Source organism: Martes martes (assembly GCF_963455335.1).
Source record: "Martes martes genome assembly, chromosome: 10".
NCBI lineage: Eukaryota > Metazoa > Chordata > Mammalia > Carnivora > Mustelidae > Martes > Martes martes.
Window position 1 is genome coordinate 70,710,934 of NC_137898.1, and position 288,358 is coordinate 70,999,291.

Genomic DNA, 288,358 nt, shown 5'->3' on the forward strand with positions numbered 1-288,358 from the left:
GATTCACTTCTCCGCAGGTCCTACCTTTCAGAAAGTGATCGATTTTCTGTTTCTGGGATTGTTGCTCTTCTTCTCTTCGATTTCCCGTTGGATTTATAGGTGTTCACAATGGTTAGATAAGCTATCTAGCTGATCTCCTGCTACCCGATGTCGTCTCAGCCTGCTACTTCTCCGCCATCTTGACTCCTCCACTCCCTATGTTCTAATTCTTTAATATGTTTGTTGGAGGCAGAGTTTCACAGACTACTTCCTGGTGTGGGGGTGGACATCTCACCTGAGTCATAGAACGTTCCAGAGATTGGGCAAGCTGATAACTTGAGCCAGGGAGATGAAGTCATTCATTTTGCCAACCATTGCAATCTTGCAAAAGGCAGAGGTGATGACATATTTCCTGGACAGAAACTAAACCTATGTGAGAAGCCCTTAGGCAGAAGAAGATGGAAACTGTGATCAGTGGAGTTCATTCTGGACCCTGTCCCCACCTGGACCTCTCCCAACCCCTCCATACTGTAGCCAGAGTGAATTTTTGTCATGAAAGATGATTCAGAAGACCCATCATGATCTGTCCCTGCTCGTTTCTCTCTAGCCTACTGGTTTCCTCTTCTCCTCTCTCTGCGACCCAGTTCTGTAAACATTAGTAAATTTCTTTCAGCTCCACAAGAAACTCATCATTTTCATTTTTACCTGTAGGCCTTTGTCCATGCCCATCCCTCTGTTCCAGCCCCTTTCAACGCTTCAAACTGACCAATGCCTACTCATTGTCAAGTTGCAATTCAGACCTCAGTTCTTCTAGGAATCTTTCCCTGACCCTCAAGATTGGGTTAGGTTTTCCCTTCCCAGCAGTTTTTGCCCCTATTCTATGGGTTATCCAACTGTGTTGTGACTGCCTACTAACTTGTCTGCTCCTCACTCCCTCTATACTGAAAGTTCCTTCAGGCAGAGAGAGAATCTGCCCAACATCTGACCTCAGGAGATACCCCAAGTTAGAACTTCCCAATCAACTTGCTCCCAAACTTCCTGATCCATAGATTCTGTGAGACAGTCAGTGATTGCTATTGTCTTGAATCACTAAATTTTGGAGTGATTTGTTATATAGTAATGGATAACTAATACACTATCAAAACTTAGTGGCTTTAAACAACCATATTCCAGATTCTGCAGGGTAGTAATTAACAATCTCTTGTTCCTTGTGGCATCAACTCAACAATACTCAGCTGATGGGTGGGCTTGTTGGGCAGATCCAAGATAGCTTCACTCACATGGCAGGCACTTTTGGGGCTAGAAGGTAGGCTTAGCTGGAACAGATGACCATAGGGCCTACATTTGGCCTCTCCAGCATGGCTATCTCAAAGCAGACAGACTTTTTACATGGAAGCTGGCTTCCCTCAGAACACGTATCCCCAAAAAACCCGGAAGAAGCTGCATGACTCTTTAATGACCTAGCCTTGGAAACAACGTACAGTCATTTCTGCTCTACTCTCTTGGTTGAAAGAATCATAAGACCACCTAGACTCAAGAGGAGGAAAGAGAGACCCCACCTCTTGATGGGAGGGGTATCAAAGAATTCGTAGTTATTTTTTAAAAAACTCAACTAATTATTAAGGTATTTGCATGCAATAAAATGCACCCATTTAAGTATGTACTTCGGCAAGTTTTAACAAATGCCTATACCTTAAAACCACTACCGCCATGAAGTTATAGAGCATTTCGTTCATCCCAAAGTTTCTTCTGCCTCCTTACAGTCAGGCCCCTCACCTTTCCCTCTCAGTGCTTGGCAACCACTAATCTGCTTTTGGGCTCTTCTAGAATTTTATATGATACTGTATATAGCTTTTCACATTTACCTTTTTCAGTTAGCTAAATTCTTTTGAGACCCGTCATGTTGTTTGTTCCATGTGTTAATAGTTCATTTCTTTTTTATTGCTAAATAGTTGTTACTGTATGGCTATAGCAGGCAGCTGTTGATGGACATCTGGGTTGTTTCCAGGGTTAGATTATTATGATAAAGAGTCTATGAACAGTCATTTTCACCTCTCTTGAACAAATATCTAGGAGTGGGGTTGCTGAGTTGGTCATACAAGAGATATATGTTTAACTTTATAATAGACCACTCAATCGTTTTCCAAAATGGTTGTGCCATCTTACTTTCCCAGCAACAATATAGGAAAGTCCTCGTTGCTCCCCACTCTTGCTAACACATGGTATTGTCAGTCTTTTTAAGCTTAGCCCCTCTAATGGGTGTGTAGTGGTACTCCTTGGGGCCTTAATTTGCATTTCCCTGATGACTAATGGTGTTGAGCGTATTTTCATGTACCAATTGGCCACTAATATGTCTTCTTTTGTGGGGTGTCTATTAAATCTTTGGGCATTTGTAATTGGTTGTTTTATTTTCTCATGATTGAGATTTATTTGTTTATAAATTATGGATACTAATTGAAATATTGAAATATTTCCCCCCAGACTATGGCTTGCCTTTTATCTTCTTAAAACTAACTAAAGAGCAGAAGTTTTTGATTTTTATGAAGTTCAAACTATTATTTTCTTTTTTAAAAAATTCATGCTCTTGGTGTCCTATTAAAAAAAAAATCTTTGCCTACCCAAGATCGTGATGATTTTCCCTTATGTTTTACTCTAGAAGTTTTATAGTTTTAGCTTTTATGTTCAGATCTATGATTAACTTTGAGTCAATTTTTTATAGGTGTATAATCAGGTCAAGGTTCATTTTTGCAAGGCATATGCAATAGTTACAGTAACATTGATTGAAAATAGTATCCTTTCCTCATTTATTTATCTTGGCACTTCTGTCTGAAGAAATCCTCCATATATGTTTGTGTGTATACATATAAAATAAAATATGACAGTCAAATATACATAAATATATAAGTATGTATGTTTTTACATATCTATTTCTGGATGTTTTTGTCACATTCTATTGATCTGTATGTTTCTCTTATGTAGTCATATTTTAAAACAGCCAAAAGCATGTAGCAACTCCTGGCGTTGAACTGCTCCCATGATGTCAGATACTAACGCCCTCAGGCACAGTCCTTATGTGCTGGCTCGGGCTTCTGGGAGATGACACTCTGCTTCCAGTTACCATTCTGGGCTCCTCTCCCTCAGGGAGAACAAAGAGATCATAAAAGTAATTTCAAAAATTAGGAGGAGGAGGAGATATGTGGGGGGAAAAGTGATGTGATCTCTTTTTGCCAGAGTTCTGGTCATTCAAGTTAAACTTGGTTTCAAGAGATGGAGAGATGGGCTAGACAGCAGAGCCGTGTCTCCAGCCTAAAAGAAAAAGTTGTAGCCCTTAAAAATAAAGTGGGAAACAATCCCATTTTATAATATTGAAACATGCCAATGGATGTTAGATCAAAACAGAATTCCCTCTATGAGTCTGTCACAGCATCTGCCTAAAGGTAATGTAAACTGTCCCTCTCAAGAGAATATTTTACTTCATGCTTTTTTTTTTCTCCCCCAAAACACCTATTTAACTGTTTCCTATTCGTTAGGAATGAAGTTTTTGGATAAGAAGTCATAGCAGGGCTTTTCTGTTCCTCAAAACAACTTTGTTGTCAGTAAACTTTCTGATTTACTAGAAATTTGAAGTGGTTTATGAAGTCAACTGGTTAATCACTAGCTCAGGTCTCTAAAAATTATTGAGATTTAATATTATTACATTTAGTTGACTGCTTTAGGGTCTGTCTGCAGAAATAGTGATCCTCAACGAAAACAGATGAAAATTTTGAAAAAAAATATAAAATGTTGAGTGTGCATACCAAACAGGTTATTTGGCATTTTGCCAAATCAGACAACTATATTTAGCTTTTTCTACCACAGAAATTCTTCTATCTGCATTTCTTGGGCATGGGGGGTGGGTGGCAGGGATGGGCAGAGGGAGAGGAAGAGAGAAATCTTAAGTAGGTTCCACGCCCAGAGTGGAGCCTGGGCTGGGCTGGATCTCACGACCCTGAGATCATGACCCAAGACAAAATCAAGAGTCAGAATCTTAACTGACTGAGCCACCCAGGCGCCCCTCTCCTGCTTGCATTTCTACATCACTCAACATGGCAAGGCTAACAGAAAATCAAAGTCAAATGCGGAAACCTGGCAAATGCTTATCTGGCTTCACTGTTTAACCACCAACTGGCAAATACCTTAAGAAAAACTGCAAGGGAGACAAATGATAGGGTAAAAGTACATTTTTGACCCAGGGCCCAGGCCCTCATAAGAGAAGCAGGACTAAGATTTATAGAAAATGATTTGGGAATGATTTCAAAGTGCTGAATAATCACAAAATTGTTTTTCCATTTAACAGAAATAATCCCCACACTTAAAAATTTTTGTTGGTAGCTTTTTTCCCCCCTCCTGCATCTGTAGTCTATTTAATAATTTTACCCCACAATCCCACTGTTGTTTTTCTAGGAAAGACTAAATACCTAAAAATCCTTTATCAGATGTGTGGATCACAGCAAACTGTAGGCATTTGACAAACACATAACACTGATGGAATAAAGCAAGTTTCAAATGAGGTAGAACACATAAATTATCTCAAACTGGTTTGGGGTTTGTTTTTTTTTTTTGGATGGCTTTTTACTGGTGAGAAAAACTCCCTCAACCAAAAGCTAATATTTGTATTAGTGGCTTCCATTCCTTTCTTTTAAAAAGTTCTCGATTTGTTTATTAATATAACACAGATCTAATTAGAAAACATACGATAATCTATTTTTAATATTTAATTTTTTAATTTTAAAAATATTTTATTTATTTATTTGCAAGACACACACACACAGAGCACAAGCAGTGGCGATACAGAGGGAGAAGGAGAAGACTCCCAGAGGAGGAGCCCAACGTGGTGCTCCATCCCAGAACCCTGGGATCATGACCTGAGCCAAAGGCAGATGCTTAACCAACTGAGCCACCCGGGCAACCTGATAATCTATTCTTTTTTAATCAAATTCAAGAATGCCAAACAGGTGACTTACGAAGAGTGGCAGTTCAAGCGAGGGCCTCACTTCCGTTCCCCGACAGAGACGTAACTGTTTGACTCAGGTGTTACTAGCCTAAGTAGGTGTAAGAAATTGTCTTGAGGCAGAGAATGAGGGAGAAATGCAGGAGAAAAAAAGGGAAACTTCAAAGGTTGTAGGCGTGTTATATATTATCCCCTCGAATTAGGACAGAGCGGCAAAAAGTAGAAAGAAGGGGAAAGATGGAATCAAAATCTGTGTTGGTTTTCTTGAGGTTCAGGAGCAAAAAATAAAGCGAGAAGCAAACTAGGATCAAGGGTCTTTCAGAGCTGGACGTTATCATATAAACACTTAGTCCAGGGGGTTGCAGTTCTGTTTAGAGTCAAACCCAAAGGAACTCTTACACAAAACAGAGAAGAGAGACGCGAAGCCTGGGTGGCTGAAGGGCCCAGAGGCGCAGGACCCGCGCATGCGCACACACCCCTTTCCCCCATCCTGCGAGCTTCCGAAAATCCACAGAACAGTCTCTATGTCTCACTTTAAACGGAAGAAACAGACACACAGATCCAAGTGTGTCTCACGGTCACAGCGCAGAGCCGGATGTCACGTCTCCACACAACTCAATACCTACGGGTTTGCCACTTGGGGGAGGCAGGGAGGAGGCGTGCGTTTTGTGCAATCAGCAGGGTGAGCCGTGGCGGTGAAAATCGCTCAGGAAGAAGGCGGGAGGCCCGGGTCTCGGCGGCGCAAGGCGGCGGCGCGGGCCCTTCGCCCGGACTCTTCCCCCTTGCGGCCACCAGGTGGCGCGCCCGGCCCGCGGGTAGCGTCTGCGCAGGGGGGCGGGAGGGGGAAGCCCTCGCGCGCGCATCGCCTTGGAAACGGAAGGCGCTGCTGCCGCCGCGGTGTGGGTGGGCCTGGTCCGCGGGCCGGCTGTGCGCGCTACTAGCGAATCCACTGCAGAGCATCCGCATCTGGAAGCCGTCAAGGGGAGGTAGGGAGACTGGCAGGACTCCTCGCTCGGCCCCTGACTCCTTCCAGTCTGACACTTAAGACTTGACATCTCCGCCCCACCCCCACCAGCCCTGGAGCTGGCTCCGATGGGCCTGGGGTCGCGCCCTCCTGGCGATCTCCGACAAGTCTTGCTCCTGGACCGTTGGAAACCGCCAGGAGGGGTTCTCATGGGCCCGCCCCTGTTCACGCAGGAGATAGGGAAGGAGATCTTTCGATCTGATCAAAATACTGATCTCTCTTTCCTCCTTGCAGTAGAACCCCCGGATGCGTTGCTTATTTCTGTTTTAGCTCTTCTGTTCCTGGAGGGCAGGATCTAAATTTGATTCAGATTTGTAACTCTCGCGGTGCGCTCACAGCCTCTAGCACACAGTAGATACTCAGGAAACGAATCCTTCCATTTGTATGGGGTTTTAGGCTTGACAGTATTCCCAAAGCGTTTGAGCGTCCTCTTGGTAACCCTGACAGGAGGCAGGAAAGATGGGAGAGAACCCAGGGTCCGAGGGGGTTAGCGGCTTGTTCGAGATTATAAAACTCACCAGTGGAGGAGCTGGGACACCACTCAAGTCTCGGTCTGCTTAGTGTTCTTCTCACCGCAGTCCCCAGTTTTGTGAACTTTTTAAGTGAGGGCTCCCACATCCTGCATCCTTCTCAGGCCCTGCACAGAGCCCTCCTGCCTGGGTACTCCCTGAGTGCCCTGAGTGCTGTTTCTGGCCTCTTCCTCACCCTCGCAGTCCGCAGACTGGCTTCCGCTCCTAGCGCTGGATGCTGCAAACATCCTTCTGAAGAGGACACTTAGTTTCTTTCTTTGATTAATTTGTTAGATTTGTATGGTACCTTGCTTCTTCACTCCCCTTCTTACTCCATGATTAATTCTCTGCTGGCAAGAGAGAGCTGAGGAGTGGTTGGGAGAGGAAAGATGTCCCACTGAAGAAAAAAGATATATACACGTATATATTTCTGTGAAGGCAGAGAAGGAGAGTGATAAGATTGGGCATTTATCATTGTGTGTCTGATCACAGCTCATGGATTTCCTTGAATCCCGCTCCCACCCCAAGACCTGGTTCCGGTCGACCTTCATATTCACCACTGTTCTTTGAAGCTAGAAGCCTTTTTGTGCTCTTCCACCACCAGAGGATGAAAATACTACATGTATTTCCCTTATCCTTACAATATTTTTTTCATGATTATGTTTCTGTTCTTTTGTGACATTTTTAAGTTTGAAGGATACCGGGAGTTGGGGGGTGGAAATGTAGTTCTGGTTGCTAGAGAAGTTAGTATCATATAGTGCTCTTCAAACTATGTCATGAGCAATTCTGGATCAGAAGATAGACCGATTTTTAACGTAAGAGTCCAGCATAATTTGAGAACTGCTGTTCAGAAATGTGCCACTGACCAAAGGATTTGTGTTGGTAAAGAAAATACACGGTAATGTAATATAAATCATCAATTAGGCAAGTGAAAGTCAAAAACATCATTTATCCAGATTTTTATTTATTTTTTTAAATATAAGGTACATTAATAATAGTTAACTTTATTACTTTTTTTTTTTAAGTGGGCTCCATGCCCAACATGGAGCTTGAACTCACAATCCTGAGACTGAGCCAACCAGGCACCTCTATCCAGATATTTTTTAAATACCTCAATTTGAATATATAGTGGTTTAACACATCTCCAAACTGGCTGTGTTCTACATCTTAAAACTGTTTTGTGCTATATATACATAATTGATTAAAAAAACAAGGATGAATTTGTTTTATGCTAACTCTTAGGTGATATTCTCACTACTAAAAGGCTTTAAATGAATTCAGGGTTTTTTATGATATACTGAAGAGTATTTCTAAAACATTAAAAAATTTTGTTAAAAATATGTTTTACCATAAGTGAGAATTTGAATTTAAAGGTGATTTACTTTCAGGGCCCCTGGGTGGCTCAGTCAGTTGAGCATCCAACTCTTGATCTTGGCTTGGGTCTTGATTTCAAGGTTGTGGGTTTGAGCCCCACACTGGGCTCCATGCTGGGTGCAGAGCCTACTTAAAATAAATAAGATTTACTTTCTAAATTAAGGGTATATACAATATTATGAGCAAGGAAATAGTGCCATTGGTAAAGAAAGTGAGTACACATTATTTGTAGGTCATTCAAATTAGACATTTATTAAACATCTAGTTTGCATCCATGGGAGATGCTGGCCTATGGGCCAAAATATATTTTTGAAAACCCAAAGATGGTTTGTTGAAGTGATTAGTTGTTATTCAGTATTAAAGGAGTTGTGTTTTGATGAGGATGAATGCCATGAATGTTTTCAAATATATACTGCAATTAACACTATATTGAGATAGTAGACATCATTATTATTATTTATTAGATTTGTATATTTATAGCTAGTTCATGGCAGAGCCAGGAATAGATAGACCTCAAGACTTCCAACATCCATATAGAGATCTTTTAACTAAACCTCTGCTCTCAACCTCTGAGGGATTCTTATTCAGAACTTTTGCCATTACTAATGCTATTAGGTAAATATCTTCCATTTTAATCTACATTTATATAAAAACATTGGCTAACAAACATCAGAATTCATTCCAAATGTCCAGAAAGGTATCGGGGCAGAACTGCCATCCTCCCAGCCTCCACAAAATTTGAAAAGAGTCATTAGGAGGCTTCTGGATATTCGTGGCTCCACAAAGTCATGAGAAAAGTCATTAGGACCTTTCTACATATTGAGCCAGGATCCTGAGAATGCACTCTTTGTTTTTTGGGTAATTTTGCAAAGCCGAGTAAAGCATTATGGGATAACAGTACATTCGAAGAAGATGGCTATTATATAGCCAAACAGACAACATTATATAGCCATTTTACCCAAACAGATTTTTTACTTTTCACTGAGAAGCATTCAGAGAATATACTTTGAAACATTTTCTGATGGAAAGTGATTACGGGGTGGGCTCTGAAAAGAGCTGAGTTTTTCAAATATAGCCTCCGTGCTTCCTCGCCAGCCCTCCCTCCATGGCGTATGTTACTGAAAGCCCCAACAGTGCTGGGAAAGGAAAAACATGCAGAAAAGGTTGAACTGTGGGCAGAGATCTCTGGAGCCTTCATTACCTGCACGATCTTGCTAGTCTTTTAAAGTTGCTCATTATTTTTTTAAAGTTCTGCTGGAGTATGCTTCTTTCTTCCCATCTGTCTGAGTAGAGATCTTGTCTCTTCCCTATTTTATAATTAAGGGTCAGGTAAAGCCATTCACAGAGCCAGTGCTGACTAGACAGTTTCAGTTACTGATAAACAGATTAGATGTCCCTCTGTCAGGAATAGTCTATGCAAAAACTTCCTGAAAGATAATTATGTTAATTTGTGAAAATTTTTTTCTATGATTCTCACCCTTTGCTGAGTTAGAAATCCTCTAGATGGTCAGGAACTGTAAATCCTTATAAATGTTTATGAAAATCCCCGGTGCTTATAGGACATTATCAAATGTAGAAGTACTTTCTGAAGTAAGGTTATTAGCTCATTGCAAAAATGCATCTAATAAGAGGGCAAGCCAATGCTTACTAATTTTCTGGAAAGTGAAACAATGAATATTAATAGAGTTTATGCATAAATCATTTGTGCTTCATGGACCCACATTTTCGCTCATATTTTATTAAAGCCCTTTGCTATGAGCTGCAGTTACGTAACTAATTATACTTTAGGCAGAAGAGTTGAAAACCTCAGAGCCAGGTAACTGAGGTAATTGAACAAGATGAGGTCATTTTCCCCCCAGCACCAGATGGGTACTGTAGGTGGAAACACTAACACTTGATCTCTTCCATATGACTCAGAAAGAAAATGAGAGATCAAGGTTACCATTTGTTTTAACTTATAAATGAAATATTTATAGTAAAAATCACTGTTAAATAGTAACTTACTGTTGCAAAATGAAACACTGACCAGCATGTTATCTTTTCATGCAATAGTCAAGGTAAAAATTCCAATTCTAAAATAGAAAATAATATTAAAATTCAACTCTGCATCTGAAACGAAAGCACTTATTCTCAGCTGGTAAGTTTCTGTGAACCATGATGGTACAATGACATATTTTAGTGTGTCATTTATGGAACTGTTCGCAAAACTTTCACCTCTGAGATGATACCACTGAATATATTATTCTGTCCTAATGTGCTAAATCTTTCTGTTGTGTGACCTGTGTGCTTTTCAGCTGGAAGGTATCAGAGTATGTTTGCATTCAGGTATACTCAAATCTGTTAGTGTAGAGAGATGAACACAGTCGGCTGGAAGAGTCTCAGACACAAAGACTGAGCCTGGCTGGAGGTCTAGGAAAACATGTTTCATCTCAGCAAGATTTTCCACTGTGGATCTCAGTGATCTATGTGGATGCCAATTCAGGGACCCAAATCAGTGAGGAGGGTTGACAACAGCAAACCGCATGGATTAGTTTTTCCACATATCATCATACTTGGCAGCAAGCAGACATCCTCTTCTTTACAGTTACCTGGAGTTTGAAGAAGCATGATCTGGAGCTTTAAGCAAATGGCCATATTTAATCCTTACAATGGCTTTTAGAGTAAGATTTTTGCTCTCACTTTACAGATGATGAAACTGAAGCTCAGAAAGATTAAGTAACCTACTCAAGGTCACATAGACTATAGGTGGTGGATCTGGGATTAAAACATGTCTGCCTAATTCATCCATCCATTTCTTTCTTCTGATGAGGATTTCTTGCGCATCTACTTGTGTTAGGTGGGGAAATAGATTAATGCAGAAGAATTATATCATTCCCACTCTCATGGAGTTTCCAGCCATCTAAATAAATAATTACAAAGGCTAAATTCTTTCTACCATACTCAACTACTAATACACTGATTGAAGTTTAGGCACTCATTTTTTTGAGATTAATGGAAATTAAAAGATAAAAATATGTAACAGAAGACCATATAATCTGAAAAGAAGTACTTTAGTACCTATACAAAAAAATCTATCCATGAGGTATTCCTGTTTACTATAAAAATATGTGAACAGTGGACCTGATTTTTTACTTTTAAAATATATTATTTTTTATAATTTTTATTACTGATTTAAAAAGCAATTAATAGCTGATGAACAGTTACCATTAATAAAAGTTATTATTACTATTATTTTGCATTTGTAAACCTCTTAGCCATTTAAAAAACCATTTGAATATGCTTTTATTTGCTCTTTATAACAACCCTGGCAAAACCTAAGTCTTCTCGATTCTAGTTTCTTGGTGCTCATCGAAAATTGTGCTTTTGTTTTATCTTAATTTAAAAAAATTAACAGACATTTCCTGACCTGCTACTATGGGCAATGTACTTTGCCAAACACTGTGGAGAAATAAAATGACTGAAAAAGTTTAGTCCTTGTTCTTAGAAAAGTTTGATAGGGACAATAGATGTAGATGGATAACACAGAGGATGAGTCTCTTAGAAAGTTTTGGGTGGGGAAGTGCTATACCTGGCCAAACATGGAACTTATCAGACTCAAGAATCCATTGATTCATGATGTCCCAGCACTGCAGTGGATGATAGGTCTGGGGACATCGAAACCTGAGTGGAAAAAACAGTTTTAAATTAAGTCCCAGAAGTTCCTCATCTTGAGTAAGAACAGGTAGGGGGCAAGGACAGAATTTATTTACTTTTCCTATTTCTTTTCTAAACAGGTATGCTTCTTACTAACTAAGCAACACAATGGATAACACAGCGAAAGCAAATAAGAAGGATATTCAGTATGGGCCACACAAAGAAGTCAAATTGCCTACCAGTGAAGCACTTCTCGACTACCAGTAAGCTTAGATTATGGAATCTAAATGTTCCCATCTATAAATGGAAATCACTGTTAAGATTCCTATAATTCCAAATGGAAAGTGATACACTCAAAACCTGTCAAGAGAGCTAGCCATGTGCATACTTTTCAAAGTTTTAAAATTTGATTATAACATATTCCAAGTAGTAGCAATGAAACAGCATTCAATAATGTGGTTTTGGCTCCCTCTCTCCCTCTGATGTATTATTGGTCACTCTCCCACATACTGTATACATAATTTGTATATAACAGCAGGCTGACTTAACCTCTTAAAGCACAACATAGAATAGTTCATGTACATTTATAGAAGAGTAAAAGATTTTTCGTTTCTAGATGTCCCAATGAGTATTATCTCCAGAGATAATAGAGATCAAATCCAAATTATGCAATTATTTTTAATAAAAATATTCCCTAATGTCTTACTCCCAGGAGCTGGAGACAAAACTAGAGGTAATACCTATTCTATGTTTATGATGTATCCAATTCATAGATAGCAAATCCCTGAGGAGATTTTGAACCTCAGCTTTTGGCAAAGGGCAAGTGTCTTAATGTGTAATTCTTAGGGAGTGAATGAGTTCATTTCAGTCCTTTCCACATAAGAATGTATTTCACAACCCTCAACAAAGTAGTTTTAGAAGGAATATACCTCAATATCATAAAGGCCGTATATGAAAACTGTGCAGCTAACATCATACTCAGTGGTAAAAAACTGAGAGCTTTTCCCCTAGGGTCAGCAATTAGGCAAGGATGCCCACTCTCACCAGTTTTATTCCACATAGTTCTAGCCACAACAATCAGACAAGAAAAAGAAATAAAAGGCATCTATATTAGTAGGAAGAAGTAAAATTTTCACTATTTGCATATGAGATGACACCATTATAGAAAATCCAAGGGTACCTGGGTGGCTCAGAGGGTTGGGCCTCTGCCTACAGCTCAGGTCATGATCTCGGGGTCCTGGGATCGAGCCCCGTGTCGGGCTCTCTGCTCAGTAGGGAGCCTGCTTCTCTCTCTCTCTGCCTGCCTCTCTGCCTGCTTGTGATCTCTGTCTGTCAAATAAATAGATAAAATCTTAAAGGAAAAAAAAAGGAAAATCCAAAAGACTCCACCAAAAACCTACTAGAACTGATAAATGAAATCAAGAATGTTGCAGGATACGAAATCAATATACACAAATCTGTTGCATTTCTATACACTAATAATGAAGTAGCAGGAAGAAAAATTAAGAAAACAATCCCATTTCACCAAAAAGAATAAAATAGCTGGGCATAAAACTTAACCAAGGAGGTAAAAGACCTGTACTCAGGAAACTATAAAACACTGAAGAAGGAAACTGTAGGTGATACAAACAATGCTCATGGATTAGAAGAATAAATATTGTTCAAATGTCCTTACCAGCTAAAGCAATCTATATATTTAATGCAATCCCTATCGAAATACCAATAGCATTTTTCACAGAACTAGGACAAATAATCCTAAAATTTGTATGGAACCACAAAAGACCCCAAATAGCCAAAGCAATCTTGAAAAAGAACCATACTGGAGGTATGACAATCCCAGATTTTAAGATATACTACAAAGCAGTGGTAATCAAAACAATATGGTACTGGCACAAAAACAGACATGGAGATCAATAGAACAGAATGGAGAGCCCAGAAATAAACCCATGCTTATAAGGTCAACCAATCTTTGACAAAGGAGGCAAGAATATGCAATGAAAAAAAAAAGCAGTCTCTTTAATAAATGGTGTTGAGAAAACTGCACAGTCACATGCAAAAGAAGGAAACTGGGCCACCTTCTCATACCATACGCAAAAATAAACTCAAAATGGATTAAGGAACTTAAGGTGACACTGAAACCATAAAAATCCTAGAAGAGAGCAGAGACAGTAATTTTTCTGACATCAGTGATAGCAACATTTTTCTTGATATGTCTCCTGAAGCAAAGGAAGCAGAAGCAAAAATAAACTATTGGGACTACATCAAAATAAAAAGCTTTTCACAGCAAAAGAAACAATGAACAAAACTAAAAGGCAACCTACTAAATGGGAGAAAATATTCACAAATTACATATCCAAAAGGAGTTAGTATCCAAGATATATAAAGAACTGATACAACTCAGTTCACACACACACACACACACACACACACACACACATATCTAATTGAAAACTGGCAGAAGACACGAGCAGACATTTCTCCAAAGAAGATATCCAGATGGCCAGAAGACACGAAAAGATGCTCAACATCACTCATCATCAGAGAAATGCAAATCAAAACTACAATAAGATACCACCTCACACCTGTCAGAGTGGCTAACATAAAAAATACAAGAGACAATAAGTGTTGACGAGGATGACGAGGAAGAAAAAAGAACCTCGTCAACTGTGGGTAGGAATGTAAATAATCTCCCCACACAGAAAACAGTATGGGGGTTCCCCAAAAAGCTAAAAATTGAACTACCTTACAATTCAGTAATTGCACTACCTAAAAAATAATAAAACACTAATTCAAAGGGATACATGCACCCCTATGTTTATTGCAGCATTCTTTGCAATAGCCAAACTATGGAAGAGCCCAGGTGTCCACTGATAGATGAATGGTATATATATATATATATATATATATATATATACACACACACACACACACACACACACATGTGTATATATATACATACACACATATATTTTATTATATATATGTAATTGTATATTTATAAAATTATATACTATATAATGATTATTATAAATAATAGGATATATAAATATATAAATAAATTAATGAAATATTACTCAGCCATAAAAAAGAATGAAATCTTAGCATTTGCAACAACATGAATATATCCACAGAGCACAATGCTAAGTGAAATGTCAGTCAGAGAAAGACAGATACCATATGATTTCACAAATATGTGGAATTTAAGAAACAAAACAAATGAACAAAGAAAAAAAAGAGACAAGCCAAAAACAGACACTTAACTACAGAGAACAAAAGGATGGTTACCGGAGGGAAGGTGGGGGGTTGGGTATGGGAGAAATAGGTGTGGGGAATTAAGAGCACCCTTAACCATGATGAGCACTGAGTAATGTATAGAATTGCTGAACCACTATATTGTACACCTGAAACTAATATAGCATTGTATGCCAACTATACTAGAATTAAAATTTAAAAAATTAAAATTAAAAAAAAAAAGACATGTACTTCATGTATCTACTGAACAAGTACTTGAATGTTTACCAAGTCCAAGGCTAGAGGACAACAGCAAACAGACCATCCAGTTCCTACCCAGATGAGGCATGGAAGACAGACATTAGATAACTACTTCAAGCTTTTTTAAAAAATTGCATAGCTACCATTAAGTTGCTATGAAAGAAAAGTATATGGTCCTGTGTAATGGTTTAACTAAAGGACTTGATAACGGTCAGAGGGGTCAGGAAAAGCTTGTTGGAGGAAGTGACGTTGAAGCTGATATCCGGCAGAGGAACAGGTGTTTTGGAGACAAAGGGTGGAGGAGAAAAAGGCTTATGGGAAAGGCACTCGTGTCAGGGAGAGCTTTTCAGAGTCTAGGAATGGAGAGAAGGCAGAGAGCGGGAGAAGAGGTAAGAGCAGACTGGTGGTATCAGCAAGGGTGAGATAAGCCAAGTTCTGTGAAGCATTTGGGATTCGGGACTGGGAACTACTTACTGGAGGGGAACAAAGCTGCACGGATGGAGCCTGTGAGGCCGGTGACCAGTCTGTGACACTGGTCTTCCAGAGATTTGTTTTTAACAACATTCAAAGAAAACCCATCTCCTTCCTGAGTTTCTCAAATCTGTCTGTTCTTTTTAGAGGACAGGGAGTGAAAGGGTCAGAACACTGAGAGAGAAACACCCATAGGAAGGGACTTTTAACAAAGTTCTCTTTTATTTTCCACTTGAGACATTAAGTTATAACCAGAAATCACTTGCACTCATTTGTCAGCGTAACGGAAAACTTCCCTCATCTCATCTTCGGAGAGGTGGACAAGAAGTCAGGCTCTGTGAATACAACTTGGTCTCTAATTTGCTCCTGTGGTTTACGTTGATGACATCCAAATACAATTGTTTCTTTCTCTTCTAGGTCAGTCAGAGGCCAGTATTTCTGTTCTTTAACAGAGACAAATATTTAAAATTCTCATGATCTAATTCTAGATATAAATTGAACATCTCATGCTTTTGTTCTCTCTTTGTTAAGACTAAATAAATAATCTCATGGACTGGAACAGTCAAAGCCTTGCTGCACCATGCTCTGCTAAGTGACACGTGACTCATTCCATATGTTCCCAGGTGATGAAACTTCTGTCACATGACAAAGAGCCAAAACATCCCCCTCACTTTCTGAGAAAGGACTGTCCAAGGATCCCCTGGCAGCATCTTATAATTCTCTTATGAGATTGTTCTCATCTAATAGAGAGCTGGAAGCACATAGTAGGTAGTCAGTGATTCCTGAACAACTGCACATTTTTTAATCTATCCCCCCCCAAAATAAAGTCATGAACCTCTGGGGTTGTTTGTGAAGAGCTGAGACCACCAATGCTAAATCTGAGGCAATCACCATCTCTAGGTAATGGTGGTTTTAATTTTGTCCCTTATACTTGTTTTTCCCCCAGTTTTCTACAATGAATATAAACATAGCTATAGAGATAGATGTGGATATGATTATAGGTTAAAAAATAGATAAGAACATAATTTTTTTTAAAATTCAGATTTAGGGGCACCTGGGTGGCACAGTTGGTTAAGCGTCCATCTCTTGCTTTCAACTCAGGTCATGATCTTGGGGTCATGATATGGAGCCCCACGTCAGGCTCTGTGCTCAGTGCACAGTCTGCTTGGGAATCTCTCTCCCTCTCCTTCTGCCCCTCCCACCCCATGCTCTCACTCTCTCTCTTAAAAAAAAAAAAAAAAAAAAAAAGGAAAGAAATCCGGGTTTATTTGTTTTCCTTCTCAGAATTTTCAATGTAATTGCCTGGAGGGAGAAAACTAACACATTAGTAACATCTTAATAATACAGAGAGGGAAGGGGAAAGGTGACATGTTGTATTACTAACCATTTCACATCACTGAGTTTTAGAATAGTATGTATCCTTTTCAAACCACTTTAATATATATTATCTCATTGGCTTATCATCCTACTTGCTTCAGTATTTAGTGTGACATGTATGTACGATGGGTTCTGAGGGAGATCTGAAAAGGAAAAAGTATTACAGAGAACAGTGAAGCTTGAATTCTCATAATGGCTAATAGTCTTGAGTTCTGAAGTTCAGTTTCATCTTCATGAGACGCATGGAGGTTGAAGTAAATTCCAAGGAAAGGCTCAGCTAACTTAGACCTACAACTACCATGTGAGTCACAACTAAGGCAATGAAGCCACCAAAACCTGTAGGGCCCCTCAGAAGTGCCCCTGAGGCCTGCTGGTGTCACTTAAATCTTTCTGAACTGCTCACAAGGAACACGGGACAAAGCCCCAGGTCACTGGCTCCTAACTGCTCTGAACGGAGAGGTGGTAGACTTAAGTGTCAAGTTGCCAGATACAGCAAATAAAATTACACAATGCCAGGTTAAATTTGAATTTCAAATAAATGAGAATTTTTTTTTTAGTATAAGTGTGTGCCATGCAGTATCTGGGGTTGGGGCTGGATGGAGTCTCCAGACCCATTTTTGCATGGTCAGTCATCACCAAGGAAGCCTCTCAGCCAAAGCCAGGAAGCAGTCTATTAACCAGACCACCCAAAGACTCCGTCTCAACTGGGGGCCATCACATACTTGAGATTCACTTGCCTGCTTCGCCAATGCAGGGAATGAATTAGTTTGCCATATTTATAATTGTAGAACTTGCACAACTTGCATACATTTGCATAGGCCTTTCTCAGATCATTCTCATTTACAGTATTTTAATTTTTCTCCTTAAAAACGGGAGATAGAGAAGGCACCCCTTCAGAATTTTTGCACACCTAAGCTTTATTTTTTTTTAAAGATTTTATTTATCTATTTCACAGAGAGTCAGAGAGAGAGAGCATAAGCAGGGGGGACAGCAGAGGGAGAAGGAGAAGCAGACTCCCCACTGAGCAGGGAGCCTGACATGGGGCTCGACCCCGGAACCCTGAGCTGAAGGCAGACATTTAACTGACTGAGCCACCCAGGTGCCCCCACACCGAAACTTTAGGTGAGAAGTAAAAAGAAGGTTTATACCTCCTACTGTGTAGAAACCACCTTGTGTATAGTAGTCGCTTCCATTTACTACCCTTGTCATACATGGCCTGTTATTTCCCCCATAACAATGGGTAAGTAATATGTTTGGGTGTTTACTTCTTTATTGCCTAGTAAAACAGAAGCTCCTTGGGGGCAAGGATCATGGAGGTCTTGTTCAACACTATCTCCATAATGCCATAAACAACACTGGGCACGGAGCAGCAGCTCTTTAAATGCCCCATGTGCTGTATGTGTTGTCTGTGTGACTGCATGAAAGGGAACGATGATCGATGCAAATTGCAGAATTGGGGAACTGAAACAGTGTAGAGCTCTTCCCCTTCAATTCTCTTCAGTACTCTTACCTACAGAGGAGTAAGCCAAGGCCTAACTAGGTTGAGAGTCCTTAGGCTGTTGGTGGAGAAGCAGGACTGAAGTCCAAGTTTCATAGCATCCAACAGAGCACTTTTGCCACTAAAGGAATTGCTTGTTTTGTTTTTATGTTGCATTTTCTCATCACTGGGAAAGAAGGAGCCTCATTTTCTCCCTACTGAATGCACAATGTCACACATGTAAATGGTATTTTGGAGGAAGGGCCGAGGAGCTAAGAGTCAAATTCAACTGAAATTTACTAAGCACTCACTTTATGCCAGAAACATTCGCATGCAATTTCTCATTTTAATCCTCATAGGATTAGTGCTAGGTATTGTTCTCACCACTGATGGCTTGAAAATTGATGCTCAGGGAAGTGACTTGCCTGAGGTCATACAGGTGAGTGGTGACAGGGACAAGATGTTTTTCATTCTGTAACGACCTCTCTATTCACTATACCACAGAGGTGCTGCGTTTTCATTTTTGCTGTTTCAACTGAGGCAAGGTGTTTACACAAAGCTGCTTCCATCGTGTTACTTTGGTCTCAATTTAAAGTTACAAGATTTGCTGGGTAATAGAGAGAGATATACGTAGCCCTTCAAATAGCTGTCAAATGGCCTATACCAAAGTCTTTCTGCACTGTCCCATCTCTCCTTTGTACCTCACAGATACTCAACAGATACTTGTTGCGTATTAAAGAAATGTGTTTGTGTCAGGAAAGATTTTATTATTCATAGGAGATATGACATACTAATGAATTTGAACCCAAGCTGTGCCTCATTTATCTTACTATTTCAAGATGTGCCTGCCCTTATAACTCTTTGTTTTGTCATTTTTGTCTGAATTTTTTTAGAATTCTAGAAAGCATGTTTTCTGTGTGCCCTTCCCTAGGTTCCCTCTAAGCTGAGTTATTTATAGATGTTTAGAAAGTATAAAAATTATGACTGTGAAATACAAATGGGGAGTGATTTAGGGAAAAAACTTGAAGTTATCTCTCCAATATATATTTTAGTGAGTCAAATATACTCAGAAATGCAAACAAAAAAATCCACTTAAGAAGGTACTGGATCCCTCAATGGGTTTTTTTAAATATATTCAATACTTTATTTCATTCTAAATAGTTTAATTTTTAAATTTGTCTCATTAATTTTCCTTGATAAATAATTGTAACACATCTTTGTTTATTATCAGCTGTCAAATAAAGGAAAATGCAGTAGAACGATTTATGGCTCAAATAAGAAGACTTAGAGAAAAGAACCAAAAGTATCAAGAAAGAGTAAGTATAACATTTAGAGCTTATATCTAGGGGCGCCTGGGTGGCTCAGTCGGTTAAACGTCTGCCTTCGGTTTAGGTCTTGATCCCAGGGTCCTGGGATTGAGTCCCGCAGGGGGCTCCCTGCTCAGTGGGGAGCCTGCTTCTCCCTCTCCCTCTCCCCCTGCTTGTGCTCTCTCTCTCTCCGACAAATAAACAAATAAAATCTTTAAAAAATTAAAAAATCAAGTTTATATCTAGTTATTAAACATTTACACAAATGCCTTAAAAATTGTGAATTATGATGACATGTATTCTAGGAAATCATCTCTTTAGTACCTGACATTGATTAATTTACAATCTCAGTTTTCGGTACATTTAAGGCAAGAGGGCACTGCTGTTTCTATTATATTAATTACCATGTCAAAGGATGTCAGCTTGAGCTGTGTTATTTCGTTCATCATGACCCTGAATCTCACGTTCAAAATTTTAAGATTCTGAAACCACATTTATCTGTTAATTTATTTAGCCAAAGGACAGAACATTGGTTCTCTGTTTTTAATTTCTATGTTTTTGCTTTTAGATTTTCAGACAGTGCAGATGTAAATATTATTTGAAAAGTACAATCTCAACTGTTAAAGTGACGCATTTAATGTTTAAGATGATATATTGTTTTTATAAAATCAGATTAAAATGAATATCAAAGCCATGCTGTATATGACTGTCGTGACTAAAGACTGGCAGAAATAGAGTCTGGAAGCAGTAAGTGATAATACAACTTATCTCTTAAGGTAGCTCATAAGTGAGTAAATACTGAGACAATTCCCTGTTAAAGCATTCATATGGACTCTAAAACTTCCACAGTTAATTGGTTTATTTGGCTTTTGTCTACAGTGACTATATCTACAAGTTTTAATGGAGTCTGGGGTCAGAGACCAGAGTTTGCATCCTGACTGTAGCACTTAGCGCTGGTATCATTCTGGCCCAAACTGGTAGGAGTCTCAGTTTCCCTCCTATGACACGGGAATTCCTGTCTTCCAAATACAGCTAATTTAGCCATTCGTTCAGCAACATTTATTGGGCCAGACATGCCATGGTGGTGACATAACTGTGACCCTGACATTGTCATGATTCTCCAGAATCTGTCACTAACATCTGTTTATCAGACTCAACCAGAAACTCAGGTCTGTGGATGAGAATGGGAACAGAAACTTTGGTCTAAGTGTGGGGTGCAGTTCCACATGAGATCCACAGCATGGGAGAGGAGTGAGCTGCCATCAAGGGACCAATGCATACACCCCAGGGGTCACCAATGGGACTCCTGGGTCAGCCTTGGACTTCCATTTGGTTGTGGAAAGAACAGATCAGGACTGAGGAATCATTTTCCCACAGCCGCTTATTTGAAGCCAGAAACAAAATTCTTATTTTCATGAGGATTCACCCAAGAATGGGATAGGTCATCAGTGGACCCAGCAGTGAGGAACATGGAGAGACAGACTCTAGCTCCAACTCTATGTATCTGTTTCTTTCCATTTATGCTGCTACTGCCCCAGTTTAAGCTGCCACCATCTCTTAGCCATCCTTCTTCAATTCAGTACATTTTCCAAGGGCCAAACCTTCGAACACTGTAAACTTTTCAGTGCTTAAAACCCTATGGTGGCTTCCTATTGTACAGAAAATTAAATCCATGTTCTACTCTTTACTAAAGTCTTTGAGGCCCTACAAAACTTATCCTCTGCTCTCCTCTCCAAACTCATCTCTAGTTCGTCCACCCTTTGTTTACCGCTGCTTCTTTTAAATCTTGGAAAACCCAGTCTCGCACATTACTGTACTTTACGCAGACTCTTTTCATCTTCTGGGAATGCTCTTCTGTTGGCTAGCTCCTTTTCATTCCCCCAAACAAAGCTGGAATGCAGCATACAAATGTTAATATTAAATTGAAAACTCCATTATTAAACTGAAAGCTTGTTAGGCAGCAGCAGTTAAATCTTACTTACCTCTGTTTCTCTGGAAGGACCCAACATGCATAGGTGTTCGATAAATATTTATTGAGTTGATTCACACTAACAACTGTGAAAGGAAAATTTTTTGAGGTCATGGATATTTAGTTGCTAAGTTAAAAACACTCATTAGCAAGACATACTTTTCTCTTCAGTTAGGTCAAAATCAGAAACAGCCCTTCTCCTTCCTACACGTCATCTCTTCCTTTGTGTGTGTTTTGTTTGGACTCTTACTTCATTTATTATCTTCCATTTCTCTCTGCATTCACTGCTCCACTTACCTCATTAGACATTTCATAGTTCACTGTGTCCACTTCCTTACCTCTGGTTCATTCTTTTGCTCCTGCCACTCCACCACAACTGCTAGGGCAGAAGATATTAATGACCAAGTAGCCAGGTCCAATGGCCTCTTTGTGTCCTCACTTTACCCCCTTGTGCATTCAGCAGTCATCCCTGTCACCTTGAAACTCTCTTTCTTTGGCTGCCAAGACATCACTCTCCCTAAATATCCCCCCTATTCACCAACAATTTCTTGTTTTTCAATCATTGCTCTTTTCCTGTACCCACCCCTAAATTAGTATTTTCCAGGATTCTGATCTCAACTCTTCTCTTTAACTCTAAAGATCTTACTTAACACCACAACTTCAAATGCCATCTATATGTGATAATTTTCATACATATATGTGACAAATCTTCATAATACTTATACCCACACACAAAAAATGAGCACTTGTAAAAACTGATGAAATCCAAATAAAGTCTCTAATTTACTTAATAACATCGTAATGTCCAATTCTCCAGTTTGATCACGTGCTCTGGTTATATGAGATGTCATCGTTGGGGAAAGCAGGGAAGTAGTGAGAGAGAAATCTGTGTACTATCTTGGCAACTTCTGCTTTTGCTCCCGTGAATCTTAAAGACTTGAAAAGGTAAAACCCATGAGATGGCCTTATAACAAAACAAACCAGTCCTCTGTAATTTATTTATTGAATCTCCTTTCTTCTATTTTGTAGTGTGACAATTATTCTTACCTTGAATAACAGTTGTCTACTTTGTAGGATAAAGATCTTTTTTTTAACACATTGGTGAATATGTCTAACTAAATTGTATTTCAGTGTATCACTCAAAATAATTTTTCAGATATAGTGAATTTTGTAACGTGTTGCCAGACACATTTGCCATCCATTTGAAATTCATTATGGGATTTGGGAAGTATAATATGGATGTTATTAAATATATTTAATATTTTAATTTAATTTAAATATATTTAATAAATATGTAATATATTTACATATAATGCCAAATGTGATTTAGTAATATTTATGCAACATTCAGTCACATTTTAGGATGTATGATACTATCTTAATCTATAAATGAAAATATCACATGTTTGAGAAGAATAGTCATTGTGTTAAAAATTTGATCTAAGAAGACTGCACTCACTTTGACAAGTATTGTGCTAAGTAGGGAAAGTAAGAGCAAAATTTGTTGATCGATTACACATTATTTCTTTATGAATTATATGCAGTGGTTTTTAAATGATCACTGTCTTTGGGGGTTTTTGCCTATTTTAGAGTTGGAATTGATTTTGAAGTGATTGTTGCCTTGCTAAAATTAGCTAACAAATAAAATCAGGTGAAGATTTATTTAGTATTCAGACTATACTTGATAAAGGAATTTTCCACTTCTAACAAAAATAAGTGGAAAAGTCCGTATTTGGAAAAAGTATTAGCAGTGCAATAGTTTGGCAAGGGACAGTTCCACTGGTATTATTCAAGTTTCTACAAATATTTCATTTTCAAATAACTCATGTCAAACCAAAGTAATTCAATTTATTTATAAGAAGACAAAACATGAATCCTTTTCCTTCAAGAAAATGGAACATTTGAGAATTGATGAAAGACCAATATATTGTTTATCAGTTGCTAATATTGATTGACCTCCATTTTTAAATTAAACTTTTTTGAAATAATTATAGATTGGCGTGCAGTTACAAGAAATAATACAGAGAGATCCTGTATAACCATAATGTGGTTTCCTATAACATATTACAGGACTATAGTATAATATCACAAGTAGGATATTAACGTTAACAATACTGACATTGATACAGTCACAGAAAGTGACTGTAAGTTTCCATCGACACAGAAGTTTCCATCGACATAAGCATCTCTCACATTGTCCTTTTATAGCCACTCCCGCCCTCCCAATTCCACCCCTTCATCAACTCCTGGAAACCATTCATCTGTTCTCCGTACTTATAATTTTGTTATCCTAAGAATGTTATATAAATTACTTACTAGTAAATTAATCTTTGTAAGTAATCTTTGGAGACTGACTTGTTCACTCAGCATAATGCTCTAGAGATTCAGTTTGCTGCATGTATCATGAGCTGGTTCCTTTTATTTATTTTTATTTTGTGATACGGATGTACCACAATTTATTTAACCGTTTACCTATTGAAAGACATGTGAGTTGTTTCCTGTATTTAGCTATGATAAATACATCTTTTAGAAGCATTTGTGCACAGGTTTTTAGGTGAATATAAGCTTTCATTTCTCTGAGATGAATGCTTAAGAGCTCAGTTGTATGGTAAGCAAATGTTTAGTTTTATAAGAAATTGGCATTCTTTTTAACAGAGTAGCTGTACCATTCTACAAAGGAGCCAACATTTATGGGGAAGGCAGAGAGGGAAGAGGGATGAGGGTGGGTAGAATAAGGGAGCAGAGGAGGAGAGGGGATGAGAGAGAAGGAGAACGTGAGTGGATTTTCAAAAATTTGAAAAAGCTGCGCTCTGACAGCACCTGAGCCTTGGTCCAGGTGTAGCTCCCTGCTTTCTTCCGTTTGGTTATGTGAAAAAATTAACTTCCTCTTCATGCTTAGGCTACTTTGGGTTAAATTTTATCTTTGCGGGACGCCTGGGTGGCTCAGTTGGTTAAGCGGCTGCCTTCGGCTCAGGTCATGATCCCAGCGTCCTGGGATCGAGTCCCACATCGGGCTCCTTGCTCGGCAGGGAGCCTGCTTCTCCCTCTGCCTCTGCCTACCACTCTGTCTGCCTGTGCTCGCTCTCTCTCTCTCTCTAACAAATAAATAAATTAAAAAAAAAAAAAAAAAAATTTTATCTTTGCAATGGAAGCATCCATTTTCTAAGGTTGTTGTCCCCATGAGGCTGGGACTCTGACCATGGACACCTCTCACCTTACATCCTTTTAACCACAAAATGGAGACAAAAGAGACATGTCTTTCACCAGTTTCAGCATAAGTATTTCCAGGGAAGGACTCTAAGCATGTCCTTAGCTTGAGACACATGCTTTGCCTGGACAAACCCTATGGCTAAGAGAAGGGGCCACTGTGTTTTGCATATACCATTCACTCATATATTCCCAGTGTCTAGAAGACCGCCTGGCAGATGCTTCATAAATACTGACCAGATGAATGATGATCGCTGGAGAAGAAGGTTTTAGTGAGAGCCTGAAGAAATCAGCCTCCGAGATCTACCTTTAATGTTCACTGATCCTATGCTAGGGTGATAGACTGGGAGGTTAACAACACAATTTTTAAATTTTTAAAAAAGATTTTATTTGTTTATTTGAGAGAGAGAGGGAGAGAGAGAGAGAGAGAGCACAAGCAGGGACAGAGGCAGAGGGAGAAGCAGACTCCCCACTGAACTGGGAGCTGGACGTGGGGCTCGATGCCAGGATGCTAGGATCACCACCTGAGCAGAAGGCAGATGCCTAACCGCTGGGTGACCCAGGTGCCCCAATAACATAATTTTTTAAATGTAACCTTCTATTCAATAGTTGCTGTGTTGATGGGTTTAATTTTACCTTGCACCTTCCATGTTCCAGAAGCTCTTAGACATACTGTATAAATTTATTTCATTAGATGTTTTTTTCTCACTTCGCAAGCCTCAGGATGTGACTCCTGTTTTGAGGCAAGTCAATGTAAATACTCGAGCAGATGTAGTTACCCACTGTTGATTTTCATGGCAGAACAAACACTTGAAGGACGAACAGACTTGGCACATACGGAACCTACTAAAGGAGCTGAGTGAAGAGAAGTCAGACGGGTTACCAGTTGTAACAAGAGAAGATGTTGAAAACGCAATGAAGGAGAAATGGAAGTTTGAAAGAGATCAGGAGGAAAACTTGAAAGGTGACTTAGGAACTTAGGTATTTCTTGAATGTGTTCACGCTTTTGTCCCCTAATATGTTCAAAGTGTTGCGAACATGTCCAGATGAGAGCATTACTACCGCAAGCACACACACGTGTGGGTAAACGGGCAGGAGAGGGAAGTAAGAGTGGGCAGAGCTACTGAAGCCAAGTGAGGAGGAGGAGGGGGAGGAGGAGAAAGGGCACTGACCAAAAACAGAGGCAGAGGAAAACCACCTGGCTCTCAACACCAGACAAGAGCCTGTTAGCTGCCACCCTGAAGTCCTCACAAGGGGAATTTGTTCTTTCCTCGGGGAAATTCTCTTGTCTGACAGCTTCTTTGGCTTCCAACTCAGTTCAGACTGGGGAACAGGGTCAATGTTCCATGAAGCTGCCCCTCCCCCACCAGTATCACTAAGGGAGCTAAGCCCCCATTTTGGTGGGAAAAGAGGAATGAGAGTTGGCTAGGGGGAAGGTTGGAGGACGTGGAAAGAAATGATTCTAGGTGCAGAAGATGGAAGAGCATGACCTACTCTTGCATGGACTTAGGAAACACCATGGGTCAGTGGGTGAGTCATACATCGTTCTAACACACGCATTTTTTTTTTTTAAGAAAAATTTCATTCCTTTATCTTAAACTTTCTGCTAATATTTCCCAAACCACTTCTGCCAGAGCCTCTATACAAACCATCACAGCTAGGAAGCTGGAAAACTTAGGGAGAGATGTGAGTGTTCTCAGGAAGCAGTCCTAGCAGCTGGTAAAACAAGGTAAAACAAGGACGGACGGGATTCCCTGAACTTCTCCAAGTTCAGAGAGCCTACTGACCCAAGCACTTCATGCACAGCAAGCACACCATCTGTCAATAGCTGTGGTTTTGAATGAGATGGTTTCCAAGACCAGCCATCAATCAGCAAACTTCATTTTTAGGGGTCTCCACAACTGTTCCCACAAGCCTGTTCTGCCCATCCCTTGGAGGGCAGGGGGGATGTCATGAGGTGGTAGATACTGTATTTCCCAGGGCACCTCACCAGGAGACTTCTGTTTATGTTCAGAAGGAGGACTTTAATAAGTCCCTTGAGATGGGAGTGAGACTGCAAATGATACTTAGATGTGCTCACTAAAGTGCCTTCGCAGGGAAATGGGCCCAGCTAGCCAAGGTGTGCCTGGTTACAGTTTTGGCTGAGTGCTGGGACACGTGCGTCATGAGTGACTGGGGCCACACCGGGTGACTGAGCACAGCAGAGGAGGGCTGTGCATGCGAGGCAGTCCAAGGACCAAAGGAGCCCGCAGATGCCGAGGGAGGGAGGAAAAGCAGGAGGACAGATGGATGGGAAAAGCCTTTGTGAGGCAGTTCTCTTATGTCCCTGGGAGTCACTGTAACCTGACTGGGTTTGGGGAGAGGCAGAGACAGCTTCATCTGGCAGCTTGTTGCGGTGCAGAGTCTCGGGCCCATTCCAGTCTCCTGACTTAGAATCTGCACTGTGATGAGATCCCGGGGGACTCCCATGCACAGGAAGGTTCGAGAACTGATGTAACCCCTGTTTTTCACCTTTTAGTTAGGACTCTTCATTTGCATGGATAAAAAGTTAACCCAAACTACCCTAAGCATAAAGAAGGTGTTAATTTTTTCATAAAACCAAACGGAAAAGGCAGGGTGCTCCTGACCTGGACCCAGAACCTCACAGGCTGTCTGATCTCAGCTTTTCTCTCTCTTTTTTAAACCTCTTCTGCCTCTCCTTCTTTCTTTCTCCCCATCCCTGTCTTTTACCCCTCTTCTCCCTCTGTCTTGCTCCCAAAAGTTGGCTCCTTTCTCTGAGGCCATTGTCCCCATGAAGCTAGAACTCTGACCATGGACACTTCTCACCGTACATCCTCTTAACCTTCAAATGGAGAAAAAAGAGACATGTTTTCCCTCAGTTCGAGGGAATGTGTTTCCAGGGAAGGCCTTTGAGCATGTGCCCAGCTTGAGACACAGGCTCCCCCTGGACATATCCTTCTGGCCAGGAGAAGGGGCCACTGTAATCGGCCCTCTTGTTTGACAAGGGGTGGGAGGAGGGAAGGGACACGGGCTCTGGCAAAGTAGAACAACAGCCACTCCCTCCACCTCTCTTTCAGTCTTCAGTAACAGTACCCAACCCTCCACTCAAAGGCTGACTGTGGCACAAGGCTGAGACAGCAGCCGACGAAGCAAACAGGAGGACAACTTGTCATGCATATTATAGCGGTATTCACTGTTCAATGGCAATAACAAGGGCCATTTATCAAGGGATTTAAAAATATCGGATCTTATTTACAGTCTTGGAAAAAGACATGTCTGGAAAAAGACATGCTTCTGGCCCTCTATATTGAAGAACATCCCTCTGGCCTGATTGTAATGTTTCATAAACATTTACTGAGCACCAGCTAATTGCCAGACTCCGTGCTAAGTGCTGCTTTTGTAGAGAAGAGTAAGATGTGGTCTTACCTTCAGGGAGCTCTCAAAGAAGATGGTGTGTGGCACTGAGCCAAATGGCCCCTAAATTCATTGTACTCTGCTCTTTGTAATACTTCCAGTTCTAAAATATTGAGAAGCATGAGACCCAGCCTGAAGATGGAGTAGAATATCATGTTTAGCAAGCGCACCAGGACAAAGTGAAGGTTTATATGGGTAACACAGCTCGGTGTTTGTACATATTTTACTAGAGAATTTATCTTTCACTCTGAAGGCCTTTGTAAGTGGGGCCCAGGGAAGACATGTTGAGATTACTGTCCTATGGTATCATCTCACACAAGGGAAGCCCAAACACTCAACTTTAGATGATGGAAGCAACCTATTTATTTACAAAAATGGTTGTCAGGGACAGCACAGGATAAAAGTTGAACTCACTTTGCCCAGAGGCACAATGGTCAGAAAAGTGACAATTTATTAATAAAAAGTCTATGTGATGTAATGTACAAAATAGGACACTTATCAAGCTATCATGGGATTAATTTAAGCTTCTGCATTCCTAAGCATAAAGGTAGTCTATTAACTTAGGTTAATAATAATAACTTAGGTAGTCTATTAACTTAGTCTATAACCTAATAACTTAGATAGTCTATTAACTTAGGTAAGTCACAGCCTAAAACCACACATCTATTTTATAATTGGAAGTTTAATTTTACTTGGATTATGCATCATGAGGGAGAAACAATAGTTGAAATAGTTTAGATTCACTTTAACTGTAGATAAAAATTTGTGTTTATGAGTTAACAGCATTTTAGTAGCAGACCTTTCAGGCCTTAAGTTCATAAAATCAAATTGCAACGTATTATGGCTGCAAGAACAATGGAAACAACATGGTGCCTTCGTTTTCTCTCAACAGATATGCGCATGCAAATAAGTAATGCTGAGAAACTATTTCTTGAGAAACTCAGTGAAAAGGAATACTGGGAAGAATATAAGAATGTAGGCAGTGAACACCATGCTAAACTCATTACCTCCTTGCAGAATGACATCAGTAGAGTTAAAGAAAATGCGGAGAAAATGTCAGGTCAGTTGCAATAAAGCTAGTTCAAATTACATGGAAAATCTTTGGAGAGCAGCCCTTTGGTAGAAGGGAAAAAATGTGTACTTCCTGAATCATTCTTTACTATTAGCACAAGCAGTTATGAACCTAAGGTGGAGAGAGGAAGTGCAGAAACTCTCCCAGGACCACCAATGGAACTGAGGAAAAGAAGGACTGGTGTTGGGGAGGTGGGGGGGTGGGCAGTGGAGAATCCCTGAGACCAGATGCCTTGGAGAATGAAGCTTCATTCAGTGGATGGTATCTGCATGTTTCTTCTATTCCTAGGTCTGGGGCAATTCAACCGAGGTAGGAAGGTCCGGGGACAGGGTTATATTGAAAAGAAATTTACCTGAGGCAAACTTAAAACAACTTAACCAGGCTATAAAACCGGAATCATTGTAGAGAAATGCCCAAGTAAATGCTAGGTTATAGTCAGAAAGAACTGAAACACAAACACAAGACGGGAAATGGAGAGAATGTGGAGTGCGATGGCATCAGGCGTGATGAAGCTTACCAGGACTAGTTCTGAGAACCATGAGGCCATCTATCTGTCACTGTGGCTAAGCACAGTGGCTTAAAAAAAATCAGAGACCCAGAGAAAGGAAAGTCATAGAGTAGAATAAATGGAGAAATCAGATGACTCAGAAGAACAATGGCCAGATGACATCTGGTGATGGTGCCCTGAGTAGTGGAGGTATTCATATGGGGTCATTTTCCATGATCCTCTGCGGGGGCCCTGTCATGGGATGTTCCACTACTGGACCAAGAATTCTGTAAGTTTCTCAGCTCAGGGCTTTTGCACCACAAAGGCAATGTAAATTGGTTCCCAATCAGTCTGAGTTTAGAGTTCCAATTTTTCAAAATATTTTCCTCCCCAGAAAAAAAGTGGAGAATAAAAGGGACACCTTCTGAGGCACCCAGGTGGCTCAGTTGGTTAAGCATCTGGCACTTGGTTTCAGCTCAGGTCATGATTTTAGGGTCCCAAGATCAAGCCCTACATCAGGCTCCACACTCAGCAGGGCATCTGCTTGGAACTCTCTCTCCCTCTTCCTCTCCCTCTCCCTCCTGCCCACTCTCTCCCTCCCTCTCTCTCTCTAATAATAAATACATAAATCTTTTTTTAAAAGGGAGAAGGGACACCTTCCTACCCCCATCTATCCCCCAGTCACTCAGATCCTCTCTCTAGATAAAACCACTATTACAATTTTTGTAACTGTTGCCAGAAATATTTTGTATCAATATATACAAAGCGTGCTACAAATACAATTTGGTACTTGCTTTTTCATGTAACAATATGAACATTCTTTAGATCAGTACATATTAGTACTTCTTCATTCTTCCAGTAGCTACTTTGTTTTGTTGTATTATAATTTTTTTACAAGTCCCCTACTCATAAGCATTTCGGTTGTTTCCTATATTTTACTAATACAAATAATGCTGCAAAGAATATTCTTAAAAATCTCCTTTTACTGTAATGAATATCCTTGTATTTATGTAATTTTATTTTTGTGTATCTCTAGGAAGGAATGGCTGGCCCAAAGTGCCCATTTATTTCTTTTTTATTTTGATAGGTATGACCATCCATAGAGCTTGTACCAAGTTGACTAACCACCCCTACCCCACGCCCGACGTCTCCTTGTGTAGATGAGGATGCCTATGTTTCTGCATCTTCAACAACAGGGATGTTAGCTAACTTTTTGTTCTTTGCCAGTCTTAAAAGTAGAAAGTTGTATCTCACTATAACTTTAATTTCCACTTCTCTTACAAGTGATAGTGAATATCTTGTCAGAAGTTCAGGAAATGTAATGGGAAATATAACTACATTTCCTTTTCTGTGAACCATCTGTTCACATCCCTTGCTCATTTTTCTGCTGTGTTGTAAAGCTCTTTACATTTTAAGGAAATTAGCTCTTTAACTGTGATACAAAGTACAAATATTTCCACCATTTGTCATTAGTCTTTTTTGGTGGGCTATATTTATGGGGACATATTGAAGTTTTAGAGTGCCCAAACTAGGTTTTTATTTTATGATATCTGAGATGATGAATAAGTTGTCCAATATTTTCTTCTAGAATATTTATGGTATCATTTTAATATTTACATCTTTGATTTTTTTCTGTGTCTATGTGGTAGGAAACCAACTTTATTTTTTACCAGATGGTAACCCTAACCCTAACCCTAACATCGTGTATCAAATAATTCATTTTAACCCTACTGATTTGAAATGCTGACTTTATCATACTTTAGTTTCCCATGTGTATTTGGGTCTCTCCCTGTACTTTCTATTCTGTTCCACTGATCTATGTATTTGTGCACCAGTACTATACTTTTAAAATGGTTATTATTTGGGGAAGTTTAAAATTTTTAACCCCCCCCCAACATTTCTTTATGTTTTAAATTAAGAAGTCATCTTCTCAGATAAAATTATTAACCCATTATCTTGATCAGAAATTTGGACGATTTCTTTGAGTTGAAAAGTGTCATGCTGTGTATCCAGCTTTGGGATGGTCGTAATAACACTTACATATTGAATTATTTTCTGGTTAAACCTTAGTCTGTAGCTGACTTTAGGTGTCATAGGAAAATAGCTGTTATGGGCTTTTCTTATCTTCATTAGTTTTAGGGATTTCTCCTAAGCATGCAGGTAGCAGCAGCAACTTGGCTTGGGGACTATGAAAATACTCTGGGGGCCAGTAATTGGACCATGGATAAGAGCAGGGCACTTAAATTGATTTATCTGGAGCCTTATTATTTTATTGCCATTTATTCCCTTCCCTTTATTCCCTTTATTCCCTTCCTCCATGATTCTCTAGAATGTTCCTCCCACACCCATGATCATGGAGTTTACTTGCAAGGAACGAGTATTTTGGGGAAAGAGCTGGTTATTGAAACAGGACACTAAAGTCAACTTTTTTAGTCTCAGTTTAAATTGGGGTGCTAATATAACATACACCACATTTCAGAGTAAACTGAGAGACTGCCATGCCAAGGAGACAGAAAACTGAGTTCCAGTCTATACAAGAAGTTGGACAGGTCAAGAAAAGATTGTTGGAAATTAGGGGACAGTGTTTAGGAAGAGACCTTGGTGTGCTGTATGTCCTATGCTGTCCCACAAAGGGGCAGGTGAAGGGTAATTCTTCTGTCACCTCAGATCAAGATGGGCAATCTTTGAGGAAATTCCTCAGATTGTTCAGTATGCATCCTCTGTGGCTTGGGAGATATGGAGGTCTAGTCCTGAGAAATCTAGGGGGTAAGAGACTGACTGATCATTCTGACAGCAGAGCCAAAGGGGAAGTGGCTGCTGTCCTGAGCTAGGCCTGTGTCTTAGTCGTTTTAGACTATTACAACAAGATACATTGGGTGGGTGTTTTATAGACAACAGAAACTTATTTCTCACAGTTCTGCAGGCTAGGAAGTTCAAGATCAATGCCAGCAGTTTTGGTGTCTGGTGAATACCCACTTCCTGGTCCATAGACAGCCATCTGTAGTGGAAGGGACAAGGGAGCTCTTTGGAGTCTCTTTTATAAGTGCGCTAATCTCATCTTGAGGGTTCCCCCCTCTTGACCTAACGACCTCCTGAAGACCCCATCTCCAAATACCATCACACTGGGGATTATGTTTCAAGGCATGAATTGGGGGCAGGGGGCCACAAATACTCAGTCTGCAGCAGGCTGCACTCTCAGAATTTGTCATGGCAAAGCACAAACGTGTTTCCTATGAATGTGCTATGAGAGAGAGCTAGTACACAGTCCTGTTAGAGCTCGGTGATGGTGTCCTAACAGAGAAATAGGAGCCCGCGTGTATGGGAGGGAGCAACAGATTGAGAGCCCGAGGCCAGAGGACAAGTTGTTAGCCAGCCTTAAGGACAGTACATCCCTGCCTCAAGGAAACACGGGTGAAATAACTAGCAATGGGGAGGGTGGTCCTCTGAAGAACATATAAAATTCTCCCATAGAAAAGGAATCAACCTTAAGTGCCAGCTACGACCAGAAAGTGCCACATTAGCTTGAGACAGTATCTGCCAAGTGAGAGCTTTCTTGTCCCTTTCCATGCTTCTCTTCAGCCTTGAGGGAGGAGGCACAGAAACTCAAATCAGAGGAAATAGTTGTATGTCCAGGTTGGGAAGGGAATAGCCACAAGCTTTGAATGGAGTTTAAAGTTCTAAATACTACAAAAGACTGGATACATTAATCACTGATTGGAGGGCTCTTATTATCACAAAGGATCCAGAAAAGTAAAAAATTTGCCATATATCTTGTTGGGAGAGTTACTAGCCTCACAGTATGAATTTTAAAGGGAAGAGATAAAGCTAAGTCTGTTTGATGTCCCATGGTCATGTTTTTTGAATATATCACTTGCAGTGAGGAATGGGAAGACTGAAGATGGAAACAGAAGCCCAGTGGTGGCTCTAGCGATGGCTCCTCTCTACATTTATCTTTCATGGCCTGTGCCCCCTTCATGCGGCCTCTGCTTTGCTCTGTCCTGTCCCCATTCTCTTCTTGCTTCCCACACACCAATTCTTGCTGTTTTCTCCAGCCCAGATTCTGAAGAGCTGGTGTCATCACCTACCTAAAGAAGAGGAGCAAAAACCTTTATCCATGCCTCCTCATGGGGCATGGGTCGGCCATTCTGTGGTCAGCTATCCATCCCTGCCTTATTTGGGACCATCCATGAGCTCCAGGGGTAAGGGGAGGAAGCACCTAGAGCTGCTTCCCTGAACTTTGGCTGGGAGATGTTGGGATAGTGAAGAGAGGAAACACAGTCACTATTCTATCCAGGACAAGGCTTTGTCTCTCAATAAAAGGAAAGGGGACCTTAGTGAGGCCCAGCAATACAGAAAGTGTGGGGTTATGATAAGTCATTAGATATCAGGGTCACAGAGCATTTTTACTTTTGTCCTTCACCAGGCACACAGGACAGGAATCTCTAAAATTTCTTTGTACACTAAGATTTGGGTTCAAATGCACTTACAAAAAGGAACATTACTTCTTTGAACATTGATTTCTTCATCTGTAAAATGGGAGTCCTTTGGTGATCTCCAAGAGACTCACAAGAGACCACCGCCGGCCTCCCCACAGGAGAGGGTCAGCATGGTGAGGTCGTGTGACACTGACAAGTGTATGAAAAGTGGGCAACAGACTTCCAGAAAACAGTGGGGGAGCAAAGCAACACGGAGCCAGACACAGCAGGGAAGGCAGAATGATGCAAAGCAAGCTTCAGCCAGCGTGGCTTTGCCATCAGCTTCTGAGAAGTGGCCACATTAGGGGTCTGAACAGCCAGGAGTTTAAAGGCACAAAGCCACAGTCTCCCATGCTCCCATTAGCAACATCTCCAACTTTTATGAGAAGTAGATGTTTCATACTCCCAGCTTCCTTGGCTGTATTCACAAATGCATGGTTAACCGTTGCTTCTCAAAGCAGCATGGGAATCACAAAAGCTAGCAATGAGATTTTTATATCCTCCCTTGTGCTGGTTACTCTGTTCTTCAGAAGATAAACAGTTCATAGAATTTTATATGGAACTTGGAACAAGTTGGGTGTTTTTATTGCTTTGTCAGTGTTAATATGGCACTAGAGACAGCTATAACTTTAGTCAGAGCATATCTGATCATCTGTTTTTTAGGATTTGCAGCAAAGAATTAATATTTAATCTTATCAAGCTGTAGGTGAGGGTTTCTTTCAGATGTTAAGAATGAAAAATCCGTTATAACTAAACTCCTGATCCACTGCAATTCTTAAGACTGCCTGTTGTGTTTTGTTGGGTAGAAGTTTCAACTAGACAGCCACCCTTAGTCTAGTGGACTAGGTCCTGAATTGAAACAAATCCTATCAGAAACGAGATTGGAATGATTAAAATATCCAAGTGATAACTCCAAATGGGAGTAAGAAGAATAGAGGTTGTATGGATGGGTATATGTAGGTTGGAATCACGAGGACTTCCATTTTCTTATTCTCCAGATGTCGGGTTAGACCAGTTTCCTTCCTCTCCACTCTCTACAGCAGCCTTAATGTCACTATACCTCACTTTCCCTTGAACAGAGTTGTTGATGGTATGATCACGAAGCATCTTTCAAGGCCTAAAATTTTATGATCCTTTGCTCTCTCAATCCTGACTATGACATAAGAAAATCTGGAGAGAATAAAGAATCCTGCAATTCTTCATATCTGTCCTCCTTTCTTGCTCTAAGCCCCACTCAGAACAAGGGGCTGACATTCACGGCCCCTTCACCCCTCTCTCCGTCTTCTCATTCTGTCTTTCCAAGGAAATGCATGCCAAGAATACTGGAAATTTAGTTAGATGGAGTCAGAGGTACAGGATGCTTCTCCTGCAGATAATCAAATCTTCTTTATATTTCCGTTATGGAATCAGAAGTGTGTGATATGCAAGATAGATGGCTGCCCTAAAGTATTGGGAATTTTCCCTTTGGAAAGACAATCCTTTGAGAATACGAATATTCTTAGGAGAGACAGCATCTTAAGCTAATTCACATTAAGGTGGTGGCAAATTATTGGAGCGTTTCTTCTAACAGGAGGTACTAGATGCTTCAGTAAAAATGTACCCTGAGAATTTGGGGGGAAAATATGTAGAAAGGAGAGGAGAGGATCATGGAAGATAAAATTTACGAGCAGCATAGTTTTACCTAGGACTAGCCTTGTTAAAGCTTCTAATTTTCTCTTTAAAGAACACTATAAAGTCACTCTGGAAGATGCTAGAAAGAAAATAATCAGAGAAACTTTGTTGCAACTGGATCAAAAGAAGGAATGGGCCACACAGGTATATTTCAGTTTTCTTAAAAACAAAACAAAAGTTGCTCCCCTATTTTTTCCCATGGTATATTATAATGATTAAGAACCTGAGTTCTGAAGTTTGGCAGTTTAAATCATGGTTCTACCACTTACTGGGAATATAAACTAAATTTGTTCCTTTACTTCTCTGGGCTTCAGTTTCCTAATTTTAAAAAAAGGGCAGTAATGTTATTTACCTTTAAAGAAGGGTATGGGGATTAAATGAGATGATTTAAGTAGCATAGTGCTCATACGGAACAAAAGCTCAGTAACTTATTCAGTTATTTTTAAGTAATAATAATGGCTACAATGAATTATTAAATACAAGTTTTGGATGCATTATAAAATGAAATACGATTTGTCTAAAAAGTACTGTCATATATATCCAAACCTAAGAGAGTACACTTTACATTGCGGAGCTTTAAAATTTGGGGATACAAAAAAATGTTTGACGGGCGCCTGGACGGCTCAGTCAGTTAAGTGTCTGCCTTCAGCTCAGGTCATGATCCCAGGGTCCGGCGATCGAGTTCCACATCAGGTTCCCTGCTCAGTGGGGAGACTGCTTCTCCCTCTTCCTGCTGTACCCCTCTGCTCATGCCCACTCTCTCTCTCTCTCTGACAAATAAATAAAATCTTTTTAAAAAGTTTGAGATATAATTTCCAACATTTTATGTTTTCTAATCCCTTTGTTTTCACTGTCCTTCCCCTGCCCCCAGACTATCTCTTTGGTTAGTAAGATCCCCACAGGGACTGTCTCTTCATTTAAAGTATTTCCTCTTCAAAATCGTAAACATCTGGTCTTCTTTAAAGTTCTTCACTGAATTTCAGTTGCTATTGTTTGTTGCTTAACTGTTAGTTCAATTGTTCTTTCAGTTATTACCCTACTGCATGACTTTTAAGGACTTACACAAATATAGAGGATTATGGAGAACTGACCAATAGTTTATTTGCCCATAAAATTCAGGCCATTTGGGACTGAATATGATGAAACAGTGAAGTGAACAATAAAATGATCTGAACATAGTTAAGATGATTAAAAATGCATCTGTAGATCAAATATATTTCAAGTATACACATTCAATATATCATGAGGACTGTTCCAGATACTGCTCTGAGCTTTTTACATGTATGTCTCCCAACAATCCTATAAGGCAGGGACTCGCTAATGAGAAGACTGAAGCACAGAGAAATTTTTGTGGCTTTCCTAGAGCAAGTGGCAGAATTGAGATTCAATTCCAGATGTCTCCTTCAGATCATCGTTCTTAATCACTACCTGATACATTGTCTTTTCTCTACATTAATGCCTAACACCCAAACATGTGAATGAATTTTCCCCATTTTATCCGGCTATTTTAGCGTAACTTCAGCTTCTGATAATCCTGTTGTGCAACCTTGGCTGCATATTGGAGTCACCTGAGAAGTTTGGTTAACTCATTTGGTTCCTCAGAGATGCTCATGTAATTGGCCTGTGATGTTGACTTGTTTCTGGATTTGTCAAACTGCCCAGGGGATTCTAGCATGCACCCAAAGTTGAAGACCCCTGCTCCATTGTTAGTGAATGAAGCCATTAGTCCACTAACTTCCATTATGAGATGTATTCTGCTTCTGTTCAAATGAAATTATGTGTTCCAGGACACTTCAGAGCTGTCAGTGGCAGCTGGAGTATAAAAGGTCTTGGTTCCGGGGCCCCTGGGTGGCTCAGTGGGTTAAAGCCTCTGCCTTCGGCTCAGGTCATGATCCCAGGGTCCTGGGATCGAGCCCTGCGTCGGGCTCTCTGCTCCGTGGAGAGCCTGCTCTCTCCTCTCTCTCTGCCTGCCTCTCTGCCTACTCGTGATCTCTGTCTGTCACGTAAATAAATAAAATCTTTTAAAAAAAAAAAAAAGGTCTTGGTTCCTAGGGAATGTAGGTGCACCCTTAGTCTAATTAGCATGATTTGAAGAAAAAAAATTATTGCGAATCTTCCAATTCAAAGACTGAGATAAATTTATTCTTAACATATTTTTAAATTACTTCTGTCTGTGTTTATGATCTATAAAATTTTTCCTAATTTCTCTTGTTTTGGTTATGCCCTTTGGTTACTGAATGTGGAATTTCTAGCATGGTATCCTATAAAGGTACCTCACAGATAAATGCAATCTTTCATCCATTATAAAGTTCCTTTGGGGAAAACTATAAATAAACAAAAATTGAAAATGAATTTACATTTTATGAACTACTGACAAAGTGATGCTTTTCCTGTTTTTTTCATCTAAAATGACTTTCTCCAGGAGACAGTCTAGTTACCCGGAAACTATTTGCTATTAAGTTTGTAAATATGTACATTTTTATTACTGACATGCAGAAGTCTTTCAGATTAAAAACGTAGTAAGAGAATCTACTCATGCTTTTGCTCTATGTTGGATTATGTCTGTGACCATAAACTTGAAGAATATTTGGTCCCTGAAGTTCACCCGCTTTAATCATGGAACAGATCACTTAATGAATTGATTTCATCATGGCAATCAGATTCAGTCACAATGGAAGCCAAACTGAATGGATACCTATTGTCCAGTTCTCTAAATCACCTGTATTAGGCAGTGTGAATCAGCAAAAAATATGAGAATAAACAACAACTGAAGCAAAAGTTCTTAGATATATTCCCCAAATAATTGCAAAATATAATGTAAAATTATCAGATAAGTTGATTGTGAAGCACCTGCTGCCAAGTCTTCCTTAATACAGAAACTTTCTTTTAGAATGCCATACGGTTCATTGACAAGGGCAGCTACCGAGAGATCTGGGAGAATGACTGGCTGAAAAAGGAGGTAGGTGGAATTTTATTTAATTTATTTATTTTTAAAGATTTTATTTACTTATTTGACAGAGAGAGAGATCACAAGTGTGCAGAGAGGCAGGCAGAGAGGGGGGCGGGATGCAGGCTGCCCGCTGAGCAGAGAGCTCGATGCAGGGCTCGATCCCAGGGCTCGATCCCAGGACCCTGAAATCATGACCTGAGCCAAAGGCAGTGGCTTAACCCACTGAGCCAGCCAGGCGCCCCAGTAGGTGGAATTTTAAAAAACAATTTCTTCTTTCTCATTTTTTTGAACTGGAAAGGACTTTTATTTATGAGCCGAAGTCATGGGAAAAGCATAGAATTGTGACTAGCTAAAGTAAAATTTAAGTGGAATCCTAATCTTATTACAAGCTGTTACTCAATGAATACCATCAATAATTTCAATAACAACCAGAAATCATTTTTGGCATCCTGACTCATATAATATACTCAAATGTATGAAGCTTCTTTATGCCCTAAAATTGATCTGGTCTTCCTCAAGAATCTACTTCCTTCTGGATAGTGGGAGGAAGGCTGAGGGGTCATTCTAACCTCATTCCCTGCTGTTTTTGAATTGCTTTTCTGGGATGACATAGTCTCCTTTGCATAAATGTTCAGTCGGTTAGATTTCCTTACTTCCTCCTGCTCTGCTCCAAGATAGATCCTGTTATATAAGGAGGTGGGGCTTACATGCCCTCTTGTGGGGCATGTCATTAAAGAGGGCTCAGATCTGTGGGTTTCCTTTGGATCTTTGCTCCCTCTGCCTTTCGCCTGTACACAACGTACTTTCGTCTGCTCCCTGCACTGGTGACTTCTGAATGGACTGCTCTGGCCTTGTGGACATCATGTTGCAGCCAAAACTGAACCCACAGTTGCAGCCATTTGCCAGTGGTCAAGATGTCCCTACCCACTGCAGTCTCTACATCCTATCCTAGCTTGGTCATCAGACTCTCTTCACACCTCTTTCTGGAGAACATGTGGGAACTAGTGGGCCCAGTGTGCTACCTTAGACTCAGCTCCCCGGGTCTCCCTATACCAGCGCTGCAATACTGCTCTCACTGAATGTGGTCATGGGAGGACTTCTAGACCTTGAGGCACTGTCCTGTGTTCCTCACACTGCACAGACTAGACCCTCTGTCTTCCCTCCTTACACTGATGTACCTGGAAAACTCCCAACTCTCTTTTAGGCACAGACTTTGATGCTTAATTTCTTTCTGAATCATTTTGTATTTCCCTCAGAAAGTCTTGAGTGCTCTCTTGTTCCATAACTCTTGTTAAAATATGTTGAAATTGTCTGTTTTTGCATCTATCTCTTCATTGCAGAGAGCAGGCTATGCCTTTTCCACTGCATGTCCATGAGAACTAATAAATAATCTATGTTCAATATATAGTTATTGAATAAAAGGATGTCCGTGAGTATAGATATATTCATTGGAGATATGAATCAAGTACATGGCTTAGATCTTGGGTAAAGATGTGAAAGCATGTTATTGGATAACAGAGGTAGATAATCTTTGGTCTAGATATTACAAGGTGCTACAGATGATGTGCAAAACTCACTACTTGGAAATTCCCTTTATATCCAGACAAGCAGTCACCAACCTGTGCTCAGATACTTCTATGAAAGAACACTCACTCTCTTTTGGAAGAATTCACTTCAACTACACACAGCTCTTGTTAGCAAGTTATATATATATGTACATGATTCTCAAATGTGCATGTTCAGCACTAACATGTGTGTACTTAGCTCTAGACCTGTATCTTTATTGGCCTGCCAAATATTTCCACATGGATGTCCCAAAGGTACTCAACATAACTAAAGCAGGATTCGTTAAATTTCTCTTTAAATTTTCACTTCTTGCATCTCCTTTTTCACCATCTGCTCAGATACCTGAAGTAAAAATGTCACTGTCACCTTCTCTTCTCTTTTCCTTGCCCCCTATTTGGCTGAATAGAGTTGGTGAGTCTGGGAAACAAGTAATTTAAAAATTAATGTGCTTTCTATGATAGCAACTATTATCTTTAAGGTGCCCTTATAAAGTCATGGTAAATTGGAGTCCAAACTACTTCTAAAATGAATCAAGATGAATCCCCAGTTTTAAAAAATGAATATTGATTTTAGAAACTCAAGGTGAATGGGTGCCTTGGCGGCTCAGCTGGTTAAGCATCTGCCTTCAGCTCAGGTCATGATCCCAGGGTCCTGGGATGGAGGCCCTTGTGTTGGGCTTCCTGCTTAGTGGGGAGCCTACTTCTCCCACTCTCTCTGCTCCTCCCCCTGCTCATGCACATATGCCTCTCTTTCTCTCTCCAGTAAATAAATAAAATCTTTAAAAAAAACTCCAAAAACTCAAGGTGAGCCTAACAGCTAAAGAATATTAGGGAGCAGTTTAATCTTGATACTTTTATTGAATATAACAGCATAATCCTAATTAATAATAATTTAACAATTCAAATCTTAAATCTTGTAAGATGTCATAGATATTAGGTTCAGAGAGAATACCTGTAAAAATTTATATCTGACTGATAAGAAAGGGTTTTTTGATGTTTGATCCTTCCTACTAAAGCCACAAATCATATTTTGTTTCATTTTATTTTTTTATTTCTCATGATTCAATAGAAATAAAAGACAGGAAAAATGTCAAGTTTAATTAAATCATGAGCAAAAGAGCTTAGTAATAAAGGACAAGTCATTTTAAGGAAATTTAATAGACTTAATTTCTCCTTATTTCAAAAATACTTATTTTAGCATTATTAAATTTACTCATAAAATTAATTAATACCATCCCTGGCTATAAGTATTATCACAAGAATTGAAAATTGCCCAGAAATGGAATAATGTATGTCAATTAATTTCTTTGAGAGAGATTTAGAATGATTAACAAGGGATATTCAATAATGGAACTCTTGCGGGAAAAATGTGTCATTAAAGGTACTAAAATACAGTGCAAAAAAAATAATAATGGAAGTCCTGAAAGCATTTCTCTATTTAACTATCTTTCACCGATAACCAATAACTTGCATCTGTGGGAAGGATATGTAGTGTCCTATGCATGACTTACATTATCTGGTTTTATTTAGGATGATAATTAAGGAAGGGAAGAAAACTGAAATTTCCAAATGACTTAGATTCACTCAACAAATAGAAAGCCAATAAAACTAGACAAAGGGATTCAAAGAGGTTAGCAATCAAAGTTTCAAGTGTGAGAAGGCATGAAGCTAACTTGCATCTTGCAGGGGAAATTTTCAAGAGCACACATTTAATTCAGGATCCTAAGTCCCTGACTTATAATAGTTTAAATTATCTTTCTCAATCTCTTAAGTACATTTCTTGGGTATCTGGGGAGAAGCCAACATACGGAGAGAAAAGCAGTCTTCTACTTCCTCCTTTTAACTTTCTTACCCTAGAAATGTAAAGGTATTTATATGGCGATAAAAAGGAAGTAGTTTTCACTTCCCTAATATTTCAAAAGGCTGGAGACAGTAATTGTTGGGAACTTTAGTTAGTAGTCCAAAGGGGTCAGTGATGCCACAAGATATCCTTAGCTTGGAAAATTGGACTTAACTCCCCAAAAAGGACTTCTTCATTCTCAGCTTTGGACGAGGACCAAGTACTGTGTGTGCTGCCTCCCAAGCATGCCAAGCCCTTGGGTCAAACATTTCCAAATGTTCTATCAATTCCTTCTGTTTACAAACTCTAAATATAATTTTTCTCATTCTTTGACATTTGAAAATTATTAACTTTTCCTTAAGGCATTCAAGCTCGTAATCAAGCTGATGATCTCCCAACGCATGAGATGCTAAAGCACCAACCCCTAAAAGCCTTCTATAATTTAGTATTATGGACTTAAAATGGTTTGCTAAATAGTTTAAGGCAGGTTAATAATATATGCTTTTCTTTCGAACTGTAAGCCGCCAGCAATATTTGAGCCTTTTCTATGGCACTAGTATGTTTTATGTTACTGTTATTCGTGTATTTGTTCACCAGATTGTAAGCCTCTTTGAGGGAAACTCTTTCCATGCCTCATTCACTTTTGCATCCTTCTATGTCTCACACAGAACCTTGCTCATAGTAGGAATTTAAGCATTTAATACATGACTTATATAAGAGATATGCATGTAGTAATATATAGAATGTTTCCAGATTCCAAAATGCAATAAATAAATTTCAAGTACAAGTCAAAAATGTTAGTTATCTAAGTACTCATCTCAGCTACACTCTTAGCAACACCTAACAAGAGATACTGAGTCTAAACCCCTGAACCTTTTTGTTTCATCATATTCCCTTGAGATACTTACTTTTTCCAGTTTATCTCCATTATTCCCATCAGCATATCACTTTCTCTTTTATAGTCTTTTTTTAAAAAAAACACTTATTTATTTATTTTAGAGAGAAAGCATGTTTGGGGGGAGGGGCATAGGAAGAGGAAGAGAGAGAATCTCAAGCAGACTCTCCACTGAGCCCAGAGTAGACATGCGGCTTGAAACCTTAAGATCATGACTTGAGCTGAAACCAGGAGTCAGATGCTTAACTGACTGAGCTACCCAGGTGCCCCTTTTCTATACTCTTCTAATTCTCCTATCGTCCTGACCCATCTCCATGAGCACCTCTCACTGCAGCAGAGATATATGAGGCAGGCAGAGAGGTGAGTCTAGTAACATCCTATATATATTTTCCACTATCTAAGTCTTTAGACAAAGTTTCCAAAATATACTTCTTAAAGACTGATGGGAATTCCATCAAAAGAAGCAGCAAATTTCATTCATATTTAATTAAGTTAGTCATATTTCTTTAGTAAACATTAAACTTATGTCTAACCATGACCTTCCATCACCTGCAAAATAAAAACCAAACCTTTAGCATTATTTCCCTAATTGTCCAGTTTCTCTCCTACTTCTCCCCACATCCACTTTGTATCTATCCAAACCAAAATAACTGTCCCTAACATGTGGTTTGTTCTGCCTAGAGTGTACCTTCTTTTGTTGTCTGAAGAATCCCAACTTGGTCTTCAAGATCCAGATTAGATGTCATCTCTATTAATTCTCCCTTACCCCTACCCCAGACCTAGGGTGAAACTCCCACCATAGCTGAGCATCTTCCGTTATGGTTTGATCATACTGCTTTTTGTTTTTATCACCATCTTCCCCATTTAAGAACAATGATAAGTTAATTAGTCTTATTTTCATGTTTATCTCTACCTCCAGCACATAGAACTGCTCCAGGGTTTCTGAAGAATAGGAAAAGACATCTTCTGCCATTCACTAATAACTACCCAACCATGTACACAAGTTCTACAAACAATCCAGAAAAGAGACCCACACATCACTTCTTAGAGAGGAAGGACAAAGCAAACCCAGTGATAAATAATATAGGATAGATCTTCCCCTCAGGCAAATGGACTTTTAGGAGTTGAGTATTTTACAGAAGACTATCTTGAACTAAGTCAACAAGTACCAACATCTATCCATTCTCTTCTGAGAACAGATTGCAAACCACAAGAAGGAAGTTGAAAAATTGGAACACATTATTCATGAACTGGAAGAAGAAAATTTGGTGCTTATTGATCAACTACTCAACTGTAGACTTGTGGATCTCAAAATACCCAGGTGAAAGTCATTAGCATATCTAGAAAGTAGCTTGTACACATTTGTATATGTAAGAAGTTGTTATTTTTAAAAGATGATGTAATTTTTTAATGCTCTAGCTGAATGGCAATAGCTGCAAAGAAAGGCACTCACGAAATGGCCATGGTGAAGGTGTAAGATTATTACAATCGGCTGTGGGTGCATGCTAACTTTGGCTTGCTTCTTCTAACAATGCACTGTAATCTTAACAGCAAACACTTAGCCAGGAATATCACAACTGCTGACCTTCAAAAGCCTCCAGATCAGCAGGGAAAATGGGCATAAAAATAAAAGCATACCGGTGCAGCAGAAGATTGACGAGGTTGATCAGCTTTGCTGTAGCTTCCTGGAGGTCTTCTGCGTTTCCGGTTACTTTGTGGACTGTAACATTGTTTCCTTTGATAGTTAGTGGAAGAGTCAAGCTACCTTCCAGGCAGAGAAAATAGCCTTGCATTCCAAGTCACATTTATTCCTGCACAAGAGAAACCAAATGTGTATTTTAGGCTCTCTCTTTTTCTGACCTGACAAAAGAATTCTTAACACATCAGTCTTGAGGAAAACTGGGACCCTGGAATATGGAATTCAAATTCAGAGGGGTGGTGATGATTTGGGCAAGTCGTCAGAAACCATTGATACTCCGAAGAGTAGCATGTTTAGGAAGAGAGGGGAAACGAATCACACCGATGCAGGGTGTACATGTGGAAGATGGGAGACAAATGTCTCGGTCTAGGAGTTAAAGCTGAGAAATCAAACACGATGAAAGGGCCACGAAAAAGTTCCTACCCGAGTAGTTCTTGTGGTTTGGGTGGCATGGAAAAATACTGTTTGTGACATAATAGAGTATTTCTTGTTCACCAACTTCCCGATGTGTTCCAAGCAGGGTGGCTACAGGTATTGTGGGGTTTCGTTTGCTGGGCTAAGGGTTGGGCAGCAGGACACAAGCATGGAGAAACAGGAATCATGTAGTTGCGTTACAGGCTGAAGCCTGGCAGGGCAGGATAGAGAAGGGGCCACCTGCTCCCTTACACAATGTCCGCGCGGTGCCCTGGAGAGGTAGACACCTGTGCAGACATGGCGGGCAGTAGACTGTTTACTGGACTCCTGAATTCCCAGTCTCTTGAGCTGATGCCCTCGAGGAGTCCTAGGGTGTGCGGGCCTTAGCGTCCCCCCAGTAGGCAATGTGCTCTTGTCAGCCCCCTCCATGAAAATGGAGATTTTCATGAAGTTGTTTGCAACTTGACTTTGTCAGGTGCAACTTAACTCTACCCAATTTAACCCCTAGCCCCACAAAAATCCTCAGTAAAACTGACAGTGTTCATCAGTGCCTTGTGGCTTGGTTTTCTTTAGTGAGAGACCTGAGTGTTTAGTCTGGCTTCTGAGTTGGGAGAGATGCGTTCAAAATCTGACCAAGCAAAAAGAAAGCATGGGCAATGTGTATGAGAACCCGGTTAGGAGCCCTGGTACATGCTTCCTGGCACCCTAATCTTTTCCTTTATGACCTGCATTTATCACACTCATGATTACTTATTTAATGGCTGCTTCCTTGCTAGATTATAATTTCCTTGGGGCAAGTGTTTAGGAAATTTTAGAAAGATCTGCATAAAGGAACAGAAATGTGTTAACCCTCAATTATCTGTTCCACTACTTCTCCGGGATAACTTTTGAGTGTATTCAGCAACTTTTACTATAAGCTATTTTCAAGTCAAAGAAATATAATACATATTGCATATTTTATGGCAACTCAGTCTTGTAATATACTAGGAGGGTGAGAAATACAAACTATGCCCAAAGGACATACAAAAAGTGTTTTCCTATTTGGCTCAAAAATGGGGGTATTTTAGCTAATAGAGTTACTACCTTTCCCATCCAATGCTCCCCAGACTTCCTCCTTCACAACTCACATAGAATGTCATAGTATCTACTAGACACATGAGATGAGGCAAACGTCACCACAGGTGACTGACTGCCCAGGGACCCCAGCACCACAGAACTGAGGATAAGTGGACCAATACTTACAAATCTAACACTAACTTCATATAATAACATTCCTTAAGTATTTTCCATATTATCAAGTGTTGGTGCACTATGGTGATACAAAGGTGACAACAAATTAATGGTTATGAGAGAATCCACACTTATGAAGTTTAAGACATTTAGTACAATCATAATGATTCAAAATGGGAAAACCAGGAAAAAAAGAGAATTCTAAGACCTCAGACATATCTACCTGCAGACCAGAGCTACATGTGAAAGTGACCTTTACTGAGCTGAACCTTAAAAAGCTTTTACAAACATAAATATTGTATGCAGTTATATTATTTGCTGGAGACTTACGCATTTTGAATAACACTTTACTCACGTTCTTTAAATAATTGACAACCTATAATCCAGGGGCTTCACTCTGATTGCTGAGCTGGTAAGCATGGGGGGTGGTTTGAATATCTGCAAGAGTCCGATTCACGCTGTCTTCAGGCAAAGCTATAGGGAGCTTTCAAGACATCATATACTCTGGTTGAAAGTTCAGTGGGTGCCGAAAAGCAGATCACAGGCTTACACCTGTGCACAGAGAGCTGCGTTGGTGGACGTACACATCACCTGCCATGTGACTGAAACCTGCCACTCAGTGACAGCCGGAGCCTCCATGTCATCTGGGATTCCTGCTGTTCGCTGTCTTTCTCTTTTTCTCTTAATTTAAAAACCATCCATTCAAGCCCCAGTTGTCCCTCACCTGGATTACTACAATAGCACCCTAACAGGTGTCATGCTCACTTTCGTTCCCAGGACATTAAGTGTGTTATTCCCTTATCATGCAATGCCCTTCCTTACCCCAAGCCCTTCCCTGGCAAACAGCCCCTGGTTCTTCAAGACTCAGCTCAGGTACCGTCTGCTCCTGGAAACCATCTGCACCTCCTGACTCCTAAAGCTCCATCAGGTGTTGCTTCTGTCCCACAGCATTTGTCACACACCCCTACTCACCCATCAGGGTAGAGACCATCACCCTAAAATACTGTATGCCTCTCTGCACCCCACTGGGCCTCATGGACCTCAAAGGTAGAAACATGTCTCATTTTTCATCTATGTGTCTCCAACACCTACCAGAGAGAAAGACACCAGTGAGCAGATGGTGTAATATTTGTTGACTGACAGGCTGTTTTTCTCATTTATTCTTTTTAGGCAACTATATCTTACTCAAGCTGCTGGACTGAAATCTCCGCCTAAAGCGCCTTTGGAGTTGCCAGAAATATATGAGGGTATTATTTTATTGTAATGGTGATAGGGTTTTTTTTTTTTAATTAACAGATACTTATTGAACATCTATTATAGACATGTACCTCATACCCAAGAGCTATTCAGGGAATAAATACATGCCAGCTTCTCCATATTTCTCTTCTTGCAGCTTTCTGTAGTCCTGTTTTCAAATTAAAGTCACTATGTTTCAGAGAATTATATTAAATACTCGTGGAGAGGGATGGGGTGCTGTCTACACTGGTGTGTTTTTGGTTCCTGTTTAGTCAACCAACCAAAATACCAACACGCACATAAGTTAGTTACCATATGATTACCAAAATCTATCAGCTAACAGAAGGGCATACAACTTAGAGATTCTAAACATGGGACTCACTCTCACCTTAATACATAGATTCTATATTTTTCAAAGCTCTTTCAAAGTAAAAGTGTGAGAAAGTGTATCTTGTACTTTCATTTTTCTCCATCCCCAAATAACCAATTTCTTTGTATTCATCCCAAAATTGTAACCTGCAGAAGTAAAAGGTAGAGACCTCATGAGCTCATCAGCGGAGGGCAGTGCTTTGTATCTCAGTCATGAGGATGGTATCAGATATGCCAAGCAACTGCAGACAGATGAAGAAAACAGCTCATGTATACAGTTTGGGCCCTCTGATATGAAATACTTACTATATGAGGATGAGAAGGATTTCAAGGTAAGATTCATGAAAAAAAATTTTGAGTACTAAGAGTACTCATGTACTTTTGAGTACATGTCGTTTTATTAATTGAGAAAATTAACTTAAAACATGGATATTGAAAAATTCTATTTGAACTAACTTATTAGTAAAGTTGGCCCACCATTCATATCTCTCACTAGATAGAATTTTCACTTCTACTCTTGTGCAATTTGCTACATATATTCATTAACAGGGGTTCATTCCCAGTATACCATGTAAGTTATCTAATGTTATATATAACAAATTACCTCCAAACTTAGTAGCTTATAACAATTGTCATTTATTCTCTTTCATGGCTTCTGTTGGTTAGGAGTTTGGAAAGGGCTCCAGTGGACAGTTCTCACTTGGGCCCGCAGGCAGTTGCAGTCCTATGTCAGTGGGGGCAACGAGGTCATCTGAAGGCTTGACTGGGGCAGGAGGATCCACTTCCAGGGTGGCTCACTCATATGGCTGGCAAGTGAATGCTGGCTAAGCTGGGAGCCTCCGTTCTTCACATGGGCTCTCCTCGGGGTGCCTTTATTGTTTCTATTATGGTGTCTGTCTTCTCTGAGAACAAGCAATACCAGAGACCAAGGTGAAAGCTGCAATATTTTATATGACTTAGATTTGGAAATCATATACCATCTCTTTTCTCATATTCTAGTTGTTGATGTAGTTATAAAGTTCCAGCCAAAGGGAGGGAATGTAGCTCCTGCATCTGGAAAGAGGAAGGAGCTCCACACTCTAAGAACAGCATGTGGGACAGGATATCTATTGGTATGGTCATCTTTGGAAAGTATAGACTGCCACATATACCATATTAGGTGAAAACTGGAGTATCAAAACTTTTTACTTTTAAAGACTTTTTGGTACATTCCAATTACTCCCATATCTATCCCTTGCCATTTTCCTTCTTGATAATACCAATAACTTTAAAAATTCCCCTAGAACTTAAAGTCTGGTAGGAGAAAGAGGGCTGTATGAAAGCAGAAGAAACTGAAAAAATCAGCACAAACCATTTTAGCTGAATACACCCCAGTCCTGCTAACACCAAGTGACAAAGACTAAAGTTCTAGTCTCTATGGCATTCAAACACCCCCGTGGGGGTTTTGAAATCATGACACTTGACCTCAGGCTAGTGCACAATTGTTTACAAAATTCCAAAATCACATACCATTTGGCTGAATGAAAGACCTTCTTACTTTCCATGGAGGTTTTTGATGGTGGAAATGGCACTATGTATGCTATGGACTGAATTGGATCCCCATCCCCATTCCCACCCCCACCATATTCATATGTTGAAGCCCTCACACCCAATCTAGAGACAGGGTCTTTAGGAGGTAATTAAGGTTAAATGAGGTTTAAAAAAAATGGAGCCCCAGTTTGATAGGAAGGTGACTTATAAGAGGAGGATGTGCCTTGTAAGGACACAGCGAGAAGGCAGCCATCTGCAAGCCAGAAAGAGAACTCTTATCAGAACTCATCCAGTGTAGCACCCTGATCTTGAATTTCCCAGTCTCCAGACTATGAGAACTAAATGTCTGCTGTGTAAGCCAGTCCATCTAGGATATTTTGTTAGGACAGCTTGAGCAGACTCTGAAATATGTTGGAGACATCCGCCAGTTTCTTTTTCTCCTATCTTACGGTTAGTGTAGCTCTATAATTACATTTTAAAATACAATAAATACAACTATATGCATTTTTGAGGAATAAAATAATGTCTTCCTTTTTTTCATTCAGTGATTTTCCTAAATTCTAATAAATGTTTTGTGAAAACCCCACACATGCCAGGTACTTGTTAGATGTTTGGGAACTTATGGGGAGAATAGGCAGAAATGAAGTTTCAAAGATGCTATATGGAAGGCCCTTCCCTCAACTTGCTAGAAGACAGATTAGAAAATCACTAATCAATGTACATGAGGAATGTAGCACCTGTATTTGTCTCCCTGACCAGTCAGTCTGTGACCTTATCATTGCACCTCAGCTCTTGGTACAGGGCCTGGTACAAAGTGGGAACTCAGGAAAGGTTTGCTGAAATGTTGAAGGAATTCAAAAGAGAGAGTTATGGCTTGAGGAGGCTTCCAAGAGGAAGGCATGCTGGGTAGGGCCTGAGCTGTTTCAACCCACTATTGGGTTGGCTGGGATTTCATGTAAATTAGATTTCTAATTCCATTTGTGGATATCTTAAACTATAGTTAGTTTGACAGAATACAGTCAGTTTTACTTATACAGTACCCACTGGTCCTTTGAGATGTGAAAAATTCATGGAGCATTTGCTTAATAAGAATATTTATAGTCAAAGTGATGTTTACAGATCCTTCCCATTGTTCTTGAATAATGTAGAAAACTCTGCTGTGGTTATATCCTGGCCAGCAGAGGGCTACATATAGCCAACACTTTTCTTTTACCAATTAAAGACTTTGAGAGAATGTATCTCCCCACTCTAATTGGTGCTCCCCACCCAACTCCCTGAAAGACAAGCCTGTTGGCTTGCTGCCTGCTCTTTGGGAGCTCTTGAATACCATGCCCCACTGGGTATACAAGCTTATTGAGTGGTTTTCTGTTTACAGTGGCTCTCATATTTCACATGTTATTCAGGCAGTTAAGAGGGCAATGAAATCTGTCAGATAAAGGCCAACTATAATAAAAGAAATGTAACTATTAAGACTGATAACTTGTTGGATAACCTCTCCTATTCTCTTCTGTGTCTGTTCACCATAGGATTACGTAAACCTGGGTCCCCTGCAAGTGAAGCTCATGAGTGTGGAGAGCCAGAAAATGCCCATTCATTTTCAAGAGAAAGAAATTCCAGTCAAATGTTATGAAGATGTCAGGAGCCCAGAAAGCCGCATCACATATAAAATGATGAAGTCTTTTCTCTAAGGCCAAACACTGCAAAGCAAAAATAACTTTTCCTTATAAATTTTCATTGGGAACTTAAGTGTATTACTTGCCCATTTTATTTACACTTTGGTCCATTTTTAAACTGGTTGTTATTTCTAAAGGTCATGATGACATTTAAAATCCAAGTTCCAAGTATTCAGCTGTTCGTTTATCCGCATGACAAAAATGAGAGTACACTTTATATTTCCATATCCAAATATACAGAAAAATGATAATGGGTCCAAGATGGTTTCTGAGTTTCCTTACCACTTAAAGTCTGCTGCTTCATCTATCATTCCAATAAGAAACAGTTCAGTTAGGGAGTTTTCTAAGATAAATTCTGAGACTTGTATAGCACTGACTACACAGCTTTGCCTCTGAGAGTGCTGAATGACAGACAGCCAGGCCACAATTCAAGACTATTCTTCTTTAATCTAACACTATAATAAATATAAAACACTAGAAACAAATTAATTTGAGGATGGTAATTTATCATATAAAAATATTCCACCAAGAGTGAGATCCTTTTCCTCTCACTTCTATTAAGTCTAAACTGCTGGCGGCACCTGGGTGATTCAGTTGGTAAAGCGGCAGACTCATGATTTCAGCTCAGGTCACAATCTCAGGGTCCTATGATCGAGCCCCATGTGGAGCCCTGTGTGGACTGCCATGTCCAGCCCTACATCAAGCCCCACATGGAGCATGGGCTGGGCTCCGGGCTTGGTAGGGAATCTGCTTGTGATTCTTTCTCCCTCTCCCTCTGCCCCCCCACCCCCACCCCAGCCCTCTCTGTCTCAAATAAATTAATAAATTTAGGGAAAAAAATACAAGTCTAAACTGCTGAGTCCCGGTTCAAGACCATTACCACTTCCCTCTTGTGAGTGCCACAAGCCAAGGACTATGACTGTGCCTGAATCTGACATCAACTTTCCATTTTAAAGCTACATTTACTTATAATGCTGTCTACAAGGAACATCGTTTAAATATAAGGCCAAAGACAAAGAGAAAATCAACAAGCCAAAAGCCAGTTTGAATGGTTGATAACTCCCAGTAAAGTTGATAACTCCTAGTAAGACTAATCAAGAAAGAAAACAAAAAACAAATGAAAAAGGAAGTATCACTACAGATTTTACTGACATTATGAAAAATATAAAAGGAAATTAAAGGATAAAACTTTCTCAATAAAGTTGACAACTTCGATGAAACGGAAACATTTCTTGAAAAACATTTCTTTCAGGAGGAAAAAAAAATTCTGAATAGTCCCCAATCTATAAAAAAAGATCTAATATGTACTTAAAATTTTTCCATGAGGAAGATTTCAAACCAAGATGGCTTGCTATACTGGTAAATTTCTCCAAGGATTTCAAAAAGATAGAGTAGCAAACATACACAAACTCAGAGAACAGGGAAAAAAGAAACACTTCCAAATCATTCAATGAGCCCAATATAATCCAAAAACCAAAACTGGCAAGTCATTACAAGAAAAGAGAATAACAGGCCAATATCTCTCGTGAATACAGATGTAAAATCCCCACAAAATATTAGCTTATTGAATCCAGTTATACATGTTTCACGAATAAAGAACGCAGAGTTGGTTTAACATTCAGAAATCAGAGTGGAAACACAAACAGAACCAGTGGATTAAATCAAGGTCAATATCCTGCCTGTGATATTACACTATAATTCTGAAAAATTATACTGTTGAGGGAAATTGGATAAAGAGTACATGCTATCTGTTCATATTATCTTTTTTTAATTTAAATTCAATTAGCCAACATGTACATCATTGGTTTCAGATGCAGTGTTCAATGATTCATTAGTTGCATATAAAACCCAGTGCTCATCATATCATGTGCCCTCTTTAATGCCCATTATAATTGCATGTGAATTTATATCTCGAAATTTAAAAATAAAGGGTACAATGAATGGAACATAGGTAACTCATACGATCATCTCAATAGGTGCAGCATTTCATAAAATTCAGTACTATGATAAAAACTCATAATAGTATGATAAAGCTCTCAGCAAACAAGTAATATCTTTAAAAAAACTGTAATTAACACTGTACCTAATGATGAAATACTAACCTTTTCCCACTGAGGTCAGGAACAAGACACATATATTCACTATCATACTGATATTCAACAGTATTTAATGTAAATTGAGGTCGTAGCCAGTTCAATAAAGGCAAGAAAAAGAAATTAAAAGCATAGAGATTAGAAAAGAAGAAGCAAACTACAGATATCAAGTTTCTGTATGTAGATAATCCAAAGTAATCTACAAACTAATAGAATTTATAAGTGAATTTAACAAAGTCACAGGGTATAGGTCAACAAAGATCCATTGTATTTCTTTGTACTACCAGCAAACAATTGGGAAAAATTCAAATCATTTATAATAAATTAATTAAAAACATCAAAATCAAGAAAAACATCCAATGAAATATGAGCAAGACTTCTATGTTGCTTCTATGTTTCAAGATTTTAAATATTTAAGATAGTGTGGTTTTGACCCAAGGTTAAAAGTCCAATGGAACAGAATGAAGAGCCCAGAAACCAACCCACAAAATCACTTGACTTCTGATGAACATGCCGTTATAATTTGGGAGCAGGGGAGTTTTGGGGTTTTTTTTCCCAATTAAAAAATGCTGAGTCAACTGCATACGGGAAAAATGAACCTCGAACCTATATCATACCATACACAAAAATTAATTCCAAGTGGATCAGAGACCTAATTATGGAAGGTAAAACAATAAGCTTCAAGTAAGAAATATAACAGAATATCTTCGTGTTCCCCTTTACATACTCAATAGATTCTCAAAGCCTATGCTTGAATTGACATCTATATCTGGTTGGTGTGTAAATGTGGATTCAGCTGTGGTGGTCCACATGCCCCCTTCTCCAAGTCTACTGCTCCTTGTGTCACCTACTCCTTAGGGGGAAAAATGCTATAAAAATCACTAATCATAAACTGATAAATTGAATTTCATGAAAATTATAGTCTCTTTTCATTGAAAGATACTATTAAGAATCAAAAGGCAAGCCACATCCTGGGAGAATATATTTTCTATACATATAGCGAACAAAAAAATATTTAAAATACATGAAGAACTTTTACAAATTAATAGGAAAAAAGACAAACATTTTAGGGGAAAATGAGCAAAAGATTTGAATAGGCACTTCACCAAAGAGTATATCCTAATGACTGCTAAGCATAAAAAGAAGATTGATACACATGCATCAGAATAACTAAAGTTAAGAGTTAAAAACAGCACAAATATTGACAAAGATATAGAGCAACTTGAACTCTTCTGTAATAGTTGGTGGGATCATAACTTGGCATAAAGACTTTGGAATATGTTTGGCAGTACCTATTAAACCTGAACATATATATATGTCATAATCCAGCAGTTCCATTCTTGTTTTAATACAGAACAAAAATGAGTGTTTATGTTTACCAGAAGGCATGATAACAATATTCCTAGCTGCTTTACTGACAGTAGTCAAAATTTGAAACAACACTAATGACTGTCAGTAGTAGAATGTGTAAATAGAATGTATAAATGTGTGTGTGTATATATATATATACACACATGTATATGTGTGTATATATATATGCACATATGCGTGCATGTGCAAATAGAGGGGGGATAGAGAGGGAGGGAGGGTCACATGGTAGAACACTATATAGCAATGAAAAAGAATAAACTAGTGCCAAATACAGCTACATAGCTCAATCTTATATACATAAGATTGAAGAAAAGAGGGAAGACACAAAAGAGCACATATGATATGCTTCCATTTACACAAAACAGGACAGGCATACTAACCTTAATGATGGAAGTCAGAATAGTGGTTACCTTTGTGGTAGGGAATAAGTAGGATGGTACATGAAGGAGTTTTCTGGTAATCTTGATCTGAGAGGCAGTTAACATGGATGTTTCACTTTATAAAAATTAAGTAGGACACTTAAGATTTGTATACTTGACTGATATATTTTATACTTTAAAAAGTTACCCTCCAATGGGGCGCCTGGGTGGCTCAGTGGGTTAAAGCCTCTGCCTTCGGCTCAAGTCATGATCCCAGGGTCCTGGGATCGAGCCCCGCATCGGGCTCTCTGCTCAGCGGGGAGCCTGCTTCCTCCTCTCTCTCTCTGCCTGCCTCTCTGCCTACTTGTAATCTCTTTCTGTCAAATAAATAAATAAAATCTTAAAAAAAAAAAAAGTTACCCCCCCAAATGTCCCCCGAATATCTATCTTCCAGTCCATTCCATAAAGTGACAGAGGGGAATGGCGATGCTTATGTCCTGCAGTGTGAATGGCAGTGACAGTGTTTCCTGATGGGAGGGCAGAAGATTTCGTTAGAGTGGTCTTTCAGAGGTCAGTAGAAACAGAAATGTCCTTGGAAAAGTTAGTAACAATATGAAGTGGATTTGCCAATTTTCTTTTTAAGAAAGAAAGGTAAACTTTTTATAGATAAGGTTTATCTTTACTTTTCTCAGATAGGAAAAAATAACTTACTGCCTTTCCACTGGGACAAATCAAAAAGCTTCCAGTAAACCAACAAAAAGAGGCTATGTGACAGCCCACTGGTTTCAGTAGGTCAGCAGAAACTGACATTGTTTTTCTCTCACTCTTGGGAAGTTCAGACCATGAGATTATGAAAACAAGCCAGGCATAACATGGTAGGATTCCAGCATTAACTTGTTAGTCGTGGCAGTTTTTCACTTCACAATGTGAATTTGAATTGGAAGAAAATATCAAATAGCTAAAAGTCTTGTTTGCTGCCAAGAAGATGTCAGAGTAGAAAAAGCATCCTTTGGAAAAGGAAAGGGTAGAACGTTCTTTCCTTCTGTTAATATAATTTCTTGTGTTTAGAATTTGCAGAATGGTACCATCTCTAAAAAAATAAAAATAAAAAAATAAAAATCAGGTTTTTTTTAACAACCCAAATTCTAAACAGCGTAGTGTTGTATCTTCGTGAGATGACATTACAAAGCAAATCTCAACAAACCCCTGTACCACTGTGAACCTCCTATCAAGTGTCACTCACTCAAGGAATTGTTGATCAAACAAGTCCTTCCAGCCAGGCACTGTGTGTAAGGCATTAGGGAGGCAAAATGAAATTGCCCCTTTCTTCAAGATGCTTAAGGTCCAGTAAGAGCCTGGTCGCTCTTCATACCAGCAGCAAAGAGGAGAAGGCAGGACACCTAGACATGTTCTAGGTGTGGTGGGTGGTTGTATTTAACTTGCAACATTCTATTTTTAGCACCCTTAGTAATAAGTTTGGAAAAGAAATTTAAGATGAGTTTAGAAGGATTTTATGTAGTGGTTTCAGTTTTCAGAATAACCAAGCATGTGAGTTTTGTATGTTGCCATTCGAGATTTTGGGGGCAGAAGTGTAGAGACTGAGTGTCAGCAGCTTTAGCCTCAGGCAAGGAAATTGCTTATTTTGGGCCAGGGATTAGATAAATTTGAAGAAATTAAGGAGATGTAAAGAGATAAGGTAGAGTATGGGAAAACACATTTTATGGAGTAAGGCTGGCTACCTTGAATCTTGGGCGGTCACTTGACCTCTTTTGAGCCTGGTTTCTGCTTCTGTATTATAAGGACCTAATTCTCATCTTGCAGGATTTCTTTAAGGATGAAAAAGAGGACATGTGAGGTGCCTGGATGGCTCAGTTGCTTAAGCATCTGCCTTGGGCTCAGGCCATGATTCCAGGGTCCTGGGATTGGGTCCCACATTGGACTCCTTGCTCGGCGGGGAGCCTGCTTCCTCCTCTGCCTTTGCCCTCCGCCCCCCCAATTCGTGCATTCTCTAATAAACCTTCAAAAAATTTTAAAAAAATTTTTTTAAAGAGGACATATAACCTGTACATACTAGACATGCAATACAGGCCATTGAAATAATGACTGGTAATAGACAGGAGTCTCTGGCAGTAAGGCCCAGGGTGTCTGGCTGTCTCTGCAGTGCATTCCCACGGAGGGATAGAGCATGCCTGGGTCCCATCCGCCACATGCTGTGAGGCACTGACCGGTGTCTGAGGACGGCTGCATGAAGGGGTTTTCTGTCCTGGGCTGGCTGGGGGAAAGGCACTCAGCTGCTGCCTGGCATGAGGGCTCCAAGGGGCCTTACCCAGGATCTGCTGATCCACATCAGGCTGTAGGGACCAGTAGTAAACCCACTTCCAAAATTCTTACGAGTGTGGGGGAGGCAGGGTGGGCACCGTGGGTCAGTGGTAACATTTTTGGTTCTTTTTGATTCCTATAGCCAGACACTAGTGCGATTCAGGGAACGGAGAGGCCAGGGGATTTTTGTGGCAACAAAGGGCTGTTTGTTAAAGGCCTGCTTGATTCTTCCTTGTTTTACTAGAGCTCAACACAACAGTTCTCTGTATTTTTCTTGGAATAAAACTGGCTTTTGCACTAGATGCAAGGAAATGTGCCCTCAAGCAGCAGAGGCTTTCTAAGTATTAGTGACTTTAACTAGATTAAGTATTTCCATTTCCTATTCCTGTGACTTTATGAGGCTCAAGTTCTCAGAACGGCTGCCTTTTCTTTTTTTTAAACTGTGACTCTTTCGGTTGGTTATGTTTTCAATCATTCTGTTCTTATGATCTGAGTAAGTGCTAAAAACCTTCAAGATGCTTTTAAAGATTCTTCACGTAGAAATGTTTTTAGGTTTCTGGCAGAGTGAATGAGTTTGAAAGGGACTGCAGATTCAGATATCCTCACAATCTGATTCTTGGTAAAAAATTTTGTCAGCATTTCCTTCCTCAAACTGGGTGCTCAACTCACTGACCTCTTGCCTTCCTGGGTTCGGGCCATCTTTTTGTATAGTCTCAGCCATAAAAATATGCTAGGCCTTGCAACATTTCCCTCCTAAGAGGAATGAAAATGAACTATGCTGGACTCCCCTCTGCACGACTGAGGTCAGCGAGGCATTTTTACCTTAAAGCCCCCAGACACCAGATCAGAGGGATGACGTGCCCTGGCCTCATTTTGAGATTCGCTTCAGATCTTTGACGTCCTGTTACTGTTAGAGTTCATCTTTGCATCAGTTTTCTCCTACCATTTAAAAAGTGACTTCCATGACTTTTGTGCTATTTATGTAAAACCGTCAACGTGGACTACTGCTGGGCCTAAAATCTGGTAGGAAGGTGCACATTTATACTGAGCACTAGCAGTTTGGATTTGCTTCATTTCCATTTTTAAGCGTTTGACGTTTCCTGTATTCAGTTTCTGTGAAATATTTCCATTCTAAGCTCTAATACTTCTTTTAGTGTATCTTAGATCTTAACTCACAACATGCGATGTGGGAAGGTTTTTAAGTCATTGATCAGAAAAAGGGTCAGGAAGTTAGCAATTCTTTAGATAGAAAATTGTGACTGTGACAGTGCCTGCTAGTATGCCTTCAAATCCCGTTCCCTTCCACTACAATAATGCACTGATTCAGCCATTTTAGGCCAGTACATGATCACCGAAGTTAAAGACTACTTCCCACCTTACCCTGCAGCCACACGACAAAGTTCTAGCCAAGGGAACATGAGAAACTCAACACAATTTCTGGATCATGTCCTCCTTTCCTTTCTCCCCACATCCTCCATCCTGCTCCAGGGGATTTGGAGACGCAAGGAGCACCTGAAGTTCTATGGAGCAGCAAGACACCTACCTAAACCTGAAACTGGGCACCTACCAGTCTCGTGAGCAAAGCTGAGATGCCAGCTCAGACCTGTATGTGAGAGAAAAAATAAACTTGTGTCGTTTGAATCATTGCTTGTGTGAATTTTCTGTGATATGCACACCAAATCTAATCCTAATACAGGGACAAACATGAATATTTACCTCACAAGAAGTCAATGTTTCCAATAGGAAAACGAAGTCTCTAAGACACTAAGCAAAACTTCAGTTAAGTATTTATTCTCCGTTAAAAAGAAAAAAGTGGTGGCGGGGTGGGGGGGAGGTGCTCAAAATACCTTAGGAAGTATTCTGCTTTATCTGAGGACATCCAAGTTGCTGACCTAAGTATGCTTAAATGAGTGGGGCCGGCTGTTTTAAAAAATGTGTCACCCCAGACTCTACAGTTACTGCAGCTCTTAGGACCAAGGACTCCTGCTTATGTGAGGACGTGCAGAGACAGAGGTTCAGGGTTTTGCTTTGGAATCAACTCCTGCAACCTCCAGCACAGCACTGGGCTGACATCAGCACAATGCACACAGGGCAGGGGGACAATTCCAAAGACTGACATTTTAGAAGCCTCTTTAGTAATACTAACAAAAGCTAACACTTAACTGTGCTTATTATATGCACTTTACAGACATTAACCTAGTCCATCCTTCTATAACTCTATAATCTATAATCCTTTGTCTACAGCTATTCTCACGTTTTACCAACAAGAAACAGGCAGAGGGAAATTTAGTAAATTTCCCAAAGTCCCCCAGCTAGTAAGGGACAGAGTCAGGATTTAAAAACTCAGATTTTTACCCTTAAAAAGTCTAGACTCTTGACCACAAGCTATTCTGTATCCCAGTTCAGTGTACTGAAACTTTATCGTGCCAGGATGTTCTAAATGCCTCTGTTTATTAATTCATTAATTACAACAGTCCTATGAGGTAGGCATCATGATGCCACTTTACAGATGAAGACGCTGAGGCACAGGCAGAGTATGTAGCTGTCCAAACTTGGGTTTCGACCTACAGCATGGCTGCATGGTCCACACTGCTCCCACCGCGCTGCTCTGTGTCATCAAGCAGCAAGGGCTTCACTCAGTGGTGGAAATGCTCTCAGAAGGGAAGAATGCTCTTTAAAGACAAGTCTCATGCATATTGCCCTCTGTGTATGTTCCTATTCCAGGCTCTCCCTGTGTCCTTTCCTCACTTACCTGGTCTCATCTCCTGTTCTAACCACTCAGCATTACCCTCTCTCCTGCAGATTTTGCTGCTTAGCTCGTTGTAACTCTTTTTTTAACGTCCTTAACTTCTACTCTAAGGAATTAACGTTACTAGTGCATTCTTCTCTTTCATCTTTGAGATACAACTGGCAAAATTTAAAACTAAAGTATAGGATGTGATGATTTGATATATTTAATCTTTGTGAAGGGATTCCCCCCATTGAGTTATACACACATCCACCACCCATTTATCTACCTTTTTGAGGGCAGCAGGGAAGAACACTGAAGTCCTATTCTCTTAGCAAATTTCGATTATATGAGACAGTGATTATCAACTACAGTCACCATGTTATACATTAGAGCCTCATAGCTTATTTTTCTTATAATTTAAACTTTACCCTTTTCACTAATCGCTCCTTATTTCCTCCATCCTCTGATAACCAATTTTCTAGTTCCTATTATTTTTCTATTATTTTGACTTTTTCCTTTTTAGAATCCATGTGAGACCATGCGGTACTGTTTTTATCTGTCTTATTTCACTTAGCATCCCTGTTATCATAAATGACAGAATTTAATTTTTAAGAATAAGTAATATTCCACTGTGTATATATAACTATAATTTTTCAATCAATTCACCTGCTGATGGACACTTAGGTTGCTTCCATTCCTTGGCTGTAGTGAATAATGCTGCAGTGAACATCAGAGAGCAAGGTATTACTTTAAGATAATGGTTTTGTTACCTGCAGATACATACCCAGAAGTGGGGGTGCTGGATCCAAGGACAGCTCTAGTTTTAATTTCCTGAGGAAACTCCATTCTGTTTTCCATTGTGACTGTACTAGTTTACATTCCCAACAACAGCACACAGAGTTCCCTCCTTCTCCACATTCTCGCCAGCATGTTATCGCCTGTCTTTTTGAAAACAGTTAATCTCCAGCTCTGTTCTTTTCCTGGTCTCCATGAACTCTTCACTATCCCTTAGGAATGGAGATAATCTCTGGGACTCATCACTGAACTTCCCCTTACTTCATGGTTATAACTCTGGTAATCTCAATCATTTGGGATTGGTATTTTTCACAAAAACTATTTTCCACACTTTGGATTAATTTCTTCAGATTCCCAGAAGTGGAATTACAAAGTATAAAAGCATTTTAATGACTTTCTGAAAAGGCTGTCCAATTCACAATGCCCCTAAAAATGAACAGAGGTGCTAGTTTTCCCTACCAGAAGTGAGAGTACTCAAATAGGCAAAAAAGGGAAAAAATACAGAGGCAAAGGGGCAGGGAACTCCAGAATTCTATTGAGAAAAAGTCTGAGCAGAGGTTTCCAGAATGCCGGTGTGAGAAAGGTTGGAATTGTTCTAGACCCTGACTGCATGGTGAGCACTGAGCCATACAGGTACACTCAAGGATTGCAGGGGAGGGCTGCAGCCAGTAAGACACACGGATCCCCCATGTGATGGATCACCCATGCCCTTCACAGGAAACTGCCACTTGGGGAGAAAATTACGTGTGGAAACTTTGTGAAACATGTACGTTAAGGCTTGCAATCAAGAAACTGTATCTGAGAAGCTGCTTGATAAATGTGAAACTAAAAACACCTTGTGGGTCCTCTAGTTTCCCTTAACACAGGACAAGGAAACTGGAGCGTTCCACTTACCTCCTAAATCTTCTAGAACAGTAAAACTCATGATGATGAATGTAAAGCCCTCTTCTCTGTTGGGTGACTGGTAGAAAATTTTGTTCTCCTATGCACCTTGGACCAGTATTCCTTCTGTCGCCAGTGGAAAACTCCCTTTCTCCACCTCATCACCAGCAGACAAACCCTTGCAAGGGAGAAAACAGCTCTTCCTACTTTTGGTTGGCCTGGGAATTGGCAGAGCCTGGTAGTGTAGACTGGCTTTTAATCTGGAATGATAGCAATGAAGATCTGCACTGAGTCTCCAGTTGTCTACTATCTGCTGTTGTAAACTGATCCACAAGAACAAGGTTGTTTGGTTTCACAGATGGTCCCTAGGTATGGCATCCTACTAACCTGACTTCCTATTCTTCAATATGGGCAATTCCTGATTTTAAACTTATGTGCTGTACAACAATTCAAGGCAAGTTCCCTAGCCAAGACCCCATCCCCAGGTTATTTCCCTGGGTAAATTTCCCAAAAGTGTAATTATAGGATCGGGGGTAGAAACTCTCATGACTTCTGACAACTCTAGCTAACTTCCATCCAAAAAAGCTGTACTAGGTTATAGTCACCTCAGCTTTCAATTAGCAATCAAAACCCATGCACTCCTACCCGTGCTGTTTTTATGTATGTATGTGTGTATACACACATGCGCAATTACATATATGTAATTACACGATTACGTGTGTGTGTACACACACACTCATATATATACACACACATACAGCAAAATGGCATCCTCCTACACCAGCATACAGCTAAGTGGTTATGTGCAGACTATAGCCAGACCAAATGCTCAGGATTGCAGTTCACCTAGTTGATAAACATCACACAGTAAGTGAAGTACTCCAGGCTTTAGCTTCCTCATCTATAAAATAGACATAGGAAATATACCTTCTCCATAGACTTGATTAAAAGAACAAATACATACAAAAGCACTGAGAATGTCCTTACACTTGGAAAGCTCTATTGTTCCCACTGAATCTTCTAGTTATTACTAGATTATTTTTATTCACTTTTTTCATTGATCATCAGTTCTTTGATGAACTGTTTTTATCATATCCTTTCCCTTTTGCTATTTGACTGAGATAGTCACCTATATTTTCATCTAATTTCTTACATTTACACCCTTTAACTCATTTGGAATTTATACTGGTGTATGTTGGAGGGAATTCTGTCACCCTTCGCCAGCTTTATGGTGCCAGTTAAAATCACTTATTAAACGGTCCATCTCTCTATCTTTACTCTTTTGAAATGCCATCTCCATCACAAGAACTCACCTCAGTTATTAAGATTAAACGCGTGAGAAAAACGCTTCTTTCTCCTTTAATCTCATACTCACAATACTTTTTGACACCAGACATGTCCACACCAAGTAATTGTAGGACACCATCTGGGTGCCCTAGAATTCAACTTTCACACTAACTAGAGTTGGTGCAGACCCCAGAGGTTAAGGACTCAGTCCTTCAAGACAGCCCACATTTCCCCAATGGCCCCAGATCCCAACTTCAAGTCCAGATTGTCACCTGCACTTCTGACTACCTGTAAGTAGGGCACCTGGGGGTTTGATGATTTACTTGAAGGCTCACAGAAGTAAGGGAAACACCAAGTGCTTGTCAGTATTATAAAGGATATGATAAAGCATACAGACAACAGCCAGATGGAGATCCCTAAGTCTGAGAATACCAAGTGCAGGAGCTTCTGTCCCGGTGAGGGTGGGGTGCCCCACCCTCCTGGCAAGTGAATTTTTTCACCAATCTGGAAGCTCTCCAGATCCCTTAATACTGGGATTTTTACGGAGGCTTCATCCCTCCATAGGCATGTTCCATCATTATCTCTGTCTCCACTCCCTCTATCCTGAAGGATGTGGTTGGGCTGAAGGGCAAGCTTCTCAGATGACCAGTCCTCGTCCTGAAGCTATCCAGGAGCCCACCAAGAGCTGCCTCATTCAAACAAAAGACAGGAAATTCCAAGGAATGAGTAATTTTTTGTCAGGAACTGGGGTCAAAGACCAATTAAAACAAAAGATGCTCCTACTGCGGTCTTAGCTCTGTGCCAGGAAGAGGGGACAGAGACTTTTATGTGTTTTCTATCATTTCATATTATCCTATTGTATTCTTATCTCTTTTAGGCCAGTATGACCCCAGTTTAACCTTTATAAGATGAAGTGAACTATCATTCTTTCATTTCCACTTTGGACCCACAGGTGATATAAATTCTGTCCACCATAAATTAAGTTCTGTTATCAGTAGTTATCAAAGATTTGCTCCTAACAATAGATGTTCTGAACACCACACAATGGGCACAGCCATCCTTGCTGGACTTATCTGGCATCTTTCCCCTCCCATTGCAGTCCCTCTTCCTGCCTCTTCCTGGCCCTTTGAGTCTCCTTTAAAACATAATTACACAGAAACAAAAAGCTTTTCGGTTCCTATGCTACTGCAGGACAAAAATGATCAGAGAAGTGCAGATTTCGTTTTATGCCTTTTGAGATGGCCACTAAATTATACGGAAATACTAGCTAGGGACTTAGAATTAAAAGATTTTATTTATTTATTTGACAGAGAAGAGAGTGAGACAGCACAAGCAGGGGGAGTGGTGAGGGAGAGAGAGAAGCAGGCTCTCCGCTGAGCAGGGAGCCTGACATGGGACTGGATCCCAGGACCCTGGGATCATGACCCTGAGCTGAAGTCACTTAACTGACTGAACCACCGAGGCACCCCTAGAAAACATTTCTGATTGGTGACACACCAAAATGGAAGATGATAATGCAGCCTTTCCATTCAGAGCCTACTTAGCAGAATTCTAGGCCAGTTAGATCCATGGAAAGTAGCAAATATGGCTGAACAAGGAACTAAGCTATCTGCAGTAGCCACTGATGAAGCTGTGAAGCTATCTTTTCTGTAAGGTAAGAGTAAGTTCATCTGGCTGAGTGCTGTGGCCTCTCCATATACTCTGTGACCCAGCCACTGTCGAACACACGGGGGCCATACTCATCCTGAATGTAGAGATGTTTTTCTCTCCACTAAGTGTCAAATAAGCATTTGTATCAGCACTCTGAATTCTCAGAATTTGGAAACATGTTTGTTGATGATAAAGAACAAGAGAAGAGACTTGAAATTGTTTTAGCTCAAGGAGAAACTTATCCCACAGAGGCCTCTTTTCCAGGGCTCATGTTTTATTTGTGGAGAAAAATTTCCTAGTCTAACATAAGGCCTCTTCCTAAATATGGACTCTCATAATCACTCGTTAAGAAAAGGCTATCTTAGGGGCGCCTGGGTGGCTCAGTTGGTTAAGCAACTGCCTTCGGCTCAGGTCACGATCCTGGAGTCCTGGGATCGAGTCCCACATCAGGCTCCCTGCTCGGGAGTCTACTTCTCCCGCTGACCTCTCTCCTCTCATGCTCTCTCTCTCTCTCTAAGTAAATAAATAAAATCATTAAAAAATTTTTAAAAAAAAGGCTATCTTTAAAAAAATTTTTTTAAAAAAAAGAAAGAAAGAAAAGGCTATCTTTAAGAAAATTTTAAATGACAATGTTAGGTCAAAACTAAACTAATTTTGAAAATGATCTGTGATGAGTATAGCTGCCCTCTGCAGCTAATAATCTTACCTCCTCTGTAGCCACCACCAGCTTGGTAGCTGGGTACTTAGATGGTGTGGGTATGTACAGGTTTATAACCTAATACAGTTAAGCATTCAACAGCTAATATACCTCACTTGTTATACTGTGACTAAAGTTGTATATTCATGTGTTTTGTATTTCTCCTTGCCCATGATGTATGGGCATCAGAGCAAGAAGCAGAAAATGTGCTTCATGGAAGAAGACCACACAGGAACGAAGTGTTTGTCAGTCTACAATGCAGAGGGACAAAATTCCCTTTTTGGTTTATAAACAGCAGGTCATAAAAAGGACAATGGATCATGAAACCAAAGACCTGACTCCTTTGTCTATTAGCTTATCAACCTGAGCAAACTGCTTTCCCAGTTCCTGATTCCAATCTGTAAAATGGGTAAAATGTGGATAACACCTATCCAACAAGTCCCAAAGCTGTTTCAATAGGATGAAAATATTTCTGAAGCACCTTCACAAACACACAAATAATACAATGACAACAACAATAATAAAAGTAATTATAAAAGGAACAAGCCACAGACCTGAACAACAACAACAACAATAATAAAGTAATTATAAAAGGAATAAGCCGTAGACCTGAAATAGAAGATTCACTCAAACACAAGAGAACAATCAAATCTGTGATAATGTTAAGGAAGTTAACTACAAAAGTACAATTTCCCAGTTTATATGAAAATGGTTTAATATTAATGAAACTCAGAAACTAGTAAAATTAACAAAGTATATTCGCTAAAGTTGTTTTTTTTTCAACCATGGCAAATATTATGCAGACACTTATCAATGCAAAGTCTCTAATCCCTCCATCATGTAAGATGAATCCTACCTACTACTCAATATTAAACGTGATACATTCAGAGGTGTCTCTGGCAGAATAATCACACACATCAATGTGCCAAACACAATCATTTTCTCCCTTTACACTTACCTGACTGAAGACCTCTGATCAAAACACAAAAATCAACTATTTAATAAGTGGTTTAGTTTATCAGTAAGAGTCTAGAGGGAAAACAAAAGGTACAAAGATAAATCTTTTAGGAAATTAAGTTAAAACAAGTAAAATTTACATTTTATTAAGTCAGCAAATATAATCACCTGGATATATTTTTACTAGCAAAAAATAATGATACTGATGATAAAGAAAACGGAGAAAGCAAAACAAAACAAAACAAACAATGCACCTCAGACCAGAATACCATAACAAAAAGTTTTGTGGAAGCTGCATTTTATTTGAAAATCCACCCATTTTTGCTAACATACATTTTAATATTGTAAACAAAAATAGAATCTGCAGAGACAATGCAACAAGTATGCTTAAACTCATGTACAGAATTGCTTTCCTACAACGAACTGTCCTTCTTAAGGCCCCTCTCAACCAAAACGTTAAGATGTATTTACACAAAGCACCGATCAACAGTGCAGTTTAATTCTTCGTTAACTAAACTCTTGGCTAGACATTAACTTTAAAGATACTATTTCCCCTTATTTAAAAGGTACATGATCATAACATGGCATGAGCCAAATAAAAGGTTTCAAGGATTTTGTCCCCTCCCCTCCCCCCTTAACACCTCCTAGAGTTTTACTGAAAAGAAGGAAAGTCTTGAAGTGAAAGCAATTCCTCACATTCATTTTGGAAAGGCCCTAATGTCAAATGGAAAATAATGACATGCCAAGCACAAAGCAGTAAAGTTCCTTCCCAATGCACTAATGCTGAATTTAAAATGTAGTGCTTTTCCTAGTCAGCGAACTGTTCCCTTGCAAAATCCTAGGCACAGAATTGACTATAAGGATTAATGCATTTATAATGCTTCCCTAAATCCCACAGAGACTGAGAATTCTTAAGTGACTCAGACCTATGGACTTGCCTTAAAATATTTAGTGCTCTGTATGTCAGCTGAAAAGCATTCTGAATCAGATTCACTTTTATGGATAAAAATCAAACATACTGTGTACATCCATACTCATTTTCATAAGGAGGTCTGATACAATATTAATGTTACGTAAATTGATAATCATAAATAAATACAAATACTTAAGGAATGTCTACTGCAAACTGAATATATAATTTTTTTTAAAAGAAAAGTTAATTTTAGTTACTGTTCCTGTATCTGTGAGGACTGGAGAAAAGAAAGATACTGCATAATTAAGAATTACGATTTTGATCCCCCCAAAAGAGTTCTGTTGCATTACAGTAAAGGACACAGCTCTTCTCTCTGGCAGCTTTTCCAAATACAAATTTCACACTTTCCAAATAAGGGCTTTTCTTGGTAGGTTACTGATTATGGGTATTAATAAGAGTTGAAAGAACTGAAAGGTTAGTCACCAAAGACAGATCTTAGTCTGAAATCATGGCAATTCTTGGCTTTATAAACTGTATTGATACGTTCTCCTATAGACTAGTCCCAATTTCCTTCATGGGCCTTCACTGGGTTACTGTAGCATTCTAATGGAAGAAGAGAGTTTAAGAGACAGCAGTTTGGATTTTGCTGGAAGTAAGTATTTGCTGCTTGAGCACTTGTCTTTTTGGAATAATTCCATTCTCTTCCATCTAGTTACATAAACTGTATCTGGAGAAAAAAAAAAAAAGGAGAGTGTAAGTTCATTTACAGCATTTTAAGATGTCTTCTCACAAAAAAAAAAAAAAAAGAAAAGAAAAATGCTCTGTGGCTTTTACCATTCAACTGGCCCAGAAATGTTTACTGCATGTTTATCACAACCCTGATTACAAAACTAGGTCACTACTGTCAGCTCATCATGTGCCAGGACTCAATATTTGAAGCCTAATTAGGGGGACTTCCAAATATATTTAATTACTAAAACCAAGAGACTGGGGAAGAAAGAAAATGAATGAACAATTTTTCACTGACAAATAGAGAACATCTCTCCATGAACACAAATATTCCATGTGAAAATCTCACTGAGAAAAGCACAATCTGATATCATTTCCAAATGATATCATAAAATTAAATAATTAAAGGAAGAGTAATATTATGCTTACTAAATCACTTCTTTACTAATATAAATAAAAATCTGAAAGATCTACGAAAGAATAGTTTTCAACAGGGCTTCACTATTTGCTCAGATACTTCACTCAGGATATCCCTTAAACTGTTCATCCAAAGACATTACTGAAGTAGATGTGCTAATAAACTTGTCAAATCAGAAGATCTCTCAACTCTCAAAGATCTAGAAGCTCTATCTCCATTGGGGGCTAGAGCACCAAGAAGAACAAACTTCACCACCTTCCAGCAAAAAGAGGCAGTGTGGATCAAACATAGAATTCTTCTATCAAAAAGGGCATAAAGTATTCACGTGCCCTTAACTTCAAAAAAAAAAAAAAAGTCTATTTTGGGGGAAAATGTTACTGGTTTTAAATGAAAAGGCTCACATAAATATAACACTTTAAAGAAACTGTTAAAATGAATTCTTCACAAGTAATGTTCAGGGATATTAAAATCAAACTAGAGATGCTCGTAGTCAAACTCTAATCCTAACGTGTAGAACTGTGTTGTTCTCCATACATCTTTTAAGAATGACACAAACACCCAGTTTTTAAGGGTGGTATTTGATCCCATCCATCTGCTGTGAGCAGTGGATGCTTATATGTAAATATGAGATGGTTCTTTGATTTCACACCTTTTAATTATGTTAAAGCAGTTTCCAAAAATTGTTTGTCCTTACGTCCTATTTTGAGGTCTATTTTTATTCTTCACCTAAAGAACAGAGGAGGAGGAGGAAGAGCGAGATAGCGTCCTTTAAAGAAACAAAGGAGAAGAGCGAACTGTGTTTAATATTTGATAAACTTTTTAAGTATTTAACTCCCCATCTCACCCAACAAGCAGCAATACCTAAAGTGATTTATAAGAAATCCTCCAAAGAGAGCTCTGCAAAAGGGTCCTTTCCTGAAGCTCTGTGAGGACTGTGACTGGAGGGGCTGGATGCTGCCGACAGCTGGGGGAAAAGAAGACAGAGAGAGGGAAAGAAAAAAAGATCTCTGAATGACAGAACATGAAAGCAGAAAATGTAATGAAAGAAGAAGTGGTTTTGTTTTCATCTTTAATAAATATAGAGGCAGCCTTTGTAGAAAATGGAATTATTAAAACAAAAGTTTCAATCACATGTCAAGTTAAAGGTATCCAATGGCATGTGTTTTTCAGAAAACAAATTCTTGTTTCTGAAATTCCAAAGAAATGAAAGTCTTTTACTCAAAAAGGTTGATAAAAGCTGACCCACAATTAAGACTTCTATTGTGGGTGGGGGGAAGAGGGGAAGAAAGGGCGTAATCGTGATTTTTTTTCTTTTTAACTAAGGAAAGATGGCTTCCTGTATCCAGGCTACTTGTCAAAAGCTGTGCAAACTCTGACCTCAGTTCAGACCCAATACATCCATCTGTAATATTCTTTCCTTCCTATTTCCTAAGAGGTGGAAAGTCTTGTCCTCAGTGCTCACAGTGTTTTCACATGGAGTTGTCTCCTGCTCTTTCTCTGGATGTGCTATGGCTGATGCATACATTCTGGGAGGTAAAAGTGACGTTAGAGGTCACCTAGTCTAACTGCCCACACGCATATAACCTGAAAATAGGGAATACTTATGATCATTGATTGTTTTCTACTTGGTAACATTTGCTGGATTCTTGGAATTAGCTGCTCTCATTTAATTTGAATATACAATGAGGCAAGAAGTTTGTTAAACTCAGTAACGTATCATCAGTATTCCCTCAAAGACAGACAGTTCCTGAAGAATAACAGGTTCGTTTTCATATGTGTAGCTCCTTCACCAAACCTACTTTGAATATTTCAAACCAAACAGAAATCCTTTTAGTTTGGAACAAACTTTCAATTTTTTTTTCTCCCTCCCTGCATTACATTGCAGAGACATGCAAGCACAGAGGCATACAAACATTACTAAATGAGCTATCCTTCTAGGGATGTTCAACTGAGTATTAAATCAAAGTTGACTAAGGGGGAATAGTTTCAATTCATATTTCCAACACTCAAATCCTATTATGGATTTCAAGCCTCATCATCTGTCTTTGCTGGTTCAAAGTGATCTCAATTCTACCTTTTGATTTAAGAAAAGTGCTACAGAGAATGAATAGCAATGACTTTCAGAAAATATTACAACACAAGTACATGCAATTTGTTGGTGTGGATGTCAAAAGCAATTTAAAGGTCTGGAAATCAACTTCAGTTATTTTAGTGGTTGAGTTATTTCCTAATCCATACCTTTTTCTCAGAAATAAATGATCAAAGACAATGGGAAGAGACAATGGAAAGGATGATGAACTTACACAGGCAGCTACAAATGGGAGGACAGAGCAGCAGACTGGGTTTGGGGATTCAAGTAACAGCCAGGTAGAGACAAAGTAAGGTGGTTTGGAAAGATGTTCCTCCTCCCCACTTCAGACCAACCATAAATGACCACTCAGAAGCAGAGTTGACTTCAAGTAAAGTGATCACCAGTCTCTGAGCTGGAGGGAATCTAAGATTAACTGGGTTTCTCTCCAAAACAAATTTTCTCTTTCACTTGAAGTTCAAACAAAAACATCAAAAATCCCTTACTGGGGTAGATTGCATCCAAAATCTCAAGTCTCCTATGAAAGACTTAAGACTAAAGATTTAAAGACTAAAATGTCTTAAGTCACATGGTTTCATGAAGATGGCAGTCTGAAGACCCGACAGTCCCAGAGGAAAATGGATGAAGAATATGACCAACGGGAACACTTCTACTCTTCTCAATGTGTGAGCATACTGCTAGAAAGAAGTCCTACAGACTTAGAAATAATGTTAAACAGGATCTATTTCCTTGGGGAGAAAAAAGTGCCAGTTTCTAACTAATCCTTCTATTCTATCTTAACCTGGAAAAATCCACACACCTAAAGCTTACATTTATAAATATATAGCCAAATTAAAACATGAGAAAACAAGAGCCAATATCCTCGTAGTAAGTTCTACTTCATCAAGACTCATCTCAAGCACATGAAACTATGGCCCAGACTGGTCTGGCTGAGTACTAAAGGCATGGCAGTGAAGCAGCCCTGGAACACCTGTGCCCACCTCTTCCTGGCGCTTGCAAACCACAGGCACACCATGCACTGGTGAGAAAGTAGCCAGCTCTGAGAGAAAATAAGGAAAAAGAAAAGGATATATGCTGCAATAAGCCCAACTGCTGCTCAAGGAAAGCAGGAAGAACAAAAGAGCATGAAGGGCCCAACAGGATCCTGGTGGGTGAGAAACAGGGACTGGAAGAGTCTGAAAAGTCACCTGTAAGTAAAAGAGCTGACCCTCCTTTGCTTATCATTCTATGGTAAATTAGAGACTATGTAGGGCTGCTAGTACCAGGCGTGTGTGCACTCTTTAAAAAAAAAAAAATCCTACTTCAAATATGCCATCAAAAAAAAAATAAATAAAACATGGGATGGGGGAGTGATCTGTTAAGTGTCCAACTCTTCATCTCCACTCAGGTCTTAATCTCGGGGTGGTGAGTTGAAGCCCCGGCCTAAGGCTCCATGCTGGGCAAGGAGCCTATTTAAAAATAAAAGAAACCCAGGGGCACCTGCGTGGCTCAGTTGGATGAGCGTCGGACTCTTGATTTTGGCCCAGGTCTCATCTCAGGGTCAAAGGACAGAGCTCCTGCTCAACAGAGAGTCTGTTGAGGATTCTCTTGCTCTCCCTCCCACCCCTCCCCCTACTTCAGCTTTTCCCCCCATAAATAAACAAATGAAATCTTTTAAAACAAAACAAAACATGGCCTTTTAATCATTTATTTCAACGATTCTCCATACCAACTCCCACAGAGCTAAAAAAAATTAGCACAACTATCGTTCAAATTAAACTGACCTATAACACAACTGAATATGCCTTTTTTTTTTAAAGATTTTATTTATTTATTTGACAGACAGAGATCACAAGTAGGCAGAGAGGCAGGCAGAGAGAGAGGGGGAAGCAGACTCCCTGCTGAGCAGAGAGCCCAATGTGGGGCTCGATCCCAGGACCCTGGGATCATGACCTGAGCCGAAGGCAGAGGCTTTAACCCACTTAGCCACCCAGGTGCCCCTGAATATGCTTTTTTAATAGTCACTCTTACTGTTAAGTCTAATACAGACATACTTAGTCTTCCTTCCTCATCTTACAGGAAAATAAAATATTGAGAAACAGTAAAAGAAGAGCAGTATATAAACAGAAATACTAAGATTTACAAGTAACTGATGATGGTAACTCTCCACTGAAATTCCTCCACCCTTTCCCTCCACTCTAATCAACCTTTAAAACATAATGCTGAAATGGGAAGAAAAATTCTAATGCTACCAAAAATCTTTGCTTTTATGTCAAAAGCAAAGCTGCTTTTGGTTGTAGCATGTGTTTATTAGGATAATACAGAGTACACAAATCCTAAGTTGAATTTAATAAAAGTCAAACATACTTAAAAGAGATTTTAAACAAAGAATTCTATTGCTACACCACATATCAAAACAAAAATGGTTACTCCTTCATTAGCTTCCTGTTCAACACCGAAGAAAGAAAATTTCAGGTCAGAACAAGAAAATAACAGCAGTGTCAAAGTGAGACTAGTGCAACAGAAAGCTTACAGGAGAATGAAGAATTGGATATTTAAGGATAAACTTCTGACATATCACTGGCTGTGCTTAAAATTCTGGGAGAAGATGCAACCCTGCCACATCTTTTCTTTCCATTTGAATTCCGCAGTCACCCAAAAGCCTGGATAGCAAATAGCAATGCTGTAGAGACTCACTCTGTCTTTGTCAGAGAAGCAAAGTCAACATCTTAAGAAGAAAATGGGTATATTTTTCCTTCGTCCGGGTTGACAGAGCTGAGTTTTATAGAAAGATAGCACTGAATCTAAATTTACCTGGCACTTCTATAAATGGGGCTTAGACTATCTAGACCCGATACTCCTACCTCCCTTTAAGACTCTTGAGGATTAAATGAAAATATACATAAAGCATCAGTACATTGCCTGACATATATTAGCTCAAATACTAGTTCAAACCTCCCTATCACCTACAATCAATGCTCATCTATTCCTGTAAGAGGCCCAGCTCAAATGTCACTGAATCCACTGTGCTCTCAACATGCTGTGTTTCTCTTATAATGGTGTTCATTCTGCCATCAACCAGTCACTTCTGTGTCCATATTATATTCAACCTTAGGCTCCTCAGATGTAAGAAACAAAATTTACCTGTCTCTTGTCTCAGAAACTAGCAATGACTTACACATAGTAAGCACTCTAAAACATGTTAAATTAAAATGTTTTTTGGTGATAAAACAAGCTCTGTATAAAAATAAAAACCAAGGTTTATGTTAACTGTTACTATAAGACAAAATAGTAATTAAATGTGCCTATAACACACCCCTTGTTTGCCATTTACTGGAAATACGGCACCCCAGCTTGGTTAAAAAAAAAATTTCTGACCTGTGTTCCATATGAGCTTTAAGCTATGTGCTTTTACCTATTTCATGTAGTCAATTTCCACTAAAAACGTCTAAGAAGAGAATTTTAGACTTAGATATTTCAAAAAATGTTTACCCCTCCCCCCAAAATAGATGATCTTATTTCTTTGGTCCAAATAAATATTTTATTATAAACTGAAGTTTCATACTTCTGGGTAACACTACATTCCAAAAAGGTTGAGCCATTAAAGTCCTGCTGATACAGTCTTGAAGACTGATGTGGCTTGGTTTCTGTGAACAGTGTCCACAGTCTACTGGGCACATGGATGATTCCCGCACTAATGTGGACCGTGCTCAGGAGGGCCACCCTGTCACCACCATGGCCTACGTCCATGTATTTATCTGATCTTGGCAGGTAAGAGTTATAATTAAGGTTTCAAAATAATGAAACATGTATTATTTACAATCAAAGTTATTTGCAATGCATGGAAACAAATATAAACTGTATTAGATCAGAACAAATTAAATTAGAATTTGGGAATAGAGGCAAGCACTGAAAATAAGGCAACCTTATATAATTTTCTTCTAAAAACAAAGTTCCTCAAAACCCTCCACATTCCTCAATTTCAAATATTTTTATTTGATCCTTATAAACCTTCAGCTCAGGTCATGATCCCAGGGTCCTGGGATCGAGCCCCGGATTGGGCTCTCTGCTCAAGGGGTACCCCCCACCCCCACCCTGCCTGCTTCTCTGCCTGGTTGTGATCTCTGTCAAATAAATAAAATTAAAATTTTTTTAAAAAAGGGACTCCTCTAGTAAATTTTAGACAGTCAATATACCCCTGTATTTTCTATCCACACAGTGCTATATATGGTCAGTTATGGTCATCACAAAGGTAGAACTTTACGGTCATTCAAAATTTTAAGAATATGTTCTGGTTTTGTTTAAGACAACAAATTAGATCTCTACCTTTTAGAAAGAATGTCCTTAGGAAAGAAACAGTAAAAAGGCCTTATTCTCTAGGTTGTCTTATTAACATTAAAAGTCAGCAGATGGGACTTCTCAAATTTCTGTTCTGATTCAGGTGTACCCCAGGGACTACAGAACCACTCCCACCTATGGTATTAAATCCCAATTCCCGAAGTTTATTCGCTCATGGTATCTTCTAGAAGGCAATGGTAAATGAGTATAATGTACTGCTGACAATGCAAAAGGTCTTTTTCACAGAAATCCAGCTGGGCAGATCAGGTGACAGAAGAGGCACTGCCAACACCCACAATTAAAACACCAGGAAAGTTAAGAAAAAAAAAAAAGAAAAGAAAAGAAACGAAACGAAGGAAAAGAGTAAGAGATTAAGCCTAACAGCAAAAAGAGCCACTAGTTCTGACACACAAGAAAGTCATTAAAAAGGCAAATTTTTCTAAGACTTGAATTATTCCTATATCCAACAGTGTCCCTATTTAGAAGGGTAGAAGACACTCACAACAAGCCATTGTTTCCTTTCAGACACTTAACTGATGTCAGACTTACTTAAAATTGGCCGTTACAAACAAAACACAGCAGCCATTTTGCATCCTTAGCCATATCCTCCATAAATAAAACTGGCAACCCGCCATAATAAAACAAAACAAAACAAAACCAATACCAATCAAGAAACCAACAAAACTTTTGACAGTTCACTTATTTAATTTTTTTAAAAAAAATTTTATTTATTTGACAGAGACAAACACAGCGAGAGAGGGAACACAAGCAGGGGGAGTGGGAGAGGGAGAAGTAGGCCTCCTGGTGAGGGGCTTGATCCTAGACACTAGGATCATAACCTGCACAGAAGGCAGCAGCTTAACAACCGAGCCACCTAGGCACCCCAACAGCTTATTTTAAAAATTAAATACCCATATGTAACACTCTGCTCTTCATACTGCTTTTGAAAAGTAGATTGGTATGGGATCAGAGTAAGTTTCTCATGTAAGGAAGTGATAAGAATATAACTAACATAATACCCACTCCCCACCCCCAAGATCTTCAACAACATCTAAATTGCCTCATAAACATCCACTGAAAGAATATTACTTCGCATCATAGTGACTTCAAAAGAAAACTGAAACTAGATGAGCTGTCTTTATGCTTTTAACAGAAAAGCTGCATAATGCAATGTAGAATGAGTTTAATAAACTACTGGTCAGCAATGGACATTTCATTGTATACACCAATAAATACTAGTAAGATTTAAACACCATTAGGAGAAGGAGTAAGAGTCCCCAGTCCCCTAAGAGTCCCCATTCTCCTCAAGTTAATAAACAAACACACTTAAAATAAGCCATCAAACAGTGAGCGAAACTGGGAGGAAGCATGAAAAGAGAAAACCACAGGGATCCAACCACAGGGATCTAGTATTTCCCACGTAGTCAAACATCTAGGAAAGATACACTAATGCAGAGTATTTTTTTTTCCTTTAAAAGCTACAATATTCAAAAACCCCACCAAAAAGGAGAATTTCAGACCAATATCCCTGATGAATATGGATGCTAAGATTCTCAACAAGATCCCAGCAAATAGGATCCAACAGTATATTAAAAAGACTATCAGGGCGCCTGGGTGGCTCAGTGGGTTAAAGCCTCTGCCTTCGGCTCAGGTCATGATCTCAGGATCCTGGGATCGAGCCCCACATCGGGCTCTCTGCTCAGCAGGGAGCCTGCTTCCCCCTCTCTCTCTGCCTACTTGTGATCTCTGTCAAATAAATAAATAAAATCTTTAAAAAAAAAAAAAAAAGATTATCCACCATGACCAGGTGGGATTTATCCCTAGGTTGCCAGGGTGGTTCAACATTCGCAAATCAATCAATGTGACAGAACAAATCTATAAGAGAAGACAGAAGAACCACATGGTCCTCTCAATGGATGCAGAAAAAGCATTTGACAAAATCCAGCATCCGTTCCTGACTAAACACTTCAAAGTATAGGGATAGAGGGAACATTCCTCTATCTATGAAAAACCCACAGCGAGTATCCTCCTCAATGGGCAAAAGCTGATAGCCTTCCCTTTGAGATCAGGAACACGAAAAGGATGCCCACTCTTACCACTTTTGTTCAACCTAGTATTAGAAGTCCTAGCAACAGCAATCAGACAACAAAGAAATAAAAGGTATTCAAATTAGCAATGAAGAAGTCAAACTCTCTCTATTCACAGATGACATGATACTTTATATGGAAAACCCAAAAGATTCCACCCCCAAACTATCAGAACTCATTCGGCAATTCAGTAATGTGGCAGAATACAAAATCAATGTATATACATTTCTTACACACTAACAATGAAAATACAGAAAAGGAAATTTAGAGAATTGATTCCATTTACTATAGCACCAAGAACCATAAGATACCTGGGAATAAACCTAACCAAAGAGGTAAAGGATCTGTACTCGAGGAACTACAGAACACTCATGAAAGAAACTGAAGAAGACACAAAAAGATGGAAGACCATTTCATGCTCATGGATCAGAAGAATAAACATTGTTAAAATGTCTATGCTGCCTAGAGCAATCTATACGTTCAATGCCATTCTGATCAAAATTCCACTGGCATTTTTCAAAGAGCTAGAGGAAACAATCCTAAAATTTGTATGAAATCAAAAGAGACCCCAAATTGCTAAGGAAATGTTGAAAAAGAAAAAAACAAAACTAGGGGCATCACACTGCTTGATTTCAAGCTTTACTACAAAGCTGTGATCACCAAGACAGCATGGTACTGGTATAAAAATAGACACATAGACCAGTGGAACAGAGTATAGAGCCCAGATATGGACCCTCAACTCTATGGCCAAATGATCGTCGACAAAGCAGGAAAAAATAAACAGTAGAAAAAAAGACAGTCTCTTCAATAAATCGTCTGGGAAAATTGGACAGCTATGTGTAGAAGAATGAAACCCAACCATTCTCTTACACCATACACAAAGATAAACTCGAAATGGATAAAAGACCTCAACGGGAGGCAGGAATCCTAAAGGAGAACATAGCCAGTAACCTCTTCGACATCAGCCACAGCAACTTCTTTCAAGATATGTCTCCAAAGGCAAAGGAAACAAAAGCAAAAATTAATTTTTGGGACTTCTTCAAGATCAAAAGCTTCTGCACAGCAAAGGAAACAGTCAACAAAACAAAGAGGCAACCCACAAAATGGGAGAAGACATTCACAAATGACAATACAAAGGGCTGATATCCAGGATCTATAAAGAACTCCTCAAACTCAACACCCCCAAACAGATAATTATGTCAAAAAATGGGCAGAAGACACAAACAGACAATTCTCCAATGAAGACATACAAATGGCTAACAGACACATGAAAAAATGTTCATCATCACTAGCCACCAGGGAGATTGAAATCAAAACCACATTGAGATACCACCTTACACCAGTTAGAATGGCCAAAATTAACAAGATAGTAAAAGAATGTGTGTTGGAGGGATGCCTAGGTGGCACAGTGGGTTGAAGCCTCTGCCTCTGGCTTGGGTCATGATCTCAGGGTTCTGGGATCGAGCCCCTCATTGGGCTCTCTGCTTAGCAGGGAGCCTGCTTCTCTGCCTACCTGTGATCACCATCTGTAAAATAAATAAATAAAATCTTTAAAAAAAAGAAAAAAGAAAAAAGAACATGTGTTGGAGAGGATGTGGAGAAAAGGGAACCCTCTTACACGTTGGTGGGAATGCAAGTTGGTGCAGCCACTTTGGAGAACAGTGTGGAGATTCCTCAAGAAATTAAAAACACCCTATGACCCTGTAGTTGCACTACTGGGTATTTACCCCAAAGATACAGATGTAGTGAAAAGAAGGGCCATCCGTACCCCAATGTTCATAGCAGCAATGGCCACAGTCGCCAAACTGTGGAAAGAACCAAGATGCTCTTCAACAGACGAATGGGTAAGGAAGATGTGGTCCATATATACTATGGAGTATTATGCCTCCATCAGAAAGGGATGAATACCCAACTTTTGTATCTACATGGACCAAACTGGAAGAGATTATGCTGAGTGAAATAAGTCAAGCAAAGAGAGTCAATTATCATATGATTTCGCTTATTTGTGGAGCATAAGAAATAACACGGAGGACATGGGGAGATGGAGAGGAGAAGGGACTTGGGGGAAATTAGAGGGGGAGACGGAACCATGAGAGACTGTGGACTCTCATAAACAATTTGAGGGTTTTGGAGGGGCAAGGGGTTAGGGCTGGGTGAGCCTGGTGGTGGGTACTAAGGAGGCCATGTATTGCATGGAGCACTGGGTGTGGTGCATAAACAATGAATTCTGGAACATTGAAAAGAAATTAAAAAAGAAAATAAATTTTTTAAAGAAGCTACAATATTGGGAATGAAAGAGAACATAATCCCCATCTTTTTAAGCAAAAGTTACATAAAAATACCTTAAAAATACAGAATAAGACAGTACAAAAAATGAGGGGAGAACAGGGTGAGTGTATAGGAAGGCATAATCTCAATACTACAGTGTAGTCTATTAAGTTAAAGACAATATCCTAAAGAACAGAGCAGTCTAGTCTGAAATAAGAGCCATCTGGAAGGTATTCGGTAACACTAACGCAGCACTTAGAGTAACCTAGATACATGAAGGACACAGAACACAATTTTTTGGAATACTTCACTAAATGGCAATAAGATAAATATATCTGGTAGGGCTGAGATACTCTAAAAATATTAACGTAACTTAAAGCGAGCAAGAAACCAGAAGATACACATTACTTTATGCCCTAGGTGAGTAACAGGGCCCAAAAAGCATTTCAAGGAGCAGGGAAAGATTTTTGGCAATAGGTGCAAAACTGGGATTTGATTAAAACATTTTATTTTGATGGGATTTCACTTTAAATTACTGTTTACTTTACCATGTCTTCTCTGTCTTGAAAGAATTTTGAATCCAAATGAAAAACAGGAGGAAAATAATGAGAGAACTAAAAGGTTAATTCATTAAGAAAAATTATTCTGTTTACAACTAGCATTTGAATGGGCAGAATTAATCCAAAGGACTGTCTCAGAACCATTAAAAGCTAACAAATTAAACCAATTTTAAATATGGCTATAAATTATTACACAATGGTTATAAGTAAGTGAAAAGATCAATGAAGAACAAGTAAGTTAATGTAACAGAGAAGGTAAGTTTTCAACCAGGTTCACTAGTCTGACAATGTTCAAAACTTTTATGAGTCAGGCACTGTTCTAAGAATCAGGGACAAAGAAGTAAACAAACACACAGAAGCCTACCTCTATGAGGCTTATAATCCATTCCAGGAGTCTCTTGCTAGGCTGGATGGATGGATGGATAGATGGACAGACAGAGAGGACAGACAAACAGATGTCAGGTAATAGTAAGTTCTATGAAGAAAAATAACGCAGGATAAGGAAAAGAGCTTCAGATCTCAGACGTACTGGAAAGGGACAAGAGAAGACTAAAGAATAAGTAAAGAATGAGAACTGGATAAGGTATACAAGTGTTGAATCACTATATTGTACACCTGAAACTAATATAACACTGTATATTAACTAACTGGAATTAAAATAAAACCTTAAGGGCGCCTAGGTGTCTCAGAGGGTTAATAAGCCTCTGCCTTCAGCTCAGGTCATGATCCCAGGGTCCTGGGATCGGGCCCCACATCGGGCTCCTACTCAGCAGGGAGCCTGCTTCCCCCAGCTCTCTCTGCCTGCCTCTCTGTCTACTTGTGATCTCTGTCTGTCAAATAAATAAATAAATAAATAAATAAATAATAAAAATAAAATAAAAATAAATAAAATAAAATAAAATAAAACTTAAAAAAAAAAACAACAAAACTAAACTAAAACCGTTTAAAAAAAAAAAAACAACTAAAAACATTACCAAAGGAAAAAAAGAACAAACAGTAAGTCTACTTTGTAACATATGAAGGTTTTCTGGCAAAGACAAGCAGTAGGATAACACTGGATACTTTCTGAGAATTGTAAAGGCATGGGAATTGAAGAACCTGAATGTTCTATTTACTCACTATTACTCTTACAAATTAGGAGACTTTGTGAGGTAGCTGTTAAGAAAGAAGGAAAGTTAAGAGGATGGGTAATATATTCAGTTATATTTAGATTCACTTCCTTAGGTTTCTAAATATAAAGATAAGATGCTAAAAATACTGCACATAGATTACTCCAGTATCTACAGAACGAATTAAATTAGAAAGACAAGAAACACAGGGAGACTCTTGTAAATTAAGCATGAGATAAAGGGTTCCAATCTGGGTGAAGGCTGTAGCAAGCAAGATGGATGGATGTAATGATAGCAGAGAAAAAAACTAATGGGGCTTTGTGATGAAGAGAGAACAAAGGGTTAAAGTAATGAAAAGTAACATTAAAAGTTAGGAGATTCTCAGGAGCCTAGATGGCTCAGTTCGTTAAGCATCTGACTCTTGATTTCTGCTCAGGTCATGAGTGTCTCAGCCATGGAGTCTGCTAGAAATTCTCTGCCCTTCCCCCTGCTTGCGCCTTCTCTCCCTAAAATAAATAAATCCAATCTTTAAAAAAAAAAATTTGAGATTCTGCCCTTCAACTGATTGAAACCGACAGAAGATTTTCTGAGCCATTTCAGTGCCACCCGATTTTCTCTTTTTCTAATTATCTATTTGCTTCCTTACATGCTTTCTTCAATCTATATTTAGAGTTAAGTGCTCACATCAAATTTGATTTCTTAACTTAAAACTAATTACTCTAATGTTCTTATTCTCTTCTTTTCTGGCATAATTTCATTAGGACAAGGTATTTCTGTCACTGTCTCTTTTCATGCCCATGGAAATTCTTGCACTTTTCTGGTGTTTTAGTGAGTTATGTGGATTTTTAGAAGGCAAAAGGATAAAAACCCTAGAATAAGAGGAGATGCTAGGGGACCAGCACTTTTTATAAAGGCAGATTTTTATCACAATTTTTTTAAAAAGATTTTTTTTATTTGAGACAGAGATCACAAGTAGGCAGAGAGGCGGTGGGGGGAGAGGGCACGGGGTGGGGGGGTGGGGAACAGGCTCCCCCCGCTGAGCGGAGAGCCCGACCCGGGGCTCAATCCCAAGACCCTGAGATCATGACCTGGGCTAAAGGCAGAGGCTTTAACCCACTGAAATACCTGGGTGTCCCTTTATCACAATTTTTTAAACCATGTATTTTTTTTTTAAAGCAAATTCATATAAAATGTTTGAGTAAGGTTCAAAGCATTCCCAACACTACAGATGTTCTTGACATCTACAGAAGTTATATTCTGAGATGTGTAAATGTAGTTTATAATCCAGCAGGTAACCCAAAGATTTGCAGAGTAGTTCACTGCTGCCAAAAGGAAGACAGTGCTAGTATAGAAGCCATTTGGGCCCAATCCCATTAAGCAGAGAGGAAGAGTGTTACAAATGAGCACTGGACCAGAAACCAAGGATTCCTGGGGTAAGTTACATTTCATCATTTATTTAAGTGAAGAACCTTTCCAAGTCTCGGCTTTCTCTATCTATAAAACGGGATGGTGATAGCAGGCCCATCTACCTTAAAAATTATTTTGAGAAGGTGATACAAGTGCTCAGAAAATGTCAGGTGGTGTTCAAGCAGGTGGTATTCAAGCAGTTCCTGGTAAATTTGTAGCACTGGAATATAGCTTTTTCTCTTAAATACATTTAAGGTCCTAATCATTCAATCTATACAGGAAAAATAATAAATAAATGATGGGGTGCGGGTGGCTCAACTGGTTAAGCATCCAACTCTTGATTTCGGCTCAGGTCATGATCTCGGGGTCATAAAATTGAGCCCCACATTAGACTTCACACTCAGCAGGGGGTCTGCTTCTTTCCTTCTTCCTCTGCCCTTTCCCTCCCACTCGCACATGCTCTAAAATAAATAAATCCTTAAAAAAATAAATGATCCATATCCGAGCTTAAAAGTATAAATAACAAACAAAAAAACTGGAAAAAAAAAAAAAAGAAAAAAGGACATGAGGGAGACCTACAATCTCAAGAAAACATCTACACCAACCATTAGGGAAATCATCAACATTTTAAAAGATTATCAAAATCTAGCACTTCTTCAGCAAGTTAAGCCAGTATTTAGAACTACTATTGGTAAAAGACAGAACACACGGTAAACTATGTATATATTTCCAAAATCCATTTTATAAAACAAATACATACAAAATAACTGACTTATAAAAAAAAGTTATGGCTGCATCAATTACCCTCACTCCCAGTTATTTTCATTATAAATACTTTGATAAAGGAACAGGAAGAAAAGGTTACTTTAACATGGACAAAAGGGGGGGGAAAAAGGCATCCAGGCAAATATATCAATTCCAAAGAACATGGATTTTACCTTTTAATCAGGACTAAATTCACTATCCACTCCAAGTTACTGGTAGTCCCTGAGATGCCAATTTATGAAATGAGTTAAATGCTCAAAAGTCTAAAAAACAAAAGGCCTGATCACCCATGCTTCCCAAGTCTATGAAATACACAGAGACTAGATTCAGACTGGGTCAATACAAACTAATATTGGTAGTGTAACAGTGTAGAGATTGGCAAATGGAAATACTACATGTATTCAAGTGGGAAAGGAATAACAAGTCCATTACCAAATGCTCACATCAATGTTTTCAAATAAGTTTTAAACACATGAAAGTAACCAATCACTTAGCATCAGAAGCAGTGTAAGAAAGGAGTACTTTAACAACTGCGTGTAATTTCTACCAAGTGTTACACAACAGGAGCAGAGCCATAAAGAATGAGAAGCCATTCTATCACTTCCTGAGTGTCATATCTACTAGTATGCCACAAGAAAAGTGAGTAACAAAGAAACTGCACATCTCTTCTAACCATAGTGGGGAAAAGCTTTTCTAAAAAAATCCAGATTCTCCCAGTGCTAACAATAATGGGATGAAAGTGTGAATATTTGGGGTGAAATTTCAGGAACTGGGAGAGGGTCTTAGAAACAACTGAAGAGGAAAGTCTCTTCTTTAAAGAAATTAGGTCAGCATGGCATTTCAAGATTTTTTTTTTGCCTTTCCATCCCCCACCTCCACCACCATTTGTTTTTAAATACATGTATCTAGTGAAAGAATAACATTCACCACTTTTTGTAGACTTGCCACATTCCACAAATCTTAAGGGCAACACCTTTGTTGTAGCACCAGTCAAGCCAAAACACTGGAGCTCTGAGTTCAAGGTTTCTAGGGTTCACAAAGGAGAGCAAAGCCACAATCAAACAGAAAGTAGGTTCCTTAACCTCAAAAAAAAACTGTCCTCTGCATCGACCAACTGTAAGTTGGGAAGAATTTTCCACCCTTAATGTTTGTAATCTGTCCACTTCTTCCAAATAATCAATATTCTTAAAAGCTTTTTTAGATGATAAAGAAGCAAATAATGTCCACTGTCAAGGGGAAAACAATTTGTTTAAGTTGTATTAAAGGAATTTTTAGTATTCTATCCTTCCCACATCACACACATTTTAAAAGAGTTACATATGGCACATTAGTACCTGTGCTCCTGATACAGGACCAAAGGGGTTTGGTGGTCTCATGACAGGCTGGCTGTATATTAAGGTTGGCTGCGTCATTACAGGTACACTTCCCATTTGAGGAGGCTTAAAAAAAAAAAAAAGAAAAAGAAAAATATTAAGTTAGTTAATGTCGATTAACATTTTGCTTAAGTAGTAAACAAGAAGAATGGCAGAAATGGAAAGTACTAGTATTTTAACTCAAAGGAAAAATTCTTGTAAATACAAGTAAGACTGACGGCCATAAATTCTTAAGAGTTTTTTTAAAGTCTTTGATGTAAGGTTTAAAAAAAAAAAAAGCTTAAATTTAAGCAAAATTTAAACCTTACTACAGTATGGCAGACAAAATTTTAACCAATTCAAAATTTTCAAATTTGCAGTTTTAGACATAGGAAAACTTGAAACTGTAAAATGGCTAAGATATTTCAAAATAAACTACCTTTGAATGTCAAATCTAGTTCTTATGCCATTATGCAAGTGATCCTAAGTGAATACAGTTGTTTCTTTGAAGTGGTTTACTCTCAATGGTTCTTTCCTTTTATTTCATCTATTGTTAGGGAGAACCAAGAATAGGCTTAAATAACACATGAAGAGATTAGTTCATTCTCGAGTAACTGAAAATTGAGTCTCAACCAACCATGGTATTTAAAAACTTGGTGTTTAAAAACTACTACTCCATGGTATAGAATTAACACAAAGAAGTAACCAAATAGAACATACACACCACGATATCATTTTGGTTAAAATACCATACTCTATAATCTTATCTTTCTACAGGTTCTACCTTTCAATTAAACTCCAGAGCTACTTCCATAAAATGTAAATAAAGAAGTAGCACAGCAGCCACAGTAGCAATCCCAAGGGATGTGATGCTGCCTCCTATTAGACACAGTTCCTCAACCACATACAGGGGTTGAAGCCATTACCTCCATTTCTTATCTAAGTGAGTCTTAGAGAGTTGGCAGAGTAAGGGCAGTGTAGACTGGATTGTGGGCAGCTTAAAAGTAAGGCAAGTATTTCTGTATGGTAGTAATTAATCACTGTCATAGGAAAGTTTCTCTGGCCTATACTGGACTAAATATGCCCCTACACAATTCAAGAAATGTTAATTCCTCTCTTCCCCTATAGTATTAAGGTTTTAAGACTTTAATGGTATTAATGTAAGGGCACACAAAGGGTTGGAGATAACATTCATGTTTAAACAAATTTGTAATGAAGTATAAAATACTTAGCAAAGTTATGAGGGCAAAAAGAAGCCAGGTAATACTATGAACATTCATAAATGATATCTACTGTATAATGACAATTCTAGAAATATTTATGAAACCAATGTTATGATACAAGATTCTATGTTAGGCACTAAAGGTATGTGCGTCACCAAGTTCTTTTTTTAGTTAACTATAAAAAGGCATGTTAAATATAAATCAATCTATTTTCAAAAAGTTTTGTCTGGAAAAATACTTACAATTCCATATCCTATCATGCCTGTGGGTGTAGTAGCAGGATAGGCCATTACAGGGGGTGCCTGACATGGTGGAGAAAAAATAAACAAGGATGTATATAACACATGTTACGTCAGCTGAGTTCAAGGAATCAAGAGCATAGTTCCACTAAAAAGAATTGCTAAGACAGCTGTGATTAAATGTGACACTTAGGATCATTAATAACTGTGTCAATTAATGCTCAATGAAAAAAGAGTGTCTTGAAATTAGCAGAAAAGCAGATCAGAAAAAAAAACATTTTGGGACGCCTGGGTGGCTCAGTTGGTTAAACCGCTGCCTTCGGCTCAGGTCATGATCCCAAGGTCCTGGGATCGAGTCCCACATCGGGCTCCTTGCTCCGCAGGGAGCCTGCTTCTCTCGCTGCCTCTGCCTGCCTCTCTGCCTGCTTGTGTGTACTCTCTCTCTCTCTCTCTCTCTCTCTGGCAAATAAATAAAATCTTAAAAAAAAAATTAAAAAAAAACATTTTAACTTAGATACAACAGTGATCTAAAATTTCAACGTGCTTTTTACAGCTTTAAAGATCTTCAGATTAAAAAAAAAATACTGAACGTTCTAAAATTTGAGGTCTATTGCTATTACAAAAATGTTTACCCAGGGGTACCTGGGTGGCTCAGTTGGCTAAGCACCTGCCTTCGGCTCAGGTCATGATACCGGGGGGTCCTGGGATCGAGCACCGGGTCAGGCTCCCTGCTCACCGGGGAGCCTTCTTCTCCCTCTCCTCCTTGCTCTTGCTCTCTTGCTCTCTCTCGTTATCTCTCTCTCAAATAAATAAATAAAATCTTAAAAAAAAAAAAGTTTACCCAGAAAAGGTATTAGTGAATGTCTTCCTAGGTGCTCCAGTATTTTGAGCAAGAAAAAAAAAAGTTAAAGATCCCAAATCAATTAATAACCTGATCTTTCAAAAATTTATTCTGAAGACCTCAATTCACTTTTTTCAAAGAACCTCAAAGATTTCAAAACACTACTGAGTGTGACTATTTTTATGAGGCACACAGTTTTTATACAGAGTACGTGTATTAGTACTTCTTATAATTTACTCTGTAAATTATTTAAACAATCTTCTACAAAGCACCAATTTGGAGGAGCAAGAAATTTTTAAATCTGTTTATTCTTAAACGCTTAAAAGAACCACCTAGCCCTAAGATGTTTAAAGTTCCCCTCCATCTTCTACCTTACCTCAAGCTTTCTGTAAATACATAATGTGAGCACAAAATCATTTTAGATGTATTTGCTGTCTTAACAACATCCCGTGTGTGTGTGTGTGTGTGTGTGTGTGTGTGTGTGTGTGTGATCTTATAATGAAAACTGAAACTGAATACAGGAGAAAGACCAATAACACTGCTGAAATACAAAAAATAACTGAAATTACACGGCAATTTGAACATATGCGTGGAGCAGTTAAATGAAGCATAACTAAAGTGAATAGTTAAAAGTTTAGTATTTGAGTGAGCATGTAGGACTTATTGGTCTCTCCCTACTTAAAAACTGAGAGCTGCAAGAGCAGTAGACAAACTGCCAAGTACAGCGGAAGCCTGTAAGATTTCATGCAATTGTTATTTTCAACATTACAACAATCAACATTTCCCTTCATTCAGAAATCATCAAGTGCATAGTGGCAGCACAGATACACACACAGACACCCAGCCATCTGGCAGCAAATGGCAGAATGTTAAGCAAGAAAAAAAAAAGTCTGTATTTCCCATGCCACCATCAGAATCAATTCTGCAACACATCCATGAAATCAGTAGATGCTAGAAAGAATTTCTGGCACATTGAAAATCTGAATGTGAAAAAAGGAATAGCTGGAAGGTTATGAGATTCTGCTACAGCAGTGGTTAATAGCATGCCAATTTATTGCAAAAAAGGCTAGTTTTTGGTCACTTACGTATTGTGGAAAATGCATGCCATTCTGTTTTTCCCAGGGAGAACAATTACATAATGCAATAACACTGGATTAGAACAAATACTTACACAACAGAAAATACACAGAGAGCATTTTAGTTCACATGTACATTCACTAACTACCTAAAATCCCTTGTATTTTCAGTATCTAATGGAAGAACACCTATACTAAAACACTATCAAGGTTGACAAGGGAAATTTATTCTCCAACATAATCCCCTTGCATATCTAATAGTTTATGACAAGTATCATAAAACATAAAATCTATCAGTAGTGTCAACACTGCAAAATTCAGTGCGTCCCATAAACAGGGTTGCATCATATGTCTACCACTCAGGAAAAAAGCAAGCAATAATTCAAAGAATTTGTAGTATAATATCATCATAGAGATTAATAAAAGACCAATGAATTTTTTAACTTAAAAAAGTTCAAAAACCTTGACAGTGTTTATGGATTAATAAAAAGGTTAGAAATGTAAAGAAATGATATAAGCAGCAGTTTATCTAAGTAGTGAATCACATCACCAGCCCTCTATGTTAGTCATTAAAAAGAAACTCTATTATATACATACATACAAATATTTTAAGAAAATTCTTAAGAGATGACACACAATGACACAGTTGCATAAATATCATCAACTTACATACAAATTCTAACTGGTTAAATGCCCATTACATTCTGGTAGTCAATCTTAAGTCAAGTGCTATCTACAAACTTCTAATATTTCATATAGGTTAATACCAATTTAATACAAAATAATAAAATATTCATTGTATTTTCATGTCAGCATTTGGATTTTTAACAGTCTTCATGTATTATCAATGTGTAATTCACACCAAACAGTATAAAATCCACTAACCTAACCTCTTGTCATCCCCTGGTCAGTGAAGTTTGTTATAGTGCAGATAAACCCGGGATTCAGAGTCAGAGGGAATGGATTTCAACTAAAATCTGCTTTCTAGATGTTTTATACTTACAAAAGAGAAATTGCCTAACTTTATTCTTGTAATTGGGATGCTATCAATTCAAACTTCCCCAAGAATGCAGTGTTAACAGACTCAAGATAGTGAGGATACATTTATGTGTAAAAATCTAACAAGCTAATTAAATGCAAGGATTTATTAGTAATGGCAGGGACCTCTATTAATGAAAAAGTGTTGCCTTAAAAAGGTGGCTAAATTAAAAAAAAAAAAAGTTGGCTAAATTTTTATTTTCCATCTAAGAAGACTAAACCTAACAAAACTCTTTAGATAATGTCACAAATTTTATTAGCACATTATTTTTAGCTGAGCCCTGGTAATTTTCACATATGATTAAGCCCAGGAAAACAAGGTGGTGCTCTGGAAGTGATTTAATACAAGAAAGTTGCTATAAGAGGGATAATGGTGGTCTTTAACAACAGGAAGGCTACAATGTGTAGCCTGTGTAATCAAAATGCTATTTATTTCCAGAATATTGTTAAGAAAGCTTGTTTTAAATTTTTCTTTAAGAAGAAACTGGTTTGGGGCGCCTGGGTGGCTCAGTGGGTTAAGCCTCTGCCTTCGGCTCAGGTCATGATCTCAGGATCTTGGGATCAAGCCCCGCGTCAGGTTCTCTGCGCAGCAGGGAGCCTGCTTCCCCCGCCCCCGCCTGCCTCTCTGCCTACTTGTGATCTCTCTCTCTCTCTGTCAAATAAATAAAATTTAAAAAGAAGAAGAAGAAGAAGAAGAAGAAGAAGAAACTGGTTTTCTCTAACGTGGGAAAACTTCCCGCACTGGTGAAATAGCAGCTGACTAAGGACAGGGGTAGAGCCATAAAGCTACTCTGGGACAACCATACCTTATAGTGATTAAAAACATCAGCAGAACTTCTTCAGTACTAGAAGCTAACTAGTTACCTGGCATATAAATTAATCCTCATTTTTCATACATTCTATATTTACAAATTTGCTTACTTACTAAAATCTGTGATCCCGAAAATTAACGTTTGTGGTGCTTTCAAGGTCACTGACAGACATGCATGGAGTAGTGAAAAATCTGTTGCCTAACACCTTCATTCTCAGCTGAGGCTGAACAAAATAAGATTCTGCCTTGTTTCAGCTCTGATATAACAATGACCAGAGGGATGGAGAACACAGGGAATAATGCAGTATACTACTACAAGAAGCTCTCTGGCTGTGGAGCCAGCTAGATAGGGCTGGATTCTCAAGTTTAGTGCTGTAGGCTCAGGTAAGTAAGTCACTTAACTCTTACGAATCACATTTTCTTTTCTGTTTTTAAAAAAAAGGGCATCTACTAGAACAAGCATTTTTTTAGGATTTGAGATAATAATGAATGTAAGGGGTATATGTGTGTATGTATGTGTGTGTGTGTGTACATACACATATAGGCAATTCTCCTTATTTGCTGCACCTATGTTGTTAAAGTAACCCAATACTATATCAGTGAACCCTGAACCATTGCTAGAGGAAATATGTACACATGTACGTGTGCGCCTAGCAATGGTTTGGTGTTTAGGGGATTTTAAGAATATAATTATAACAAGTAAGGAAAATCAACTCTATGAACTATTCGACAACATTAACAAAAACCAAACACGTACAGTTTCTTTCCCAATGGTGAGATCAGAAAAACACTAATGATTTTATATTCTAGATAAATACTAATAAATTTGTGATCAGAAGTAGAGGGTAACGATTAAAGAGTTTAAGCTCTGCGGTTAGGCTTCCTGTATTCTAAAAATCCACCCAATCACTTAAAAACTCTGCGATCCTAGGCGTATTATGTAATAACTCTGTGCCTCCATTTCATCTGCACAGTGAGGACAGTAATAGTTACCACCACATGTAGTTAATTTGAGGATTATAGAAGAAAAAGTCACACATTATTTATTAGAATGATGGCTGGCACAAAGTAACCCTTAAATAAATGTTGGCTACTAAAATATACTTGGCAAATACAATCAATCAGCTTCCTTTAAAAAAAATAAAAAATTACTTATATATCTAAAACTCAATAAACAAATCTTCCCACTTACAGCTATCACTTTAAAAACATTTTCATGTTATTCTCCTAAATTAGTCATGTTACTGTGAGCTTTTTCAACTCACCATTGTTGCAGCATTCCAAGCAGTTGTTGGTGCAACCTTTGGCTGCCAGTTAGATCCTCCAGTTAGCTTCTTTTCACCTGGCTGACTCCAATTTACATCACTTTAAATAAACATCAGTGAGAATGTTAAATGTCTATAATTGTAAAGTTTCTTTACTATATACTTAGATTGAACAAAAAGCATTTAATATGCAGATCTGACAAGTCTACACATACTTTTGAGATAAAAGCCAAATCAACCTCTAAATGGTACATGGGAGAAATAATACATATAAAACACTCACTTCTTAGTAGTTCCATTTCCAATGCCAAGATCTACAACAGGAAATAAATAAAGCATTTAAAAACTAGACTCATTTTTATAATACAATTAATTGTGAAGAAGGTTAAAGGATACTTACTGCCCACCAGGTTGGCTAAGGACGAATCCAAGTCATCAGATACTAACTTGTTAGGTGGGAGTTTGGCAACAGGAAGACTCTGATTCTGAGAGGCCACTGTTGGTTTGAGAAGTCCACCTAGTTCATCAAAGCCTTAAAGTTACAAACAGATGAAACAAGATTTGTAAGGGACTTTAAGGTGCTAGCTTTCTACTGGAGATCTCTGCCTTTTCTACTAGTTCGTCTACCGGAAAAGTCCTCCACGACGTTGGGCATTAATTAATGACTTTAAATGGAAGAGGGAGAAATTCACCATTTCAAAGTGAACTGATTGAAAAGAGCTGTCATGTCTTATTTCACAACAAAATTATATTAAGGTTAGGGGCACCTGGGTGGCTCAGTGGGTTGGGTCTCTGCCTTCGGCTCAGGTCACTATCTCAGGGTCTTGGGATCGAGCTCCACGTTGGGAATCTCTGCTCAGCAGGGAGCCTGCTTCCCCCTACCCTCTGCCTGCCTCTCTGCCTACTTGTGATCTCTCTCTCTGTCAAATAAATAAATAAAATCTTTTAAAAAAAATTATATTAAGGTTAAAGGGGACGAGAAAGAAGCATTCGAGTAAACAATTCTTATTCCAAAGTTGTGTAAGAGAAGGGAATGGAATGGAATTCTCCCCCTCACTGGCAAGATTTTCTGAAGACTCACTTATACCTGAAGAAATATAGACAAAAAATACATCTCTGTTCCTTTGAAAAATGTTTCGTCTAATAAATATTTTGCAGACCTTTTTACATTCTTCAGAGTAGAGAATGTAAGGTATACGTAAACCACAACATTAGAAGGAAGTAAAAATGTACCATTTGATTATCACTTTTCTTCTGTCTAAAAACAGTTAACCTAAATTATACCTAAGAAATTGCTAACCTTATGCTCCAATGACATTAAACCATCTACCAATCTAGGACATTGCTTAGAAATGAAAATAAAATAGATCCCTTAAGGTTCTCTACCAAAGCGAGAAAAGTGAATCCAATCAAATACAGTAAAGGACTCAGTAACATGATCCAGGACTGATAAAGAATTTGAAAAACAAAGTCACCAAAAATGGTGGTGTACAAAATATGAGTAGCTGATCTCTATTTACTTTATCCTTTTTCCAAGAAAAACACACTCAAAAGGAAAAAGCCAAATGCATCCAAAAATGTAATTATAAACCTGCTAGTGCACAGAGAAAAAAAATTCTTAGTCCATACATACTCTTTATAAGATTGCTTACTTTTTGTATAATCGTATATTATAAAATCAAAAACGCCTCAGTATGTTTCTTCAAATGACTTGAACTTATTTACTAATCAAAATCAAAAATCATCCCATGGTAAGAATAATAAATTTTATGGAAACTCTTAATCTTTACAAAACTTCAAATTAACAAAATACTAGATGAAAACAAATGGAAACCTGGCTCTACAAATTTATATAAGTCCTAATTTTAAGACAAATGAACAAGCATACTACAGAAAGAACCATCCTTAAAATAACAAAAAGCCCCCACAGCTCTGGTACTTAATACATCCTAGCTGGTTAAGCACCGACTGTCTCAACAAGTCAGGTACCAAATGTTTTATTTTTCCTACTTTTCAAAAAAGCCAATTTCATTTCAGTAAAGGTGAAAATTGTAATGACTACAAAGCACAACATTCTACACATAACCATTAGTAATTTACCAATCTAATGTGAGCAAGATCTCATTTAGCTCTAGGAGAAACAAAATCCTCCCAGAATCAAAATTACCACTAAGAAAAGGGTAACAGTTAATAATCCCTTGAAGTTCTTCTCATCTAGTAGCTGGGAGAAGAGAAAACAACTTCACTGGCTACCCCAATTTAATCTATTTACATATGTTCAAAAGATATTATTATCTGTCCTTGCACAGAATCTAAATGAGAACATTATAGTAATGTTAACGGAACAATTTTTTCTTACCCCCAGAATCTACAATAACGTTGGTAGATTTATTTCCAAACACAGATTCAAAGTCAACATTAAGGCCAGCTGAAGGATGTGGCTGTGCAACTGGAGATGGAGTGAATCCTAAGGAAAACCAAAGTGGAAAAAGCTCAATTCTTTAATACATCTACATTTACAGCTCTTAATAATGACAACAATAGGATGGAAAAAAGCAATAAATTCCCCCAATGAAAAATAAGGCCAATCCTTCAAGCAAAATGTTTCTTAACACTACTCCATCTTTTTGTGGTGATGACATTTTTCTGTAACAAAATCATCCTACTGACAAAGAAAACTAACGAAAGAGCAACTGAAGTTGTACTACTAAGTTTGTTTCATTACAAAAGTAAAATCTTTATCTTTTTACCTTAATTTTGTGTACTGATGATTTTTAAAAAACTAAACACATCTAAAATTCCAGGACTTTGCATGAAGTAAAATATATACACAATGCAAATGATCACTTGGTAATGAAGTAAATATTCTACAGTGTTTTAAAAAATATATACTTAGAGATTCTACTTAGATCCTGGAATCTTCCCCCTCCCCCCACCAACCTACTCACCTTCCATTATTTCTCTCACCTTCCTTCCACCTTTAAATTATTAATTAAATGCAATATGGTTTAAGTTCATTTGAGAAGAGGATTCTGAAAGTTACAATGCATTAATCCTTAGGTTCCCCCTTTAAAAGTAACACTTTAGATCTATCATGAGTATTCCATAGGACATAAGTTTTTAAAAATGTTCTTATTCCAGGGGCACCTGGGTGGCTCAGTTGGTTAAGCTGCTGACTCTTGGTTTCAGTTCAAGTCACGATCCCAGGGTCCTAGGATCAAGCCGGAGTCCAGGCTCGGCCCTCACCGGGGAGTCTGCTTGGGATTCTCCCTCCCTCTGCCTCTGCCTCTTCCTCTGCTTCTGCATGCACGCTGTGTACACTCTCTCAAATAAATAAATCTTTAAAAAAAAAAAAGTTCTTATTCCATAATTACGTCCTAAACCACTCTTAAAAACAATGGTCAGGGGAACCTGGGTGGCTTAGTTGGTTAAGCATCTGCATCTGCTTTAGGTTCAGGTCATGATCCCAGAGTCCTGGGACTGAGCCCTGCATCAGGCTCCCTGCTCTGTGGGGAATCTGTTCTCCCTCTTCCTCTGCCCCTCCCCTCTGTTCCAGCATGCGCTCTCTCCCTCCCTCTCGCTCTCTCAAGCTCTTTGTCTCTCTCAAATAAATAATAAAATCTTAAAACACCACCACCACCACAATGGTCATACAATGAGAACAAAAACACTATCAAAGTATAAAACAATTTAGTATATAAACTGACCATTCATCAAGAGGTTTCTAGATTTCTAGACTTACCAGTTTAATAACATTTTTTAAAAAAGATTTTATTTATTCATTTGACAGAGAGAGAGAGAGAAGCATAAGGAGGGGGAGCAGCAGACAGAGGGAGAGGGGGGAGCAGGCTGCCCACATAGCAGGGAGCCTGATGCAGGGCTCGATTCTAGGACTCTGGGATCATGACCTGAGCCAAAGGAAGACGCTTAACTGAGCCACCCAGGTGCCCCTAACAACATTTTAAAGTGTACAAGCTGTTTAAGAATTACACCATGGGCTCACTGGTTCTTCTCTATGAGAACTTACGCATCTACTCAAGGAAGACAAAAACCTACTGTGCTTAATTTTGTGCCCGTGGAACCATCAGTGTAAGAAATACACAAATTGTTCGTTAAATGATTCTGGAAACAGTACACTGGCTAGGTCTCCAAAGTTTAGGAAATATACACAACAATAATTTATAACTAGGATAGCATATCAAATTCCCGTTTTCTCCTCTTTTATCCCACCTTTCTAGAATCTGGTTAATATCAGAGATAAACCTATCTTCTACAGTAATCCTTTTATTACTTTCTTTAAAGAGAGGAGCCATTTACTATGGTCCCTAGGGGCATCAGTCTGTGCAATTACAAGACTACTACCTAAAAGTGTAAAAAGTTTGAGAGGATGTAAAGTACCCCAGAGCTAGCACCTCAAATTTAAAAATGTCTCTAGGTATGCAAAAAGTAAAAAGAAATTTTTTATAAATTGTAATATCTGATTGGCTCCTAGGGAAGCAAGCAATATATTTCAAAGTAACAATATTTTAAGTAGTAACACATCTTCAAGGTAAGAGTTCTACATTTTCATTTCAATGAACATTATCAACTTAATGGCCTTTTATCCCAAGTCATTTTTTGGGAGACTGTTAGGGTTTTAATTTTTTTTTTTTTTTAATCAGAGAGAGAGAGCGCATGCACACGCACACAAGCAGAGGGAACAGCAGGCAGAGCAGGCAGAGGGTGAAGCAGACTCCCTGCTGAGTGAGGAGCCCCATGTCAGACTCCATCCCAGGGCCCTGGGATCATGACCTGAGCCAAAGGCAGCGGCTTAACCTACTGAGCCACCAAGGCTTCCCAGGACTTAATTTTTAAAAGTTACTTAAAACAAAGATTAAAAACTACTATCACCATCTCAAAAGGAAAATTCAGAGACCAAAAAAAAAAAAAAAAAGATGAACAAGTTCTGAGTTATGGTTAACTTATAAAATAATCATGACATTGAACTGCCTACTCTTTCACTTCACCAAGGCCCAGTGAAAACTCTACCACTGACTATCAATGATTCACAGATCAACATTTAGAAATCACTGGCTGGCAGAGCAAATTATCAGGAGGACAATAATAAATTAACTGCATGGTACAAGATGAACAAGCTTTGGGGACAGAAAGGCATTCCAAACACCATCCAGAAAAATATACCATTTTGTTAAGGGATTTTAGAGGTAGTTCCATAATAAATTAGATCTCATATTTTCTGTGAAAGTAACTTCTACTATTTATTAAACCCTATGAAACACTAAAACAAGAGCTTTATAAACAGTGTATTATTTAAACTTCACAATAACCCTATGAGATAGTCATTATTATCCTCATTTTACAGATGAGGAAACAAAGAGCTTAAACAATGTTACTCAAGGTCAAAGATTTATTAAGTAGCAAAACCAAGACTTAAACCTCAGATTATCTGATTTCAGAATCTTTTAGGGGTTTTCAGTTTATCCCAAGTATTTCATTTTATATAAACTAGTAGGCAGAAAAAGAAAATTGTATTATTACAGCTATAGTAATTATATTTAGTTGCTATTAAAGTTATATGAACTTCTTGAGCTTCTCACAGCAAATGCTGAGCCAAAAAAGTGAACAACCATAGCAGTTTTAATAATGTCTAAAAGCAATGAAAAAAGTGTTCAAGGCTGTATCTGATGATTAAATAATAACAAATATAAAATGATTTGCATACACAAGATAGTTTTCAGTAGTAGTTTTAATGATAATTCTACGTACCAGGCATAGCGCTAGATTTTATACAGTCATATATGTAAATCTCATGACAATCCTGTAAGTTATTATTATCCCAATTTTCATAGGCTTAAGAAAGGTCAAATACTTGTTTCAAGTCACACAGGTAAGGACGTAGAACTGGAATTCAAAAAGGAATTCAAATGCAAATTCACTGAATTCTAAACACATACTTTCCATCAAATGTCCTCATAATTTCCATTTTTAAATCCTTTTAATCATGCCCAAGTCTTCCAGTCAAGAGCCTCATTCTTCACTTGTGTCAAACCTACTTTTCAATCCCAACTGAACTAAGGTAATCAACTCCTACACACCAAAAAGAAAAAAATAAAATCAGCTGGATTTGGGGGTTTCATTATCACTGCACTGGCCTAGAACATGTTTGGAAAGACAGAAATGAGTATCAAAATGGCCATGCCTCTCTGGAAACTGTTCCCGGTTTCTTCTGCCTTTGCATAGTGCTGGCAAAGCATGCCTGTTTCCAGGAGAATCTCCCTGCATCTGTGCCACAACTGTTTAAGTCAAAATTATTTAGTGTTCTATCACTATACAAAGAGTTTTAAATTCCATAAGCTTGTAATAATAAAATGTTATAAGCTCCTCTGAAAATGTGAACCTTTTGAATACGGATTAAAGTAGGGAGATGACAAGTATCCACTCACAAAACAATCCTGTGTTTAATTAAAACAAACAAAATTAGGGAAAAAATGATCTGTTCCTCAAAAGCAAGTATATTTTTTCTTAACCAAATTAAAAAAAAAAACAAAACCTCATTTTAAAGAAAACAAAGAACTCCCTCCTGCATAAATAAATTGATAAACTTTAGAGATACCATTACCTACCTCCAAATAAACCAGCTACAGTAGAAGGCTCATGGCACATAAGGGTAGTATTAGGATAAGCTTGAGTGCCACAAAAAGAATCTGACAAGGCATACATGGGGGTGGGGGGGGGGGGGGAGAGACAGAAAAAAAGGAAGAGAAAAATGAGGAGGAACAGTTAAGAGTGGAATGGAATAATTAAAAAACAAATGAACAAACAAAAGACAGGAGAGTCCAAGCTCTTAGTGTTCTTCACATTACAACTTATTTTAAAAAGCACTTAAGTCTCCATTATGAATAGTCTATTTAAAATATATTCACAACAAAATTTTTAAAGTAACCAACATGTATGTCCTTAGAGAAATAAGCAGCAGTTGCAATATTAACATGTCTTCTGATGTCTTCTTTTACAGATGAGTAAGTAGGCCTGAACAAGGTCACAGACATGGCATAGCTGGGATCATCAACCCAATCTTCTTGACTTATAACTGCTTTAATGAGGACAAACTACTTTGTACATTGGGGTTCACATCATCAGACCAATGTCCTACTCTGAATGAGTTAGAGGGTGTCTATGTAGCTGTTCTTTGATTTTTCTCGGTCGTTCTTAATCCTTTAGAGCAGAGGTTGGCAAATTATAGCCAGAGGCCTATTTTTAATATGGCCATGTGAGCTAAAGAAGGTTTTTACATTTTCAAAGGGTTATTTTTAAAAAATGAAAGAAAATAAAAGAAGAATATGTATCAGAGATCTTATGTATCCTGTAAAGTCCGAAATATTTACTATCTGGCTCTTTACATAAAAAGTTTGCTGACCACTGTTCTACAGAAGCACTACCCAAAAACTTTCTAGTAACAGAAATGTTTTATAAATCTGCTCTAATATGGTAGACACTAGTCAAATATGCCACCAAGCAACAGAAACGTGGCTAACACAGCTGTAGGAATGACATAACTTGGGTGGTCCTTTCATGCTCTGAGTAAGAAACGGCTGGAATTTTAATTATACAACCTTACTTCTCAGGAACTTTTAATGTGGATTAAAAGTCTTCTTATTATAAAGCCTCTTCTTAGGACAGACATTAGCAAACTACAGCTGCATGTCTTCGTGAATAAAGTTTTACTGGAACACAGCAAAATGCGCATTTATGTATTGTCTACGGCTACCTTCATTCTATAATGCCAAAGCTGGTAGCTACAACAGAGACTATATGACTCATGAGCCAAAAATATTTACAATCTGATCCTTTAAGAAAAGGTTTGCTGATTCTTGTTCTAGACTAATGGCCTAGGTTGACATGAGTGATTTACATTTTCCCATTCTAGACTCACTTTTACAAAAACCCAAGTACTAAACAATAAGTTTTTGCTAATGATAAAACTTGAGAGATGAATATTTTTTTAAGTATACTTTGTGCTTTCATTTATACTATTTACACTCAAAGAACGTAAGAGTTTAAATAAAGTCAACACTTCCATAACGAAAGGGCTCTGTAAAGCAAAGACACAGGACTCCTGCTTCAAGCTTTTGCTCCTATCAGCCAGGTTGTCTGAGGACATTAACTTTTCTCGGACTCACATGATACATCCATAAAAATGGTAGTAATTCTGTTACCAATATGAGAGTTGAGAACTTGACCAAATATTCTCTGGAGGTCCTCACAAGCTTACAATCACCAATTCTAGGATTTTAATCTTCAAATGCACCTACTCACCTTAGCATATATGGCCATCAACTTTACTAACTTTCTTTGCTTTTTGGTCTTCCTATTGCCCCAACCCAAAAGCCTTAAACTTAAAAAAACATTAGGAAAAGGACATTTCTTGTACATTCCTTCTGTTAAAGGGTTTCCTTGAAAAGCGTAAGTAATAATTAACTCTCACAGAATTTTTTTATATTTTTACTCTGGTTCTGTTTCAATGTGAAATAGCTACAGCCTATAGCATTCTGTCCCTCTAGGGTGAATAGAAGACTGACATACTGAAGCACATGTACTGGTCTGACCTCAAAGACAGAAATTGTAAGACCAAAAGTAAAGACATAGCTGTTTCATACCCCTAATTAAAACAACTGACTTAATGATACAAGAAGCCAGACCCACTAAATACATGCTAGTTCATATTCAATAAGTATAAAGAAAATATAAACTTATTAGAAAACCACGTTCCAAGGATAACTCAAGTAACCTTTTTTTACCAAGCAAATAAGGTACAGCATTTCACAAATTTTCTGAAGAGTAGCAAAATATGAAATTTAGTTTCAACCACTTTTTACTTAATTTGTAATATGTTACAATGACATGAATGGATGCCTGTAATTAATTCTTAGAATTTGGAGCTATGAGACTAGTTATATATAATGACAGCACCTGCCTTGGAACTTCCTAAAATCTCCAACTACTCTTTTCTAGTCACCTCTCTTCCACCTCCTCATATGTATCAAACAGAATGTTCAGAATGTGGCCACATGTCTATTTAGGGTACATAGTTGACTTTCAGCATGCTGCTTTAAACACAGATTTAAATTTGCATCGCCTTAAAAGCTGTTTCTCTGAAGTGAATAAAAGCAGTTTCATCATCTTTTAAGGGGTGTTCAGAATCTTTTCACGGGGTTGAAAAATGTTAATTTCAGGTTACTATATATATTCATAAACTTAGATTTCTTTGTGTAACTCTGGAGTGAAATTTTACCTTTTTACAGATTTTTAAACCACAACTAAAGGCGATTTAGTTGTTTTCATTTTCTACTTGTCATTTATCTCCAGGCTAACAATGAAGTGAAACCCTTAAGAATGGGACAGACGGTATGTATGGATTTAAGACAATCTAAAATTGTACTATTCACAGTTCAAAAAAAAAAAAAAAAGATAGCTACTGAGAATGAAAACCATCCTCTCTCCTAAACAAAGAGGGAAAGATATAAGCACATACATATTAGTAAGTGTAAGAGATGTTACCCTACAGCCAACTCTCTTAATTAATAAACAAAACATGGGGGGAAAATGTGGTAAATGATGTTAGACAGCTTGAGTATCACACTATAATATGATGGAAAACAACAGACTAAAAAAAAAAAAAACCCAAAAAACAAAAACACCAACCCACAACTTCAAAGGAAATCATCTTTCCTAAAAACTTGGATTAAATAAAATTAGGGACACTAATTTTAAAATGTCACTACATTATTGTTATTTAGTTTATTTTAAAATGTGATAATAAAATCCAAAATAATTATTGCAGCGCCTTAAAAATAATTAATGAATATGTAAAAAATACTTAGGCAGTATAAACATTAATTGGAAAGAAAGGTTAAATGGTACTTTACCAACAAACATTTCATGAGTAGGTGTCCTAGTAGTAAAAGTGGATACATCTGAAGAAATGGGAAGGTGAACATCACCACTACTTTTTGTGAGGAAAGGATTTAAGCTTGGAATGGCATCATCAACAGCATCTACAGTAGCAGAGAAAGGATCTGTGCAGTCCAAGTGCATTACAGCAAAATGAAGAAAGGAAGTAAATTAATTAGTATTGTAATTAGTCAAAAGATGCAAAGTGAAAAGTAGCAGCTATATTATTGTTTATTAATCTTAAGTGCAAAATACCTAATCATTGTCATTAAGATGGAAGAACTACATTTAACATCTTTTAAAATGAATCGTCAGAAGAAAACATTTATGTGTCCAATTAACATCTGTAGCATACTAAGGACAGATCTGCTCTCCAACATCAGGAAGCCAATAGGTAAAAAAGAAAATAACCAAAATGCATCGATAAAAGAGCCACCCACCCTAGACCATGTTCCCCACCCTACTATATGGGAATGTATTGGCTTTCATGGCATACCTATGTTTATTCAAGTGAAAGATATAAACAACCAGTATAGTATGTGTGTGGCATAAGTAAAATATCAAAAAACAAAGAAAATTAGGGGTAAAGGGCTATTTATAACATGTGGGGTAAGTCTTAAATAGGTTCAGAGGTAGAAATTTTAAAAAATAAAGATGAAGAAAAGGTCTAATGATTTAGAAACAGGAAAGGAATTTTAGAAAAATTAAGAACAGAGACAAAAGAATGGTGGCCATTTCATAGACTGGAAACCACAATGAAGGTCCAGTTAAGAGTTCTAAAGTGAAATCATTAAGGCTTTAAATGATTTGCTAAAGTAATAACAAAAGTACTATTCCATATTAGGATGGTACCAAATGTGTATTATTATCAAATCCTACCTCTAAAGTTATTTTAGAATCAGATATTTTCTATACCTACACCTCATTCAAGATAATCACCATTCTAATGACTAAAAACCACTCATCATTAGCAGCAAAACCCTCCTAACCTCTACATTCTATACTTTTAACCAGAAGCCTGTTCTTGTCTACTATAGTTCGTGGTGCTCACTTAACAATATGATATTAAGCACTGTATTTTACTCTAAGACTGTATGATAAAACAATAAGAACACAAAAATAGCATAAGGACCAGCTCATTCACTACAAATACACTTTCCCCTAAAGTCAATAAATTCAAAGCAGGTGCTCCACAAACCCTATAACTATTTAAAAAAGGAAATAGCAAGAAAATATTGAGGTCACTGGCTTACACAGAATCATTTTTTAAAACTTTAATTTTTTTATCACACAGGACCTTTTCTAGGTAGTATTCCTACAGAACATCAATTTACACCCAAAAATAAAGTCTTACAAATGTATCAAAATTCACTGATACAGTATTCAAACTAAAACGATCATGTTCAAAACCATTCCCATCTCCCACTCCTTAATAAATGAAACGATGGGGGAAAAGAATCCAAAAAAGTAATTAAGAAATAAGAAGTAGAAAATAGGTAACAAGAAAAAGGTTTTCTGTCCTAAAATAAAACTATAATGATGACCGCTCTAACTCCTTTCTGTGTAAAGAAGGGGATGCATTGTTTAGAGTTCATCAATTTGTTCAAAGTACTATTTTAAAATACTGAATAGTGGCATGAGGTTTTTAAAGTATATCATACATGGTCGGACCCAAAACATCTCTAGTTTTTCATGCAAAAGAAGCCATGAGAGAAGTCATTCAAAAAAACACATTCTGCTATTACAGATCTATTAGTTTATGAGAAAAGACATGTTTGGGAAAAGTCATTAGTTATCTGCTGCTCTGATGAATGATTGAGTTTTACCTAAGTAATTATTATCAATCATTTTCTATTATATGAAACATCTTAGAGAAGAATATGCAGAAACAAGCAAGTGTGACTGTATTTAGGTTGACTAGACAGTAAGAAAAAACAGTTCTTAATCTACTTGACAGAATTATTAGATAATATAGATGATGTTAATCTGTTAGGGGATACTGTGCTACTAATAATAAAACAAATCCATTAAGATTAAAAGAAAATAACATTCCAGCTATCCCAACTTAAACTTTATTCACTAGACTGGTGAATGGAAAATAAATAAGTAAATAAAGTTTTTATTTTAAAAATTATTTTTCCCATTATTCCTGTATTACTTACTAGAAAAGTGTTTTATGTTACAACAGTCAAAGAAAAATAATCCCAAAAAGTTGAGGATTAATACAGCAGACATATTATAATGCTGAGGTCCTAAATACTGGATACCTATATTGACACAAATAAGTTTTCCCTAAAGCATTGTGTGTTTCATGCCAGTGGAGTAAAGCAAATTTAACTTCAGAATGGTAATTCTTTTTTGCCCAAATTAAATTCTAAAATCTAGCTTAAGACATACATCAGTGTACTGGGCTGATAATATTGCTCATTTTTAGATTTGATATAACACAAAGTTTTAAAGGTGATATAAACTTAAATCTTCTCACATATTAGTATTCAACGTGAAATGTCTGTTCAGACTCCAGACCATTTCTTGAAAAATCAAAGGCTCATTAATAATGCAGTGAGCGGAACAGAAGAGCTTGTGTTCTCTCTTTGAAGTTCATTTTTAGGTGGACTCTCAAATGCCTTTTAAATATATAGTCAAACCTTATTTCCCTTAAATTCAGCATCACTAACTACCTGTGATTAGGAATACACAGCATCTCTGTGGTGCTTTATGGTAAGAACTAAATTAATGCCGAATCTGTTTTAAAAAGTACTAACTCTGCTATTAAAAACCATTTTAGCAAATGAAAGCAAGACAAACACAGAGTAAAATTTTAGGATTATCAAAAAATCATACCTTTGGTTTGCCACAAGCTATAAAAGCAGCATGATGTTAAAATGTTACATATTTCAAATGTTTAGGTAAATGGTTAATTTAAAAAAACTTTTAACACTTTACTGTTATGATCAAAACTTTTTACTTATATGATTTATTCATCTCAATCTAACTTTAATTTCAAAAATAAAGTAAAAAATCTTAATCCGAATGTCCCGGATATAAAAAATATACTGACTGATTTAGGAAGTATTCAAAGTTCTTGACTTAAAACACTCTTCAGGTATCCAATTATGCAGAAGTCAAAACTCTGAAATTATCATCGGCTCAGAAATCAATTATCTTTATATCAAAATCAAGACAAGATTTAATTCTTAAGTTGAGAGGTTCACAGTAAACATTACTGTCCTTTCCTCATATATAATGATAAGCTTTTGGAAAAATAATGGTCAATTGCTATATAGCCTCTGTTCCCACCATACTTGATCTGTATTTTTAGTACTTTTAATGGTCTCACTTGTACATAACAAGCCTAATGCTAAAATACGAAGGAATTTTTGATGGAAATAGTAGCAAGAGAAAAATAACCTAAAACAGAAAAATAAGACATAATTAAGTATGTTCCAACATACAGTATTCACCCACAGACTGCAATGACTTCTTTTAACAGGACATTAAACAACTTTTACAGGCTGAAATTTCATGAAATTATTCTCCCACAAAAATAGTCTATCTGCCTTCATATGAGTTCAATAATCCCAAGCCAAAACTTTTTAATTTGTTAACTATTAGAATTGACTATATATGGTGTCCAAATAAAATAACTTCACAGTTCAGTTTCTTTGAAATGTATTTGTTCTCACTAAGACTTTCGTAAAATTTCTCATCTATTTAGGAAACAACTACTTGTTTTGTTTCTTTTTGGGGGGGGGGGCAAGCTAAAACTGCTTACATGGTCATGTCAATTCTACTAAACTTCTTAAAACAATCCACAGTAAGCAGAAAATAAGCATGTAAATTTTGCCAGAATAAAAATCCTAAAATTAGGACATATCATTAGGATCTTAAAAAATTACTTTCTAAATTTGCTATGTTTCACTCAGATAAAAAAATTCTAAAATATTTATTGACCTTAAACTAGCTTATCAGTTTTAGAAATTAACTCTGAGAACTTCAGATGTAGCTAAATTAAACTAATCTTCTAAGTCTTTTTTTTATCAAGTCATGACTCACAAGATTAGTCTAGAAATCTAGTATTTTAGCGTTTCACTATTTGTTACCTGCCATATCCTGAACCAGAAATAACCTGTCCAGAAAAAAAGAAAACATCCACTCATTCAACAAACTTATTAAAAATCAGTGTCCTAGGCAATGATAATATAGCACTGAACAAAATAAATAAAAACTCCTGTTTTCAGAGACTGCACTCTATTATACTACACAGAGCCTCAAGAACTAACTACAAAAAATGATAAAAAGTTCTTAAAACTCGAGTCATTAAAATGTAGAGGAAAATTGGGGCGCCTGGGTGGCTCAGTGGGTTAAAGCCTCTGCCTTCGGCTCAGGTCACGATCCCAGAGTCCTGGGATTGAGCCCCGCATCAGGCTCTCTGCTCAGCAGGGAGCCTGCTTCCCTTCCTCTCTCTCTGCCTACCTCTCTGCCTACTTGTGATCTGTCAAATAAATTAAAATATATATAGAGAGAGAGGAAACAAGTCTAATTCATACTAACATAAGAATTCTCTAGAATAATTAATTTTATCTTGCTATGGGAAGTAAGCTGATCAATTCAGATTTTACATGTGAACCAATAAAACTTTAAGGTAGCTTGCCATTCCCTATTCTATAGACAGTATCCTTCCTCAGAATATCTCCCCTTTCACTCCCAAATAATTTTGGGGTGTTCATAAAATAATACTTACATATATAAAACAGAAGCATCACAACCAACCAAATGAAATAATTTGAAAACATACTATATGTCTATGCAAAACTGCTTAAAAATTGACATGGACTAGGTTCAATCCTTCAAAGACGCCAGGTCAATGATCAAGATATAGTCACTCTAAGATCAATAACTACTACAGGGCAGCAAACATTCCTGTTACTATTAGGGGAAAATTCTTTGAGTACCAAAATCTTATAGGTCTCAACTAACTACAAGTTTTAAATACAAGTAACATAAAGATTGTCATGACAGTCCCAGTCAGAACATAGTTTACTACTTGATAACACCATGTGAGTTTTATTAGAACCTTATCAGATATTTATTTACATGACAGAAGTTTTCTTTCTCCCATAAGTCACTTTTTTCCCTATACCAAAACCAAAATAACCCTTAGGCATTTTCTGATTATGGAACAGTTACTCAACATTGAAAGAATGACTTCATACTTCAACATACACTGGGACCTTCCTCTTCACCTTTATTAAAACTTCTTTTCATAATTTAATTGAACAGAAATTCCAAAATTACATTTACAAATACATGAAAATGTCTTCAAGGAGCAAAATGACTTCAATACCTTGGTAATATTTTTTAAATTCTCACGTATTAAGTGTAACCAAAAACTACACAAATAAGTAAAACACTACAGAATGGGAAAGGGAGTGGCCTATACAACATAAAAAGCAGAATTCATTAATGCTTACCTCCCCATGTACTTGCTACCTGAGAAGCAGTTGACATAGGAAGTACAGATGGGTGAAAAGTTGGCTGTTGTAAATCAAGCAGATCATTTGGTAGCTTTGATGTGCTAGGAAAATATTTTGAAAAGATGAGTTATTTATTTATTAGGTAAATATTGCTCTATCAGCCACTCCCTTTCTCCTGCCCAGTAAATAAAAAACATTAAAAGTGAGAAAAGGCCAAGTAATGTAAACCTTAAAAGGAGGAACACTTTCAGTAAGGTAATAGTTGCATATCCTTTATATACTTAACAGCAAGGTTTTACTTATGTGTATTTCTAAGGAGGTTTGGGAAAAAAAATTCATGTACCGTATTTTAAGTTTATATAGGATTCAAATAATTATAGCCCTTCTGGAAAGGATCAGTGACTTCCCCAGGAAAATACTGATTTCCTTACTGAAATGAAGCTAAACAACATGATTCTGAAATATGAAATATCCTGGCAATTTTCATTTTTGTAAGGAAATTTGTTTTCTTACTTTTAATCTTGAAAGAACTTCAATTACACTGGTAATACTAATACCTTCAGCAAAGTAAAATACCTGTTAACTTCCTTCTATTGCTTCAATATCCAAATATACCAACAATATAGGAAAAAATTATGCATGCATAAATGATATAAACTTACAACAGAGTCAACCTATTACACAACTCTGGAGGCACTGTTTACACAATATGTAAGACTTTTATGTGATTAAGGAGTAACAACTCAAACAAAGATCCTGGAGTTCCCATGAATTGAAGCATTGTGTGTACTATAGCACAGATCATTTTTAACTTATTAAAAAAAATGCCTTTTAGACATAAAAAATAGTTTTGACAGGTAAGTAAAAATACAAATGCATTTAATGCCTTGAGAAAAAAAAGAACAGAACAGGCAATAAAGCATTCTATAATAGGCTGTAAGACTTGCCCTCAGTTACAATTAAAAAGGTAAAAACTTTGAGTGTACTAAGTGAAATAAAACATAGTCAAATTAGTTCTTTATCTAATAATTTGTTTAATTCTCAAACATTCAAGATCTTTTCCATTTATCTCTCCTAAGACAGACTTCTTTCCAAGGTCTCCAAGTAGGGACACTTCATGTTATTTATGAAGGATTCTAAAAAGGTAGCACATAAATTAAAAAACAAAATAAACAAAAAATATAAAGCCGGAAAAAAAAAACCAACAACGACAATTCAACAATCATCTATTAAGACTTTAGGGAAGAGGTAGGTAGCAACTGAGTAAAAGTTACACTGAGCTATGAGTGGACTCAGTAAATGGGAGGGAAGATGTTGTAAGAATGAGTTAATAAAATAAACAACAATAACAAAATTAAAGAAAACCCTATCTCTTTCTGTGGAGCATCTACTTTGTGCTAGTTAAGAATTGTGCTAAATCCTATACTAGCCACCTAGGAGTCTGCTGGAAATGAAAAACCCCCGTAACTACTCAATCAGAAATTCTGGGGGTGAGACTCAAAAATCTATGGCTTCAGAAACTCTCCAGGTGATTCTGATGCTTACTAAAAATTGAGAACCACTGATCTGTACCATACATCTTATTTGGAAACAGAGACAGAGACAGAGATAGAGATAGAGATAGAAAGAAATAAAAAAAGAAGAAAAGAAAAAGAGAGAAGGAATGAAAGAACAGAAGAACGAACAGAGCAAGGATTCAAACCAGAATCTGACTTCCAAAATTAAGACTTTAAACCACTCCGAGGTAAAAGACAGGACAAATTTAGAAAAAGCCAATTATCCTAATTTGCCTGGAAATATTAACTTCCACTGTTCAGTAGCTTTAATTACACAACAAGATTACTGAAGTTAGTCTGGTAGGCTTCAATTGCCACAGAAACCTGGCAACTCTAAACTCTTACTATGTTCCAGATCACTGAGTTTAACACCTGGGAACAGACATCAAAGGCATTTAATTTAATATCCAATGAAAGAATACTGTGAAACAGATTACATATCCATGTACATAAATGAAACAGCTGCACAGAGATAACCTACTACATTCCAATTAGTATGAATTTGTAATTTAGCCATCTTTCATCTCCTAAATATGCAAAACATAAACTCTTAATTATACCACTATCACCATCTATTATCACCTCCTTTGTGTCAATTTATGAATACAAAATCACAAATTAAACTAAATCTGAAAAGTTCTGTAACATTTCTATGAGAAGTCTGTCTTTAGATCTAAATATTCAAAGGTAATCTTTATCTCCTCCACATACCTGTTAGAAGAACTAGGAGTAGAAAAGATGTCAATGGCTGGTGCAGTCATTATACCCCCGGCTGAGGAGGACACAGGAGAAGCTGCGGTTGTTAAAGAGCTATGAGGTTTCTTTGCAAGTTCTTTTAGGCGCTGTTCCTGTTGAGAAAAGAAACTAGCATAAGGAATCCAGAAGGCAGATTTTGTTAAGGCCTTGGGAAAAAAAAGCACTATCTAATTTTGTTCTGATAGCAGAAAGGTATTCCCTGTTTTATCAGCCATTCAATGTCAGGATGACATTGAGTTTCACCCCATTTGGATAACTATACATGAAATATTGTTAGTCTATTTAGAGGTCCCAATTACTTGATGAACACCTTCATTTGTTTTTCCCAATGCAAACACCTACCTTTAAAGCTTTTAAACGAGCCTGTTCTTCTTCTAATGCTGCCTGCTTTTCCCTCTCATCCACTTTGGTTAGAGACAGGCCAGTACTTGCCAAGGAAGAAACTGCATTGGAAAGTGTTGTTGCCCTAGAGTAATTGGACAAAGGTAATTTGGCTTTTTGCAACATAATTTGAAATGGTCTGGAAACATGGTCACAGATAAGCACTACAACTATGAACTTACCTTATGGAGTAAAAATCAGTACTTCAGATGAAATATTCTACCCACAGGATTATTAGCAATTAGCTAATCTATACAAACATTCACTGCTTTTTTAACAGTTAGACTTTGGAAAGGGTTCACAATAACATTAAGGGACACTGCTTTTTCCAAGTCCCAAGGGAGGGAACCAATGCAATTAGGAAAGAGCTCCTGTGCTCCCAGAAAAAGCCTTATGGGTAAAATGTATTGAGTTTCTCACAGGAAATTACTCTGCTAATTTACAGCCTAGATTTTGGCAGTACTACTATAGGAACACTAAAATATGAGTACCAGTAACAAATAATGTGTATCTAGATGTTTCCCATGTAATAACACCCAAAGATGTCGTTTCCAGAGGACCACGGGTTCCTTTAAAGGAAGATCAATTTTATTTCCGTCATTAGTCCACCTGGCACTTCCTTTCTATGTGCTAGTCTTTTGCCAAGCCAGAATTTCCTTTTCAAACATGTCACACATGTAGAATACATCATCTCTCACTGGCAGATACACAGCAGATCACCTCGTTTTCCTTATGTATCAAAACCTTATCCATACCACAGACCCCCAGTAACATTAAATTCCCAAATGTCAATTTTAAGCACCATAAACCCATGTAGTAAAGAATTCTAACCTGAAGAACTACTACTTAGTAACCTTTACTCATTTTCCTTTTATCACACCAATTATTAATTTCTATTCTAAGCATGTAAGTGGCAAAACTATTCAAATTTTATGTAAAATCAACTTTATAAAGATACAACTTAGAAGGGAAGAGTAATACAGTTGTGACAGAAATGCAAGAAATCTGGCAAATTTTATGATAAAAAAGTATGAGGTTAAATCAATATACACCTGAACTATTTGACTTTATTTTTCATTATTTTCTCAAGTAAGTGAGCCATATAATTTGGCTTATGCTTCTAAAAACCTACCAGATAATTCAAAGAACAAATCTGAATTAAAAAGTACTAAAATCCAGTAATAACATTTTCCTTTAAAAATTAAATTTTGGGGGTGCCTGGGTGGCTCAGTGGGTTAAAGCCTCTTCCTTCAGCTCAGGTCATGATCCCAGGGTCCTGGGATCAAGGCCCACATCAGGCTCTCTGCTCAGCAGGGAGCCTGCTTCCCCCTCTCTCTCTGCCTGCCTCTCTGCCTACTTGTGATCTCTGTCAAATAAATAAATAAAATCTTTTTTAAAAAATTAAATTTTGTTGCCCCCCCAAAAATAATTCTGAAATAATCAAAAAGTCTAAAGAAAAAGAAGGTTCTCATTATAAATATTTTACACAAATTTTTTCATGCTATTAAAAGAAAATCGTCATAATAAAAAATGAGAATTACTCAAGTCACTACCCAATACAAAACTCATGTTAGAGTCAGTATCAGATGATCTGTGCTATTTTCAATGGTTAACTGGTTTCAGTCTTAGAAATCAGCTCAAAGCCCAACAGACTGTTTAAGTATGTCAATAATCAACTGGCATTAGAGAAAGATGATGAAATTTGACATCAGACATCACAGGTTTGAGTTCCAGAATTACCACTGCATAAATTTCACTGGCCTACAGTGGAGGTTAATCAAATTTGTAAAAGGGCATCTGAAAATTACAGACACCATATGAATCGCTGCATTACCACTTTTTAAAAAAGTTTTATTTTTTAAGTTTATTGCTCATTTTTTTAAGTTTTATTTCTTTTAAGAAATCTCTATGCCCCACGTGGGGCTCAAACTCACAACCCCAAGATCGAGAGTCGCATGCTCTTCTGACTGAGCCAGCCAGGTGCCCCAATATACTATCACCTTTGAGAGGAATACTGACACTATGAATACCATTGCAAACCATGTAGTCAGTTTTATCATCTTAAGAGATACTGCCATCTATTGAAGATCAAGAACTATTCCAAAAATTTACATGTATTAATGCATTTAATCCTTAGCAACTCTATGAGGTTAGATGCTATTAAGCACATTTTATAAATGATTAATCAAGATAAGGGGAAGTTAAGTAACTTGAAATTTAAGCGGGGTTCATCAACTTTCTCAGAAACATCACTCCTGCTCTTTGCCCTATGAAGAATAATGTACCTGCTTGCAGCTGTAGAATCTTTGATTTTCTTTCCTTCCAAGGAAGCTAAATGTTGTTCCAAAGCATCAAGAAGGCTGCTTGGGGCCTAAAATTGTACAGATATTAAGATTTTCATGATCATTAGGCCACTGGTCAAAAAAAATAAATTAAGTATCATCTAACATATGAGAGTAACGAATAGGTATATTCCTCACCAACTAATTAACAGTAGAGTTATTTTTATTATATAAGCATGACCTAGTAAGAGGTATTAATAAACATAATCAAAAATATAAAAACTGAGACTATGTAAACATGAAACATTAAGAGAGGTTCCTGCAAGTAATTACTTTTTTAAATATTTAAATATTTATTTGAATTTTAAATAATACTCCTAAATACTCCTAAAAGCTAAACATATTGTTGGGCCCATTTCCCTATAATTAATAAATACTTGTTGAGTAAATGAAAGTGTGCAAACATTATCTTTGAACAGTTACTGATAAATGAAACTACAGAACAGCATCAAGAAAATGCCAATTAAAAATCACAATGAGATACAATTTTTTACCCACTAGAATGTCTAAAGTTAAAGACTAGCAACATCGTAAACTGGTGAAGATATGGAACAAATGAAACTCTTACACAATGTTGTGTGGAATTCATCCACCTTGAAAAAGGATCTGAAATTTCTTTATGATATGAAATATACACCTAGCTTAACTACCCAATTCCATTCCTAATTACCCAAAAGACATAAATAACTATCTCCACATGAAAAGACTTGTTCAAGAATGTTTCAGTAGCTTTATTAACAACAGTAAAAAATTACAAATAATCCCACAGTCCATCATCTGGAAAATGGATAAACAAAATTGTGAAGTCGCACAGTGAAATACTAGTCAGCAATAAAGAGGAATAAATTAATGGTACACTCAAGACATGACAGAACTCCAAATACTATGATGAGCAAAAGAAGGCAGATACAAGAAAAATACTTGCAAGATTCTATTTATATTACATTTAAGATGTCAAAAATTTATGCTATTAGAAATCAAAACAGTGATTTATGGAGAGGACTAGGTAGTGACCAGAGGAGGACCTGAGAACTGGGGTGATGGAATTGATTTTTATATTGAACAGTGTGCTGATAACGCAAATGTTTACAGTTTATCAAATTCCAGTGAAACAGATATTTAGCTTAATTTTATTTTAAAAAACAAAGACTGGCCTTTAAAGGCTATATAACAAATCTTAACTTTTTATGAAGAGCTAATTACTTTCAAAAGAAAACCTTTTCAGTGAGCTGAAACGGAACTGTTCACTATCTTTCAGTGAAGCAAATGCATCAGTGGCATTTACTTGCCCCAAGTAATCTTTAGGATTTGAGACAAAGAGTTACTGGATTACAGACATCTCAATCTCTCTACCAATTACGACTTGCACAACTTCCTTCATTCTGCATTTTCTCTCTATACAAGACCTTACTTTAGTACAAGAAAGATATAGTAGAAAACCAATTAAAACCAAAAATACTGGATTATAACATTAACTATGTTGAACTGAGTACACATGTGCACCACTCCCTAATCTCAACAAAATGTCTAAGACTCCCAGGAGCTCTTGTCAGAGATGAGAATGTTGACAGTGATTAACATTTAAAAAGCTATTACAGCACAACAGATACCATGCTAACTACCTTGTATGTAATTACTGAGTCCATGAGGAAGACACTAGTATTATATCCATTTTACAAATGAACAACCTGAGACAGTGAAATTTAAGTATCTTGCCTAAGATCACATATAGTCTAAGGTAAACCTGAGCTGAACGTTTAGATATTTAACTACTAGGCTACAGAATCCTAAATTAAAACTGGGCTTTGAACTGGAGATTAAAGGGAATAAACTAAAGGAATGGTATAGTAATGGCTAGCTCCACCAACATAAGAGATGAAGAGATCAAAATGCTAGCACAATAGTAGGCAATGTATCATGTTAAAATCTGCCAAGAAAATTACACTGATCTCCTTGACAGCAGGAGCTGCGTATTATTCATCTTTGTACCCTTCACACCTAGCAATACAGGGAAAGACAGGAAACAGTGAAATGATATTATAGCAATATACTTACCTGTGAAAGGTCTGGTATATCACCTCTGTCAATTCCGACTTGCTGCAAGAAGCAGAAGCATTGTATTTAATAAATGAAATTATAATAAATATTAAAAATTTAGAAAATGAAATTTACAGCTAGTACTGTGAACAATATTCTAGATAGATAATCTTTAAAATCAGAAGACTATTTAATATCCAGAAGTATCATTCAATATTCCCAAGGGCTTAGATGTTCTTTAATGGCTCTGAAAGTCATAAACGAAGAACTAGAGGCTGAAATTCAGTAAGACTATTAAGCTACCATTTCCACATCTTCTGAGCACCTATGTAAGCTATGCTGTCACAATCTGCAAGCCCAAAGACAGTCTCATGAAAGAATATTTTATTTCTCACATCATATGGAGCAGATGGTCTATTTCATCTCAGACCAGAAGAACTAGAGGTAAATAAAGGCTTAAAATTAAAGTCAATAACTACAACTATCAAATGCAAAGAACGTTAAGAGGCTAAAGGGAAAAGTCAACAAATTAAAACATTTAAATATTTACTGGAAACATAGTATATACAATACCTTTTTTTTTTTAAGATTTTATTTATTTGTCAGAAAGAGAGAGAGAGTGCGCACAAGCAGGGGGAGTGGCAGGCAGAGGCAGAGGGAGAAGCAGGCTCCCGCCAAGCAAGTAGCCTGATGTGGACCAGATCCCGGGACCCAGGGATCATGACCTGAGCTGAAGGCAGGCGCTTAACCAACCGAGCCACCCTGGGGTCCCAAACACTACCTTCTTCTTATTTTAGTAAATGACTGACCCAAAAGAAATGGAAAAAAAAAAAAAATACACTATTTCTCCTTGAGAGATACTTTAAATCCAATACAAACTTCAGTGGACTTCATAAAAGAGCTAACGTAAAGCTATTTTCTTCAAAGGTCTCATCGTCCTGTTTTATTCTATTTCATCTGCTACAGAATGAAATACCACTATGGTAATAGAGCTAGACTCACCAACTTGCTAGTTCCACATTAACTACTTTGATATAACTGATCAGTTATAGCCCAGTCATCACCCAAAATTATCCTAGCAAGACATCTCTACTGGTGATGGGTAGAGAGTACAGAAAGGGAAAACAAACAAAAACTTTGAAAGCTGCCTCTGTGCAAGCTCTGTGCAATGCCTGTAAGCATTACCACAACATAAATGCCTTCTGTGACAATGCCAGAAAATTACTTTTTTTAAAAGCAGGGTTTTATTAGCTTTTTATTATTTTTATTATGGTTTCTGGCAAAAGATATTCTTCAGTAAGATGTTTCGGACAGTTTAAACAACTTAAAAGTAAAATATTTTTGTCTAAACTAACTAAATCCTTCCTTTATTTGCCAAAATTAATGAACTACACTTTTCAAACACCATTTAGCTACCTGTAAAAATCCTTTGTACACATCAATACAGAAAAAAAATCACTTGGGCCAAAAGTTCTCAAAATAGAACATCTGCTGGATTCTGAACTGAAGGTTATAGATTACTTTCTTTTCACTGGAAAATATAAATGTATTACATAAAATTCCTATAAAATATATATTAGATTAATTATCCTTAAAAGACCACTACTGACATTCATTTGCGTTCCAGTAAGTGCTTTCTCAAGGTGGCAGAGAATAAAAATAATACCAAATGTCTTCAGGACGCAAACTAGAAGTCAGATACTGTTCTAAGCAATTTTACAACAACCCAGTGAGGTAAGTACTATTGAAAACCCCTTTTACAGATGAGGAAACCATGGGATGCCAAGATTAACACCTGTACCAAGATGGTATAGCTGAAATCAGGGTTCAAACTCGGGACATAAGCACCCAATTTTATAACACCCCACTGCAGAATCAAAACCACACTAGGGCAAACACGTTTTCTGGGTGTCGTGGGGAAAAAATGCGGAGAGGTTATCAGTCGATGGCTAAGAACAATTTCTATAGATTGATACAGAAATGTCATTCTGAATTATCTTAAAGTTTATCATTTGTAATGAGCTCACTAAAAATTAAAATGTTGGCTCAGGCTAACATTCTTTTAAAATATTTGTTTTCTTACAGGAAAAAAAACCTCTTGAGGAAAATTTTCTATTAAACCATATTTACCATTAATACATTAGACTGAGGAATGAAAAAAGAAAAGAACACTTTTAAGTAAAGTAGTATAACACTATTCTAGAAATTCAGAAAATTATTTTTTAAATAGATCTATAAAATTATCCTAACAACTTACATTCGTGGTTTTCATAATCAATGATAAACAATATATACACTAAATTCACTTCTGTAGGGGGAACAAAACTCTATGAACCATGTGACCCTATCTACAAGTCTCACTGAAGGAAAAAGACTTGCACTCACACTGAATACTCTCTATCACATACCAGGACAAATATGCTAAAATACATGGCTAATGCCAAACATAAAAATCTCTGCCACCATTATGTACCACCTACTGATTTTGCAGAGAAATAAACAATTTAAAAATAGATACTTTTCAATATTGAATATTGAATTAAATATATAGGATATATCTTACTCAATATCACATCATATTCATACCATAACAAAGGATTCAACAACAGCATATGGATATGACTAAATATATACTTCATCATATTTCAGATGTTTCTTTCATTTGGATAATGCCTTATTTCTTTAAAATCTATACTTAACGACAAAAAGGCAAGTTAAGAGACACAGTCAACTCAAGGACAGTTTACCTCTGCAACTTTGAGAAATTCTGAGATTCTTGTCATCCTAGTCAGGAACTTCTTATAGATGTCGAGACCTTCTTTGCACTGGTTCTTTTTCATATCAAAATATTTTTCTGCCAAAAGTAAATGTAAAAAATGCTTTTGTTCACATCAAAACAGAACACTCAAAAAGGAAAAGGATTAAGTAACAGCCCCAAAGAGATGATACAGGTGTCTCAGAGAACACACTCACCCTACAGGAAAAATATTAAGTGTTATATTAGCTTAGACATTTAAAGCAAATTAAAACAGAGGTGCTATTATATCAAAACAAAAATCATTTGACTTCGCCTATATTACTAGTCTGTTCTATAAAATTTCTTACCTCACAATTCCCTAATTTGCATTTTTTGTTAACATGTTATACTTTTCTCCATTTAAAAGAGCATTAACTTCTACTTCCAAATATTCTTACTAGTAACATATTAACAAAGATGGCAACTTTATCATGTCCAAATGTCAACTGGAAAACTTATTTAAACTTACTATATGAACAGCAACAAAGAGCTTCATTTATACCAATCACAAGGTCTTAAGACAGATTCCCAAAACTCTGTAGAAAACCTTCTATCTTTTACCTAAGAAACAGTAAGTTCAATTTCCCTATCATCATAAATTAAAACATTCCTAAAGAAAAAAAGTTGTGAATAAGCTCATAAAAAGCAAATTTAAATAAAAAAATTTTTAAAGGGGAGGGGAGGGAAAACAAGCACAATGGAGTGAACACATTTGATACCTGACACTTGATACTTAGGTACTCTTTAGACTGTTAACTTGTCTACTCCATCCAAGTCCCACAGAAAAAAATGACAATTTCTTGGCAAAATGAACCGCATTCTATATATATATATATAAAACTGCATTCTGTATATAATGAATATATACTTTCTTAAAACGCCTCAAAAGTAAAGGGCATCCCAAAAAATAAATGTTTAATGCATTTAAAATAATTATCAATTTTAAAATTAGGCTTACAACAAACATCTATTTTACAATTAAAATTCTTTATGGAGTAAATTGTGAGGAAGTAAGATTTTTCCGGCAGAGAAAAACTCCAACTTAATTTTAAGGGGATTTTATATTTTAAAAAATAGTAAAAACTAATAGGAAAAAACCACAGATATTTGTAAAAAAACAAAGTTCATCTAGGGGCACCTGGGTGGCTCAGTTGATTGAGCGGCTGGCTCTTGATTTTGGCCCAGGTCATGATCTTAGGGTCCTGGGATCAAGACCAGCACAGGGCCCCCTACTCGGTGGGAAGTCTGTTAGGGATTCTTTGTTCTCTCCCTATTCCCCTCCATCCCCTTTCACCCCACTAACCCCTCACACCCGACCCCGATAGGTGTGCACACGTGTGTGTGCATAAGCACACTCTCACTCTCTCTAAAATAAGTAAATCTTTAAAAAAAAAATGAATTTCATCCAGTTGAACCTTCTAGTTGTAAAAAGAAGTATTTAATCACTTAACCCATAATCAGGTATAAAAATCTTTTCTCCAAATAAATTGTCATCATCAATAACCCAACGAGTGGTTAGGCAGCTCTAAGTAACAACTCATACATTATTTATCAACAGGACACAAGATTAAAAAAAATAAAATGTTATTAAACTACAACAGTGTTGGGGGGCATTGGTGGCTCAGTCTGTTAAGTGTCTGGCTTCAATTCAGGTCATGATCCCAGGGTCCTGAGATGGAGCCCTGCACTGGACTCCCTCAGTAGGGAGTCTGCCTCTCCCTCTCCTTCTGTTCCTACCCCTGGCTATGCTTTCTCTCCCTCTCTCAAATCAATAAATAAAATCTTAAAAGAACAGCAACAACAACAAACTACAGCAATATTTACCCAACAGGTTTATAATTCCTTCATTGTACGCTGCAAACAGTCTAATGGCATCTTTGAACAGGAGCATGAAGGCAGCATTTATTACCCCATTTGTAAGTTCATTACTATTAACCTGAGGAAAAATCAGGAAAAAAAGATGAGCTAATCTATGTATTAAATGACAAAAACTTCCTTCAAAAACTGTAACTTCAAATATTTAAATGTATTAGAGAAAAAGACATTTATTTCTTGCAATCAGAGTTATATCCAAATAGTGCAAAAATCTGTCAAGAGTTCAGGCACAAGCAAACAAAAATTCTTTAACATTCAATTTAGTTCAGAAATAAGTCACAAAGAACTAAAATACCCTGTAACTTCTGAAATTCCTAGGCAATCACCAAGGCACAAAGCTAAACTAGGTAGAAGAAATGTGTTTTTTTTTAAATACACCTTTTTCCAATATTATAAACAAACACCTTCACAATGGCTATGATAATATTTCTATTTCATATGGGGGAATTAAATGATATACTGATTGTAAACAGCATAGTACCTCACACATAGAGAATATTATTACTAAATTATGATGTAACAACAACAACAAAAAAGCACCTATTTGTCTATCAAAAATATTAGAAATACCTTTAGTTTTATCTCGAGAAACGAATCAAAAGGATGAACCAATTAACTTGTTTTTAGGTATAGAAAAACATAAGCACAAAGTTGAACAGTAAACAACAAATTGGTAAATACTTGCAAAATCTCTAACAAGGTTGACTTCCATTATAGAGAATCCTAATAATGAAGCAAATGACAGACAATTCACATATCATGTTGAAAAGACTTCCCTTATCAGGTAAATTAAAATATAATAATTAAGCTAGACTAGAACTATCCTTTCTTTAGCACCAGACTAGGAGATACCAAAACAATCAAAACCAAGCTATTACTCAGTGCCAACAAGGATGAAGAAAAACAGGCACTTGTTAACAAGTGACTGGGCTTAATCCTTTTGTAACGTAACTTGTCAGTATTTATTAAAAATTTAAGCGTTTGGGGTGCCTGGGTGGCTCAGTGGGTTATAGCCTCTGCCTTCCGATCAGGTCATAATTCCAGCGTCCTGGGATGGAGCCCAGCATCTGGCTCTCTGCTCAGCAGGGAGCCTGCTTCCTCCTCTTTCTCTGTCTGCCTCTCTGCCTACTTGTGATCTTTGTCTGTCAAATAAATAATTAAATCTTTAAAAAAAAAATTTAAGTGTTTATGTTCTTTGATCCACCAATCTTTTCTAGGCATTAACCCTACAGAATTAGGTTTATAAATGGGTAGGTAACACACACTAACACACAAATAGAATTTAGTGTGTCCCCCCTCTCTGGTTCCTTCCCATTCATTTTCTGAATTTAAAAAAAATCAAGAAAAACTCCAAATCCCTGTCAAAAGAACATCAGACAAATTGTTACATGCAATGAAGGACAACAGAGACACTGAAAAGAACACAGTTTTATAAAAATATTCATAATACATCAGGTGAAGTAAGTTTCACAGTTGGACCCTCTCTCTAATAAAAACCAAAATAAAGCTCCATAGTTACACCAATCCCCTATGTCTTCCACACTAGAGATCAGCAAACATTTTCTGTATAGGAACTGAATGTAAATATTTTAGATTTTGCAAATTATATGGTTTCAGTCACAACTACTCAGTTCTGTTATTACATCAAAAAAGCATCCATAAACAGTATGTAAGCCACTGAGCCTGGTTGTATTATAAAAATACTATTACAGAAACTGAATTGAAATTTCATATAATTTTCACCAGTCAAAAATATTCTTTTCTTTAAAATTATTTTCAACCATTTAAAAATATAAAAATTATTCTTAGCTCACAAGCCATATAAACAGGCAGTAAGCCATAGTTTAATAACCTATTCCAGTCTATGAAGCATCTACAGAATTAATTTATTGTTTACTCAACATGTACTCTATGCACCACACACTCCTGACAATGGAGACATAGTAGAGAAAAAGCAGACCTGGTCCCTGCCCTCAAGAACTTTAAAGACTATCAATTAATAGCACAAGTTAAAGGAAAAATCTATTTGAGTATGAAATTTTCAAAGTTTCATTCACTGACTTGTACTTATATAAGCTCTAAAATAAAATGTCTCAAGACAGATGCCCCCAAAAAGAACAGATTTGAAAATGCTAACACCTCACATATCACAAACAAATGACAAGGTTGGTAACTTGGTTTAAATAATGGTCACTGAAACAAAACTTTCAGGGAACACAATGCTTTTCAGCAACAGCTATATATATAACAAGCTGTTTTTATATATATATATATATAAAAAAACAAGTGTATATATATAACAAGTGTACTTGAACTTCCCTGTATTTGTTAATAACTGATATGCTTTCGGTCCTACAATGCAGACAAAGGTGAAGTATTATATTGGCTATTCATAAAGAAAATCTTTACCTATTTTTAAAATCCAAAAACCATTATCAAAAAAATTTTGATTTTCAGATCAATCCTTTCACCTATCACTTTCTTTAGCTAGTATACCTTATAATTCTAGAGCTAGAGAAGCAACACCAAACAAGTCAGAGCAAATCTAAAAAAATCATAAAAATTCAAACTAACCTAGTTTGGGACCACATTTATAGAGAGTCCTTAGCCAAACAGGATATTAATGTGAAAAAATTAAGAGTTTATGAAAACTTGAGAATAAAGACTGTGATCAATAATGTATTTTTTTAGGGGTGCGTGGGTGGCTCAGTGGGTTAAAGCCTCTGCCTTCGGCTCAGGTCATGATCCTGGGATAGAGCCCTGCACTGGGCTCTCTGCTCAGCAGGGAGCCTGCTTCCCTTCCTCTCTCTGCCTGCCTCTCTGCCTACTTGTGATCTCTGTCAAACAAATAGTATCTTTTAAAAAAATAAAAAATAAAAAATGCATATTTTTCAAATCTTAAATTTTTATAAAAGCATTTGCACAATCAACTTACATTAAAATCAAGAAGGGCATCCATCTGATTTTGAATAATTGGTACAGTTTTTAGGAGTTTTTCTGTGTTCATTGTTCTCATAACACCATCAGCCCTGTTTTTAAATTAAAAAAAAAAAGAAAGAATTGTTGTTAAATCTACATTTTAAGCTCTCATCTGGTTCTCTATTTAAAGAGAACAAGTTGCTATAAAACATCACATATTTTTAAATCATTATCAAACCTGACACTTCAACGAAAGTCATACAGAGAAAAAACAAAACAGGAAACACTGTATGCCCAACATCAAAGAACTAAAAAAAAAAGTGTAAAAACATTAGACATAAAAATCAAAGCTTACATTATACGCCAGATTTACAACATATTTTTCACATGAGGAATCATCTGATCCTCATGCCACTCGTATGTGTAAAGGGCAATTTTGCAGATTTTTTTTTTAATTGGAAAAAAAAAAAGAGAAATCATCATTGGCCTCAAATCACTAAACATTTAAGACATGAGGGAGCCAGGAGATGAACTCAAGTCAGAGTAAGCACTGCTTTATTTAAGGAATTTTATTTATGACTCGAACAGCAATGACTTATAAGACATTAAAATATGTGATATTTAAGAGGAATGCTTCTAAATATTTTATTAAAATTTCCCAAAGATTTAAATATTACTTTAGATATTTAGTCTAAATATACAAGAAATATTAGCAGTATCAGAAAAAACTAGAATTTTACAAAAGTAGTTTATCCCCATTTACTAGATAAGAGGTACCTGGGGCTAAGGTACACAATGAACATCATGCTCCATTTTAAGGGTTGGTGTATGTTTTTCACATGCTCACCAAAATCCTATAGACAGACTATTCCCATTCTGTTTGATGAAGTTTTAGGTTCCTTGAGATTATATGACTGTCTAAGGTCAGAGAACTAATAGGTGGTAGGATCGTTATGTAAACCCAGGTATATCAGACTCAAGAACAGTGCTGTTCATAACCTTTTGTCAGAAAAAAACATCACTTCCAGAAAGTGTGTAGACTTTCTCTAATTTACAAATGACCTACATTTACTTATAAACAGCCACTCCTCTCAACTCCAGTTAAAATGCACTAGTTTAGGTCATGTAGTAGAAAATCCATGTTGGTTCTCCAACGGGTACTTGTCTAAAATTATATGACTAGACTATATATATATATAGACTAGACTAGTGTTTTCTTCACTATCATATTTTCCGTGTCTTGCTGGCTCCTCATTCTTTACACATCCTCTAAAATACATGTTTTGTACCTTAAAGTGTTCCTTGGCCCATCCTCTCACTCTATACTTAAACCCCCAAGTAATCTGTCACTCCCAACACAGAAATCGCTAAGATGCCAACGACAGACTTATACTCCTAGACCAGAACTCCCAAGTTCCAAGTTAGTATGTCTAATTTCCCACTTCATATCTCATCTTGTATAAATTAACAGGCACGTTAAAACTAGTATTTCCAAAACTAAATCCTTAATTTTGTACCAGTATGCCCAATTCTACTCCACTCCAAAATCTTCCCAGTAAAAGGTGCCCATCTCCCCAGGGACTTACACCAGAAACCCTAGAGACAAGTTTGATCCCCCTTCTCTCACTAGCTCCCACATGATGTCTTTCCAAAGAACTTCAAATTTCTCAATTAAGAAAAATCCTAACAACTACCAAATGCTTATATTAGACTTTAAAAGACTCAAATAATTCACAAATCCAAGTGCTTTAACAACAATTCATACTCCATACAGAACATCAAGTTTTAGGACTTCTTAAATACATTATAATTAAATTCAGATACTTGTTTCTCAAATAAAAAAGCAATGGATTACAGGCTGGTCACCCATGTCCTTATTTACAGAAAATACCTGGGTTATTCTTTTCTTTTTTAATATTTTATTTAGTTATTTATTTGACAGACCGAGATCACAAGTAGGCAGAGAGGCAGGCAGAGAGAGAGAGAGGAGGAAGCAGGCTTCCCGCTGAGCAGAGAGCCCCATGCGGGGCTTGATCCCAGGACTCTGGGATCACGACCTGAGTTGAAGGCAGAGGCTTTAACCCACTGAGCCACCCAGGCGCCCCCTACCTGGGTTATTCTGTCTTTTGCTCATTATATAGTAGTGTCTTGATACTTTGAATCAAACCAATTCAGAATTCAAGGTAATTCAATTTTAAGTTAGTACTATCAAAAAGTGGAATGTTAAAAAGAAAACGTAGAGACTAATATTTAATAAGCAACTGAAAAGATCAATCTATAGGCAACTGGATCCATTTTTCATAGACTATTTAATATGGGGCGCCTGGGTGGCTCAGCGAGTTAAGCCTCTACCTTTGGCTCAGGTCATGATCTCAGGGTCCTGGGATCGAGTCCCACATCAGGCCCTCTGCTCAGCAGGGAGCCTGCTTCCCCTCTCTCTCTGCCTACTTGCTATCTCTGTCAAATAAATAAAATTAAAAAATCTTAAAAAAAAAAACTATTTAATAGACTATTTACCAACTGATCTAGCCATCTTTTCAAAAACTGCTAAACACCTATGTTTAGACACTGTGGTAAGTCCTGAAGATATATTATGACTAAGGTTATATTGCCCTCATGGAGGCGACATGTTAACATAAAATCTAACAACAGAAATAAGATTTCCTCAAAGAAATGATGTTTGAGTGAATTATTGAAGAATGACTAAGTATTTACCAAAATAACAAAAAAAGAGGCTTTATTTAAAGAAGGCAGTACTTATAAGCAAAAAGTCATTTAACCATTACTGGTCAATAATTCATCTTAATTTTTTAATATCCTATATTTCTATTAGAAAATATAGTTGATCTCCACCTCACTTTTTTTTATACCAAGATATGTTACAAATGAATCAAAGACTTTAACATAAAATACTATATCCATAAATATATACAATGAAAACATGAATAGGTAATCGATCATTTGGGGGGTAGAAAAGCTCATTTTGAGTGTCCTTAAAAAGAGAATAGCCATAAAAATAAAGACTACTCCTAAGATTTTAAAACTTCTCATAATGTTTAAAATAGAGAGAATTTACTTGTAACTCATAACAATTTATTTTCCCAGTAAACCAAAAGCTTATTTGTTGGAATGTTTGCCACGTGCTAAGCATTACACACAGTTATTTAAGTCTTACTATGATCCTAACAGACTAATAATATCACTGTTTTACATCTTACAGATGAAATAATTCAGAACTTAAATCAAGGCTTCCCCATTGTGCCAGAGCAAACAGTACAAATAGGCTATCTATGCACCAAGATATCAATCCTTAACCCTTCAGCCTCAAGAAGTGTTCTTAATTTAATCCACTGTCCTGTACAAATAGTATCAGTGTATGTGCCATATGAAAAAAATTAGCATGATGGATATGTAATAAAAAGATCCTTGGGGGCACCTGGGTGGCTCAGTCACTAAGCGTCTGCCTTCGGCTCAGGTCATGATCCAGAGTCCTGGTATCAAGCCCCGCATCTGGCTTCCTGCTTCTCAGAGTTACCTATATTACCTATATTATTCTTGCAGCATTTCTGGAAGTGAAATTATTTCAAAATAAAATTATTTTTTAAAAGTGAGCAAGCTGGCTGAAGTATGTTACTAAAATTCCTCATCTAACTGGAGTGAAGCTAGAATTCAAACCCAGATTAATCTGACTAAACAGCCTGGGAGAGAGGGACGCATGGTTGGTGACACTCCCACTGCTTGTGCGTGCACACTCTCTCTAAAAATGAATAAATAAAATCTTAAAAAAATAATAAACAGCCTGTGAGCTCTTAACATTAAACACAACAGGAAGGAATAAAATACCGAATAGGAAGGGGGCAAAAGATACTGAAAGGCAATGAATGAAGTATGGATTGCATTTTAAGAGACAAAGAGGCTCAGTATCACCATTTATTGAATTATTCAATCACTCAATGTAAAATGAACACCCAGTACGATACCTTTTCATGAAGATGGAAAAGTACAGAGGTATCTGTAACTGTATTTAAGTCAATAATTTGGTACAACTTTTATAAAGGCCAATTTGTTGTTTTCTATTAAAATGTTAAATGTGTATACTGGTTTACACATACCAAACATACAAAATTATTACCCCAATAAGTAAAACTTTACTATTTACCACACAAATCCTCTCCAAAAAATAAAACAACTCACTGAGGTTCAGCCATAATATGATACATTTCAAGCACTGTCACTTTCTCAACTTATACCCTAATGTCCCATTATTTTTTCTTCCTTATATACATAATCTGATAAATATGTATGTATGTGGATGTATCTGTGTGTGTTTGTCAATTTTGTGCTTCTTGGTTCACTCAATTATGGCTCCTTGATTCACTTTCCTCTCCTTTAAGAGTAGTTTCCTTTATGTCAACACTAAATATATTGTGATTACTCAAGGCTGTTCTCAGCCAAATAATAAAAGTCTGCTCTATTGAATACGGAGTGCAGCAACTCTCCTCAATCTCAAAACTAGCCCTTCAGATTAGGAAAAAAGTTACTACTTTAAAAAATCTATTAATATGGGGGCGACTGGGTGGCTCAGTCGTTAAGCGTCTGCCTTCGGCCCAGAGTTCTGGGATCAAGCCCTGCATCGGGCTCCCTGCTCGGTGGGAAGCCTGCTTCTCTCTCTCCTACTCTCCCTGCTTGTGTTCCCTCTCTCGCTGTGTCTCTCTCTGTCAAATAAATAAATAAAATATTTTTTAAAATCTATTAATATGAAATCTACAAATATCCTAAAGATTAGTTTTACTGAACATACTTTATAGTGAAATATTAATAGAAGTCAAAATGGAAAATGGTTCATGGGACAGAATACTGGAATTAAGAACCAGATTTTTAAGACGAACTCCTCTATTATCATCTCACAAACAACAAAGTACTTTAAGATAGGAAACAAAATCTGTGGAATTTAGTTTTGGTAAATTCCAAACTAATCACCTCCTGATTAATTTGGAATAGATACACAGAACATTTAGGTTTTAAAGATGCCTGGTGGGATGCCTGCGTGGCTCAGTCAGTTAAGCGGCTGCTTTCAGCTGCTTAGCTGGGATCATGACCTGAGTCGGAGGCAAAGGTTTTAACCCACTAAGCCACCCAGGTGCCCCTTTAGTGGCTTTTTCCTAAGATCTTCTATCATATACCCCAAGAAAAATCTATATACCAGGTTGTATCAGGTAGCAATCCACACTGCAACAAGGATGCTACAACTCGAATACATTTTGCTAGGTGAGAAAAGCCAGACTCAAAAGGCCACGTAATGTATGATTTCATTTACATAAAATATCCAGAATAGGCAAATCCATAAACACAAAGTAGATTTGTAGCTGCCAAGGTATCAAGGAAGATGGAAACGGGAAGTGATTCCTAATGGGTGTGAGGTTTCTTACAGAAATGATGAAATGTTCCGAGATTAGACAGTAATGTGGCACAACTTTGTAATATACTAAAACCCACTTAATTATATACTTTAAAAGAGTGAATTTTAGGTTGTGTGAATCGTATCTCAATAAAGCTTATCCTAGCACAAAAAGCGTATGATGTACTTCAAAGAAATATAAAACTCATCATTCAAAACTGGTCTGACATTTCATAATCCGTAACTTAATAATTTCTATGGTTTACATTTTAAAATAGCCAAATACATCAGATATAAAAAAAAAAAAGGAAAGCTTAACTCACCCTCTTTTCACTTTTGTGAAATCAAACGCAACTTGTCTGTATGAAACTGCTTTTTCATTGAGATATCTACTATACCGCCTAATAAATGTAGACATGTCATATCCTGTAAGAAACAAAAAATGTTTTCACAAATTATTGAAATCCCAATTTGCTTAGAAAACCAACTCATTTCATCCAATGACAATATCTTGATATCCCAACTCAATCTAACGACGTATATTAAGTGATTAATAATAGTATCACATTAAAATCTCTAAGACCTCACATGTTTTAAGTCAGGAAAGTCCTATGTGGCTTTGAAAAACCTCCCCCCACTTATAATTTCACTAATAAATATTTCTATTTTACCTCTGACTAACATTCCTACCACAACTGGAAAACCATGTTCTCTTAAACACTCTTTGATAACCTCATAACTCAAATTTAACATCCTATGGGACCATAAGCCCCTATCCTCAAATCATTTTGTAATTTTATAATTTTCATACTTATGAAATCTTCAGTTGTGTATTATTTGTAACAACCAAACTTATATATGCCAATCTTATAAAAAGTGCATAAAATTATTGCATAGTACAATGAAAGAAATAGCAATGTGCAAGTTTAAAGCATAATAAGAAAGTAGAGGGGTATTTTCGATAAAACTTTCTCTAAGATTTTATCATAATCATGAGATTTGAAAACTTCAGCAACATAAGATCAAATCAATGCTATTTAAAAAGCAACTTGTATTTTAATTATTGCTTTGCTCAAGGAGTCTACAATTTTTGCTACTCATTAAAAAGCAGGTCCATCTTATTTTAGCTCATCTTCATCTAATAAATTTCACTTTATTTGATGATTTCTACAACTTTAAAAAGACAAAAGCAAAACGGTAACATTTTTGTGACTGTATTTAACATCATTACCAATTCATTTATTCAGCAAATATTTACTGAGTGCCTACTCAGTGCTGCTGGAGAAAAACCAATGAACAAAATGGAAAAAAAAAAAAAAAAGACTGCCCTCATATATTCTCGTAACTACTACTGTATTGTATAAGGTGTTACATATATTCCCTACCTCTTTTAGTTTCTGACACTTTCCCTGAACACTGTGTTCCCATATTACTCTTATTCCATGTTCAGTTTCTACCTCTTTGATGTACAGTGTTTAACTCACTAGACTAGAGGCTTATTTATATTTATACACACCCAGTATAATACCTAGTGTGTGCATGTGTATATATATATAGACACACAAACACATACATATATATATATATATATATATATATATATATATATAACATAACAGACCTCACCCAACAAAATACATATGCAATAAAAATTATTTGTCAAAACCACTGAATCACATGCTTTTATTTACTTTCTGGGCTTTCTCTAGAGAACAGGAGCTTCAAATAAAAGGCCTAAAAAATGTTCTCTACATAAAAGGAACAAAAGTCCTAAAACCTTATTACTAGAAGTGCTTAATTTCCATCTTAAGAAAAGTAGAAAATCAGTAGCTAGTAAGACACCAAAAATACCCCATTGGGACAAATGCATATACTCTGCTTTTGAGTAGTGGTTTGCAAACTGTTTTCCAGAGATTCTTAACTTCTAATGAAGTGAATGAAGGGAAACAGAATCAAAAATACAAGCAAGTAGATTTTCTTCCATATCCCTGAAAAGAGACCAGCTCCAGTTTTATCTGCTACATATTTCTGGTGTCTATTTAAGGTTTTACTTGAAAAAGGTATTCTACTGCTTAATTTATTCTTAACTACTGAAAGTACTACTCCTCTTAAAGAAAAATCAATCTTGTAACACTCAGCCCTATGTAGAGATTACTGGCCTTCCAAAATCTCTGGAAGATAGGGTATTTGATTCATTCTAATTAATACTCCCATCTGCCCAAAGTGAACAAGTATTGAACTGGGCAGTCCCTGGCCCAAACACTGCTAGTCACTAAATTCCATTGATGTTACCTCCAGAAGAGACATTATTCAGGTCCTCACTACCTTTCTACTAGTGACCAGAACAATGAACAGAACAGTCTCAATGTCTTTAAGACTTTATCAATGTCTTTAAGACTTTATGACTCTAATCCAACCTGTACTGATCTATGGCAATTTCTTTATAACATACACTCCCTCTCCCCTTCTTCCTCAAATCAAAAAACTCTGATGGTTTCTCACTGCATTATAAAACCCCAACTCTATAAAAATCTTCCATGTCTGATTTTGGCCCCAAACAGCTTCTTGAAGGCCATCTGCCACTACATGTCCTGCAATACGTCACTTGTAAATTCTATTCATATTCATTTGCTCTACAAATCTTAAATATCCCATACTCTTTCACATCTGTGTACATCTATGTACCTTTGCTTAAACCAGCCCACATCCTCGTCCATCTTTCAAAGCCCAAAAAAAAAACCCTCCCCGTCTCCAAAGACATTTCCCAGATTGAGCCCTACTGTTGAATATTCCCAAGTCATGTGGTATGTCCCTTATGATGTCATTCCTAGACTTGACCCTGTACAATGTTAACAGCTTAGTTCTCGAGCTAAGTACAACAGATCCAGTAAGACAGAACATGCACAGAGCACATAGCAATCTCAAGTTACTGAATTAAAAGCAGAATAAATAACAGATGTGAGCATCAGTGAGCAACTCATCCGAATAACGTACCATACTTACCTCTGCTACTAAAATATATAATATTCCCAGCTACATTTTAAAAATAAAGCATAAAATAACAACAGTAACAATGAAATCTCATACTTATATAGTGTTTCCTGTGTGCCAGGCATTGTTGTAAGCACTTTACATTTATTAACTAGATTAAGCCTCTTTACAACCCTAGAGAGTAAGTGCTATCGTTATTCCTGACTCTACAGACCCAGAGAGGTGAAGTAAGTTGCTCAAATTCACACCGCTGGTTAGTAGTAAAGATGGGACTGAAACCCAGGCAGTTCAATTCCAGAATCCATGCTCTGAAACCACTATCCAATTCTATTTCTTAGAGTTCTAGGTGTCAAGTACTAAAGTCAATATAATCATCACATTAAAAGGCAGTCTTTTCTTCCTTACACCTTTCACTAAAATATGTGATTACTCCACAGCTAAAAGACAGAGTTCAACTCTGTAGTAGTCATCATACAGGATTGATTTTCCATAATGAAAAAGCTGTCTTTACCTTGCAATCCACTTTTATCCAAAAAATTGCTTAAGTTAAACAACGTGTTTCTTGAAGCCAAATACTGAATAAAGCGCTGGAAAACAAACAAATGATGATGTCAAATTAAGGCAATGTCATCTAACAACCTCTAATTCAACAATGGGGAAGGGAGTGTGTTTAACACATTCTGTTAAGCTTATCTAGCTTAAATTTCTCATTCTCAGTCCTACTAACGAGTTACCAAACCTAAATACATAATCCATATATGTCACTAGCACAAAGGAATTTATTAAAGCCTAATGCTCATGGCTTTGGCATAAGCATCAAAATAAAAGGAAACAGGCACTTCTACCCTGGAATCAGCAATTCTGGCTTTACTACAGCATATTAGAGCTATAGCTAATCACACTAAAGTGGCATCTTTACTTTAAACAGCTACCTGATGACCCATATTTTTATGACATTTTTAAGAATGAAACACTTACAATCATACAAGAGAATAGTATTACAAATATCCCCTTACCCACTGTCCAGATTAAACCAAGGCCATATTTACTTTAGATCTTCTTACAGAAACAAAACATTAAAGAGTCTATTGAAACACTCCTTCTCTCTCATTTCCTTCCCTCTTCAAAATCAATCACTTTTCTGAAGTAGGTTATCTATCACTCTAACACGTATTTTTATAATTTTTCTACTTAACCCATAAATGGTACAAATTTAATTTTCTATTTTAAATTTACAGAAAAATCATACCGTACTTATTCTTTTCCAATGTGCTTAAAATTTTTAATAACTTTTCCCCAATAATTATCCATTTAATATATGTAGATCTAGTTCACTCATTTAAAGTGATGTTCTAGTATTTCAGGGACCTACTATATCAGTATATATTCATTTCTTCATGGATGTTTAAGTTCTTTCCAATTTCACTATTATTAACAATGTTTCACAGGCATCTTTGTATTGGTGTCCCTGTGCAAACATATAGGAGTTTAACATGATATAAACATGGTAAAATGGCTGGATCAGCATGTATGTAAAGGTCATCTCAAAATTCTGCCAAATTCTCTCCAAAGTACTTACCACAGAACATAACCTTAACTTCCCTTTATATACACCCTCTAAAATAGCTAATTCCTTTCAATTTCACTTCTCCTTAGGATTTCCTTCTTTTTTTTTCAATGTGTGCAGAGGGTTACGATCAATTAGGGTATACACCATCAGTCCCCTAATCTTGTTCATCTGCCTTTACCTCAAACTAACAAACCAGGATTTTGAAAAACAATTTGTAAATTGAAGGCTCACATTTCATCACTTACCCTAAAATGACTGGTTGCAAAAAAGTGTAAAATATCCCAAGACAAAAGGTCCCCAGGTGGCTCAGTTGATTAAGTGTCTGCCTACAGCTCAGGTCATGATCCCAGGGGCCTGGGATCCAGTCCTGAATAGGGCTCCCTGCTCAGCGGAGAGTTTGCTTCTCCCTCTGCCAGGATTCCCCATCGGAAGTAAATAAATAAAATCTTGAACAAAATCCTAAGACAATATTAAACTCCATGATTTTCATAAGTGGTGATAATTCTTTATTGTGGGAAGCCTGCCCTGTGCATTATTATATTTAGAAGCATCCTTCGCCTCTACCTAGTGGTGCCAAGACCATCCCCATCATTTTTGACAAATGTCCCCTGGCAGGGGCAGAACAGGGGATCACTTTCCTCCCTTCCCAACAGTATTCTCATCACCAACAGCACAGTAAAATCATACGCATACTTTCTCAAAGACTAATAAACCTGTCAATGAGAAGAACATCACATTTGTCTTAGCTTAAGGGAAATTAAACATGGGTTTATCTAAAAACCACACAGAAATGCTATCATCTCTCTTCTCCTGTCAGTCAAACGTAAGGAATGACAGTCAATTTTGTTTCTTTGCCTTTGTCAAGGTTTTGCTTCTAATATTATCACCTTATTTACAGTCTCTAAAAGCCACTACTAATAGTTTTCCTCTTAATTTGGCATTCTAATTGGTTATATTTGTGGCTTTTTCTTTTTAAAGAATAAACTATAAATATTTTTTAAAAAGGTAAAAAATATAATAAGCCTGAAATTCTTCAGAATGATCATGATCTTAAATAACAAAGTATCAATAAAAACAGAAACTATTACCCTAGTTAAGATCAAAATTCTTCAAGTTATATTAAAGCTAGTATATCCAAATATTTTGATTGACTCTGTACACTGGTTATAATAAAATAGAAAGCAACTAAGTAACACATGTCCTAAAAATGATCGAGTCTGTTGACTAAGCAATCATATTTCAGCTAACACGTCTGGAAATAACTTTTAAAACTTAAATACTACCAATAAAATCACCCAATGTGATGCTGCTGTTAAAAATAATCAGAAAGCAAAATTTCTAGGAAAGGGAAAGTTAAGAAAATTTTAGAATATATGACCCATTAGGTTGTCACTAAAAATGATAAATATATAAAAAACATAGAATATGGAAAAGCTTATGGTTTCATGTTATATAAAAAAGCTAAATATAATATTTTATCTAAATTTTGATTGTACCTATAAAAAAATAACTCCTGGACAAGGACCAGAAGAGAACACCAAAATGTACATACAGTAAGATCTGCTGTAATGAAATAGGTAAATTCTTGCTCTAATTCTGAACTTCAGTGATGCTTACTGGTATCTGCCAAAGCTTACAGCAGAGCTTTATCACTGAAAAGCCCAAAATGAGTAAAGTGATGGATGTCGGAAAGTCATGCTCAGAAGTCTAATACCAATAACTAAAGTCCCTCCCCATTTCTCCAGAAGCCATCTCTCAGCAACCAGTGGGCTGCATTTTTCTAAAGTGCATACTAAATGTAGATTTATCTACACGCATTAAAATATTCTTTTAACATAATGAAATGTTCGCTTTAATTCAACTTTACAAGTAAGTATACTGGGCTGAGAAAACCATTTAAGGTAAGAACTAAAAAATCTGCTGCTAGGCTATCATGGAAAACAAGACGTTTCTCTCCAACATTAAAACGCAAAAGCTTATGCATCTTTTTGTTAACTTTTTGGGGAATGAAGACTTCAAAGAAGACTTCAGACACACCTCTGCTTAAGGCACCCTTAAACAGTCCCTCTCAGCAAATGCCACCTTAGTCCTCAATATAATAGCTTTCAACTAAGTGAAGTGGTTCCAGAGACTGTATGAAATGAGATAGACATCTGAGCCACAATAAAGCAAAAAGACAAACATACGGTCTACACATAAGGTCTGCAAAGACCAGTGCTGCTTACAGAACCTACCCTTTAGAGATTAATCTGTCTCTTGATCCCATTATTTTAAGTCCTCTGTGTTTTGACCCACTTTCACTTCCCAACTTACAGACCATCTCCTCAAATTGTACAATCTGCAATTCTATTTCTGCCTAGTCACTTTGCCCTTTTAACCTGTTATTATTTGGTTGCTTAAGCCGTTCCTGAAATTTCAGTGGGAGAATCAAGCTGAATCATCAGTCATCAGAGCAGTATGCTTAATTAAAAATTTGGCTTACCTCATTTCCATACACCATCAAATGATGAGTTGTAATGAGAGATTTGAAGACCACCACCCAACTACTGTTAGTAGTTCTTTCAAATAAACTGTCTGCCAACTGTGGGATGTTCACATTCATCTCATTTGTGCACTGAATTAAGTCTGCAATTAAACAACAACAACAACAACAAAAAGATTTAATCTCTGGCTTTAATTTACTTCTAATTTCAGATGTGCATGCTGACAAGTGGAAAACCTAACAGTGTAGCAACAACAGATAGTCTGGAGAAGTTTTTAAAAATCTCTTAGGAGAACAACTGAGACCACTGAGAAGCTAAGAGGATACTGATTAGGGTCACATAAATGATCAGTAACAGCAAGTAAATCAAACTTCCTCTGAGAGCAATTCACCCTCAAATATTCTATTTATCTCAAAAGGAGCTATTTCAAAGAACTTGAATTCTTGAAGAACTTTCAATTCTGTTAATACTCATAAAACTTCAGAACTACAATGCTAGGATTATTCATCCCCACCATTAAAAAAAAACTTAAATCATATATATGGAAGCATGAACAAGCTGAGGGTCAAACTACCTTTATTAATATTCTCCCTAGAATGCTGTGTTTGCATTATTAAAAAAACAGAGCACATACGTGGTCTGAGAGTGGGCAGGATCTGTTTGTTTATATAAATTTTCATTCTTCTCTCCCTTCAGTTTTACTGAGTTAGCTCAGTTACCAGTTGGTATCCACTAGCTAATACTAACAAATAAAGCTGGAAACTAACAGAAGTTTTTGCTGCATAAATTTCCAAGTAAGAAATGATCCAGGAACTTCATTTGCTATTACTCTGAACAGTGAAAACAACGTACGTTCCAATTTTATGTTTTAAGCAGGAGAGCATTATTATAAAATGGTCTAACACAATTGTTTCAGCACCAAAACTGAGGGAGAGGCAGCTCTTAACAGACCTCAGAGTTTTATCTCCAATCTACTCAAGAGACATTATTTTCAAATTCAATGAAGAAAATAAAAATACAATCCAATTTAGAGAACAGAGAGGAAGACCAAGAAATGAGTTGTTTTACTTTTAAAGTATGTATAAAAATATATAAATATCTCAGCTGTAACTACCATAAAGGGAAAGAAATTAAAGTATTCATGACTCATAAGCAGTTTGCCTTTTTACTCTCCAGCACATAATGATTAAATAAAAATTCAACTTGGCCTTGATCGCAAGAAACACCAAAGTAGCTCTGACCATTCATCTGCTTACAATCTTTCAAAAATGTCTGTTCCAACAGGCCCAATTATTATACAAAGTAACATCTGATAGGCAAATAAATTTTAGATAAGCAGTTAACCCTAGCCAACCGTGCTTAAAGAACAAAGCACAAAATAGTCAGAATACCCACAGAACAAAAGAATGATACAAGGCTTTCAAAATTCATACTTGCAACAAAAATTAAATAGTACTTTTATTTTGGTGTGTATGGTTCAGTTTCTGATAATAAAAAACAGAACTTGATCTCTGCCTTCTCTGATTCTTCTTAAATAGTACGTCATACCTGTCCTACAGCACTAAATATATCATGTACACCTTATTTCCAAAGCTAAGCTTTCTCTCTGCCCCTCAAAAAGTAATCTGAGGGGACACCTGGGTGGCTCAGTTGGTTGGGCAGCTGCCTTCGGTTTGGGTCATGATCCCAGCGTCCTGGGATCGAGTCCCACATCGGGCTCCTTGCTCAGCGGGGAGCCTGCTTCTCCCTCTGCCTGCCTGTGCTCGCTCTCTCGCTCGCTCTCTTTCTGACAAATAAATAAATAAAATCTTAAAAAAAAAAAAAGTAATCTGAGGCCAAAGCATACTTGTCTTGCTCTTTTTGAATCCTTTAAAACTTCAAACATACTGGTCAAGTTCTGAACTCAATTTTAAGTTATATACTTAGTTTCTTTTTTCCTCTACCTTGCTGTATCTTGCATTTTTTTTTTAAGATTTTATTTATTTGACAGAGAGAGAGAGATCACAAGTAGGCAGAGAGGCAGGCAGGAAGGGAAGCAGGCTCCCCGCTGAGCAGAGAGCCCGATGCGGGGCTCCATCCCAGGCCCCTGAGATCATGACCTGAGCCGAAGGCAGCGGCTTAACCCACTGAGCCACCCAGGCGCCCCTTGCATTTTTCTGTATCCTTCCAGAAACTGTCTTGATACGTTATTCAGTTCTTAGTTACTTCCCCTTGACAGCATCAAGTCATTTTACACTCCTCAGAATCTTGTTTTCTTTTGTTTTTGATTTTTTTTTAGTTTTCAAAACTGAAACTGTCATAAAATTTCTTGTCACACTATTACCCCAAAGGTGCTCCAAACCTCTCTGCATTCATATACACTCCCTAGAGCCCATCGGTAATCAAGTCTCATAATCTCCAGCAATTCTACCTGTTCCTCCCCATCCAACTATCACTGCCAAAGCCAGAGTTTAAATTCTATTTATTTGGGTTTTTAAAAAAAATTTTTAAGGATTTTATTTATTTGAGAGAGAAAGAAGGCAAGCACAAGCAGGTAGAGGGGCAGGCAGAGGGAGAGGGAGAAGCAGGCTCCCTGCTGAGCACAGAGCAGGACATGGGGTCAATCCCAGGACTCTTTGAGATCATGACCTGAGCTAAGGCAGCCATTTCACTGACTAAGCCACCTAGGTGTCCCTAATTTCTATTTATTTCTTAACTAGGAGGAGCCACCTATCCTCTAAGCATTCAGAAATTAGGGAGGAAGATTAACACAGAGAGATTTTACTGGCATTTAATACCTAGGACGAGGAAGCTTATTAATTGCCCTGCAATGCACAATTAGCACCTCACAGTTTAAAACTGTTCCACCCACTGAGGCACCTGGCTGGCTCACCTGATTGAGCATGTGACTCTTGATCTCAGGGTCGTGAGTTCAAGCCCCACATTGGGCACAGAGGCTACTTTAATAAATGAATAAAAACAAACAAACATGCTCCTCCCAAAACTGTCCCCACAAAGAAATGCCGGACTGACTGCTGCTTATCTGATGATACTTGATTTGGGGTCTCACCCACCTCACACCCCAAACAATCTCTAAACGGACCACAGAATGATATACAACACTTTCCGTGCTTAACCTCAATGACGTCCCTACTATTTACAGGATGGCATACATTTCATCCTTGTCAATATTCATTCTTGAATCTTCGCTTCCAACACAAAACCACTTCCGAGTTTTCTGTGATGTACCCTGCTGTTTCACACTTGAAGCTTTACATTCTTGCTCATTCTTCAAAATGAATCAAGTCTTCCTTTCACATACTAAGGTGCCCTCCAGTCACTAAAGCTAGCACATAATTCTACATAAAAGAATTATTCTACACTGTAATTATTTGCTTCCAAATCATTACCTTCTAACTAGTTTGAGAGACCTTAAAAGGAGACTGCAAACATTTTGTTAGCAATTTCCATTCTCTTCATCACAGAGGTAATAAACTGCTAGACTAGTCAGGAAAAGCCTGATATTAATTAAGTGAACCAAAAGGTATAAATTGCAGTTTCAACAACTACAGGATTTTACATAACATTAGAATATATATTCTACCAATACTATAGTAAGCCTTTGTAATCCACTCTCTGCATCACTTTGCTTCTGTTGCACTAACATCTCCTTTGCAATGCCTCCCACAGGCCAAGAACTCTTACCTCAAATACTCAGCACCTGCTGTTCCTTCTGCCTAGAATACTCTTCTCCCAGATATCTACACTTTTTGCTCCCACACTTTATTCTTATAGATCTTTGCAAAAATGTCACCTTATCAGATGAACTCTTCTGAGTAATTATACAAAATAACAAAGCCTCAGGGCATTTCTCTACCTCTAAACCCTCACTATCCACCCTTACTCACTTTATTTGTCTGCATTTACCACCTAACTCATCTTAATCTATTTAATGTTTTTCTCTCTCAACTAAAATGTAAGTTCCATGTGGGCAAAGCTCGGTTTTGTCTCTACTGCATCCTCAAAGGCCCAGAATAGTGCCTTGTGTACCGTGATCACTCATACTTTTTGAATAAATACATTCATTTAAATAAGCATATGACAGTCCTAGCATGACTTTTTAAATAAGCATCCAAAATGGTATTTTTTTTATACAGACTAAAACCAACAATCTCTGACTATCTGCACAAACTGCTACTGTCAAAAGAGTAAAAAACAAACCTGAGCACATTACATGTGAAAATTTTCAAGTTTCAGGTGGGAGAGGATCTAACAAATAAAGGGTTTTTTTAATAATACTTATGAAAACTACCATATACTTTAGAAATGACCACATAAAAACTGAAGATCACTCCAGAAACTAAAATATAGCACTTCACATTAAAAAGGAAAAGGAAATAAGAATTCATTCTGAGATTATGAACCCACAGTAGACCAAACACAAAACCAAAGTTATACAAATATTCCTGGGAGAAGAAACACTGCATCGTTAACACTAACTCTACAGAATATACTTCCCCTATAGTATTTTAACTCAAGCAGTTCTCTAGGCAGTTAATTTTTCCTCGGCACAATGTCTCTACAACAACAACAGCTTGAAAAAGCTTCTAAGTCTGAGCTCCAACAACAGGAAGGAAAATGTTATCCCATCTCTGACCAACCAAAAGCAAATCACTCCAAACAAGAATCACAAATATCATGGGAATCTTGATAGCTACTGCTTTTCCCATTCTCAATTCAGAAGACTTCAGCTCTTATAAACCACAAACTTGATATTAAATTTCCCTTGCCAATCAAAAGGTTTTTTTTTTTTTTTAAGATCTTATTTATTTATTTGACAGAGACAGAGATCACAAGTAGGCAGAGAAGCAGGCAGAGAGAGGGCAGGGAGCAGGCTCCCTGCTGAGCAGAGAGCCCAATGCTGGACTCCATCCCAGGACCCTGAGATCATGACCTGAGCTGAAGGCAGAGGCTTAACCATATGACCCACCCAGGCGCCCCACAAAAGGGTTCTAAATGGAAACATACTTTGGATTTTCTTTTAGTTATTTACCTTAAGAATATAAAAACTGAAACACCTTCTTGACATTGCATTATTAATAATTCCTAATCCCCACACCAAAAAAAATTACTACATGGGATAAAGGTTCTTTGCACTAGGTACAAGTGCGAAGTTATGAGGATTCTAGTACATACATGCAGGAAGAAAACAGGCCTACCACAGAAACATAAGAGCATTTTTCCAGACAGTGGAAGGAACCAATCCCTACTATACAAACAAAATACTCCCACTTTTATTATCTAATATGCCCCCCTCCAACAATGTCCGAGGTAAAGTAGACATTACCTGTATTAACACAAATAAGACTTTCCAAAAGGTCAGATCACAGAAACTTACTACTACAGTAGTGACAGATTTATGAACAGAATTAAATTTTTGTAAAAGGTAAGAGTGCTTGGAAATATATATAGCAAGTGAATACCCAATTAGCCAATTCAGTGCAAGTCTTAAATATCTAATCAATGTAAAACAAAAATGAAACATACAATTTTTTTCACGGAAAATGTCCAGAAAAATATCAAAAACTTAGGAGTAACCAATTACCAGATGGCTTCACTAATCTTACAGCCATATTCTTAGTACAGCACACAAGCCTATACACATCTCCCAAAGGCAGAGTTCACCAACTTTAGAAACTTAAGCCACTTAGTGTTCACTTCCGCAGCAAGTCAGGCATGCACATTAGCAGAATGTTGAGGGTAACAAGTTCCCAACTACACAGGCATTCACTGGACTATATATTTCAAAACTATGCTGATACCCAAGTAGATTTTCTAATAAATAAACTTGGCTAAAAACAGTATTAGTTAAAAAAAAAAAATGAAAACAAAGACAAAAAAACCCCACAATGTATCATAATCATTTAGCCAACTGCTACACAATCTCTTTCCAAAGGATAACCTGAAACATACTTTTTTGGCATGTATGTATGTCCACATCATTTTAAGGCCCTTTTCAGGATTAGCTAAATGCTCTTGGAACTATACATTAAGAAAGTCTCAACAGGGGTGCCTGGGTGGCTCAGTGGGTTAAAGCCTCTGCCTTCGGCTCGGGTCATGATCCTGGGGTCCTGGGATCAAGCCCCGCATCGGGCTCTCTGCTCCGCGGGAAGCCTGCTTCCTCCTCTCTCTCTGCCTGCCTCTCTGCCTACTTGTGATCTCTATCTGTCAAATAAATAAATGGAATCTTTAAAAAAAAAATCGTATAAAAAAAAGAAAGTCTCAACAGATACTAATAAATACTATTCTTTCTTTTTTCAGTGCTTTTATATATATTACATATACCTATGCCACATATTAATATATAAACAAATATTTTAAGCGACTCCAAATTTGTTTTGTATCAACTGCCATTTTTTCCAATAACCTCCTTCATTCATTTCTACTACCTTCATTCCCCACCTCTTGCAATCACCAATCTGTCCCCTGTATCTATCAGCTTTTTTAATATCCTCATGTAAGACATAACATGGTGTTTGTCTTCCTGACTTATTTCACTTAGCACAATGCCTTGGAGATCCATTCATGTCGTTGTACATGGCAAGATTTCATTCTTTTTTATGGCTGAACAATATTCCACTGTGCAAACATACCACAATTTCTATATGCATTCACCCATCAATGGACACCTACGATGTTTCCATATCTTGGCAATTGCACATAATACTGCAATGAACATGAGGGTGCATTTATCTTTTCAAGTTACCCAAAGTTGAACTGCTGGATCATATAGTAGTTCTATTTTCAATTTGATGATCTCCATACTTTCTTCCCAGTAGGTACACTAGTTTACATTCCCACCAACAGTACACAAGGATTCCCTCTTCTCCACTTGGTATCTGTCTTTTTGATAATGGCCACTGTAACAGGCATGAGGTGATATCTCACTATGGTTTTCATTTGTGTTTCCCTGATGATTAATGAAGTTGAGCACCTTTTTACATTTCTGTTGGCTATCTGTATGTTTTCTTTGGGGGGAGGGAGATCTATTCAGATCATCAGCCATTTTTTTAACTGGACTGTTTTTTGCTACTGAGTTGTATGCGTTCTTTATATATTTTAAATATTAACCCCTTATCAAATATATGATCTGCAAGTATCTTCCCCCATTCAGTAGGATGCTTTTTCAATTTAATGGTTTTGTTTGCTGTGCAGAAGCCTTTTAGTATGATGTAATCCCACTTAGTTTTGCTTTTGTTGCTTCTGCTTTTTGTGTCAGATTCAAAAAAATCATCACTGTGCTCGCTTCAGCAGCACATATGCAAAAAATCACCACCAAAACCTGTATCAGGGAATTTAACACCTATGTTTTCTTCTAGGAGTTTTATGGTTTCAGGTCTTACATTCAAGTGTTTAATCCATTTTGAACTCATTTTTGTGTATGGTGTAAGACAGTGGTTGGGTTTCATTATTTTCCATGTGGCTGCCCAGTTTTCCCAGAACCATTTGTTGAAGAGACTATTCCTTCTCAAGTGTATATTCTTGGCTCCTCTGTAATAAATTAATTGACCATATAAACTCAGGTTTATTCATAGGCTCGCTCTCTGTTCCATTGATCCATATGCCTATTTTTATGACAATACCACACTCTGTTAGTTACTATAAGCTTTGTAATACAGTTTAAAATGAGGGAGGGTGTGTGATGCGTCTAGTTTTGTTCTTTCAAGACTGTTTTGGCTATCTGTGTGTGTCTGGCTGTTTTTGTAAATTTTTAGAATTAGTTGTTCTATTTCTTTGAAAAAAATCCCATTGGAATTTTGGTAGAAATTGCACTGAATCTGTAGACTGCTTTGAACAGCATGGATATTTTAACAACATTAATTTTTCCAATACATGAGCACAGGATACCTTTATATATGTGTCTTCAAATTCTTTTATTAACCCATGCGGATTTCAATATACAGGTCTTTCATCTCCTTTAAGTTTATTCTTAGGAATTTTCTTCTTTTTGAGGCAACTATAAATGGGATTATTTTATTTTCCTGATAATTACCACTACAAAGAAATTCAACAGATTTTTGTGTTTTTTATCCTGCAATTTTACTGACTTCATTTTTTAGTTAACAGTTTTTTGATGAAGTCTTTAGGGTCTTCTATATAATATCATGTCATCTGGAAACAGTGACTATTTTACTTCTTTCTTTCCAAGGTGGATGCTTTTTATTTCTTTTTCCTGCCTAGTTGCTCTGGGTAAGATTTCCAGTACCATGGAATAGAAGTGGCATAGAAGTTGCATCCTTATCTTGTTCCTGATCTTAGAAGAAAGGATTTGAGCTTTTTACTCTTGAGTATGATGTATACTCTGAGCTTATGAAAGATACAGTTTCATTAACAGGACTCATTTCTTCAATCATCTAGAAAATTAAGAGATATACTCAATCTGGAAGGCAAATTAAATGGATCATCAAGTGTTGCTTCACTGATCAGATCTTTGAAATCTTTCCTGGGTAGCAGTACAAACAGCAGGAACAACTATTCACCAAGAAACAGCAACAAAAACAACAGTCAAGAAATAGTAGAGGAGGAGCGGCTGGGTGGCTGAGTCTTTAGCATCTGCCTTCGGCTCTGGTCATGATCCCAGGATCTTAGGATCAAGTCCCACATCGGGCTCCTTGCTCAGTGGGAGCATGCTTCTCCCTCTCCCCCTGCTTGTATTCCCTTTCTCACTGTCTCTCCCTCTGTCAAATAAATAAAATCTTGAAAGAAAGAAAAAGAAACAGTAGAGAAGTTTCTGAACTTTTGCTTTTTAAAAAAATATCAGCAACATTTTTCTCATTTAGCATAAATTTGTAAGTATTTATAAAACACACAAGGTGCGGGTGCCTCGGTGGCTCAGTCATGATCCTGGAGTCCTAGGATAGAGTCCCACATTCAGCTCCCTGCTCGGCAGGGAGCCTGCCTCTCCCTCTGACCCTCTGCCTCTCATGCTCTAACTCTCTCATTCTTTCTCTCAAATAAATAAATAAAATCTTTAAAAAAAAAAAAAAAACCCGCAAGTTGAAACGAGACTTATGCCAAAATAATTTTATACAAACAGCACTTACCGTAAGTGTCAAATGTCTAGGAAATGGAATAAACAGTCTTAAATGTTACTCCTCCACTCATTTTTTTGTGTAAGGTTGAGATGTAAATGTTACCATTTTAACTTAATAGTTTGTAGGGTCCTTCCATGTGAAAACACAAGGCTGTACTTTTATATAATCCCCTTTACAATTAATTCAGAAATACGGTCTTCTTAGTCTGGCATATACCTTAAGAAATAAAACTAACCAACTTACTAACTGGATGTGAAAGTAAAAACTAGGAAAAGACTTACATACTACAGACTGTTCATTACAAGTAATAAGAATTGAGTTAATCTGAAAAAAGAAGGGTGCATTTCAAAGTGTTAAAAAGAAATAAAGATATCCCAGTGGCTTTGATAAAGTATTTTGAAGTTAAAGGAGCTAAGTGACAATGAAAGAGGACATGTTCAATAATGGTAAAGACAGCAATCTTAAAATGAAATACTACGAGGCCAACAAACAGCAAAAAAGGCTAACAGGGGAAAATATTCATGGCACATTAAATCAAAGCCATGTTAAAGAACATCACAGAATAAGATTCCATTTTTAAAAACTGTAGATGTATAAGATTGTCTGATATATACTGATGAGCCTCAATATTCAATAGGCTGATGCAAAAAGAACTGAATGCTTCCAAAATTATTCAGCAACTGAACGATATATGAACAGGTAGTCACAATCAACATGTAAAAGAACTATTAGTTCATAATTTTACAAATCTCATTTAAGCACATCTCCTGTCACACCACAAATACCAATCCTATAGCAACTTATTAATTGGGTGTGAAGGTAAAAACTGGGGGAAAACTCACATACCATAGAGTGTTTCAAACAAGTAACAAGGATTGGGGGGAAAAATTACAAGGATGAGATAATTTGAAAGAGGAGAAAAGGATACATTTTCAAAGTATTAAAAAGAAATAAAGATATCCAAATGGCTTTGATAAAAGCACTAAGAAGCTAAAGGAGCTAAGTCACAGTGTACGAGGACATTCCAGACCCTTTGGGGAATACCATGATCAATGGCAGAAAGGACAGCCCTGATATGTTCTTTTATTTCTTCAAGCATGTGACGACGTGGTACACACACAAGAGCTGCATGGTTTAACAGCTGAAAATCTGGTAGCCACTCTTCCAGAGGCAGGCGGATACTGTGAACACAGAGGCAGGCGGATACTGTGAACACAAGTTCAATCTCTCACCATGGCAGATGAACCTTACATTACCTCCAGAACCCACAAAAAAAGGCAAAGGCCCATCTTACTAAAAAAAAAATAAGTTGCAGCTGCAGGAAAAACCAATCTGTTAGCACAACTAGATATGCTATTTTTGTCACACTGGGTTCTCTGCAAAATGAATGAACAAAAGATTCACACATGAAAACTAAGAAATGTAAAGATAACGCTTTGGTAATAGTACATGCTATATTTAACCTGTTTATGCTATAGTAAGTTTTTCTTTCCCTTTTTTTAAAGTTACATTTATTCACGTAATCTCTATACTGGGGTGGGGCTCAAAGTCATGACACCTAGATCAAGAGATCAAGAGTCACATTCTTTTCTGACCAAACCAGCCCCAATTTTTCTTTCCTTTTGACTGGTTTTTTTAATCACCATGTAAAACAAGAGGTTTTTTTCCCTTAAAACTATTCAAAAGTTGCTATAAGCAAGCCATTACAAATTCTCTCATTATCTGGCTATCCCTATTTATTTTATTATTTTTCTTCTTTTTTTAAGATTTTATTTATATATTTGACAGAGAGAGAGAGCACAAGTAGGCAGAGCAGCAGGCTCCCTGCTGAGCAGAGAGCCCGATGCAGGGCTTCATCCCAGGACCCTGAGATCATGACCTGGGCTGAAAGAGAGAGGCTTAACCCACTGAGCCACCGAGGCACCCCCACCCCCATGTATTTTAAGCAATGTTTAGTTTTTTTTTTTTTTGAACATACATTAACCCAAAAAGACCTCCCCTCAGTGCTAATTTCATATGCTTAAGGAGGCCACCCAAAGAAACCCAGTTTTTTAAAAAGAGGAATAAAAAATTTAGCATAGGACGCTTGGGTGGCTCAGTTGGTTAAGCCATGGCCTTTAGCTCAGGTTATGATCCCAGGGTCCTGGGATGGGAGTCCCACATGGGTCTCCCCCTGCTTGGTGGGCAGTCTGCCTCTCCCTCTCCCTGCCACTTCCCCTGCTTGTACTCTGTCAAAAACAGAACAAAACAAAAACAAAAAAAACTTGAACATAATATTCTAAGTCTGCAATGTATGTGGGATAGACCACCCAAGTGTCAAGTGTTGATGCTTTCAGAACACTTCAGAAAGTAGCATGGACTGATCTCCTCTGTATCTGCAGGAGAGGAAAGAAGTGGAACTCAAGAGGGACTGACTACCTAAGAACAGGAAGAATTCAGATGGAGCTAAGTAAACAAAGCCAACCCTAAGATACTCTGTTACTATCTAGCTGAAATTTAGCCACTTAGGTCATAGCTGAACACAAGCCAAGTTTGTTGAATTGTCTGTACTTTAATTTAAAAAATGTAAAATGAATCATTTTAGTTAATGGAATCATTACAAGTTGCTCTAAAATTTTAATCAATATATAAGTATCTTTTTCAAATCAGTCCAACCTACTGTCTCTTAAAATCATCTACATTGTTTATGCATTTGCCACTTCACCAACAAATCTGTTAAAAATACATAAACCTTACAAGAGCAGAAGAAAGTTTAAGTCATAAAAATGCTCCACAAAAAAACAAATACTCTTTGAATACTCTCAGAATTCACTACTACTGATTTATATTTTCAAGTGAAAAGGTCATTCTCTCCCCCCCCCCCATTATCGAAATGTTTTAGCCTGCTATGTAAGCTAATTTAATATTAAAAAGAAGTCTGAAAACTTAAGGCTTCTCCTTGGTGTTCTGGTGTATTCTGCATTCCCACCACTAGATGGCAGACTGTGCACCAAAACAATACCACTGTAGCAAGACTAGAGGGATTCAGGTTTGTCTCCTTAATTTTGAATCGGTTTAGGATTCTAGTACTTCAAAGTGGTGATTTCCAAACCTTGACACCAAAGAAGGATCTCAGAGGTGAGGTGAATCATATTTTAGTAAGTATTATCTCAAAGGCAACTGTTATTTCCATTAATTTTTAATTTACCAGAATATATAAGATGGATAATTACTTAACAGAATAAAAATACATCACTTGATGTAAGAATAACAAAAGATTTATTCATAGGGGGCGCCTGGGTGGCTCAGTGGGTTAGGCCTCTGCCTTCGGCTCGGGTCACGATCTCAGGGTCCTGGAATGGAGCCCCACATCAGGCTCTCTGCTCAGTGGGAAGCCTGCTTCCTCCTCTCTCTCTCTCTGCCTGCCTCTCTGCCTACTTGTGATCGCTGTTTGTCAAATAAATAAATAAAATCTTCTTTAAAAAAAGAAAAAATAATAATAATATGTCCACTGTATAAACACAAGGTGTTTTTCTTCCCTTCTTTGAAGATTGGAAGTTTCAGAATTACCACCCCACCTGTAGGAAAGTAAACTATATAAATATCAAGTAATTTAAGAGTAAATGCCAAAATTAAAAATTCACTTTCTGTATTACATTCTAAGAACTTACAAATACTTCATCAGCCCAGTTACAGAGATAACAAGGATTCTTAAAAATAATCTAACACTGGATCAAAAATGCACAAAACGTAATTTCCTAAGAATAAAAGTCAACAAACTCATCATAAGTACACTGTACTTACCCCCACCAAATGGTCCACAGGAGAAGAAAAAATGAAAAGAATTCCTTCTTTCCAACAAGACCAGAAACAGGAATCAAAGCTTAAGAAGCTCCCCAAATGCAGTTCAGAGTACCACATAGGAAAAAAAATTACCTGGGGTCTAAGGACTAATTCTGGAGAAAAGTATGTTATTAATAGGAGGTGATCAAGTGTCCTAGTTTTCCTGAAACAGTTCTGGTTTACACCTGTTGTCCCAGTGTCCCATTCAGATAGCACATCCTTTCACTCTCAAAAGTGACCCAGTTCAGAATATAAATTCTATGTCACCCTAGTTATAAGTGACCTAATAAAAGTCTACATGTAGCAAAGGAATTAATATACTACCACCACGTACTCCAGGCATATTTGCATTTTTCCTTCTGGGGTCCTATATTCGGGTTCTGCCTCAGCCTTCCTAAAACACAAACAAGCTTCTATTCTGTCCATTTTGTCCTCTCATCCCCCAACCCTTGGGCATTTTCCTAACATTAACAATCTCTGATTCTGTTTTTATTTTACCTTGAGAAAATCACCTTTTAAATTAAAAACCTCTAGGCAAATAATTCTCAAATTTCTTCTCTAAAAATCAACCTAAGGTCTTCCGGGAAGTTGGAGATATTAGAAATTTTCACCTCTATATCCAAAAATATCAGGAATATAATCTCGACTGTACCCTGAGTGTTCCTTTTCTGTTTTTTGTTGTTGTTGTTGTTGTTTAAGATTTTATTTATTTATTTGACAGACAGAGATCACAAGTAGGCACAGAGGCAGGCAGAGAGAGAGGAGGAAGCAGGCTCCCCGCAGAGCAGAGAGCCTGACACGGGGCTCAATCCCAGGACCCCTGGACCACGAACCGAGCAGAAGGCAAAGGCTTTAACCCACTGAGCCACCCAGGCCCCCCTTCCTTTTCTGTTTTAAGTAATCCAGATCTGTTCAAATAAATTCAGGTATCTTTTGTTTTCTCCTATCTTCCACAATGTGTGACATGATTCTATAAATATTTATAGATTTATAGGTGAAACAAAAGCCCATTTCTCCACTCAAAAGATCAGTGGGTGTGGAGGGAAAATAACAGGCAAAAAGTCCTTCTCATAGCTAAGTTATACTGTACAGTCCAGTCCAGGTATAAAATGTAAGTTAAGTAAGGAGGAACCCAAAGGATTTTCATGGCTTTTCTCAACAGTTTAAATTCTGCCTAGTTAGAGTGAATAATGAATTGTAGTTAGACTTTCTGCCACAGTCTACCTCATCCAGAAAACACAAGTTCATGTCCCAGATGCAATTAGAGCAACAGAATCTTTGTGATCCATCTTCCTACAGCGTTGCAAACCTTAGTATGAACAAGTAGAAATTCTGTACATTCTACAATATTCATCATATACTGTAATATGCCAAATAGTCTTAGAAAAAGGCAACTGCGGACAAAGCTGCTGCCATCAGGAAGCTTAGATACTAGTGCGGAGAAACAATCAGTAAACAAATGACCAAATATATGTCAGATGGTGATACGTACTAAGGATTTCTTAGCACTTAAGTAGGATGGGACAAGTTTTGGGGGAGGTTGCTAATTATACATGATTATCAGGAGTCTTTAGATAAGGAGACTTAAAAATTACAGTAAAAATGGTAGTGCGTCACAAGTGGCCTGGAGGCCTACAGAGCTGACTGCCATGATCAACTACCATTTTCCAGAGAGTGGGGAAAGTATGGAGGTATCCTATTAACTCTGCATCACCCATGTCTGCTTCATCCTTGCCAAACCAAAGTCTTACTGAACAGAATCTTCTCTTGTTGATTCGACGAAGCTTCTAGTTTTATGTGGATAATAAGTAGGGACTGGGAATCTCATTTATTTATTCATATACTTCACAATTAAACAAAAGCGACCCTAAGTCGCATGGGTGGCTCGGTGGGTTAAGCCTTTGCCTTCCACTTGGGTCATGATCTCAGGGTCCTGGGATCGAGGCCTACATCTGGCTCTCTGCTCAGCAGTGGGCCTGCTTCCCTCTCTCTCTCTGCCTGCCTCTCTGCCTACTTGGGCTCTTTCTCTCTCTGTCAAACAAATAAGTAAAAATATCTTCTTTAAAAAAAGCGACCCTGAATCAAAATTACACCAGCCATTTACTAGTAATAGTTCACTAAATCCCACACTTCTGGCAAGCAGGTATCAAAAGACCCCTCTAAACCATTAACATATGAAGGCCATTTCTAAAAACTTTTTTTCAAACTGCTTAAACAGTAATGACAAATATAGCCAGAAACAGATAAGCACAAAATAATAAGCTATCTATATGGCTTTAAGTTTTTAAATAAATGCTCTATAAGTGGAAAATATAATTATTAATAAATCACCATAAGAAAAAGCAGAAGTATTTTTCCTAAAAAGTTTTAAACTTAAGCCTTTAAGGGGTGCCTAGGTGGTTCAGCAGGTTAAGCCTCTGCCTTCGGCTCAGGTCATGACCTCAGGGTCCTGGGATAGAGTACCACATCAGGCTACTTGCTTGGCAGGGAGCCTGCTTCTCTCTCCGCCTCTGCCTGCTGCTCCCCCTGCTTGTGGGCACACTCTCTTTCTCTGACAAATAAATAAATAAAATAAAATAAAATAATTCAGTTGTATTCTCTTTTTTAAAAAAATTCCATGTAAATTATGCCTCAATAATGTTAATTAAAGGAAAAAAACTCCCACTAGTTTGAATCTTTAATCTAAGCTTTTGCCATAAACGGTTTGCTAATCTAAAAAAAGCTTTTTCAGAATTATGTATAGGAAATTTGGTATGTTTTATTTAAATTCCAAAATAAAGTTATTATTTGATTAAATCTATGTTTAAAATCATCAACCTAATTATACTACAGCAAAAACTTAAGACTTAATATTTTGAGGATTATCTCTTCTATTAAATGCTGACATGAACACAATGTATTCTGCACAGTACATGGTAAATTATGGATTTATTCTCCCTAAATATAGGTATAAAATTAAGTTAAGAATACAAGGTATTACTTATAAATGTAAGTTAAGAATACAAGGTATTCTGACAAACAGACCTCTACTGCTAGGGAATACAGAAACAATCAATTTAACACTTAACGTATATTATACATAATGCTTACAGTGGGTTTTTATTTAGTTATTCTGCTTCTATGTACCAATGATAACAATACTAATAATAAAAAGTTGAGAAAAGTCTTAGTTGATGCTTTCATGCAAGCAGCTATCTATTTCTAGATAGAAAGATAATATCACATGTATTTTTAAAATCTATATATTCCAAATGTAGATGGGTATCTAAAAAGTCCCTTAAATTTCTGAGATACTGTATCTTCCCCTTGGTTTGTTATGAGAAAGCAATATAAATCTTAAGTGGTCTAGTCAAGTAGCAAAGAAAAATTCAACTACCTTTCTCCCTTTTCTAGAGTATCAATCTTTCACCAATTTTCCTTTTGCTATGATGACAGAATCTCCCCAAGGGGCCTTCTACCCACCTAAAAGGCTACTACTTTGAAAACTACTATGTTTTAGGTATGAATTCTCCCTAAACTTGCCAAATACTAGAGACCACTAACTATACCTTTTTGTTGCACTGCTATATTGGATACCTTCCAGAATGAATAAGATTGACAGATGGGGAAAAGGGGTTTCTATTTTTGTCTTTTTCTATTTTTTAAAGTCCATTTCTCCCTGTCAGAGCTCTTTTCTGACTTACATTCATTAGTCTATCCTAAGTACTACTCATTTCCAATCTCTGCTTCAAAGAGTTCTGATGAAGATACTAATCTCACTATCACTAAAGTTCTGCTCTAGGCTCTCCCATTTCTTTGAATGGTGCCATCCATGTCCATTTTCATGGGCTAAGACTATATGATAACAGGATCAAGTGACATCAGAATGAGCAAAGGATCTAGAATCAAATTTCAGATTCACTATTTATGATTATAACTTCAAGGCATGTGAATTAGCCACTCATCCTTTTTAAAAATAGGAATAATTACCAAAATAGTACAGGAGCATACTTAGAATATTTTAAAAACAGTATTAGAAATATTTGATCTTGTTAGTTTTACTTAGTATCTTATTTTATTGATGAGTTCTCCCTCACACTTTTCCAATACAATACAGTATTATGAAACCACCTCAAACTCAGTAACTTTTCTGTACAACCTTCCTTCAAAAGCTTCTTATGAAACTCGGTTTCTTCAACTGGGAAGTATAACTGTGGTTACATGCGTATGTGGCAAGATCTGTATACATGCAGATCTCTTTATACTTTACAAAGTTCTTTCATATCTTCAGTCTTCTGATTATTACAATAGCCTTGTGACAGACAAGGCAAGGGATGCTCTGTTATCTCCCTTGTAAAGATTTAAATACTTGCCTATCTAATGTAACACAACACAGTGGCTGTGCCAAAATTAGATTCTTTACAACAGTCATCTTTCCACCAGAGGGATAAAGATACACAAATATTTTCTCTCAATTCTCTCTCTTCATTCCAAGTAGTTTGAGTCTTGTCATCACCTTCTCTATTCTAAAATTCTATTCTATTCTAAAATTCATACATATCTCTTCTTATCTCTCACAAATCTAACTCCCAGTACAGACTGTAACCCCTTCTTGTTTGGCATAGTATTTTCTCCTCATTAGCATCATCTTCATTCTGGCTACAATCAACTGAAGTTGACAAGGTATAAGGAAGGCATCACATCACTCAAACCAAGTACACAAGGAACAGGTTTCAAGAGCTTTGGACATTTTCATCTCCAAGTGCCTCAGAAATTGTAAGCTTTAATTTATACACAAGCTTTAAAAAGCCAATAATATTACAAAACCAAGTTGATTCACCAAATTTCAGGTGAGGAGGGCTTACATGATTTACCATGAGAGGAATACATAAAGCATTTCAGTCATCTGACCCAGAGATGTAATCATTTCCAATACTTAAAAAAAAGGGGGTGGGCCTTAAAACATACAGGTTGGTCACCAAGTTAGGAAAACACAACTGTGATGAAGAAACTCAAAGAAAAAAGCACTCCTAGGTTAAGTCTATAAGCCCAAAGTTAGGAAGCAGCTTAAAAGTTTTCCATCTCCTAATAAATAGATTTTACCCTGCACAGCACTTTCAACAGTTAGTCAGGGAATGTCTCAGCCTCCTGAGCAGCTCTATGAATAGCTCTCTAACTTAGCTGTCAGTTGCAACTCTATAACTAATTCTTAATTCAGTAACTGATCGTTCTTCACTGACACTCAGGGTGTGTTGTGGGATGTTTCTGGGATGTGTGAAAAATTTGAAAATAATGCCTTGGTCCACTCTAAGTTACCAAATCAAAACATACTTTGCAAGAATATGAAGAACAAAAATAAATGAATGTTTATACTGTACCAAGTCTAAAAGTTCATACTGAATTAATATTTAACACAAATTCCAAACCTGGTAACTAATACAAAATAGTCTGTCAAAACAAGTTACAAAAGCTAATGCTGAGAAAAGAAAACTAAAGGAAGAAGTACTGCCCGCTAAACCTTAATTTCTCAGTCGTTAAACAGCTAGTTTTACTTCTAAAAGTATAAATGGGCACAAGGATAATATGGTCACCACTTCCAGATCTGAAAAAGTGATCATATAGAGAACAAACTAGGTCTCTCCTCTTGTTTCATATGAAAAGATCAAATGTCAACTATCCTAAACCCCTCCTGAATATGCAATTTTTAAAAACAACTGCAGAGCAACAGACTCAATTTTGTATTTACCAACAAGTATTCACACTGGCCTCATAAAATCAGAACTAGACCAAATCCCCCCATGACAGATCACCTGAAATAAAGCTAATAACCAAAATTAATGAAATCGGTTTTGTTTGCTACTCACCTAAGATAAATGCTACACCTTTCCAAAATCCCACCCTTCTCTTTCCAAAGATGCTATCTGCAGACAAACTCACCAGTTAGAAAAGGTACAAGCAACTATTAAAACAAGTTTCCTACATATAATTACAAATTGAATGCAACTAAAGATTATTCTAAACTACAACAATAAGTATCTTATTTAATTTCAAGCCACAAAGGTAAAAAGATGGCCAAAGAGAAAGCTCACACTGTATTTGACAACTATTTAAAGTCAACTGAAAACTAGTTACATGTACAAGTACTGTGAGTAAAAAGATTGAGACCAAACATGAGTAAGCAGCTAATCACAAGAACTAAAGCAAACTTCGCCTATTCTAGAGTTCTACTTCAGTATATATAGATATATACATATATATATGTATATATATATACATATACTTCAGAAACAAAGTCCTTCCAACAAGCAAATAAATTAAGAATCTTTGAAACAATAATGCTTAGATTTCTAACTTTCTATGAAGTCAAGGGATAAAAATAAGGTTTGAGAAATAATTCACACATTCATCACTTAACCAAATAATTTTAAGATGATGTTACTATACATATGAGCATACAGTGTTAGTGATGCTCCATCATATACGCACAACTGATCTTCCATTATGACCAACAGCTATCAAGACATCAACCAGTGTATATCATTTAATCTACATCAAAAGTGACTACCATCTTCACCCTTTTTCAGGTATCAATTTACCATCCTGACACATTTTTGTTGGCAATTTCCTCCTAAAACAAAGCCACATTCAACAATGCAGCCCCTTCTTCCTAATGACAGTAAGATATGCAAGTTCAAATTGTTTTTCAGTAATGATACAGTGGAGGGAGGCCTGGGTGACTCAGCGGGTTGAGCCTCTGTCTTGAGCTCAGGTCATGGGTCATGATCTCAGGGTCAAGCCCCACATAGGGCTCTCTTCTCAGCAGGGAGCCTGCTTCCCATTCTCTCTCTGCCTGCCTCTCTGCCTGCTTGTGCTCTCTGTCAAATAAATAAATACCATCTTAAAAAAAAAATAAATGACAGAGTGGTAGGTGGGACACTCCAATGGAAAATGAAGCAAAAACTCAAACAGAAACCGTCCATAATCTTAGTTTCCAAAGTACTAAGCCAAGAACCCAAAAGCTAGAAGGACACAAATATATAACACCAGAGTACACCAAAGCAGGGAGGCAATTTAGAAAATAAGCAATTTAAGTGAGTAAGGGATTTTCTTAGGTCAAATGGAGCTGTGGCAGCTTCCCATGCATCAGTTCAGTGATTATTCCCCTTGAAGCATATTAATAATTTACTCTAAGAAGTACAGGAAGTTGCTGTTTGCAAATGTAATTTTACATATTTATGAAATTATACTTCTGAAAGAAAGACTTTCTCCCAACAATATCCTGTTCCCTAAAAGTACTCTGCGACGTAAGAGGTTCTTCAAACTGCCTGACTTCCACTTAAGGTTCTTCATTGCATTTTAGAGTTAAATTTAGTCTCTATATCGTTTTACTAGCAGTGTCTCAATTTATGTATATGTACAACACAGTTAATAAACTATATGTTCGGGGCACCTGGGTGGCTCAGTGGGTTAAAGCCTCTGCCTTCGGCTCAGGTCATGATCCCAGGGTCCTGGGATTGAGCCCTGCGTCGGGCTCTCTGCTCAGCAGGGAGCCTGCTTCCTCCCTTCTCTCTCTCTGCCTGCCTCTCTGCCTACTTGTGATCTGTCAAATAAATAAATAAATAAAATCTTTAAAAAATATATATATATAGCTAATGTAATGCTGATGTAATGCTCAGTGTGAGTCAGGGGCTGTTTGATAGGTGTAAACTTCCTGAATTCTTTAAAAAAAAAAAACACACAAAACTATATGTTCAATAGGTTTTGTAAGGATTATGTTATGGTTCAAGACAGAAAGGATTCTTTAAATCTTATTAGCTATTATCCCCATAATGCAGGTTATGTCCTAATTAAACTGATTTGATTAGATTTTATATAACACCTAAGCCTGAAGTCTCCTTAAACTTTCATAAAATCTCTATGTTCAGATCAAAATTAGGTATATATCCTTTGTTTAGAAGACTTTTTCAATAATTCCTGCACAATCTTTGGACTCAGAAATCCCAAGAACCTCAGATATCGCCACTATTAATGCAGTCTGTAATAATCAAGCTAATATAAAAAGCATGAAGCAGCAAAATCTCATTTTCAGCTTCAAGATCAGCAAGACTCCTTGTTTTCCATAATTTAACACTAGAGAAAAAACATAAAGATACAGTATAATTTTGATAATCAGCTCTATTCCAACTTGAGCCACAGTAGTCTAAAGCTACATGAAGGTGAGATATTATCTAAAGTTTATGATTAAAATCCATACTCCATCCACGATCCAGCTTCTTTTTCCCACTGTACTTCTCCTTACTCCCAAACCTATCCCTCCTGAAGCCCGAAAGGACCCCATTCACACTCTATGATTAAACAGACTCCTTCATTCCCAAACACACTTCCAGCCCTCCTACCTGCAAATGTTTGCTCATGCTGTTTCCTCCACTTCAAACGCCTACTGCTCCTAACTACCTTTCATTTAAGGCCCAGTTCTCCCCCTCATCAAAAGCAGTATCTTTCTCTCCCATGATTTTCAATGTCATTTGATAAGAACTTTATCTCACACTGCCTGATAATACAACTATCTGTATATGTCCTATTCTCTACTAGACTGAGAACATGATCAGAAATGTCATTTGGGTTTCTCAAACATCTCAACACAGTAACTCAGATATACAGTAAACACTCAATATGCAATTGCTAATGAGTTCATTAGTTTCCACAAGATTAATAAACTCTTATTTGGTAGAGATCCAGCTTAAAAAAAAAAAAAATCAATGAATGACTGGGCTGCCTGAGTGGCTCAGTTGGTTAAGCGTCTGCCTTTGGCTCAGGTCACTATCCCTGGACTCTCCACCCACGTCGAACTCCCTGCTCAGCATGGAGTCTGCTTCTCTCTTTCCCTCTTGTGTTCTCTCTCTCTCTCTCTCTCAAATAAATAAATCTTTTTAAAAAAAATCTATGAATGACTAATAATTAATGTATCATTTGCAGATAATAGATGTCAGCAGTTAAATCACATAAATCAAACATGCCCCCAAGAATCTTACTGACTTTTAACTGGTTTATCAAAACTTCTGTATCCATAATGACCATCATCACATTTTCTGTTTAAGTTCACTCATAAATTTGGAATTCAAAAAAACTCAATTCCAGACAAAGCCACAAAAGCCATGAGATCAGCATAGTGGATTTTATTTAGCAACCCAAACCACTATGTATAACAATATTCAGAAGTCCAATTTCACATCACAAGCTTATCTAAACCCTTGCAGAGGGGTGCCTGGGTAGCTCAGTGGGTTAAACCTCTGCCTTTGGCTCAGGTCATGATCTCACAGTCCTGGGATAGAGCCCCGCATCAGGCTCTCTGCTCAGCAGGGAGCCTGCTTCCTCCTCTCTCTCTGCCTGCCTCTCTGCCTACTAGTGATCTCTCTGTCAAATAAATAAATAAAATCTTTAAAAAAAATAAATAAACCCTTGCACAAATGGTCAACAAGACTGTGCATTTCTTTCTTCCTATTCCTTTCAATAACCCTACCACCACAAATTACCTAGGAAAAGGAAGAACACTTCCCCAATTCCACGCACCGGCATCTAAAGCTAGGAAAGCAGCTTATTAATAAGGAGGAGGAGAGGGGACTCTAAAATGAGGATTTGGGGAGGAGGGCTAAAGAGACCAGATCTATCAAAGTAACTCCTGCCCCTGTAAGACCTTTAATGGCTCCCTCTCCAGCCTCATTTCCCTCTTTAACACTCTGCATTCCACGACACAGTACTACTGAAAGTTTTCCCCAAACACATCATAATGCTCTTTTTTGCCTCTACGTCGCTGCATGTGCCAACCTACTGAGAAGAAACTCCTTTGTCCATCTGGCAAACAACTATTCATCCTTAAAATCCCTGTCAGCTCCTCTATGAAGCTTGATTAACCTTCAAAATTACTTACTCCAGCCCCTACTTTGAAATATTATATATAAAAAGTACTATATAGGGGCACCTGGGTGGCTCAGTGGGTTAAAGCCTCTGCCTTCGGCTCAGGTCATGATCCTAGCGTCCTAGGATTGAGCCCCCGCATCCGGCTCTCTGCTCTGCAGGGAGCCTGCTTCCCCCTCTCTCTCTGCCTGCCTCTCTGCCTACTTTGTGATCTCTGTCTGACTTGTGATCTCTGTGAAATAAATAAATATATATTTTTTTAAAAAGTACTATATATTTATCTTGACATATTAAAATTATTTGTTTACACATTTTCACTGTTGGATCTCATGCTCTTTGTGTCATTCAACTTTACATTCTTTTCTAGATTTTGATGACTTTCTCTCAGCACCCCACTAACTGCTTCTGACTAGTGTTTTTGTTGGTACTGCTCAGTATTAAACAGAACTCCACCTTTTGCACCAAACAAAATTTTGCTTCATATTCTTACTCACAGAGCAAGCATAAGATTTTCATAGTTTCCTAGAGAATTTTAATAAAACAAAATTTAAAAATACATTTATTTGCTTTTACAATTTTTTCTACTCAGACATTCCCCAAGGAAAAAAAAAAAGTCATGCAAAATAATTAGCTCTTAGGTCATTAGGTTTACAAAGTAAGATTTACCTATATTTCATTTTTTCAAAAGCAAATTAATTTGGATTTTCACAGACAGTTCACCATAGAGTTCTAAAACCAGGAAAGAAAGGGCATAGCTTAAGTGGGTAGTAGGAAAAAACCATTTAAGGTCATTGCTTGGCTCATTCAACATAGCTTATTAAAGTCATATACTTCACTTCTGGGTATCTTTATTTGCACTTTAAATGTTTTGCCAGTGTTTAATAACAAAGCACACAATGCTTAGCAAACAAGGCCTAATGGCATTCTGCTATGAGATGTGGACTATCACAGACAGCACTAAGTTTAAAATCAAGGACTGTCTTGGAATTCACTTTGAATAACCACACTAAGCAAATAATAATTATAAAATTAATGGAAAGAAAAGGAAAGAAGAAAACCCAAGATTTGACTAATTTGAACTCATTTATTTGAAGTTAAATACACCAATTATAGGTAGGTCCTGCAATGAGTAACATTTTACTGTGTTAAACTGCTTTAATTTTACATAATCTAACTCTGGAAGTTTATTTCCCAACTTCCATAACTCCTCACATCTTCAACCAATGAAGAATTTACTTCATCATGGAAACAGAAGTTTAAAGAACCACTACTCATAGCAAAGACTATTACTTCTACAGTAATCATCCTCTTCCTTTATTTAAAAAACGCTAACGCCTGTTTAAAAACATGTTAGAACCCTCCCCAATGAAAATTCCATTCCCCCTTTAAGTATTTTTTTTATTATTTATCAGAGAAGAGAGAGAAAGCACACAAGCAGGGGGAGCAGCAGGCAGAGGGAGGAAGCAATCTCCCTGCTGAGCAAGGAGCCCGCCCATGTGGAACTTGATCCCAGGACTCTGGGATCATGACCTAAGCGGAAGGCAGACGCTTAACCAACTGAGCCACACAGGCATCCCTCATTCTCCCTTAATTCATTCAGCATATTTTTACTGCATACATGCTATATGCTGTTTGTAGCACAGTAAACACAACACTCAAGGGCTCTTTTAAGAAAAAAAATTGTAAATATAGAAGCTATAAATGACAACAACATAGTGTTTACAGGCAAGTACAAGATACTATGGAAACATACACACTATTTTGTGTAGACAAAAATAACTGCTTACTGACACGCAACTAAGTATTATCTCTCCACATATTTAAAAGACTATATTGAGAATCTTAAAAAGATCTTTCAAAAGAAGGGAAAAAATATCCTTAATTTCCCTTAATTAATTTCCCCTGCCTTCTCACACTATATACAAAAATTAACTCGTAATTATTCAAACCTAAACATAAGAGCTAACAACTACAAAGCTCTGTAAGGGTAGTTTAGGTATAAATCTGAATAATTTTAGATTAGCCAGGTTTCTTAGCTATTATACCAAAAACACAATCAGGAAAAAAAAAGTTGCAACTTCAAAATTAAAAATGTTTGTACATCAAAGGGCAGTAACAAAAAGAGTGGAAAAGCAAACCACAGGATGGGAAAAAAGGATTTCCAAATCATATGAAGATCAAGCATCTGGAAAATGTAAAAGAACTCCTCTAGTACTCAAATATATGAAGAATCAAATTTAAAAATGAGCAAAGGAAGGGCGCCTGAATGGCTCAGTGGGTTAAAGCCTCTGCCTTCAGCTCCGGTCATGATCCCGGGGTTCCTGGGATTGAGCCCCGCGTTGGGCTCTCTGCTCCGTGGGGAGCCTGCTTCCTCCTCTCTCTCTGCCTGCCAAATAAATAAATAATTCTTTAAAAAAAAAAAAAAAAAGAGCAACGGATCTGAACAGACATTTTTTTCAAAGACATACCAAGGTCAATAAGCACATAAAAAGATGCTCAGCATCATTAGTCCTTAAAGAAATGCAAACCAACACTGATTTACAGAATGGGTACAATATAATTTTTTTTAGTTTTTAAAAACCGGAAAATAGTTAAGCGTTGGCAAAATGTAAAAAAAGAAAGAAAGTTTCATACATTGCTGTTGGGAATGTAAAATGGTACAGTGGTACAGTTCTCAAAAAGCTTAATATAATTAACTGTATGACCTAGCAATTCTTCTCCTAGGTATGCACCCAAGAGAACTAAAAACACATGTTCACACCAACACTTGTACAGGAATGTTCATAACAGTATTATTCTTAATGGGTTTCAAAAGGTAACCAACCCCAATGTCCATCAATGGATGAATGGATAAACAGAATGTGACATATTGACACAAGGGAATATTATCAGGTTACAGAAAAAAATGAAGTACTGTTATATGCTACAACATAAATAAACCTTGAAAACCTTGAAAGCTAAGGGAAAGATGTCAGTCATAAAAGGCCACATGTGCATGATTCCATTAACATGAAATGCCCAAAAGAGGAAAATCCATAGACAGAAGGTAGATTAATGGTTGCCAAAGAATGAGGGTAGGGGGAAAAAAATGGAAGTGATTGCTAACAGACATGTGATTTCTCTTGAGGGCAATGGAAAATGTCCTGGAATTAGTGGTGACGGCTGCCTACAACACTGAATATACTAAAAACCACTGAACTGTATACTTTAAAATGGTGAATTTTACGTTGTATGAATTACCTCTCACTGTAAAAATTGCAAAAAAAAAAAATCACTTTGTCTTATAACCCCCTTTCTCACATTAGATTTGGATTAAACAATATTTCAAATTTTTCAGTATCCTGCATGAATCAGATTTCTGTAAACTGTTTCAAGTACATCAAAAAGGTCTGCTGGGGCACCTGGGTGGCTCAGTCAGTCAGGCATCTGACTTTTGGTTCCGGCTCAGGTCACAATCTCAGGGTTGTGGGATGCCTGGAATCTGTTTGAGATTCTTACCCCTCCCTCTCACTCTGCTCCTCCCCCTGTCCACGTGCATGCCCGTAAGTGCCTGCTCTCTAAAATAAATAAATAAAATCTCTCTCTTTTTTTTTAAAGGGGGTCTGCCCACCCTGTGTGAACGATGTGAATACCATCCTGCTACTTAGTTTTTGGCATATACTTGAATTACAATAAGATTTTCACATATTAGATGTATTTAAAATACAGTGCACTCATATTTCTTAGGCATCCACAAGATAAATGATTATTACAACACGTAAAATTTTTAATATTACATACAAATACCACAACCCTTGTTCAGAGCTTATAGTCTTATGAAGAGATCTATAACCACTAGAAACACATATATTAAGTATAAATATGAAGTCACTTGTACAGTATGCCTACAATCTTTAGTGAGAGAAGAAATTTAGTAAGTAATGCTAGCTGCTTCAACCACCACTTGGAAGAAGTGTCCCTTGAGTAAAATCAGAGCCCCGTGGATGCTTTCGAGTAGTAAGTTTATGACTACAAATATCAGCACCATTTTGGAAATTACTGCTAGAATTCCAAGTGTTCAGAGAAAACTTTCAGCAATCCCCACTTGCCCCTAGAATCAACTTATAGCTGAGATGGTGGTCCTACTCTCATACCATCACTACTCCTCTCCAACGCTTGCCTCATCTCTCATAAAGATTCATTCTAAAACAATCATTTCTTTCCTTTTGCATTTTGACATTATTAAGTGTGCTTTATCCTTCTTGACATCTAAAATGAGTATGCCATACAATTAGTACTCTTGAGGCCCCCTGCACACAGACTATAATACAATACCTCCTGGAGTTGTATGAGGAAGAAACTCTGATAAACATTTCAAATCTATTGCTGGTCCCCTGTTTAATTCTTAAATTTCTACTTTCAAGAACAGATTCTCAAAAACATGCCTCAATTAATTTTACTGCAACCCCCATTTTTTTCCTGAGACAATATTTTGATATCATCTACTATTTCAACAAAACTAACCCTCTTAACGCCTCCTGGGTTCCATGAAACACAGCAATCTTTTAAATTTTTAATCAGTGCTACCAACTTTTAATTTTGAAATCAGGTAATTACCATTCACTGCAACTAAGAAAATCACCATAAAAATATTACTGAATGCTTATACCAACATATCTCTATACTGTGTCTCAAAGTTGTTCATGGAATAGTCTGACCTGTGAAGAGAGATTATGTGTAATCATCCAATCTTTACTGAGCACCCACAGGGTCACTGATTAAGTACTTCGAGAAGAGATACAGAACAGTACAGAAAAGTACAGTTCCTATTCTACAGAGAAAACACGGATGAACCCAAAACATATACAAAAGCATGATACCAACTATAGTTTAAACAAAATTATACAAGACCAGTGCTCTAACCCCTGAGCTATGGCGCCAATTTAAACAAAATTATAAACTTTAAATGGTGATAAAAGGTTGGAATGACAGGACCAGGGGGAATTATTCAATAACGTCTTTAGAAAAAGAGGCTACTTTAACTATGAGTGTTAAGGAACGCAAGTTAGTTTTTAAAACATTTAAAAGAAGGGAGGTATCTATTTTGACAGAGAAGAAACTATTTTGTGTCCAAAGAATGGTATATGCAAAGGCTAATAGTCTGGGGGTCAAGAACTTACTTTAGCACAATTGGTAACTAAAGTGCATGGCTGAAAAGGAATAGCTTAGATGTTTCTAAAAAATAAAAAAAAAAATTTTTAAGGTGAGGGAAAATGGACCAGGAGTCCCAATTAATGATGGACTTTATTAAGACCTTTTAGGAAAAGAATTAGTAGACTCTTTTTGCCCCCAGCAGTCTCCTTTCCAAGTCACACTGCACTTTCCTCCCAATCTACTTAACAGTGTGACATAAAGGATTAATGCCTCATCTTTTGCTCAAAGTCCTCCCAAGGATGGGTCACTATTACCTACCAAATTACTCAGAGTTTAAAGGATCTCTTAAATCTACTTCTGCTCTGAGTATCCTTTTTTTCTAATATACACTCTTCCTTAGGGTTACATTTACTAGTCTCAGAACCTTTCCAATCTTAAAAATTGAGGACCCTGGTAAGATTTTGTTTATGTGGATTTTCTCTATCGGTATTTACTGTGTTCGGGATTAAAACTGAAAACTGAAAAGTCATCTCTTAATCCTTTTTTAAAATAATAAATCTCATTCCATGTTAACAATTTTTTTATATTTTTTTTATTAACATATATTATTTGCTTCAGGGGTACAGGTCTGTGAATCACCAGGCTTTCAACACAATTCACAGCACTCACCATAGTACCTACCCTCCCCAATGTCCATAACCCAGCCACCCTATTCCTCCCCACCCACATGTTAACAATTTTCATGAAAAGTAACTATATTTTTCAAAACTAAAATTTAGAACAGCGGTGCTGTTTTACCTTTTTGCAAAACTTTTTACTATCTGGCTTAATAGAAAACTGTTGGATTATCATATTTGCTACTACATTCAATCTTGTTGCAATATCAGGCCCTAGACAACTCCACTGTACACCCATGAAAGAACCAAAAAATGAAAAAAGGCAAATAATGTCTTAGTATATGAATACAGTTTTGACCTCACAAATAAGCTGAAGGGGGGGGGGGCGTCTGGGTAGCTCAGTGGGTTAAAGCCTCTGCCTTCAGCTCAGGTCATGATCTCAGGGTCCTGGGACTGAGCCCCTCATTGGGCTCCCTGCTCACTGGGGAACCTGCTTCCCTTCCTCTCTCTCTGCCTGCCTCTCTGCCTACTTGTAATCTCTGTCAAATAAATAAATAAAATCTTTTAATAAAAATAAAAAATAAACAAAAATAAAAAATAAGCTGAAAGGGTCTTTGGAACGCCCATAAGTGCCAGGACCTCATTTCAAGAACTACTGCCATGAATAAATGAACATGGTTTATTCATTCTCTGGAACAGAAAAGCATTACTAGAACAACACTCAGATGAAAACACAAACCTGATGCTAGACCACCTGAACTCAAATCCTAGTTCTCCTTCTGATTATGACCTTGAACAAATTACCGAACTTCTCAGCACCTTAGCTGCTTCTTCAGTAAAACAGTGATAATAATAAAAACTTTGCTCACAAAGTTGTTGAAAGGAATAAAGTTAATAAAAGTATTTAGTACAGTGAGTGCCCAACAGAAAATAAACACAAATAAATATTAGTTAAATAAATATAAAATCAATCAATGCATAAATACAAGGATTTTGTACTGCCACTACGTTCTAGTATAACTTGAAAAATCCTTAATACTGTATTCCCATAATCTGGCAAATTACAACTCTAAACATGTTAATACAAAAATTCAAGTTCATCAGAATTTCCTTCTAAAGAATTATCATTTGTAAAATCTGACTACCCAGAAATGTTTCTCCATTAAAAGAACCACATACACAATGAACATATAAAATTCTAAAAGGAATTCAAAAATTTCAATTCTCTAGAGAAATGTATAAAACAGTTTAACGGGGAACACACAGAGACAGAACACAAAGTAACGGAAATGCCACTTCAGCCACCAAAAGAACAGGAAGAGCAAATACTAAGGCTGTACTTTGAAAATCTAACCCTATTTCTTCTTGGTAGGGCTCTAACCTCTTGCCAAGAAGCCTTTAAGTTTATTTTTCTTACATCTTTGATTTGAAAGGGGAAATCTTGAAACTAAGCATTTTGGAAATAAAGGAAACAGAAGAGAAGCTCTTTCTATGCATTATGGTAAACGTTTACATCAAATATTCTAAATGATAATCAGGGTCAAAAGAAATAATTTTATTTAAAATAATGCAATTCTGGCAACTAATTAGAAAAGATTGCTTTTTAACTATTAATGTACTTTTAAAACATCTAATTAAATATTTCATAGAAGTGTTTCACAAATCAAATGGGGGGCGAGAGGGAAGCCTAGTCACCTCTTATGAAGGGTTACTCCTCATCTGCCACTCTAAATTTGAAAACTTTTAAAAATTATTCAGATACATATACAGTAAACATGAAAAGCCTTCCTATAAGGATTAAAAAATAGATGACTGGAGTCTAATATTTTTAAAAATAACAAATCCACTAGTGAAGCCTATTTACTTTTCGCAGATATTTTAGAATTAATTTGCTATTTACAAATAATGCAGCTACCAAACTGGTTATATATCAAGTTCTCTTCTGAGTTTCTCTTTTAAAGTACATACAATTCAGAAACATAACTGTATATACCAAGGAGGAAAAAAATTACATTTGTGTAGTTCCGCTACATACCTCAGGCATTTGACCTATTTGACTCCATTACCATTTTCTGTATTTCAGAACTATTAAAGACTAAATAGTAAGGGACAGAATCGGTTAAATAGTGAAAAGGGAAAATATAAATCATATTGTTAATTCTTATGAGAAAGAATAATAAGTCCACACGTTAACCATGAAACAACTCCTTCTTTAAAACAAGATCTATTTGGAAAGCTATTTCTAAACATGACACATCTTGGGGCAGATTTCCCACTTAATCTCTTCCTCACATGCACCTTCTTGCAAATCAGATCCCAGTTACCAGATACCTTCTCAACAATATGCCAATTAAGCACCCGATGGAAGTCATAAATCAATACATTTGATTAAAAAGGTAATTATTTCAGGTACTTTTTGATATTTTACGTACATTTTCAATGGTTATACAAACCACTAACCCAAATACAAATTCCACCTTCTACATATTCAATATATTCACAAATTCTTAACTTTCAAAAAAATTGTTTCAATTAAATTTAAGCAGGGTATAGGGGCACCTGGGTGGCTCAGTGGGTTAAAGCCTCTGCCTTTGGTTCAGGTCATGATCTCAGGGTCCTGGGGTCGAGCCCCGCATCCGGCTCTCTGCTTGGCAGGGAGCCTGCTTCCCTTCCCCTCTCTCTGCCTGCCTCTCTGCCTACTTGTGATCTCTGTCTGTCAAATAAATAAATAAAATCTTTAAAAAAAAAAAAATTTAAGCAGGGTATAGATCCAGCACACAACACACAAATCCCACATTATATCTACTACAGAGATACACTAATAATGGATTTTTTTTTAAGATTTTATTTATTTATTTGACAGAGATCACAAGTAGGCAGAGAGGCAGGCAGAGAGAGAAAGGGAAGCAGGCTCCCTGCCAAGCAGAGAGGCCGATGCAGGGCTTGATCCCAGGACTCTGGGATCATGACCTGAGCTGAAGGCAGAGGCTTTAACCCACTGAGCCACTAATAACAAGATCTTGATTTGTTCTCAAGATACAAAGCGGATGATGGATGGAATGAAGCGTCCCAGGAAATTAAGTGGGAAAAAATACGGATAAAAAAAGTGAAGCCATTATTACCATTAACATAAATACTGTATTTCAGTGCAACATGTTAGAATGTAAATGCCCAAAGACAGGAAATCAAACAAATATATAAAAAAAAATTAAGTATTCCTATCAAAAAAAAAAAACAAAATAAGACTAAAGGTTATGAAGTCAGATAATTATGGTTTTTAAATTAAGAATTTATAAATTTAAAAAATTGTGTTTGGGGGCACCTGGGTAGCTCAGTCAGTCAAGCATCCAGAGTCTTGATTTCTGCTCTGGTCATCTTATCAGAGTCGTGGGATCAAGCCCCGTGCTGGGCTATGTGCTGGCTGTGGAAGTTGCTTAAGATTCTCTCTCTCCCTCTCCCTCTGCCATTCCCCTAACCCTCTCTTAAAAAATAAATAAAAAATAAAAATTATGTTTTGTTTATATTTGAATAATTATGGATGTTTGAAGCATTCTATATCCTCTTTAAACGGAGTTAGAAACTACTACCTAAGCCTATGGCTTGCCTCTCCCATAGCCACGAGAGAGGATTAAATTAGATAACAGTTAGTAAGTGCCTGGCAAACTGAAGTCCTTCCAATTTAAGGGTTGCTATTCTTCTACCTTGATTATGACCATTAGAGACCCAAAACTAAATGCAAATCATGTTCATTTTTACATTTATGTTTCAAGTTGGACAACTCTTCACACTAGGGACCCTAGTCAACACTATTACCTACAGACACCCATAAGCAAAGCAAAAAATCTTCCTAAAACAAGTATATAATGTAGTATGAATTAAGCCCTAAGTCGTAGATTATAATAATCACTTCCTAATATGGAAACACCTTGCGAAGTACACAGAAACCACCTCCACAGTCTAGGCCCATGGAAGGAAAAAAAAACAGTCCTGGGCATATTTTTGTTATACACTCACATTTAAAAAATGAAATTGCAGGGCACTTGGGTGGCTCAGTGGTTAAGCCTCTTCCTTCGGCTCAGGTCATGATCTCAGGGTCCTCAGATCAAGCCCCACATCAGGCTTTCTGCTCAGCAGGGAGCCTGCTTCCCCCTCTCTCTCTGCCTGCCTCTCTGCCTACTTATGATCTCTCTCTCTCTCTTTCTGGGTCAAATAAATAAAATCTTAAAAAAAAATGAAATTGCTTTCACTAAGTTCAACTAACGAGGCAACAGCCATTCAAGATAGTAAAACGTGCAACTGATCTAAGCCCTCACTAGAAAGAAAAATTCCTAGAAGAGAAAAAATTATCTCTACATTAAAGCCTGAAGTTCATGTGTCAAGACACAGAACTGTCTGTGAAAGACTTTTTAATTATCTGGAAGCATGTTAAAGTGTGTATGTAGGAAGGTGTTTGGAAAAACCACTGATTGGCCAGTCTTCACTTAATATAAATTTATGTCATTATTAAAAACTTGTTACAAGGGCATCTAAAACTATATAGGGAAAAGAGTATTTTAAAGCCTTACTTTAAAGAACTAAATAAGAGTAGTAGCAACTTATATGGATTTAAAGGAAAAAAAATCACACATTACCAAGAATATTCAAGTTCTAAAGTCGGAGCTTACAGCAGTGGTAGAAAAAAACTACAAATGTTGAGTTTACTCTCCAAACCTAATCCTATTTGGCATCTGCAGTAGCTGCTATTATAAGAGAAAAAGGGTAACACTAATAAAACACAAGCATCACCCTCCTAACTCTAACCTATTTTCTACCCTTCTTCACAATGTGTTAAAAGTACTGCTACATTTGAAATAATGCAAAACTTTTGAAAGCTATACATATTTTTGTTATAACATCACTTTGAAGTGAGTTAGAGGAAAACAGTTCTTACAGTAAGAAGTAGTTTTTTCACCTACCCCCCATCACCAAAAAGAAAAATAAAAAACAGTAAGAATTAACAGTGTTAGGTCAAACCATAAGATTGGCTAGAGCAAACCAAGCAGTCACTTGAAGGGAAGTAAAGAGTAAAACTGTCTACTTCAAATATCAGATAATCAAAAAAAAAAATCATGTATGGTTTCACAATTCATTTTAAAGAATTTTCCATACATAAAAGTGTCACCATTTAAATATATTCTACATTTTCTAAACAGGCAAGGACTGAGAGTTAAAAGCAGCCTGCACGACCAGTGCATTAGAGGAGAACCAAGCAGTAATGACTTTTTTTTTTTTTTAACTTTTCCACAGCGAAGGAACCAGTCACAATGAATAATGGGTTTGTCTGTAGCAATAACTTGTTCTAACAGCACTTCATGAGCAAACTATCTTGGAAGAATTCACATTCTGTACATTTTTCTTTAAAGTGCAGACCTTACAGCCAAAGTCCAAAAGAGAAATCAAAACAGGACTCACTGTCAGTGAATTCCCTTCCAGGCCTTGCTCACTCTTGCTCCAAACAGTAAAGCAAAGTTACTTTCATGAGAATAAGTCAGTCAGGCTAATGTGTCCAGCTGCCATTTTAAAAAGTAACTTATTATTGTGCCTATTTCCCTAGGTTTTTTTTCCCTGAAAAGTTTTAGGTCACTCCACTGAGTCAAAGCTTGAGTAATCCACTGAGCTTTGCACCTCCAGGTAAAGGAAAGAAAAATGAGGATATTACAAGTGGCTTCCAGGTTTGGAAAAAGTTGGGAGGAGTTAAGCTACGGTAATTGTATGTAAGTTAGTGAATGGAGTAATATTACACCGGATAAGAGAAGCTGGTCCCCCGAGATAACCAGCTTAAATTAAAAAGGAGTCCAAACTCAAGCATCATCAATCACCTTTTTAGCATTTTTAAAGAGATGTAGTTATTTGTAGGTTTGATACTAATCCATTTTTTATCCCAATAATCTACACTTCATACTCAACCTTCTAAATTCAAACCGCCAGGGTTAACAGTTCCAGGAAATGATACCACTATCAGCCAATCCTTTTCTAGACCCCACTAGAAAAAGAAACACGGGGGGGGGGGGGGGGCTGACATTCACAACTTATCTAAAAAGCATGAAAATAGAATGATTAAATTCCACCAAAGGCAATTAAAAATCCCAACTTCCCATAAAGCGTTCCCTACACCAAACGGAGTACCTTTACTTTCATTCCCACAAAGTAAGTAATCTGGGCTAAGAGTCGGATAATGAGTCTGACACAAAATGAGACGAAGGAACCTAACTGAAGCTACAGAGGCAAAGAAACTAACCCAAAGGGGAGAGGAAAGCTGGAAGAGAAACCCGAGAAGGGAACGGACAGAAGAGACTGACTAGTGGAGCAAAGGAGTGGGAATCACTTCAAGGGGAGACAGCCTTCAGGACTGCGGAGAAAAAGGGATCTAGGTCCACGAAACCGGGCGTTTACGGAACCCGAAGGCTAATGGGGAAACAATGGGGCGGTGAGACCGGGAGCAAGCCGAGAGACGCTCAGGAGAGGGCGACTAGGCAGCACGGGACGGGGGTGGGGGTCGTATGAAAGAGCCGAAGGCTGCAGTAGACAGAGGCGGCAGGGAGGTGAAAAGCTACGTGGAGAGGCAAGTTGGTCGAGTGTCATGGGGTTTCGTGGCGCACCGGGCAGGAAAGCGAGGGTCTTCTAGGTACCCGGGGGTGGGGGAGTGGCTTATCAGGGATTTTTAGACAGGGAACGGAAGCCGTGAAGGCAGGTGTGATGGAAGCAAAAAGCACACACCTCGGAGCAGCACAGAACCCGCCGTGCCAGACAAGACGACGGGAATTAAAAGGCAGCTGAAGGGGTAAGAAAAGAGGAGGGAAGAACGCGGGTCGCGGGGACAGAGGCCGTGGTCGGCTTCACTCACAGTCCAGGTGTTTTTTCTTGGGCCCCATGATCTCGTGGGTCGTGGCCTTGCATACTGTCTTGGATACCGCGGAGCCGGTGACACTGTGCTGAGCGGCGGTGATTCGGTCCGTCAAGCTCTGGCCGGACATCTCTGCGGCGCCTCCGCCACCCCTCCCGCTCGGCAGCAGGCGGGGACTGGGACCCCGAAGCGCCGGAGGACCCCCACCCCCCCCACCGCACCCCCTACCCCCACCGGCTCCTTCTCCGCCTGCCGGCCTGGGGCGGGGCTCAGGGCCGCGCGCTGCCACCCAGCCGGGAAAGAACCGGCTCGTGTCACCCGCGGGGTCAGGCACGGTGTCGGGCACTCCCCTGCCCCCGCCTCAGCTCAGCCCACCCCTTCCCTGGTCAGCTGGAGCCGGGCAGGGCAAGAGGGACAGGCAGCTGCAGGAAAATGGCGGCGCCAGGCTCCTCCTCGGAGCTTTCCGGGCTGTCCCGGGTCACGTGACTCGGGCGCCGCCCCTCCGTCTCCTTCTCCCGCCCCTTTTTCCTTCCCTTTCCTCTTCGACGCCCGCCCTCCCTCGCTCCGCGAGGGAAGAGCGGGGCGGCGCCCGCGCGTTACGTGATGGAACCCGCCCGGCGGGCGCAACAGGAGGCCCGCCCGGGGGCAGTGAGCGGCGGGCCGCGTCACGTGACGCTCCCTGCCAACAGGTCGCCCGAGGCGGGACGCGGGGGTCACAGAGGGGAGGTGGGACGGGGGAGGGGCGGCGAGTCCCGCGCGCCGGGGGCGAGCCAGTGAGTGGCGTCTGTTTTACCTCTCTCCCACCCCAAGGGTCTTCTGTTGCCTGTGGTTGGAACCAACGGCTTGACAACAGAGGAGGTGCGGCCACCTTCATGGCTTGGCGTGGGGAAGGGGCTGCCAGGGCTCCGGCTCTCCGAACTTCAGTGGCTGAGTCAAGATTGTGTTGAGGGATTCCCGCCCCCCACCCCCCAAAGCCATCCTCCTGGTTTTAAGGAAAAAGAAAACGCTTCAGTTGGCCCATTTTCTGAGCCTGGCCAGAAGGCCTCTCCCTACTGTGAAACTGTTGAAGCTCTCCCTAATTACTTACCCCGGGAGGGTTGGGTTTGGTTTTTGTTGGTTTTGTTTTGTTTTGTTTTTCCCATTTTCTTGAAAGGCTTGGAAATGTCACCTGTTTTTGTTTATCTCTCCTCTGAAAACTCAGACACGCTACTGCTGGACTAAATTTAGATACTAACCGTCCAGTATTCTTTCTCTAGGGTGTCAAATAGGACAGGAAACACATAACTTCACTGGAATTTGAAAAGGGAAGTAGTAGGATGATGTCAACAGAGATTAGCTTGACCCTACAAGGCTGACTGCAGAGGTGATTAAAGGTCCAGACCATAGAAGGAAGTGAGAAGGCTGGTAAATAGAGAAGTCCCATTCAAAGAATTGAGACATCACTACCTGCCATCTCCCCGCGTTTAGTTTTTCCTTCCCTTTGGCCTTTTTTCTCTTGGGTGAACCAGATTTTCAAGGAAAGGAGACACTGACACCTGACCTGTAGACAGTTTAGAGGAATTACTATATCCTGTGAATCTGTTCTATGAGCCTTTAAAAATGTAATTAGGGCCACATTTAACTCAGGTTTAGGGATAAATTTTAAAATCTCTATGAGTGTTAAATTACCGTGATAGTCCTATGTAATCTTGCTACTTCCAAATGAAATGCTAACATACTCCAAAAGTCTGTGTACACCATCTGCCAGCCAAATCCAAAATTCGTGCTTCAATCTGGTGACTCTCAGAAGATGCAAAGCTAATAGTTAACATTTTATGTATCATATCACAGATTTTGTGGTCTCCTCCCATTCCCTTCCCCCCCCTTTTTTTCACTATGGCTGGTGAAATTCTGCAGCACCATGATTTGCCAAGAACATACAGTCTTAAATCAGCAGGCTTCATCTTTGTCAAGCCAGTCCCAAATTTCACAAAATGGTAATGACTTCCTTCAGTGCTTCTGCAGTTCATCTACAATTTGGTGCCCAGTTTGCTGCCCCATGTCCATTGTGCAGTGCAGTCACCCAGTCCTCACGGCATGTTGCATGTCATCCTTGGCTGCCCTTCTATGGGTTCCACTGAGTGAATTACCAGTTAACCTGAGCATCTGCACTAATAATAATAATAATAACTCCTGCTGAAGTAAGTCAATATGAGCATGGCATTTGGCTGCCAATAGCTAAGTATTTCAACCTTAGGGAAAATGTAAAAGTTATTCCTAAGTACACAGCAGGAAACTTGTATTTTTTGCACTACCATGAATGATATTAAAGGATAATATAACTGTACATTTTTCAAGGATGCATTATATAAGTTTCTGAATAAGTAATCAGTGACCATTATAGAAGTTTATGTACAATGGTGAACTGAAAGATATGAAGAAATTTTAAAGATGATGGGAAAATATTCTAAGGATAGGTATTACTGATGGGCCTACCTGCCTTGTCCTATATCCTTAAGTTTTCTGTGTGTTCTACTTTCCTTGGTCTGTTAAAGAAATATCTTTGTCTCACAGATGCTTCAAGCTCACTATGGCCAAAAATGATTTCTCTTGTCCCTGACCATTCCATATCCCTGGTCCATGCAGATCATCATCTTTGTTCTTTATTCCAGGAATGGCCTCACCACCTGCCCAGAAGTCCAAGTCAGAAAACCATGACTCATTCTTAGCCCTCCTTCTCTCTTATTTCTCTTACCTAGCTTAATCTAGTTATATCCCTCAAACCCATTTTCTTTCTAACACCACATCTATTGCCTTAGTTCTAGCTTTATTATGATTTATGATATTTTTCCCATGTAGACTGTTCTAATAACTTCTTAGCTGATTTCTCTCTCTCTCATACCTCTACTGTCCAATCCAGATCTTTCTGAACCTAAAATATGTATCTTTTCTTTGTATTAAAACGCTTCGTAGCACCCCATGCACTACTCTAGAGGATAAAATTTAGGACTCTCAGTTTGACATATAAAGCCTTTCATGATATAGCCCCTACCTAAGTATAGTTTGTTGAGCCTTATCTCTCTCCAGTCCTCCACATGCAGTCCAGTTATTGTCACATTACTGGGTATGCCATTCTGGTTCATACTCTCATAAGTAGTCAGCGGTTTATTTCTGTTACTCATGTAGTATCTTACACATCCTCCTACTAATTATGTTTATAATTGTTTTATTGTGCTAGCATGAGGCACAGAGATTTCTTGTTAATATTGTGGCTGATACATAGTAGACACGCAGCAGAATGCTAGTTGAATGAATGAATGAATAAATGAATGAAAACACTTAGAAGTCACCCATTTGGAAAAACTACTCCAAACCTCTCATTGGATAAAACCTGCCCACTTTTTCACACTTACAGCATGTCCATTCTGTAATTATCCATCTGAAGGATCATCCTTATTTCAGTATTAGTTCATTCACAAAAATATATGTATTGAACACCCGCTGTGTGTCAGGCAGTCTTCTAGGTGCTATATACTATTATAACAATGAACTCATCAGCCCTTTGGGAACTAATAAGCTCTTTACTTTGATGGCCAACTTAAAGGTCTATGTGCTTTAATTACAAATGAATAGAAACAAAAACAGAAGGAAAAATTTGAATAGCACTTGATATTTCCTAGGCTCTCAAATGACAAAGTATGGTGTAGGGAGGTTGGTGTCCAGGGGGAAATGGAAACCATTTAAAACATTTTTTAGTGTCTTTTATGTGTTTGGAACACTTATAAATTTTTCATTTAATTCTCATTACTATAACTCTAAAATGGATTGTACCATTTAATATAAGGGGAAAGAACAATTTTAGGAGTTAAGTGCTTATATAATTTTTCTGTATTTAAAAAAAAAAGTAAAGTCTTAGAAGTACCAGAATTCCACAGATACTACAGTGGCATAAGCAAGATTTAAAAACGTGTCTTTACATTAACTTTATTTACACCCTTTCACCAAAACGTGAAGCAACTACCAATACAAATGACATTTATTCAACAAATTCTTCTTGCCTGCATACTCTATGCTAGGTATTGCTAGATACAAAGATACAATAATGTGCAAGAGAAATATGGTCTCTATTCTTAGAGCTTGCAGTATTTTAAATGGCAGCAGAGGAGAAATAAGTGAGGTGAAGAAAACTTACTGCTCCTGAAGAATCTTGATGATGTCTAAACTTAGAAGTAAGATAGTAAGAGAGAAAGAGAATATGGAAAACAGAATTAACTAGAATTTTTACCCCTTACTACTTCACTTATGCTCATTCCCAAAGCCAAACAATCTAGCAGTTTATTGTATTCCCACTCTTCTTGGAAATCAGGGTTGTTTAAATTACAATATTTTGATATTCTGTTAGCTAAGCTGATAACACCTTGGCATCTCCTTCTTCCCTCATCTTTCTGTTTATATCTTCTGATGCTGCCAAATGAATTAAAGATCATAACCTTTAAAAGGTCAGGACTTTCCTTTAAATGTATCTGAGTTCTCTTACTAGGACTTCCAAGCAAATACTCCACTTCCAACTGTGGGATCCTTATTTACATTCTCAGCATACATACTTGTGAAAATAATAGGAACATATAACTTTGTAGGTGTCATACCCTGTGCTAAGCACATTACATACATGCATTATCTCAGTTAAACCCTAAAACAACCTCATGACCTTAGCAGAGACAACTTTGTGTTCCCCAAAGTCTGTTTCCTTTACTTCACACCACACACCTTATATTTCCCAGCCTCCTTCCTGATCAGTTGAGGTCATGTGACTGATTTCTGTCCAGTGAAATATGAACAGAAATGATGAAACCCATTTAAGGGTTGGCCCACAGAACCTCTAGAACATCCTACACATGCTCCATATTCTCTTTCTTTCCATACTTACCAGCTGAATGAAAACTTAAAAGAATTTAGAGGAAGTCAAAACCACAAAATGCAAGAAGCCTAGGGCCCCAAATTAATCCTTGTGGAAATGTCATCCGAACATGGTGAGGAACACCTGTGTTGGATTTTACTTGTTTTATTAAATTATGCCCCTGAAATTAAGATGCTATATTTTACAGTAATTAGCTACCCTGCCTAATATACCTGTCTTCATTTTGCTGGTGAAGAGAAATTGAGGCTTAGGAATAGTTAAGTAATTTGCTTAAATTTGCTCAGCTATTAGGTAGGGGAACTAGGAGTAGATCTCAGGTCTGTCTGACGTTAAAGTTTGAGCTCTCACTGCTTAAGTTTCTCATGATACTATTTCATGTACTTTTGAAAATTTCATAAAAGGGGGCACCTGAATGGCTCAATCAGTTAAACAGCTGCCTTCAGCTCAGGTCCTGATCTCAGGGTCCTGAAATCGAGCCCCCTGTCTGGCTCCCTGCTCATGGGAGAGTCTGCTTCTCCCTCTCCCTCTGCTGCTCCCCCTACTTATGCTCTCGCTTGCATGCTCCTTCTCTCAAACAAATAAATAAAATCTTTTTTAAAAATAAATAAAATAAAAATTTCAAAAAAGTTTCATACAGGCTTTAATAACCACTGCTTCGCCTAGCATGCTGAAAAAGCAAATAACCACAGTGACCTCCAGTTTCTCTCACATATAAGATGCTCTCTTACTTTAACTTATTCCTGCCACATTTTCCTTTCTTCTGGTTGTATTAATTTTACAATTTCAATATGACTTACAGTGTATTTTGACCTTATATACCTGTTGAAAAATGATGTGTAGATTAGTTTTTAAGTGCCATCCTTCCCTTAAAAAGGAAAATTAACCAAACCTTGACCCTGAATCATCATCAAAACCCGTTAATTATGAAGCAGAATAAAAATATGATACCTGAGCTATTAAGATACCTGGGGTCCCTTCTTCTTTGCAATCTAAAGAGGCTGAATAAAGTACAAATGTATTAGAATATGCAACACTGAACTAAAATAAGAATGTTAAATGTTAAAATGTTGAAATAAGAATGTTTTAATGTTAAAATTAGGATACTGAGTTTTAGTTGATGTATATCAATAACCTAAAGGAGATTTGGTAATTCATTTAAGACAATGGGGGAAGAAATGGATTTGGAGTTAGACACACTTAGGTTCATAACTCTGGACAAGTTATTCAGTTTCCTTAAATATAAAACATGGAAAAATAGTACCTATTTTAAAGATTTCTTATCAGGATTAAAATAATGTCTGTAAAAAAGTAATACAATGCTTGACACCCAATAAATGTTGTCACTCAATAAATAAAATCATTCAACATTTATTCAGAATTCACTTTGGGCACTGCACTCTGCTAGATTCCCAGGATACAGAGGTCAATTAGACAAAATATTAACAGAATGTATTAAGTAATACAATAGAGATATACATAGACTACTATAAAAATGGAGTAAAAGGGCATTTAGTTCTTCCTGGAGGGATCAATGAAGGTTTGTTAGGGGCAGTGACACATAAGTGGAGTCTTAAAGGATGATTAGGAATCGTAAGGGAATCAGAAGTTATTCCAGCAAAGGAAAATCGCATGTGCAAAAAAAGAAGTCATTTGAGGGCTGCAAATAGTTTGTTACTATTGTTTTTTTTTATATATATATATTTTTTTAAGATTTTTTTTTTTTTTGACAGAGAGATCACAAGTAGGGAGAGAGGCAGGCAGAGAGAGAGGAGGAAGCAGGCTCCCCGCCGAGCAGAGAGCCCGATGCGGGACTCAATCTCAGGACCCTGAGATCATGACCTGAGCCGAAGGCAGAGGCTTAACCCACTGAGCCACCCAGGCACCCCTGTTACCCTGTTTTTAAGCAGGCTCCACACCCAGCAGGGAGCCCAGTGTGAGGCTTGAACTCACAACCCTGAGATCAAGACCTGAGCTGAGATCAAGAGTTGGACTGGACGCTTAATTGACTGAGTCATCCAGATGCCCCAACTGCGGATAGTTTTATATGACCAAAACATGGTATGTGTGAGGTTTTTATTTATTCATTTGATCAGCAAGTAATTATCAAGCACCTATATATGCCAGATAGTGTACTAGGTCCTAAAAACACATTAAGTGAACACAATAGAAAAGTCTTCTGCCTTCTGGAACAGTACATACATTTAAGAGGGCATATAATAGAGTGAAGAGAGCTATGAAGAAAATTTAAGCAGGGTAAAAGAATCAAGAATGACAGAGGACTTTAAATTGGATGACAAGGGAAAGCTTTTCTAAGGAGATGACATGTGACTTGCATGGATTGTGGGAGTCAGCAATGCAAATATTGGGGAGAGTATCATTTTGCAGAAAAGGAACAATAAGTACAATGGCTCTCAGGCAGAAACAAGATTAACTTGTTTGCAGAACAGCAGGGCCAGTGTAGCCAGAGACAGAGTGAAGAAGAGAAGGAGAACTGGGAGATGAGCTCAGAAATGTGGCTAGATCGTGAGCGGCATGTTGAGGACTCTAGGTAATAACTAGAGGTAGGTGTCCCATGAGAATGGATAGGTAGCCCTAGATCTTTGGAACAAGTTGGTGATTGCATGAAGTAGGCTGTTTCCAACCAATACCGCTGGAACAAGAATCCACTGATTGCAGTGTTCTTCTACATATGCATATCCCCTTGGCTTTTCATCTTTATCCTCTTGGCTATTTCCTTTTCCCTCTTCTGGATTAAGGTCCTAGATTATTGGTGTACATGCTTTTCCTTTATTAAATACATAGTATTCCCAAGACCTGTATCCTTGAAAATTACTGGACATAGGACATAGGTTGAACAAACCCTACCAAATTAAAGGAAAAAAGAAACTTGTTTAGATAAGGAATATTATGTCACATGTCCAGTTTTTTTTTTTTTTATTTCCAGTATAGTTAACATGCAGTGTTATATTAGTTCAGGTGTAACAATGTAGTGATACAACAATTCTATATCCATTGTCCAGTTTTTAAAATCTAGGAATGTACCTTTGAAATGCTTTGTAAACTCCAATCATTTTTGTCTTAGTGTCTGTCTGCATTGCAGTTACCAGATATATGATCTTTAGAGTCTTAAAATTCTGCTGCACAGCCACTGCTACACTAGATGATTTACAAATGATTATCCAACAAAAAGAATAAGAAGACCTGATATTTACAGAGGTTAATAGGACTACCATGAAAATCTCGATACCTAACTGAGACTTATTAAATATCAGTGAAGATCTGAATTGATCATCTTCCCAGAAAAATAATGGTCTTTCTTCCAGTTTAGACTAAAGAATGACCAAAGGAAGGGGGACTGAGAAATGAAGCAAAAATTAAAAACGATCAACTGTCCTATTGATACGTAACACAAACAATTCAAGCTCTTACTGTTTTAACTCCAGCGTTAGACTCGTGTGTTACAAGATCACAAACTGATTTAACTGTAACTGTGCTCAGACTCATATGTTCTAGTAATTCACTTAGTTTATAAGTTCTTATCAAATCCCTCCCCAAGCTAATGACACCTATTATAAAGACACCCTATGATTAATACCAATCCGCTCCCAAATCCCGTAAGTATCTTTCCCTAACTACCCCCTTTTGAGATATTATTGAGACCCATGTTATGGGATGCTTCCCCTTATCATCAACTTTAATAAATCCAGATTTTTATGATCAATAGGCTTTTTTAGTAGTGCTATGTTTCATTCTGTCTTTGGGTGAGCTTGTGCCCATAGATTGTGAAATTTACCATGCTTGCGAAATTTACCATGCTTTCCAGTTGTTGTTGTTGTTGTATTTTATTGAAGTGTAGTTGGTACATGTTACATTAGTTACTATGTACTATGTGTACAACATAGCACTTCGCCAACTCTTTTTTTATGCTATGCTCGCCACAAGTGTAGCGACCATCCTACCATCTGTCACCATACCGTGCTATTACATTACCATTGACTATATTCCCTATGCCGTACCTTTCATCCCTGTGACCTCTACATTCCATAACTGGAAATCCTGTACCTCCCATTCCCCTTCACCCATCTTGCCCATCCCCCCACATTCCTCCCCTCTGGTAACCAATTTGTTCTCTATTTAGAGAGGATCTTCTTTTGTTTGTTTGTTTGTTCATTTGTTTTATTTTTTAGATTCCACATATAAGTAAAATCATATGGTATTTGTCTTTCTCTGTCTGACTTTTTTCACTTAGCATAATGCCCTCTAGGTCCATACATGTTGTCACAAATGGCACAATTCCATTCTTTTTTATGACTGACTATATTCTATTGTTTATATATACCATGTCTTCTTTATTCATTTGTCGATGGACACTTTGGTTGTTTCCATACCTTGGCTATTGCAAATGATGTTGCAGTAAACATAGGAGTGCATGTATCTTTTTGAAGTAGTATATTCATTTTTTACCTAGTATTGAAATTACTGGATTGTGTGGTATTTCTATTTTTAATTTTTTGAGGAACCTCCATACTGTCTTCCACAGTGGCTGCACCAGTTTGCATTCCCACCAACAGTGCACCAGGGTTCCCTTTTCTCTACATCCTTACTAATACTTGTTATTCTTGTCTTTCTTATACTACCCAGTCTCACTAGCCATGCACTGCAAATGATATCTTGTGGTTTTGATTTGCATTTCCCTGATGATTAGTGATGTTGAACATCTTTTCAGGTATCTGTTAGCCATCTGTATGTATGTTTTCTTTGGGAAAATGTCTTTTCAGGTCCTCAGCCATTTTTAATCAGATTATTTGGAGGTGGTTTTTTTTGGTGTTAAAGTGTATAAATTCTTTCTATATTAGATTTTAATCCCTTATCAGATATATCATTTGCAAATATCTTTTCCCATTCAGTAGGTTGCTCCTTAGTATTGCTTTTGGTTTGGTTTGGTTTTTTCTTCCTTAGGTGGGACAGGGTAGACAGAGGGGGCTGGAGTTGTCTTTTTTTTTTCCTCCCAGGTAGTTTATTTATTTATTTATTTATTTTTAAGATTTTATTTATTTGCCAGAGAGAAAGAGAGAGTACACAGAAGCAGGCAGAGGCAGTGAGAGAAGCAGGCTCCCTGCCGAGCAAGGAGCCGGATGCGGGACTCGATCCCAGGACCCTGGGACCATGACCTGAGCCGAAGGCAGCGGCTTAACCAACTGAGGCACCCAGGCGTCCCTCTCCCAGGTAGTTTAGCCTCTGATAAAACTGCGGCAGATAAACTGAAGTAGTTTCTCCTGAGGGTAGACCTTGTTAAGAACAGAATGCTCTGGCATATATTGAAACAGTCCCTTTCACCTTCTCCTGCTGGAAACACCAAGGAATTTTCTCTGGTGTTTACTAAGATGGCATGGTAGAGCTTCCAGAGGTTGAACTAGCAAAAATGTGGGAACCTCCCCCATACCTTGTCCACACTGAGCCTCCAGCAATTTGTCAATTACAGTTTAGGTTTCTGCACCCTGGGACTGGTTCCTGTGGTGGTTTCTTGTGGGTTCTGCCCTTGTAAATTGTGATTCTCTGTGTTCACCTGTCCTGCCAGTTTGTGGGGGGGAGCAAACCCCCCACAATTACTAGAACATATGAGTCTGAGCACAATTACAGTTAAATCAGTTTGTGGTCTGGTAACACACGAGTCTAAAGCTGGTATTAAAACAATAAGAGCTTGAATTGTTTATGTTGCGTATCAATAGAATAGTTGCTTCATTTCTCAGTCCCCCTTCCTTTGGTCATTCTTTAGTCTAAACTGGAAGATTTGCCCTCTGACCTCACTTCTCAGACAGGTATAAAAAGAGTTGATTTCTCAGTTGGTCCAGCTTTCTGCTTGTTGTTACATTGGAGTGGTGCCATGGGACAAGAAACCAGAAGACTGGACATACTGCTTTGGGGTGCTCAGGAGATACCCAAAAGGAGATGTCCAGTATACCAAAGGATATTAATATGGCTTTCGATAAACTAGCCCTACAGATCCAAACAATATGAGTGTATAAGTAGTTGACAAGTCATGGAGTATATGAAGTTAACCTGGGAGTAAGCTCCCCGGAGTGAGATAGAATCCTGGGGAATTCCAACATTAAAGAGGCAGCATACAATTTTGAAAGAGCACTGAAGATATAGTCACTCTGATAAAATTAAGTTTTCACAGGTATCTTGTTATTGCTCATATAAATTTATCAAAGTTCATTACCTTTTATTCTTTTACACCCACGCCTCCCACACCCCAATTAACTAAAGCAATTATATTACATAATCTGCTCATCCTGGGGCAATTGTTAACATGGAGACTTTTCAAAAGTGGAATAAAATATTTCAAACTACCTTTTAAATAAAGTCCTATAGAGTGTTCTGTAAATTTTCCATTTTAAAATGTCACTTTAAAGCAAAGATATTTTATTCCAATTGGCAGTCCAGAGTAAGTTTTGAGTACCAAATTCCAAACCTCCAAAAGTGGAATTAAAATCTTAGATAGTGAAAGATTCCAGGAAACAGTTGCATTTCTGCATGCTACAGTAAAATGAAGGCAGGAGGGACACATCTGCCAAACTTTATATTATAATTAAATCACTTTGTACTGACATAGCTTTATTTTAGAGGAGAATGTTTGTGGGGATTTTTAATCAGATAAAAATAGGGCTGCTGTTTTCTCTATACCAATTAACATAGTTGACATTTAGCCAGATCTGCCCTGGACACAGCAGGGGATGTACAGTTTGTCCTGATTCTGTGGGAAATGAAAAATGCAGTACTTGGCACAAGAAAAAATATGTGAACCCAAAAAATGTTGTCAAATATAGCAAGTCAAATTAAGAAAATTGATTTACTGAAGGGCAGTCTATGCTTTCTAGAGAACAAAGCAGAAAGGAAGATTTTCTGGACAACACAAAAACATGATGGACCTTGCGTTTAACTATAAATAGTGTATGCTAATGAATAAGCATGTTTGGTTAAAGATTTTTTTCTACAACTCAATTAAATATAAAGTTTTTCTTACCATGAGTTGAAGAAAGAAACTGCTAGTGGCTCACACACAGCATATAATAACATGTTAAAAAATTTTGCACAGGGACACGTGGGTGGCTCAGTCAGCTAAGCATCTGTCTTTGACTCAGGTCATGATCCCAGGGTCCTGGATTAGAGTCCTGTGTCGGGCTCCTTGCTCAGCAGGGAGCCTGCTGCTGCTTCTGCCTGCTGCTCCCCTTGCTTGTGCGTGCTCTTTCTCTCTGACAAAAAAATAACTAAAATCTTTTTTTCAGAAAATTTTACACAGTGAGTCTGCTTAGATGACATCTAATCAAATTCTTTCATTTTTGGATAAGGGAAATTGGCCCCAGGGATGTTAAATTACTTTCATAAAATCACACTGATACATTGCCCTCACAGATCCTTTGGTTCTTAAAAACTTTATGGGAACATCAAAGCTATCGTAACATTTCAGATAACCAGAGTACTTGAAGGATAGTTTATTCTAATTCATTGAAACTTATGATTAACTAATGATGTGAAAGAAAAGTGGCTTTTATTTATAACTTCTTAAAAATTAATCTAAGGTATTTTACCTCACAGTTCCACCTTTATAAGTAGTAGGTTGAAACCAGAAAATCGCTGAAATTGGATAATTATTTACTCACAAAAACAACAAATTTCATATGGCTCAGCCTAAAACATGAAAGTAAATGGAATTGAATATTTGAACAATTTGTAATAACTCAAATTCATCACTGCGGAAAGCATTTTTATAGTTGAGCATTATGGCTCCAAATATACGTGGTTCAGGTGACTGTGTAGAAAATATTCTGGCTCCCTGTGTTCCTTGAAAAATCTGTGACCTGTGCTAACCAGCTTCCAAGATGGACTTCAGAGATCCTCACCTTCTAGATTTTGTGCCCTTGTATAATCTCCTTTCAGAATGAATAAGAATGACCTGTATAACCAATAGACTGTTGGGGAAATGATGGTATGTGACCTGTCAGACTAAAGTGTAAAAAATACTGAAGCTTCCACTTTGCTCTCTCTCAGCTCTCTCACACTGGCAGAAGTCAGCCACCATGTTATGAGAACACTCAAACTCCAACGGAAAGGTCCACATGGCAAAGAACTTAGGCCTGTTGCCACCAGCCTGCATTAACTTGTGAGCCTTGTAAGTGGGCCATCTTGGAAGCAGATCCTCTGTCTGGCACCACAGCCAAGCCTTCAGAAGCCCTGACCAACATCTTGATTGCAAACTCAGGAGAGACCCTGAGCCAGAACTACCCAGCTAAAGTGTTTCCAAATTCCTGACCCACAGAAACTGCGTGAGATGTTTTAAAGCCTCTACATTTTGGGATAATAGATAACTAATACAGGGCTTATAAAATACATATATGCCCTTGTATTAGTTTTCCTAGGGCTACTGTAACAAATTACTACAAATCTGGTGGCCTAAAACAATAGGAACTTATTCTTCTACAGTTCTGGAAACCAGGAGTCTGAAATCAAGGTTTTGACTGGGCTGTACTCCCTCCAAAAACTCTAAGGGAGAATCCTCGCTTGCCTCTTTCAGCTTCTGGTGGCTCTAAGTGTTCCTTGGCTTATGACTGCATGACTCCATTTTTTTCTTTGTTTTTATTAACATACAATGTATTATTTGCTTCGGGGGTACAGGTCTGTCAATCATCAGTCTTACAAAATTCACAGCGCTCACCGTAGCACATAACCTCCCCAGTGTTCATCCCCAGGCACCCCTATCCCTTCCACCCCTGTCCTTGCCAGCAACCCTCAGTTTGTTTCCTGAGGTTAAGAGTCTCTTATGGTTTGTCTCCCTCTCTGGTTTCATCTTGTTTCATTTTTCCTTCTCTTCCCCTATGATCCTCTGTCTTGTTTCTCAAATTCCTCATATCGGTGAGATCATATGATAATTGTCTTTCTCTGATTGACTTATTTCGCTTAGCATAATACCCTCTAGTTCCAGCCACGTCATTGCAATGGCAAGATAATTTTGGGGTGGGTTTTTTTTTTGATGGCTGCATAATATATAAAAATATATGTATTTTTATATATATGTCAGATATATATATATGTATATATATATATGTATGTATCTCACATCTTCTTTATCCATTCATCTGTTGATGAACATCTAGGCTCTTTCCGTAGTTTGGCTACCGTGGACATTGCTGCTATAACCATTAATAATAAACTACCCTATGGGGTAGATCTGTTTTAAACTTTTTGAAGAACTTCCATACTGTTTTCTCTCTGCCTCCATTTTCAAATGACCTTCTCTTTTCTGTGTGTCTCTCCTTCGTGTGTCTCTTACAAGGACACTTATCCAGACTTAGAGCCTATGCAGAGAGTCAAAATTGATCTCATGTTCAGATCCTTAATACAATTACATCTGCCAAGAGTTTTTTTCCCAAATAAGTTCACTTTCACATTCTCCAGGATATGGACTTATCTTCTTGGGGGATCACCATTCATTCTACTACACACTATATGAGTTTTTACATAGTTTAAATATATATAATTTACTTAAGTCACCTAAAAGAGTCATGAAGGCAAAATAATGATGATAATAGTAGTGATAATAAAAGACTTGGTTAATTGAGTGCTCTAGTGGACATTTTGATTACTCAAAGCTGCATCATATCATCTTTTTTGTGAACAGGAATCAGGAGTCCTAGGATCTAGCCTCCACTGGTTGTATAGTCTTGGCAGGAAACTTTACTTCCATGACCTTTTCTAGGGAGAGGAGCCTTTCCCTTACCCTCTGTCTATATGCAGAGACATCTACTAGAGTAACATATCTGGCCTCTTCTTTGCCTCCATACTTACTCTCCCTAGTGACTTCAGGAAAAAAAAAATGAATGTGCTTGGCCAGGGCCAGGACTAGTGTGAGGTCAGAGAGGAACCAGGGGCACAAAATTTAAGAAGGCCCTCACTCTCAGGGTCATGAGGCAGACACATTCCAGGGATTATATTATTGGCCTCATTCCAGTGCCACTCTATGAAGCCCTACTTGTCAGATGATTCAAGATCACATCAGTCTTTCTCTACTTTGATGCTCCATAATAGTTGTTTGTACACCACAGTTCACAGTTTTTATGATCTATTCTCTAATTGTTCCAAGTATACATCACTTATCTCTTCAATTAGATTGTAAATACCCTCTTCTCAATGTTGTCTAACCATGTTGGGGTACATTACATGAGCATCACTACACATTTATTGACTGACCAAAATAGAGAGACTTCTTCAAGAAAACCTATTTAACATGCTTTTCCTCCTTGAAGATTATTTTGTGTCCGAAATCATTCTTTATTTTAGAATATAGTACATTTTCCATGTGGACTATTTTCCCAATGGAAATCATGTCATACTTAAAACACCTAAATCCATCATGCAGTCTTCAAGTTATTCACATTTCAGGAAAGTTCTCAATTTTTTGGTATTAATTTGCTTTCCCATTTTCTTAATTTGTGAGTCTATTTGGGAGGATAGTGATCTAATTATGTTATTTTAGACAGGCTAAAATACCAGTTAGGCCAAAAAGAGCTTGCTTTGGCAACTGTGTGTAAACTCTGCCAGAAAGTCCCACCCCTAGCAGTGTGGAGGTGGAACGAGGCCATACACAGAGGCCCCTACCTGTATCATGTGTCTACATATTTAAAAGTTACAGATCAAGCTCTCAAACTTTTGGTGAAAAAGTATGTCCTATCCTTCTACCTTGACAGATATTTTTTCATTTCTGAATTTCACTTTCATATTTTCTGTTTCTGTCTTGGCCTTAACTTGTACTCATTCTTAATTCTCTAAAAGATTAAAAAACAAATGTAATTATAGTCAAAATATTCAAATTGTGAATGTATTTTCCATCAAAAATTGTAAAGTAAATACAAAAAACTGAAAAATTACCATTATTTTTGGGTGTAGGTGGTCAAAAGTACAAACTTCTAGTTATAAGATACGTAAGTTCTGGGGATATCATGTACAGCATAGTGACTATAGTTATTAATACTGTATTGTATATTTGAAAGATGCTAAGAGAGTAGATCTTGAAAGTTCTCATCACAAGAAAAATAAATTTGTAACTATGTGAGGTAATGGATGTTGATTAAATTCATTATGGTAATATACGTACATTGTGTATATATGTACATATATCAAATCATTATGTTGTATACCTTAAACATAGGCAATGTTATATACCAGTTATATCTCAATAAAACTGGAATAAATATTTTTTATGTTTAAAAATGACTTTTCTAAAGGATTCAAAATTGAATTCTTAAATTCAATTGTTAAAATTGAAAAGGAAAAAATAAATTATAATTATTGAGTATCAAATTATCAATTATAATTATTGAGTATCAAAATTTTAGCTCAAAGTTAGAGAAAGAATTTAAAATTTATTTCCATCTATTTAAATTTTTTTAAAAGATTTTATTTATTTGTTTTAGAGAGCGTGTGAACAGAGGGGAAGAGGCAGAGGGAGAGGGAGAGAGAGAGGATATCAAGCCAACTGCACGCTGAACACAGAGCTTGATACAGGGCTCAATCTCACGACCCTGAGATCATGACCTAAGCCAAAATCAAGAGTAAAGCTCTTAACCAACTGAGCCACCCAGGCACCCCTCTATTTAAATATTATAATAAAATTAAAACTATTCTTGATCCTTGCATTGACTGTCTACTGGCCTAAGGGAAGAATTGATATCATGCTTCATACATATTATGTTATGTCTAACCTACATGTGCACACATTCAGGAGCAGCATGAAATATTTTATATTGCAGACTGTCTCTCAGCAATCTTGTTTAATTATTGCAAATAATATACTAACTCATGAGTACTTCTGAAAACACAAAATGTGAAGAAAAGCAAGAAAATGGGTGCTGGATACAATGAAAAATGATTCCGCACTATGTAAAAATCTCTTTCACTCATGCTAAGAGGAAGGAAATGAAAAGTTAGTCTTTTCTTCTCTCTAGCTGCTTCTGCTATTCAAATCCACCCAAATTGCTGGTGCTCATCTCCAAATTTGGTGGCAGTACAATCCATAAGACTTCACAGCATTTAGGCACAGTTGCCTTTTAACTCAAGGACATATGACAAGAGATGTAAAGAAGCATTTCCCTGAGGCCTGAATGCGGTTCAGCAAGAAAGTAGTTGTTTAAGGACACATGAGCCAGTGCTTAGCACCAGATCTCAAGTGCCAGACGTGCCCATATGCTATTTAATAGGTTTATTTTTTGTGTTTCTTATATGTGGGGCCTTCTAAAACACGGGGCTTAAGTCAGGGCCATCTTTCGTGGGTGGCAGGGTTGGTTGCACTACTGTGCCAAAAGTCAATCACTAAATGTCGGGAAGTTCTTTCTAGTCCCATATAGGATTCATGGTTTAAAGAATTAAGTTATTTGTAGTGACACAGTGTACAGACTCTGGAGACATGGTGACTGGGTTCACATCCCAACTTTGCTACTTAGTTGTAAGTCACCTTGGGCAAGTTCTTAACCTATCTATGCCTTGGTTTTCTCATCTGTAAAATAGGGATGATAATAATGATACTACTTTGAAGCTGTGATAGTTGTAATGTTTAAAAAACACCCATCTCGCTGAGTAAAGTGAGTGAATATATAAGTGAGAGATTATATGGTGAATATATTTTCCATAAAAAAATGTAAAGTAGGGGCACCTGGATGGTTCAGTCGGTTAAGCATCTCTCTTGAGTTCAGGTCATTATCTCAGGGACCTGGGATTGAGCCCCGCTTCAAGCTCCCTGCTCAGCAGGGAGTCTGCATGTCTCTTTCCCTCTGCCCCTACCCCGACTTGTGCTCTATATCTCATGTCCACTCTCTTTCAAATAAATAAATAAAATCTTTTTTAAAAAATGTTAAGTAAATATAAGAGATATTTCGCAATATAAAACAATTCATATTACTCTTAAAAGTGTGCATATGTTGGCTAGACAAAGATATATATATCTTCATGTATGCATAAAATTATGTTCATCCTCCAAAGCATTTTGTAGAACCAATTCACACTTGAAAATAGTGTAATAATTATAATAATTACAACCAGCTTTGGAGTACCTTTTATGGCCAAGCACAGCATTTACATTTTATCATTTGATCTTCAGAACAATCCTGAGACATCCTCAGTTTTCAGAGGAAGAAACTGAAATTAAGAAAGATTAAGTGATCTGCTCCAGGGCACGGGTAATAAGTGACAGGGCTGAACTTCAAATGGATGTTTTCTGAGTGCTAAACCTAAGCTCTTCCATTTTGTTCTTGGTGGACCAGCCATGTCTCTTAATCCCAAATTCTTTTTTTTTTTTTTTTTTTTTAGTATCTTTGTGCAATCTCCCAATTTTTAAATGTCAGCTCATTTTATTTATTTATTTTTAAAGATTTTGTTTGCTTATGAGAGAGAGTGAGAGAACAAGCAGGAGAGGGGAAAGGGTCAGAGGGAGAAGCAGACTCCCCTCTGAGCAGGGAGCCCGATATAGGACTTGATCCCCGGATTCCAGGATCATGACATGAGCCGAAGGCAGTCGCTTAACTGACTGAGCCACCCAGGCGCTCCTTAATCCCAAATTCTTAATTCTAAAATGATAGAACACAATGGTACTGTTATTGGTAAGGATGAAAATTACAAATAACTTGCCACTACCAAGCTTTGAGCTCTTTGAGGAGACAGGTTGTTTTATTCAGCTCTTAGCCCAATGCCTGGAACATTGTAAACACTCAATAAATGTTTGTTAAACCAATAATGATTAATCTGGGGGGAGGGCAGAAACAGGCTAGGGAAGTTAATATAATGTCTTGTTAATTAATTGTAAAATAGATTCATTGAGACTACAGTACTCCCTCTACTTCATGTAACCAAATTTTATATGATTAACTAACATTTTTTGAAGTTTAGTCATCTCGATACCCTTAGATCTTGTTTTAACATTTTTAACCATGGCATCTGGAGCTTCACTTTGACTCTTCCGTGAATCTTTTTGAAATGAAGATTCAGTTTATTCAAATTTATCTGGCTTCCACTATTATTCCCAGGGTCCTTGCCAGAAAACAAATTACAGAATGTTTGAAGATGTTTTCCTTGTTTAGATTTTAACTGCATGGGGCTTTTTTTTCCTCAGAAAAATCTCGTGGGAGACACAGGTTCATACCAGCTTGGAATATGGTTATTTGGCCCATCTGCCATTTTTAATAACATTTAAATTTAGGTTCGTGTATTTAGGGAAATGATGATGCTATAGAGTTTTATCCTGAGTTTTAGTTCTTTTGGAGTTCCACAAGGAGCAACCTATATCTGAACCACTTTTTAAGATGTATTTCCCAGCAAATTGTAGGGGGAGGATATGAGCTCCTTCAAATTCCCCATCTCTTGGACGAGAAACATCAGCTATTTATTTACGCTTTAGTCCAGGTTGGGATGATAAGGGGATTTCAGGCAAACTCATGCAGCCTAAGCCCAAGTGGTTGGCAGTCGTGGTAGGGAAAGAACACTTGTGTCAGACACAGTCCCCCATATCCAATCCCTCATCTTTGATTGCTGAAGGAACCTTGATTTTAGCTCAGTTTATAGCCACCCCGAAAGAAAACCCAAAACAAAAAACCTTCCCTTGTGGTTGATTATGTCCATGTGATTAAATTCTGTTTGATGAGATGTTAGCAGGATTGTCCTTTGAGATCTCCTTAAGGGGAGATCATGCAGCCTTCTTCATCTCTATCTTCTTCATTGGGGCTGAAAATCAAATGTGATGGCTGATGCTCCAGCAGTCATTGTGGGCCACTAGGTAGAAGCCACATACTGAGGATGGGAGAGCAACAAGGTCAAAGAGAGTCTGGGTCCTCGATGATTATAAAACTGCCTTACCAACCCTGGACTCTGTACCTCCAGACTTCACTTATGAAAGATAGAAAGGAATTTATATCTCATTCAAGCCACTGTTATCTGTAGCTTTCTCTTTCTCACTTCTCCCTAATCCCAACAGAGGGATTTATTAAAGTCCTCATAGGTTGTTCTCTCTTGGGCAAAGTAAAGAGAAAGATCTGACCTTATCTCCAGCATCATCTTTTTCTACTTCCAACACCAAATATGATCCTCTTTCTATCTGACCTGTTGAAGCCAAAGGCACCCAAACAACTTCTATAAGAAAAGAGAACTTGTTAATTAACCCTAGCATATGAATACAGTAGCAGTTTCTCAGATAATAAGCTTATATTCTCCAAGATGGCCTAATTAAGTACACTGGGTTTTGTTCTGTGAAATTGGTTTAAATGATTCTCCTGCACTTTTCACAGTTCATTAATAGTATGCCTTTAAGGGCTCTAGAACCTTTTCCTAGAGTACCAAGAAAGGTAAACTAGCCAAATGTGACTTTTAACCTCAAAATTCAAACTGCTTTATCTGTTACACTGAAAAGTACTGCACAGCTGTTTTCCCAGAAAGCCTAGGTTTTTAAAAATCTTCCCTCATTTTTATAATCTAATCTCTACCCTATTTCCATCTATTGTTATATATTGAGTACTATGTTGTAAGGTTTAAATTCATTTCCTTTTAAGTCTTCTTTTTACCCTTGAGAAGATGCTTTATGTTTTCAACAGTGAATAATTATTATTGAGGTAAGAGTAGAGGATGGAAGAAGGAAAGAAAATGAAAGAAAAAATTAGACTTTAACACAAAAGAAAATTTATCTAGGTGTGCATTAAACTTTTGACTAGGTCAATTCTTAAGGAATACCAAAAGATTTTTAACTGGCAGGAACAAAGGCTTGACAAAACCAAAAGGCAGGTTTCCTTATGATCTAATAAGATAATTTTGTCTTCATAATTAGCAAATCGATGTTGCTAAAATAGCACATGGAAAAGTATGCTCAAATGTTCCCCCAGTGGGAACAATGTGCATGATTCAGACTGTGAGCAATGACAGCATAGGACCACTTTGGAGAAATGCACACAATTGCCAAATCGTATCCTCAGGCACCAGACTGTGTGAGTCCTCTACCCACTACTGATTCCTGTCTCTGAGATATGTTGACACATTTATTTGTCATGTGTCTTTCTTCAGTCTGCATGGTGGTGTAATTCTTTAGTCTGCATGGTGGTGTAGTAAAAAAAGTACTGAGTTCAAGGTCAGAAGACTTGAGCTGTAGGCCAGACTCTCACACTTAGGGCCTGTGCATGCCACTTGACCTTCCCTAGTGTCAATTTCCTCATCTGTAGATTAGGGTTAATAATACCTGTAACTGCTTACCTCCCAAGTCTGTTGTGAAGACCAAATGACATATATGTATTAGTGTTTTGTAAACTATAAAAATTAAGCATTCTCCCACTGCAAGTTTTTCCATCTATACCTTCTACTTATGACATTTGTTTTACTGAAAATTTTTTTTGAAAATTAAGAGCCAGTCTAGTTCTTCCAGTGGCCTCTCTCAAGAGCAGATCCCTTGTCTTTATAAGCGTCTTTATCTGTAAGTGAGAGGTTGGACTAGATTGATAAATCAAAATGTTATTTAGCAGGAGAACATTTTTTTAAATAGACTTATTCAGAAGATCAGCATATTTAAAATGAACAAAAACAGGTTTGCTCTCAGTTGAGATGGTTGAAGCTGGAATGAGGAGAATTCAGAGTCCTGCCTAATTAAGGATCCACCAAAACACATACACTCTACCCCACTTAGGCAGCCGCTGAGGTCCCTTACAACAAGCCTTAGATCCTCCCACTCTAACCTTCTGTACTGTTGATGTGATGATCCAGGAACTATGCTCCTAAGAATCTTCAAACAAAAGTCACTCTACTATAAAGGAGTAGAGAAATATGGTATGGATGGATAGATGCCCCGACATCTGAAGTCTCGTTGGCTGACCAACAAATCTGTTGAAATGTAGCCAAGTCAGTCTAATCATGTGAGTACCAACTTCTGGAGATGGAAGATGTCTTTAAGAAGCTACGTGGAATATTGCAACAGTTCTCATAGAGCAGAGAACTCTGCAAAACTATAAAAGTAAATATTGAATGGGCAATTCTCCAATTTGCTCTCCGCTGAATATACAGCAACACTGCATTTCTTTGACACTGTTTTCAGTAAGAATGACTCAGAGATGAAGAAGCCACTTGTAACAAAGCAACTAATGCAATGCCATTTCTCAATGCCCCCAAACAAGTGAGATTGTACATATGGAGGTTGGCTTCAGTATCCACAGATCATATAATCACAGAATGTCTGACCTGGAAATAGTGTTAGAGAACAACCAGTCTATTTTACAAATGACAGATGTGAAATCCAGAAAGACTGTGAGCTGCCCAAGTTTAGGAATTCATTCAAGCTTCATTAAGTAAACACTAGCTGAGAACTAACCATGTGCCAGGTGGTATGGATAGGAAGACAAATAAAACATGATCTCTGCCCAAGTAGTGGGAGAAGTCAGGCAAATAATCCAAAACTGTAGTTTGACTGTTGCAGAGCCAGGGCTCCAAACTCTGTGTCCAGGTTCTTAAGCCAGTGTCTGTTCCACCAGCTCACACTGTCTCTCAAAAAACATGAGAAAGTAGTAAGGAACTATGGCCAAACTGATCCAAAGATATATTAACATCAACTAAGCCTGGGTCTTCAGGGTGCACAAGTACTTTGAGGGCTCTATTCTTGTGTGAAAGAAATTACTTGTAAGGACTTCCTAGAACATGGAGGAAATCATGAATGGAAAAGCAAACTTAGCATACATTCCATGGCCTTTACTCCAACTTTTGAAGAAGTTGCCACGAAGGTCAAAGTCATGAAAAATTCCATTAGCTACTGGCATACTTTTCAACCTATTTAAGCAAGAAAAGGAGATTTTAATTAGCTGTCTTCATGCGCTTATATTTTCCTTTACTGTGTAACATACTGAAGAAATATACAAGATTTCAAAGATCTATGCTATCATCCAGAAAGAAAAACAAAAACAGAAACAAACAAAAAACTATGGCCATACCTTACAAAATCTCATTTCTTCATTCTTAGTAAGATTCTAACATGAATTTTTTTGAATTCCTGCTAATTTTCTAAACTGCTGTGTGGTTTTCAGCTACGGCAAAGTAAAATCAGCACATATACCGCACAAGAAAACTTTAGGGGGCAACATCAATCAACCTCCGTTTATATGACAGAAGTCTAACACTAGTAGACTGAGGTCAGTCATCTTTACAAAGAACCCATCTTCTATCCATCCATTTATCCATTCATTCATCTAGGACACATTTATTGAGTACCTTCTACATGAATACCACAATACGAGGAACTATGTAGAATACTAAAGAAATAGAACAGTGTTTCTCAACGTGTAGCTCAAGGACCCACCTGGATCAGAATCATCTGGAGAAACTACTAAAAATATAAGTTGCTAGACCCCACTAATGTAGATTTTCTTTATTGATTTAGTTCCCTATAGCAGGCAACATAAACCAATTTGTGCTCCCTCAGACAAAGAAGGAACTCACTGGAAGGATGTCGGGGAGTAACAAAATTGACCAGAAATTGGAACTGAGGGAGCTGTAGAGGAACCACAACAACAATCAAAACACGGGAACAATGTGGTCTTCATGCTGACTCTATAATGATTTCTAGTTCTAACTTTGTTGTCTTACTGCTCTAGATGGAAATTTCTGAAACAGGGTCTCCAAATGATGGTGTCTTAGGCCCAGGCCCAGGTGACACTTCCTAAAACTGTACACAAAGGGAGATTACTCTAAAGGAAAATTAGGACGAAAATGGGAAGTGGAGTTAAAACTAACAAGTGCCTCATTACCTATTAAATCAGAATCTCTGGGGGTGAAACTGGCAGGCAGGGGTGGGGCATGGAGGGGTGGGTGGCGAGGGGTGTTAACATTTCTTTAAACAAGCTCTCAGATAATTATGAAGTATTCTGAAGTCTGACAAATACTGTTGTAAAAGATATAGTCTATATCACAAAATAGATTTAAATTAAAGTGGAAAGCAAAGATAATTATGAAACTGAAGAATAATTCCAAATACCTGATCAAATTTTGTCTCCCTACAGGTATTTCCTCCATCTCCACTCCTTACCCTTAGTAGTCATCCATTCAATCAACAGTGAGCATCTTTATAAAAAGGGATAGTATACTTACTACAATGAAAGTAAGTATATACATATTTTTATGGAAAAAATAGGTGCATAAAAAGCAAGTTTGGAAGACTACATATCAAAATGTAAACAATGAAAAAGAAAGAATAATTCCAAAGAAAATATAAACAAATTCATGATGGTTATATAGACTAGAGATACTTGATATAAAAGATTTAAAATAAAGATAAATGGGGGCGCCTGGGTGGCTCAGTGGGTTAAAGCCTCTGCCTTCACCTCAGGTCATGATCCCAGGGTCCTGGGATCGAGCCCCACATCGGGCTCTCTGCTGAGCAGGGAGCCTGCTTCCTCCTCTCTCTCTGCCTGCCTCTCTGCCTACTTGTGATGTCTGTCAAATAAATAAATAAAATCTTTAAAAAAATAAAATAAAATAAAGATAAATGTAACTGAAATCCTTTATTTCAAACTCTTATGTGTACTTTCTGTATTTTCCTAATCCAACTCATTGGGAGTATAATTGATCATTGTTAGTGATTATGTTCAGACTTTCACATGGCTGATAGTTTCAGACTTTCAAGAAACACTGCATGTCAGATTTTCTTAAATTATAGAAAATTTCATCATTATCACTATATGTCAAATAAAGAGACATAGTCATGAACCAGCTCCTGTAATGCATCTAGTGAACTAATACGTTCATCTTTACTCATTCCAAACAACATTTGAGGACCTTCCACATGTATAGTTTTATCCTAGGAGCTATGTTGTAGGGAAAAAAAGTAGAAGGGTACTAGCTAAAGAAAAAAGATAATTTTAATAGGAAATGACTAAAGAATCATGTGAAAGCAACTTATAATCAAATACATGATGCTATAATCGAGATTCTAGATAGTGTCTAATGTGTGGTTTACCAGTGACTGAGGACAAGATAAACCATCAGCATTTTTTTGTGTTGTATTCATATGCAGTAGGCATAGACATAAAATAGAAGACTTACAGGTGGTTCTGAAATAGAGTGTCAACCATTGTGTGGTAGCTGTGGCCCAGGGCAACCAAGAAGAGCCTGGCTCTTTCAAACAGGAAAGTGTCTACCAGTCACCACCAACTGCCATGCCCCTAGCTGATCAGAGGCAAAACTGAGAACAGTGAACCAACGGAGTAGTTAGTAGCTTATTCAGGAATTAGGATGGTAGCTGGCTCTTACTAGATAGTAAATGCTCCTTGTTGAATGGTTCTTCATTTGGAAAGAGCTGCTGCTCTTACATTGATTTATCCAACCCCCCCCCACACCTTTTCCTCCTCTTTTGCCCCCTCCTCTGGATCCCCACCACATACAACACCAGGAGAGAATAGTCACCATCCACAACATCATCTTTGAATGAAATATTAAACTCATATCTAGATGCCAAACACCTAAAAATACATTGCAAAACATAACCTAAATTGTGGACTCAGCTAGAGGCCCATCCAAAAAAAGAATAAAAAGTAATGTAGGTTCAAGCAAGAAGGGATATTTGTGCTGTTTTTATGCATAATATTTCAAGCTTTGCCTCTATGAAGCTTAGACTTACTAAAAGCATATTAAAATAAAGCTAACCGGTTACCTCACAAGTCAAGTCTTGTAGGTGTAGACCATTATTATTTTAATTATAACAGTTGGTAATATCATAGTAAACATTTATGTAGTGCTGTACATTACTACTTAAAATTAGTTAAAGCCAAAAGCAGTATCATTTTTATTCACTAATGAGAATGAAGTTTGACTGTTTTGTGGAACCTACAGAGAAAAAGACAGATGGACTAGAAGTTCAAATATTTGATGTAAATTTCAGTTAAAATACTCAGCTGTGTAATTTAACTATAGCATAATGAAGCTCCACACATTAAAAAAATCAAATTATTAAAATAATGTTATTTTATTTCAAATGTTGCTTTTAATTACAGAGCATAATAGGCACTGATAGTCTATATCAGTGTTTCTATAACTTTTCTGATAATATGAATCACAAGGAATGTTTGTAAAATTTTTAATTCCTTAGCTCTCAAGGCTTGGAGTTTCTGATTCATCAGGTCTGGAATGAGACCAGGGAAACTGTATTTTTAACCAATACCATAAGAAATTCTTATTGTCAGGGAAAATCAGGAAACAGTAGATTTTGTGAACTGGTATCCAACTCCAAGACCCCATAGAAACTTGGAATATACAATTTTATAATCAATCAAACTTTACTTGTGTAATCAATCCATCAGGCACTGGGCTTAAGACATTCCACATCTCTTTTGATCTTCATAGCATTCCATAAGATATCCATTTCCAGGCTCAAACTCTGAAAAGCTGAATAACTAGATCAAAAGAAAAAATGGAATAATTAGACCAAAATCACAAAGCTGGTTCTACCTGGCTCCCTAGCCTATACCCAATCAGTACATATTTTCTTCTACATTGCCAAATCCTGCATCTCTGAAAAGACAAAAAGGGGGAAGGGGAAAGAAAGAAACAGAATACTAGTAAATGCACTTAAGCTTTACAAGAGATTATTGAGTATACATAGTATACTAAAAAGTTAAATCTACCTTAAATTCTCCAGTTGAAATGTAAAATTATTAAAACTTGTTAAAAATTGTTTAAAAGTTATTAACATTATAATTGTTCTAAATTATTTAAAATTGTTAAAAATTACATTCTCCAGTTGAAACGTAAGATTCTTAAAAAGAACGGTGTCCTGAGGGAAGACCAAAGGGAATAGATGGTCATAAAATAAATCAAAGACTATAGTTGATTTCTACATTAGTGTTAATGTAGATGTTACTTTGTTAGAAAGTGTAGAGCCCCTTCTTGTTGAGGAAGTAGAAGAAAGAGTAAGTAGGTCATGAATATATAAGGGGATCTGGTGTATTATTTCTCTGAAGTTGGCAATTTAAACTATAAGGAGAATATTCTTTTCTGGTGGGTGCAACTCTTAATCTTGACTTAAGGAACTAAGGCAAAAGTAATGTATCTCCAACCTTTGTTTTGCAATAGTGATGCTGAGAAGGGAGATTCTCCAAAGTCTCTTAATAAACAAGCCTAGTTATGAGAATCAGGTTATCTTGTACAAATGCAAGAAATAATTGACCTGAGTTGAGCTAACTTTTTCAGAGAACACAAGCTGAGTTGAGCTAGTTTTTGTACAGAACACAGCTCTAATGTTACCTTGAAAGGCCCAGCAAACAAAACCTTCAGGACTTTGATGTAGAAATGGGACAGATAGCTCATGACAAGAAACGGTAGACCCTGTCAGCAAATTGTTATTGAAATGACTGCCCCTCCCATTTTTAGTTTGTGGTATTGGTCTGAATGTAGACAGTAGTGATTATTTTTCAGTTTTGTTATAGGATGTGGCTACTTCCTAGGCTTTCAAAAATTCTACTTCCTTGGTTCCTTTGTTTCAGTGTATCACAGTTATTCCTGCTCTACCTTTAGAGGAGGTGACCGGAAATAGACTTGGGTGGGGAGAGGGTATTTACAGCTTGAGGGAGAACACAGTGTAGATGAACTTAGCTCAGGGGAGCTTCCAGAAAGGTAACAGACCCATAAACCAGTAAGAGGACAGTTTTAAGAATGAGTCTATATAATGAGGTGGCCATAAATTGAAAGGGCCTGGCAACATCAAAAATCATATTAATTCTAGTCTTTCTTATATAGATGAGATAGGCCAGAAATTAACAGCTTTGTGTTAGAAAAGCAAAATAATAGGGGTGCATGGGTAGCTCAGTTGGTTAGGCATCCAACTCTTGATTTCTGCTCGGGCCATGATCTCACAGCCATGAGATAGAGCCTTGCATTGGGCTCCAGGCTCAACATGTTGTCTGCTTAGGATTCTTTTTCTCCTTCCTCTGCCTCTCCACGCACTCACACATGCACATGCACTCCCTCTCTCTCTGTCTCTCAAATAAATATATAAATAAAATTGTTAAAAATAAAGAAAAACAAAATGATATCCCAGGGGAGATGTTTAAACACTAAGGCAGGGAGAGGGATTTTTTTTTTTAACCTCCAAAACATACTTTGTGTATGAAGAAGCATCCTAGTGACTATAAATTATTTTAATGTTTTATCTCTACTGAATTTTTTATTTACACTTAATTTTTTAGCTGAAAATAGGTTTTGAGGACCTGAATGTATAAAGTAAGAAGATTGAAGAAAAAGCCTAATTCTCAAAGACAGAAAGCTCTATTACAAAAATAGAGTAATGATTAATAAATCACTACTGAATTTAGTAGTGATATTAATAGGGTGGATTATAGTGATTCTTCTAGGAATTAACTGCCTTAGTACTTTGTGTTTGAGATCAGGGGCTAAATCCCCTTTTCTTTAAGATCCTCCTGATTCTAAGAACTATAAATTTATGAACCAGAATCTGAAGGAGAAGAAAAACCCTTTTCTCCTTAGTATGTCTATGCCTAAGAAACATTTTCAAACCAGATTGTATTATTTCTTCATACCATGCCATATTCTATCTACATGCCAAGTGGAAAATGTAGTTGGAAATGTTTTTTGGCCAAATTTAACTCTGTTCTGGGAAAGTACTTCCTTCACCAACCACAGCTATTCAGACACATCTTAGAATGTAGTATAGGTATCCAAGGAGTATCCACCATGGACACTTAACCCCTGAATTAACTCTTAGAAAAAATTGCAAATTGATTACTGAGGCATCTGGGACTGGCATGGGTGTCTGGCTTCTTTCTTACATACCTCTAGCCTAGCCCACAAGTTGGTTGAGCATTGTGAGAGAGGACGAGCAAGTCGTCCTTTTAGACATTTCCACGTGACTGTTTCCTAGGTCTATCATACTTAACTTTCCCAAATCAAAACCAGTTCCCCCAAAAATGTTCTACCTGCAATCTTTCCCGTCTCAGTAAATGGCACCACCATACACCCCAAAATTCAAGTCCAAACATAGGACTCATTCTGCTTTACCTCACTCCCCAAATCCAACTTGTCAACAAATTCTGGAAATTCTGAACAAATTATTCTGAAAGAAATCCTCAATTTCATCATCATTACAATTATTATCCTGCTCTAAGCCACCATCATCACACATCTGGACTACTAAAAGCCTCCTGTTTTCACTGTTGTTCTTTTATACGCCACCCTTTAGCCAGAAGACAGAATCAGCTTTTAAAAAACATAAATCAGTCTGTATCTCTTCCTGGCTTAATCCAACCCTGTCCATGGCCTCCCACTGTAACTGGAACATAGCCAATAGTCTTGTTATACCCTTCAAGAGCCTTTATGCTCTGGCCTCTCTCTGTGTCTACAGTCTCACCTCCTACCTCTCAATCCTTTCTTCAATTCACCCTAACTACATTGTCATTTCCTCTGTCTGATGGACCTGTACACCATGCTCCTATGCACTCAATGCCCTTGGATTGCCATTTCCTTTTTTTTTTTTTTTAAGATTTTATTTATTTATTTGACAGATCACAAGTAGGCAGAGAGGCAGGCAGAGAGAGAGAGGAGGAAGCAGGCTCCCCGCTGAGCGGAGAACCCAATGCGGGGCTCGATCCCAGGACCCTGAGATCACTACCCGAGCCGAAGGCAGCGGCTTTAACCCACTGAGCCACCCAGGCGCCCCTGCCATTTCCTTTTGCTGATAGCTTTTCATCAGGCCTTCTTATAGATGTCTCCTCCTACTTCAGGTCTCAGCTCAGTTATTTGTGCCTCAGAAAAACTTTCCCACGTTTCCTATCCGTGTTCATTAGATTTGGAGGGAGAGATCTGATTTTTTTTTTTTTTAAATCTGTGTGCATCTATTACTTTGATTTGTAAATTAAGGTAAAAATAAATGTATAAATAAACAGAAAGCTTCTCTAATCACTGTATATCACTTTGTTTTCTTTCTTCATTGCAATCATCCTTATCTCAAATTAATTTTCTTTATTTATGTGTTTCTTGTCTATTGTGTGTTTCCCACTACAATGTAAGCTCCATGAGAGAGGAGATTTATTTCAAGACACATGTCTGCCATGTCAAACAGTGTATCCCAGTGCCTACAAGGCCTTTGTGCATTGTAGACACTCAATAAATATTTGTTAAATGAGTAGATTTCAGTTGCCTAAGAGAGGTTGTTTCCTTTGGCTGAGAAAGGTCTTGTGCATTCATTTGAAAAGAATGTTTAGTGAAATATTTTGTCCAAGTTGGATTCTATTTGCATATTAAGATACTACTGCCAATATCCATGCACATAGAATGGTTCCTTGACACAAATGAGAAATTGTCAACATACATGCAAAACTTGTAACAAAGATGGCAAATAGATAGCTATATCTATTTCAGCATATCAATGGGAAGGTTCACATCAAAGTGAAAATTGAAAAGCAAATTTGATGTTGATTTGGATCTGATAGCTAATGTCTGAGTTCTGTTTTCTAGACCATGGTGAACCATGTGGAATTGCTGATACTGGGTGAAACCAGAATATGAGGATACTCTAAACTGATTTTCGGCACAGTAAGAATGGAAGAATAAGAGGTAAGGATAGCTGCCTAGACATGCCAAATGAGATAGAAAGTTATGAGGACGTGGTTCTAACAAGTTATTTAGAACCAGGGCTTTGAAAAATATGAGTACTCATTGATTGAATGCCTACTGTATGCCAGGTCATTGTCTCGAATCTTTACAGAAACAATGTAGGTAGGCATTGTTTCCCCATAACTATGTAAAAAGTAAAACAATAACTTAAACTAGATTTTTCAAATCCCAAAGCTGACATACTGTCCACTGCTCCACACGTTCTTCTGATGATGCACTCCATTTATTTCTGTGACTGCTGACATAAGTTTAGAGCCTGGCACAGCATCCTCATGGAATCATGCCTAGCTGGACAGTAAATGCCTCTGCTGCCTGCGGTGGGGGGCACCTGAATGTCCAGGCTGAGCTGGGTCCAAGGTTTGCTGACTAAGTAGGTTTCAAGTCTTGTGCTCATTCCTCTTCCTCCTCCCTTTCTTTCCCAGCATCCCCTGCAGCTCATTTTTGCTTCTGTCCACTGGGGAAAGCATCTTCCAGGTGCTAATAAGAAAAATACTCTGGCCATAGTGTGAGGGGAAAATGCAGCTCAGCGGAATCACTACTGAGAACCTAGGCAGGCTTAGGCAGTGTGATCTGAAGAGCTGAAGTGTGCAGCCCACAGAGAGAAAGAGTTGGGTAGAATGCAAAATTGAAGAGGATGTGCATAAGACAAAAATCTTCCTGACAGAGATGAATTAGTTATGGGACTAACTCCCCAAGGTAAGGGATGTGGCTCCATTCCCTAACTCATGAGCAGAAGACATGCTAGAGAGGACCAGCAGGAGACGGGCGGGGGTGGGGGGGTACATCAATGACTGATAGGGGCTTTCCACCTTTAAGTTTTATGAAGGTGAATGAGCACTTTTGAATGGAGGAATAAAAACGATAATAAAAACGAAGAGACGGAGCTGACTCAGGCACTGCAAACATAAAGAGGAATAGAGGCTTTTGGCCCTCATGCTGAGTGAGAAAACCCATTTCTTCCAACTGGGAGATAATAGAGTCAAGCAAGCATTTCAGAGTTTTGAATTCGGAGTTCAGGTTCTGCCACTTGCCCATAAATTATATGAACCTGAGCAAATTACTTAACCTTTCTAAGTTACAAAATAGGAATCATACCCCATTTTATTGGTTATCTCTCACTATAAAATAGGGATAACATCATTGCAGAGGATTCTGATAAGATTGAATGAGATAACTCGGGTAAAAATCAGTGTCTAGCATGTAGTAAGCACTCATTGAATGACAGCAATTATTAATGTGTCATGGCTTTGTGCAGAGGGGGAATGTAGACAGGTCACTGTTATCAAGGTCAGTTTATGGGAACAGTTCTCCCCTTTATTTTATTTATTTATTTTTTTTATTTGACTGACAGAGATCACAAGTAGGCTGAGAGGCAGGCAGAGAGAGAGGAGGAAGCAGGCTCCCGGCTGAGCAGAGAGCCCGATTCGGGGCTCGATGCGGGGCTCGATCCCAGGACCCTGGGATCATGACCTGAGCTGAAGGCAGAGGCTTTAACCCACTGAGCCACCCAGGCACCCCCAGTTCTCCCCTTTAAACTTAACGACGATGCCTTCTTGGTTTCATTATTTCCTGTGTCGATAGCCCACACTTTCTCTACTGACTTGGCTTTCAGCTCTCAGAGAAAATGAAACTCAAATATGATAGACACCACCCCTACTCATAGGCAAGCTTGCCAAAGAACAGTTCAACCCATGTTGGTCCTCTGCATCATTCTGAACATAAAACCATCTCCTCCTTCTGTGTTGTGCACAGAAGATAATACTAACGACATTGTACATTTATTCAATCTTTTACAGTTTACAAAGCACTCTTGGGAAAGGTTACTATTTCTATTTTATTTTTCCAGATTATTTATTTGAGAGAGAGGGTGGGATAGAGGGAGAGGAAGACAGAGTCTTAGGCAGACTCTGTGCTGAGCAAGGAGCCTGGTGTGGGCTCAGTCTCACTACCCTGAGATCATGACCCTGAGGTCACGACCTGCGCGGACACCAAGAGTGGGACGCTTAACTGACTTCGCTGCCCAGGTGTCCTTACTATTTCTATTTTATAGATGAGGAGACAGAAACTTAGGTGAAGCAACTTGATTAAAGTGACATAGATAATTGGTGGGTGGAGCAGGGATCCACAACCAGCTCCTCCAGACTTCCAGTCTGGAGCTCTTTTATACCCCAAGATGCCGTAGGGGATGGGAGCAGGTAGCAGATTTGAAAGCTAGTTGCTTCCAATCATAAAACATTAAATTTTAGAACAGAAAGTAACTTTCAGATTATATAATATCATAGCTTTTAGACTGTATCCAAGGAATACTGTAGGAGGTGGGGAAAAACCAAGCAGGAGGTAGATTGTATGCATCTCAGATTTTATCAATTAATTTTGTTAACATTACAATGCACTTAGAATGACTGTCTAAATCATTAAGAATTTCCTTTAAAAAGAATGAAGTTTGAAAACTCCTGATCTGCTTCCTTTCTCCAGGAATGTTAATGAGGCCCAGCCTGTTTAAGTGACTTGTCCATATCTCATGACTAGTTAGAAGCAGAGTGAGGAATAGCACTGAATCCTCATTACCTGCATATTTGATAAACATCCCGTAAATGTCCTCATTCTCCAAATATTTTCCTCTGATTAACTGAAGCAAGTCATTTAAATCATCAAGAAGAAGTAAGCCCTGGGGCACCTGGGTGGCTCAGTGGGTTAAGCCTCTGCCTTCAGCTTGGGTCATGATCTCAGGGTCCTGTGATCAAGCCCCATGTTGGACTCTCTACTCAGCGGGGGGCCTGCTTCCCCGTCACCCTCTGCCTGCCTCTCTGCCTATTGTGATCTCTCTCTCTCTCTCTGTCAAATAAATAAATAAAATCTTTTTTAAAAAATTTAAAAAATGTAACAAGAAAAAAAAAGAAGAAGAAGAAATAAGCCCTGAGGTTAGTCTCTCCTAATGACTCACTCTGGGACCTTGATCAGTCCACTGATCTCTGAACCCTTGGCTTTTCCATAAGTAGTATGGGATGATCATTCCTGTCTAAGTGGCTCTCAGTGTGGGTGTTGTGATGAGTGTAAAAAAAAGAACATGTGGATGTTCACAGGGCTTTTCCAGGGAAGGAGACTTAGCAAGTTCAATATCTTACTTACAAATGCCCACCAAGGATGTCATTGCTTCTAAGGTGATCTCTACAATTTATCATCCCTATGTATTTGTTGTCCTTCATTTGAGAAGGCAATGTAGTTCATCTAAGTAACCATGTCAAGGTTTATGAAATAGCCTCAAAAACTTCTTAGCACTTTGGCTTTCTGAGAGGGCTGTGATTCTTACTACTTGCAGGTGGTAGGTAAATCTTTTAAGGTTAAACTCGTTTCATTCTAGACATGTTATAAAGGAAGCTACCTCTACTGAGTTCTAGCAAACACAGGGGACCTAGAGCTAGATGATATCAAAGGACTTGTGTGCAGGTTGCAGAGTCTAGAACGTTCCCACCTAACTGGCAGATTTTCCTTCTTCAACAAGGAATACTAAGAAGATACTATCCCTGACCTTCAGGCTGACCTTGAAAGCAGTCTAAGGTACTTGTGATCTTGGCTAAGTTCTTTATTTCTTTGAGCTTGTTTTCTCATTTGTAAAAGGCAGATATGGCCTTCCCTTTCCACCTCATAGGACCATCAGGGATCAATAGAGAGAACAGAGGGTGGTGTGTTTTTCAACTGTGAAGTGTATGCTAACTAAAAGAATTGTCATTTTTAAGAATGTGTAAAATATGACAATTATCTGTAATGTGAATTTCAGCTAAATCCTCTCAGTTTGTTAGAAATACCTACTTTGGAATGATCAACTACTCACGAGGAAGAAGGATGTTCCAAATTATGCTGATCTCTATATAGAATGTAAAGTAGCCATACCAAGCAAGGGAAAGTTCGAGCTAAGAATTACCTCCTTAACTGGCATGATCACAAAACCAGAAATATTTTTCTACTTTCAATTAAGAATATTTTAAATTAAAAAAATAAGAAATTAAACAGATCTTTACCAAAATTCTACTCTGGATGCCTCAAATTTCTAACTATATCTCTTGGAGAACAGCATTTCTATGATTATTCATGTTGATACTTTAAAAAATCTGGACCTAGTTTCCATTATGCAGACAAGCCACAGAAGCCAACCAATATTTTAAGACTGCAATGTTTACTAATGGATGTCTGGCTAGAAACAGTGTTGGCAGAATTCTGGCAGAGGCATTTACTCTCACTAATGATGTGGAACAGGGCTGTGTAATCATGTCCACTTGGATTAAGTCTACCCAAGGCTATCATATTTTGAAATGGAACCAGAAACAAGCACCCCCCAAAGTCCTAGGATTTTCCTGGAAGAAGCATTACATCAGAACTGGTTTAGACCTTCCCAAAGTCATTGCCCTAGCCATTCATTTCATTTGGGATCTCCTTTGCAAAAATGACTTCACAGAGTAGAATGGATATCAGACTCTTTTGCAGAATATTTAGAGACATAAAGACAATATATTCTATATACGGGCCATCCCAGACCAGGAATAATCTTTCAAACATTTCTTTAGAAAACACGTCAACTGTGTTTCTTGTGGATATCCTAACAGATCCTTAAGGTAAAAGGACACTCGATCCACAGCCCCACCCTTCAACTCCATGCCCCAGGAAAGAAAGCTGTTCCCAGTTATGCATTATCAATTTCTTCCTAGCTATACCTGGGACTAGAAGCATCAGTAGTTATTCATCAGTAAGGAAGAAGGACAATGACATTCATTTTGACTGTCTGGACATTGTTACTGTATCACACTTCTGGGGGAAAGTAATTTCTGTCTTTTAAAAGAGACAGATTCCAAACTAAGATATGTGGGAAATCATTTGGTATTTAATAGAATTCATCTCATGCACACAGTGCTAAAAAATTATAATTAAAAAGGAGCTAGGCAAGGAAAATTAATAACAGCAAGCCTTTAAAATGGAAATCTTTAGAATAAAGGAGTAGCTGTTGTTATCATATTAGTATTATTCTGTATTAAAGATGTCAAGATACTGTCATTGGATTTCTTTTCCTTCTTCTAGTTTCTAGACTTCCAAGGAAACTTCCTTCTATTTTCTGAAACTAGATGCTGCTTTAAAGATTTTAGAAATAAACCATGAAATGAGTACACTAAAGAAGCATTAATTTTTACAGATTATTAAATAACATTTTTATCCCACATTAATAATTTAATCACAACATTTGTTAAATATCCTAAAGATAGTGTTATCTGAAACCAAATCTGGTTGTTTCAAATGGATAGGAACTTGGCTGTGGGGTAGGGAAGAGATTTTCTATTCCTTCCTTCCTTCCATTCTTCCTTTTCCACTCGTATGGCCTTATGATACTCCATTTCAGTGGAAGGGATACCTCGGGAAACAATGTGCCAAATGCCTGTGTGATAGCATTCAGACAAGAAGGCGTATTTGCAACATGTGAAGCTGTAGTCACTGCTGCTCCCATATGTCCTCTCTCAAGATGTTTGTGCGTCCGTGACTGATGTAGCTGTCATCAAAGACTATCCCTTTAATTTTTAACATTGTCAAAGTTAATATATGCCCTTTGCTTTTCAACATCGTCAATGTTACATCAAACCTTTCAATTTTTAACATTTTAAAGTTAATATAAACTCCATTAAATAGTTCTCAGCTGATCAAACACAGGAATGATCACTATGAATGAGTCATATTAGTTTTTCCGGTAGGGAACCAGTAAATTTTTCTGGCAATGATCTTGTCAACAGTCATAATGATATCTACCCTTATTTATAATATTATTTTGTATGCAAAGTACTATCATCCTCAACACCTCATTGGAGACCCTGCTCACAGCTCACCGCTCGCGGATTCTTCCCTAACTGTGCCATCTCTTCATCTTCCCTCCAGCTTGTCACCTCCCCTCCTACCTCCTCACCTGGCCCCCACCCCTGGAGCTTTATTCTCTGCATGTGCACCAGCTTCTGTCTTCATCCTTGCAAGCATTGTTAACACAAGATAGTATGTGTAGTAGACTCAACTAAGCATGTTGGTTTCCTAGGATTGCCATGGCAAGGACCACATATTGAGTGGCTTAAACAGCATAAGTTTATTGTCTCAAAGTTCTGAAAGTCGAAATCTGAAATCAAGGTGTTGGGAGGGTTGTGCCTTCTGAGAGCTGCAAGGAAAGCATGTGTTCTAGGCCTTTCTCCTTGACTTGTAGATGGCTGTGTTCTTCCATATCTCTTAACACTGTCTTCCCTTTATGCATGTCTCTGTGTCCAAATTGCCTCCTTTATAAGGACACCAATCATGTTGGATTGTTAGGCCCGGCCTAACAATCTCATTTTAACTTGATTATCTTTATAATGATTCTATCTCCAAATAAGGTGACATTCTGAAGTACCAGATATTAGGACTCCAACACATCTGTTTCAGGACACAATTCAACCCATAATACCAAGGCTTAAAGATAGCAAACAGAAAATATAACACAGGAGGAAAAAAAAAAAACTTAAGCTAAATCTCAAGTGTCATTGTCAGGGAATCTGTTGGCTATGCCTGGTATAGGGTCTGATTCTCTCTATCCTTCTGTCCATACTGCTACCCTATTTCCAGGGCTGGCTGACCATCCTGAGTGGAAATCTGATTGTGTACATGGATTGTGTACATGCCTCTGTACCTGTGGTGGTTAATTTTTTGTGTCAGGTTGACTGGGCCACAGGGTACTCAGATATTTGGTTAAACATTATTCTGAGTATTTCTGTGAGAGTGTTTTTGGATGAGATGTACATTTAAATCAGTAGACTAAGTAAAGCGTATTGCTCTCCATAATGTGAGTGGGCCTTGCCCAGTTGGTTGAAGGCCTGACTAGAATGTGAGGCTAACCCTTCCCTGAATAAGAAAGAATTCTCCTACCTGACAACCTGCAAACTGGGACATCAGCTCTTCCTAGTTCTATAGCAGCTTCCAGCATAAGACTCAAACTGGGACACTGGCTCTATAGAATGTGTATCTCCCTACCCCTCACCCCCCACACACTGGTACACTGTTGGTTCTGTTTCTCTGGAGAACCCTGACTAATATGCTCCCTAAGACCACATCCTACCTAATAAAGAACAACCAGAAATAACATAAGGGCCAGCTGCTACCAGGCCAGCCCTTTATCTTGCTAAATACTGTACCCAAATCCTCCAATCCTTTATATCTGGATTATTCCCCTGAGTTTCACTCATCTTTATGACTAAAAATGCTCTCCCATTGGTCTCTCCAAGAGCCTTCCCCAAAGACAAAATCCAGCTCTCAACCTTAGTGTAATCATGGATTAAGAAATACTGAGATCCAAACTCAGAGCACTCTGCTATAGGCACAGAACTTCTCATTTACTCTTTTTTTTTTTAAGAGCTTTTATTTATTTGTTTGTCAGAGAAAGAGAGATTGAGAGAGAGAGAGAGCACAAGCAGGTAGAGCCGTAGGCAGAGGGAGAAGCAGACTCCCCACTGAGCAAGGAGCCAGATATGGACCAGATTCCAGGACCCTGGCATCATGAGCCCAAGGCAGACGCTCAACCGACTGAGCCACCCAGGCATCCCTCACATACTCTTTGCATACATCTCAAGTCACAGAGGACTTCTTAAGTTCTCCTGGTTAATTCTGTCTAAGGCTTTTTATACAACTAGATAATTCCTTCTATAGCTTAATATTTCATGTGTGTGACTTTGTAAAGAACTAGCTTTGTCTAATTAGAACTCAGCACAAAACCTTCCAAAGTTTAAACAGATCAGAGCTGAACCAAATCAGACTTTTGAAAGAGTGTTTCTAGGTTGTGGAAGGGAGGGACAACTTCCCCTAACTCCGTGCTTGACTTTCATCTTCACTTCGGGTTTCTGTTTTCCAGATTATGTCACTACATCACCTGGTCATGTCTCATCTAAAACTGGGTGGTTCCCCTTTAAATTTTTCAGTGTGGACAAAAATGTTTTCTCTTGGCATAACTAAGACAGGCTGGTATTTTCAAGAACAGCTTTACTAAACATGAGGGAAAACAGAAAACAAATAATTACAGAAAACATACATCATATAAAAATAGCCAAGTTTCCAACTCAGGTTTCTGTTTCTAAAAATTCCATTACAAGTAGGAAAGCTTTACTGGGCCTCAATCTCATTTACCCTTAGTCAACCACATCCCTTAATTTTGCTATATCCTGTCTGGACTCCCTCTCTCCCACCTCCAACACCTCATCTGTCCCTGAGCCCTGTAATCTTGGGCTGCTAGCTTAGTTTTTTTTAATCCATATCCCAAGGAAAAAATACTCAACTTACTTTTAAAACTATCGTTCTCCTAAAAAAAAATACCCTGGACTCCCAAAGACCTGCTAAAATGCCTGCTTACAAGAGGTTTTCAAGTTCTGATGTTGAAGACCCACTGGGTCTCCAACATTAACTCTTCTCAATACTGATATTAAATCAGCAGAAAAACAAATGCATTCTAGGAAAGGATCCCAGGAGAGTGAATATTCTTTACAATGGTAGGTAGGGTTCTGAGCTCAAATAAACTTGAAAACTGTAGGGTTAAACTAAGTTTCACAGTTTTCTCCTATACGTAATTTTTCAAATCATTTCACATAGTCAGCAAATATTTATTCAGTACCTGTTATGTGCCAGGCACTGAACAAATCCTGATGAAGAATGAGCAGGACAGATAAGACCCCTGCCCTGCCTTCATAGAATTCACTTTCTAGTGGTTCCCCAAAAAAGGTGAATAACCAAGCAAACAAGTAAGACCTCAAATAATGGTAAGGACTGTGAAGAATTAAAGGGTGATGTTATAGGGAAGAACTGGAATTGGGAAAACGCAGGCAGCAGAGTAAACAATGAGCCCACAGACCTGACAGGACAAAGCTTGGCATGTTGGAAGAAGAAAGAGAGCCTCTGTGGCTGGAGCCGAGAAACTTACCAAACAGGAAAGTGTGTGTGAAGAGATGATCTTAGATGCCGTGGTAAGAAGGAAGATTTGATCGTTGATGCAGTAGAAAGCAATATGAAAGGCTTTAAGCCTTAGCACGATCTAATAGTACAATTTGCAAAAGAGAAATCTCCTTAGCTGTTGTGTAGAAAATGGAATTTAAAGGCCATGATGACAAGTGGAGACCAGTTAGGAGTCTCTTACAGTAGCTCACCTGAGAGACGATAATGGGGCTATCAGAACAGGTAGAGAGATGTGGATGGCACCAGCATGTTTTTCAGGAGTGAAGACAACAGGGCTTCCTGATGGGTTAATGTGGGATATAGGGACCAGAGAGAAGACAGTGACGACTTGTAGCTCTTGGGCTTGAGCTTGAGCAGTTGATTACATAGTAGAATTATTGACTGAGCAAGGAAAGTCTAAGGAAGCAAAGACTTACAGGGGTGAAGGAAATCAAGAGATTGTTTTATCCACATTCTGTTCAAGATACGTACTAACATGTAAGAGGTGCTATCAAATAGACAGATCTTATATTCAAGAGTCTGGAGCTAAGGAGAAAAGTCTGTGATATAAATTGGGAAATCACTGGTATTGAATCTAAGGTCATGGATCTGGATCTAAAGTCATGGATCTGGGGGCGCCTGGGTGGCTCAGTGGGTTAAAGCCTCTGCCTTCGGCTCAGGTCATGATCCCAGAGTCCTGGGATCGAGCCCCGCATCGGGCTCGCTGCTCAACGGGGAGCCTGCTTCCTCCTATCTCTCTGCCTGCCTCTCCACCTACTTGTGATATCTCTCTCTCTGTGTGTCAAATAAATAAATAAAATCTTTTAAAAAAATAAATAAATAAAGTCATGGATCTGGACGACATCGTCTAGGGAGAATGTAGAGAGGAGTTAAGGCCCAAAGCCAAGCTCCAAAGGCACTTTGAATTGAGAAATCTGGAAAGGAGGAGGAGCCAGCAGAGAAGACTTTTAAAATGTTCCTGTGCATTAATGACTCCTTAAGAGGCAGTAACGAAGGCAGCATTTCCCAAACTTATTTGACCTCAGAACCTTTTGTCACATAGCATCTCACGGGGATAGGGTCCCAACAAAAACATTTTAGGAAATACTTTTCATAACCTTCTAGCTGCACTCCATTGTAGCATAATATATTAACTTATAAGGTGACATAGGCAAGTCTTCTCCCTCTAAGCAGAGAGGTTATTTCAATGAAAGCCCATCAGTTGCTAAGCAAAACACTGCGCTGATGATCCCGGCCAAAAACTGTACCTGCGGGAAGCACATAGGAGCCAAGTGCAGTCAGAAGGAAGGAAGGCTGTTCCACCATTGCTTCACTGAGCCAAAGCTCACTGCTGGCTCTTTTCGCCTTTTTATATTAATAATAGTTATTTCGGTGGAGGAATGAGATTGAAGATCTGAAGAGAGGTCCAGCAGGAAATGCTCTTTTTTGTGTGAATTACATAACTTTTTTCCAAAATGCTAGCATCTGTGTGTTTCTACCTATATACACTACACCAGAATATCATTTGATGCTCTGGAAAAAGTTAATTTGGATAAAGACTTTTCTCTGTTTTCTAGTTAGTTTTTTTGGTTTTGTTAGAAAGAACAGAAACTTACTCAGGTGTATTATTGGGATCTGAGGCATCCCTAAGGAAAATTTCTCTTCAGGACCCATTTTCCCTCCCCTTCTCTTTCTCTCTTTCTCTACCTACTCCCTGCCCCCTCCACCAAATAGGCCAGAGGCTGTGTGGTCTTTCTCTCATAGTATCTCTGAGACCTCTCACTTTACAGTTACACACTAAGAAATCGTAATAAAATCCTCTACGTTTGTATAGTACAGTCTAAGTGGACCACGCATGTTAGGGACTAAATGTTTGTGTCCCTGTAAAATTCATATGTTGAAATCCTTAACCTTCAATGTGGTGGTATTAGGAGGTGGGACAGTAATTGGGACATAATTAAGTCTTGAGCAGGGAGCCCTTATGAATGAGATGAGTATCCTTGTAAGAAGAAACACAAGAACAAACTGATGGTTGCCAGAGGGGAGCAGGCTGGAGGGAATGAGCAAAATGGGTAAAAAGTAGTGGTAGATACAGGCTTCCAGTTATGGAATGAATAAGTCATTAGCAATAAAAGATACAACAGAGGGAATGTAGTCAATGGTGGTGTAATTGTGTTGTACGGTGACAGATGGTACCTACGTTTGCAATGAACATAGCATAATGTGCAAACTTGTTCAATCACTATGTTGTATACCTGAAGTTAATGTAACATTATGTGTCAACTATACTAAAAAAAAATTTAAAAATAAGAAAAAAAAAAGCAAGAGAGATGCTATCTCTCTCTCTCTCTCTCTCAGCTGTGTGAAGGTACAAGGAGAAAACAGTCATATACAAACAAGGAGAGTTCCCTCACCAAACAACAAATCTCCTGGGGCCTTGATCTTGAACTTCTAGCCTCCAGGACTATGAGAAATAGATGTTTATTGTTGGAGCCACCCAGTCAGTCTATGGTATTCCTCTTTAACAGCCCAAACTTAGAGAACACAGTCTTGGAGGTTTGGCTTGTAAACAGGGAGACCAAGACCTAGGGAGAAGAGACAAGCCAGTGGAAGGAGCCCAAATGGGTTTGATAAACCTGAATTGTGCTTTTGTGTGACTGTAGGCAAATGGCTTCATCTGGGCCTCAAATTTCTCTTCTGCAAAGGAAGAGGATTGAGAAGGGGTAAGTGATTTTTCAGTATGTATTTTTTCAGCATTTGCAGTCTGATTTTATGATTCTGAGATGGAGTCTCTTGGCTGAGGTCATAAGGTTAGGTGGCTGATGGCAGAGTGAGACCTACTTGTTCTATATCACCTGGTCCAATGTTTTGCTTCATGACACCATACTGTATTTCCATTAAAATTTTTTTTATTTCAACCAATTTTACTCATCTATTTGGATGCTATGAAAATATTGCCATAGGCAGCATTGTATAGTGCAAAAGCATAAATTTTTAAAGAAATGGCACAGGGGTTTGGATGTAGGTCTACTTTTAGGTCTGTGACCTTGGAGCAGCTACTTAACCCCTTTTCAGTCTTGTTTCATCATCTGTAAGTCAAGTGTATATAATACCTGCCTTATAGAATTGCTGATTGGATTGAGATTGTGTCTATAAAGCATCATGGTCATAGCAGGGACAGACATTCTTTTTTTTTTTTTTAAGATTTTATTTATTTATTTGACAGACAGAGATCACAAGTAGGCAGAGAGGCAGACAGAGAGAGAGGCAGAAGCAGGCTCCCTGGTGAGCAGAAAGCCCAATATGGGGCTCCATCCCAGGACCTTGAGATCATGAGCTGAGCTGAAGGCAGAGGCTTAACCCACTGAGCCACCCAGGCGCTCCAGGGACAGACATTCTTAATCCCTTCAGGCTGCTAACAGAAATTTACTTCTCACATTTTTTGAGGCTGAGAAGCCCAAAATCAAGGTTCTGGCAGATCTGGTGTCTGGTAAGAACCCACTTCCTGGTTTGCAGATGGCAGAAAAGAGGCTAGCTAGTTCTTGGCCTTTACTTATAAGGGCACTAATCCCATTCATAAGGGCTGTGCCCTCATTACCTAATCATTCCCCAGATCTTGCCCCACTTCCTAATACCTTCACACTGGGGATTAAGATTTCAACATATGAATTTGAGGATGATACATTCAGTCCCTAGCACAGTCCATCTCACATTTCACCTCTCCCTCCTTCTTAATGATTTGGGGAGATAAGGAATTACAGCAAAGAGTTCATGAACCAGGATGGGGATGGGGCATGCATGTTCCAAATAAGTAATATTTATTCAGGAAAACGTTTTAGTTCAATCAGTCTTGTTGAAAGCCTTTTCAAAATATTGGTGCGTGCTCCTCCTTTGGAAACCACACACTCTGAATATAATTGAATCTTTCTTGATGATTGAAGACCTTGCCATGCCTCAGGCTTATTATTCAGAACTTATTTAGCTGCTTGGATAAATACGCAGAAGGTGCAAAACTTAGTTGGAATGTGTTGAACTCAGGAAATCTAGAAGTTTGTTAGTTTGAATTGAAATCTTTGTTAACAGCTTTTTTGTGGTTCAGACTTCTAAATAGTGCAAATATTCCATTTATAGATGAGGTTACTGGATATTGTGTTCTGGTTAAACAAATGATCAACAGATTCTTTCCTTTGGGGGGCTAGTCTGTTGAAGGATCTGAAGCAGATATCATTTTGAACATGAGGGAATATGAAGATTAGTTTGAGGCCTTAAGGAATGGATAGCCTCATGGGAGGAGGGGCAAAACATAAACTCATAAAAAAGTAACTATAGCAAGAGCCAAATGAAAAAGAGAAGTCTTCAAAAAGAAGTCAGTACTTGAAATGGGACTTCAACTGTGTAGATTTGGACCAGTCATGTTCCGTGGTAAGAAGAATGTTTGATAGTGCAGGGTCTTTAAAGTAGAGGGAGGGAATAGTTTGAATAAATGCACGAGAATGAAGAAGCTTGGGGTATATCCAGAGGAGCAAAAGTTGTTCATTTCAGAGATAATTAAGTTTAACAAAAGATATTTAGTTGGGACATTCCTGGTTTTTCATAATATGTGAATAGCCAGATGTCTTGAAAATTGTTTCTCAGGCTCCTGTAGTTATGGAAAACTATCATCTACCATACATGCTTTTGTAAATTATTTTATCTCTGTGGGCCTATAATATATATGTCACAAGAGAATTCATAGGGCTTCCAATTTTCCTTTTATTAGAGGCCTAGAATCATTTCTTGGACACCAAAGATGTCTAGTATACCAGAAGGCCCTACCAAGATCCATTCTCCTTTGTAGAAAACAACTTTGAGAGCCACAGGCTGGGTCCCAGTTTCGATCCTCATTGCCCTTCCTTAAACTCCTTAAGCCAGAAAGGAGAGAAACTGGTTTCTCTACTCTCCCAGCTTGCCTCACATGCCCCTCATTTGCCAGCCCATCCCTGTGCCCACTCTCATCCCACACTGGCTCCTTAAAAACAATGTCACTTTCCTCCGAGGGAAAGATGACAGCCTTTCATCTACTAGTCAATGGACTTACATACTCCTTCTTCATGAAAGTGGAAAATGAGAGGAAGAAGGGAAAAATCTGTGCAGGACCCTGGTGTTAGGGGACATAAACTTTGTGGATGCCATCACTCCCAGCAGAGGTAAAAAATCATTACATAGCAATGTGTGTATTCCACATTAAATTATCTGGGCAGTGAACCCCTTGTTAGAAATTACTGAACAGACCATCTAGTTAACATCTCCAAGTATCGATTGACTCTGATAAGGAGAGAAAGGAAAGACTGATGGGATTCTCAAACTCAGCATTCCACATGTAAAGCAAATCTAGACTATGCCAAAGAACATGACCTTTTCGCTTTTTAAGGAAGCAGACATTTTATACCGGACACCGAACAAGGAGGACTGTTTGTGTTACTCCTTGTATAGGACCAAGGTTCTCTTCTAGTCTTCTCTCTTTTTGTTGGTGTTTTTCCATATTTGACCTCTTTGTTCCTGCCCTTCACCTTCAATCATAAATGTAAAACTGCTCACCATACAATGAAAACCTCCTTTCCTAACAAGGCACAGGGCCAGGGTGGTAGAATTGGAAGGAAACTCAGAAGCATTGAATTCACCCTTCTGGCTTTTGAGATAAGGAGAAAGAGGCCCAGAAAGATAAAGTGGCCTTATTGAATATGGAGATGGTGTGGATGGAAGCAAGTGGTGGTTCATGTAGTGTTAGTCAGTGTACAGAGTGTTACCACGCATGTGATCGTATAAAAACCTGTGATGTAGGTGAGATTATTATGACTTTTTTTATGAGGGAGGAAACTGAGACCCAGAGAATTCTCCTATATCTTTTCATCAGGGAAACTGCCCATGACAAAGCCTAGTGGTTCTGAAAGGCCAAACTCTGCTCTGAAGGGCTAGGCATTCAAAGAGTGGGAAGATGCTGCCCGTGTGCTCATGTCTCTGAGGGGCAGGTTGTCAGTCTTCCCCCAGGGCCACACGCAGGGCACCCCTAATGCTATGAAACATTACTTGACTCATGGAAGGACTGAGTTCCATGTAGCCATTTGATGCCCTCTAAACTTGGTTTTGGGGAAAACTTAGAAAGGGCCAGCTCTTCTCCAGAGGAATCTACATTTTAAACTACACAACATTAAGAGTCTCCATAATGTGAAAAGTAAATAAAGTTGGCCCAGGATTATGGAGGCATTCAGCGTTTAACTGGAAGTAGAAGTGGGATGGAGATGAATTAGGGGCTTTTGGAACTCTTCTCCTCCTGTCTTCTAGTGTTCTCTGTGAGGATACCCACCTCAATGACCGTGCCTCTTCAGAGTGACTCTGACAAGCATACACTCTCCCCCCTGCCCCCAGCCTTTTATTCGTGGGGAATGAATCTGACCACCAACTAGACCATACGTTCATGGATGGTGAAAAATCATTTGGAACTTCGGTTCATCCAAAACAAGGGTCGGCAAACCACTGCCTCTAGGCTAATTCTAGCCTGCTGCGTGTTTTTGTAGGCTCATGAGTTAGGGACAGTTTTTACATTTTTAAGTGGTTGGAAAAAATCAAAAGAAGAATAATATTTCATGCCACATGACTCATATTAAATTTAAATTTTCAGTGGCAATAAGTAAAATTTTAGTGGAATGCAGACCATTTATCATTTACATCTTGTTTATGGATGCTTTTGTGCTACAGCAATGGGGCCTAGTAGTTGCAACAGACATTATATGACCTGCAGAGCTTAAAATACTTACTATCCAGCCCTTAACAGAAAATCTTTGCCAACCCCTCTCTTAGTGCACTAATCATACTGTATGAGAACTGGCTCTATTTATATCCATGTCCTAAACTAGACTTTTGAGCTTGTAAAAGGCTCCACTTTGCTTAAAATGAACCTTTACTCTTGGTTGGCACTCCGTACATGTCTGTAGGATAAAAAGAAAAATAAATAAATGATGTGGGTTTGGGCATGTTGCTTTTCATTTCTGCGCCTTAGTTTCCCCTTTTGTGACATGAAATAGTTGGCTAAGGTGACCTTGGTGCCTTCTAGCTCCAACATTCTATGTTTTAAGGTTACTGTGGCCAAAAATAAATACCATTTTCAGTTCACTGAGTCTTGTTTTTTATAACGTTGTGTTCTCCCTTAGTGACTTTCAGAATATTGGCGGGTTTCTCAGGTCTGCCCATACCACGAATTTACTGGATCATAAGATGTTTGTGTTGTGTGCATTGCCTACTGTGTGGAAGTTCATTATCAATCAGCAACTTCCTTTTCTTCATGGCTGCCTGTCTTATGTGAGTCTAGTGACATGAATGATTTTCTCAGGACCTGGTCACTATTAAGAATCTAAACATGTGGAGTCCAGAGACCACACACTGAATTTATGACTGCCCCCATCTCCATCAAGATGTATCCACACAGCCTGGAAAACAGCCATCTGCCATTACTTAGGAAAAAAATCTCACTACTTAGAAAAATTCAGTACTTGGAAAATAGTGGCATTTTCAAACCAAATGGATATAAAAGTTCTCCTCCAAACTTCACAAGTGCACAGGGCCATGCCCTCAGGTGGTGTTGGTGAACACAGTCATGGCACGAAGGTTGTTGTATGGCCTGATTGGTTGTCAGTGGGATTTGATTTGAATAATTATCCTGCACTGTTTCATCCCAGAAGGGTCATTGCCTCTCCCCAACCCCACCACTCTTAAGGAGACAGAAAATCTTAGAATTGAGGCACATAGGCCATGAGGATGCATACTTGCCGTTGAGTATGGCCCAATGCAGGCTTCCTGTGTAGCGGCCAAGACCAGACCTCATGCAATGGGTGAAATCTGTTCTCTGGACTCTTCTGTTCCCTTTTCTACTTTTTTCCCCAGGTTTCTAACACTGTCCAGTCATCTTGGGCGTCTGCTATTATGTCCCAGGCATGGAAAACACCCAGGCTTTTCATTCAGTATCTCCTTTTCCTTTCTTTTAAAAATGAAGGGTAGTGAGGTATAGTGGAAAAGTAGAAAAGCACTGAAAATCATGTTAGTCTGAGATTCAGTTCCTCCGCTCATTGGTGGAGTCTCAGTTCCTATTATCTGCTTAATGAAGATGATACTTACTGTCTACCTCTTATCACCCAGAGTCCCTTACAGGCATGCCTTATTTATTCTTCTTTTAATCTTGCCCTGTTTAGTACATAGTATGCAATAAACACTTAACAAGTGTCTGAACAAAATTGAACTGACTTTACACATAATCTCACGTGATTCATGACATGTGGAGTGTTTGAACTAAGAGGAACTCAAAGACCCGTTCAGTTCCTGTCAGCAAATAATAGGCAGGCATGTCCCACTTCTCACTTCTGTGCAGAATGGTCCAAAACAGTCACTATATTTTTTCTAGCTGAGTGTCTTTTTTTTTAATCCAAGCTTCACAACCTTCAACAAAGTTCTCTGACAGGCCACTATCATTTGACTGAAACAATCAGGGGGAAAAAATAGATATAATTCTGGATTGAGTTCCACTTCTACCATATAAATGAAGAAACATAGACCTAGGAAGATGATATGATTTGGCAGAGGTCACAGAACTAACTACGGAGTGAGTTGGAACTAGACTATAGGTCTCTAGGTTCTTCATCCAGTGCACTGTCCATTATATAACATTGGTGTTCATAGAAGATTCAGTGCCTTCAAGCCAAGGAGTGAGCACCTGGGGAAATTTCTAGCAAGGCCAAATGAGTATGTGAGGCAGGGAGGGAGGGAATAAATGAGGGCCTTAGAATCATATAGCTGTCTCCCTGTCAGTTCAGAAGGCAAATGAGTTATTCAGCAACTTTCACTGAAGTCCTTTTCAGGCAAAGGTACAAGGCCCTAGAGATCTAGATAGATAAAATAAGGACTCTGCCCTAGGACTTATAGACCTATAAACAGTGAAAAACAAAACACGGTGATAAGTGAGCTAACAGAGGTATGCCTAGAGCCCTGCAAGAGCCAGAGGGCATGACCCAGAGAAGTCAAGGATGGCTTAACTGAGGAAATAACTTTGATTCTTCTGAAAGGAATTATGGTTCTCCCAAGCAAAGAAGGGAAAGGGTATTCCATCAGAAGGAACTGGGTGCAAAGGCATGGCCTAGAAGGAGCTTGGCATATAGAGGGACTAGCAAAGACTTCTGCATGGAAGGAACATTGATATGTGTAAATGGAAGAGAAGAATGGAGAGGATTAAGAACAGTACCAGGAAAGGGACCTGGAAATACAAGCAAAAGCAGGCTGCTTTGAAGGAGTCTAAAAACACTGTTAAGACATATACATAATTATATGAGGCTCCTGGGTGGCTCAGTGGGTTGAGGCCTCTGCCTTCGACTCGGGTCATGATCTCGGGGTCCTGGGATCGAGCTCCACATCGGTCTCTGCTCGGCAGGGAGCCTGCTCCCCCAACCTGCCTCTCTGCCTACTTGTGATCTCTGTCTGTCAAATAAATAAATAAAATCTTTTTTTTTTAAAAAGACATATACATAATTATAACACATGATAGAATGATCTATTGCTTTTCAGACCACCAAAGGAAGTGCAGGGGAGTCAGAGAAGGGAGAGATGATTTCCCACTAATGGTCAGAGACTATATCACTGATTAGTCAGGCACAGTTAAAATTGGTCCTTTTGAATTTTGGGGATTCAAAGAGAAGTTAAAGATCTGCAGTATCATTACATACCTACCTGGTCATGTTCTTTTTGTATCATATCTTTAACTTAATAGACCAAATCCTAAATCCCAACACACTGCCCATTCTCATTATATAACATGTTGTATATTTTGTTCACTATTCTATGGCCAGCACCTAAAACCATGCCTGGCACCTAGTAGGTATCATATAAATATTTGTAGAATCAGTCTTTTAAGTAACGTGTGTTTACCATGGCAACCACATACACTAGATTTTCCAAAGAGGCTTTAAAATAGCCTGTCCTTTAGTTCCCATTAGTACAACTGTATTTGTCATGCATCTGGAGTTCTGACTTAGAAAATACAGCAACAAAACTCACAGATACAACATAGGACAGCTTCATTCTCATTGTCAAAACTCCCTATGCCAGCCTGAGTATTTGGGAGGGATAAGGGAAGGAAATACGGTTTTATGTAGAGTATACCATTTCTGGGCTGGTAGCCTCAGCCACTCCCTTCTGCATGGTTGGCTGACCATGTGGTCTCTGATGAGAGTATCCCCTCCGCCTCATTCTTTGCCCACTGAACACACAGGCTTTGGGAGTCTTGGATGAAAGTAGAAAGCGTTAGCATCTTGGAAAGGATGTAGTTGGGGTGCTTGCAGCCTTGTATGGGTCTTTCCAAACAAGTTTCTGGCTGTTCTGTTGGGAGAGGAAATCTCCAGTATCTGCAGAAATGAAAGAGTGTGTTGTTACAAACTTAGCATCTGCCCAGCACTCCCTCAAATGTAACATTTAATGTACATTAATTTTTTTCTCCTCCTCCTCCTTCTCCTCCATCTTCCACTGTCCTTCAATTTTTGTTTGGTTTTAGATTCAGATGTCAAAATTAATGAGTGCACATAGATTTTTTTTTAGTTGAGGAAGAGGCTTGCATTATATCCCGACCTTTCACAGCCTATCTCTATCTCCTAGAAAATTTTGCATCCCTTCTGCCTTTCTTAATGGTTTTACCACTCTCCCATTCGCCCAAAATAAAAATCCTCAGATCTCCTCTGTTTCTCTCACCACTTCATTCTTGAGTCCTCTTAATTCTACCCCAAATTATCCTCACATGTATCTCCTCTCGTCTGCCACCTTAATTGAGGCTCTCATTTAGCCTCTTAACTGACCTCCCTGATCTCCTAATCAGAGCAGCCTTTGCACTGCTCCCTAAATCATGTTAGACTGTGATGCTGTCTTCCTATGAAGCCATGGGCGGCTCCTCATTGTATACGGAGTAAAATACAAAGTCTTTGGCATGCTGTTCAAGACCACGTTGAGTCTTGCCAGTGCTTTACCAGCCAATCTTTGGAAATGAAAAATCTATTCAAGAAAAATAAAGGTACAAAATCAACTGGATATGTTATATAAAAGCTGTTGTCCAAAAATCTACTGCAAAAGAATGTGTGTGTATGCATGTAAATAGAGAGATAAATGTGTACACGCGCGCACACACACACACACACACACACACAGTATTATAAGTGGTTATTAAGATTTCTAGGCAAGCCCACAAAGTCTATTCAATATATAATTGTAGGCAAACTACTGTGCATGTGCAATTTTTAAAAAATTACTCAGCAATGCCAATAAATACAACAGGAAAAACCACTTAAATTTTATATTATTTTTTAAGAAATAGATCCTTACTACTGGCTCTTGGGGTGAGAAGATGGACAGACAACTCCGTTTGTCTTATTAGGTTATGTTTACTACATGCTTACAATATGCCAGGCCATGTCCTAAGTCCTTTACAAGCATTAGCCTTACAAGTATTTGATCTTGGGGTGCCTGGGTGGCTCAGAGGGTTAAGCCTCTGCCTTCGGCTCAGGGTCCTGGGATCAATCCCAGGGTCCCAGGATCGAGCTGGGGCTCTCTGCTCAGCAGGGAGCCTGCTTTCTCCTCTCTCTGCCTGCTGCTTTGCCTATTTGTGATCTGTCTGTCAAATAAGTAAATAAAATCTTTAAAAAAAAAAAAACAACAACAAGGGGCGCCTGGGTGGCTCAGTGGGTTAAAGCCTCTGCCTTCGGCTCAGGTCATGATCCCAGGGTCCTGGGATCAATCCCGGGGTCCCAGGATCGAGCTGGGGCTCTCTGCTCAGCAGGGAGCCTGCTTTCTCCTCTCTCTGCCTGCTTCTCTGTGATCTCCGTCTGCCAAATAAATAAATAGAATCTTTAAAAAAAAACAAAAAAAAACAAGTATTTGATCTCACAACAACCTTATAAAATAGGTATCATTCTTTTCCCCACTTAAACAAACAAGGAAACTGAGGCACAGGGAAGTTAAATAGCTTGCCCAAGGCCACCTGGGGAGTGGTAATGGTGAGATTTGAATTGGGGCAGCTTGGTTCCAAAGCTCCCACTGTGAATGACAACCCTAGATTAAGAACCACTGGAGAGTTCTCCAGAAGAGACCGGGCCAGTTAATAGTGGTGGATGCACAGGGAATGTCTAAAGCTGATAGTACATGACTGGCTGGGGACGAAGCTAGGTAGTCAGGATTGGGTACTGGGAATATAGTGTTTTGTTATGGTTGTTGTTTTTTTTTTAACAGATTTTTTTTTTTAATTTATTTCACACACAGAGATCACAAGTAGGCAGAGAAGCAGGCAGAGAGAGAGGAGGAAGCAGGCTCCCTGCTGAGCAAAAAGCCTGATGCAGGGCTTGATCCGAGGACCCTGAGATCATGACCTGAGCTGAAGGCAGAGGCTTTAACCCACTGAGCCACCCAGGTGCCCCTGTTATGGTTGTTTTGATGCTAGTGCTTTTTTGACATTCACACTTACTTCATTTCTATGAAGAGTAAAGCATTAAACTTTCAACTTAAAAAATCAAGTACTCTGTGCAGTAGAAACTCATTCTAATATCTGGATGAAGTGAGAGTCAGATTGGGGATTCAAGGCTGGGGAGTGAGAGATTTGGTAAGAGACAATGAAGCCTAGAAACGGGGTAAGGTTGTGACACACATTACTTTTTCTTTTTTTTTTTGTTTAAGTGATTGGCTTGATATTTAGGATTGTCCATGGTATCAAAGTGGTTTAAAAAAAAAAAAAAGATTCTACTTCAAAAAGGGACTTAGTTAGAGGAGGAAGAGGTTAAGCAGTGAGTGTTAACCACAACCTGCCTTGGGCAGAAGCAGAAGGAAGCCTCAGGCCAAGTAATGGAAAGAGAGTTGCTTTCTGTTCTGGTTGTCAGAAAGGGCAAAGAATCAAAACATCACTTTTGCAATGGATGAGTTTACAAAATTGCAGGAAGTGGGACAAGACTTGAAAGACAAGACACATTTTTTTTTTAAGAGTTCAGCTTTTTATTGAACAGGTTACAGAAGAGGTTTAGCCGGAAAGACCAAAGCCCATGTCTTCATCAGACTCCTCTGATTCTTCTTTGTTCCCACCTCCTTCTCAGCTGGGCTGGCCGTGCTGCTGGGGGCAGGACCAGCTGCTGGGGCAGGTCCACCAGCCCCTACACTGCAGATCCGGCTCCTGATGTTGACATTGGCCGGGGCCTTTGCAATCAAGCCCCGCTCGAAAGGTGCAACACTTAGACACACTGCTTTAATGAGGGCATTGATCTTATCTTCCGTGACTGTCACCTCGTCGTGGAGCAGGCTGAGGGCCACATAGATGCAGGCGAGCTCCGAGAAGGGTGGGCAAGTGCTAAGCAGGTGTGGCTGGGCACAGTGTAGTCGCCAGATGAAGTGAGGGCCTCACCCCAGCGTGGCCTCAGCTTCCCCAGAAGGACCAAGCACCTTAGTGTAGCTGAGGAAAGGCAAGACACATTTTTTAAATATCATGTGATATCTTTTTGCTGTGGAGTACTTCCCATCTGAAATTTGGGATTATTTGACCAAGTGACATCCCCTCTGGTATTTTCCATGGATCAAGACAAAGTATTGTGAGAAGACTGGGATACAGAGTCAGGTTCAAATCTAGGCTGTACCACTTGCCTGCTGTGTGTCCTCAGGTGAATATCAACCTCTGAACGTCAGTTCCTTCATGGATTAAAAGAGAGTGATAAGGGGTGCCCTGGTGGCTCAGTGGGTTAAGCCTCTGCCTTTGGCTCAGGTCATGATTTCAGGGTCCTGGGATCGAGCCCCACGTCGGGCTCTCAGATCATCAGGGAGCCTGCTTCCCCCCCTCTCTCTGCCTGCCTCTCTGCCTACTTGTGATCTCTCTCTGTGTCAAATAAATAAATAAAATCTTCTTTAAAAAAAGGGAGTGATAATATTGCTCAAGTCTCAATGTTCTTGTGGACCTTAAATTGTGCCTCAGCTAGTCAGCATTCAGTAAATATTTATCAAATGGCAAGAGCATTTAGTAGCATTACAGCTGAAGATTTTATTGTGCTTCTCTGTATTTCTTAAATTTTCTATTACAAACATATACTGCTTTTGTAATTAGAAACAAAGACATAAAACTTATTCTTTTTTAAAGTGACAGACATAATTTCTCATATTTTCACCTTCGCTCTCTTTGCTTCTTCCATTTCCCTTTCTGCTATATATAAAAATGCGTCTTCTCCACCCAGCAATATTCAGAAGATGCTATAGGATGTCAGTTATTCTCTATACTGCAACATGGCTTTAAGGAGGTCAGCTCAGCATACCCAAGTACTTAAATGGGGCTCAAGTCAGTGGTAGCTCAGTGCCATGGGAATTCTGTTCTTGCCATTACTCATCGATCCCCATCCTGACACTGCCAGGCCTCAGGGAGCTCCACTTTTTTTTTTTTTTTTTATCCTACTAGTTTCATTTATTCAGCACCGAAGCCTGGAGGCACTGACATAGGCTGCAGGAGTCAAGCCTGCAGTGGGTCTTTGGAAACCAAGGAGAGTGTGGGCAAGTGTATTAAATAAAGCAAGGTTCTGGCAGAAAACCAGCTTCTAATCTTGAAATGTCCCCTGGTTCTCTTCTTTTCTTTGTAATTTTAGATTTGTGGGTCCCAGATCTCCATATTTGCCTTCCAGAGCTGCCTTAGCAATAAGAAAAGTTGAATGTAGGGATTTAAGGCTGAGTTACATCAGCCCCTGAAGCATTCTCGCATTGGGAAGCATAACCAGGGTATCTCTCACATCTGAAGCTACCTGGTATACCTATCCTCTCATGCCGTGGGCCTTTTCTCATACAAGGATGTAAGAGAAGAGCCAAAGGGCCAGGATCTTTCTGAGTGTGTGGGCTTCTGGGAGCACAAGGTGTGGTCCATCAGCTTCCTCTGAAACCTGCACCTGCTTGCTTGTTCCTATTTCAGCAAACAAGCTGAATGACAGCAGCCATTCTAACCAGCGGCTTAGGTTAGAAATCTAGGAGTCATCTTTGACCACTTCCCCCCATTCACGCCCCACGTCCAATTATATATGCAGACCTACTTACTCTGCTGCTTTAAATGGCCCTCAGAGTCATCTGCTTCTCTCCATTTCCACTGCTACCGACACTTGAGACAGCCGTGCCCTCCTTCCTCTATAGCTGGTATCCTCCAAATAGGACAGTTGTCTGAATGCCTGTAGCCCCAGATGACGTCTACAGAGAGGATAAGGAACATGTAAGTGTCACAAGGCAGTCCATGACAGCAGCTCCAGAGGAGAATTCAGGCTTTCTGGTCCCAAGTTCAACATTGCTCCTGGAAACCATTTGTTCATTCATTCACTATGCAGTTAACCCTTGAACAACACAAGGCTTACGGACAACCTCCCACACAGTTGAAAATTTGCATATAACTTTTGAATCCTCCCAAAGTTAACTCCTAGTAGCCTACAAGCCTTGCCGGTAAGATAGACAGTCATTTCGTATAGATGTTATAACTGTATTCTTACAATGAAGTGAACTAGAGAAAAGAAAATGTTACTAGGAAAATCACTAACAAAAAAAGAAAAAAGAAAATCATTAACAAGAGAAAATACATTCACAGTACTATACTGTATGAATTGAAAATAAAGATGCATATAAGTAGACCTAGGTGGCTCAAACCTGTCTTGTTCAAGGGTCAACTGTATTGCATTGAGTCCCTGACTGGTGGACTAGATGAAACCATTGTCTCCCTCTGGGGTTTCTCCAGTGTCGTCTCTGGGGATGACTCCCCATATTGGATTATGGTTTTTCAGCCCATTAATTTATGGCCCCATCACTCTAGCATTCTCTCAGCTGCAGATAAAGTAGGGGATCTCTCAGACCCCTGCCAGTCCTCTCATTTCAGCATCCCACAAGTTGGCTTCTGCATGGTCTCCTCACAAATAGCTCCCGAGCTCGTGAGAGCAACAGCAAATACACACTTCTCCCTAGGAAAAGATTCCATGTAAGTATGATATTTACAACACAAATAACTGGAAATATTTCCCTCTAGACCAAACTTATAATGTAGATAGGAAAGGAGGACAGGACTGTTGATCTGGTTGAGCTTTCATGCCTGTTTACACTCTATAACTTCTTGGGAAGTCAATGCTCAGAGCATGATAGGTTCCCCAGTTTACCCAGGATTCCAACTGATTCATTTAACACATGTGACCCACGGTGTACTGTGTGCTAGACACCGTGCTGGTGCTGGGAACACAATGCTGTATCACATAGAGAGTTATCCTACATTAGGGAAACTTATAGGCTAATGGAATCTGAACTAAGCTATTACCTAGTTTCCTTTTAAATATATTCTTGACTAGATACCATTTTTACAAATTTCAAGTATAGGATTACAGAATCATAGATTCTAGGAGACGAAAAGGAAATACTCATTTAGCCTAGTACCTTTCTCCCTTTAGCCAATATTTAAATCCCTTTTACAATATTCCTGTCAAGTGATCATGTGGTCCCACTTTGGACATTGCCAATAATGGGATTTACTGCTTCCAAGGTGATCTATTCAATTTCTGAATAGCAGAAGGAGTTACAGTGTTCTCCCCTATGTCAAACCAAAATTGGTTTCCCTAAAGCTTGCACTGTGTTGTGGCCTCTAGACCTATATAGTCAAGACAGTCTCTTCTGCTCTGAGTCAGCCTTGGATGTGAAAGCTTGTCTGTTACTATGTCCTGAGGCATTTTCTTCTCCAAACCAAACATCTCCACTTGTTTCCACCTATCCCCATAAATATAGTTTCAAGCTCCTTCTCTAGTCTAATGGCCAACAGAGCTACTTCTTCCCACTCTGCAAAAGCATGAAAAGCATATTTACATAAACAATATTATTCTCCTTGATTCTCTCATGTTAAGCTCAGAGATCATGTGACCATAGAGCAAATTTCTCCCATACCTGCAATACCCCATCACATGCATAACTCTGTAGATAGCTTTGAAACAAGCAGGTCAACTTTATTATTTGCAAACTAAAGCTAATTATATTGAGCTGTCAGGGTTGTTGTGTTAAAAGAGATAATGAAGGTTGAGTTAAATATTTAAACAAGTACTGATGTCCCACCCATCATGTACTAGATGTTCTGCTGAACTTTGGGTATAGCACAGCCCTAAAGATGATAGGAAAGACTTCTACCTATATGGAATTTTTAGCCTAGAGACTGACCATGAGAGGTTCTCCAAGGGTCACACGGTTTGAACTGAAGCCCTGCTCAAACTCTCCCTGAAGCCTGTTTGAATTCTTCCTCCTAGTGACCTGAACTGGAAGCTCAAAGATGGTGCCCACTATTTTGATTAGCATCATAATAAACATAGATCCAACCACATTAATGCCAATAGACCTTTGGGTGTTACAATGTCCTTATGAGACTAATGCTTTTGAAAACAGAGCAGAGACCATAGTGGCATTTCTTATGAGTAATAACCATTATATCACAGATGTGATTTTCTCCTGCTAGAAACCACGTGTTTCCCTTAAATCAAGGAGTTTTATAATAAATGAGCTGAAGTGACGTTTATTCAAATCGGGCTTACTTGCTTAGATTGGGCGAATGGAATGAGAGATTCTAGAGTGCAGAACAGCAGCTTCATCAAGGAAGGTGCTCTTGCACTTGTAGGTACAGTGCCAGGCCCCCTTCTTCCTTCCATCTGTCTGCTGCACCAATTATCCTGTCCATAAAGTCGTCTTCAGCAATCATCTTATTCAGTACACTCTACACGACAGGATGTGCTTCCAACATCAAAGAGGCTTTCAGCTTTTCCGAAAGCTGTGTCTTGGCTTCCTAATCATTTTATATCGTAATTTGTTCAGCATTCGGTCAAGAAACTGATAGAAATGGAAGAGTTATTTACTGTAAAACCCCCGGTCTCTGCTCATTGTAAACCACTGATCTTCCTGGTTGTCTGTTACCGGCAGATAATCCACCGTCTTGGGTGGGGTGAGCATGAAACCACCAGCTAATATCTCACTAGGGGCGGGGAGTGACCACAGGATGTCATCTTCTGTGTCAGAAGAGTGGCAAATATTTAGCAAGGGGGATTTCACATTTGCTTATCTGAGAAGTGCTCCATGTCTGTACCATACTGCTGAAATGACAGTTAAGATCTCTTTCGTCAAGCCTCGCCCACTGACCCTATATGCTGACACGATTTTTAAGTACTATGTCATGGTATATTAATCACACTCATATTTATATTGGCTAGTATTTGTTGGCTACAGTTTGTCCAGCATCATGCCTGACACGTACTTTATCTCAGTTAATCCTCATAGCAATCTTTGGAGGTAAGCATATTCTCTGCTTTCACATGAAAAAAACGGGTTCAGAGAGGGTAAATGGCTTGCTCAGCTTAATTTAACTAATAAATATAAACGCCAGGATTTGGGCCCCACTGGGTGTCTATTTCTCTTTACTCCCTTACCCACCACCCCAAACACTCAAATTCCAATCCAGAATCGAGGGGACCATGCTCAGAGCATCCTTCCTCGCCTGTATGTTCACTCCCTCCCATCGTCTGTGTCCTAGTCTATCTCCTACATAGGATTTCAGTTCCTGTGAGAGAAAGAGAACTTACTCATCTTTGTGTTCCTCCCCAGAGAATAGAACATAGTACTTCTCTGTTAAGTACATTTTAAGTGAAAACACATATACATGAACCAAAATACAATGCTACCACTAGAATTTCTGACTCCTGCTTCAGAATTACAGAAAGGCTCCCATTTTAAAATTAATAAGGAATCAAATCATCTTCTTGTGCCTGTCTGATCTTAGCCTTGGAGTGACCAAACAACGAAACCCCTTTTTTATTGCAGCTCCAAATTGCAAGTCCTTTGGCTGTCCAAAGCCAGAGAGAATGAAATCCTCCCATCCTTAGCATGACTCTTGAAAGTAGTTGAGCAGAGACATGCCGTTGTTCGAACGTGGATGGAAGAACTTGGTGCTCTGCACGAACACCGAAGCTTCCCCGGACTCCTGAGAAGCTGGTGGGACTCACTGCACACAGCACATGAGAGGAAACCTCTCCCCTCTACGCAAGGTTGGCCTCACTTGGAGCAATTGCAGATTGAGAGACAGAGTTCTTGGCCTTAGTACTGAAGACTCTGACACCTGAAAGTCATCATTCCAGTTGGAATGAAAGCAACATGGAACAAATAGGTGTGGAGGGATCAGCAAGCCAGGAAACAAAGACCAACTCTCACAGACAACTCTCAAAGACAACTCTCCACATGTGTGCAGCATTTCCTGTGTCCCCTGTGCTTCCTTACATTATTTGTTTTAATCCTTACAACAGGCTGAGGGGTGGTAACATTTAAAAGTGTAGAAACGAAGCTTCAAGGAGTTAAGTGACTCGCCCAAGGCCTCCTTGTTGGTAGACATAGACCGGAGGGCATTGAATTGTGGTCTGACTCCAAAGTCTAAGCTCTTAACCACTCATGCTAATCATTAACCACACTTGCCTAACCATTCAATCTGTTCTTGGCGATCAATACTGGACAATAAATTGTAAACACGTTCTGCATTTTATTTGTTGCTTTATTTTTATTTATGTAAAAGCTAAATGTATAGTTCTCATCCTGTAAGATGAACACTATCGTTCTCAACTAATCTTTTTTTTTTAAGATTTTATTTATTTATTTGACAGAGAGAGAGATCACCAGTAGAGAGAGAGGCAGGCAGAGGGAGGAGGAAGGAGGCTCCCTGCTGAGCAGAGAGCCCAGGACCCTGAGATCATGACCTGAGCCGAAGGCAGAGGCTTAACCCACTGAGCCACCCAGGCACCCCTCAACTAATCTTTTAGCTGTCAGCAGAAGTCTGGGCTAACAACCTGCTCTAGATAATATACAGAGATATCTGGACTCTTCGTCTTCAAACTGACAATCTTACTGAAGAAACTGATGCCCAGAATGCGCAGACCAGATAAGCAGCAGCCGTTACAGACTTGAGTCTGATGAAAAATACTACGTATTTCATTTATATTCATAGGTTGTGTTATGGCTAACAGGCATGCCATATATATTATTGTATTTGATCCTAAGGAAAATTGTGAGATAGATAAGGTAAAGTAATAGTATCTCTATTGTACAGATTTAGAGGCACTCCCAGAATTATTATCCTATTAAATTCTAGTCCTGAGAATCCAAATCCCAAATAAATGAACTTCTAGCCCTTTTAACTCTTCAGTAATACAGATGGAACTGAGGTCAAATCTTGACTCTACCACTCATCTCTCTGAGCCTTCAGTTTTCTCCTCTGTCAGATAAGGGATGAGGATGTCTACCTCACAGGATTGTGAAACTGGATGAAGTAATGTAGGTAAAGCCCTTTCAATAAAGTAGTGAACAGAACAGATGCAGATCCTGTCCTCATGGACTGGGATGGGGGGTGGTGAAAAAACAATTGTGCGGTGATTACATAACTTGATGATGAAGTTGCAAGAATCATAGGTATTGTAAAGGGAAAAGACAGAATGCTCTGTAGACATACCGTAGGGTGAGCTAGCTTCCCCTGTGGTGGGGAGCAGGCCTCCCCAGGCAGTGACCACTAAGCTGAGACCTGAAGGACGAGTGGCAGTCAGTGAAGTTGGGGGGGGGGCGTGGGGAGAGGGGGGTACAGGTGTGGGTTGTAGCAGAGAGTATTCCAGGCATGAAGGGCATCACCGATGAAGAAGCTTGGTGACCTTGAAGATCAAAGAAATGACTTCTGTGGCTGGAATGTGAGGAGCTTCAGGAAGAACGATGTGAAAAGATGCTGGAGAAATAGGCAATCTCCAGGCCATGTGGAGCCTCACAAGACAAGCTAAAATTATTGAACTTTAACCCATGAGAAGTCACAGAAGGGCTTTAAGCAAGGGGCAACATTAGACAAGAGGTTTAAAAAGTCCAGTTCCAAACTAGGGAAAGTTGGCATCTTTTTAAAAGCTTTCTTTTCTTTTTTAAAAATAAACACCTCTTTCACACCCCTTATATTGCAACAGTGATATAGACTGTGCATTTGAAATATAAAATGAAAAGATTTAGACTGGGGCAAGTAGCAGCTCCTCCCTCTACTACTTTCAGGATCCAGGACAAGTCACTGCAAAGCCTATCTCTGCTCTTGCTACCTAACACAGTTTCCTCTCCAAGCAAAAGTTATCTTGTAAATCTTAAAAGTACTTTGAGAACCAGGGTACACACTTCTGGGAAGCTCATTTATTCATTGTGTGTGTGTGTGTGTGTGTGTGTGTTTTAAAGATTTTATTTATTTATTTAACAGAGAGAGAGACAGAGAGAGAGGGAACACAAGCAGGGGGAGTGGGAGAGGGAGAAGCAGGCTTCCCACTGAGCAGGGAGCCTGATGCGGTGCTCAATCCCAGGACCCTGGGGTCATGACCTGAGCTGAAGGCAGACGCTTAATGAGTGAGCCACCCAGGTGCCCCTATTCATTGTTTTTGTTGAACAAATATTTATTAAGCATCAGCCATATGCCCAGCATAATATTAGGTCCTGGGGGTTCAGAGGTGGATAAGATACAGACCCTGTACTTTAAGAACTCACAGTTTGGGGTGGACATAGGCCAGAAAAAAAAAAATAAGTAGTCATTTTGTTGTACACCTGAAACTACATTGTGTTTCAGCTATACTCCAATTTAAAAATTTTTAAGCAAAATAAAAAGGGATGGAAGAGGGGCGCCTGGGTGGCTCAGTGGGTTCGGCTCAGGTCATGATCCCAGGGTCCTGGGATGGAGCCCTGCATCGGGCTCTCTGCTTAGCGGGGAGCCTGCTTCTCCCCTCTCTCTGCCTGCCTCTCTGCCTACTTGCGATCTCACTCTCTCGGTCAAATAAATAAATAAAATCTTTTAAAAAAAAAGGATGGAAGAAAATACATACATACATACATACATAAAAAGTAATGACAATAAAGTAGGATCTAGTACAAGAGAAGCAGCAGGGATAGAGTTATTCACAGAGCCTAGAGTCAGGGAAAATTTTCAGTAGAGGTGATATGCACATAGTATGTGCTTAATACATGTTAAGTAATTGAATGAAAAGTTTGAGCTGTCTTTACCTCCCAACTTTAATGATATGTGATTGGCATATAACACTGTGAATTTAAGATCTACTATGTGTTGATTTGATACACCTCCATATTGCAAATGATTACTACGGTGACACTGGGTTTTTTTAGATTTTATTTATTTGTTTAGAGAGAGAATGTGAGCAGGGGGGAAGGCAGAGAGAGAGAGGAGAATCTCAAGCAGACTCTGTGCAGAGTGCAGAGCCTAACACGGGGCTAGATCTCACAACCTTGACACAATGGCCTGAGCCTAAATCAAGACGCTGGACGCTCAACTGACTGAGCCACCTGGGCACCCCTACTACGATAACATTATTGAGCTGAGTCGTAAAGGATGAAGGGAAGCCTACCGGACAATAAGAGGAGAAGGGAATGAATAAGATCACAGATACCATAAAGGTGACTTTTTCAGATTACTTTATCAGCAATCAGCTAGATAGGTTGAAAGGGAGAGATTGTAGGTAAAGAGACCAAGTGAAAACCTGGGGCAATAATCCAGGTGAAAGGTACAAAGGACTTATTGTTCACTCAGGAATAATGGTGGTTGTACTCAGTTTGCTTGACAATAAGTTTTACTTGGTAGTACAGTGTATGGCTTGTAAATGTTAATACATCTTCCCATGAATGGATGTCTGCTCACCTTCACAAGATAGAGACCATGTCATCTACTGAAATCCTTATAATACCTAATGCTATGCTCTGTATCCATGTGCACTCATCAAAAGTTGGGTTGACAGTTGGGTTCACTGGGCTGCGGTAGGAGTGGGGCAGCTGGAACAAGAGAAGTGGGAGAGGACTCCCCATCTGCTCTGCCCCACAGGCATTCTTCCTTCCTGTAAGGCAACATCTTAAACTCAGCCAAACCTGCTTCTTTTTTTTTTTTTTTAAGATTTTATTTATTTGTCAGAAAGAGAGAGAACGAGAAAGCAAGCACAGGCAGGCAGAGGCAGAGGGAGAAGCAGGCTCCCCGCTGAGCAAGGAGCCCGATGTGGGACTCGATCCCAGGACGCTGGGATCATGACCTGAGCCGAAGGCAGCTGCTTAACCAACTGAGCCACCCAAGGCGTCCCCCAAACCTGCTTCTTATTTTTCCCCAAAGGCCTTGTTCAGACGCATCCATCCATCCTAGCTAAGAAACCTCAAGATAATGTTGGAAGCCAAGAACAAAGCTAGGGGAAAACAAAAATCATTTTTCAGACTTTTAAGAACTATGCTTTTCCCTGCAGGATCTTCAAAAAAGTTTTTCTTCTCATTCACACATAGAAAGAAGTCAGTGATCCTAAGATTCAACAATGCCTCTTCTCTGAATCTACCCTAAAGAAACACCCCCAAGTATACACAAAGAAGCATGTATAAGCATATTTTATGGAAGAGACAAAAAGTGGAAATAGCCTAAAAGTCAGTTCATCCAACACATGCTAATAAACCATGTTCTGTTCAGGACAAAATACTAGACAACAGCTAAAATAAGTAGATCTGTAAGTATTAATACAGAAAGCACTCCAGAATTGATTGTTTAAGTGAGAAAGGCAGTTTGAAGAATGATAGGTCTTATATTATACCACTGGTGTGAAGAATAACCACCAATGAACCAACACCAATGACCAACACCCCAAAATAGTAGTTTATTTCTTATAGCTATATATATGCACTAAATGCATGAAAAATGGTCTGGGAGAATATGTACAAAAATATATACAAATCTGGTAACAGTCGTTACCTCTAGGAAGGTGGGATGGGAACCAGAACTGGGAATGATGGTCAAAAAAATTTAGTGTTCTCTGTATTTAAATTTTTCTCACAAGTGTGATAGTGCATTTATGATTTAATGAAAGAATTTTTTAAGGTAAGAAAATCATTAAAGATGTGCAGTACTATTTTTAGCAGTGAAAAGTTGAACTACTTAATAGCAATAGAAATATCATTAAATCAATCATGGTGTAATCCACATGGCAGAATTTAATAAATGTACATTTTTATGTTTGCAGATGTAAAGAAGTTAGTAATTTATAGTTCCATTTAAAAGGAACTATATACTAATTATGATGTTCTGAATTATCCCACTTTTGTTAACAAATACATACACAAAAAAGTTTGAGATAATTTTTTTACAAAAGGTTTATAGTTGTTTCTATATCAATGGGATTCTGGTTTTGTTTTGCTTCTGTATACCCTAATTCTTCCCTAAGGAATAAGTATGTAATAAGAAAATTCTATACATTTTTAAAAACGTAAACAAAATGAGGGAATTGAACTGGGAGAAAGGTAAGAGGAAAAAATGCATACTGGTGGATGGGGTTAAGAAAGTAGGAAAAAGATGTTTGAGGATTTTTTTAAAGAGTTTTTTTTCCAGAGAGTTAAGGGGAAAAATATTTTTGTTCTCAGACTTTTTCAGTATACTTTCCAAGCCATCAAGTTCCTAAATATAACCAAAGATGATGATTTTACAAGCAAGCCAATATAAACATAGTAGATGTTTATATTTCTACATTAACAACATGACATTGGAGCTGCAAAAGTTCTTTCGAATTGGCTATATTTTATTTTTCTAAAAAAATAAGTCCTCCTTTTGAGTCCCCTTTTAAAAGATAACACCACCCCCACCCCACCATGGCTTTGAATTTCAAGAAAAGTCAGAATAAGATAGCAGCATTTAGGATGGAGGACAGAGGAGTGGAGGAGCGGGAAGGAGGTGGAGGGTTAAGCATTTGGGCAGGAAGGGGACGGGGAGGACTTTTTGAAGAGCCTTACCTGAAAGTAGCACTGCGTAGACTTTAATGTGTATTTGGATCGTCTAGGGATCTGGTGAAAGTGCAAGTCTGGGATGGGACTCCTGGGTGATGCCCAGGCTGCTGGGCCGTGGATACCTTGGAGCAGCAAGGCCTTGGAGTCAGGGAATTTGCTCTTCCACTCTGGTCCGTCTGTGTTTCACTGGCCATGACTTCTTTCTTTCTAACCCGATATGTTTTTGTCAGGATACCAAATAGCAGAAACTTTTAAGAAAATCATTTTGCCATATACAAGGTATAGTTTAAGGCCCTCTGCCTGGAAGTGAGGAAAATGGGAAACAGAATAGGGAATGGGCAGGAGCTAAGACAAATGTTTTTTGTTATAAAGGGTGTGGTGTTGTGGAAAAAGCCCTGGACGAGTTGTCAGAAGACCTGGCGTCATTAACCAGCAGTGTGCCTTTGTGCCAGTCATTTCTCTCCAGTTTTCTGTCTCCTTTCTTGTCAAAAGAATTGGTCTAGGGGTGCCTGGGTGGCTCAGTTGGTTAAGCGGCTGCCTTCGGCTCAGGTCATGATCTCAGGATCCAAGATTGAGCCCCGCCATCAGGCTTCCTGCTCAGTGGAGAGCCTGCTTCCCCCTCTCCCTCTGCCTGCTGCTCTGCCTGCTTGTGCTCTCTCTCTCTCTGTCAAATTAAAAAAATAAATAAAATCTTTTAAAAAAAAAAGGAATTGGTCTACATGGCTTCTAAAATCTTTTCAGCTCTGACACTTGAGGAGTCTATAAAGAGAGCCTGTATCAATAGGAGGGAAGGAAAAAGGATGTGCCACCACACAGAGAGCTGCCAAGGATCCTGTACATGTGGTATTATAATGGAAGAATTTTCCCCTTGTCTGCCCAGATGCAGAAATGTTGGAGTGAGAGACTGGGAAACATGCCTAGTATGAAATCCTAGTACCCTGACTTCCTGGTTTTGGCAGTTTAAAGTCTTGGGAATCCGTCCCAGGTTCTGTAAAGTAAGACAGGCCATGAAAACAGGCCCTCTAAGAACTTCAGTGTGGCTCTGGCAGCCTTCAGATTCTAAGGTCCTCCATCCTTGGGGCTACCCTCAGGTTTCACCTCATTCCCCTACACTGATCAGCAGCCAAATTCTAAAGCCACTTGAGCTTACAGTCCCAGCCAAATGGCCCTACTGCCTTCCTGTTTGTGAAAGCCTCCAATTCCCAGCCTGTGGCCAAATCCAATTTTTGCAGCAACTCAATCTTCCCCCAAGATCACCCTCTGGACTTGAGTCTCCCAGATGCTGCAGACTCTCTCTGGGCCCATAGCAGCCAAGCCTAAGGGAATGGAAAGGCCAGACCAAGGTGACACTTGGTTCTCTGTGTTTAAAATAGTCCTCTGCTCCAAGTGAGACTCGGCCCCTACTTTGATAAGCACAGGGTGGGAAAGGGACCTGCTATGGTGAGATTACCCAGACTCTGTGGCAATCTGCTACAGTTTGGCCTCCCACCTCCACAGACCTGCCCTCTTCACCTTTTCACTTACTCAACAGGCCTATGGCTATTCTAGCAAAGACTCTGGAGTCATCCATAAGCATGCTAGCTTTAGGCTGCTTCCTGCGGTCTAAGGGCAGGCGGCCTCCATCTCTGTTCCTGAGACCCCGTACCCCAGAAGACAGGAGAGCTTGGCCTCCTGAGGCATCCATTTGGAATGCTGGGACCCTGTGGGCTGCAAGAGGAGTTATTTTTCCCTCCGGCCCCAGTCTAGGCTATGCTGAATGATGCGGCTGGCTAGTACAAAGACTGCTTTTTATAATGTTGGTCCTTGGTATTTTTGGTGTCTGGAGAGAGCTTCCTCCCACAGTTAATTAGCAGCATAGGAGCATTTCCCTTTCCTCAACAGAGACTCTGTTCCTGCCCCTGGGGCCAGGCAGAGGGGTGGCAGGTGTGGCTAAGTGCTGCCTGAGGTTAACCTCAAACTTCAGCTTAGAGCCACACTTGAGGAGAAGCAAAGGGAAATGCGGGGTTAGCTTCCACTTGGACAGAGTTGGCAAGTGCGCACAGGTCCCTGGCAAGCCAGGGGATTGTTTTCCACTCTCCCAGTCAGGTGAGGGGACAGGAGAAGGGGGTGGGGAGCCAATGTGTGTTTGACACGTTTGTGAATTGTTCCTATAACAAAGGCTTTAAAAAAACATGCACACACACAACAGAGTGGAGCTTTATATATGTGAATGAGAGGCTCACAGAAGGACCTATTGTCAGGAGGAAAAATTGCATGAGTAATTGTGCATGACTTCAGTCTTCCCAGTTGAGATGTTAGGCGTATTAAGGATGATTGTGGACATTCCAGTGTTTCAGTGTGGGGAAGAGGGAGGAAGGAACCCCTTGGAGGTGAGGAGGCAGGTTGTCTAGCAAGGCAGGGGAGACAGGAAACTAAAATGCTCTTCCTCCACTTTTCTTGCCGGTTCCCATTCTTTCTCTACTTAATTAGGGTACCACCTCCTACAGGAAGGCTTCCTGCCCCTACCTCCTCTCACCTCCCACTTTAGGTGTTCTTGATAGGTACCTACTGTCTTATCATTATTTACTAGACCATGATACTACTGATAGTTTGTAGAACAGTGTGCATGCATCCCAGGGCCGCATTCCATCACTTCCTAAATGTATAACTCTAGCTGAATTACTTAATCTCTGTGTCTCAGTTTCCTCATCTGTAAATGGGAGTAATACCTACCTTCTAGAGTTGTTATGAGGATTAAATGTGTTAATACATATAAGACACATAGAACGGTGCCTGCATTGGTGTGCACTCAATAAATATTAGCAATTGTCATTTTTACTTGTATCCCCAGTAGTTAACACAATTTGTAATATATCATGGGACAGTGGTTTTCCAACCCTCGTATGCATCATCACTGCTTGAGGAGCTTTAAAATTATATGAATCTGGGCTCCATTGGTCTGGGGTGAAAACTGATCGTGGTATTTGAGAAAAGTTCCCAGGTAGTTTTAGTATGCATCCAAAGTGATAGATGCTCAGTGAATAGGCGAATGGATGAACGACATGGGACCAGAAGGAACCGATCCATGTGACACCATCCTTAGGAATGTCAAAGCATGATTCTGTCCCCTTCAGAAAATTGGCTATTTCCTAAGGCAGACTTCCAGAGAATGTGACAGTGAATCTAATGGAGTACATGAAAGAATATAATTTTCACCATCTCAACATACTGCTCTGTTGAAGAAACAGAAAAACAATTTGCTAGAACTAATATTAGAGATCAATAGGTATTTCCTCTTGTGCTCTCTTTTGTTTATGCAGACTTATTGCTCAGAGAGTTGCCATAACAACTCCAACCAGAGCTGAACTTTGACCTTTCCTCCAGTTTTAATTTCCACTCGCCACCAAGTCATTAATTCAGTGGACTTAAGAAAACATTTAAAGACCTCAAATAAAGCATTTCTGCCCCTATAATGCACAGTTGTACTATGTTATTATCATAACATACTGTAATTAGTTGCTTTATTGAGTTGGTTTACAAAATTTCAACTGACTGCTGCTTGTAAAACAGGAAGTCAGGCATCTCACTATAGGAATAATGAACTATAGCCAGGCCTTACTCTCAAGGCACTTATATATTAATGGGGGACACAAAGATAAATGTACTGAAAACTAGAGAAAATGAATATAACAGAGACATTTAAATAGTATGTAGCAGGATAAAGTGGGCTTGGAATCAGGTTTAGGCCTATTTCTTATTAGCTGCCTGACCTAAATTAATTCAGTTAACCTTCCTGAATTTCAGCTCCCTCCTCAACCAAATGTGGATTCTGATGCCTCCATCACAGGATTGTTGTGAGACTTCAAAGTGATACTATACATAAGTGTCTGGCACTTTTTAGTAAATGAAATTATTTTAATGAACAAAGAGCTGTATTCGAGCAGCACAATTTGTCGTCAGCAATTTCATTATCAAGAGGAGAGATGATAGGGGTGCCTGGGTGGCTCAGTCCATTAAACGTCTGCCTTCAGCTCGGGTCATGATTCCAGGGTCCTGAGATCAAGCCCCACGTTGGGCTCCCTGCTCGGTGCAGAGTCTGCTTCTCCCTCTCCCACTCCCCCTGCTTGTGCTCTCTCTCTCTTGCTTGCTGTGTCTCTCTGTCAAATAAATAAATAAAATATTTTTTTTTTAAAAAGGGGAGAGATGATACAGAACTGGAGGACTCAAATCAAAATGGAGAACTAAGCATGAACATAGATCCACCCTCCCACCATAAATCCTTTAAAGGGCAGAAAAGACAGCTTTTAAAATCACGAAGTCTCTACCAGCACCAGCAAACAAGAAAGGAGGCAGAAATTATGATAAAAATCTGGATAGAAAGCAGTTAGGATCACAATGATAGACAAGTCACGGTGAGTTTTAACATACTCCAAACCACTCTTTTTTTTTTTTTTTAAGATTTTATTTATTTATTTCACAGACAGAGATCACGAGTAGGCAGAGAGGCAGGTAGAGAGAGAGGGAGAAGCAGGCTCCCTGCCGAGCAGAGAGCCCGATGTGGGGCTTGATCCCAGGACCCTGGGATCATGACCTGAGCTGAAGACAGAGGCTTTAACCCACTGAGCCACCCAGGTGCCCCACTCCAAACCACTCTTAAGGTAAATTTCTTTGAAGGCAGGGGCAGAGAATCTCCCAGCTCAGAGGAAGCAAATAGAAAGAATACGAGGGGTTGGGAAGCACTCATCAGGGTTATTCATCTTTAAACTGCCCTGTGCACAACAGACCTCTCTCCCCTTCCCTCCACTTCAGGGAGCTATAGGTAGAGGGTAGGGGTTAGGAGAGTGGGCTAAAACACAAAGCTTCATTCTAAAAGGGAAGTCCCTTGTCTAGGGAGCATGTCTGCTGGTGTGTGAGGGCCTGTGAGAAGGGAGGGCTGGAAATAACCCTATCCAACTTCCACGGGACACAGAGAGGTAAAAGGCAAAGCTGTTCCTGCCCAGCCTGTCAACTATGGCTTCACTGAAGTAAAGGCCTCCTTATTTGGGCATCTGGGGATGGGCAAAGGACCAAGAGAGGAGGAGGGTGGTCCCCAAGCCCACCTCTCTGCCTTCTCCAAGCACCTTCCTGGGAAGTCTGTAGTCAAAATGACCTACTCACAGACTCCCTAGTAACCTTCCATTCACCAAAGGAGACTAGAGTGGAAACAGACAGCTCAAAACTGAAGTGAAAACTTAAACAAAATACCCACTTAAATGTTCTTAAAACTTAGATATGATGAAGAACGAAGGATCATCAGGTAGTTGATGAAATTCAAACAGCTCTAAAGAAAACGATTAACATGAAAAAAAAAAAAAAAAGGATTAACTCGAACAAACTGAGGGGCACCTGAGTGGCTCAACTGGTTAAGCGTTGGCCTCCCGCTCAGGTCATGATCTTGGTGTCTTGGGATGAGACTTGCATCAGTCTTCCCTGCTCAGCGAAGGGTCTGTTTCTCCCTCTCCTTCTGCCCCTCTACCCTGCTTGTGTTCACCCCCTCTCTCATTTTCTCTCTTGTGATCTCTTTCTCTCTCTCAAATAAACAAATAAAAATTTAAAAAAAAAATATATATATATACACACAAAAACCAAAAACTGACTCCAGAGAAGGATGTTTAAAAAATTCTAACAAAAAATAAATAAATAAAATAAAAAATTCTAAGTAGCATCATCCTTCAAAAGATCTGCAAGTATATTGTAGCAGGCTGCTATGAAAAAGGAACAAACAACAAACAAACAGGGAATTAAAAATTATGATAGTAAAACTTAAAAAAAAGCAGTAGATGGGATAAATAATAAGATGAGTATGGGACAAACTGGGGATGTTAAGAACCTAAGTGTGAGGAGATGTCCCTGAATATACAGAAATGATCAGGAATGGAAAATTTGAGAGAGAAATTGAGACTACTAGGGACTGAATTGTGTTCCCCTCAAATTCATATATTGAAGCCCTAAACTTGATCTGTATCTGGAGATAGGCCCTGTGAGTAGGTGATAAATGTTACATGAGGTCAATTCATGTATGAATTCACAATTCAATAGGGCTGGTGCCCTTATATAAAGAGGGAAAGACACCACAGCCATCACTCTTCCATATGAGGACACAGTAAGGACATGGCCAGAGGGCAGCTGTCTATAAGCTGGGAAGAGAGCCCTCACTGGAAACTGAATTGGCTAGCAACTTGATCTTAGCCTCCAAAACTGGGAGAAAATAAATTTCTGTTGTATAAGCCACCCAGTTGATAGTATTTGGTTATGACAGCCCAAGCAGAGTAATACAGAGACACAAGGATTGATTCAGAAGTGCCTCCTTTCATTCAAAAGAAATGCCAGGAAAGAACTGAGAATTGGTGGGGAAGAGATCCACAAAGAAATAATAAAAGAAAACTTCCCCAACCCAAAGAAAGGCTTCAAAACTTCATAGGGCCTGCTAAGTGGCAGACAAGGAACGTTTTCAAAGATGCTTACTTAGACAAATACTTGGGATGTTTCAGAGCCAATAAGACAAAGGAAAAACTGTTAAAGTATTCAGAGAAGAAAAACAAGTTACCTACAAGGAACAAAAATGAGTTGGCTGTCAGACTTCTGAAAGGTTATTCTGAATGCTGGACAGCGATGAAGCAATCACTTCTAACTTTGAAAGAAAATAATTTTGACCTAGAATTATGTACCATGCTAGCCAAACTAGCTTTCCAATGAAGGAGCAAAATCAAGACATTTTCTTTTTACCCTCCAGGTTGGCAAAAGGGAGTAAACTTGATGAAATCCAGCACTAGCAAGGTTTTAGGGAAAATGGCCCTCTCAGAGTCCGTGGGAATGTCATTTGGTGCCGTCATTTTGACAGGGCAACTTGGAAATATGTATAAACGTTTTTCTTTTCCAGCTGTCTAACCTAGAGAGGAGCTTATACACATGCACAGGAGCTTATACAGCACTGTGGAGTCAGTAGTGCAGATCCTGGAGTCAGTGTGCTGTGTTCAAATGGCCAGCTTGGCCACTTACTAGTTATGAGACTTGGGTAAGGTTACCTTAGTGCTTCTCCAGTGAAATGGGTATGATAATATGTACTCCCTATTTCATAGGGTTGTTCTGAGAATTGAGTGAGTTATGACATGCAAAGTGCTTAGAACAGATCTTTGTACAGATTAAGCATTTGATAAATGAGTATTACTGTCATGCATTCTATAGAGAGATATTTGATGTTATCTAAGCACATTAGACAGTGAAATACTTCCAGTTTCATGCCACTGGAGATAAATGATGCTGCAGTGTTTGATGTGGCACAGTATCAGAGGACCTACTATCCATAAATAAGACAATGGTACTACCATACTAGGGAATACTGTGCAGCCATTAATCAAAAGGTGGTAGAGGGTACATGGTGACTCAGTCGGTCTGGCAATTGCCTTCGTCTCAGGTCATGATCCCCGGGTTCTGGGATTGGGTCCCACATCGGGCTCCCTACTCAATGGGGACTCTGCTTCTCCCTCTGACCCTACCCCCAACTCCACGCACTCTCTCTCTCACTCTCTCTCAAATAAATAAATAAATAAAATCTTTTTAAAAATTTAAAAACATTTTTAAAAGGTGGTAGAATTATACTAACTCTATGTGCTATCAAGGAAGGATCCCAAGGACATATTGCTAAATGAAGGTGAGGGAGAAAAAGCAAATTGCTAAACAATGTATATAGATTATCCCATTAAAAATACATGAATGTACCTTTTGCACATGTACACAGTGACATACCACTGTAGGGCAAAGCAGGGGTAGCTGTCTGTCCTGAGTGCAGACAGTAAGGGGGTATAGCAACTGAGGATAATTTAAAATAATAATTTTAAGGGATAACTTGAAAACAGTAGTAAATGACAATAAAATCTACTTAATCTGCTTCTTATTATCACCATGAACAATGGAAACAAACAATGTCAGTGATAAAATGCTCCTCCAGCCAGGGCAGTCAGCACTTCCTGTCCCCCAAGCCCCTAATCCTGGATGCTACTGCATTTTCCCAAGTGCATAGAAAAACTTAGAGCAGAAACTGACAGTACTGACTAAATAGGATAATTTACAGAAGGAAGAGGGTTTGGGGGGGGGGGCGGTGAGCAGGATTTTTACTTTTCACTTGCTATTCATTTAAATTTTTTTTGCAAAGATTATATGTATTTATTTAGAGTTTGTACTTGTATAGTTAGCACTTTTTTAATTTGAAAAAAATAACATGGTAGGCAAAAAGATTTTATTATAGGAAGTCAGAAAAAAATGGAAGCCAATGATAGCCTATAACCATTCCTCCAAATATTTTAGATTATGGAATATGGGTTAGGTATGGTGACTGCATTTTCAGAACTGAAAGTTAGAAACCAGTGACTGCCAAAGAATTTTTGGTACAACTTCTGAGTAGGAGAGGCAGCCTGGGACATCCAGTCTGGATGCCAATATAATGGAATTTCTGGGACCATCTGATGGTTCATTATTACAAATAGACTGTCTGAAACCAGGCCTGTCCATAAATCCCTAATCCCACTCCATTTTTTGATCCTTTTGGAACTGAGCTCCTCCTGACAGCATACCAACTTACAGCCTAGCCTTCAGCCTGCCTTACCCTGACTCTCCCAAGTTCAAGGCCTTGAACCTTTTGTTCCCCCTGAGATCTGCCAGGAGAGCTGGCAGAGTACTCTAACTTCTCAGTTGCCACAGCAGCATCCCCAGGCACACTGTCTGCCCTCACCTGAGAGGGCAGCTGTTTTCCTGACTCTCTATCAGCCCCCTGATTCCCTACTGGTCTCCCCACCCCAGCCCCGTCATCTTCTGGAGCCCCCACACTCTCCACTATCCTTCTCACCCTCCCCATCTCACACCTTGCGTGTCCCTGAGCCAGTCTGGCCTGGGCTACTGATACCAACCCTGCTGATACTAGCACAGGCAATCCCAGGCCCAGGGTAAGATGAGGCTGTGAAAATGAAATGATGGGGTACAGAAAGGAGGAGGGTAATAGATGCAGAGAAACAGGAAAGAGTTTGCCAGGAAACCAGACTGACGTGAGCTGAGTGGAAAAGAGAAGTTGGAGCAAGACTCACAGAACATCTTGGGGCCAGTTAAGGAAGTGGGAGGGAAGTAAGAACTAAATATACACAGCAATTCTAGTTCTAAGCACGAAGAGTGATGTCTAGGTAAATGCATGGATATTCATCACTGAGAAGGACCAAACGAAAGTTCCCCGTGGGCCCCAGAGCTTTCTGTGGGGAGTAGGGAAAGAACATGTGTCAGGCAGATGTGCTCCCAACCCTGGTTGTGTGACATCAAGCAAATTCCTTAATTCCCTGAGCTTTATCTGTAAAGTTGGGGTTCTTCTAAACATTGAATGGATTCAGGTAAGTAAAGCTCTCAGGCCAGCATTCAGTAAAGCTGAATTTCTTTCTCCTTTCATCAAAATGTCAATGGTGTTGGTGAAAACTTACCTGCAACCTCCCACTACCCACTTCATCCTCAGTGTGAGCAGTGGGCACACTAAAAATAGTGAATTAAGAGAGCTAATATTAGTTGAGGGCATATTATTAGCAAACTATTCTAAACTCTTTGCAGCATTACCTCAATCCCCACAACCCTACAAGGGAGACAATATTTTTTTTTAAAGATTTTATTTTATTTATTTAACAGAGAGAGAGAGAATCACAAGTAGGCAGGGCAGCAGGTAGAGAGAGAGGGAGAAGCAGGCTCCCCGCTAAGCAGAGAGCCCGAGGTGGGACTCGATCCCAGGACGCTGAGATCATGACCTGAACCAAAGGCTGAGGCCCAACCCGCTGAGCCACCCAGGTGCCCCAAAGGGAGACAATATTAGTAGTCCTAGTTTACAAGTGAGAAAGTCAAGGCTCAAAGAAGTAATTCACCCAAGGTATATAACTGATAAGAGGCAGAACTAGGATGAGAATCCATCTCTAATTGCAAAACCCATGCTCTTTACCACTGCACTATAGTCCTTCCCCCTTTAGAAAGGCAGAAAGTAGAGAAAGGTCAAACAAGAAAAGGTCCTCTCCGAGGCATCGACGGAGATCAGCAGGAGGGTTCCTGTTGTCCTGTTTCCCCGTGTGGAAGCGGCTGCTGGAGGAAGCTTCCTAGATGGTTCCCATTTGACCGTGGGATCCAGGAGAGACTACTGCTGAAATGAGGTCATAACACCCTCCCCAACTGCCAGAGATGGGTGACGGCATCCGAAAGCAAGCAGATCGCATATGTAACCAGTGCAAATAAAGCTGTAGGCAAGGGCATTGCTTTGTGTTTAGAAAGTATCTTGCAATAAAGAATGTGGTAACTGAGTCCAAACTGAAGGGTGATGAGTTGGCAGGCCATCTGGAACGAGCCAAGTTAAAGTTTGCCCATGTGTCTACAGCTCTGGCCGCTCTGATTTTAAATGCTTCATACTGGTTCTGTGGGCAGAAATCCCTGGGATGAAAAAGGTCTGAAGGAGATGCTGCTTAGGGAAAGCCAAAGCACCCAATGAGCAAAAGAAATTACTAGTTAATTCAATAATGCCAGTGACATTAGGGGGTTTCATTAAGTAGCAGTCATCACTACCATGCCATTCACTCACTCATGTATTGGTTCAGGAAACATTTATAGAAAGCCTACTGTGTTTCGGGCCCTGTGCTAGGTTCTGGAACATTATAAAGAGTCCCAGAAGCTTACAGGAAAGTCGGGAGATGGTAGAAAGCAGGCTTTTCCAACACAATCAGATTAAAACTCTGCTGTTGCTGAGGGCCTGCCATAGACAACCATGCTGTCCTCCCAGCAGGGAGATGACTGTGCTGATGGGAATCAGGAAATACCTCCTACAATGAGCAAGCAGAAAAGGACTTTAAGAAGTAGTCCAGCTCCCTCACTATGTTAAGAAGGAAGCCATGGGCCTGAGTTGTAAAATCATGACTACACATAGTTCATATCAACTGAATGGCTCGCTCACAAGTGCTGCAGGAATTTAAGGGAGATGAGCATCACTGTGTGTCAAAGAGGGCTTCCTGGAAGACATGGGACTTAAACCGGGCTTTCCTGGAAAGATAAAGGATGTGTGTATGTGCGTGTGAAAGAAAGAGAGAGAGAGAGAGAGAGAGAGAGAGAAAGGGAAACACCTGGTTTTTAGATATTGAACAAATTGTTTATTAAGACTATTTAATTTTCTTTTATCTGGTTTGTTAACTATCCAAAGTCCTTGAGAGCTGACATTTTTTGTTTGTATGTTTAAGATCTGCTACCAGATATGATAGGATTAGTTGCACAGGCTTCAAAGTCTGACAGACCTGGGGTCAAATCCACACTGCGCCATTTTCTAATTGTGTGACCTTAGTTTCCTCATCTGTTGAATTGGGATAATAATGCCTATCATAGGACTGTGATGAGTGTAAAATGAAGTAATATACATAAAGCATGTAGCATAGGACCTGATACTTAGGAAACACATAGCATAGCTTCTTAAATATTGTGATCATTACTTACCTGCGTGGACCTTATGACATGTACAGTGTATCCTGTATTCATTCAATTTCTGCTCATTCTTTTATCAAACAGTTAGGCATGGTGCCAGGCACCATGCTCGATGTGGGACAAGCTGTGTACCAAACAGACATTTTCCCTGTCTGCTCAGGGCAGTTTAAAGGGATGTGAGTCATGTAAACACACAATTATGGTACAATGTGAGTTGCACTGTAATGAGGGTAGGTACTAGTTATTATTGGTCAGCTCTGGGAAGGCTATGAACTTTAAGGACTCTACTAGGGCCTTTGGGGAACTGACCTTACCAGGGTGCAGTTGCCCTGAAGACAGAGCTGGAAGATACTCCCACCAGCAAAGTCATTACCACTTCTTTTTTATTATTAAGTTTTTTGTTTTAATTCCAATATAGTTAATATACAATGTTGTATTAGTTTCAGGTATATGATATAGTGATTCAACAATTCTATACATTACTCAGTGCTCATTATGATAATTGTACTCTAAATTGTACTCTAAATCCCCTACACCTGGTTGGATGTATTCATCTATCCTCCCAACCCCCCTTTCATAACCATCAGTTTGTTCTCTGTAGTTAAGAGTGTTTCTTGGTGTTTTTCCTTTTTTTCCCCCTCTCTCTCTCTCTTTTTTACCCTTTGCTTGTTTGTTTTGTTTCTTAAATTCCACTTGTGAGTGAGATACAGTATTTGTCTTTATTTGGCTGACTTATTTTGCTTAGCATTATACCCTCTAGCTCTATCCTTGTTGCGAATGGCAAGATTTCCATCTTTTTATGGCTGAATAATATTCCATCATACTTCTTTATCCATGCATCTATAAATGGATAGTTGGGCTGCTTCCATGATTGGGCAAATAATGCTGCAATAAACATAGGGGTGCACGTATCCCTTTGAATTTGTGTTTTTGGATTTTGGTAAATACCCAGTAGCATAACTACTGAATCATAGGGTTGTTCTATTTTTAACTTTTTGAAGAAACTCCATACTGTCTTTCACAGTGACCACACCAGTTTGCATTCCAAGCTACAGTGCACACAAGGATTTCTTTTTGTCTGCATACTCACCAACACTTGTTGTTTTCTTGTGTTGTTAATTTTAGCCATTCTGACAGGTGTGAGGTGATATCTTGTTGTAGTTTTGATTTGTATCTCTCTGATGATGACTGATATTAAGGTTCTTTTCATGATTCTGTTGGCCATATGGATATTTTCTTTGGAAAAATGTCTATTCATGCCTTCTGCACATTTTTTTAAGTGGGTTATTTGTTTTTTGAGGTGTTGAGTTGTATTAGTTCTTTATATATTTTGGATACTAACCCTTGATTGGATACATCATTTGCAAATATCTTCTCTCATTCAAGTAGGTTGCCTTTTAGTTTTGTTGTTTACTTTGCTGTGCAGAAGCTTTTTATTTTGATGAGTCATTATCATTTCTTGATAGTTCTGTGTTTGCTCTATATTTTGTACAATGTCATTTCCACCTAATAGAATAATCTAGATAGAAAAGGAAATTCTCTTTTACTCACCAGCATTCAGCAGAAACTATAAGAACCATTAAAAATACACCTGAGCTTAAGCTCTAGACAATTTCCCTGGCTCCTCTCTCCTAATGCGTTTAGTACCTGTGGCAGCAAGCCTCCAAATTGTCTCCCAATGATCCCCACCTCCTGCAAGCTACACCCTGGTGTATTCCCCTTCTGCACTGTACTGTGGTTGGTCTTTGTGACCAATAGAAAATGGCAGAAGTGTTATCATGGCATGGCTAAGATTAAGTTATACTCTTGGATGCTCTCTCATACATGCTCTCTTTCTCTTGTATGACTTCCCTTGGAGAAAGTCATATCTTGAGCAGACCTATGGAGAGGTTCACATGGCAAGCAACTGAAGCTTCCTGCCAAAAGCCACATGAGTAGGCTTGAAACTGGATTCCCCAATCCTAGTCAAGTCTTCAGAGACTATGGCCTTGGCCAACAGCTTGACTTCATGAACTATCCAGCTAAGCCATTCCCAGATTCCTGATTCCTAGAATGTATGTGAGGTAATAAATTTCTTGTTATTTTAAGCTACTTAGTATTGGGGTAATTTGTTTTGCAGCAATAGATAACTAATTTAGTGCCCCTCTTCTATGGTTCCCTGTCATGGTACTTACCACAGTGTGTTGTAATTACCTGTGTATGCTTCCATCTCCTCCTCAGACTGTGAGCTTCATGGATACTGTGTCTTATTGTCTTTGGTTGGCATCACTTGGAACATGCCTAGTCCATAGCAGGTGGTCAAAAAACTTTGTTGGATGAGTAACTTGCCTTTGTATACCACATTAGAATTTATAAAGCATTGATGCACTTATATAGTCTTCATGGCACCCCTAGAAGATAACTACTAATATTATCCCCACTCAACAGATGAGGAAATTGAGGCTCAGTGACTCAATTATCTCACAGCCAATACTTAATAAAACCAGGACTCAAACCCAAGTAATAATCCAATTCCTAGCCTATGCTCCTTCTTCCAAACCAAACTGCTCTTCATTTAGCTTATGGGGGAAGAGGGTAGGAGAAAAATTATTCTAAAGAGTGGGGTGCTGTCCAGTCATGATGAAGCTCCATAGAAAGGGCAGTGGACAAGAACATGGCTCATTTATGAATAAGCCAAGTCTCTGTGGGCCTTCCCCACACCCCACATGCAATATTTCATTTAATCACCACAAACCTAAAATAGGAAATCAATCATTATTATTCCTACTTCACAGATGAGAAAACCAAGACAAGATCTCACATATGTTAAGTAGTAGAGCTGGAACTCAAGCAAATGTATTCAAACTCCTAGTTCAAGGCTCTTCTTGTCAAAATCAGACTCCTTCTTTTTCCTAGTACTGGACAGTTCAGTTTGGGCCCAGATAGAATTCCTGATTCCAGCAGGGAACAGGGCAAGGTATCACAGAGTCTCAGACAATGAGCAGATGTGACTAATGCAGGGACACTACCTGTGTGGCTGTGTTACACCTCACCCTTATGCTGAGTTCCAGTCACTGGTTTTCAGGCCCAAGGTCCAAGGTTTCACAGATCCCTTTTATGAAAGAAAGGAGATATGCCACTGTTGTGGTTAGAGTCATTTTCATTCTGCACATCTTTAAAATGGGAAAAATATTTATAGTAATGGTTAAATGAGATGATGTATACAGAAATGGCAGGCATGTAATAGGTGTTCACAAGCATGTAAATATTCTTCTCCCTTCTGGCTCTATTACTATAGAACGTTTTTAGGACAGGAGCACATAGCATTTTGTGAACCTTTCTTCTCCCCATAAGCTAAAGTTTTAGCAGCAACAGTAGAAAGCAGAGGGAGAAGAGAACATTTCTGAGGGCTCTGCACAATCTCCATCCTGAAAGGTGCTCTGTACTGGGATTTCTGCTTTATGTCAGCTGTGCAGTGGGGCAGGAAGACCTCCATTCTTCGAGGGCAGGTATCATGCTGAGGAGAAGAAGCCCCAGCTGTTCTGTGGGATCTAGTGGAATGTGCCTTGGGGCTGCCTGACGCCTTGCTGGGTTGGGTAAACTTGGCCTGTTGGTTTCCATCCAAGAGACCTTTCACCTTGAGGGCTCAGTGACCAGAAAAACATTCCAGAAGCCAATAATTTCTCATTCTCCTGGGAGCCAGGGAGCAGACAGTTTCTGGGCTAGACACTGGGGACAAACCCATGAGAGGCCTCTGTGCTGAGGGCTCCATCTGATCCCAGGAAATGCAGTACTGGTTCCATGTGCTAGAAGACACAGCTTCCTGCCAGAAAAAGGATCTGGGCTTTGTCTTCATGCACGCCAGCACTTAGATGTGGCTGTCTAGGGTTTCATGGATGGACTGTGGAGATGGCCAGTCCCCAGCTGGAAATCGAAGTGATCCTGACTCTTGCAGTCCTGTTCAATGCAATCCAGAGCAATTAAACAACCAAGTGAGAACCTACCAGGTGCAGGCCTTTAAGGAAGTAGGCAATGTTGTGGAAAGGCCATGGGCTTTGGAGTCTGCATTTGAATTCCAGCTAACTCTGCCAATCTGCTAACTCTGACTTGGGAAAGATATTTAACCTCTTTGGGCCTCAGTTTCTTTATCTATAAAGTAAGATTAATGCCTACTTTGGAGGGCTGAGGTAAGCATTAAATGAAGTTGTCCTGTGTATAAGGGTATAGAAAAGTGCCTGCTGCCTGATCAGTGCTCAACAAACCGATCTTTATTATTAGGTTTCATGTGGAGATGGATGAGAAGTGAAAACAGCCATAGTAAGGAAAACAGTACACGTGATATTCAATATAACTCCTTTGATTTCTTTCAACTAGCATATACTGGGGAACCTCCTAAGTTCTAGTGACTAAAGATAAGGAAACAATGGCTCCAACCTATAAGAACTCAGAATTTTGCACCTGAGATGGAGAAGTAAGCAACTAATTTCTATCAGACTTACAAGTGGTCCAAGATAAAGGATAGAAAATGCTGTTGGACCAGAGTGGAGGAGGTGTTCACGTTGTCTGAAGGAGTCAGAAGAGGCCTCGCTGAGGAAGCAACCTTTGGGCTCCACTGGCTGAGTCTTGAAAGATGAACAAACAGGCATCCAGCAGGTAAAATGAGTGTAGAAGGTCATTGCTGACATCGGGGATAGTGTGTGGCAAAACACAGAGGCCTGAAAGAGTTTGGTTAGAGGAATGGGAACCATGGAGTCACCGGATAGGAGACACAAGATAAAGGACAACCATCAGCCTTGAGAGATACTAAAAAGACCTTGTTTGCCTGCCGAAGGGCTAGGACTTTGCTCTGGAGGCAAAGGGGATTTTAAAGTAAAAACAAGATGATTAATTTGTTTTCAGGAAAGGTAACTGGGCGGAGGATGGGGTGCAAAGGGGAAAGACTAAAGGCTGGGAGACTGGAAGCATATGAAGATAAGAAGCTCATCTGAGTTACATAATCAGGAAGTCAGTGGGGTCTCAGGAAGAGAGGCTAGACCTCTTGGCTCCTGGTCTGAGCTTTTTCGATTAGATTCCTCCCCCTGCCACATCTTTGAAACCTGCCTACTAAGCAAACCTTGACCTAAAATTATAGTGCATGTGAACCAGAAAATAAAGCACACCAGATTGCAACCAAGTTTGATTTGGACCAAGGCACCTGCTTTTTATCCATGGTTCATCACAGCATTAAAACAGGTTCAAGATTTTTCTGAGCATTGACTCCCTGAGGTCTGCACTCCTAAGGAGAAAGCAAATTCTTCTTGACTTGGGCCGGTCATTTATCCATTTGCTCAATTCATCCATCCATTTATCCATCCACAGAATCACAGAAATATATAGCTACTGTGTTCTAATCTAGGGATACAGAGATGGAAGGCAATCTCTCCCCTCAGAAAGCTAAGCCTGCTGAGGAGGGAGACTGAAAAGTAAATAGGCAGGGACAGTCCAATGTGACGGGTGCTCATCTGATGAGAGAGAGGTGCTAATTGTTATAGGAGCTTGGAGCAGGCACACTTAACAGTCAGCTATTGGGGAAGCAGGGGACACTTGTTGAAGCCTTGAAGGGCAAAGAAGAGGGTGCAGAGGTCCTCTGAGTAGAACAAAGAACATATGCTGCTTGGGGTTATGGTGCAGTGGCAGGAATGATTAGAATTCAAGAATTCAACAGTCTTCTAGCCCCAAAGCCAAACACATGCTTTGCCTATTTTAATCAAATAAACCACATTAATCCAGATTTAACTGATTGCTTCCTTCTGGTACCCCACTGCACACAAGACTAAGCCAGTGCCCACTTGCCCCCAAATTACCAAATAAGCAAGGCTTGCTTGGCGGTTTCTGACATCCTCTTCCAGTGCCTATTTCAGGACACCTCCAACTCTGGCCCTAGTGCACTGTGTTGTTTCTCCAAGAACCAAGAGCCCTCTTGAGCCACCTCCCCTCTCACCATCCCCCCACCCCGCCCTGGGGCCCAGGCTCCCAGTCTACCTATTCTGACTCACTTCCCTCTCGAGTCTTAGCTTGTAGGACAAATTCTGCCCAGCTTTTGGATGGTGTTACCTCATGAGCCTGAAAGACTACCATGCACTTGACTTGTTCATAACCACCACTCAGCTTAAAGCATTCCCCCTCTCAGAGACGTCTGTACTCAGCATTGTCTTTCCTCACTTTACTTGTCCTTTGTGAGGGGCATGACTTCATCAGTCCTTCACTTGTGGTTCTCTACGAAATCCCTCCTCTCCAGGATCACCTCCTACTTCTCTGGCAGCCCCGTACGTAAAGCTCTATCGTCGCGCAAAACATACAGAGTTTTAACCATGTCCCTGTTTTTGTCTTCATATTAGACAAAAAGCTCTGGTCTTACTCACTCTTCTTTCCCGGTTCCTGCACTTAGTGGCATGAATGAGCATTGGATGAACACATGAATTAGTAAGGAATCAGACTGCATTCTCTGAAGTGAACTTCTGGCCACTCTAGATGTAAGAATACAAATGGAAGAGGCAGGTTGGAGACCAACTTTGGAGACTTTCAGTACCCCTCTGTGCTGGAGGCCACTGCCTGCTTTGCCTGGGTCTAAGGTTAGCTGTGCGAAAAGAAATCGTGCCCCTGAGAGCAGAGAGAAGGCAGCATCCTCTACCTTAATCTCTTTGAGCCCAACTGCCCTAATTTCCCCAGGCCCGTTTCTGTGGGCCTGTGCTACTTTGTATGGCTCTTACTCATGAACTTGGAACTATTAATGACCGACCAGGAGCTGATACTCTACTTGACCTGAATTATATTTTAACATTAATGCTGTGGGATTTCACAGAGGAGAACAACTAAGCTGAAGTTGATACTCACTAAAAAGAAAATGAGTAGTCCCTGGTTTATCACTAGAAAAATCCTAGTCTTTGGTCTGAATTGTTCTCCAGTTTTACTGAGAAATAATCACCATACATCACTGTATGGGTTTCAGGTGTGTACAGTGTGATGGTTTGATTTACATATATTGTGAGATGCTGACCACAGTAAGTTCAGCTAGCATCTATCTGCTAATACAGACACAGGAAGAAGAAAAGAGTAAAGGGGAAAATTATTTTTCTCCTTGTGGTGAGAATACTCTTCACAGCCCTCCTATATGTGATACAACAGTGTTAGCTAGAGGTGACGTGTTGTGCATTTCATCCCCAGTACTTTATCTTACAACCGGAAGTCTCTACCCTTGGACCAACTTCCTCTAATTCTCCCTACCAACCCCCCACCTCAGAAACAAGTCCCATCTTTGTTTTTACAAGTTTTTTGTTGTTGTTGTTTTTGTGGGGTGTTTTGTTTATTTGTTTTTTTAGATTCCGCATATGAGAGCATATAATAGTTGTCTTTCTCTGACATTTCACTTAGCATAATGCCTTCAAGGTCCATCCACGATATCTCAAATGGTAGAATTTCCTCATTTTTTGTGGCTGGATAATATTACATTGTATACAGAGACCACAACTTCTTTATTCATCCATCGTTGGATACTTAGGTTGTTGCCACGTTTGGGCTAATGTAAATACTGCTGCTGTGAACGTGGGGGTATAGATATCTTTTCGTGTTAGTGTTTTTGTTACCTTTGGATATATTCCCAGATTAATTTCTTTTTTTATTAAGATCCCAAAATACTAAAAAGTCTGACTGGTTAGCCACATAAAGCGTATGCTGAGTGTCCTCAGCCAAAACCAAACACGAGTTAAAGTCAGACAGTGTATAGAAAACAAATAAATGAATCACAGTGTTGGGTAAACTGCTGTTTGGCACAAATCCATGATCACAGACCAAGAAGTGTCTCTGCAAAAATGTGAGAAATATCAGGAAAAGACGTGGAAAGTGTCTCAGAAACAGATCTGACTTTGACCTGTAATCTTGACTACAACTGCACTTTGTCCCACTGGAGTAATACATGATGTTTTCCTTGAGTACATGTTTGTTCGCCAGTTGGTCTAGGGATCATGGGTGAGGCTGCTTCCAAGGTGAACTGCTCTCTGTGGTAGCTTTGGTCATCACTGTGCATGGCCAGCTGAAACCAGGCTGACCACGGCCATAGGAAGTAAAGGTAATTGAATCTGGCTGCTTAGAGCAGTGGGATGGGACCAGGAGCAGGAGCTGGGGGCCCTGACTCACATAGCTGGGCACCACATGTAACATTCTTTAAAAGGCCCTGGCGTGCCACATGCATTAGCATGCAATTGACTACAGACTGTTTAGTCTAATGTCCAATACGACATTTGGGGGTTTTTTAAAGATTTTATTTGTTTATTTATTTATATGAGAGAGTGAGAGAGAGAGAACATGCACGGGCGCAGGCATGCGAGTTGGGGGAGGGGCAGAGGGAGAGGTGGAGGGAAAGAATTTCCAGCAGACTCCACACTGAGTGCAGAGCCGGACACCAGGTTCGATATCAAGCCGGTGAGATCATGACCTGAGCCAAAACCAAGAGTCGATCACTTAACTGACTGAGCCACCCAGGTGCCCCAGTGACAATGTGACATTTAATTACAACAGACTTCTTTAATTCACGGGATCGCTTATTCACATGGCATAATGGGATGAAAAATAGGAATGACTTGGACCTAAGTTTTCCAAAATCTGTCAGGTAACTTGTTTTGTGTGCTAAGTTCTAGACACAAAAAGAGCTACAAAAAATGAACAGGCACAAATCCTCCCGCTCTCAAGGAGTGCAGAGTCTATGAGGAAACACAAGACGGTGATGTTGTACCTATAAAACGAGGTAGAAGGAGAAAGTAGTATTGATAGCTAGCATTTATCAAACACTCAGGTACAAACACTCAGGGCAAGGTACTGTTCCAAGTGCTTACATGTGCTGGCTCATTTAAACCTAACAAAAACTTCATTAAGTAGGTGCTGTTCGCTCCATTTTACAGATAAGGAAACTGAGGCACGGAGAGGCTTTTAACTTGCCCAAGATCACAGCTAAGGCTCGAGTAGGGATTTGAACTCAAGTGGCTGTGCCTGCAGATCCTGTGCCTGACCGCTATGCTATTGTGGGTATCGGAACCATCCGAGAGGTGCATATCGAAAACGTATATCTGAGTTTTGGGGGCTCAGCTAATGGAGATATTCACTGCACCCTTGGAGAAGGATTACCCATGCTTTGTAGAAACATAACATTACTAAGTCTTGAAGGATGGGGAGATTTGGACACAACAGTGTTAGCAGTGAGAGTGGAGGAAGAATTCAGAGAGGAGGGTTTCCAGGTTGAGAGCAGCATTAGTAAAACATGAAACGGTAAACACATAGGATTAAGGAAACAGCTGGTGTCAGTCTGGTTGTATCAGAATGTGTGAAAACAAAGGAGCGAGAAAGGGCTGCAGGGACACCCGTGGTTAGACCTGAAAGGTTTGCTCACAAAGATGATCTTTACTCACCTGTTCCCTGCACTTTGCCAAACTGATGAACTTATCACGAAAAACCACTCTCAGAGAAACTTTGACAATAAAAATGAACAGGTGAGAGAGTTAAAAAAGAAAGAAAGAAAAGAAAGAGAGAAAAGAAAAGAAAAGACAAGTCAAGTCAGGGTCACCTGGGTGGCTCAATCGGTTAAGCTCAGGTCATGATGCCAGGGTCCTGGGATCGAGCCCATTATCAGGCTCCCTGCTCAGTGAGGAGCCTGCTTCTCTCTCTCCTGCTCCCACCGCTTGTACTCTCACTCTCCCTGTCTCTGTCAAATACATTTTTAAAATCTTTAAAAAAAAAAAACAGAACTTGTTTTCCACCAAAGACCAGTAAGCGCAAGGAAACTCAAGTTCTGGTTCATTTCCTTCCTTCCTTCCTTCCTTCCTTCCTTCCTTCCTTCCTCCTTCCTTTCTTCCTTCCTTTCTTCCTTTTTGGGGGTTAGGAGCAGAGGGAGAAGGAGAGAGAGAGAATCTTAATGAGGCTCCATGCACAGCATGGAGCCCAACACAGAACTTGGTCTCATGACACTGAGATCATGACCTGCGCTGAAATCCAGAGTCAGACACTTAACCGACTGAGCCACCAGTACCCCTGGTTCCAGTTATCTGCTTCTCAGCTGTGACTATCCTTCCCAATGTTCCAGGTCAGCTATACTCTGTCAAACCACTAGACAGATAAATGCATACACTGTAATAAAGATGGTAGTTAGATTCTTGGCAATAATTCCTGATGATTATGAAGAGTTCTTGGGCGTCGTCGGAAATAACTGGAGTTTGACTTACTCTTATAGCTATGCAAAAGAAAAAAATAAATCCATATACTTATTTTAGAATTGGTAGGACCTTTTGAAACCCTGTAGACTACACTGAGTTACTTTGCAGAAGAAGCAAAAGAATTTTGAAGGTTAAATGGATTTACTCAGTCACCCAGCAAATCAATAGCAAAATCAAGTCTTTGAACACAAAATTTTGGGGAAGCAAAAAAAAAGCTTTTATGACACCCTTGTAAAATTTATATATACAATATATCCCGTGTTCTGTCCTACCCCTCATCCATGAATCTTTGAAATGTAGTTAAAATGCAACATCCCAACAGGGGGCTTTTAAAAATTAGAACACACATTTTTTTATATTTGCAAAAGTTATCTTTGTAAATGTATCTACCATTCTACAAATGAATTCAGTAGAACTATTAAAGTTAACTCTAGCTAACTCTGAGCACTTGCTCTGTGGCAAACATTGTACTGAGCTCTTACAATGCATTGTCTCATATCATTAGGACAACAAGCCTCACAAAGGTAGGACTGTTATCCTTGCTTTATGGCTGAGGAAACTTAAAGAGATTTGGTAACTTGCTCACGCTTACACAGCTAGAGAGGACCAGTCTGGACTCAGACTCCTGATACTGCTATTAACTGTTAAAAGACATAACCTCCATAGCTAGGAGTGGATGATACCTACCTTGTACTGATAAGTCGAAATTATCCAGCCAAGGTTTAGAAACACTAAGCTTTCATCTTTAAGAAATGTTATCCTTCACTGGAAGCCTCTAGGCAGCTAACACTTCTAACAGGACTTCTTATCTATGTGTCCCAACCAACCACTTTCACCGCACTTTGCTGGGGAAACAGATGCCCATGGTTTATCATAGTCAGAATGTCAGTGACCGTGAATGACTTTTAGCAGCCTGTGGCCTGCCCAGTGCTGTGAGCATCAAACATTGCCCTGCTGTGAGTGGAGCCTGCTTGATTAGCCTGGGATCCTGGGCAGGGGTTTAGGGTCTTGAGAAGTGATATTGTGGCCCAGCCTTTTGCCCCATCTGGCCTTACCTGTCATTCCACTGACCACAGGCCCTATTCACTGCATTTAGGAAATGGCCTTTGGCTCTCCTGCTTCCTCTCTGTTCTACTGCCACTACCCACATCTTGCCAGGACTACTCTAAAACCTCCTACATCCTCATGCACTTTCCTGATGCCTTCTAGTCCATCCTCCCCTCTGCTACCAGAACAATCTTCCCAAACCAGTCATATCAGTCCTCTGTTCTGAACTGATGGCTTCACATTGGCTTTCAAGTAGAAGTCACACTCTTAAGCATGGCATTCAGTATCCTTCATGATTTGGCCCTTCCTTACCTTCTGGGACTCAACAAATATTTAGTCCATCAGTGAATGCTCTCTTCTTTAGAAATCCTGTTAACGAACATTCCCTCCACATGTTATTGAACAACCCAATTTACTGAGCATCCACACTGTGTTGAATTTTAAGAATTTACTGGTTTTTTCATAGGAGAACAAACACAGTTATGGACACAGAATCTGGAGACCTGGGTTCAGGTCCCACTCTGTACCTTTTTCTCTATGTGGATTGGGGAAGTAATTTCCATCCTCTAAGCCTCACTTTCTCCATTTGTGTAGAGGAAAGTAGATCTAAATGATCTCAAAGGCTCTTACAGCCCATGTGTATACTGGTTTCTGATATTAAAATCCCCTTGAAAGGAGAACCAAAAGTGTTAGCCCCCTAGCCAGTCACAAATATGTGTCCCACAGCTAAATCATGTGCTCAGCAACCTCGAGACATCCTACTTTACCCCCCTCCCCACTTCAGCACCGTCTCTTGGAATCTCCTGACCGGCTCTATGCTGAATTACAGCACTGGCATTCACATCTTCCATGTATCAGACCCTGGAGCTGAGACAATGGAGCTCTTAGAGACTTCAGCTATGATCTCATCTTCTGACCACGATTTTTCTTGGCCTGTGATTGCTCAGCCGTAACTGGGGGGCCAGAGAGAGCCCCTACTCTGAGAAGTACTGGTGCTGACTCAGCATGCCTTAGGTCTGATATTTGGAACAGAAACTTGTGAGGACTGGCAGGAACCTTCTAGTCTCCACTAGGAAAGAGAGGAAGAATCTAGACAAGCCCAGGAGAAACGATCCTGAGAGCAAAGAAACGTGAAGAAATGGAAGACTGCAGGGTTGGTGTGAGGGAGAACCCCTTTATTGAGAACCTTCTGCAGGGCGGGCACTTTCCATCTGGGCTACCACTATACAAGGCAGGTATTATTATCCTATTTCCAAAGCTCAGAGAGATTAACTAACTTTTCCAGAGCCACATGACTCATAAGTAGCTGTGGGATTCAAACCTAGGTCTTCAAAGATCTGTATTCTCTCTTGCACACACCCTGAGAGGCTGAGAATGCTGAGAAGCATCTGGGAGGAACTTAGAAAGTCTTGAAAATGTAGCCTGACTCTTGGGGAGTACTTACTGGTGATTATTTCTAGGAAAGGGGGAAAAAAATACTAATGGGATAATATTTAATCCCAGATCGCCAGCACTAACTGTGAGAAAAGGTAGTGTTACAATCATCATATGAAATAGCTTTAGGTCATGAGTGAATGTTGTCCTTTGGGGGGATACAGAATGATGTCGTTAGTTCCTTGAACATGAATGTGACTAATAAACTAGGTGTGGCATCAGTCATCACGTTCGCACAGCTGTCTGGGTCTGCTAATCTGTGGTTTGAGTCTCAGCCACTGTCTGCCCTGTGGCGGGCTACGCTCTAACCTCCTGGCTTCACGGTTAGCTTGACGGTTTGGCTGAGTCTGACTCACTAGCCCCCAGCCTCAGTTGTCCTGTGCCAGTTAGAAACACAGGATGTTAATGTTGGAAGGGAGCTAACTCAGAAGTCACCTAGTATGACCCCCTATGTTACAAATGAGCACACAGACGACGTTGGATGATAGGTGAACTTGGGTGGGTTTAAGGGTGAGATGGGAGGGGACCTCAGAGACATGGGCCTATCTGGCAGGAGGAGGAAGCTGGGACGAAGCAGCCCAAAAGCTGGCAATGCTGACGCTGCTGCGGGATTTGGGGGGCCAGGGTGGAGCACAGGGAGCAGGCCCAGTGCCCTGGAACAATGGGATGGAATAGGAAAGCAGAGTGTCAGGAGAGCAGCCAAGCAGTCCAGAGTTCAATGCAAGGCTTGTGTCCCCGCAGGGAAGGGCTGGATAGGGGACTTAAGCTGCAGGTCAGTTAGGAGGACTGCACTGACCTGGCAAGGAGAGGGAGGAGTATAAAGAGAAAAATCATAACTTGGAGCCCGTCAGGGTGTACAGAGTTCACGAGAGCACGACAAAGTCCAGATTAGTGGCAGTACGCACCACCGCATGGTGGTTTGTGGCTGAGGGATTTCCCACTCTTCAGGAAAGCTCCCGTCTATATTCAGAGGGAGCAAGCAACTTCATGCTGTAGTTGGGAAGCCAAGGAAGATAACACTCAATGATTCCATCCATGCTCTCTCCCCAGTATGTCTGGATGTCCCTTTCCTCTGTGCCTACAGTCATCGTCCTGAGCCCTGGCCATCACCCCCCTGAATTATTGCAGCAGAATTTTATTCTCCTGTACTCTTTCTAAATCATTCTCCTCATTATCAGCAGAGTAATGTTTCTATGACACATGAGGTTGTCACTTGCTTTCTGTAAATGTTGGATGATTTGCCATTGCCTAGCAGCCTTTCTCAGTGGGGCTTCCCTGTGACCACCAAACCTTACAGAAAATGATTTGAGTGACTCTTTTCTGAGTTCTCTCCAGGGTGATACATAACCTGTGTCATTCTAGATACAGAGGGGCGAAATTCATTTGTACAATGCATGACTTAGGTCAAAAGGGTTTCATTTTCTTGCAGAACCCTGATTGAAAAGGGCTAGAGAAAATGAAGCCCACGTGGCCAAGCCTGGCACTCTAGGTCCCATGCAGCCCCAGCCTGACTTTCTCCTAGCTTCATTCCCTGCCCACCCTACCACGCATCCTAGCCTCTGACCCTACCAAACTCTTCTCATTTCTTTAGCATGCGATTTTGCTCACATCTTAACGTTCTTCCTACCACATCTCTTTCTTGGCCTTGCAAATCTTTGTCTTCCTTGAAAGCCTAGTTCAGATGTCACCTCCTCTCTGAAGTGGTGCCTCTATAACTGTTGAAGGTTGATTAAATTGTCCCTTCCTCTGTGTGCCCTTATTCTGTATAGATGTGTGCCACTATATAACACACTGTTCATAGTGGAGGCTTACTTCTCTGTGTGACCTACAAAACTTTTGAGTTTCTGCACAGCAGACAACAACCACCCCCCTGACACACTCCCTTGACCTGAATAGATGTTTGTCGAACTGAATGGCCCAGAGCTCCCTGGGTAATCAAAAACAATGCTAATTCTGGAACACAGGACTCTTGACTCTTAGAGCCCATCGTTTTTTGGGTTTCTACACATGACAACAAGTAGATCGAATGTTAAATATGTCAGTTTCAGATATGTGGGTGTGCATGGTGATAGCGTGGGCTGGGAAAAAACTTCCTGAATACCGACAGGGTAAAGAAGTCACAGCTGGTAGGTCCCACTGGGAAGGGAGAGTGGAAACCAAATGTTGTTAGGTAAAGACTCCATCAGGAGTATGCATAGCACCAACTTTATAATTTCTCTAGGAAACAGGAAAAAGAAATGAACATGAAATAGTTGGTGAAGGGATTAAGTCAAGGACATGTACGTCAAAAACTGATGTCCAACATGACTCACCAAAGCTGTAATCTGATAATAAAGAGAACTTATTCTTGTATAGTGCAGAATACCGTCACAGAAGTGATCTCATTTAACTCTCAGAATAACGCTGTGGCAGACGGGGGTGGTGGTAGAGTGAGTATGCGTGTGTGTCGTGTTGTTACAGTCCTTCATTTACAGAGGAGACAATTCCGACTCAGAGAGAAGTGACATGGCAAACACGGACTATCCCTAAATGAGGCAGCTTGAACTACACGACAAGCCTGCCTGGCCCAGGTCCAGAAGCATGTTCACTTTACTCAAGATCGGGGAGGCAGCTCCTCTGGTCTAAAAGCTGGAAGCTTTTATAAAATCAAATAGGATGACTTATAGAGGTTTTTCCGAGCCATGACTCAGAAGGAGTCTCCATAGACTCGAGGCTTTCCTAGGCTGTTTTCAAATGAAGTTAGAAAACCATTAGTCAGCTGACTTGCAGGGAGTTGGCTGATACAGAGCAATTCTTGACTTGAACTGGGCAAAAATCGGACTTGAGGGGCGCCTGGGTGGCTCAGTCGTTAAGCGTCTGCCTTGGGCTTGGATCACGATCCCAGCATTCTGGGATTGAGCCCCTGCTTCAGGCTCCCAGCTCGGCGAGAAGCCTGCTTCTCCTCTCCCACTCCCCCTGCCTGTATTCTCTCTCTTGCTGTGTCTCTCTCTATCAGATAAATAAATAATATCTTTAAAGAAAAAAGAAATCAGACTTGACTTAAGAATCTGGGACAGAACAGAAGAGCAGAGGGTGGTTGTTTTTCACCTGCCTATAGCTCCAGGGAGATACAGAGGACAGGGGATGAGGACCCCTGCTGCTGTACTTTTTGGTCCCAGCTTGGATGGACAAAGTTTCTGGGAGCTGGAGCAGAAGAGTTGGGACCACAGGAAGTCACTCAGCTCGCCTCTCTGAACCCTGCAAACTGAGTTCCTAGACCATAAGTACCACTGACCAGGATCTGCTGAAGATTCCTTCTGTAGTTCAGCATCTGTGGTATGCATTTCCTGTCTCCCCAACAAAACGGTAAGGCCCTCGGGGGCACAGAGTTGGCTTAAATAGCTTCATACTCCGCTGTCCGGTGCTCTGAATATTTAAAACAAATCTCAGCAAATGGCTTTTTGGTTACAATAAAGATTTCAAGTTGATTAGAAACATCTTCTATATGACTCCATGGAATGAGATTCCTTGATCTCTCTTTCCTCTCCTTCAAAAGTTACCTAGATAGTTTGTTTAATCCTCATCTATTCATTTGTTGCTAGTATGTCCTGAAGGTCCATTATTGTGCTCAGTGCTACTACAGATTAGGCCCTGTGCTAGGTGCTCAGTACCTGGAGGAAAACAAGGGGTGATCCACCTTCATGGAGGTTAGAGTTTAAGGCGACGCGGACTGGCGTGGTTGAAAGAGACTGAAGAGACTGTCTCATTCAACTGCCTCATTTAACAGTGAGAAAAGGAAGGCTCAGAGAAGGGTAAAATGTTGCCAAAGGTCACACAGCTAGTCCATGGCAAAGCCAGATAAAGAAAATAGTGCTACTTTTCAATTAAGATCCTGATCTGAAGCTCTCCAGGAGGCCAAAACAAGCATTATCTTCCTTCCCTTCTGTCCCAACTCGGTAAATCTCTCTCTTGGCTTCTTGACTGTTGGAGAAAATGAGTATTTTTTTTCCCTGTTGGTTCTGGAACTAAGCATGGTCTGTTAGTAATAAACCAGAGTTTCCTCATTTTCTGGAACTCTACCTTCTCTGTCCTTTGTGAACCCCCTTCTCCACGGAGGCTCTCAGTTTTAGAACTGGAGCCCCAGGACCAGAAAAAACATGCTGCCAGAGTTCTACTTTTTCACAGGAAGCAGAACATCCTAACTTTCTCTCAAAAAACACTATGAATTTCTGTTTCACGGATTGCGTTCCATAAGTGGATGTTTTCATTATACCAGAGAAGACAGAAAATGAACAATATAAATAAGTGAAACACAACAGATACTATGCTAATGATGAATGCTAAAGAGAAAAGTAAAGCAGGGGCAGGAAATAGGAAATGCTGGGGAAGGGGTGTTGCCATTTCAGATAAGGGGCTACGGAAGACTCACAAGGAAAGTGACATTAAAGACCCGAAGGAAGTGAGAAGGTGGTAATGCACAACATCTGGGGAAGGAGCATTTCAGGCAGAAGGAACAATGCAAGGGCCATCATCGTGGGTTGAATTATGTCTCCCAAATGATATATTAAAACCCCAAATCCTTAGTACCTGTGAAATTTGATCTTATTTGGAAATAGGGACTTTGTAGACGCACTCAGGTGAAGATGAGGTCCTCAGAGTCGGCCCAATCCAATGTAAAGGACTGGTATCCTTAAAAGAGGACACAGAGACAGAGATATTTAGGAAGAGTGCTACGTGATGGCAGAGTCAGAGATCATAGCGATGCAGCTGCAACTCAAGGAATGCCAAGGATTGATGGCCACCGTTAGAAACTGGGAAGAGGCAAGGAGTAGTCCCTGCTACAGGATTCAGAGGGAACATGGCCCTGATAACACCTTGATTTTTTTAACTTCTAGTCAACAGAACTGGGAGACAATAAATTTCTGTTGTTTTCTGCCACCCAGTTTGTGGTACTTCATTACGGTAGCCCTAGGAAACTATTACAGCCATGGAAAAGGAATGCGCCTGGTGTGTTGAAGGAATATGTAGGCCAGTGTAGCAAAGATGGGAACAATAGGAGATCAGAGAAGTTACATAACAGATGGTGAATCAGGTAGTGCCTTATAGGTCAGAGAAGTGACATAATCTGACTTACCCTATAACAGATTTATGTATAGTTACAGCTGTGTGCTGTATTTATTTATGGCTGAATAGAAATGTATAGAAGAACCCAGATGATAAGTTGATGAATAATCATAAGAACTAGTGAGAAAGAATGTGCAAATACTAATGTGCAAATACTAATACTTATGATTAAATGTTTCATTTGCTTTTTAGGTCTATTTTAATCTATAGTTTTGATGCATAGCTAATTTTAAAAGGATGCAATTTGGGGGGTACCTGGTGGCTCAGTCGATTGGGCGTCCATCTCTTGATTTTGCCTTGGGTCATGATCTCAGGGTCGTGGGATTGAGCCCTACATCAGGCTCCACACTGGGCATAGAGGCTGCTGAAGATTCTCTCTGTCCCTCTGCTCTTCTCCTGGCTCACACATGCCCCCCACCTCTCTAAAATAATAAAATCTAAAAAAAAAAAAAAAAAAAGAAATTTTTCTTTTTAAAAACAGATCATTAGGTGGCAAAGCGTGAGTTCTCTCATATGACCTCAATTGACCACACTAGCGGCCAACTGGGTTTAGACCATAATCATACGACTCAAAACAGAAGTCTTCAAATACTAGCCTCAGTTGCTCTTCTTCTCTGCCGCCTTGTAGTTTCAGTCATCAGCTGATGCAGGCTGTCTGGATTCCTGGAGGCATGGTCTTCCCGGGCCTCCTCCTGAGTCAGATGTCCACTTCCCAGCCCATCAACCATGGTTGAGGACTGGGTCATTTTGAATGGAAAACTGCTCTTCTTCCAAGGCTGTGGATGGAGTCTATTTTCTAAGCAGAGGATGTGAAAGTAGGAGGGATATGAAGGGCATCTCGGGCACAAAACCCATCAGCTCTGTCTTCAACTTTGAAGCAAATGGCTGGGTTTGAATTCCTCTCCCCCTCCACCACCCCGTACTAACTGTAGGATCTTGAATGCAGTCAGCTCAAGTTTTAAGTTGTTTTCTCAACTGAAAAATACAGAGAACACCCCTACTTCAAAGGTTTGTTTACATTCACTTATTTGAAAGAAATCATTTCACATGTTTTGAGATGGACAATAGCCATGGCACCAGCAATATAGGAATAAAAGCCACGATGCCTGCTGCAGAGATGCTCACTGGCTAGTGAAGGAGGCAGGTAAGAAGAAAAATAATTACTGTTCTAGGGGCTCTGTGTGAGGGAGAGCAGCACTCCTGGGTTAAGTGCTCTCTTTGCATGGTCCCATTGTGAGAGGTATGTATGTAATTGTGTATGTGTGGTGCGTGTGGTGTGTGTGGAGTGTGTGGTGTGCACCAACAGAAGAGGAAGGAAGGATAGTTGGGAACACCTCCTAGAGGTGGGAAAGCTGTATGGAAGCTTGGTAGACGGGTGGGCATTACTGGGAGATAAATGTGGGGAATGGAGGAGTGTGTCCAGGCAAGGAGGGCAGGACGTGTTGAATCACACATATGTGAAAGAGATTGGTCATTTTGGGGATGTGCTCATGGGACAGCAGGGCTGAAGTGAAAAACAGCATGTGTCATTGAGCAAGGCAGGAAGTCTGGGGGGGTGGCTGGAGGTGAGGCTGGAGAGGAAAGCTAGGCTTCCCTGATGGTGCAGGAAGAAGCGAAAGAATGTGTGCTGAAGTTCTCTGAGAGCCCAAAGTGCTGCACACAGTAACAGTGGCTAACACTGAGTGCTGATGACGTGCTGGGAACTGGGCTAACCTCTTGCGTGAATTTACTCCAACGAGGCAAATACTATTGTCTTCGTTTTGCAGGTTATTATTTGAGTAATTTTCCCAGGGTCGCATGGTGTCTTAGTTTAGGGTCCCCCAGAAGCAGACTTAGAGAAAAGGATAAGTAGCTTTTGGCAGGTGGGAATGACTTCACAAAACGCCAGCTGGGGAGTAGGGAAATGAGTGGCAAGGAGGAAGGTGTGTTCTGTCGAGCAGGTTACCACTAAGGACAAGTGGAGCTCAGTCCCATTGGGGAATTTTGGAAGACGATGAGGAATACTCTTAAGAGTTCATTCCTGCTGAGAGGTGAGGAATCTGGAGTATTTCTCACCAATCTCCATCATTGTTTGAGGACGGTTGCTCAGGGTGTTAACTCTGGCTTTCCTAGCTTCCCCTGCACAAAGGCCCAGTGAGCTCTTCATGCAGTGAGTCCCAGGTACTCTGTGCAAGCAGACTTCGGTGGGCTAGAGGTGAGGGCTGGGAGGTTATGGGTAGGATGCTGAGGGTGTGCTATACACAGATTCTAAGTGGGATAGCCAGCCAGGGTTTTTCCCCACGCAACCTGACTGGGTTTTAGCAACAATATTATACTGCTGCCCAAAGGTAAGTTTCACATATATATATAAAATATTTATTTTATAATATATATTTGTAATTTATATTTATATGTAATATATTTTATAATTTATATGGATACTTACTATTTATGTATAAATATACTTTATATATTAATGTATATTTGTTATATTTATTACATTATTCTATATTATAATTATTATATTATTACAATTATTATTCTATAGTATATATATTTATTTAGATATACACATATACATTTATACTAATACTTACAGTGCTTTTCAGAAAACAGAATATTGAGGCTAGAATAGAGGGAGCCCATTGTCCTAGTCAATGACTGGCACATAACAGATCCTCAATGAATATTTGTGAATGAATTCTTTAAAATTCAATGCAGGTTATTCATTCAGTGTTATTCAGGTGCTAGAAATCAAGAAATGTGTATTGTAGTCTGAGTTGTCACTAATTTGGGGACCTCAGGAAAGCCACTTAGTTTCATTGAGCTTTACTTTTTTCCTTTTAAAATCTTGTTTTATGGGGATGCCTGGGTGGCTCAGACAGTTGGGCATTTGCCTTTGGCTCAGGTTATGATCCCAGGGTCCTGGGATTGAGCCTGCCTCGGGCTCCCTGCTCAGGAGGACTCTGCTTTTCCCTCTCCATCTGTCCTGCTCTTGCGCTCTCTCTTTCTCAAATAAATAAATAAAATCATTTAAAAAAAATTCGTTTTACTACTCACCCACCTGCCTATAGGTAGAGCTATTGTGAGGACAAAGTCTGATCATGTCTATGGAAAACTATGAGTACAGCAGACTGAAAGGTAATCCTGTATCTCAGTTTTGGGATTGGATCAAGAAGAAGTAACTTCTTGGCCTTTAGCTCCCCAGAATCCAGGACCACCTACTATCCGTCCATCAGCTGTATCAGTCAGAGCTCTTGGATGCAAAAAACCGAAGCCAACTCCGACTATTTTTATCAGAACAGGAGTTTATTTGAGAAGTATCAGGCAAATCACAGAAGTGACTGGAAGGCTAGAAAATCAAGCTTAGAAAATGGACATGGGGCAAAGGAGACCATCTCAGAAGACAGAAAGACTATATCACAGAAACATCTCAATTAAGATGCTGCTGCCACTCCCACTGAGCAGTGGACACCAGCGCTGCCACTAGCCCAAATTCTAAACTGTCCCTATTTCTTGGGTCACTTGATTTAAATTCAAGGTTTGGGGAGAAGCATCAGCCGGGCCAAGCTTAGGTCATATGCTTGCACTCCAGCTGCCAGGGATCGAGGAGGGCAACTGTCTGACCTCTTTCCCGAATTCCGTAAAGGGAAAACATATTCTGCCTTTCATGAAACCCATGTTTCATGTGATGGCTGTTTCCCCAGATGTAGGAAGGGGGGGATCAGATGCTGGGCAGCCAATAAATTATGTAATCCCTGACAAATATCTTATCTAAGGTACTCAAAAGGCCCATTCAAGTCAGGATGCTGGGAAAGTGAAGATACTGGTTTACGATTGGAAAACTTAGATTAGAAGGTCATGAGACTTTTTATTAACCAGGAACTGTTCAAGCCACTGGGTACAAAGATGACTAAGACAGGAGCACCTGGCTGGCTCAGTTGATAGAACATATGACTCTTGATCTCAGGGTCATGAGCTTATTTAAAAAAAAAAAAAATGGCTAAAACACAGGTGCTGGCTTCAAGGTGCTTTGGCCAGGTAGGGAGGAAAGAGAAATAAAATACTAAAATAAAAGGTGATGAGGAAAGGCAAAAACTGAGATATCACAAAGTAAAAAGAGAACACAGAGCAAAAGATAAAGGCTGGGATCATGTGGGTGGTCAGGAGAGCTTTTACAGAAAAGATGGGTCTAGAAGGGTCGAAAGGGAGAGGAAGAAAGCATTAGAGGCAGAGCCATCTTTGGTATGGGTTAATCTTCCTGATTAGCCAAAATCTGGTTCTGGTATTTCCTGCTTACTTCCTACTGCCATCAACCACAACACATATGCTACTCCAATTAAGGTCTGAAATTAGTAAGGTCTAAGTGTTATTAGGGTATTGTCAGAGCCAAGTTTGTCTCCCTTCGCTCACCCCCAAATCTCTGGTGCATAGTAGTATTGGCACCAGCTTACTGCTGCTGTGGCTGTTTTAGCTCATTTCGATGTAACCAGCCATATACTCAGTCAGACCTGGGTTGAAATAATGGCACAGCCATTGACTAATTATGAGACCTCTCTGAGCCTCAACTCCTCGAAAGTAAAATGAATCAAAACCACTTTCCTTCCAGAGCTGTTTTGGGGATTAACTGAGTTAATGTTTGCAAAGTGCCATCACTCAGCAGTTGGAGGGTGCTGTGATTGCTGGTTCTAGGGAGTTCATGGCAAGTCTGGTGATGATGAGGAGTCCTCTCTGTTCTTCCTCTTTGACCTGAGGAGTTTCACAATTTGGCCAAGGAGATTGCAAGAAGGAAACGTCTTCTGGGAAGGAGGTGGCCCATGAGTTGTCAAAAATGTGAGAATAGGGGGAGCCTCGGTGGCTCAGTGCCTCTGTCTTCGGCTCAGGTCATGATCTCAGGGTCCTGGGATCGACCCCCACATCGGGCTCTCTGCTCAGTGGGAAGGCTGCTTCCCCCTCTCTCTCTGCCTGCCTTGTGATCTCTCTTTGTCAAATAAATAAATGAAATCTTAAAAAAAAAAAAAAAAGTGAGAATATTCATGTGAGGAAGGAACAGATGCAGAGCTCCTCTCGAGCTCCGAGCCCTCTCCAAAGACTGACTCCGTGGTGGGACTGAGAGCCTGGTTCCTGGAGTTGAGGAAGGTTTCCCAAACCCTGAATGATTTTGAAAACAGCTCTTCTGGCACTAGGGATGTTTGCTCTGCCCATTATGAGGAGGAAACAATTTACCCAGATGTGGGCCCCATCAGTCTCCCTCCTCTGTCAAGATCAGGCCACAGAAGTCGGAAGGGTGGAGAACAGCACGTCCATTAACTGGTCATTTTCACACATCGTTCCTGCACAGCATTTGAAAATGTATGCAGTATAACAGGTTGAATAACCCTGGTGGGGTAATGCTGTGTCCTTTCAGAATAATAAACATGATACTTGAGAGGAATTTGCTACGGGCTGAAGCAGTTTCATAAATGGGGCAGATCCAGATGCGGAAATGCTGTGTGGCTTGGAACAGACACCAAATTATGTGAAATATGAATTTAGATCTCCTTTCTGAAATTCCTGGTGTACATTTCATTAGTCGCTTCTACCTAACAAACATTGGTGTTTTATTCCAACCTTGGACTTCTAGGTAGATTCTGATCTACTACACAACTATATATTGAGTACTTGCCACATGCTAGGCATTTGGAGAGGTGGATAGGATCTTGAACTTCATTCTGAAGAAAGAAGAGAAGATTTTTTTGTAAAAATTCAGAGGGCTTCTCCCTTCAAACATTATTTGTGAGGAAGTGTAAATGTCTCCCCTATCTGCATATGAAGAAAATAATTTCATGTAGAATGGCTTCGTTCCCGTTTTCCTCTCATCTGGGGGTAGGCTCAGGAATGGGAGGGATAGAGCAGCAGAGCATGTTGCTATGGTAACTTGGCATTAACACACCTTTAGCTCCTTTGTGTCGCCCCCAAATTACCTTTATAACTAGTGTTTCAGAGCCTGGGAAGCGTTTCTTAATTTCCACGCAGCCAGTAATGAAGGCATTTTCCAAGGCACTAGGCAGAGGGAGGGTCCTTTCTTTTTAAGGCTGAGGCTCTGCTCATGCTGTTTCCTAAACCACAGTATAGAATCAGGATCCAAACTATCCTATTTTTTATGGAAGATTTCACTTTCGAATGCCTTTCACATATGTTATCTCAGTTTTCATTGCTACTTTTTTTTAAACCTCATGTTTAAGCAATCCAAAAGGGCAAGAAAATGAACCCATTAAACATTTATGCCTCAAAATAACCATGTGAGGTAGGGGCTCATATCCCCATTGTAAAAACAGAAGAACTAAAACTCAAAATTGCCGGAATGTGCCCAAGGTCACACTGTTAGAAATGTCAGGATGAGGAATGGACCCAGACTTTAGATTCCAAACCAAACGTCTTGCTGTTAAACCTCTACTGACTCCCAGTCTCTTTCTGCCTTTGTTACTTTAGAAAAATACAGGCGTATATAAAATAGCAACCAATTTGTGCTTTGCTTAAAAAAAACAACAAACCAACAGCTTTATTGAAGTATTATTTATATTTCATAACATTCACTTACAGTGAACATACAGTTCAATGATTGTTAAAGAATTTTTGCAGGCGCCTAGGTGACTCAGTCAGTTAAGCATCTGTGTTGAGCTTAAGTCATGATCCCAGTATTCTAGGGTCAAGTCCCATGTCAGGCTCCCCGCTCAATGGGGAGTCTGCTTCTTCATCTCCCTCTACCCCTCCCCACTGCTCATGCACTCAATCTCTCTCTTTCTCAAAGAAATAAATACAATCTTTTAAAAAATTTGCAACAGTATTATTGATATAATTCACATATTACACATTCTATCCATTTACATTGTACAAGTCAATGGTTTTTAGTATATTCATAGAGTTGTACAACCACCACCATAATCAATTTCAGGACATTTTTACCTCAAAAAGAAATCCTGAACCCTTTAGCAATGACCCACTAATCCTCTCATTCCCCACTACCCCAACCTAAAACAACCACTAATCTACTTCCTGTCTCTATAGATTTGCCTATTCTGGACATTTCATATAAATAGTATAAAAAAATATGTGGTCTTGGGGCACCTGGGTGGCTCAGTGGGTTAAAGCCTCTGCCTTTGGCTCAGGTCATGATCCCAGGGTCCTGGGATCAAGCCCCGCATCAGGCTCTCTGCTCAGCAGGGAGCCTGCTTCCCCCTCTCTCCCTGCCTGCCTCTCTGCCTACTTGTGATCTCTCTCTGTCAAATAAATAAAAAAAAATCTAAAAAAAAAAAGGGAGAAAAAAAATGTGGTCTTCTGTAACTAGCTTCTTTTATTTAGCTTTATGTTTTCAAGATTCATCCATGCTGAAGCGTATAACAATAACTCATTCCTTTTTTTGTCACCAAATAATATTCCATTAGATGTACCACCTTTTGTTTATTCGTTCATCAGTCAATGGACATTTGGGTTGTTTCCACCTTTGAGCTATTATAAATAATGCTGCTATGAATATTCATGTACAAGTTTTTGTGCAGGCATATGTTTTCATTTCTCCAGGAGTGAAATTGTTGGGTCAAATTTCACTTCTGTCCATCTAGGAATAACTTTACATTCTGACCAACACTCTATGAGGTCCTAGTTTCTCCACATCCTTGCCCAAATTGGTATGCTTTGCTTTTTTCACCTAACATTATTTCTTAGTTACATTTCCATATCCACATGGTTGTTATTTTTAATGGTTATACACAGTGTCCCAAAGTAGTTACTTTGATACTGTTGAAGCATTACTTTAAAGTTGAGGATTTGTATTGTCTTCAGTTTTATGGTGTTATAAGTAGTAGAACTAAGATCTGTGCCACTTGTCCCTTTTTTCCTTTGGTTTATTTCCTTGAGGTACGTTCCAGAGTGGAACAAAGGGCACACACAGCTCTATTGCTGCTTTCCAGGTTACTCTGCAAAGGTTGACTGTGAATAAAATGCCAAGTTCATCCTACCTACTTCCCCACAGCCTCTGCCAAAATAAGGATTTATTGCTTCATTCCTGTGCATTAATACTGTAGGTATATAATAGAACTTGAAGGTTGTTTTGATTAGCATTTCTCTTACTGTTAGGAAACTTACAGTATTTTAAGGGTCATCACATAGTCTCTGTAACTAAATCATTGAGCCAAAGAGGCCCGGTAGTACAGGAAAATCTAGGGGTTGAAGCAAAGGGTAGCAGATGATATTAAAGGAATTCTCTGGGTTTGGGAACATGGATTCAGTTATGTTCAATAGGATGGTTGTAGCCTCAGCCATAGATGAAGAGAATGCTCTTTAAATGGTCAGCTGATTTATTTAGACACCTGCATTTTTGAACTTTTCCCTCATTTAACCCTTCTACTGGATCTGCTCCCCTGTCTCTGACCATTCCTTCTCTACCTCCTTTGAGAGTTGCTTTTCCTTTATCTGCCACTTAGAGATTGTTTATTCCCAAGGATTTCACTCTCAGGATTCTTCTTCTTTTATTTAATACCCTGGGCACCTTCACCCACTCTCATGGCAGTAATGACTGTAAATGCTGGAAAATCCCAAATATTTATCTTCAAATCGAATTCCAGATGTGCTTCTCTAACTTCCAATTGTATGTCTCTATTTGAATGGCCCCTGGGCATCTCAAGTCCAGTATTTCTACCTCCAGCCACTCCTTCTTTTCTCATTTCCCTGTCTTTATGATGATAGTAACCCAATCACCCAAGTCAAAAACCTGGAAGTCACTCCAAACTCCTTCCCCACCCTACATATTCCTAAATGTCTCTCAAGTACTTCTTTTTTCCAAACTTATTACACTAATCTGATTCATGTTTTCATTATTTCTCCAAATGATTGTGGCACTTTTACATGTATGGGTTAGGGTTCGATTGGTTATAATTTTGTCACATTAGGAAGGAAAATGAAAAGATTTAATGAATGGATACATGTATGGAATGAAAGGAGGGACTGAGGAGTCACTGTGGAAAGGCAGGCTGTAAGGCGGTTCTAGGGACCCAGGCAGGAAGCAGGCAGCCTATGGACCTTGTCTAGAGGGTCTGCTGTGGATGTGACTTGGTTCCAACAATCCTCAGTGTCTGTGTCTCTCAGTTCAAACTAATACATTTCTGGGAGAGTCAGGGGACAAACAAAGATCAGAGCAGTGGAGAGGCTGAGTCACATGGTGGAAACATAGCTTCTAGAGGATGCCTTCATGTATGGGAGGCAATTATCAGAGACAGAGGGCATAAGATGGGCAGTCTTCCCAAAGTTGTCTCTACATTGCCACCCTGCCTCTGCCCTTACCCTCCACAATCCCCTTCTGCCCGAGTAATCTTCTAAAATACAGTCCAAGAGATAGGAGAAGAAATGGGGGAAGTATGGGCATGAAATCCACATCCAGGTCTTGCTAAGTTTGGGACTTTGAGCTATTATAACTATCATCTATCTGTTTGAGTCCCTATTCTTTGCCAATCCTGTGTAGGCATTTCATGGTATATCATTTCTACTCCTCGTGACAGTTCTATAAGGTACATATTTATAATTACTGTGCAAGGGAGGAAACTGAGTCTCAGGAAAAAATTAATAAACTTGTCCTAGGGCCCATGACTGGTAAGTAGTAGAATCTACCATCTGACTCAAGGCATTTATTACTAGGCTATTTTCTCTCTCTCTCTCTCTCTCTCTCTCTCTCAGACTCCCAGTTTCATCTGTGAAACGGTTATAACCTTTATTTTTCAGGATTGATGTTGGAAATAGACAGGAATTGCATGTAATAGGCAGGAATGGCCCAGTGCAAAAGGAAAATGATGGACGGCTCCTTATTAAATAATTAAGGATTTCAGGGCAGGAGCAGCAGGTTATTAAACCAAGTTCAGGATCCTTGTAAGCATGGAGGCTTGTGTGACAGCACAGGTTGAATGCCTATGAAGTTCACCCTGCGGTTAGTGTTAATGTATATGAGATACTTTGTATGGAATAGATTCGCATTAAATTGTAGCTGTGATGATTGTATTAGCTTCCTCTGGCTGCTATAACAAATTTTACAGACTTAGTGGCTTAAAACAACACAGGTTTATTAACTGACAGTTTTGAAAGTCAGAAGTCCGAAAGGAGCCTTACAGGACTAAAATCAAAATGTCAGCAGGGCCACATTTCTTTTGGGGGCTCTAAAGGATGATCAATTTCCTTGACTTTTCCACCTTCTAGAGGCTATCTGCATTTGGTTCATGGTCCCTTCCTTCATCTTCAAAGTCAGCAGGGTAGCATGTTCCAAACTCTTCCTCTCTTTCTGACCTCTGCTTTCATTGGCACACTTCCTTCTTTCATTCTAACCCACCTGCCTTCTCCTTAGAAGGACCTTTGTGATTACATTGGGCCTACCCAGATATTCCTGGAAATCTCCCCATCTCAAGACCCTTACTTAATCACACTTGCAAAGTCCCTCTTACCATGTAAGGTAGCATATTTGCAGACCCCAGGAAGTAGTATGTAAACATCTTTTGAGGGACCATTATTCAACTTACTGCAATAACAATATTATTCTTGTTATTGTTATTATTTTGTTGTTGTTGTGATGTTAATGTCCTTCTTTAATCCTTCAGCAATTTCAGGATAAAGTCCAAACAGCCCATTAGCATCTTTCTAGTTTCAACTCTTTCTCCTCCCCGACCTGCATCAAACACTCCAGTGGAGATTGAACAACTAACAAAACTGACCCCTGTGCCAAATTTCCTTTTGTCTTCCTTTTTCTAGCCATGTCCTCTTTTTTCTTTCTACTTCCTTCTCATAAAAGTCATTTCTTTCTGTGTCATGATCCCATCTCTTAATTTTTTTTTTTAAATAGTGACAGTCTTCTTCTTAAAACTTGCATTATTGCAAGCTTCCCAGAAAGCTGTGTGCTGTTACCCGTAACAAGGGAAGTCCCGCCCTTCCTTTTGCCATGTGTACTGCAGCCCTTTAAGTCACCAGGATATCTCAAACCTTCGTGTCAATGCACAATATCCTTGCAGGTTTGCAGGTCACAGTCACGCTGAAGTGAGACACGAGGCAAGAGTGCCCCAGCTACACACTCAGGAATTATAGTGGAGTATGAAGTAACTCGGGCATGTGCTCCTTGAGCTCAGACTTGAGGAAGGCATGGGGCTCTCTAATATATTCATGAAATCATTTATTTGACAGGCATCACAGAGATCTGAATCCCATCCTCTCACTTAGAGAAAAGAAGCTGCACAGCTTCGTGGAAACAGTGCTAACTTTAGAGTCAGGACTTGGCTTTGAGCCCACCTACCTGCCTGGCTGCTCTTTTGGCAAACCACCAATATTTGTAAGCCTCTGGGTCGTCACCTTTAGGGTAACATTAGACCTATTCCACTTACCTTATGGTGTGGATGTAAACTTGTTTAAAGAATATAAAAATACTGCTACTTATTTGGCATTAAATATGCACCAAGCACAAGTAGGTGCATTTCCCCTATTTTATACGTGGCTTGTACAAGATTCAAGGCCATGTCACGTAGTCACTCTACTAACACAGAGAGAGCCAGAATTCAAGCCCAGGTCTTTCCGACTATGCTTTTCTTGTTGTTTCCCTTTAATGATACCAGACTGAATCTGAAAATATTGGGGGGAAAAAGATAAAGCCCTACACCACAGAGGATAATGATTGGATAAAGAAACTGAGGTCCGGAGAAGAACAGCAACTTCTCTTAGGAGTTGGTGGCAAGTTTTCATCCAAGAAGTATTCACTGGGGCAAGTAGGTGTGCAGATCACTCAGGAATGAAGGCATGGCTGCATCCAGGTGAAAGAGGGAAATCCACCAATGATAGTAGGTATTTAGGACTATTTTCACATGTTTTCTACTTTGTGGTTGCACTTGACAGCTTACGGGCCACAATCTCCATGACACTATCAGTTTAGAAGAGTGTCCAGATTACTTACTATGGAACACAGGAGGCCCTCTGTGACTCGGCCCTGGCAGAAATCTCCAGTGTCATCTCCTGTCAGGCCTCCCCTGCCACCACCTACCCCCACACCTTCTCTTCAGTCATAATAACTACTCACGGTTCCTGAAATGTGCCCTCTGGGTTTGCGCCTTTGTGCCCCCATTCCCTTTGCCTGGAAAGCACTACTTCACCTTCTGTGTATCCAGCAGGCACTTACTCATTTTCTAAGACTGCTGAAATGTCACTGCCTGAATGAAGTCTTAACCTGGCCTCCCCTGGCCGTTCCCCCTTAAATATCAACCCATCTCTCCTTTGGGCCTCTAATACCTCCTCTACATACTTTTGCATTGGGACATGCAACATTTGTATTGTTCCAATTTATGCAATAAGACTGTTTGTTTACATGCCTGTCTTCAACTGTTAACACATTAAGCATAAGAACTATCTCATGTATAAGTCTTTGATATTTAGTATGGTGATGCCCTGGGGGCAGAGCCTGATCTACTCATTAGACCACCCAACATCTACTCCTAAGCTGCTTATCTTGTGCCTGCTTCCTCTATAAAGGCTGGAAAAACTAAATTCTCTTTTCCAACCTTCCTTACAGCTATTAGGGACTCTGTGGAAAAACAGTTCTGGCCAATGAGACACAAGCAAAGGTCTTGGGAAGGAGTAAAGAGCTTCTGGAAGAACTTTTGCATTTCTCATAAAAGGGACAGAGTAACAGGTGCAAACTATCTCTCCTGCTTCCTGCCTTGAATGCAAACATAATGCTGGGGCTAGAGTGATACCATCTTGCAACCTTAAGAGAAAGCCCCAAAGGATCCTTGAGTCTGTCCAGATTTTTATTATGTGAGAAAAATAAAGCCCCATTAATTCAATCTCTGTTGTTAGAGTATCTGTTACCTGTAGCTGAAAATATTCCCAAGTAATTGATGAATTAATGTTAACCAAAAGAAGTAATGTCTTATTTCAATGATTTTTAATATGCTTGTTCAGTACCAGAAACCTCCCCTCAAGAGGACTTCTGTACTAACCTCCATCAATATTGATCACAGCAGATAAAGTCTGATTGCTGCATGGACTCCCGGCCCCTTTCCTGCTCCTTCTTGTCCCCCGATGACCCCTAAGACACATAGTTGGAGTCCTGAAGGCTTTTCTGGATAGTGGATACACTCTCTAACACTGTTGATGGGATCGTAAATTGAAACAGCCATTCTGGGCACAATTTGGCAATTTCTATCATGTTCTTAAATTACGTGATCTTTGACTCACAATTCCATTTCTAAGAATCTATCCTACAGAAATACAGGCATGTTTGTACAAAGACATATATACGTGTAGGGTGGTTTGTTTCAGAATTGCTTGAGGGTAAAAAAAAAAAATAGAAACAACTTAAATGTTCATTAAGGGATTGATTAATTACTTTAAAGCACATTCCTCCTCTGGTATATCTTGCAGCTATTACTGATACTGAAATATTTTCAAGATATATTAAAGTAATATATCTTTAATATCCATTTTAAAGATAACTCATAAAATACTATTGAAAGAAAAACTGCATAGCTGTGTAAAAATATACATATATAGGTACGTAAATGTGTACAAAAATGCCTTGAAAGAAGACCAAGAAAATGTTAACACTGATTACTTTTGGGTAATAAGATTGAGGGAAAGAGAAGCTTGACTTTTTACTTTGTAAACTTGTATGTTGTTTGAATAATTGGCAAGTATTTATTTTTATTATGTTAAAAATAGGGAATAACATCTGTCCAAAGAAGATATACAGATGGCAAGTAAGCTTATGAAAAGTTGCTCAAAATCATATGTCATTAGGGAATTGCAAATTAAAACAACAATGAGATACCACTACATATTAGAATGGCAAAAAGCCAAAACACTAACACCACCAAATGCTGGCAAGGATGTGGAGAATAAGAACTCTCTCACTCATTGTTGGTGAAATGCAAAGTGGTTCAGCCACTTTGGAAGGTTGTTTGGCACTTTCTTACAAAACTAAACATACTCTTAACATGTAATCCAACAATAGTGCTCCTTGGTATTTGCCCAAGGGAGCTGAAAACTCACGTCTACACAAAAGCCTGCACACAGATGTTTATAGCAACTTTATTCATAATTACCCAAACTTGGCAAGATGTCCTTCAGTAGATGATCAGATAAATAAACTGTGGTATATCCAAACAATGGAACATTATGCAGCACTAAAATGAAATTAGCAATCCAACTGTGAAAAGAAACTTAAGTGGATGTTGCTAAATGAAAGAAGCCAACTTGAAAAGGCTACATACTGTATGATTCCAACTATATAATAGTCCGGAAAAGACAAAGCTAGGAAGACAGTAAAAAGATCAGTGGTTGCCAGGGATTAGCAGGAAGAGAGGGATGAATAGTTGGAGCATAGAGGACTTTTAGGACTGGGAAACTATGATAGTGGATACATGTCCTTATACATTTGTCAAAGCTCAAAATATGTCTAACACCAAGGATGAACTCTAATGTAAAATATGGACTTTGGGGAGTGCATGGGTGGCTCAGTCGGTTAAGTGTCTGACTCTTGATTTCGGCTCGGGTCATGATCTCGGGGTCATGGTACTGAGCCCCACACGGCTCCTCACTGAGCGGGGAGTCTGCTTCTCTCCTTCCTCTCTCTCTGCCCCTCCCTCTGCTTACATACACTTTCTCTTAAATAAATACATAAAAAAAAATAGTAAACCATGGCATTTGAGTGATAATGATGTGTCAATGTAAGTTTATCAGTTGTAGCGAGTGTAACATCGTGGCAGGGGATGATGTTAGTGAGGGAGGCTGTGCTTGTGTTGGGGTGGTGTGATACAGGAATTCTCTGAACTTTCCCTTCAGTTTTGCTGTGAACCTAATACTGCCCTGAAGAATAAATTTTGTTTTAAAATATACAGGATAAAAGAACAACAATTGAAGACTTAGCCCAACAGATTTATTCAGTGTTTATTGTGCACAACACAATGGTCCAGGTATCGTGAGGGAAAGCAATAATTAACACATAGTTCCTAAATACATTAGGATGAAGCTATAGAACTATACCAACTATAAAGCAGAATTTTTAAAGTTCTATATAAGACACAAACAATGATGAAGAGTGTCCAAGGAAAGGAATGACTTGCTCTGTTCCAATTAGGGAGAATCTTAGAATATTCGACTAAGGTGAAAGCATATGAGTTGGGTCTTAAAAACACAAGTGAGAATTTGTCGGTCAGATTCTGTACAGTATTGGAGAGGCAACAGGAAAAGCACTCTAAGCAGAGGTAATAACACAAACAAAGCCGTGGAGGCATGAAACACTATATATTGTTTGTAAGGAATGGTGGCCACCAGTGTGGCTGCAGTGTAAGATTATGTAAAGGGATACAGTGGGAAATAAAATTGGGAAGGAAAGGTGAGATAGAAGAGTACATTATCTCGTGTACTCCATGCTGAACGGTTTATGTTAAGGTACAGGGGGAGTTGGCACAGGTCGGCAAACTCAGTCACTGGCAGATGGGATCCGTTGTCCTCTAGCTAGGGCAGAAGTCAAGAGGAATAGGGCTCAGTCCAAGGGTCTGGGCCAGTATTCAGGAGGGATGGGATCTGGCAAGGCTTCCCAAGAGAAAATCATGGCTGGGGTTGTGCCAACAGCCAGCTAAAAAACATCTACTGCCTTTTGGCTCAGAGCAGCTCTGCCCTCCCTGCTCAGCCCATCTCTGGATGGCCAGACTATTTATAACTAAAAGTCAGACTTGGGGATGGGGAATGTATTAAATGGGTGAAGAGGCTCAAAAGCTACAAAACTCCAGTTATAAAATAAATAAGTCATGGCAACCATAGTTATCCTTGTACTGCATATTTGAAAGTTACTAAGAGAATGAGGAAGACAAACTTCTGTGACTATGTGTGGTGACTGATGTTAACTATACTTATTGTGGTGATCATTTCACCATATATACAAATACCAAATTATTATGTCGTATACCTAAAACTAATATAATGTTGTATGTCAGTTATACCTTAATGAAATAAAAATCAAACTGACTGGGTGGCTCAGTCAGTTGGACATCCAACTCTTGATTTGGGGTCAGGTCATGATCCCAGAGTCATGGAGTCAGGCTCCATGCTCAGCACAGAGTCTGCTTTTCCCTCTCCCTCTGCTCCTCCCCCTGCACTGTCTCTCTCTCTCTCTCTTCCAAAAATAAATAAATAAAATCTTTTTAAAAAATCAGGCTTTCAGGGCACCTGGGTGGCTCAGTGGGTTAAGCCTCTGCCTTCGGCTCATGTCATGATCTCAGGGTCCTGGGATCGAGCCCCGCATCGGGCTCTCTGCTCAGCGGGGAGCCTGCTCTCTCTCTCTCTCTCTCTGCCTTCTTGTGATCTCTGTCTGTCAAATAAATAAATAAATCTTAAAAAAAAAAAATCAGGCTTTCCTAAGCTTGGTGTCCTCTTTTAGGGTCAGCTTCTCTAGCTATACAGAGGAAATTTCGGGGGATCTCTGGTGAGTCTCTTTCCTTTCCTTCTCCTTATTGCCCTATTCTAGGTGTTGAGTAAGGGACCTGTTGCTTGATTTAACTCTTTCTGACCATCTATAATTCAACCAAGGCGTTTGTACTTTGTAATTTAAATTCTCCTGACTCTGGTCATCTAAAGTCCTGACCTTAAATTACTACCTTCCTTTTTCCTCTAATGTTCTATTCATATTCCTGGCTGATTTCCAGTTGTTCCAAAACTTATTGGTTTAATGGCTTGGCTCTGCATTTCAACCTTACTCTGAACCTCGGCTTCAGAAGCCAAAAATAAGGGCTTGTACCTAATACAGACTGAGCTCATTGTTCCTAAGCTGCTTATAATCTAATCAGGGATGCATGATTAATAAACACTAAGCAAAATGCAAGATTGGATAGAATTAAACTCTAAAATACATTAGTTGGTAAAAAAGAAAAAAAGGCAGAAAAAGCATAGCAGGAAGGAAACTAAAGTCAGAACACCTGGCTTCTAGTTTTAGCTGCCACTGACTGGTTGCAGGACTGGCCAAGTCTCTGAACCTCAACCATAAAATTAGGAGATTGTTCTGTATGATTTCTAAGAGAACTTAGAACTTTGTGACTAAGTGCTGTGTGGGTAGAGAAAGGGAGAGATCTGTTTGGATGACATTTGTTGGGTAAGTCTTCCAGAAAGAAAAAAAAAAAGGAATTGAATATGAACCTTAAGGATGGGTGGGATTTTTTTTTTTTTTAAGATTTTATTTATCTGTTTTAGAGAGAGAATGAGAGAGATTAGGTATGGGGAGAGGAGCAGAGGGAGAGGGACAAGAAGGATCTGCTCAGTGTGGAGCCTGATAAGGGGCTTGATTCAGGCTTGATGAGGAGTTTGATCTTACCCTGAGATTATGACCTGAGCTGAAATCAAGAGTCAGACACTTAACCAACTGAGTCACCCAGGAGCCCCGGGGTGGATGGGATTTTTGACTGAGAAGATGCAAGTTAGAATACTTGCCCAATTGGCAGTAAAATCTTTAGCCGAGTAGTGAGGTAAGACTGAGCAGAATGATTTACACAGCACAGCAAAGAAGTTGGCCTGAGCACAAGAGCTGGGAAGCATTGGGAGAGGACTGGATGAGTGCACTGCAGAGAATGTTGTACATAAGACTGAAGGGTTAAGAGGGTCCTTGAAGAGTGTCTGGGATGGACTGGTAGGAGGATACTGCTGGAGGGGAAGTGAGGTTGTGACCATGGTTCAGGTGTGAGTTAAGTAAGTTCAGAGCAAGGTAGCTAAGGTGTGAGTGAAAGGAAAGTGGTAAATGTGAGGGGCATTTTGAAGAAGACATTGAATAATAAGGAAAAAGACAAGGAAGCAAGCTAAGTTCACCCCCTAGGGTGGATGGGTTTTTCTCTGGAGGACAGTTGGTTTGTTGGGGAGTTTCATGGTTTCATTTTTAGACATGAACATGTCTGAATAGTTTAAGTGGTTGTCCTCTAAGAAGAGCATGTCTCTGTAGGCAGTTAGAAATGAGAATATGATTCTCAGGGCTAGACACATAGAGCTCTTAAATGATTCATACCAAGGCAGTAGTTGAAACCATAAAAGTGGTTGCTTGTGTATGAAGGAGAATATTACAAAAAGAAAAATGTATAGGTAAATTATTGGAAGGAAAAAAAGGAATCATACGTCTTACATTATATTATTTCCATCTCTTGTAGTACCCATTCAACTTGTCCCACAAATCTTTCTTTACAAAAATATTAGGAATCTTTTCATTTATAGATAATTGCATTAGGAAAGATAGCTTAGCTTATACTTAAATCCCAAATCTCAGTGGGTAAAAAGTAATTCTCGTTCATTCTAGCCTCTATGTCCCTCCCACTCACATTTTATTAGCCAAAGAAAGCCACATAGCCACATCAATCTTGAAAGAGGTGGGAAGTTCAATACTCTCTTGTGCATTAATGGAGAGTGGGAATTGTTGTGAATAGTTCTAACAATAACCGTAATAACATTTTCCCTTAGACATTTTTCTGTAACCATGGCTTCGCCACCCTTTTATCTGTATCATCAGTAAAATGTTCCTGGTACAAACAGTTTTTTTTTTAAAGATTTTATTTATTTATTTGACAGACAGAGATCACAAGTAGGCAGAGAGAGAGGAGGAAGCAGGCTCCTCGCTGAGCAGAGAGCCTGATGCGGGGCTCGATCCCAGGACCCTGAGATCATGACCTGAGCTGAAGGCAGAGGCTTTAACCCACTGAGCCACTCAGGTGCCCCTGGTACAAACATTTTATAAGCAGTGGTACCATAGCAAAGTTCCTGTGTGAAATATTCTATTTCTTGTGTTTTCTCCTTGTTTTGACACTAAGCCTTCCTTTGGTTCCATGGTTGGCTCTCTTCTTCCCTTCCCCAGTTTTGGAACTAAAGAGACTCAGGAAGATACTACGCCCATGATCTTTACCCCTCTTTCTCCTGCCTTTGGTTCCACTTCTCCTCCTTCTTTTACAAGAATAAATTCCTTCCCTCTAGGTCCTGCCACACTTCCTTCTTCTACTTTCTCACTTCCTTATCACTCAGAGCTTAAGGCCATTGCAGGGCAAAATAACCAGCTGACAAGTAATTGTTATTACTCAATCTACTCTCTATTCTGTCCAACATTCATTAGCTGGTTGTCCTGATTTGCACAGACTGTTTTCATCCCATAAATTGTTGACTTGATCATTCTAATCAGAATTAACTTTTGTTTCCATCAGAATCTCATAGAATGTTATTTGAACCTCTAATATGATTATCACAGTCTTCCCTGCCTCAGGGTTGTATATGGTTCCTCCTTAAATCATGACATCCTTATAGATTAAGCTGTAATTTGCATGTAATAGATACTCAATAATTGTTGAGCACTGATGATTCTCATATTTGACCAAATTGACCTTTAGTTTTGGTAACATTTGGATATATCTTGATTCAGCAATTCATACTTATTAGGGTCTTGCTCAGAGGTAGAAAAAAAATTCTGAAATGGAAAATAAAATTACTTGTTACAGAAACTGCTCAAGAAGTTCAGTACAACTGAAACCTAACACACACGGTGAAGGATGGCAGGGGACAAAGCTAGAAAGATGAGCAGGTGTCAGGTCTAAAGGGAGTTTGTGTGTTAAACTAAGGAATTTTAACTGCAAAACTATGAATCATGTCCCAAGTCCTCTCCAAGGCAAGTGGGAACTAGAGTGCCACTCTGGGATTGTAGTTCCAGGAACTAGCTCTGGTTATGGGTAGGGTGAGACTTCTCCTTAAGGTGCAGAGAATGGAACTGAGAGGATTTCAAATAGACACCCAGAGACAAAGCCAGGATTCACTCAAAGCTGAGAAGAAAAACCAGCAATAATTAATATGAAACATGAACTGAAGGGAGTAGGACAGCAAAGAAGTCAAAGCAGAGGGCCAGAGGGACCACCTAGTGTGGATTCTTAAAGCTTTCTCTCCCCTTTCTGGGCTCTTTCAGCCTGTTCTCTGGGCAGAAGAGGAAAATTCTAAACCAGTTTGGACCCAAGACTCTCCAAGGAATTTAAGCAAAGAATGATGGGGACTGCCGCTGTCTTCTTTACTTGAGCACACAGCATCTTGTCATGTCCTATGAGCCCCGCCCCCCATGTATCTGGCCCACAGTAAGTACAGAGTAAGTCCTCAGTAAACATTTAGTGAGTAATATGGACTTGCTGCTAATTGTTAAGCATGGAAATGCTTTTGTTTAGTCTATTCATATGTTGTGTGAGTATAATGCCACAAGAAAACTGATTTCACACAACCCCACAAGAATTCTTTTGTTTATTTTAATAAATGCCAATTAAAATCATATTACTTACCAGTCATTCAAATGTAAAACTAACCTTTTCTTCAGCAGTGTCTCAGGTATGCAAATGTAAATCCTATGCATTAAGAAATAAAATAGAAAAGAAACTCCCCCAAAAGAAGAACCAAATGAAATATAAGAACAATATAACACAAGTAGTCTAGCAGTAATGTGGTAGAGGTCTCCATAACATTAGTCATCCAGAAACAGTGGCTGAGATGATTATAAAACATAAGTTTAAACAGTACAATGCTGCTCATAGATCTTGGCTGTAAATGTGTGTGAGCTGCTGATCATAACTCAGGTTGGGTGGCTAGCAGTAATGATGGCAATAGCAAAAGCTAGAAAATCTCCTGAGAAGAAGCCTCACTATTTGCCTGCCATTCTAAAGCTGGGGGGAAACAGGTGAGCTTTGGGCCCAGTCCATGAGGAAAGAGGGCTTTAAATAAATAACAGTTGAACAGGGTGTGACCAGCCTATACACATGTCACAATGGTGCCATCATGAGACAAGCCCATGTAACATAAAAATCAGGGGAGGAAATACTCCAAGTGAAGATAAAACTGGTAAGAGCTGCAGAGGGTTACCCTTTCTCCACCATCCCCCACCCCCAACCCCCGCAGCACAGGCATCAAATATATCTTACAAATGTGCATATGTAACATCTGAATGGAGTTCTAGCCTAAGTTAAGTCACCAGGCATTTAAAGCTGTACTTTAATTTCAATTATTTGCATGAATTTTCTGGCTCAGATTTCAGGATGATTCCTTCATACTTAACACCACCAGAGAACAGAAAGCAGCATTCTTTCTCTGCAAAGAGATCCCTTGGGGTGCAATAAAAATTAGTGTTTGGTCTTTGTCCCTTGCTCCTAAGTCCTTGGAGTGATAGGAGTGTCTCTTGTATGCTAATGAGATGACTGATGGCTGGGGCCTCGTAGCTTCAGAATGGGTGGGCGGGGGTGAGGGGGGGATGGGGGGGTGGGGGGTAGGGTGGGGGCGGGGGTGGTTGGCTGTAAAGACCAAGGCTGGCAACCCCAGTCTCCAGTCAGGGGAGACTGGGAGCTAAAGAGTGAGTTCAGTCACTAATGGCCAATGATTTCATCAGTCATTCCTATGCAATGAAACCTCCATAAAAACCCGTAAGAGATGAGGTTTGGATAGCTTTCAAGTTGGCAAACACATGGAGGTATGGGGAGGGTGGTACACCCCCACTCCACGAGGACAGAAGCTCCTACCACTCAGGGTGCTTCCAGACTTTGCTCTGTGTACCTGTGCAGCTGGCTGTTCATTCGTATCCTTTATAATAAACTAGTAGACACAAATGAAGTGACTTCTAGAGTTCTGTGAGCTGTTCTAGCAAATTTTTGAACCCAAGAAGAGCATAGTGGGAATTCCCAATTTATACCTGCTTGTTCAGAAGCACACACAGGGAGGGGCGGCTTGGCACTTGCAATTGGCATCTGAAAATAAGCAGTCTTGTGGGATTGAGCCCTTAAACCTGTGAAGTCTAACTTCAGGTAGTTAGTGTTAGAACTGAATTGTGCCACACCCAGTTGGTGTCCAAAGAATCAGAGTTGGTGTGAGGGAAAAACAAACAAACATACATTTGGTGTCAAAAGTGTTGTCAGTCAAAACAGCTCACCCCTGATTAAATATATCTTTTCAATCTTATTGTTTTATCTATTTGTAGAAAAATTAGTATTTAGCAAAATCTCATAGGTTCTCTGACTCTGTGTGCATGTGTGTGATAGGTCCCCCCAAAAATGGGTCCGTTATTAAAGGAGCGAGACTGATATAAAGCGAAGGTCAAGCAAAGCTTTATTCCGCGCCAAGCATCAAGAATCAGACCAAACGTTTGGGGCCGCACCTCTTACAAGAGAGGACAACCTTTCTCTGTTTCACAGACTAGCTTTTAAGGGCAAAGGCCACGCGGTTGGGCCTGGCAACGCACAGGTGGCCAATGAAATTGTAACACACAGAGAAAGCTGCACAGTGATGCTAGGTGACCAATTGAATTACAATTTACCCTATAGTAGACATTTGACCTAGCCTATCACCTTGGTTAGAATTGGCGCCCAAAAGGATCCCAAAGGGCGGGGCCCATACTCCTTGGTAGCTAGGGAGACAGTATGCAATCCCCCACTGATCAGATGTCTCCACCTGGCCTGACCCACCCTTGTATCTGGGCTTTGTTACCTGGGGCTGGTTTCCGGGACTTGTTTTTAAATCAGTCCCCTGGGGGAAGGGGAGCAGGGACAAATTTAAGGGTTAAACAACAAGGTTATTGTTTAACATGGACGGAAGCCTCTGGCTAAATAGGTCCTTACAGTGTGCACACACGCACACACACAACTGTGCCATCAGGTGAGGTTTTGAATAATGAGTTTGGTAAGTATAGAGGTGAATCTGAGATTTTTTCTCCTCAAACATTTCAGGTCTAGATTTAATGTTGCTCTGTTCTTTCTCCTCCATATTCCTTACTTCCTTCAATTAAACTTCAAGCTCATTCATCACTTTTGGAAGCCGATATCAACGCCACCCTGATATCAATGCTGTCCTTTTCAGTCATCTCTCTGCTTGCTTCTGCAGATACTCCGTTTTCTAACACATTCTGTAAGGCAGTGAAGAGTCAGGAACTGTTTCAAGCCTCAAAGACATGGTAGGATTTTAGGTAATCACTTAGACCAGAGGCTATGCAAAAGATCGATTTGGGGAAGGAGGCTAGAGGTGTCATGCATGAAATCACAGGTTCTGGAGTTGGCTAGACCTGAGTCCAAATCCAGTTTCTAACACTTATTGACCCTATAACTTTCAACAACCTACTTCTTCTCTCCAAACCTGCATTTCTTCATGAAGGGCTATAGTAATGGTTTTCAATTAAGTCATAAAGTGCTTAATGTAAACACTGGCACATAGTAAGCGCTCACAAGTGGTAAAGTATTAAGTTTAAGTGCTGTGTTGTTATGTGAGTGTTTTTCAGTTGGGTCTTAGCTAGATTTTTACACTTGATCTTAGCCAAAAGGCCGAGAAGCGATTAGCTAGATTTTTAAACTCTTTCTTGGGGCACCTGGGTGGCTCAGTGGGTTAAGCCTCTGCCTTTGGCTCAGGTTATAATCTCAGGGTCTTGGGAACAAGCCCCACATTGGGCTCTCTGCTCAGCAGGGAGCCTGCTTCCCCCCTCTCTGCCTGCCTTTCTGCCTGCTTGTGATCTCTCTCTGTCAAATAAATAAATAAAAATCTTTAAGGAAAAAAAAAGGTATTTCTTGTCAGCATCTCTTATTTCCCATTAAGGGGACCTGATACAATGTCTATCCACAGTCCTGAGTAGGTTATTCAAACTGTGATCCCATTCCAGCTGTGCAGCAATCTTATGTCAAAGGAGAGTAGACTAGACCACGTTGGGCTTTGATACCCACTTCTTCTTTTAGTATCTTTCACTCTAGGCTTCCCCTTCTGGGCTCATACCTCATTCAATGCCAGGGACTCTCAGCACTCCTGCCCTGCCCTGCCCTAGAACACGTCCTTCATTAAACTTACTCTGCCACATCATATACTTTCCAGCTCTCTCTGCTTTCTAATTCTTTCAATAAATTCAAGAAACTTTTACTGAGGGCTTACAACATGCTACTGTTAGGGTCCGTGATTAAAGGAGCGAGACTGATACAAAGTGAAGGTCAAGCAAAGCTTTATTTCGCGCCAAGCATGGAGAATCAAACCGACTGGTCCGGCCGCCTCTTACAGAGAGAGAGACCCCTCCCAGCCTCACAGACTAACTTTTATAGGGCAAAGGCCATGTGGTTGAGCCTGGCCACACACATGTGGCCAATGAGATTGTAACACACAGAGAAAGTTGCATAGTCATGCTAGGTCACACACGGGTGGCCAATCGAATTACAATTCACCCTATAGTAGCTATTTGAACTAGCCTATCACCTCAGTCAGAATTGGCGCCCAAAAGGTGGGGCCCACATTCTTTAGTAGTTAGGGAGCTAGTATGTGCGCTTTACTGATTGGATGTCTCCGCTTGGCCTGACTCGTCCTTGTAGTCTGGGCTCTGTTATCAGGGACTGGTTGACCATATTTTACTGGTTTCCCGGACTTGCTTTTAAGTAAGTTCCCCTGTGGGGGGGGACAGGGTCAGTTTAAGTTTTACTGCATAAACAACAAAACCACTGTTTAACCAAGATGAAATCGCTCTGGCTAAGTAGGCCCTTACACTACGAGGCAGGGAAACAAAATGAAAGCGGTACAGTGTTTATACTCTGGTAATTCATATTGTGCTTATGATGTGATAGTTCACTGGTTCTCAGCCTCAGAATTAGAACCATTTTAAGTTTTAAAAACTGCAAATGCTTATGTCCCACCTAATTTAATAAATCTGGGTGGGACTCAGATATATAGAATTTGTAAATCTTCCTCAAGAATATTACTGAATCACCAGAATAAAGAAGACCCACAGGATGTAGGAATTGAAAGGTGCTAAGAATCTGGAAGTGTTGGGTGAACTTCATATTGGAGGTTTAAATGCTGAAGGATGAGGAGATTTCCTGGGGGAGAAAAGAACTCCAGGAAAAGGAAAAGCCTAATGCCTAACCCTAAGGCATCTGAATTTATTAGTATCGTTTGTACTGATACAAGAGGGTTACAAGACGCATTTATTAAATGCCTAATATCTGTGCATACGAACTGTCAATTTCTGGGGAGAAATGCCCTACTCTGGGTCATATGTGCTCTCCTCCTCTCCCCTCCCACTGGTTTTCAGCTCCCCTCCTCTCTCGGGGTTGGAATGTCCCAACATGAGGCCTATCATTGTTCCAGCTCAACCCTCTCTCCACTTAATCACCAAACACTTTCTCCATCTTACTCAGAAAATAGCTGAGGCCCTTGAGGGCAGCAAGAGCACAGCTCACAGTGGAGGAAATGCCCAGAGCAGGGGTGAGAACTGGGTGAAGGCCTCCATGTCACCACAGTGTTTCTCCCTTTCCTCTTCCTTGAGGCTTCTCCTGTATGTGGCTGGGGAAATCCAGCCCAGTCATCTCTGAAGACTTTCGAATTAAAGCTTGATCTTCCACTATGGTTGCTCTTGGTGAAGAGAGTTGGCTGAAACAATGGTCCCCACCCACTACCAACACTCATACAGATGTTCATCTACTCAAGCTCTCCGAAATGTTCTAGCCTCTCAGAGAAAAATATACCATCTATGTAAGCCCCCCAATTAGTCGGAATGGCAGACTCAGCCCTTAGAAGGGTGTTTCCATGAAACACTTAATGTCTGGTATAGTCTTTCTGTAAGGTCTCCGGGCTAGTCACCAATCACTTATTAAAGATCCCATCAGCTTACTTCCCCTCCCACACACCCTGAGTATTCATGAGGAGACAGGCAGGTCTGGCTCAACCCCTTACCAGGTCACTTAAAACA

General features: G+C 38.9%; 2 protein-coding genes, 1 long non-coding RNA gene and 1 pseudogene across 9 annotated transcripts; 2 read left to right on the forward strand and 2 right to left on the reverse strand.

Moving 5' to 3' along the window:
- The first annotated feature begins 5,782 nt into the window (after positions 1 to 5,782).
- CCDC83 (coiled-coil domain containing 83) lies at positions 5,783 to 51,586 on the forward strand. Of its 2 annotated transcripts, XM_080816920.1 has the most exons (11): positions 5,783 to 5,955; positions 11,650 to 11,772; positions 19,558 to 19,642; positions 25,611 to 25,773; positions 29,116 to 29,283; positions 35,981 to 36,072; positions 38,819 to 38,887; positions 44,378 to 44,499; positions 47,692 to 47,768; positions 48,280 to 48,458; positions 51,183 to 51,586. In XM_080816920.1, exons 2-11 carry the CDS (start codon positions 11,678 to 11,680, stop codon positions 51,342 to 51,344), a joined length of 1,212 nt encoding a protein of 403 aa, XP_080673046.1. In that variant the 5' UTR covers positions 5,783 to 5,955; positions 11,650 to 11,677; the 3' UTR covers positions 51,345 to 51,586. The 2 variants fall into 2 exon arrangements, with proteins under 2 accessions (XP_080673046.1, XP_080673045.1); XM_080816919.1 differs by lacking the exon at positions 29,116 to 29,283.
- A 15,150-nt stretch (positions 51,587 to 66,736) lies between these two features.
- Positions 66,737 to 169,398, reverse strand: PICALM (phosphatidylinositol binding clathrin assembly protein). Of its 5 annotated transcripts, XM_080815702.1 has the most exons (23): positions 168,934 to 169,398; positions 133,510 to 133,652; positions 129,969 to 130,044; positions 126,790 to 126,892; positions 121,085 to 121,178; positions 118,099 to 118,210; positions 116,225 to 116,331; positions 113,496 to 113,537; positions 111,384 to 111,469; positions 109,060 to 109,183; positions 108,673 to 108,809; positions 106,403 to 106,506; positions 100,904 to 101,053; positions 97,601 to 97,681; positions 93,337 to 93,444; positions 91,378 to 91,509; positions 91,261 to 91,291; positions 90,978 to 91,077; positions 87,873 to 87,896; positions 85,950 to 86,009; positions 84,467 to 84,571; positions 69,392 to 69,494; positions 66,737 to 68,110 (listed from the first exon to the last, which is right to left on the reverse strand). In XM_080815702.1, the coding sequence occupies exons 1-22, from the start codon at positions 169,061 to 169,063 to the stop codon at positions 69,402 to 69,404; spliced, it is 2,142 nt and encodes a 713-aa protein (XP_080671828.1). In that variant the 5' UTR covers positions 169,064 to 169,398; the 3' UTR covers positions 66,737 to 68,110; positions 69,392 to 69,401. The 5 variants fall into 5 exon arrangements, with proteins under 5 accessions (XP_080671828.1, XP_080671830.1, XP_080671829.1 ...); XM_080815704.1 differs by lacking the exons at positions 69,392 to 69,494; positions 97,601 to 97,681; positions 100,904 to 101,053 and having other exon boundaries at positions 91,378 to 91,494; XM_080815703.1 differs by lacking the exons at positions 69,392 to 69,494; positions 97,601 to 97,681; positions 100,904 to 101,053.
- LOC308350445 lies at positions 168,775 to 228,068 on the forward strand. Its single transcript, XR_013967526.1, has 4 exons — positions 168,775 to 168,870; positions 192,892 to 192,989; positions 199,355 to 199,453; positions 227,363 to 228,068. It is a non-coding gene; the product is annotated as an uncharacterized lncRNA (long non-coding RNA).
- On the reverse strand, positions 221,550 to 225,853 carry LOC308351895 (large ribosomal subunit protein P1-like; annotated as a pseudogene). The gene is made up of 2 exons: positions 225,719 to 225,853; positions 221,550 to 221,887 (listed from the first exon to the last, which is right to left on the reverse strand). The product of its transcript is annotated as a large ribosomal subunit protein P1-like (transcript).
- Positions 228,069 to 288,358: the final 60,290 nt, after the last annotated feature.

What these genes read in the sequence shown, in the direction of transcription:
- CCDC83 (XM_080816920.1), top strand. Translation starts at nt 11,678, where the DNA reads ATGGATAACACAGCGAAAGCAAATAAGAAGGATATTCAGTATGGGCCA. An exon ending in TCAGGAGGAAAACTTGAAAG is followed by an intron (nt 25,774 to 29,115) that starts GTGACTTAGGAA and finishes TTCTCTCAACAG; the next exon opens with ATATGCGCATGCAAATAAGT. An exon ending in GTGGATCTCAAAATACCCAG is followed by an intron (nt 44,500 to 47,691) that starts GTGAAAGTCATT and finishes TATTCTTTTTAG; the next exon opens with GCAACTATATCTTACTCAAG.
- PICALM (XM_080815702.1), bottom strand. Translation starts at nt 169,063, where the DNA reads ATGTCCGGCCAGAGCTTGACGGACCGAATCACCGCCGCTCAGCACAGT. An exon ending in ACTCCTAGTTCTTCTAACAG is followed by an intron (nt 106,507 to 108,672) that starts GTATGTGGAGGA and finishes ATATTTTCCTAG; the next exon opens with CACATCAAAGCTACCAAATG. An exon ending in GGTAGCAAGTACATGGGGAG is followed by an intron (nt 101,054 to 106,402) that starts GTAAGCATTAAT and finishes TGGACTGCACAG; the next exon opens with ATCCTTTCTCTGCTACTGTA.